Source organism: Neopsephotus bourkii, unplaced genomic scaffold (assembly GCF_033783945.1).
Source record: "Neopsephotus bourkii isolate Nb327-2 ecotype Australia unplaced genomic scaffold, CSIRO-AGI_Nbou_v1 NB_846, whole genome shotgun sequence".
NCBI classification, from domain to species: Eukaryota; Metazoa; Chordata; class Aves; order Psittaciformes; family Psittacidae; genus Neopsephotus; species Neopsephotus bourkii.
The window spans coordinates 498615-786972 of record NW_026901342.1 but is presented as its reverse complement, the minus strand read 5'-3'; the positions used below and the strand labels follow the sequence as shown (position 1 = coordinate 786972).

The window sequence follows — 288358 nt, the reverse complement described above, 5'->3', positions numbered from 1 at the left end:
ATCTGGGGAAGAAGTTCAGGATTAGGACTGCCCAGTGAAAGAAGGTTACTTTTCTGGTGGGTTCAGTGTGAGGACTAATGGTTTTAACTTCACTACTCCTATTTTAAATCCTTTTGGACTTCTGAGCTTTGATGTTTCCATCTAGAAATACTCCTCAGAAATATTGCCTTTCCTCACAGTAGTTTTGTAGGGCTTAGCAACTTGACACACACAGAGCATTTTTAAGATGTACATTATGCTCAGCTTTATTATTACAGACCTAGATGTTCACTTTTCCTAAGAAAAGGTACCAGGTCTCCAAAATAAAAAACTTCTAGGCACTTTATGGAAATAAAATATTAAACATATGACACTGAAGACCTACTTTGGACTATCTTTTATCTCTGCATGTATGCACCAGCCAAGTGCAGCTTCATTTAATTCTGCATTAGCCTAATTGCTGGGTACCTACTATGTCCATCTGTATGCATTACAGTGAATACGTGCATTGAGGGCTTAATGAGTCAGACACCTGCTCAGATGAACAATTGGCTTAGCATTATCATTGGTAATATCATCCATACATTTAAGCTGCTCTTAATTTAAAAAGGAGTGCCAGTGCATCAAAATAATTGGCGATGCAGACTAGAACTTATTAGATTACTCCAGCTGGGCTGCAGTACTAGTGACATGTCTTCAGAACCACCCTCTGGCAATGCAACAGGAATGGCTGCATCCACACAGTTGAAGAGTGAGAGCCCTCAAAGCAGGATAGTCCTGCTGGGAATGTTCCTGCCAAAGGTGCCTGAGAATCCAGGGGGAAAATGCTAGTTGACCTGGATCACAGCCATGACCTGGAGCACATCTGTGCTTTAAAAGTGTAATAGCAGGAAAGACCAAATCTCACAGCAAAGAAATGTGTCTCTGGCCCTGTTTAATTTACTGTGATTTAATTGATAGTGAGCCCAGAACAGCAAAGTGTCTGTCTGAAAAGCACAGAGCGGAGGAAGCCATTTCAATTTAGGTCCTCTTACACAAAAATACCATCCTCATGTTTCCATACCATTAATATGATTCTCATGCAATTTTCTGTTCTCAGAAAGATTTGACTATTATGTAGCTCATTCTGAGTAACTATAGATACTCCCAAGTCAAACATCCCAAACAGCCTCCCACAGCCAGAAGTCTTGCTATGGTTGTGTTTATGGTGACATTTCAGAAAAAATAATGCAGGGGAACAATGAAAAAAAGCATAGATATAACAGGATCATAAAAGCCTACTTCATCTCCGTACATAAACTGGCATTCACAACCTTGTTTTCATTTATGCTGCTTGAAGTATTTAGCTGACATTTCTCTCATGGGTTCTTTTCAAGGCCTGAAGGAACAGACCTTCCAATATAGGCCTTTTTCAAAGCAGTTTCTGTGGCACTCAATTAATCCTGTGTTTTACTAGTGTGGTACTCCTGATTGCCCTAATTACTGTAAGCAATTCATTCCATCTTTGAATGCCACATCCCTCCGTTCTGCTATTTCAGCACTCTCTTGTTCTTTTCCATCAAGTTCAAGTCTCTTTTCATAGTAGTTCTGACTCACCCCACTTCTGCCCTGATTGAGAGACATTTCTTTATATTTGCCAAATCATCCTTCTGCTTCCTTCACCTTATGATTTATCAGTCTTATCACTGACTACTAATAGGAAAAATGACCATGACTTTCCCACTAATACTTGGTCATATTCTTCCAAAACTACTGTGCAGACCCAGTTCACCTGCTTCCACCAGAAAAGCCCTCAACTAATTAATACCAAGATAAGGACTAAGAGAGACTGCTAAGGCTTAGAAGGTTTTTAGTATGAAAATGAGAGGGTGCTATCAAATTCTTGCTGGTACCTGCTTAAACACACAGGACGTGTATGTGTGTGTTTGTATGCATGCATGTATGCATATGTCTTTTTCCTTTTTCACCTATTATATATTGCACTCCATTTGTGCATATTGTAATGTTTCTCTCTTCTATAATCAGAAACAGCATCTGTCTCAATGTTACTGGAGTTCCAGAGGGGCTCTTAGATTGCATGTCATCACAGACCTTTTGTTTTAAAACTCTGTAGTAGTGGCTTGCCATAAGATAACATTGGGAAGTGGAATATATCCAAGCAATATGGCTAATCCGTAATTTCATCCAGTAAGAGTAATGAAAGTTTCTTTTGCCATTAGATAAGACATCACTACCATCACAAAGTATTTCAGAAATGTTAGTATCAGTAGTATTTCATCTAAAGGTCAGAAGTTAAAAAACATGCAAAAATCATCACTGTATTTATTACAGGGCTTACAAGAGAAAATATTCTGAGACAGAATGAACACTCTGAAAAGCAAAACTGACTCTGCACACTGAAATTTAACAAGTGAAAGTACTGATAGCTGGCCAAAGATTAGCAATTTCCTAGCTTTCCATAGAGAAGTCAGTCACCTGTACTGCTGCCTTATTTACTATATACTGAATAAGTCAGTCTTCTGCTTTAATGAGTGATTTGGCTTAGAGAATGAATTTCCAATTATTTGTTATATGCCCTTCATTGGCTTTTATACAGCTAAAAAAGCACAATATAAACCAGAACACAGCCCATCATGCAACATAACCTTCTGTAAATATCGTAGGAGACTATGCTTCAAGTATGAAACTAGTTTACAAGCACTGAATTTGGAAGGTCTATGCCATGTAACACTTTTGTGGTGGTAGAAGGAAAAGACATCCTTAAATAAAACCAAATGGAGTGACTAGTTTGGCACTGCTGTTCCAGTCATTATACTATATGTGTTGCTGGTAAGCCAAAACGAAAATCACGTTTATGCTCTTAACAATGAAGAATCATTCCAACAGGCTTTCGATTCTTGGCAGCCTTCATATGCACAGGAATTTGACCCTTTACGGACGTTGGAAATTATTTGATACTAGAAACTGCAAATGATGCAAGATCAAGAGAAAGACCCATGTCAGACTAAAGTCCAATTTTACTCAAAAGACCACCACCTCTGCCCACAGTGGTTACAGCAGCAACAACTCTCTGAGCAGACACTGCTCAGTAATCCTTTTGACACAACAAGTTTGCAATGAGTGAGGAGACAGCAAAAGATCTGATGTACTACCCCCATGCCGTGATTTCCTTCGTATCCTACCAAAAAACCACAAGCCTACTTCTAAGCTTTATAGTGCATTCAGAACACATTACACTGTGCATCATTTTGGCAGTGATCTGCTGCTTTTCAGTGCCTTCCAGAGTGGATGTGTCACCAGTCTCTCTTCCTTAAGGTGTCAACACCCAGCTGACGTCCACAGCAGACATGGAAAGGATTAGAGATTCTGTAGCCTTCCTGCTCATGTATATACAAGAGTGCTGCAAGGGTGAAAGCCACACATTGAGGGCTGCAGTATACCAAGGGAGAAGGGGACACATGATAACACACTTTTTTCACAGGGACCCTGTTATTAGCATTCATCAAGAGTCTGGTGTGGAAAGGATTTGCTTTACTCACAGGTGTTTGTGTGTAACAGAATTTGGTATCGATTTCCTCTGCTCAAGTTTCTATTTGCATATTTATTTGGAATTTTATATCATTATTTACTGTTGCTCACACCCTTGAAAAGAGTGAGGAAACCAAGAGTATTTCAAGTCTGAATGAAGGCAGTGATGATTAACAAACTTCTTCCATCCGTAATGGCTCAGGGGAAAGTAATTTTTCCTTTCAGGCATGAATCTTGTCACAACTGCCCATACCACTAAGGAACCCAATGTGCTTAATGGGGAGCAAAATACAGTTACTCTTTAAGGCAGTAGCCCTTCTAAGTGCTACACTAAAGGATAAACTAAATTTTAGCTCTAATATGCATGGTTTGTATGTTGCATTAGCTTAATGACTGAGCTCAGGTGATTTCATCATGTTAGTGGCAGTCCTCGAAATGCTGCCTCCTCTGAAAAACAGTTAACTGGAATAAAAATACTTTCTGTGCTGCCACAGTTGAAAACGCCAGAAATATGTGAGATTTAGAGTCCAGAATAGTTTTCTCCTGTCCTAGGGAACACATTTTAATTTAAGACTATAGAACTTGTTGCAAAAGGGTTTAGAAGTTTCATATCTTATCTCAAGGACATTGAGTACACCAAGCTTAGCACAAATGTAATTTTATTTCCAAACCAAACAAATCTGGCCTGATTAAAAACCTTAAAAATAGGCACATTTTTACAGAAGGTGACATGGATACCACATCTTTTGAGTACATTGAGCACATGATCAGATATACTGTTATAGATGGTATATAACATAATATTTGCCGCATGCTCCAGAAGCTGCCAAGTGTTTTCCATAACCCCTCATTTTATTAAAATATTCCAGATACATCTGTACTGCACTAAATCCTATGCTGCTATTTGGCATGCACTGTATCTTCAGGCTGTTCTGCAGAGTTAAACTGTGCCAAGACTGAAGTATTGATTGCTACTTATTGCACACTGCACTCTAATAAATCCTCTCTGTGTCCTGGCTAGCCACATATATACACCCCCAGAGAAATCACTTCTTCATTTTAATAGTCCTGTCCCAGTGAAACAAGGCACTAGCAAGAACCTTTCATAATTCTGTGAGATGAAGAAATCGATCAGCTGAGCCATTAGCATACACACAGTAAGCAAAAGCAACTGGCTGCCACGTCTTCAGTTTAGCTCACAGAGCTGGAACAGGGGTGTCTGCACCTGGCCTACAGGCTGTAACCAAGAGAAAGAGAGAAACTGAAACAGGCAGAGGTAAAAACTTCTCTGTGGTCCTATATGAAAGAGAGATTTTATATGGTTGTGTCCACGCCACATTTTCATATATATTTTTTATCCTACGTCAGCATACACTTGACTCCATTTTTCGTGATAGTTATCATTCTAACTGAGCAAGTTTTTAAGGACAATTCAAAAGAACAGTTACTGCACACTAAATTCTTAAATTATACATATGGGCTTATGGAAAGACTGACTCATTAATCTGGAAATAAAGAGCCAAATAATGTTAGATCACCCTGCTCTATGCAAACACACCCAGCATTCAAATAAATAAAAGGAGCTACAGACATGCGCACACCTGCAGGGCTGTGATCCTATTGGCATCACAGAGGTGTACTGGGATGGCTCCTATGGTTGGAGTGTTGGAATGGAAGGATACCGGCTCTGCAGCAAGGACAGGCAGAGGAGATGAGGAGGGGGTGTCGCCCTCTGTGTCAATGACCAGCTGCAGCGCGCAGAGCTCCACCTGAGGAGCTTATGAGTTGTCGTGGTTTAAACCCAGACAGAGAGCTCATTCACTCACTCCCCCCCCTTTTCCTCCCTCTTTCTTTCCTTACCCCCCCCATTCCCCGCTCCCGGAGGGATGGGGAGGAGAATCAAAAGAATGCAACTCCCACGGGTTGAGACAAGAACAGTCCAGCAACCAATGTACAACACAAATCACCACTGCTACCACCAATGACAACAATGATAAGAGAAAATAACAAGGGAAGAGAATACGATACCACCTGCCGAAAAACGAGTCTGACCCAGAAGACCCCCTGTCCTTCCGGGTAACTCCCAGTTACCCTCCCAGGCATGACATGCTGTGGTATGGAATACCTCTTTGGCTAGTTTGGGTCAGGTTTCCTGTTTCTGCTTCCTCCTGGCTTCCCCTCCTCCCTGGCAGAGCATGAGACTCAGAAAGTCCTTGGTCAGGGTAAACATTACTGAGCAACAACTAAAACATCGGTGTTACCAGCGCTGTTCCCAGGCTCAAAGTCAAAACACAACGCTGCTCCAGCTACCAAGAAGGAGAAAAATGAATGCTACTGCTGAATACAGGACATGGATCAAGATTAAAAGGAAGGCAGGAGAAGAGAAGTCTCATGGGAGAAACCCATGAGACTCAAAACCCGCCTGGACACGTTCCTGTGTAACCTTATCTAGGTGTTCCTGCTCTGGCAGGGGGATTGGACTAGATGATCTTTTGAGGTCCCTTCCAATCTCTAACATACTGTGATACTGTGACCTTATAGCAGCCTTCTAGTACTTAAAGGGAGCCTATAAGAAATCTGGAGAGGGACATTTTACTAAGGACATTGTAGTGACAGAGCAAGGGGGAATTGCTTTAAACTGAAAGAGAGTAGATTTAGGTTAGATACCAAGAAGTTCTTTATTTCTTTCCAGTGTCTCACTTCAGGTGAGGCACTGGCACAGGTTGCCCAGAGAAGCTGTGGCTGCCCCATCCCTGGCAGTGCTCAAGGCCAGGTTGGATGGGGCTTTGAGCAACCTGGTCTAGTGGAAGCTGTCTTTGTCCACAGCAGGTGGGGTTGAATCATTAAGCTCACTTCCAAACCAAACTATTCCATATTTCTATGATTCTATTAAGCTAGAGACTAAAAGTTATTTCCTCAGTTTAACTTCATCTTGACCACTAGTGTTTCCAGTCTGGTTGTCTGGAAATATATCCATTTTGGAAATACTACTGACATAGATGCATTTTATCAGAAGTCTGGGAAAAAAATGTCAGTTGGAATACAGAAAAACTACAGAACGATAGAGGAATCCTTCTCAAGGACTGACTCATTTTCGAAGCAGCTTACAGTGACTTGTAGAGCCAGTTACTTTTCTTCAATAATTACCAAGCAATGATACATTTGGGTAGCAAAAATGTTCACTTTCAGTGCCTACTCAGTACCATTTTTAGCTCCTTTTACTCAGGAAATTAAGCCTATTCTACAGCATTTGTGTGTCTGTTTGTCCATCCCAGTAATACTTGGTTGACTTCCATCAAATCTGACACTTAGTAGAGGCTTTAATAGACAGTAGATAACAATTTATTGCTTGGACAAGCATCTAGAGCATTTTAGATGTCCACATGCATTCTCCATCTGCTGCTCCAGAGAGGTGCAGGTCTTCAGTATATTTTGCATCTTAGCTCCAGTCCCACATGGAAGTCTCTAGGGCAGCATGCCAGCTTCAGGCAATGACGTAAATGTCTAGGCACCTGAATCCTGCCCTAAATTGCATCAAGTTTTGTGAAACTCCATTGCCTGCTGAGTTAACAGCCACAGAATAAAGCTTAACATTTATCCATCATCTTTAAAGTCCCAGTTCAGAGCTGGCCACTGCTAGGTACTGCCTCTCAAACTGGTAGGTGTGGGAGTAGAAGAGCCTGAAGAGACTGTGAAGAGGCTTAGATTAAGTAGAGAGGGAACTGCAGGAATTACAGGGTTCTTGTGATTATTGCGGTGAGGTCAAGGCTGGAAATCAGACATGGACTTTAAGAAAACCAGACTTTTGTATTTCCACTGTTTCCCCTGTTCACTGTTATCACTGCTTATATTGCTGCTTGCTAATATCTCCGGACACAAATAACCAGGCCCTGATACATTTGCAGACTTTGCTAATCATCTTTCCTTGCAGCTCATCAGTCATGGTACCCCCAAGGCAGATCCAAGGCATTGCTGCATCAGAAAGAAGCTGCAGGTGGATTTTGGTCATGGCTCTTGCCTGTTGTACACAGACCCAGTGCTGAGGAAGGAATCTCTCTCAGTTGTTTACTGTAATGCAGTACTATATTTGCCAACTTTATACTGACTTAGTATTCAATGACTAATTTAACCCATTGTTCTGACTGCCTGATTCTAATAAGGCATAGATGAATTCTTAGCCAGTAAAATTCTAAAGTGCATCTTTAAATCCCACTGTAATCAATCAGCCATACCCCAAAACAGACAGACCCTAAAGCCTTGTTGAATATTTCTGGCCTGAGTGCTGAATACTTCTGAGTGAGGAAAGGTCCAGGTTGAGCCTAGATTAAGCATCTCATTTGTGCATTACTATGTCACCCATATGCATTGTGATAACTTTTGTCTACAGAATATACTGTCACTAAAGACTTTTAAGTTAGCTTACTGCATTTTAATTTTTAATTTTCTTTTTTGCTATGCATTCTGAGGTTCCCCAGAATTTGTCAGAGAACCAGTGAGACTGAACAGCAGCTTTGTAAGCAACCTGATAAAAAAGGGTAGAAATTAGGACAGGAAGCATCAGAACAATCACTCCAAGAGAAACTAGACAAGTATAACTTAGTGGGGAATTATGATTCATTTCATCCCGAAATCTTATACCAGCTCTCCTATAAACCAAGGCAGTACTCTATCTAGATTCAGAGCCCAACATCACACTCCATGTCACTGCTCTTTAGCATAGGAAAACCCAAGAACTTAGACTATGTGAGATCTTCCCATGTTATGCCCTCTTGCTTTTCCTTCACAACACCTCAGAGCAGGAGAACCACCGTTGCATTAACACACCACTATTTCAACATGTGGAATCCTGGAGCTCCTATTTGGACTCAGTGGGCAGGTACCACTCAGCAGTGTTTTGCTTCCAATCATCTGTCAGCCACAGAAAGGTAGGCAGGGTGAGGCGGTGGGCCCTAATCTCTGGTGCACTGCAGAAATGTCTCAGAGCTCATCTGTCACAGCAGGAAGAGTTAAATGTCTTCAGCATGTTCTGGTGATCTACTGGCAATGGATCATAGAATCATAGAATAGTTAGGGTTGGAAAGGACCTTAAGATCATCTAGTTTCAACGGCCCTGCCTTGGGCAGGGACACCTCACACTAACCCATGTCACCCAAGGCCTCGTCCAATCTGGCCTTGAACACTGCCAGGGATGGAGCATTCAAAACTTCCTTGGGAAACCCATTCCAGTGCCTCACCACCCTCACAGTAAAGAACTTCCTCCTTATATCCAATCTAAACTTCCTCTGTTTAAGTCTTAACCCGTTACCCCTTGTCCTACCACTACAGTCTCTAACGCAGAGTCCTTCCCCAGCATCCTTGCAGCCCCCTTCAGATACTGGAAGGCTGCTGTGAGGTCTCCACGCAGCCTTCTCTTCTCCAGGCTGAACAGCCCCAACTTTCTCAGCCTATCTTCATACAGCAGGTGCTCCAGCCCCCTGAACATCCTCGTGGCCCTCCTCTGGACTTGTTCCAACAGTTCCATGTCCTTTTTATATTGAGGACAACAGAACTGCACACAATACTCCAAGTGAGGTCTCACGAGAGCAGAATAGAGGGGCAGGATCACCTCCTTCGACCTGCTGGTCACACTCCTTCTGTTGCAGCCCAGGATACGGTTGGCTTTCTGGGCTGGGAGCGCACACTGAAGCCGGCTCATGTTCATTTTCTCATCGACCAGCACCCCCAAGTCCTTCTCTGCAGGGCTGCTCTGAATCTCTTCTCTGCCCAGCCTGTAGCTGTGCCTGGGATTGCTCTGACCCAGGTGTAGGACCTTGCACTTGGCATGGTTAAACTTCATGAGGTTGGCATCAGCCCACCTCACAAGTGTGTCAAGATCCTTGGATGGCATTCCTTCCCTCCAGCATATCAACTGAACCACACAGCTTGGTGTCATCGGCAAACTTGCTGTCCATGTCACTGACAAAGATGTTGAACAAGACCAGTCCCAACACTGATCCCTGAGGGCTGTAAAAGTGCCACATTATCCTCAATATTCAGTACCTACACCACCAGCAAGTGAAATAAAATCATAACACTATAGTCCTATTCTTTTTGCATTTGAAAAACATTGAATGCTTGTCTACATGTGGCTGCTTAAAATTGCAAATTTACAAAATGGTTTGTCATGGTATATTTGACAAATAATCTTTCCTAATAAGGGAAAAAAAATGCCTGGCAAGTTGTGTAACAAAAATGCTTTCAATGGTTCTTGCTATCTCGAGCTTGCAGTTCTCTCTCATATTATTGATGTTCAGTCCCTCTATTTCAAAGCTCCGATGCATTAAACAATTTTGCAAATTAAAAGAAATGTGCTATCTCCAGCAGACAAGGAGTGGATAGATCTTCCAGGCTAACACCAAGCCTTCAAAAGGCCTTTGAAATCTCATCACTCAAGTATCTAATGGACAGACTAACAGTTGCTGCATGGACTTTTCTCTTTACTATGCATTGTGTATAACTGACATACATCAACATTCACTGTGTTGGTAAATGGGGCGGATAATCTACCAACTTTGATTCTCCTCAATACAATTTTCCAAAAATGTAGGAAATTAATGTTTACATATCATAAATGAATAAATGTAAATGTAGTTTAAGAAGATTGCATACTGCATATCATAGTATTTTTAAAGTGTGACCATAAAGCATTATTACAACCATTTCACTTTATCCATTACCTAAAGTAACATAAAATATAATAAACCCAACCTTTCCCTCATGTCTTTCTCAAAAAATCCAAAGCTATTTAAGCATAACTAAGGTTTGGATTTATTAATGTCTAATGATGCACATGGTCGAGTTGTGGCCTTATGCAAATCAGGGTGCTGAAAATCACTTTCTCCCCACTTTTCCTTCCTCCTTCCCTTCCTCCCTCTCCCCAAATGAGGCCTGAATTCACACTGACCTGTTCTTGACTACAGACGCCAATATAATCTTTCTCCACTCCAAACCTCCCCATCCTAAAGAAAAGAAAAAAATCCAGAACTTAAGGTGACCTTACATAAGCTTTGACTTAAATTATATATGGATTCCAATATTACAGCACATACACAATTATGAACTCCTAAGTTACATTTTCTTACTAAGTTGGGTTAAAAATCACTTACATGAGAAAGTCTGCTTATTCCTGCATTTTCAAAGCAGCATTTCACAAAATATACTAACCAAGACAAAACTACATATCCCTTATCTAGACTTGGATATTCTAGAAAGAGCAATGAAAGTGTATTTTCAGAAATATACTACGCTCACCTAACTCTGCCCTACCACCAGTAGTAGTTTGATAAATGATCCCAGCAGGGCAAAGAGCATTGCTGGGCTGTCCAAACTGTCTGCTGACTGTCTTTTCAGTCTTCTGACTGCAGAATTTAAGTTGAACCACTGCCAGAAAAAACAAAATAATATTGACCATCATTCAAACTTGTGCAGATATTTGACCCTGCAACAACTTTATCTCAATCCCTTTCCTCTGATTTATGTTTTACTTGTCTTGGTAAGTGTGTGAAAGCCTGCTCTCGGCTATGCACCTACCCTGCCTCAAAAAGCCTTAACAGCAGAGCCCAGGGCTGCATATTGACAGGCTCAGGGAAAGGAAGCCATGTGCCTAAGTGGAGAGGCGCATTTCATACCCAGAGACATTTTACACAGAGCAGATGGAATCAGCATGGGACGAGGAAACTAACTTGATGCCATGACTGTAGGAAATCAATAGGGGATGCAAATTTTGGCTCAGCTCTGCAGGGAGAACCAACATATCCATTTGCTATCACTGTTCAGAGTGAAGGGCCTCTCCGTGCACTGGCATACAGAGGACACGATTTCAGCCATTACTGGCCAGCAACTGTTGAACAAAATTGTATTTAAAAATCTTGATTCACAAAACATAACACATTGTGTTATTTTCCATTAAGACTTTAGGTGCACTGAATTCAGGCTTCTTATCAGGAATTTGCCTTGTGAGCTGGTAGTGGTATCATAAAGTCCAGCTCTATGTAGCACATGGGACGCCAGTACAGGACTGCTCCACCACCACTTCCCAATTTTCTGTCCTGGAAGCAGCAACCTTAGAATCCCAAAATGCTTCAGAGCCCTAGTTCAATCTGAGGTGAACTTTCGGATCATGGAAGAACTCATCCTCAGACTACACCAATTCTGGAGGGCCACCGTCTCCACATTTCTTTGGCAAATGGCTTTGTACACCTACCCCTTGAGGAGGCATTTTTCACTGGAAAAATACCATGTTGTTGGTATTTGCTGTGTAAGTTTTTTCCTTTTAGAGAATTTCTTCTAGAAATTTTAACAAATTGGATTTCATTTCAAAGAGGAACAAAGCCACGGGTCAATAATAGTAAAATGTTTCTCTGAAGCACAATTCCATGAATCCGGCCAGTTCTGATTAAGGTAAACTAAGAATGATTTTCCTCAAAATGTACTTCCACTGTTTCTCTTCCAACAAGGAAGCCTGTTCCAAAAGTCCCAAATACATGTGCTGACCAATTTGATTTGCCTGAACGAAGAGATTAATAAAGACCTCAACAAAATGTGTGCATGTGTGCAGGCACAGCATCATGACTCTTGAGCTGTATTATCCTGCAGTCACAACATGATGAACATGTCCTAGGGTCATTTTGCACTTCAGTTTGGGAAGTAGTTTGGACAGTCTGGTTTGCATCTGTCTTTGGGACTAATGAAAAGAAGATGGAGAACTGCCTTTGAAAGGCAGACACATTGATTTGTCATACTATTGAGGTGTCAGTTCAAACGGGGATTTAATTTACTTTAGAAATCCAAATATTAATTCACTTTGTTTACTCCCTCCTTCACATCCTCATCTTGCAACACTTCGTTCTTCTTACATGTTTTTAAAATTCATATGCATTCTCACCGGGAACAAGAATGATCTTAAATTCCTGAGTGACTGGGTGGCTCTCCGAGATTTCTTTATGACTAATGAATTTTTCACACTCCCTCAAAGCTTCACCATTAAGGCCATTGTTTCCCCAAGGAGATGTCCTTGCTCATTCAAGACTTGCACAATGTTCTTCCCATGTGCTTTGTAGCTGATGCGGCTGAGTTCCGAACACCTGCAGATACTCAGCTACTTTGCGAGTTGGTATCAGTCATTAGTTGGTAAGCTCTAAGGACAACATCTGCTCACGTAACTGTACTGTTATTCCTCCTCCTTTTCTTCCTGTTCTTATTCTACAAAGTTTATGGCAGGGTTATATAAATTTTCAGTAAACTATGATTTGCTCTCAATTAAAACCATTAGGTACATGACAAGATGTGCCTGTGAAACTGAAGATTGTGACAAAATGGGACTTCTGAACCTTTATCTCATGCTTCTGCTGTTCAGCTGTCTCTGACCTCTCTCTGTAGCCTCACCATTCCTACATATTTTAAAGGAACAAACTTTGGGGGAAGGAGTGACCATGTTAAACACAAATGTAAAAGCGATCTTTACTTCTCCAGTCTTTCCAGAAAGTCTGTTTGCTTTCAACATGAAAAGCTATAGCTGTGTGAGGGTGAGGAGGTCAGTATGTATTCAAGCTCATGCAAGTCGCAAGCAATGACAAGTGAGAACAAGTATTTTTCTTCTGGTTTAACTTGAACTTCTATAAAGAGAGAATGAAGCCCTTTCCTCTGGAAAAAAAAACCTGGCTGTTTGATGAGATGGCAGCAGTAAGTAAGTGACAAAGTGAGATGTCCTTGAGCTTTTCATGTGATAAAACCAAGTAATTATTATAGGACAATTTTTGAAGCACCAGAAGAGGAACTACTATACCATTTCCACTGTATCTAAACTGTTTTGCCTGTATCTTAACTGTTATACAAGCTTTGCACACAGTCTAGCACCTTGCAACGGTTACTGTTTTTTAGCAAGTGTGCTTTATGCCTCCTTCCTTCCTTAAGCCAGTTTTCCCCTTCCTCCACATAACAAAGCTTTGGGCTTAGACTCATAGAATGGTTAGGGTTGGAAAGGACCTTAAGATCATCAAGTTCCAACCCCCCTACCATGGGCAGGGACACCTCGCTCTAAACCATATCACCCAAGGCCTCGTCCAATCTGGCCTTGAACACTGCCAGGGATGGAGCATTCACAACCTCCTTGGGAAACCTATTTCAGTGCCTCACCACCCTAACAGGAAAGAATTTCCTCCTTATATCCAATCTAAACTTCCCCTGTTTAAGTTTTAACCCATTACCCCTTGTCCTATCACTACAGTCCCTAATGAAGAGTCCATCCCCAGCATCCCTATAGGCCCCCTTCAGATACTGGAAGGCTGCTATGAGGTCTCCACGCAGCCTTCTCTTCTCCAGGCTGAACAGCCCCAACTTTCTCAGCTGATCTTCATACGGGAGGTGCTCCAGTCCCCTGAGCATCCTCATGGCCCTTCTCTGGACTTGTTCCAACAGTTCCATGTCCTTTTTATATTGAGGGCACCAGAACTGCACACAATACTCCAAGTGAGGTCTCACAAGAGCAGAATAGAGGGGCAGGATCACCTCCTTCGACCTGCTGGTCACGCTTCTTTTGGTGCAGCCCAGGATATGGTTGGCTTTCTGGGCTGGGAGCGCACACTGCCAGCTTATGTTCATTTTCTCATTGACCAGCACCCCCAAGTCCTTCTCCGCAGGGCTGCTCTGAATCTCTTCTCTGCCCAGCCTGTAGCTGTGTCTGGGATTGCCCAGACTGCTTGAACAGCTTCACAACCTGACACAAGTTGCCAGAGCATGGCCTGAAGAAATCCCTTTCTTCTGTATGCAGCACCCTTGGTGAGTCCTATCAGAGAAGTCAGGAAGAACTTCTCAGTTTCTTTCCACCAGCCTGCTGCCCATCCAAACCCTGCTCCCATCCCACAAAGGCAGCTCTGCCTAATTGGTTTCTCTGAGTCCTGCTCTCCAGTTGAAGCTCTTGGCACAAATACACCTGAGAGCTGAGCCAAAACTCCCTTTGAGCATTTCTCCTCTCAGCACATGCTTCTTCAAGACCATTTTCTGCCAGGCAAAGAAGAGATGTGGTTGACCTCAGGACAAAATCGATTGCTGTTAGGACCCAGAAAGACTGTTTCTGATCTCAGCTGACAGATTTGAGGGTGTGCACAGGGGTGTATTTTAGTGTCTTCATTCTGCTGTTAATCATTAATGATCAGGGATCAGTAGTGTCCTTTCCCAAGGAACAGAAACACAAAGTCTGTCTTCTCTGAGGTTTTTGCAGGGTAAGATGCTGGCTGATAGCTAAGACTTCTTTCAAGGCACAAAAGGGAGTGTTAAATGGCTGATGTTTGTGTGGGTTTGGGAGTGGACAGGGAAGAAAGAAGCTTTGTCAGCCTTTATTCCTCATTCTTTCTTCTTATTGACCAAACTCTCCAACTGCACACAAACATGCACAGCTTATTACACACAGCTGCTGTTTGCATTTTCAGTGTGGTAGCTGGTTCCAGCCTTGATCTTAGCCTCTAGACACTATATAAAAGTCACGTCCGTAGAGCACTAGTGACAATAAAAAGGATTTTTGTGGAAGCCAAGGGCAAAATTAGTTGACTCCCCTTCAGTGGGAGTTCAATCCCCTTCAAAATGATAATGAATGACAGAATCACACCCCAGCTATTCACAAACTGGTGCCATTAGCAGAAGAAAGTGCATACTAATCAATAACCCTTGGAACTTAATGGCTCTGAAGTCTTCGTGGGCTGGCAATTTACATCTGCTTACAGCACTGTACCTAGTCACAACAATTTACCATCTTCCCTCTTATTGAAACCCACCGATATAAATTGACAGACAGGCACTAGCTAATTCTTCCTTCCAGTCTCATAAATAACTCTTACAAAGGTCTGTTTAGGAATCAGCAAATCTTAAACAAGGAATGCGTAAGGAGGCTTACTGTTTAATAGGCAACTGCAATAAGATAACATCATGTTTTTCCATCAGATTTATTTGTTGCAATTCTGTATGCTTCCTCAGAACACTGCTTATGCCCTTCTGAACTTGTAGAGATCAGGTTTCAATTTATTCAATCTCATCTGAGGCACTTGTGTTCCCCATCTCCTGAGATCCAGCTTCCTTCCTCTTGTTCAAGACCTGCTCAACTCAAAGGGCTCCATAACCTACTGCAATTCCAGCTTGGAAGCCCACCCCAGACAACTCATACCCATTTGTGCAGGGAAAGGCAGAACTTGGGTCACCAGGGGACTGACTCTGCACTGCAGGTTGCACTGGTGGCTTTATTTGGAGAAAAATCCACTCACAGCAACTTCCAACTTCTCCTTCTTAAGTTTTCACTCAGGAGCTCCAGCCAGCTCACCTCCAAGAAGATCAACTACCCTCCTACAATAGAAACTTATCAGCGAAAGAGCATTTCACAAAGCTTTCCCAGAAATTATCACGATTTCTCCCCCAGTTGCCAAGGAAACCAACAATGGACTCTTGGCAATGTAGAGAGCAGCAAAAAAAACCCAGAGGTTTGCAGACACCTGAAGGAGCATGAGTGCTCTTCTCTAAGAAAATTTTCAACATTATTGATGGAGCTATTGGGCTACTTATACAGAAAGACTCACAGGAAGGTTCATTGAGTCTCTTACTGATCTGAGAGTGTAAGGGACACGTCCACTTACACTCCACTGCAACATGGGAATATCACAACATCACTCAAAGATTTACTGTTTGGGATCATATCTTCTCTTGCCAATAATTTTTATATATCATAAAAACACCTTTAAAAGACTATTTTATAGTATTTTGTTCTCTTAAAACAATAATAATTTTTTCTCTGAGATATGCTTATTCATTTTTGATAGCCTGTTCCCAGTGAGTCCAGTTTGATCGGGCTTTTGGACAAAACATAATTACAGAGATGATGGTAGTTACAGTTTGCAGAACCAAATATGTTTCTCTCAGGGTTCTCCTTTGTCACTGTTTCAGTCATTCGATGTAGGAGAGGGAATTATAGGTGAAATGAGAAGTAGCCTTACAGCTAAAGAAGTCCCGTGACACACCATCAATGGATAATGAAACAGGAGAAATTTATTGAATCTCCTTCTCCACAACTGAGCTTGAAGAAGTCTGAAATTGTATCCCAAGGTCCCATTATTAAAATAATTGAAGAATAATCTTCAATTGCACACATTAGACTGGACAAGACATTGTTGTCACCAAGCATTTCACTTTTCTCGCTGTTCCTGAACACCATGTAGAACAAGGACAATAGCAGTGCACTGAGAGGCATTTTGTGAGGACAAATGAATGAAGATCAGAAAAAGCTGAGAAGCTATACCACTGAGGACAAAGTTTATTAACAGAATTTATACAAGCGATATGTGTTCTGCAGATTCACATTTTCACCTTGTTATTCAGCACTTCTCTTTCATCATGGGAGTTATGAGCAACTGAATGAATGCAGATAAACACATCATAGTTATGTTGAGGCCTAGACTCTCAGCTGGCCTTAACTCTTCTCTCTCCACTCACCGATTTCAAGACATTGCAACAAACCTAAGGCACCCTGTAGGTTCCTTGATGGTACTTGCAAAAATCACAGATGACCCGTATACAAGGAGATAAAACAGCTGCAGACAAAACAGCTTCTCATGTTTGGCCCACCCAGTTCTGGACGCCCAGAAGAAAAACTAAAAGTGATCAGGGCAGGGGTATGAAAGCTCTGATAACCTCTTGGAAGTACCTGCGTGTGAGTACTGAACAGAAAACAGCACTTGAGATGGTGCAAGGAAGTCAGTAACTCAGAAAGCACAGACAGCTATGGAACTGCTCTCATGCTCTGATACAGTCATAGAGAGAAACCTGTTGCATCCTGGCCAGGCTGAGCCAGAGTCCTGCTCTACAAACCACTTCTGAAAGCCTGAGGCTTCTGGAACGAGAAGAAAACAGAAAGTGGGCTATTTGCACCAACAAATTACCAGTTACAGGTGAGACTCCAGAGGGGCAGTAGCTCTAGATTGATGGAGATTTGAGTATAAGCTCCTGATTTCTAGGTCTCACTCACTGTGGAAGCCAGGATGAAAGATTTTGCCTCACTAGGTGGGAAATACAGAGAGGGCAGTGTCATGGAAGCTCTTCTGCATTCAGACAGGAGAGTATCACCACCTGACACAAAAGCATCACTCGGGTCTGGGGGACTTTTTAAATGGAAACCAACCTGTATTCAACAAGCTCAAGGGTGCTCTTGCAAGAAAAAACAGGTTCCACCGTGGCTGCCTCTGCAAATGGGCACCTGATATCGTCTTCTTCAGTAAGGACTGGTTTTATTAGCTGTCTTGTCTCTGAAAGTCATCTTTAGCAGAAACAATACACAGAGCCATATGACACCTGTATATGCCTACAGCAGGCTTTGACTATTAAATCTGAGACCTGAATTCTTGTCACATCTTGCATTTGGGCTTTCCCTGGGCTCTCCTGCTCTCTCATCCGCGTCCTTCAGTCTAAATAAAACATTTATTTCAAAATAAATTCATAGATGGCAATAAATGCATCAATCAAATAAATAAATCTTGCCTAAAATATAACATTTACTTGGAGATGGTCAAATTATTTGAGGCCTTCAGGTCCTAGAGGTCACTGTACTATATGTAAACTGACGTAGTCACCGGTGGCACAGTGCAGCACATGTGCAACACCAAAAATCTGTCACAGCTTTAGCAGCTGCTCCCCAGGGCAGGCACAATTGTGCTGAGACCAGTGGAGTGTATGTTTTTGCTGCCTCTTGGTATGAAGCATTCAGTGACTTGAGCAACCTGCAAGTGAGGGATGCATATACTAAGTCACTGTGTCCTACAGAAACTACCAAGACAAAATGTTCAGTGCTGTCAATCGTTTGCTTTATTTCCTTCTCACTATTCAAATTCAGTCTATTAGCACTGTTTGTCAACTGCATCCCAAGTGTATTCTCAGTGAATCGAGGTACATCAAAGATACATTTAATGTTCAGATTCACTATTTTAATTTTAGCAAGTTGTCTCTACTGCCTCATACTTCACCCTACTAACAGATTTATGTCTAGGGTTTTTGTTCATCCATTATTTCTTGCACTATTCATTGCTTTGCCTTTCTGCCCTTGTTGTTAGCAGAGAGGTGAGGCACACAGATCTCTCTCTGGGGCCAAAGACACTTTCAATTTTTCTTCCTGTATTAATAATACATACAGACAACTTGTCTTCTGAGGGTTTTTTACTGTATTCTGTCGCCTCTTATTCTACAAAAGATACACTGTTATGAAAAGACTCATTGTAGTTGCTTTCTCCTATCTTTATCCTCAGGGTACTGACAATGTTATCTATTAGCTACAGAACAGCCCAAGTTTTTCATGTGTCTCAATAGTCTTATTACTTACTGTTCCTTTCACTAGACTATCAGCTCATCTCTGTTCTCTGCTATGTATCACACTTAAATCATTATTTCACATTGTTGTTTCACCATCTCCTAGAAAAGCACATAGAGGGGGAAAGCTCCTTTTCTCCCGTGTCTATGGAAAATCTAACTGTGGCCTGTACCAAGAGGGACTTCTCAGCATCAGACAAAGCATCTTTATTGGGATTTTTCGTAAACACTCAGGTTCATAAGGGTTTGGTTTTTCAACTCTTTTGCTTTACTTGAGACTGCCCTCCTTTGACAGAGTACTGAAAGGCTTTCATGATGTCTTGAAAGAAAATACAACATTTTCCTCCCTGTTTTCACCTGTGACTGAAACAGAAGCTCCTGGGGAGTGGGGCTGAAAAGAGGGCTCCATGGTGATAGACCAGAGACAAGGCTCTATACAAAATCCTTCTCCATTCTCTGTTTATGTTCTTGTAAATCATGTTGTTTAGCATAATTTTGCACCATGTAACTAGATACAGCTGCCTTTCACCAGATCCTTAAAAGTATGGGTCTCTACATACTCCTTTTCCAGCAACATATAACTAATAAACAACTTACTGTCAGGCAAGTTTGAACATATACATGCAACCTATTAATTAAAACAACTTGCAGGCCTGAAAAAAGCTCTTAAGGGCTCTCTTGAGAGACTATTAGCTTCTCTTATGGTTTTCTCCACACCAGGAGCACAGCAGTCACAAACAACGCTTTATTTAAGATGGGGCAGAGGTTTTTGTTGTAGTGGTGCTTTGTTCTGCTTTGTCAGCCTGACTGACATAATTCAGCTCTGGACATCACCCCACCACTGCCAAATGAGAACATATCTGCAATCAATACAGCTCCTCCAGGTTTGGCTTCAGTTTGGAGATCTGCACAGCTGAGTGAGATATTTTTATACTCAGGGAGGGGCAGGGAAAAACTAACGTTATCTCCAGACTGGATCCAAAGCCCCATTTGCTGATTTTGCTGACATAGGGCCTTTAGGACAACAGCTTCAACCACTCTGTTAGCAAAGCAGTGCACATCCGTAGAGTCATCGGTGGGCTTATTTATACATGTCCTGCCCAAGCGCCCAGTTCCCAGTGCCAGGCATGACTGGACAGTGACTCAGCAGCAGGAAATGGTGTTGATCCTCCTCAGTTCATATCGGGGGTAACACTGCTCTCTGCTTTTTGACAGTCACCAGGGCACTACAACAACCTTACGATAAAGACACTGCCCACCCTCCATCCCTGCCATGTGGAGCATTAGATAGCCACTCTCCCTCCATTCCTTCCCCTCTTTCCACAGAGGTAGTTTTGGAGAAGTATAAACCTAACAGCAAACTTCACTGTTTTTACCTAACCCAGCTAAGAAAACTAAATTCAGCAGGAAAGCACAGAGGTTTATTCTAAGTGCTCCCTGTTTTCTGCTTCCAGCAAAAGATTTTGCTAGGCTTTACTTTACTTGATCCCTCTCACTCTGCGTGAGATATAGAATCGTATAATCATAGAATAGTTAGGGTTGGAAAGGACCTTAAGATCATCAAGTTCCAACCCCCCTGCCATGGGCAGGGACACCTAACACTAACCCATGTCACCCAAGGCCTCGTCCAATCTGGCCTTGAACACTGCCAGGGATGGAGCATTCACAGCTTCCTTGGGAAACCCATTCCACTGCCTCACCACCCTCACAGTAAAGAACTTCCTCCTTATATCCAATCTAAACTTCCCCTGTTTAAGTTTGAACCCATTACCCCTTGTCCTATCACTACAGTCCCTAATGAAGAGTCCCTCCTCAGCATCCCTATAGGCCCCCTTCAGATACTGGAAGGCTGCTATGAGGTCTCCAAGCAGCCTTCTCTTCTCCAGGCTGAGCAGCCCCAACTTTCTCAGCCCATCTTCATGCAGGAGGTGCTCCAGTCCCCTGATCATCCTCGTGGCCCTCCTCTGGACTTGTTCCAACAGTTCCATGTCCTTTTTATGTTGAGGACACCAGAACTGCACACAATACTCCAAGTGAGGTCTCACAAGAGCAGAGTAGAGGGGCAGGATCACAGGCAGGTACCCACAGTTATTCAGGACACAGAAATCTTCCAACATCTTCTCCAAACCCAGGCCCCCATGCGGATTTGCCTCTGGGGCAGAAAAACTTCACCCTTGTCTTTTTGCAAGCGAAACTCCAATCCCATACAAGTAACCTACACCTGGTGGTCTCCGGCCTGTGTGAGCCATCTTCAAGGGTAGCAGTGACAGGCATGGATTAAAGCCCACTGGAGAATGTCCATGTGTTCTGCCACTCAAAGGTGAGGATATTTGTGTTGCCTGGCCTTCTTCTCCCTCCCAGTGGAAAGGCACTAGCAGCCACAATGCTCAGCCTGGGTTTTTGAAGTCAGACTACTGTCTCCCCTGCTTGGTACCACGGCAGTGCTCGCCGTTAGGCTACAGCCCTAAAACAACCGGCCAACGCATGAATTTGGGCAGAGTTTGTAAGGGTGCCCCCTCAGCCGATCCCCTGAGGGCTGGTCAGGCCCGAGCTGTGATCCCGCTTGCGCGGCCGCCGCCTGTCACCCACGGGCCGGCCGCAAGGCGGGAGCTGCGGCGCCATCTTGGACGGGGGACACGGGGATGGAACAGTGTGGCCCGTGGGGCAAGAGTGTGTGGCCGGAGCAGGGCGGTGAGAAGGGGAAAGGAGCTGCCGTGCTGCACAGCCACACACTGCCGGCAGAGAGAAGGGCACAGCAGCTGCCATAAGCAGCCGTCTGCCCCCTCCGATCCGCAGCGGGACACCGCTGGCTGAGGGACTTCTGGCAGCAGATCTACTGCCCGTCAGTGTCTTGCTCTTGTGTGGCTGCTCTCAGAGGACACACTTTTCCCATCTCCCGAAGACCTGACCAAAGAGAGCACTGTGACTGAAGTGCTTGGCTGAAGATGAAGCCAGGGAAAAGTGGTGGTGATGGGGACAGAGTTTTGTGCACTCATACTAGTTCTGTGAAAACTATTACATTTTTGTATCACTCAGGCCTAAATCATCCGGGCCTCCTAAGCTCCAATATCTGTGCATGGCTCTCCAAAGCCACTCCTGTGGCCTAAGAGATGGGCACAAGTGTGGGTACCCCGTGGAGGTCACATGCAGGAGCAGGCTGTGCTCCCTGTTGTCTCCAAGCAAGTGTGTGGATGCTCCTCCAGGAGAGCTCTGTGGCACCTCTGGTATCCAGGATCTGCAGTATCCAGCAGGCTTTTAAGTGCGACAATGCCAGAAACCATGTGTAAGGAAAGACTTTGTCAATGGAGGGCATTTCTTTCCACTGCTTGCGCCTAACAGCAGCTTTCATTTGTTGTGAGGAAAAAGTTGTTTTGCTGGAGCATCAGCATCTGCATGAGATTCAAGGTAGCTGATGAGCTGAGCTCCCTAGTGTCAGTACAATGAAGACAGGAAGAACTGAAGAAGTGGAATAGCTAAAAAGCAAAAGTTACTCAGGAAACTAATTCTCCAAAATATACTCCTTAGCATTTCTCTTCAGTTTTTCAGGACTCTGAAAAGTGCTTGGGGGCAGGGGGAAGCGGCACAGAGAAGCAATAGATACATTGTTAATCCATCCATGTAGACTTCTGGTCCTAAAGAGCAAAGTAAAAAAACCCCAGAGACAAGTGAAATTAGAACCCAACTCCAGTGAAATGGAGAAGCATTGTAGGGGGCAGAGAGGAAAAGGGGAGGGAAGCAGAGGAAATAAGAAACTCAAGAGCACAGAAATATCTATAAAAGCAAAGAGTTAAAAGGGAAGGGGTAAATTACTATCCCACAGAAAAGGTAAAGGATTATTTTAACATCTGGAGTATTTTTATACAGTTTCTTCCTAATCAAAAGCCATGTGGCTGACAGCTGAAAATGCAGTATAGTTGTGGTATCATATTATTTTACAGGTTATCTCAAAACCCACTTCTCTAGTGTCACTAACCTTTGGATATGTTTGTCTCCTACATTCCTCCCAAGGGATGGACAAAGCAGGCTTGGGAACGGATGAACAAAAATATACAGGTGAAAGAGCATACGTAAAGTGATTCTGCAAATCTAATTTCCATGCATTTAAATGCTCTTCATGAGATACAGCTTTCTTCTTGTTTATTTTTAAAAAACTATAACACTATTTTGTCAAATACTAATTAATAAGATAATAGCATAATAATAATTAAGAAGAATTCTGTGAGCATATTTTGACAATATATACTCAAATAATATCCTCTACTACTTTGTACAAAGTATATAACAAAACATATCGGCTTTTCTATAATGTCACAGAATTCTTACTTGCAATCTAGAAAGTAAATGCCTGCTTATCTTCAGCTGAACCTATGCCTATTAAATGTAAAGGTCACTTGAAGAGCTGTATGGTTTAACTGTAGGAGAGGGTTTCTCCTTTCACAGACTGAGAATTGGCTGAGAATATGGAACAATAACTCCACATTCCTCAGTAAGTGAATGTACATTTAGCCTCATCCCAGTCTGAAGTGACCATACGTAATTTCCATTATGTGATCCTCTGATTATGATTATCATAAGTTTCTACTTAAAATGATATCAAACATATTTAATTAATTCTGTGTAAGAAGGAACAAAAAAGGGCTGCTGCGCAGGTTGAAGAGCCCAGATGTCTTCTACCTGACATTTCTCTCACAAACCATCATCCCTACCCTACCCAGAAGGACAACAACCAACCAACTAAAGCACCAACCATCATCTCTACCCTACCCAGAAGGACAACAACCAACCAACTAAAGGATCAACCATCATCTCTACCCTACCCAGAAGGACAACAACCAACCAACTAAATCTCTAAAGCCTCAGTCATGGACCAGATATGCTGACCAGATATATGTGAACAAATGTGGATGAAGGCAGTTTTAATATCAATAGTGGCAAAGCCCTAAATGCTCAGCAAATGTGTGCTCAGCTTACTCATATTTAAAGAGTGTAAACAGGGTTTCAGGTATCAAATCTTAGGGATGATGTTTTGGAAATTGCAGCTCTAGCCAGTTCCCTGCATGATGATGCATAAAAGGGTTCAGTGCTTTCCCTTCAATCTGGCAGGTGAATGGATTATGCCATGGTACACTGTTCTGGGCTGCAACAGCCCGTGGCAGCATTGCATGAGATGGGTGCTGAGCTCATCCATGAGTGGAAAAAAAATTATTTGCAGTCATAAATCTCTAACTACTTATCAGTGCCATCAGCACGGTCATTGTGAACTCCTTAAAACTTTATATAGTGTGATATATACTTATGTTTTATTATATCCTTTCAGGAGACAGTATTTTCTTCTTGGGTTCACTGACAATAAAGCTCCACAAAGATGAACTGCATTGTGCTGGTAAAAGTAGAGAGGAGCAGTAGCTCTGGCTTAGCTCCACCATCAGCTCTGCATAATTAAGTAACATTTTTATTTGTTCTTTTCACTCCATACTGTGGCAATTTTGAGCAAGCAGATCCAAACATGTGCTTTCAACGCATGAATTAAGGACAGTGAGGAGGCAACTCAGTCATAACTCAAGGGAATGTTCGTCACCTATAAAATCGATGTCAGAAGATAAAAATAAAAAGTAATAAAGTAAATTAAATATATAATAATGGAAATAATAGATGTCAGCATTGCAAACAAAACAAGGAAGACGCTGCTTTACCATAAATCTAGTGTGAAGCAAAGATCACAAAGATTGGCTGTGGATTTTGAACAGCAGTCTAAGTAAGAGGCATAGAGCAAGCAACTTAAATAGGTTAGTGTTGAAGTAAACAATAACATAGTTACTCCTTGATTTTTCAAGCGGGTGAAGTGTTAGATAATAATTTGTGATGTTAGCACACCTCTGAAACGTTTATAATGTTGTCATCAGCTTTTCATTAGGAAATCATATCACCTTATAAGAGTGTAACGAGTTTACAATGTCTGATTTTTCCCATTTCCACATTCCCTGCATACCAAATGGAACAATAAACACAAAGAAGCTCCAGTGTTGATTAACTGTCATCAAAATATGCCACCAGCTATTTGGGGACTCAGGAAGTTTTTTGCTTTACATCCTGAAGTCTGTAGAGCCCAACATGCTCTCTGATCTTAGTATTTTAGAAACTTCCAGAGAACACATTGTCTTTATGCTGCAGGAACCAGCCTACAGCATGCTCAAGAGTGAGCTGGCTTTCTGAAATACTCTGCCAACTCAGTGTGTGACAGCACAGGTAGATCTCCGTGTGTGCCTTCCTCTGTATATATGTGTGCATGCATAATATGTGCTTATAAATATGTTCTAAGTGTTAGAGAAAACAAAATGATAGCAGCTGGTAGGAGATGGCAGTTTTATAGCCACTTGCCAATTTTTCCGTAGTTTATTACTGAGCATTTTAGAACAGAGATCTTGCCAGTAAGTGCCAGTTCTTTTTGTTCACTTCAGTTTAATAGCTTAATAATGCATAATTGGAGTTCTTGGGTACTGGTAGTGAAAGGACACTATGCTCCATTAAGTTCAGGATATTTATTTTGAGAAAATGAGTGAGAGCACAATTTTATGGGAGCACTAATAGAGTTAAATGGGTTTCAAAAGCCTTTTACCATTAAGGAATAAGACTCCACTATGGCCACATGCTCAGCTCTCGGAATGAGCACAGGATGCAGTCTGTCACTCATTCTTCATTAAAGAAATTCTGTGGATCTTGCTGGGAGTGTTCTTGATTCATTGACCTATGTATGAGATCAGACACAGACCTCTTAGGTTTAAAATGTGCAGCACTCCTCACATAAAAGATACATGGCCTTGAAGCAAGTTAATTTAGCATTATATTGATGATTTGTAAGGCTATCCATAAGAAGTACCCCCTAGACATTTTGTTGTTGTCTGATTCATCCACACAGAGGTATGTTGGTCTCAGGGTGTTTTTAAAGTTCTTTCGTTGACTGATGGATTCTGTGTTCAAACTTCCTGTACCTCTCTTCTACAGCTTCTATGTGATGGATTGTAATATAACGTAACACCCTTTCTGCTGCTTCCTCTGGACTTGGCACCATGATTCGGTGCCTACTGGGCTAGAGAGATACTTATGTGGCATGACTGGCCTTTGGAGTTTGTTCAGCATTTTCCATATTTGTGGAGCACCACACCCTTCCCACACTTACGCCTTCTTAGTTCTTGAATATTCAACATAAATACCTATTCAGCAGTGAACAGTACAGGAGACATTCTTCCCTAACTTTTGATTTCTGATTAGTGTTTACTTTAGGGGTGCAACATCTCAACCTTCTCAGACTCGCCTTCAGCTTTGGTGTTAGAAAACAGTATTGCTAAGAATAGGAAGAGAACATCTGGTCCAAGACATTTGACACATGCAGTACGTCCAGTGTAGTGTTGTAGAAGGCTTGCCTATGTTTCCTTCATGTCACTGGAGGGAAAGGAAAGTTGGGGTATTTTCTATTGCAAAAGCACAGGAACTTTATTCCCTTCTGGTCAGGTTGGCTTATCATTTCTCTCCCCAACATCCCTCAGTCTTATTAGATCTTTTGATCATCCCTTATTCACCTTCCCACTTGATAAACATGTACCCGCTGTTGAGGAGGTGGGATTTTTCCCCCCATATGCCTAGTATAAATGCCTAAATATATTCCAGACTGTCTTGCTTCAACATAGGTAAGTTCCTTCATTGCTACTAGTGCAAGTTCTTTGGAAAATCTACCCATTTTGTACCCAAATCACTCATGTCTAAATAAGAAACAGATAAAATTCTTGAGCCAACATGACGAGGTGATGCTTGGCATATAAACAAGAAAACTATAAAACATGTAAACTATACTAGAAATAAGTAAAAGATTTCACATTTCAGTTTTTAACAAATCTTAGTTTCACTTGTCACATGCATTTGGAAAACTGTCCAGTGCAATATTTTCCTTTTCAATTTAATTGACTGCTTTTCTTTTTCCAATCCCACTCCCGTAAATATGGCAATATGAGTTATCTGTGGATGATTCATTTATCTTGCTGACAGCTAGTCTGTCCAATGAATTTGAAACAATCACAGCCCGTGATATCTAATTATACTTCTCTTTTTGCTATGTTTTAGAGGAAAATAAGGTCTTAATCAGCAATGATGCATATTTAAAATATGTTTTAAATATATTTGAGGGCTTTCACTTGAGTTAAAATATATTTTCATTTTCTAAACATTCTGAAGATACATGGTTTTCTGCAGTTGTAATGTTCTATTGAACGTCAGAGCTATGACAGTAATATAAATATTAAATGTTTTATTTCTGGTTATTTCTGTTGCTAGCAGCAGTTTCTCCATATGCAATGATGCTTGTATTTGAGCAACACAGATTACCTCAAGCAGCTAAGGGTTCACTCCATACACGCACTTTTCATGAAGTGTGGTTTGCATCATTCTCCAGTCAGGACCTTTGAGCCCTTTCACCTATTGCGACTGTTGACATGGAATCAACCTCTGTCATACCCATCTCTGATGACTGTAAAGGTAGTGGTGCTAAACTAACCACAGTTCCTGAGGACGGATGGGAAGCAGAATTTGAATCTGCATTCCATAACAGTTCCAACAGTAGAGAAAGTCCTAAATAGCTTCTTTCATCACCAGCCATACTGGCGACAGGGATGTGACTCCTTGTTCACAAGTATGCTTCTGTTGTGAGAACCCTTATATATTCAAGGGCTGCCACTGAGAAGCAGGATGTACAAGCTTCTATATGAAGATACTCAGTAGAAACAAGACATGTTGCTGAACTCAAGTGCAAAAGGAAGGATCTGCTCCTCAGAAGCTCATACTTCACTAGAAGGTGACCCACACAGAGCAACACTTTGGTGAGTACTTGCTAAAGAAGAAGGTTCTGACATCCCTGTGAACTCTACTACTTTTAAGTCCTACTACAGCTTTTTGCACTGATTAAACTAATCACATATTGGCTCTCTTCTAGCTGAGACCCAAGAACAGTATAATTTTGCTTTGTTTTGTTCCACATCCATATGCATTAAGTCCTACAAAATCTTACTTTTGCCAGCTGGCAAAAAGCCGTAAACTTATTGTTTTACTGTGCCTCTGGTCTTTGCTGACAGCAAGTTCATTGCGCCTTTGTATGTACCATTGTCATTTTTGCCATCAGGGCTGATGAGCTGCAGGGTGCCTGACAGCCGGCTGTTGCAAAGCGATGTGGTGCATCTGACTTAGAGCTTTAAACTGGAGAGAAGCAGTAGGCAGGCAATGATGCCTAGTCCTGCTCACTGTAAATAAAGGAAGAGGTGTAAAAGTTATTAGTAAGGCACTTGAAAGCTCTTGCTCTTTTTTTTGCATGCAGCTAGTTTTCTCGATGTCAACTTCATACAGAGTTCTCTGTGGCTGGTTTTCGTTCAGGTCACTAACACAAAAATTTTCACCCACTAGTGGGTAAAGCAGTACAAACTGTATGATAATCCAATGGAAGGAAAACTGGAGAAAAATCAGAACATTGTCTCAAAACTGCATATGGTTTAAACTTAATAAAGCACCAAGTGTCAGCTAAATGCTTTGTGGTTACTAACAGCTTAGAAATTGAAGGCTAAGAGCCATGAAGTTATCAAAATTCACAGTTATGTTTTACATAGCTGCTAAACCTCAAAATAATTAGTATTGAATACCTCTGCTAATCAATCTAAAGCAGATGTTGGAAGTGAGAAACTAAGTCATGTAATCCTGGATGCCAAAAGTTTATCCAAAAGTCCTATTTATGGCACACCATTGTTTTGTTATGGGGTTTTTTTTTTAACTTCAATAATTGAAAGATGTGGTTTAGAACCATAACAGACAAACCCACAGTTTAGTAACTATTCTGGGGGTCTCAGCATACATATGAGCATGCCTATTTGAAGGATTTCTGGCTCTCATACACGTAACTGTTGCTCATTTTGGCTAAAAGACACTTAAAAGCAAATACAAAATTGAACTGCAAGGGTCTTATAATTAGTCATGTTATAACTTACATTGCAACATATTCTGAGAACATGTTGGTTGGCAGGGTTATGGGATACAGTCACAGAATGAGCCCTGAAAGGGATTTGATTAGGGGAGAACAGGCCTAGCTCTGGGAAAGTGTTTGTTCACTTGCTTCAACCTTACTCTAGTCACAAGAGTCCTTACAGGATTTTCTGTACAGGATCAGATTCTTCCAGGATCATTTCCAAAGTTTGGGCTGAATATGTTAAAGAAAGAGTTTCAGTGGTTTTGCTGGCTTTTGGAGCTGAACATGGCTTTTAAAAATAGCTGCAGCTCAGTTAAAAGGATAATTTCTTCAAGGTCTAAGTACACTGTCATTTAAATGCAACTCGTAAATAGTACCTGCAAAAACACCATCTGACAACTTTCACAGTATTGATGCAGTTAAGCCTTCATGAAACTTGGGGTAAAAAAAGATGGAAGCTAACTCCTGCCATAAAGTAAAGAGGATAGAAATGGACAGAAAATTGCATTTCTTTGCAAAGTTTCATAAAGCAACAAACAGGGTTCATTGGAACAGTAGGGCTAGCAAGTTCTCTTGACAGTAAGTTAATAAATATACACTTAAAAGTAATTCAAATAAAGAGTTCATTAGCAACAATAAGTAAATTCCAGCCTCTTCTTTCTCTCTGTCTCACAAATCAGGAGTGCAGTTTGAGAGGGAAAGGCTTGAAATGCTGACTCAAATAATTTGCTTGTACTGAAATTTTTGGAGCCTGAAATACAGGTCCTGAACTTTTTCTTGTGTGCAGCTATTTTTATACATGGATATCATCTTTGTCTAAGCTGATATCCATGATTTGTTCTACTTCAGCATAAATGAAAATACACAGAAGGAAAAATCCAGTTGCCTGTAGATTCTTTGCCCCATGATCCTTTCTAACAGTACAATTAAAAAACAGTGGTGAGTTTCTTGAAGTTTTATAGAAAAATCATGCAGAGAAAAAGTAACCCTGTCTTCTCACACCTCAGGCTTTCTGGTGCCACAAGCTGCATAACAAAATCTTCATGTAGACAGGAGCTATGTAGACAGTAGTCACTTCCTCGTTTTGCCTCACTTTTTTGGTCTCCTCAGCCCAGGAGACCCAGCCTAACCCCAGTGCCTCCAAGCTGTACCCCAGCTCTGTGCTGTCAGGCAAAAGTGGCAGCATTTGTGCACAGGGAGCCCAAAGCTGCTCCCTTGGGAAGCAGCACTGGCTGGACCCTGTCAGGGCTCTCTTTGCTCCTGTCCCCATTGCTCTGCATGGTGGACTGCTGCTGCTCTCCAGTCAGCTGTCCAGAGACCCTGAAAACATACTGAGGGTGCCCATTTATTGACACGTCATGTCAGAAAACATATATAGCTTTCCTCTTCACTGTTGAATCTGACCCACCATATTCATAGAATGGTTTGAGTTGGAAAGGACGTTAAGGTCATGCAATTCCAACCCCGTGCCATGGGCAGGGACACCTCACATTAGACCACATCACCCAAGGCTCTGTCCAACCTGGTCTTGAATCTATATATTTTTATATGTGCATGACAATGAGCAGAAAACCCAGCCAACAAAAAAATCTGTGTAGAAAGCTGAGAGAGGATGAGAATAACTGTAGGTGTGAAGGCAACAGCATGAGGAATATGGCTCTTCCATAAGGCTGCGTCACAGAAGCAGCTGAGAAACATAGGAAGTAGGGGGCAATTGCAAGCATTTTGAAAGTTTTGAGAAATAGGTAAATGATTCCAGCATGGACACAGAAGGCTATGCATACTATGGAATTTACAGTTCGGGGGGGCTTGTTTTGGTTTGGGGTTTTGGGGTTTTTTATTTGTTTGTTTGTTTTTTCAAAAGGAAGAAACTGTTACCTTTTTTCAACACATTCGCTATTTTTGATAAACTGCAAGTCATATGCCTTAGATAAATCAGCTCCTGGATAGCTCTGTTTGCTTAGATAACATTTCTTGACAACGTTAATTAATTTATAAGGGGCTTTTTTGAGTTCAAAAAAATGTAACTGAACATGAAACTTTCAGGACTACATTTTCACATAAATCATTTGACTTTGTATGCTAAATCAGCACCACAGCTAAGGGAGCTGCTATGTAACTATTAACAAGTCAGCTGCAGCTTGTAGTTTCTCCATACTATTCTGATAAGCTCATTCGTTGTTCAGAAATCACTCAGAGCCGAAGCAGCGATAAAAATCTTCCAAAATCTGTGCTGAAAACAAATCCACCAGTATTCTGTAATGCAGTCATCTGCACAACACAGCAAGTCCTTCCAAGTGTCTCTTGTGAAATCCTTGCAAAACTAGAGTTCCCCACCAACATATTGCCAGCTGAGTATATGCAATCTGACTGGGCTTTTAGTTCAAGTGGAAATAATTCCAGCCCCATCTACTGAGTCATTCTAAATTTGCAACACCCCATGTATTTAGAGAAGATACACAGAAAATACACAACACTTGTCTTCTTCACCTATGGAAACTCTAAGGTGTTCAGAGAAGAGCCTTTTTTTCTATATGCTTTTATAATAAGAAGGGCCCCAATAGCAGTTAGAGTCTTAAAGCAATAAAAGGTAGAAATAATAAGTAGAAATAATTCATTAACAGATGTGCAGAAGTTGTGAGGCTCACTAAGCCAGAAGTCTTTCATGTTTCTCCAAACCTCCTGGGATTTCTATAATGGAGTGACAGAAATTTTATAGGATGTGTTCTTTTACATTATTTTTTTCCAGTCATTTTCTAATCACTTTAAGAGCAGAATTCCAATAAATTTAGACTGTTATAACAGAGACCTGCCAGTGTTCAACACTGAACAGCAGCATGAACAAAATCAGCTCACCTGTTTCAGAACTCGCTCCAGAATCACAGAATAGTTGAGAATGGAAGGGACCACCAAAGGTCATCTAGTCCAACCTCCTCCCTGCTCCTGCAGGGTCACCTACAGCACACTGCTCAGGAATTACTCAGAATTTTCAGTGGGGACAAATTCTGTGTTTATATGAAGAATTTCACACTTGTCATGGAACATCTGTGATCTGTTAATCTTTGAGGAATACTTTAGAACACTGAAAAGGGGTAGAGGTACAGGTAATACAGGTTAGGGAAAGAATATGCTGCCCATTCACTGGGGAAGCATTATATATTATACCTGGACAAGTCAACAGAAAGGGCCAGATCCTGTCGCACAGCAAGGCTTTGCTCTGCTACCTTCATCAGCACAAAGCTGCCACGAACACTTGACTGATCACCTTAACCTACCATTGCACGGCGCCTGCTCCACTACTCCTCCTGCCTGAAGACAGGTATACCTACCTCCAAAGCCATTTCTGGAAGTCACAATAGTTTTGGGAATTGCCAGACCAGCTGCCAGAGACTGCATCTGTTTTGGTGCGGCTCCAAGGAGACACTTTCCTGAGCTCAAATAAGACATCTTGCTTGACCAAGTCCTCCTGGCCACTGCTGAAGCTAATTAGACCATCAAATTTGCTGCTTCTGCTCAGAGAAGTAGTTGGGTTAGTAAGACACCTCTTGCTGTAGTAGGAGGGCCTAGACACCCTCATAGCACAGGGCCCAAGTCTGAGTCATTCCTCTGTATTTGAGCGCTCCTACATGTAGCATGATCTCCTGGTGTTGAGGTGATGGCAGTATTTAATCATTCCCTTCTCTATCAGGTGGTGTTTCTGCTAGCTGCAGTCTGCTATGAAAGCTAAAGCTCTTTATAGTGCAGGAAGTGTTTCAGGGACTTTCCCCTCAAGCTGTGGCAGGCAAGTTCTTAGTGCCTCAATAAGTGCCCTTCCCATCCATAAGAGCAGCAGAAGTAAAACTTCCAAGAAGCACCTCTTTAAGCTGAAATATGGCATCACAACCACAAGCTGCTCGTTAATGAGAACAACTGGAAGATTCAATATGTGTCTGTTCAACAGATCCCTAGGGAAGGAACCATAGCATGCCAGATTGGGTAAATCCTTGTGTCATACCTGAATAATAACAAATCCCTTCAAAACACTTTCTAAAAGTTAGAATAAACTTATGTGCAAGTTAGTTAGATACAGCTCTTCCTATTCATTTGTTTCATGAGCTGTGTGGGACAATTCCTGGAAAAGGCTGGGATTTTTGTTACCACAGAAATATTTCCTGAATTTCTTTGATTGCAGCTAGCTTTTCAGTCACATGCTCTCAGACTGGATCTTGGACTCTTTCCCAAACTCTCTCTTTTATTCCCTGTGTGCCTTCATGTAGATCCCATGCAGACTGATGGACTAATGAGATAAACTGGAGCTCCAGATGGGTTATGCAACATTGGTGCTGTAGAGATACCAGAACTGAAGTGGAGCAGTGGAGTTCTCTAACTAAAGAAAACAGCATTAGTGATGGGATTAGAATCTATTTATAAGATGTGATTCAGGCACCTAAATTTATGTGTGTAAAGTGTCTATGATGAAGCAGCTGTCTATGGCACCATTACCATAAAGGAGGTTGAAGGGTTGGTTCCTAAATCATAGGTGTCTTGTGCGATTTGAGACTCCCAAGGGCAGCTGTTACACAGAGCTCACAGGGAATCTGTGTCCTGCTGAAGGGCAGAGATCCTGCTAGAGACCAGGTGGGATGTCTTTGGGCTAGGGGCTCTTTTTTACTTGCTCATTGGAGATGCCCTAGGAAATGATGGCACTTTTGGCTACACACTTTGACTGATACTGAGCTTATCATCAACCAAAACCCTCAGATCCCTCTCTTCAGGGTGCAGCCCAGCCTCTTGTTCCCCAGACTACACATACATCCAGGATTGCACCATCCCAGATGCAGAATACCTTCCCAGGAGCAGACTTGCAATCACAGAATCACAGAATCATTTAGCTTGGAAAAGACCTTTAATATCATAGAGTCCAACCATAAGCCTAGCACTGCCAAGTCCACCACTACACCATGTCCTTAAGTGCCACGTCTACTTATCTTTTAAATACCTTCAGGGACAGTGATGCAACCATGTGCCTGGGCAGCTGGTTTCAATGCTTGAAGAAATTTTTTGTAATATCCAGTCTAAACCTCCCCTGGCACAGCTTGAGGCCATTACCTATTGTCCTATAACTTCTTATTTGGGAAAAAAACTCCCAGTTAGCCAGGACTGCTGAAAAATTACTAAAGTGGCTCACTGAGCCCTTCTGCCAGCTCCTTCAGTACCCTTGGGTGTATCCCATCCAGCTCCATAAGTTACAGCTACTTTAGTTAGAAGTAGGAACTAAAACATGTCACTATTGACAGAATTACAAACCTATGTCCTTGGTGCTGAGCAAATCTACCTTCAGAGTAAATGCCTATGAGCAAATTCCCATTTACTATTTCAAGTTCTCTGCAACACCCAGGATCACAGTGCCCTAGGGAAAAGAGCCCTTAACTTTTTTCTCCCACTCCTACGTCTTTAATACCTTCCACATCTCTTCAAGAGCCCATTAAGCATCTCCAGCTGCTGAACTTCCAAGTTTTCCCTGTCTTACTGCTTCAACCAAATCTGCTTAAAAATGGACAAAAGATGGTGAATATGAAGATGTCCCTGCTCATTGAAGGGGGGTTGGACTATGTGATCTTTGAGGGTCCCCTCCAAGCCAAACTCTTCTTTGATTCTGTGAATATCTGGTTCACACAGGTTTCAGAGTGTTGTTCTCTGGTATGCAGAGAGAGTAACCTCAGATGGAGTCCTCTAAATGTCCACTAATTTGGCACCTGCTCAGTGTGCCCATGGTATCATCTGATGTTTTATTTTTGTATGATTTCTAATGTATCTCATTATTACCTTGGCACCTGGGGACTGTGGTTTGGAGGAAGGGTTCTGTTCCAGCCAGGCTGAATTATATTGCAGTTCCAAGGCATGCTTGGCAACTGCTAATAGTGGCTGGCTATTTTTAGATGGGTTTTTCTGCTCTCTCAGTTCAGATCTGTCCTATTTAAACTCTATTTTCAAAAAATTTTAGATCAGCAATAGTTTTCACTCAAGTTTTTGGGGTATGTAATAAGAATTTTCAATTAGATTGCTTTCACTTTGATTTCTCTAAAACAGTAGTATAATTATTTTGGGCCTCAATCTGTATCTCTTTTCCATGGCATGACAGTATCTCTCAGAATAAGGACTAAATTTTCATAGAAACCCTTTATCTGCAGGGGAACTTTTTTATTTCTCCAGTAATACCTGGTTCTGACACCTGAATATGAGATAACAGTCTTTTCAAGGGTCCTGCTCCTCAGTCTTTGCTCTTTATTTGCATGCTTCCAGATTTGCCCTGCTCTGATTCAAAAAGCCAGAATCAGTGACGCCCTCAATGTCTGAAAATGGCTGGGGTCACTTGCTGAGCTAAGAGTAGCACAGGGAATAGTATTTGTCACCTTCAGTATCAATTGCAGTAAGCAGAAAAAAACCTACTTTCTCAGTATTATCTCACCTGAACCCACAGAGGTTATTGCCCTATGTGGAGCTAATTCGGTTTGAAACCTGTGGTTCAGAGAAATCAGAGGTGGGGGAAAGATGATTTGGAGGAAACATGTATAATAGATTTTCCAAGGGAGCTGCCAAAATTGTCACACATGAATGCACACAGGGGAAAAAATAGTGCAGTGGTGATGCTAGATCCTCTCTCAAGCCATTTTTAGCATCTTGCTAAGTGATGACATTCCCAAAGGAAGGGGATGTACTCTGGAGAATACATTAAGTGTACCAATGAAGTATGAAATATATTAATATGCCTGCAAGATTGCCTTGGCAAAGCCAAAACCAAAGGTTTTGTTTACTTTCCATTTCACAGGTATCTCTGGTGCAAGCACAGTTACTATTCTGCTTTTGATTACTGCTATGAGCTTATTGTTATACTGGGGCCATGGAGGCAGACACTTCACAGGGTGATACATAACAGAGGAGCCACCTGCAACCTGCCATGCTATCATATGTACCGGAGCGATGTCTTCACAAAATGTTTTCCCTAGGGCAATTCTAAATCTACTTGATTTTTGACTCTCAGAAATACTCACTTTTGGCTGCCAGATTTCTTTGGAGTGTTGCTGTGCAATGGAGCACGGCAGCTAATGAAAAATCTGACCTGCTTAATGGAGGGCTACAGGTTGCACATCAGAAAAGAGAAGAAGCTCTTCTTCTTGTAGCTATTAGAAGCTTCTTCAATGCTCTGCAAACTTATAAAGACTAATATTGCAACTGCTGTAGGTAAATTTATAGGCAGGGAATGAGAAAGCTAGAATGACAACTTTAATAAAAAATGTGGGACTTGGTTCTTATCTCTCTTGTTTTTGTATACATCAGGATTAACTTAAATTTTAAAAGAAAGATCTTGCTGCCTCAAAAGGTGCATGGCCAGCAGATTGAAGGAGGTGATTCTGCCCCTTTGCTCTGCTCTCATGACACCCCATGTGGAATACTGAATTTATCACAAGAAGGACATGGGCTTGTTGGAGCAAGTCCAGAGGAGGGCCACAAAAATGATAAGGGGGCTGGAGCATCTCTCCTGTGAAGACAGGCTGAAGAGAGTTGTGGCTGTTTAGCCTGGAGAAATCTCAGGGGAGAACTTAGAGGAGTCTTCTAGTACCTAAAGGGGGCTTACAAAATAGCCTGTAAGGATAGGACAAAGGGGAATGGCTTTAAGCTGAAGAGAGGGTAGTTTCAGATTAGGTATTAGAAAGAAGTTCTTTACTATGAGACACTGTCACAGGTTGCCCAGAGAAGCTATGGTTGCCCCATCCCTGGCAGGGCTCAAGGCCAGGCTGGACAGGGCTTGGAGCATCCTGGTCTAGGGGAAGGTGTCCCTGCCCATGGCAGGGCGTTGGAACTGCATGATCTTTAAGCTCCCTTCCAACCCAAACCATTCTCTGATTCTAAGGTATTTGTGACCATGGCTAATGATCTGGGTGTGCGTAAAAGATCTAATCAAAATAAACAAATATATTATCAGTTTGTATTTGCTTAAAATATTTATGAAGTGTACAACTGTGTTAGTTTGAGCACATTTGTCTTACAATAAAATCCAAAATTGCATATAAAAGAAAGGATTATCATTTCAACTGCGTTCCACATCCCTGGTAACTCAAGCAGCTCCCTCTTCTGCATGAGAGTGGCATATATAGGGCATAAAAGCATGAGCAGGGAGCATTTGGAGAGCTCAAATGCTGTCAAATCAGGATTTTTTGAAGAACAATATGGGAGGAAATCCCCAAATCAGTTTTGGCCTTACCTGCTAAACTTGCTTTGCAGCCATGTGTCATACTGGTTTTTGTAAGACATGCCTCTGGCAAGACAGGCACTGTATTTCGGCTGAGTTCTCAAATAAGTGGGAGCAAGTGAGCCAGCAGCATGCAGCCAGGTATGCAACTGGCCCTGCTTGCTTCCTGATTCAAATATTAGTCTGTACTGATGCAGAAACTTTGCAGATGATGCAGCTCCATATTTCTGGGCTTTGCAGGCTGATTTCCTACTTGATTCAGAAGAGTTCCTGAGAAATTTCAGCTGTCTAGCAGGGCTTGGAAATTCTGTCATGAAAGAGGATGAGTTTGTGTCCTGATGGTGCTTTGCTAGTGGAAGAAAAGATGGGAAGTTTATTTATGTGGCTGATGTACCACAGATGGTTGCAACCATTTCCCAGCTATATGCGTGACTTACTTTTTCTAAAATTAGCACTAATCATAACTCTGTCTAGCAAGAATTGCCTCAAGAGTACTGCAAGAACTGCTATATCATGGCCTAGAGAGAAAGAGCCCAAGTGCTGAAAACTGAACACAAAGAGCCACTGACAGCTTTAACAGCCAGCTTCAAAGGGATGAAAGCTCCTAAAAAGCATATCTGGGCCACTGGAAAAAAGCATGTAAGGTGTTTGCTACCATACCAAGGCTAATGCAAGAAAAATATTATCTTTTTACCTTTTTTAGTTATACATCATCTTCTTAAAGATCAGGGAATCAAAACCACACACACTATTCATGGATTTATACTGGAGCATAATACTGCTTCCTGTTTTACTAGCTCTTCCTTACTTAATAATTCCTGTCATTTGACTTGCCTTTTGCCTTCCACTGAGGTTTTCAAAGAGCTAAATGCAGAGACTGCAGGATGTCTTTCCCAGTGGTAATAGGTAATTGAAAACCAATCATTGTGTAAGTATAAGTAGGATTCTTTTTCTCCAAAATGTCAGTTTGCCTTAACTTAATCTAATTTGAACTCATTATGGGGCTTCTTCCTCAGCTCGTGGCTCCTTCTTCTTGTATGCACATCTGTCTTTCTCTCCTTCTCCAGACATGAATGTTCAAAATACAGGTTTCTTTCCAGCAAAACCAAGGCTTCAGCTGCTACAAATTCCATTGCCAGACTTCTGCCCCATGCTACTGACAGTAGTTTTGGGGACAGGAAGTGTGACCTGTGATGATCTGCCATTGTGAAAAGGATCTTGTTCCACTCCTGTTTGCACCAGCTGATCCTTGGTCATTTTCACGTACTGAAGGGCTCCATAGTGCAGTATGCTACTCACAGTAATGGGGCTAGGGTAAAACTGCTGCATTACAGGCATCACTGTCAGAGGGCAGCAGTGGCTTTTTCCACATAGAGGGGGAAGCTGTTGACCAAGACAGCAAGGCAGACAGGAGTAGGGACCTCACCAAGAAGAGCGCAGTCCCACACTACTCAAACACAAAGAGCAGAGCAAGTTCAGTGACATCAACCCAAGTCAGCTGAGAGTTCAAACTGGCAGAGAGGTCTGTAGTGACAAGGCAGATTTGAGGTCAAGCTGGGAAGCCCAGTGGGCAAGGCAGGGTCAGAATCAGCAAGGTACAAGACCAGGCACAGGCATACCCACAACACAGCTCAGGCAATAACCAAAGGTGAATGCCTGAACTTCAGTGCAGCTCCTAGCCAAGGAAGGGAAGGCCCTTGAAAAGGCTTCTCACAGCATTCCCACATAGCTCTTCTCATAGCAGCCTGGGCCCTGAATACACAACTGTACAGTATCAGGGCTGTCTTTCAACACACAGGACACTAAATCCTTGGGTGGTAAGGGAAGAGGCTCCAGACCCCCTTAGTGCAGTCAGGACCCTGACATTTATATCTTCATCCTTTTCTTACAAAAGAAGCTCAAGATTACCTGTGCCTCAGAAGTGGTATTTGAATATCAGATTCTAATGGAAGATGGAAATGCTTAGGTGGGTCATCAAGTGTACCACTAACTTCCTGGGAGAGCATAGCCCTTGAACCACCTCAGTCTCTTCTGAGGAGCTGCTGCAGATTTCTAGCCATCATTTCTTGGTGTACATAATTTCTTGGTCCAGACAACTATAACAGATTTATCATTCCCTCCTGAAAGCTTAGTGTAAGAGGTATTCTTGGTCTCTGGCCAATATCTCAGCTGTTATCAGAGGTAATTAAAAAAATCTGTGCTCCTCTTTAAATGATCATAAACTGGTAATTTTAGGAGATAATCTAAGGTAGAAATCCATTGTAACAGCCATAGCAATAAAATTTTGTATTCTTTCATTTGGCTGTAACTTAAATAATACACAAACTACAAGAAACAAAGAATTTTCGTGCTTTGTTATCAAGGTTCCATTCAATTAGTATGATTTTCTAAACAGAGGACTCTGAGCTTGCACACAGAAAAAGGTGCAGGGTATTATTCTTAGGAGTAAACCACTGATCAAACCAAGCTTTTCACTGGGAATAAAGTTAAATCTGTGTTTTATGGCCATGAGACCAGGCCCTTGGATTACATATTCTGTGTTAATTTGCTACATTCTCCCTATTTCAGACACAGTTCCTTTTTAATGTGGTAAACAAGACTTTGGAAGCCAATGTGAAAAGGCATTTGAAAGGAAGCTGTCCCTCAGCTCAGAGGGGGTTTTCCTTGGAAGTCTAAATCTTTTTTTGTGGCAATAGTTTAATTCTTAATGGCTTAAGTCTCAGGGCAAGTTCAGACAGGGCTGAGCTCAGAATGCATAGAGGTAATCTAACTACTTGTTACTACTACTAACATGAAAGTGAATTTGGTTAGAGCGCAACACCCCTAAAATGGCAAAATTATGCATGGTGTTGGGATAGGTTGTGCTGACTGAAAATCAACACTGACATTCCTGGTGGAAAATAATTATTACTTAACGTAGTTGATATATTGGCTTTTGTCTCACAGTGGGAAGGATTTGCTGCTTGTAAAATGGTATGGAAGGAACACAGATGCAGGGTGTTGTATTTTTTTTCAGTCAAGCTTGTGCCATTCTGTTTACATTCCAAAATGAGGTCACAGCACATTTTCTGCATCCAAATGTGAGCTTCTTTTTTGCTGCTGCACTTATCAGAAATGCAAGCAATTGTAAATTTCCACACCAAGCTGAATCAAAAAAGACAATGCTGATTTTCCATAGCACCTCTCAGGCAAGTAGTTGCATCCACTGACTTCAAGAGACGAAAAGCTGCAGCACAGAGTGCTTCAGCTATTGACTCTTGTAATAACAGCAATAAGCCAAGGTTGAGGCTTTTTAACAGCTTCATCTAGAAAGGATAAAAATGCCAAGGAAAAAAGAGCTATTTGGAAATTACTTAAAAACACACTGGGAAGAAGGATTTAAACAGTATAGAAGAAAAAGATACACATTTTTATCACACGGGATTTATAAACCAACAATATGTTCATTTGAAGCATTCTCACTATGGTGAAACTCCATTGCCTGAGATCCTTCAGGTGAAATTAGTGCAACTGGGGGTACACCATAGGGAGCAACTCAGGCCAACAGAGGAAAGGTCACCACAGCTTTCCCATCTAGCCTATTCATCCCTAAACATAGATTCTGAAAACTGTTTTCATTTTTAGATGTTCCCTCCAATGAAACTGGGTTTTAACATAGAAAACTTATGCTCAATGGTTGCATTTATCTTTTTTTTTCTTTTTTGCTTTTGTTGGCTTAGATTACAGCTATAAACTTTCAGTGAAATAAGGGCACAAAAAGACACAAAGGGTCACACCTTTATAGAATCATAGAATCTTTGAATCATAGAATGATAGAATCATAGAATGATTTGGGTTGGAAGGCACCTGAATGGTCATTTAGTTCCAAATCCCCAGCCATGGGCAGGGACACATTCCACTAGGATCAGGTTGCTCCAAGCCCCATCCAACCTAGCCTTGAACACTGCCAGGGATGGGGCAGCCATAGCTTCTCTGGGCAACCAGCACACAGGTGGCTTTCTAAGCTGCAAGTACACACTGCCAGCTCATGTGAGTGAGGCATCAGAGTATGGCTAACATGCCTATCATATCATGCCTGTTGAAGGAGTAGGCGTAGACTAGCTTAAAAAAAACTGATTGTGGCCTGCTATCGGCACAGAAAACTAAAGAGTGAATACCATCTATCACCCTTGTCTCCACAACTTAATCGTTAACTCCCAACAGCTTTTAGCATTCCTGTGCCTCTTCTTTCCTCACAGTGAGGCAAGTTTGATGCTAACATACATTTGTGCTTTTTCAATGAAGCAAATGTGGTCACACAGATTAAATTTGAGAGCAGGATTACTGAGAGCATTATGCTCAGTTCATCTTTTCGCCTTTATATTACCATAAACAGGGTTGTTTCTTGATAATAGCAGGTTCAAGTCAAGTCAAGGATGTTAGGTATTTTACTTAAGTTTCAAGGGGCTCAGAAAGAATGCCAACTATCTCTGAGCCCAGGATTCCTGCTCAGATAACTTCCATACTGATTTCTGAATACAGCAGCAGAGGAAGCAAAAGGAGACAGAGAGGATCGGGGGCAGCACTGAGTTCTGTGGCAGTCCTGTATGGTTTGAGCACCACAGGTCAAAGAGAATTATTTTCAAATGCATTAGGAAAATCAGCTGTAAGAGCCATGGAAGCAAATGATCCATTCAGCCCCTTGGTCCCATTTGTTCTAGTGGAAGGTGTCCCTGCCCATGGCAGGGGTGTTGGAACTAGATGATCTTTAAGGTCCCTTCCAACCCAAAGCATTCTATGATTCTATTATTCCAAGGTGAGCCAGAACACTTCTTTTTCATTTTGCACACTTACATCCTAACTTTTCCTCTCATATATATGCATTTTATACCTGTGTCATTTAGTAGAGTCTTTTGCTGTCATAGCAGAAGAAACAGATCACTAATCAGACATCTCCTGTCTGAGACTATCATTATTGACCAAAGGATTAGCTGGGCGTCTACCCTGTGGGCTAATAACTCAAGTGGAAGGAACTATTACAGCTCCTAGCCTTATTTTAGGATAGCACTTTAGCTCTTGCCCTGAAGATTAGTCTTCATTGTCCAGGTAGAAGGAATAATCAGTTCTTATGTTCCCTGCACACTGGGAGCCTGAATTGTAATTGTAAAAGTCCAAGGGTAAAGATGTCATCTGAGCCACCTTTATTCAAGGTGAAAGCCTAAGGAATTCTGCTATAAATCTTCAGGGTGAATTAAGCTAATATGTAACAGGACAGCATGCTTGCTCAACCACTTCCACTAATTTCTGAGCACGAACAACTACATCAGATAAATGTTCCACATTTAAACCCCCTTGAGGAGAAAAGCAGTGAAGGGGCTGGGGTGGGATTAGGATCCCATTTTTACCCCCAGACAAGAAAAACACCTGCCGTCTTCCTCCTCTGCCAGGTCTCTCATTCCCAAACCTGTCGTGATGGTTATTCAGGCTGCAGGTCTGTAAACTCTGCACTGCAGCAGCAAGTTACAGCTACATTTGCTACTCACTCAGGGACCAGTTCCTTCCTTCAAACTGTGCAGAAGGCAGGCTTCTCTCTTTCTGGGTTGCCAGTAATAAACAAGTATGGCCACTTCTTCTCCAGGGAACTCAGGTTATTTCTACTTGTGTCCACAGGAAGAATAAAACATCTGTGGAGTGATGAGTTCTTGAATGCATTATTTGAAAGCACTGGTGACTTTCTGGAAAAAATAAAAATAAATCAGTATTTGTTATAATCAACAGTGTTACATAGGGGCTTCAAAATGTCAGTGATGGCCTAAGCAGTGACTAAAAACAACAGATTGATGTTCTACAGTAGCTACTCTTCAATAAGTTCTATATTTACTGATTTACAAAGCAAAAGAGGATTACTCTCCCTCCTTTTCCCAAGTGTCAGTTATTAAACTCAGTGTTTCAGAAGTTATTAAAGCAGGTAGGTTAGCAGCCTTTAAAAAGTGTTCCTCATTTATTGATACCACTCACAGTTATATGAGCAGAACAAAAATTAAATGGGCTACTGATCCTCCTTTCCAGGCCATCAGCCTCTCACTGTGCATTTCCTACATCTCCTAGGCTAAGCAATTGTAGACTGTGGCAGTGTCCTGGTTTCCGCAGTAGCAGTCATTTTTCTTCTTCTTAGTAGCAGGTGCAGTGCTGTGGTTTTGACTTTCAGTCTGAGAACCGCGCTGATAACACCGATGTTTTTAGTTGCTGCTCAGTAATGTTTAGTCTGACCAAGGACTTTCTGAGTCTCATGCTCTGCCAGGGAGGAGGGGAAGCTGGGAGGAAGCAGAGACAGGACACCTGACCCAAACTGACCAGAGGTATTCCATACCACAGCACATCATGCCCACTATATAAACTGGGGGCAGTTACCCAGAAGGGCTAGATCACTGCTGGGGTTGAGCTGGGTATGGATCAGCAGGTGGTGAGTGGCTGTATTCTCTTCCCTTGTTATTTCCCTTATCATTATTATTATTGGTGGTAGCAGCAGTGGTTTGTGTTATACCTTAGTTACTGGACTGCTCTTATCTCAACCCGTGGGAGTTACATTCTTTCGATTCTCCTCCCCATCCCTCCAGGAAGCGGGGGAGGAAGCAAGGGGTGGAGTGAGCGAATGGCTGCATGGTTCTGAGTTACCAGGTGGGCTTAAACCATGACAGACAGTCAGATGAAAATTGTCCCAGTGATTAAAATCCTTACCTGACCAGCTTGCAGTTTGTTACCACAAACTCCCTCTACAACGTTCCACAAATCACAGACCAGGACCTTACGGTGTTCATTGGATGCTAGCACTTCAGGAGGTTGTGGCTGCGACCATAAACATTATGCCTGGTTCTGGGAGCAGGCTTCACAATCTGCATGGGGATTTTTCTCTCTTTCTCCTTCCCCTGTACATGTGTACATCCCAACCGTTAAGAAATTTACCTCCCTAGACTAGTCTGAGGAAAATGAAGGAACACTGGTTCTTCAGTGTGACTTGGAAGAAGGAAGGCAGTAGGCTTGACAACACCTCCATGAGCAAGGAGTTGAAAATGAGACAGAAAATAATGAGAAAGATATAGAAAGTGAAATCGCTTGTTGTGACGAGAGATAATAGGGGGAAGGGACTGAAGAAAAAATAAGGTCAAGATTAGATGTTTGAGTTAGGAAAGCAGCAAGAGAGGAAAGCCAGGGAGTATGAAAGCCTGAGCTCAGGTGGAAAACTGTCAAAACCAGTGAGTTATCTGTTTTTCACATACAATAAGAAAAATACCCTATGAAAAATATCATTCTGGAGTCCTAATGTATGTACTGCACATGATAGATTAATTGTACCCTAAGCATTGTTCTCTTACGCTTTCGTTTGCCAAAGCTAATTTGGTCATTAAGTCCTTAACAAAGCTGTGCATTTCCATCAGTTTTACCCCCAAACAAGGAAAGTGCTTCCTGTTTTTCAACTAATTCTTTCTCTTCAGAGGAAACCAACACCTTCTGCTAACTCAAATGCCAGATGGTGCATTTGGATGTATTTAGACATGACCCACTTCACAGGAGGGTGTGCTGCCGTATGATACCTGCACCCCATGGGTTTGCATGAGGGACCAAACTTCAGCAAACTGATAAGGCTGAATGCAGGGCAATGCTGAGCCCAGCACTGTGTACTGCAAGTGATTTATCGCATTAGCAGCTCAGCTGGATGCATCAGGAATGTAATTCCTTCAAACTAATAGTACTTGCAAATGAATAAGCTGCAAATGTATCTTTCTGGACTGGCTTAGAGAAGAAAGTAGTACAGAGCCAGAGTGGAAGAAAGAAGCCTGTATTTCTTTTTACTCACATTTCAGCCTGTCAGAGTGATAATTTGCACTCAGTTTTGCTCTCTGGCAGTATAAAAATATCTGCTATGAGTCTCTAAAAGTCAGCTGTTGCTAATCTGCCTAAACTACCTTCACAGTGCCTCACTGCCCTCACAGTAAAGAACTTCCTAATAGCTAATCTAAATCTACCTTCTTTTACTCTAAAACCATTACTCCTTGTCCTACCACAAACAGTCCCTACTAAAAAGCTTGTCACCATCTCTCCCGTAGGTCCCCTTTAGTTACTGGAAAGCTGCTATAAGGTCTTCCTGGAGCCTTCTCTTCTCCAGACTGAACAACCCCAGCTGTCTCAGCCTGTATTGACAGGAGAGGAGCACCAGCCCCCTGAGCAACTCCATGGCCCTCCTCTGGACTCCCTCCAACAGGTCGATGTCTTTCCTGTTCTAAGGACTCCAGAGCTTGACTCAGTACTCCAGGTGGGGTCTTGTGAGAGAAGAATAGAGTAGCAGAATCGCCTCCATTGACCTGAAGTTGTTTTTCCACCTGTAACACTTTAAAGATGTCATTGGGAAACAATTACAGGATTAATATGTCCCATTTACATCCAAATGACTGACTACTAGGACACATATATCAGAAGTGAAATCCTTAACTTACAGTGTCTTCAAAGTTATTAATTACCTGCTTCATTTTGCAACCATCAGATTTAGGATGTCATAAGCTAGAGGGTTGCCAATGACTAATCTTTTCTGAAGGATTCTAAGTTCTAAATTCTGTATCCTTTTTTAATACCTTATGCTCAATGGCAGCCTGCAGCATTGAGTTTAATGGTTTAATCATGCACCCTATGGAAAGAGAACTTGCTTTTGTTTGTTCTTAAACCTGTTACCAAATAATTTCACTGAGTGCTCTGTACCTTTCATACTGTGAGAAATAATGAACAGCCACTCCTTAAGCACATTCTCTGTTCTGCTCATGGTGTTATAAAATTTAACATCTCTCCCCCTCTTCCCTCCCACAGTTTGTTTTCCAGGTTGAAGGGCTCAAGATTGCTTACTCTTCTGCTGTGGTAGTTGCTGCATTTTGCAGATTAATGTTGCCATTCTTCTTAGCATCCTTACCAGCTCGAGTACAGCCCTCTCAAGAAGAATGGCAATGATTTTATTAAGTACGAAATGTATTTGTGAAAACAGAATATTAACTCCTACAATTTCTTTCCTATTCTTCAACATGATATTAATCCCTGAGAGATCTTCTGGATTAGATCACGTTAACGTTACATGCCTTTGGTAAAAGTTCTTTTACAACATTTTTTTTTAAATCCATATGTAGAAACAAATGCAATCATCCACTCCTTGACACCTTCAAAAGACTGTAATAAGCTTGCAAATAAAAAGATATCTGAGCTGATTTTCCCTATATTTCATATTTAAACTTCACCCACTGACTGATTTTATTCTCTCTTTCCAGTTTTTACAAATTTGCTTGGTACAAAACTCAGATTTACTGTCCTCAGAACAAACTCTGTAGCTCTCTTACAGATGCATGCAGCATCTGATTCTATTTTTAATGCATAAAAAGGCCTTTGGTATTCTGGCTGCAACTGTCTCAGCCTTTGTATTCATTCAAATAAATACCTAGATTTAAGAATATAAATTATGAATTGACCAGTAAGATAATATATATTCCATGATTGGAAAAAGTTTTAAATAGACACTTTCCAGGCAATAATTTCCAGTCATCCACTTTCACTTACTTCCCCTTCTCTTAGATCTCAGACCTCGTATTTGATAGAAAAATACTATCTCCAGAGCAATAATTCAACAAAGTCTGCATATGGAGATTTATTTTCCTTCTAGCCTGAGTAATTCCACTCTTGGAGGGAGGGCTGCAGGCCATCCTTTCCACCAGAACCTGAAGGTAAATGCCATTTCTGTTTTATGGAAATTAACAGGAACAAAGTGCAGTGCAGTCTTAAAATGTGAACATACTTGAGGTGCCCCTGTCTTTACAAAGACCTTCCATGTCCTGGCAACAAAAAACATTATACAAAGGAAAAAAAAACTCCAAACATACTAAAAACCTGATTCTAGAAGTAAAGACTTACAGATTGAGGAATTAAAGAGATGCTTCTAGCCTAGTCCTAAGTATGTGCATATTATTTATTGCTACCCCGTAGCCCTAATTCAGAGAAAAACATACACAAGACTCTCTAAGCTTGAGAGATCCGTCATAACTGTCTATACATGATTTTGAAAATCCCTTCACCCACACTGTGCAATGCTTTACCTCCAGACCAAGGTCTTGTATTCCAGACAGTACCTTGAGAAATCTGTCAGAACTGAGATGTTTTCATGCAGAAACCCCCTGATTTTGTACTCAGGTGGATACAGGAAAGCCTGGAGCTCGCAGTGTAACTCATTCAGCACACCAAGCAAAACAAATCAGCTAGCTGTGAATGGCTTTGTGAAGTTGCAGGGAATTCAGCATGGAAAGAAAGTGATGTAGCCCAGCTGGTTTCCTTGTAAAGGGGAAAGACAGCACAGCAGCACCCAGCTGCAGTCTTTGAACAGAGAAGCCTTGTGTTATGGAACTAAATAGGAAACTGAGAAACCAGGAAACAATTTTCCTGCTTGCAGGCCTCCTTGACCATTTAAAAAGCTCTTTTAATCTCTTATCTGTGAGTTCCCTAATGCAGAAAACAGGTTAATAGCATGGCAACCTGAAAAAAGAAGGGCTGTTTTTCTTGGCTAAGCAAACATACATACATACATGTATGTCACTTCCATCAATGCCACACTTTGCAGAAATACACCAAATGTTGTCAGGCAAGATCCACAGGTTTAAAAGAGCTTTTAATTAACATTCCCTGCCTCCCAGGAACAGTGAGAGAATGAATACACTGACGATATAAAGTGCTGCGCTAGCAACAGGACTCACATAAGTATAAATGAAACTCAGTTCAATTTTTATAGAATAGTCTTCCATTTGACTGATTGAAATCAAAATATCATATAGTCCCTGAGATCATCACCTGCAGATCTATACAACAGCTGGATCTCGTTTTCATGAAAAAATATTAATTGCAGCCTATTATTAGCCATGAAAACATCCTTTAGTGTTGTGAGTCCTGGTTCATGTCACTGTACTTTCTAAAAGCAATACCCTTAACTTTCCTCAACACAATGTTTGTGTTAGCATGGATAAGTGCTGGCTCTCCAAGGTTTTATTATGAAAGAAAATGGGCACATGTGAAAGGACTTGAATAGTATTGCATGTATTTGGACTTCTGCGGTGCAGGACTGATGCTGCCATAGTAACAAATTCTCTGGATTGTTCATATTTGAAACCACCACAGTTAAACTCCCTGTTGTGACAGAGAACAGCTGTATCAATAGCCTGCGGTCACCTTAATTTTTACAACTGCAGTGGTCTGCAGTTCTTAGGGGCTGTATTTCCCTGATTTTACATACAAACTGGTGCTGCTGTAGTCCTTCCTCCCAGCTGACCATGTACATGTCTGTATTTACATACCTGAGTACTAAAGCTGTAACTGAAGTTGGACATTTCTATGGTATTATTGTTTTGATGTTGGTATTATTTCATCTTGAAGTATAATCACTGGACTTCTAAATAAATATATACACTTTTTTGCAGCTAATTTGCATATGTATATATTGCACCCTCTATCACAAACCAGAGGCAGCAAAATAAGCCTTTTGCCAGACACATGCTTCTGATACTTCTTTTCTTTCTGGGCTTAGCAGAGGTTTGGTTTAGGAGACAGCCTCTCTACTTACAAATTGTAATGCTTGAAAGCTTATAGATGAGATATTTTAAATTTCTGCCTTTTCCAGCATTAAGCTGGTTTTGCAATATCACACTTTAGATGCTCGTTTTTTTCACACTTCTTAAAGCACTGATTATCCTTTTCAAGCACTGATCTTTTTCATATGCTCAATTTTTACAGCAATTACAGTTACAAATTTCATAAACAAATACTATTATAACAATGTGAAGAACAGAGATAATTTCTGAATCATTTTAATGTACTGGGTACATCTCCTGGGTTACATATTTTCATTTCTCAGTTGTTTGTACTTTCTCATTAATACCGTATTTTCTCTATTTATCTACAGCCACTGGTACTCTAAACTTGGCTCTTCTGCTTTCGGGTCACTCTATTGGAGTAAAGGCTCTATCTAAAGGTAGATTGTATTTTCATTTATTTTCAGGTCTTTCTATGTATAGTAACTGCATTTGGTATCTTCAAGATGAAACAGAATCAGTTGTTCTGGTGTAATTTCCAACCCCTCCATAATTTGCAATTGCTCCCAGTCAGAAATAGCGTATTACAGAAGAGCTGCTACCTATTAAAATATTGCTGGTGGGAATCCATTAGTGAAAATGTATGCTCCATTAGTGACATTTCCATTACTGAAATTAGCTATATAGCCAACATAGCCACCTGCTAAGTGTTGAATCAACATTTCTTTCCCTCCCTGCTTCATAACTGGCCCACAAGTCATAGTAGAGCTATGCTCTACTATGCTCTACTTCCGACCACTGCTACCCCAGGGAAATAGAATGGGAGTATTTTTAGATATAGAGTTTCTACTACAAAGCAGAAACTTGCCTGTGAAGGGGAATTATCCATACAGCCATAAGGATGTAGTTAGACTGCTACTACGGAGACAGTGGGACAACTGCTGCAGGTAGTTTCTTTCAGGATTTGGAATGTCTCTTTTCAGTTTTGTATGCCTCTTGAAAAGTGCCTTAAGCCAAAATGAAAACAAGCTTAAAATAACATAGATGTTCACAAGGGGACTAAAATCAACATACTCTCAGTGGTATAATTAAAGGGGGTTGGAACTAGATGATCTTAAGGTCATTTCCAACCCTAACTATTCTATGATTCTATGATTCAATTGACATGATAAACTTCCTGAGAGAAAAACATCCTTAAATAAACTCTTCAGTTCTGCATTAGAGGCTTTTTGTCTCACATTAATAAAAAAGTGTGTAAAACACAAACTCACTACCACATAAGCTGTTGTATCTCATGCTACCCCACAGAATGAGATGGCTAGGCAGTAGGTCTTGCATCTACACGTGTTACCACAACAATCCTGAATACAGGCATCTCAGAGAAACACTTACTTCCCAGCTCACCATAGTGGAAATTTGCTTTTCAGTTCTGACACTGAGACCCCTTTGGTACTTGGGTAGCACTGGTCATTCAGGCTGCTGTGGTTTCCCTGTCTAGCACCAAAGGTCCCTTGACATCAGTTCAATAGTGTGGAAAAAAGATTATGAAGTGCAACCTTCACTCAGGTTTTTTAAACATCCTTTTATCTGTGACCAGAGGCTAGCACAGGCTGTTCTATTGCTCTCTGTAAATTTCCATTGCCTCTGAAGATTAACCAGCTTGGGAGCTTTTAATATATCATCACTATTAGATTTGCCTTTGGTAAATGTACCTAAAACATCTTTCCAGAGGACTAAATTGCAGCATAGCAAGGGAGATGAGAAACTGCTATTCATAAGCTACTGTCTAGCAAAGGTTAGCTTATAAAAATTCATGCTGACTTAGGCAGTATTCTTCATTGCCATTTTGGGGATGAAGATTTGGTTATAATAAGATTTCTTATATATCCAGGAGTGTCCGCACACAATATATAAATAAGAAGAAGATCTGAGCTCTGAAAATAAATCACTTAACTTTGCTTGAAGATTTTTAGGAAACTCTAAGGGCTGTGAAGATAGAAAAATTGCTTAAAATACTTCCATTTGTCTTCAGAAAAGTCAGTTTTCGGCGGGCAGTGGCAGGCAAAGCCAGTCAGAGGCGTCTTCTAAGGATAGTCAGGACACAGCACTGAAGAAATGAGTCAAATGCCAGTTCTTGCTTGACCAGGTATTTTGGAAATCAACTACCCAGCACCTATGTAGAAAGCTTGGCCTCTCAGTGATTGTTCTTCCTTGGACTAAGCATGAGAAGGGATTGTGGTAGCAGAGAACCAGAATTTCATGAGCCTGTCAAGTAACAGAAGTGCTGGAGCTCAGTACTCTACCTCCAACAGTGTGCATCCATTTGCTTACCTACAGAAAGAAGAAGGAAAAGCAAGCTGAGAAGAACTAATGCTGAGGTCCTCACTTGTCCAGGTTTTATAGTTTTCTCACAACACTTTAGTTTTCAAAACATAAAACACATATAGAAAAGAACATCCATAAATCATTAAGTGGTCTGGAGTCTTACAGATGCATTCACATGGTATGGGAGTCATTAACATGTTACAATGACAGGGAAAATGTCTAGGAGTTCTTCTGGTGATACAGGACTTAAAGATGATGGCAGTATGTTCCTATTATCTAGTTTGCTTCAAAATTTTATTATGTGGAGCTGCACCCTAGAATTTTACATGCAAATTCGTGCCTCTTAATTCTTCCTCCCATATGAACCAAAGCATTAACTGGGCCATGTTTTCAATAAGTGGAGTCCCATATGCATACATCTCTGCTTACATGTCCAAATCCCAAAGCTGTGCCTGCAGCTGAATGTTTTGATATCTGTTATTTGCATGAAAATTGTTGTTACTAAGGGTAAAAACACAAGTATGCTTTGTATCAAATTATAAGCCTCAGTTTCCTGGAAAGACTTGAGCATATGAATTGATATAAATATGAACAATAGATTGCCTGATATCTCCTTTTGGGCTCATTCACGTGGCAAAAATTGGCTCCATAGTTGTGAAATTACTTATCATTTGGATGGTAAGACATCCAAACACTACATGCTGACTCAAAACATTGTGGTGCCATTGCACTCCCTGCATCACCAAAAGCATGCTGGATTGCTTCAGGCAGGTTTGTTGCAGCGACCCTCCAGCTAAAGTGGAATTGTCCCATAAAATCACAGCTAGCCATTTTGTTGGCAAAGTAGTGAAGTGCACACTCATCTCAAAGAACTGCTATAAATTGTCTTCTTGGTCACAAGGAGGCAACAGGAAAGGAATATGCTTTGCAGATAGGCATGTATTTGAATCACAGCACTTCCTTAAGTGGCCATGTTTGTATAGCAGCTTACACTTCACTGAAAGCTCTTCCTGAGCATAAAATCACTTGCCAGAGCTTTGCAGGGTCAGAGCATTGTGCACACATTTTTCTTTTTAAAGTTCAGAAGTCTGGTCATCAGCAATATTCTTAGGTCTCTCTTCTAGGGCACTAATTTCCCAGAGCTTCTTTTATATTCAGTTCCTTTACACAATATTTCAGCTGTTCTGGGTTGTCGAAAAAGTTATCTCATCCCATTGGCTGCTAAAGGATAAGCAAAAGGAGGTTCACTTCCTTGGCTAAATTTAATCTGTGAACAGTTCATCATTTTTACAGTTGGCTTTTTCTGCTATTTTTCATTAAAGGAACCATGCAAAATAATGCAAATTATTCTGGCAAAGGGAGCCACAAAATCAGGTGAAAGAATATCTGGTGCCTGCTCCATTTAGTCTTGAATGTTGCCATCACAGGATACTGTTATAAACAAACGTTTTCCAGGATGTGTTTCAGATTTGTGAAGGACATCTCTCTGGTCATCAACTTCCTTCTGTGTCATGTGTTCGGTAGCTTAGAAAAGCTGCACGTTGTCTGCTGCAGACATGTATTTTGCATATCAACACATGATCTAAAGCTTATACAAGAGGATTTTTGCACTGGGGCAAATCCCGCCTTTCACCAACACCGATCTTTCCTAAATGCAGAGAAATGACAGTCTTAACTAGCTAAAAGGAGGCCCTTCTGAGACTGCTTCTCCAAGTAGGAGGGAACAGTGCCATCTATTGATTGGGTGGTAAAATGATGTCTCCCGTCTGACATTAAAAACGCTTCGGGAGTTCTAAGTGCCTTCTTCAGAACACCAGCCCTGCTCCAAAGTCTTTGTTTTGATAAGTGTCATGCTTCAGTAATACATTCTTGAGGAGGAAAAGACCTAACCCCCACAGCTCCAAAGTGTGATTCTTTTAGCTATTGAACACTGCAGTCTAGAATATGGCACAGTTAAGGAAGGAAAAATAAAAAAGGCCTTATACTGCTTTCTTCCTAATATTTGACTTAGGTTCTTTCCACTATTTAACTTACTAGATATCTAGCAAAAATGCAGGTGCATATAATAAGTGGCATTACACACAACAGAATTATTTACCCTACGTGCTTCATTTACTAAGAATCTACAAACAGTTTCTCTTACACAAGTCTGAGACTATGCTACTATGGTTAAAGTGGAAATAGTTTATTACCAATAGTTTAAAATTCATGTATACATGAATACAAAAATAGAGAACACTGACAAAAATCATAGATGAATGCAAACAGAAGTTTTGCATGCTACCAGCTACTACACACTCTATTCAATGTATTTCAGATTAAAATAAGTAGTCCTCAGTTGTTTAACCGACAGTTTACAAATTTATAGAAACTGGATTTTCTTCCTGTAGTGTATATATATATATAACACATACATAACAGAATACCATGCAGCATACCATGGCGTTCATACAGGATAATCACACATTTACTGTGAGTAAAGCAGTCTTCTCAAGTTCGTGTTGATGAACCCTTTGCCTAGTACTTCATGCTGCCATTTCCTAGAATTTTACACACATGCTTATCTAACAAACCTGGTTGTGCCTGCCACCTGACTGCCAGCTTCATGGAATATGCAACTATCCAAATATCACTGAAGTTGACTCTACCCACCCAATAGCTTTTGATTCTATAGGTGTCTATATAGGGCAGGTTCTTTCTCTGCACCTCTGAAGTGTAAAGGCTCACATGCATATAGAAAACAGCAGTAGTTGGAGAAGCTGTTACCCCATAGCTAAATAAAACCAGTGCTCGTTCCTCACCTTTAGTGTAGAGTGCAAAAGCTCTGGTTAATCACAGAATCACAGAATGGTTTGGGTTGGAATGGACCTTAAAGCTCATCCAGTTCCAATCCCCCTGCCCTGGACCCTCCACTAGACCAGGTTGCTCAACGCCCAGTCCAACCTGGCGTTGAAGCTAAGGCACGGGCGCAGACTTTCCTGGTCTGTCTGAATGTGGGATCTTGCCCAGGTCAGCACAGACCTGAACAATGGACACAAGCGCCCACAGGGTGGCACTCCATAACAACACTGTGGAGCGGCACGTCCCTGTATCCCATGTCGGGGATGTAACCAGCTGTGCTAGTCTGAAAGGTTTCAGGATGCTACCCGCCTAACTGCACATGTTCCTCGGAATATTCTGAATTTCAGCTGTATGTTTCCTATCAAGTTGGAGTTTAAAATTCGCAAGTGCAACACTGTACTTCTTTTGAAGCAGTGCAAAAGAATCATAGGATGGAGACAGAAGCTGTGACAAAACAAGGTACTGCCTGTAACAGAAAATACCAGTTTACTCACTGTCCATCTCTTTTATTAAAGCCTGGCCTTTACTTCATCCTTTTGTTCCATGATAACAAGTCAGACCAAATCAATCAGCCAAACCTTCACAAATAAGTTCTAACGTTGTTGATTAAACATTGTCCTAAATACAGTGCTCACCATAAAGAAACAAAGAAAGGCAAGGCTTGTAAGAAGAGGTAATACCTGTTAGCAGGTAACAGTACAGTCACACAAATGCTAACCTTCCGAGCTTACATGCATTCTTCAGGATTTAAACCTGGTCTTTAAACAAACACTAACCTTAAGGCTTTAGGAAATTTCCCTCATGTCATCTGAAGTGAACTGAACATCTGAAAAAACTCCTCACTGGTAGTTAGTTAGTGTTTATGATTTTGCCTGCTAAAACTTGGTATGAACATAGGCCTCTGTTGTGCACTTGTATGTTAGAGAACAATAACATATGAACATGGAAATGGCTGCAGGAGGTCACACTGAAGATCCATCCCATCCAGCAGTGGCCAATAGCAGAGCATAGTGCACATTGTTAATAGGGCAAACAAATACTGATGGCAAATACTTCTGGCTCCTGACAGCATGAAGCTTAGGCATTTGCCAGCACAGAAGTGACATTTGTGCTCAGTAGCCTTTGGTGGGGTTTGGTGCTTTGTTCGGGGTTTTTTAATAGATTTGTCTTATTTCCATTTTTTCAACATGGGTCTGGTTTGGCACTGATCACTGGCATGGCAGCAAGTTCCACATTTAAGTGGGCATTGCTTGAAAAGGTACCTCTTTTTGTTTATTTTGAACCAAGAGTATTGCTGGATGCAAGTATGATGCTGCAGTATTACATACAAGGGGAAAAGCTTTGCACTTTTAAATCCGATAGGAGGGCTGCCTAACCAAACACACATATGCTATTTGCACCATATATAATAAAAGAGATGATTTTTTTTTTATATCTTCTCTGAAGTAAGGAGATCAAAGCAGCTATAAGCCTCAGCATAAAGGCTGACCTTTAGAACCAAACTAGTATAATGTTTATCCAGGCATAAAGATGCTGTGAGGATAAAGCTTGTTATCTCAGGGCTTTCCAGACTGAGGGAGAAGTGTTGTATTTGTGATGATGTATAAGGAAATATACTGATATAAAGCACCGAGGTGAGATTCTGAGCTGTGCTTGAATCATGCTACAAGATCTCTAGTTGTTAAGATAGTTTTATACCTACCCAGTTCTGAGAGTGTCTGTGACTGAGGAGATCTGCCTGTAACTTACCCCATTTAAATCTCTCTGAGGCATTCAGAGGGTCACAACACTGCCTTGTATCATTCCCTTCTGCTAAAACATTTTCTGCAACAGGAAACACATATCATATATATAAAGACAGAAAAAGTTTCAGTCTCTTTAAACTGACTGTAAATCAAATCCATCAAGAAGCTCTGTGGTTCCTCCTTTCAACAGTTCAGATCTTAGTGTATTGCTTCCTCTAGAATTCAACCAGCGTAAAATGGGAAAAGAACAATTCCTTGTAAAACAATCTAAAGATTGGTGGTTGAAAGATTATTTTTTTTACAGAAAACATAAAAAATCAAGATGAGGAGCTGGAAGTTTCCTGCATTTTTTCATGAGTGGCATTTTTTGCAAGCAAAAAATGGGCTTTGGCATTTTCCAGTTCTAAGGTCAGCCAGAAAGCTAGCTGCAGACCTAGAATTTAAAAGCATTTCCTAATTCTGAATAAATCTGTAAACAAAACTAACTGGACCAAATTCCTTCTAGACAAACCTAAATGAAGCCTGTTGAATTAAGTCAACAGGAAAAAATTTGACCTATCTTGTTTACAAAACGTTGCACAAATACAACAAATCAATTGAGTAAACAGTTCCAGAAAGAGTGAAACATCATAATTCAAAATATGTTCTAGGAGACATAAGGGTAGATCGTGAGCTGAAGGCTTGCATCATGGAAAAAGTGCTAAATAAGGATTCAAATCTGCTCTAACACATTTAGTCTTGCTGCTCTTACTTCTTTCTCTAGTTTATTTAGGACAGAAGAAAAATGTACTTACCAGACAGGATCAAATTCGCCTCTGGTGCAAGTTAGCTGGATTTAAGACCAAGACTTAGTATTCTGATTGCCAGAGGATGACAGACAGTGAGCATGAATAAAGGACAAAATTCTACCTACATGTATTAAATACTGAAACCCAATGAGGATACTGCATCCAATGCATGAATTAAAATAATAGAATCATAGAACCATAGAATGGTTAGGGTTGCAAGGGAGCTTTAGGATCATCTAGTTCCAACCCTGCTGTCATGGGCAGGGACATATTCCATTAGACCATGTTACTCCAAGACCCGTCCAACCTGGCCTTGAGCACTGCCAGGGATGGGGCACCCTGTGCCAGTGTCTCACCACCCTCGCAGTAAAGAACTTCCTTGTATCTAATATAAATCTACCCTCTTTCAGTTTAAAGCCACTCGCCCTCATCCTGCCACTACAGACCCTGGTAAAAAGTCCCTCTCCAATTTCTTACAGGCCCTTTCTCTAGGTACTGGAAGGTTGCTATAAGGTCTCCCCTGAGCCTTCGTTCTCCAGGCTGAACAAGCCCAACTCTCTCAGCCTGTCTTCACAGGAGAGCCCCTGCACAGGAAACCTGCTCCATTGGATTTACAGACATCCTACTCGTGTCCTCAGCTTCTGTGTGGTATTACTCCTACTGGCAGGAGTTTCTTTTCAGTCCCTGCAAAGCATGGTAAACTGGTGTAGGTAGCAGAAACTGCTTTTTGCCAGTTCTTTCATAGCTGGGACCTGGGAACCGCTATAATGGGAGAACTCTTAGTGGGTAAGCCAGTCAATAATTCAAGCAGGCATCTATCTGTGCTCAACTTCTATGCAATCCTTCCACTAACAACCAAAAATTAAGTATTAATTAAACATACAGACCTAAACATGAAGCCTTAGGTCTACAGTACTGTGAGACTGATGCTGCATCGTGGTTTTTGGTGGCTATATCACATTTTCATTCTTAGCCTCCAAGGCTGTGGTAGCTGAGTTTGAGAGCTCTTCAGCAGGGGCAGCCAGAGGTAAAGAAGGCATATTCTCCCTTCCCCAAACTCTACTGTGTGTCACTAGTGCTCACATACAGCTTTTCCATGGATTAAGACCAATCCATTCCAAAGGTTTGCTTCCTCTTTCTGGCTTGTTCTGGCTTGTCAGACAGATTTTACACTCTTTTGCATGCAGGACCAGTCCAGCCTTTTCAGGTGGGTGCTACTTGTCTGCAGACTGCGTGCTGGCCATCTGAGTCCTTCACTTTTTTGCAGACTGGTTACAGTTATTTTAGTTCTACTATTTTTGTGCAACTATGCCAAGCAAACAGATATTACACAATATTTCATTTCCTAAAACAAACAGTCTTGTGATATGTCTGGGTGCAAGGCAAACAGGATGCCTCATGTTTCTGCTTTAACCCAAGCAGGCTTGTGGTATATCTGGGTACAATGCATATAAAATATATTTCTCAAATAGGTATTCTTACTGAACAGCCATCCCTTCTGACTGTTGATTCCTGCCATTCTGTGAACACACTACCTGATCACACAACTGAGTCCAGTATGATCTTCCTTCTTTTGTCAAATCACTTTTCACTCAGCATAGAGTTAGAGTCACTGACTCACCTGAAAAGAGCTTCCACTCCTCCTCTATGTGAGCCACTAAAAGCTACCTTCTCACCATCAGGTAGAAGCAAAACCTAAATTTGTATTTATATGTTGGGTTTGGGTTTTTTTTTTAAAGAGAATGGGTCACTCATGCTCATATGTTAGGATTATGACCGTATACTTCTCTGATTTACAACTTGGTAATGGTAATGATTACTTGTTTAATGAGGGCTGGATATAAATACTAGGGAGAATTTATAATCTCTTGTTCTTCAACTGTGAACCACAGCAGATGGTTTCACTCTATGCAGATTAAGAGCAAAGTAACACATTTTGTGTTTCCAGAATAAATAGGAATAACTTAACGCCAATTCAGTTAGATCATACAAAATAGGAAAGACAGCATTCTAAGCACTGTGTATCTACTGATTTGAGGAGATTTTGAGATTACAGGTATTACATTTGGCAGTTTAGAATCATCCACACCACAAATGGATGAGAAATTGTGAGAGAGAAGAATGAATCTACAATAGGACTGGGATTTGGTTCTCCTTTCCTTTACACCCCTCTTCCACTTAAGCCTTTACTGTAATTTCCAATAGAGCTCTTTTTCTGCAAGGACCCATATTAGAACTAGCTTGTCATTGGAACAGTTCCTCTGAGTAAAGCCCCTTTTATGTCCTATCCATGTCTCTAGGAGGTTAAATCAAAGCATGGAACAGGAGAGGACAAAGTACTTAAGGGATAGACTGGGAAGCACAAGGAAACAACACAACAGTACGCATCAGTGTGACTGGTATCAGTTCTAGCAGTCTTAACTGTTGTTATGGGTTTTTTAGGTATCAGAGCAAAGAAGAACTTTAACAAGAAATTGAAAGGTTATTTTAGATATTCATACATATAGGAAATTTCTCCCCAGTGGACAGTACAGGGAAAGCATGAAAGAAGTGGGCAATGCAGACGGGCATCACAGTGTAATAATAGGAGATCTTGATGGAGGGAGACCTTGATGGCACCAAGGTCCTGCACATGCAGACTGCCCAGGAGCTCACGTGTGTTTGATTTGGGAGCACAGCCCACCCATCCTACAACCCAGATGAATGAATTTATGCCAAATATGAGCTGGCAATTCCAAGCCAGGAAATCTCTTGTCACTCTATATGAGGACAACAACCAGGATGGAGAGAGCATTTTTCTGTATGACAACACCTGCAGTGGAGACGGGCATTTCTGTGGATGAGTTAGTGCCACGATTTACCTCTGAGGAGTGACAGATTGGAACAATGTAGTGCAGATTGGACCATGGATTTTGTCAGGCAGGATCCATGCTGCAGGATAATACCTAGTGTGTTTGCTGGTCCCATGGTTCCTGGTGTCACCCAGTTTCTAACACAGAAATAGCTGTTGTACAACTGAATCAAAATAACCACGGGTATAGGATAGAAGAAATACAGTATGTTACAAGGGAAGCTTTATAACACGGGAGAGACCTTGAAAGTGGAACAAGCTTTTGGATAATAAAGGAAATCAGAACTTTCCCATATTTTTGTGGCCAAATTTAGGGAAACTGTTTTCAGCAATATTCTGAATGGCTGCGAATTAGAAAAGATTGACATCACAAGGACATTTACTCAGGAGACAGAAAAGAATGTGACGGTTACTCAAATAAATAATAGGCATAGGTGTCAGCAAAGTACAAGGGCAGAAGCTGCATTAAAGTGCTGGGCTGTTTTTGATGAAACCCCAGATACCAACTGTAAATTGTTTGTTAGATACATTGAGAAATTAAAAGAGAAAGGATGATGAGGCAATAACCAGGAAAGGCAGGTGAGTTCAAGGGCACTATTTTAAAATAGGAGAGGTCAAATCATGCCTGGATCTTCGAAGAGGGTAAACCAAAGCAGAGTGAGGAGAAGACTGAAGATGATTAAAGACAGTGTGGTGAGTGGGCAACAGAAACTAAAAGAGAGGATGAGACTAAGTCATTAGGAACATGACAGAAAAGAAATAAATTTGAAACCTTAGCATCTCTCATGGCAGGAATAGCAAGCTGCAGATGGGCATATACGGTTTTGGGTCTGGTATATGGCTCCTGTCTCCTGTTCCCATGTGGTGATCATGAATCACCGTGTCAGCTTTAGATCGGCCCAGACTGGCACAGTCATGCTGCTGGCACTCACACTTTGTGCTGAGTCCTGGAAAGGCACGAGCATGCAGGGGACACAGCCATAGGAGGCTCTTGTGTTGTAAGCAGGACCTGTGCACCAGGATGTTCCTGTCTATTTGGCCATGACTTGTTCCACCACAGGTTTCAAAGTATGGAACAGATGGATCCTAATAATCCACAAAGGTATCAAATCAGCCTGTCTGTTCCCAACACAATTACTCTCAAAGCTTTGGATATAAGACAAATGTAATTCCTGTGCTTGTAATTGTCATCCATAGAGCTGTGAAGGTAACTGACTTGGCATGCATGTTTTGATTTACATTAAGTAAGCTAAGACTTCTTCCCTGGGGATCCACTTTGATGCAAGAGAAAGGCTAATATGACCTGGTGATAGCAAGAACTACGCCAAGAAAGATCATCTAAAGTGAAGAGATGATTAAAGCATGAATAAAAATTAGCTTCTAGTCATCCAAGATGATGTCCACTAAATAGTCGGAGGGGGGGGGGAAACAAGTGGAAAAAAAAATATTGAAATACAGTGTAACTGTTATAATAAACAGGGTAATAAACAGGGATGGCAGAAACTTGTTTGTGCCCTAGGGAAACTGACAGGGAGAGAAGCATTTGTTTTCAGACAAGATATTAGCACATTAGAAAGTCAGCAAAAGATACTAACACATTAAAGGTCTTACTAGGCAAAGTAAAAACATCCCTTTAAACTGCATAATAGCAATGGTATAATAATAATTTGACCAGAAGTCAAATTGATTGCTGATAAATTTTGTTTCCTCTAGGAAAGAAATGAAGATGTTGTCTCCTTGCATGCACACACTCACTGTGCTGTGTTTTTTCTTACTTTTTTTTTTTTTTTAAACTCAACCCCAAGAGGTTTGAGGCATTTTATTTCTTTTTAAGTAGGTCACTGTCTTTCCTTTTCTGCACTGCCTTCTTTCTAAAACAACTTGTAGCCTAAACTTTCTTCTCTTTACAATAGGGGAAAAAGAAAAAAGCCCTGCAGAAATTTCAAATCTACTTTAGCAATTCTACCCTATTCCATTTTAACCTCACTCCCTCAATACTGACCAGGCTATTCTCAAATTCTTGCCTTTCCATCTGCTAGTCCACAGATAAGGATTTGGGGAGGAAGGCATCCTAGAGAGATGAAAGCGTTGTACTGCACAAAAGAGGAAACTTGTTCTTGAAAAGTATGACAAGGCAATGCAAGTTGTTACTAAAGCTGTCACCATTCTGGTCAAGCATGATCTTTGCAAAAAGCCAGTGACACACTGACTCTCAGGGTCTTAAAAGAAAACAGCCTAAAACTCCATCCCATTATGTCCTTCCTGCATTTATCTCCATTGAAAATTGCCATTACCTCTCCTTCCACCTCTCAGAAGACCTGCAGAACTTCGTAATACAATAACCCACAAAATGTCAAAAACATAATTTATCCAGCATGAGGTGGGGAGAGACTACAGTGAGGGAGTGACAACAATTACGACACATACAGGTAGTAAATGTGTACAGGGGAGGTCATCTCTGATTGCTTGCCTGAAAGGTGGAGAGAGTGCATTGGTAACTTGGTTGCTTAGGATGCTAGAGGCTGTAACACCACTGCTTGCATTTGGCCAGCATGCTGAAGCCCAGCTGGTAAATCAAGGACCATGCCTGGAGCTTGTGAAACCAAGTAGAGCAACATTCAGACTCTCTGCCAGAACAAGATGTGAGGTTCACAGGCACTGTGGGAGGAAGACATAAATAATAAATGAGCTAAATAATGAAGACTAGCTGTACCTAATTATAGTTCTAGCTGCCCTTTTGAATAAAGAAAGTTCAAAGCTCCTGCAAAAAGACGCTGACCACTTTTTTGAATGGTGTTTGAACTTCACGGATTATTAACATGAGAAAGTCAGGAGATGCTAGTGGAAGTCACAGCAGCCTTTCACGACCTTACTGAAGAGATAGGCAGTGTCTCTTACAGCAGTTTATTTACACATCAAAACATTCTTAAGCTTAAATTGATATCTAACTTGAATACAGAAGCAATATATGAATTAAAATTAAATTGTGTAGGGTATTTGGAAGCTGTTCTTCCTTATAGCTCTTGGTACCTGACTTGGGAAACTAATTTAGGAAAGTAGCTCTTCAGGCTCTGTACATAGTCAGAAGAGAGTCAGTTAACCACAGGAGTGCAGGTTTCTAGCCAGGACATTTAAGTGTCTAATGCTAAGTGTGTGAATGCATTTAACTCCTCATCCTTCTTTATTAATAGTTTAATTGAGAAGGATTTATTCCTAGTGCCCTTTCCATGATGCAAATCAGGGATTATGAATGGCTGGTAACTGGGAACTGACTAGGGGAAAAACATGGTCCACAGAATAGGATGTTGGGTTATAGGTTGGTGGACTTGTGTTCTTTTCCAGTTCTTGGTGACTTCTTGTGACTAACTGGGGGTCAGTATAAACTTGCTTCACATTTTTCTATGTGTAAGATAAACAGTAATTCGTAATCACATTCTAAAAGAGGTCTTCATCTTTGGATAACAAAGTCTTGATTATACATCAACTACAATTATTTCGTTCACAGCACAATTTTCTACGCATATGGGCACATTGGAGTTATTGCTACATATTTCTAAATAATGTGAGTAGTAGAAATTAAGGACAGTTTAAGGTTCTTTCTAAACTTTAAGTGTATTTTCACTTTCATGCATAATATGAAATGTACTTTCACATGATGGTGAAATTTAAACTGCTAGAGCATATTGAAACAACTGCATTTGCAGAAAGTACAGATCTAATCAAGGGTCTTACAAAATTGTACTTTGTGCAAAGAGTAAACACCATCAAGACGTTTTTCATCATCCCCTATTCTTTCAGTGGAACAGTGTTTCATAGTACAGTGTAGGCTTCCTCATTAGATCTCAGTAACACTAAAACAGCATCTAGGAACATAAGCAATATGTATGCATGCTAAGTAAAGTGCAGTGTGTCGTAAAAGTACACAGTAAAGGAAAAAACTTGACATGTGTTGCTAATCTGTAATGCCATCTGTGTACGGAACAGATTATATCATGAAGGAATGCCAATAAATCATCTTTGAATTTAAGCACAGATTACTTTTAAATCTATATCGAGCTTCATGATGTAATACAAAATAACTGGCTAAACTATGTATGAATATTTTACTGAGTTCAGTGGGTATTATGTAAAGGATGTTGAGGCTATAAACATTTTATCTGCATTTGGAACACAATAAAGCTTGAGCTTATTTTCATTATCATTCACCATTTACTGGTACTGCTGCCATTTGCTTCAAGCGTACTGTAGAACAGTGATGCAAATTTGTCATCTCTAATACTCAAGCTGTGGAAGCAAAGCAATCATAAAATAACTGAAATCTATTTGCTGCATGCAATGTGAAAACACCTATCTCACAAACCAGTAGGCCTGGTCCTTGGATGAGGAAAGACTGTTCAGTTCTCTCTTCTGCAGTGGAGCTATACCACTCTCCACCTGCACAGAAGCTATGGCCAGTTACCTGTGGCAGTGACATGCTCCTTCTTTCTAAATGTATTTTCAGATGCTCTAACAACTACACCTTCCAGGTTTCTCTGGTATAGTAAGCACTATTATCCCAGGCAGCCTTCCCCTGCAGCAGTATCTGCAGTATCCCCTGATGTTTACTTCCAGTTTGGTGGCTAAGTTATTGTGGGATCGTTGTTTTTTTCCAACATGCCTTCTTTTTTTCTTTCCAGTCCTTATACTTCTGTAGTTATTTCTCTGAAGTAAAATGTTCTGCAGAAGTGGTTGCATGTACAACCTCAACACCAACTATACAGTCATCTTTTGTTGGAAGAGTTCCTTCTATGGTGCTAAAAATATCTATTCTAATATTTACTATTCTCAGGTGAGTGTGTTAAATGAGGAGGCAGTTCACTGACTGCTTTGTCTCTACCTTCCTTAAAGAAAAGGGTCTCAGATCATACTACACACTAATTCTACTGTGTGGTATATGTAATTAAATCTAATGTATCACAAAGATAGCAGCACTTTTTAATCTCAAACACTCCTGGGTATGTAAGCCAGGTTTTGTACAGTCACAACATGAAGACTGCAACTGAGAATGTTTTGTTTTCCAATGTTTTTAGGCCTTAATTACATAGATCTCTTCTGTTTGTCCCCTGTGTTTGCACACTTCGTGAAATAGATCACTGAACTAGTTCAATATGAACATAATAATGTGTAATGCTCAGGTTTCAGAAAGATTTTAATAGCCTTTTTTACAGCAGAACTGACTGAAGGTGTGTTAATGCAGTAAGAAGCCTGTGATACCATTTCATAGTGCTTACGTTCTCTCCAGATGACCTGTTTTCAGAAGAATCTTCAAATGGCTTGCAAACATTCACAGTCCCTACACTGCAAATTACTTATTGTTTCTATAACAGTGTTAGAGCATGTGTTACAAAATAATTAAAATTTAATGGTTTCAGTCCAATTGTAATGCCGTGGCTGGAGGTACTACTGTTGAATGTCAGAAAATATACAGTAAATGCCTGTACATAAATAATGGATTCAAGATTAATGAGTGCCAATCTCTTTATTTTTGTATTTCAGGGCAGAGAGTAATGTAACAATCACTAAATACCCCTAGTATGACTGCACTTAAAACAAAAGCCTGGTGGCAATTATTTGACATAATATGCATACTAATGAAGAAATACAGTGACATACTGAACAGTTATTTGGTTGCAGAATAATTGCCTAGCATATATTTGCTAAAAAGAATAGTACTCTCCATCTCTCCCTTACTAGCCCATTCAATTAATACTTGTGAGGATGCTGAGGACAAGGCGCAGGATTACAGGAAGAGGTGGTCTGGCCATTTCTCACCAGTACTTGCACACCTGGAGACACAGGCAGAAGTACATCACCTGCTACATTTCCAAACCCTTGTCCAAAGAATAAACACAGGGAGTCTTGTTCTCTGGAATGCAGCTTCCCTCATTGATGGGTCACACTGGAAAGAGAGTGGTCTGGAATCATTATGGTCCATAAAAGACCCTGTCAGGTACTTACTGATAGTGGTTTTGAGCCATTGTATGCACACGCTTTGTGGTGCTGCACCAGGCCCTGCGAAGGCAGGCCTTCGACACTTAAGGTCAGTGCATGTAGGAGGCTGAACGCACAAAGCAGTGTCTTACCACTGCAGTCCCTGATGGAGAGTCCCTCTCTAGCACCCTTGTAGGCCCCCTTCAGATACTGGTAGGCTGCTACGAAGCCATGAAGGCAATCAAATTTTAAGTCTTCCTTTTTCTGGTCAAGGAAGGTCAAAACATAGGTGCAAAGAGTTAAAACATTCAATAACTCAGTCAACAAAACTGGGCTGAAAGAAGGAAAACAGAGGATCCAGAAAGCCTCACAAATTTCCGCGATTTCCCTCTATTTACCACGGGTCCTTGTTTCCAAAGGATTTTATTGGTTTGTTGGTGTTTTTATTCATCCTGTGGGCTGCTTCTGTTACTTGACACGAACCGTCCGGGTCTGACAATGCAGAAGGGGCAGCCCGGGTAACTTCTCGCAGAGCAGGCCGCCACGACACCCTCCAGCGCAGTAACCGAGCGGAGACCCCACTCGCTCGGGATCCACGTCCGCCACGGGGGACAGCGCAAACCCAACGCTGATAACGTCCAACGGCCGCCGGCGAGAGCGCACCCGGCACGCTCCCGCCGAGGAGCCCGGCTCGCGGGCGGCAGCGGGTACGCGCGCGCAGGGGAGCGTACCCAGCGCATGCGCGGAGAGCGTCTCCTTGCCGCTGCGCGGAGGGCGAGCGGAGGCCTCAAGGAGAAGGGAAGGGGGGGTTAGGGGGTGCTCCTTGCTTTTGCTGTCGCCATGTTCCTGTGGGCTCCCCTGCGGGCCGCGGCCGCACGCTCGGTAAGGGGGAGGCCGTTGCTGTGGCGGCGGCTACACGTTTGTTCCCTGCCGGCAGGCGCGGTTGGAGGAGGCCGCGGCGGGCAGGGTGGACCTGGGGGGAAGCCGGTGCTGCTCTCCCAGTGGGAGGGGGGCCGGGGCCTGCGGTAGGGCTCGGCCACGGGGAAGAAAGGCCCGGGACAAGTGGTGGAAGGGCGTCAGTGCCGGGTGTTGCTCTCGCCCTCAAGGCCCCGCGGCTTGGGGTTACCTGGCAGGCTCTAAAGTGTGCTGCCTGCGACAGGTTGGAGACGCTGCAGAAGTAACTGCGTGGTGCTTATTGTAGGTTATCGGGAAGCTTCCCATATGGAAGTAAAGTTTCTGATTTGTCTATATGTCAGACTATCCATTGGAAGGAAGCCCCTTAATCTGTTTTTCATTCTCGAGTCAGTGCTTCACACCAATAGAAATCCTTTAGGCCAGTTCAAAAAACCTGGGGGCTCATCCGGTTTCTTCTTCAGAGTCTGAAATGACAGGTGTGGTTCTTGAAAACAGAACAGTATCTTTGGATAGAATAAGGGTTTTTCATCTGAAATAGTTCCTTCTGAAGGAGCATTGCATACATGTGTTATATTTTTAGCGTACTTTAGTATTTATACCAGAGCATCACATTCTCGTTTGTATGTTCCTTTCAGCATTGCAGACTTTCAGTTATATTTGCATGCTCTACTCAAAAGTCTTTTCCCTGTATTTTATGTGCTGTCTGGCACACTGAGGGCACTCAAATTGCCATGCCAGTGCACTTCATTTGATGTGTTTCATGTCAGTTGATAAAGATGGTAGCCTGAGAGTCTCTTGAAAAGGTGCCATTTGGGAATGATCTGCAGTCAGCAGTTATCCATGTATCCCAGAGTTCATGTTGGCCTCTGACAAAGAATGGAAGATGAATTGCTTTCCTAGCTGCTGCTTTCAGATGACGCAGAAGTGGAGAGCAAAGAGGAACACACAATACACATAACTGCGCGGTAGATCTAGTGCTTCCCGGAAGGACTGATCATATGACAGCAGCCAGCGTGTGAAACTACACTGTGGGTGAAACGACATGAACTGCTGCTGAAAGCATTAAGCTGATCAGGTTTCTCTTACAGAAGGGAAGGGACTGTAGTTCCCTGGCACTTAGGCTTGGGTTTCAGATCTCACCCTGTGACTACATTCTCACTAGTCTGATGCTGATCTGGAGTCCCACAGATTTTGTACAGTAACAGAAATTAATTGGTTAAGGCGGGATTTTTTTTATATATATGCTATACTTTAGGAAATACAAAAATTGATCCAGAATTCAATATAATAATAACACAAAATTAAATTTGTTATAGAATGATTACTTATGACAAGATAATATTAACAAGTTGTCTTAGTAATACTGGCCAGAATCTAGAAATCTTGATCTGTTTTGGCATGACAGATCCAGACAGAGAGTACAGAGAATAGCTAAACAACTTGCATATAGATGTGTGTTCTGATGATATTTCAGATTTGTGTTTACATTTGTCCTCATATGCCTGATCATACTGCTCAGTTAGATAAAAGCTGCAGAAGCATGTCAGTGAGAAAGAACCACTGCAGTAGTGGTAGTTTCTGCAGATTTTACATATAAAGTACTTATGATATAAACTAACAAATCAGAAAATTCTTCATTAAATATTTGATGAGAATTTGTCTTCGAGCCACTTCAATTAAGCTGTGGCAGAGTATTACCTGAAGTTAAATCCTTTTACTTCTATGTTGTCTAAAACGGTCAAAGTGAATTAAGAGATTTTCTCTCCTAATAGTAGAGGAAAGCTCCTAATAGTCTCTTCTTGACTTAGTTTAAATTATTAATGATGATAGTAGTATTAATAGTTTAGAGAAGAAATCAAGCTGGTTCTGAAAGCAGCCACTAGCAGTATGTAAATTATTAACTATTTAATACTTTGTACTTTATTTTGTTTGTAGATAAGACAAGTCCGATACTTACATAGAACAGCAGGATGCAATGCCAGTGGAGGAGCCTTGTTTGTGGTAAGTCGTTGTCTATCTTACTATGAGGGGAATGTGTAAGACTTGGCATATGCTTTTTTAATCTGCCTGAAAGCTTCTGCTAGACAGAACTTTGCTATAGAAGCCTGCTGGCATTTACAAAGAAGCATTTTTTTTTCAATAGAACTTTTTATTATGGTTGTGATGGGGTATTAAAAGCGTCATTGTTTCTTTTTTTTAGTTTTTGGCCTTGTATTTCTTTCCTTATATAGTGAAAACTCATGGTAATGGTGATACTAGTAGCATCTGTGATTGCAGATAAGACTCTTCCTAAACTGTATTTCATTATAAAACAGTTCTTGTTGCCCTTTATAATTGGCGTTACTTGAATTTGTAATTGGAGGTCATGAAACTTTTGCAGTTGTAATTTCTTGGTTTCGAACACGTGCTGCAGAATTACTGGTTAGGGCCAGGTTTAGCCTTGTTTACTGTGAGTTGAACCTTGCAGTTCTTGTTCATTTTATGTGATATAGCATGTTGCATAATGGTTAATAATTGATGCCGTTAGGCATTATCAGAGGCATCCCTATATATATATAAAAATAGTAATAGAGACTGAAAAAAAGAAAAAGCACTCCAATTTAAATGTGTAAAGCAAATGTGTTGTCTACTTCTGAAAAGAACCTGAAGCTTCTGCAAGAGGTGTATTCTGCCTCATTCTGCCCTGTTTAGAGCTTTAGCTAGTCTGTGGTTTAACAGCTGAATAATTTGGTGGTTTTCCAGTGCTTGCTAGAAATCAGCACTTTACTAGAGAATTGACCACTTTGTTGAAAGCAGGTGCTCAGCATTTTTGGACACATTTTCGCTGTTGTTGTTGCCTTTCTGCAACTGCCTCTACAGCTTTTCTCGTACAACTAAATTAATGGGATTACAGTACATACTTTTCCAGAAACTTGAGCAAGCATCGATGATTACTTGTAGAGAGAGCTGGTATTCAAGGAATAAACAGTGTAGGCTGACAACTTGGGAAACTTCAAGAGTAGTTTGAGGGTGAAGACAGGCAAAGGGTGTCGTAGGCATCCTAATGTGTGTAGGTGCCTGGCACATGAAGCTAAATAGCTTTGTAAATTCTCCAGGTATTTTTCAAGATTTATGTAACTGTTTACATCATTTGTTTGAGGGAGGAGCCTGAAAATAGAGGAAGGAAAGTAGAGAAGTGGTGTGTTCTAGTTAGCTACTTGTGATTTGCAGCTCTTTATTTAATGGCATCATTCACTTCCTTTATTTTTATTCTACAACAGCATTTTTGCTAGAAAAGCATGCAAAATTGTTCCGGGGGAAAGGGAGAAGTGTGTGTGGTGTTTTACTGGGGGGGGGGGGAGGGTGGTGGGTGTTTTTGTTTTAACAGGCTCATATTTGTTCCTTTGTGAAACAAAAAGCTATGGGAAGAAGACAGATGTCAGTGCATGTGTAGTTAGGGCAAACAATTGCAACTAAAAACCTTTAAAGCAAGTTTCACATGTTGTTTAACACAGCAGATTGCAAGGGAAACTCTTCCTGCTGATTTGAACAGAATGTATTATTTTAATCAACACTAGGTGTTTATATACAATCAGAAAATGGGACTTTCTCCTGTCCAGATTTCGGGGGGGGGGGGGGGGGTTGGGAGAAACAGCAACATTAAAAAAAAAAAAAAAAGAAAAAGTAAGTCTTAGTTTCCTGGAATTAATAAATTAATATAAAGTGTCAGAGGTTGTTAAAAAGTGCTTGTGGAGGAATAGTGGATTTACCTGGGAGTAACTAATCTGGTGGTAGCCCTCTTTGTATATCAGTTTATACATACAAGTCTCTTGGTTTTGTTTTTTAAAGCATATTGGTGGTTCTTGTTGCACTTTCTGTGTATGAAATCTATTTGTGAGGACAGGAAATACATACAGCATGTGTGTTTTGTAACAGCAGGGGACCTGGCTAGAAGGGGACCTGGTTGTCATAAGATCTAGTATTAAAAGGCAGTTCTGATTTACATGCCTGTGCATCCCTTTGCAGCTTTTTTTCATGAAAGTTTTGTTTTCCTTATACATTATCAGAAAAATACGGACATAACAGAACTACTGATACTCCTTTTTATTCTGAACTAAACAAGAAGAGACTTAAACTTAGTACCATCACAGATGGACCGATCACTCTTCCAAAAAAGTATATATGTGAAGCTTAAAACTAGGTAGATTGTTTGCAAAACTAGGTAGATTGTAATGCAAAAGAGCTGTTCCAAAACTGGCATTTCTGATGGCCAGGGAAGGCCTGATTTCAAATATACTTCTATTTATAATAGTTACCTACCTTTCTTTAAACGTGCCCTCTCTGCCTTTGACTTCTACCTGTGTTTAGCCCCTTAACAGCTAAAACGTAGCTCTTCTGCTTTGTGGTTTTAAACAGATGGGTTGAGTTTCCTTAACACATAGGCTGCCCTGATGTGGGCTTTGTCATAGGGCTGCACAGCAGGTAAGAGAATTGATGTATTAACAGTTTCAATTACTTGTGGAGATGGTCAGTGAAATACTTGGGTCTGAGAGTACTTCCACCATTTTTCAATTTATTGGGGAGCATGAGAAGGGAACTGGGAAAAAAATGAAAGGAGTAAAGTTTGACCTTGCTTTTCAGCAAATGTCTGTAATTGGTAGCCATAGCTGTTTGCACTTAGTTTGTGTAGGGAGGAAGCCATAATGTATTGGTTTCTTTTGATGAGCATATCTTATGTGAGGAAAAGCTGAGAGAGCTGTGACTATTAGAGAAGGCTGGGGGAGGGAGTGCCTTCAGATCCCTGAAGGGAGGATGCAAAGAGATGCAGGCTATACTGGGTGATGCCCAGTGACAGGACCAGAGGCAGTGAACATCAGGAAACACTTTTTTTGTAACTGTGAGGGTCACCAAGGACTGGCAGAGGCTGCTCACAGAGGTTGTGCTCTCTCCCACCTTGGAGTTAATCAGAACCCATCTGGACATGGCCCTGGCCAAGCAGCTGTGGGTGGCCGTGCTTGAACAGGAGAGTTCAGCCTAGATGACCTCCAGAGGTCCCTTCCGACCTCAGCCACTCTGTGATTGAATACGGTATTCTGTCCAGTACTGTGTCCTTAACTCTGATCTTGCTCACCAGAATCTGTCTCCAATAAAAAGGGAGAAATGCACCTGTATCATTCGGAAGTAAACAAGTTCATGCAAGTCTTGAATAAGAGGTGCATCATCAGACAAATCAAGACTAGGGAATGTGCGATTGACAAAATCCTCACAGCTCAGTAGGCCTAGAACTCTAAGCTTTTGATGAAAACTGTCAAACTCTCTGAAGCACATAAACAGATGAAGCGCATTTAGGATAATGGAAAACAAAAAATCTGAAGGCGGCCTACAAGAATGCTGGGAAGGGACTCTTCATCAGGCACTGCAGCAATAGGAAAAGGGGTAATGGGTTTACACTTAAACAGGGGAAGTTCAAGTTAGATATAAGGAAGAAATTCTTTACTGTGAGGATGGTGAGGCACTGGAACAGGCCCAAGGAAGCTGTGAATGCGCCATCCCTGGCAGTGTTCAAGGCCAGGCTAGACAGAGCCTTGGGTGACATGGTTTAGTGTGAGGTGTCCCTGTCCACGGCAGGGGGGTTGGAACTAGATGACCTAAAGGTCCTTTCCAACCCCAACTATTCTATGATCTCAATAGTGTTCACCTGTGCTGTAGCCTTTACAGTGTATTTTGGAGCCTTGCTGCACAGAAGTGACTGTGTGACAGCTGTAGCTTTAACGTCTTTATTATTCCTCTTCACATATAAAATATCCGTTTAGAGATGATACACTGAAAAAAACAGCTGTTCTAGACAAAGAGGGAGATTTCAATAAATCAAATATATTTGCAAAAGAAACTGAGATTAAGTACAATAGTAACTGTATCATATAGCTATGGAAGGCAAAATAACAGCCTGAAATAAAACAGGCATGCAGACTTGAGATGGAAAAGTTAAGTTACGGAAACACTTATCACGAATCATGGATTTGATCTGTTCAGCTAAAACACTGATAGGTCCGGAAGGGGAAAAAACTTAAAAGCTGCACAGTAGTTCCAAACAGTTTTTTCTCCATCAGCCTCTTTTTGAGAACTTCCATTAAAATTGGCACAAAACCCTCACCACCATTACAAATGAGGAGTCAAATCATTTATCTTGGTCAGTCTAAAATAGTGACAGCTGTGTTCCTCAAAGCTGTCTTTTGTTATCTAGTAGACCACACAATAAGCAGTAAATTCACACTTAATAAATTATTAGTGTGTTCAAAGGGAATCAGTTATCTTACTGTAATTCCTGTTATTTGGGGGGAAAGTCATCCTTGGTGGTGAAGTACATAATGACTGTGGCTTTATATTAGACTTGGGACCGTGGTAGGTGTGCATGCTACCAAATTGAGAGAGGCAGTAGTATGCTGCTCCAGGATATAGACAGGATAAGCAAAGGGAATCTCTCATTAGACCAGCAGATGTAATTGAAGTATTTGGCCTTTTGATATTTCCATATTAAAATTTGTATACCCAGGAATAGCTATGGGCCACACATATTTTAAGTTCTGCACTGATGACAGTCTTTCAGTATGCAAGTATTTTGCAATGTTAAGATTTGTCATTAAATCCTTCGCTGCTCAACAAGAACGCAGCATGGAAACTGCAACATCACCCTGCGCTACTTGAGAAAATGATCAAAGTGCAAGTGAGTGGAATGGGTTTCTTTCTCCTAAATATCATTTTAAAGCTTGTATTATTAGCTGGTTGTGACTTGCTTTTAACATCAAGGCTCAAGAATAGTTTGCATTATTCCCCAAGCTTTCCATTTGATTTGCAAATTTCTCAATTTGAAAACTGTATAAAGTTTGGAATGAAACTTAACTACAGGTATTTCAAGGCTATCGTAATGAGCAGATAAGAGAGAAATGAAAGTTTTGGGCAGGAAGCTTTTCTGGTGAATAAGGATTTTTATCAGAACTAAGATTTTATTATAGGAAAATTTCACTTCAGGACTTCTCAATTCTCATGGGAAATCAACAACCACAAAAAAAGGGCTATCAATATTTTTGATACCTTTCCCAGAGAAGTTTAATCCTTTGAGTTTTATGAAATCTTTACCTGAAATATATGTTTTATTCAAGCAATTCAACTGTAACTGTTTATTGAGAAGATATTTTACAACAGTAAATCTGTCCTCAATTTCTTCACAACCTGATTTTTACACATCTTCTTTTTCTTCTCCTGAAGCACAGAGATACTCCTGAAAATAATCCAGATACTCCGTTTGAATTCACACCTGAAAACCAAAAGGTATGCAGACAAAAAGCAGTGAAATGCACAGACTTCGTCTTTAGATCAGTACTGATGTATTTTTTCCTCTTTCCCTTTAAAAAGCGGATAGAAGCAATCATAAACAACTACCCAGGGGGACACAAGTCCGCAGCTGTCATGGCAGTACTAGATCTGGCCCAGAGACAGCATGGATGGTTGCCCATATCAGCTATGAACAAGGTATTTAGTACTCAATTCTCTTTCAAGCACAGTTTTATTGTTTTCTTTCAGTATCTTACTAGAGTATTGGTGTTTCTTTATCAAAGCATACTAATGTGGAAATTTACACGTGGGACAGAATTGTCAGAGTTCCATATGAGGCTACATTTAAAAAAATGGAAGGGAAAACTAATGCAGAAAACCCAGGACTCTGTTTTCTACACAATGTTAGCCCGTTGCTAGAAACTACAGATAAAAAAAATTACATGAGCCCTGTATAGACTTCCCAGATACATCCTGGAAGCTGGAACAGAAACTTGAAAGATTTTGCTGCTGAAGTTTGGGAAAGAAGAAAGATAAGGCTGATGGGGGCTTTCTCCTCACAGGTTAGTGACACTACGCACATTACCAGGATTGTGCTTTACAGTCTTTAGGCTGTAAAGACTGTAGACTGACCAGCCTTAGTGTGATACATGTCACGAGCATACAGGTTGTTCACAGCAAATGCCTAGAAGACTTACCAATTATTAAAATGGTTTCAAAGTAAGCAAGTGCACTGTTCCAGAGTGATAGGTTGCATGGCAGTAGTCAAATAACAAGAAATAAAAAATTCTGTTTAAATAAATAAATCTTTTACATTTTGTGTTACAATCTGGCATAGCATCAGTTTTAAAATTACAAGCTTTAAACTTGATTAAGATACACTAAGTGAGGAGTGTGAGCATTACAGAAGATAGTAAAGGAGCTATGGGCACATTTAGAGGACGGTGTTTTAGGTCAGCTGCTGTTTGTACAGTGAGCATAAAGCTTCAAATCTCTATTAATACTGAATGGGAAAAGTTTTTTGTTTATTTACTCTAAGTTTCAGATTGATATTATTAAAGTGAATGAGTATTTTTCACGGTCTGTTATTTGCCTGCTAATAGAGACTGGAACATAAAACAGTTACCTTTGAAAACAGAGCCAGTTCTCAACCTGAGCAGTTTGCCAGGGTTCCAGGTTAATGAGGTCAGGGACACTTGCACCAGAACTGTCTCCATGGAGATAGTGCTTTCCCCCCTTCCCCCCCCCCCGTTTATTAGCTGTGAGACCAATCTGCAGAAGTAGCCATGGTGTGCCACAGAACCTGAGGCAGACCTGCTGTCTGAATTAGGTGACCATAGCACCAACCTGTAAGTATTCCCTTACAGAAGGCTTATGTGGGTTAGTGTAGGAAGATTCGCACAAGTTTGTTCACTCATACAGCAAAAGAGCAGAAATGTGGTATGAGCTGGAGCTGACAGTGAAACCCAGAAACCTTGCTGACTCCTCGCATCTGCTTGTGTATGATGCTAGATGCTAGAGGGGAGCTGACCTGAGCTCCTCGCTGTGCTAATCCCTGGCTCAGTGGAGTTTGTTCTCACGTGTGGTGACTCCAGAGTAACTCGGGTGTCTCTACTTGGCACCTGAATATAGCTGTACACTGATACCCATCCCCTCATTACTTACCTACTACTGCAAGGGACAAGTGACTTTACAGGTTTGTTAAATGCCTTTACTGATGCCATGCGAGAATTCAGTATAGTCTGTTTTCTCCTTCTTACAGGTTGCTGAAGTATTAGAAATGCCTCCTATGAGAGTGTATGAAGTAGCAACCTTCTATACAATGTATAATCGTAAACCTGTTGGGAAGTACCATATTCAGGTCTGCACTACCACACCTTGCATGCTGCGAGACTCTGACAGTATTTTAGAAGCCATTAAGAAGAAACTTGGTATGACACAAATATGCAATATACTTGTAATTTTTTAAACGTTTTTTTAATGCTATTGAAGTAAAATTGCTCATGGTGGGAACAGCAATAGTATTGAAAATAGAGTGTAAGTATTGGAGAAGAGGTGCTAAACAATTCAGATTTCAGATTCTGCCTTTAGTCTTTATTTGTAAAGATTTTAGTACAGCAGAGCAGAAGAGGCCGTTGCCTGGAATGCCATTTACTGACCTTAAAGTGGTTTTAAAGACAGTTTGCCAGGAAGCTCATTATTCTAATGTGACTCTTGGACTGAGAAAGTAAGTGCTATGCCATATACAGGCGAGGACTCTGAATGCCATGGCTTTTTTTTTTTTTTATATACAAAATAAGATTTTTGAGGTATAAGCTATATGAAAATTGTGAGGGGTTTTTTGGGTTTTTTTACTTCAGCAAAGTGACAGAATCATAGAATAGTTTGGGTTGGAAGGGACCAGAAAGATGATCTAGTTCCAAGTTCCCTGCCAAAGGCAGGGACACCTTCCACTAGACCAAGTTGCTCCAAGCTGTCCAACCTGTGCTGCCAGGGACAGAGCAGCCACAGCTTCTCTGGGCAGCCTGCTCCATTGTCTCACCACTTTCACAGTAAAGAATTTCTTCCTAATATCTAATCTAAATCTACCCTATTTCAGTTTAAAGCCATTCCCCTTTGTCCTCTCCCTACATGCCCTTGTGATTCCCTCTCTCCAGATTTCTTGTAGGCCCCCTTTAGGTACTGGAAGGCTGCTGTAAGGTCTCCCTTGAGACTTCTCCAGGCTGAACAAGCCCAACTCTCTCAGCCTGTCCTCACAGTAGAGGTGCTCCAGCCCTCTGATGATGTTTTTTCCTCCTTATTGGATGGTTATGAGGAAAAGTGGGGATAAGATCAGCAACTAACAACTCTTTCTATGAAATTACAAGCTATGCTAACCTTTCCTAATGTGAGAAGAGCTGCAGAATAGCTGCTTATTATCTTGCATTTCACATATTCTGTGGTCTGGAAAAGGCATATTTAGATGAAATTTGTTACTGCAAAGATAGTTTAACTGAAACTCTTAGCTTGAGAAATCAAACCATTAAAGATGATAGCGTAGTTCATACTGAGACAGGCCTTACTTAAGACTTTCATTAGTGTGTTGTTCCTGCTCTCCCAATAACTGTAGAGGAAAAATGCTTTTCAGCATTCTTCTTTCCATGGAGTGTTTTGTTGAGATCAGACTCAAATGTTATGGTGGCTGAACTGTCCTCTGGGGAAGGTATTTGTCTGGCTCACTAAAACAAAAACATGTCATGGAAGCTAAGTCTGTGTGCAGTGTTGTTCAATATATAAGCCTTGGTGTATAAAATTGGAAGTTGTCTATGAATTTGTAGCTAAAAATTTTAATGCTTGAATCTTGGTTAATTTGGGAATTTTATACTCAGTGCCATATTAACATATTTCATATCAGCACATGAAAGCTGTTTTTGCTATTTTCCATTCTATTGTACTGATTACTAAAAATGTTCCCAAGTAGAGCTGTGCTGTTCCTTAGAATTGTCATTTCATGGTTATTTTTCAGTAAGTCATAACTACAAACCTATAAATAAGGCCTCCAAAATGTGTATGAAAACTGACTTCACAGTTTGTTAGAATCTTTTGTTGAATGGAAATATTTTGGACTCATTTAAGAGGACTTAAGTATGCAGCTGTTTTAAAGGCCAAAACACAAGTAATGAGAAGTCTCTGAAGTACTTATACTTCATTAATCTTGTTCAATGACCATTGCTGAACCTAATATTCTTTATTGGTTTAGGTATAAAAGTTGGGGAAACAACACCCGATAAACTCTTCACGCTGATAGAAGTGGAATGTTTAGGTGCTTGTGTAAATGCACCAATGGTACAAATAAATGATAATTACTATGTAAGTATTGCATTCCCTTTTTAAAGATGGAACTTCTTTGCTGGGTTGCGTTTACATTTGTTTCAGACTCTGAATTTCTGGTCAGTTCCTTCAAATTCCTATTGGCAAGGACAACTTACAACTGAGAACATCTTTTAGTTTCTTAGCGTCCTCCTAGCACACTTCATCTGTAGCACGGTGGATCGGAGTATTTTTTCCTTTCTGTTACTGTGTTGATTTATACAAGTGGGGTAATGTGTTTCTGTGATAGTAGTCTGCCCATAAATCTGGGATTTTTAGATAGGTATTTGATAAGCTTTTAAAAGCACTTTAAAGCAGTCTGATGGAAAGCATGGGCAGGCTTAACACTATTTTTAACTTTTAGACTTCTAAATTTGGCTGACCTGAATTATGCCTGACCTAGATGCCATCAGACCAAAGGAATTAATGTATTGACTGAATCCAGCTTAAAAACAACCCCAAAACAACAAGCACCATCCCAAACAAAAACCCACAAAACCAGCTTATTTTTAATATATTTTATTGTTATCACAGTCTGATTAATTTTTATGAACTGTACTCTTGAACTATACCCACCATTGCTTTTGTCACAGCTGACACCATTATGTACCACTATGGATACAGTGGGTAGACAGAGATCCAGCTCACTGAGGTACCAAGGAAGCTGAAAACACAAGCCCGTGTTACAGATGACCTGCCTCAACATTGTTAGTTTTTACATAATTTCTGCAAGACATAAAACAAATTTTAACATTAAAATGACAGTAGGTTTTTTAATTTTCCTAATTCTTTAAACAAGTATGCATATTAATGGACAGGGTCAAAATTACCTATGTAGCATCACACCTGAGAGCCCCTAATCTGATGAATTTTGCATGCTGCAATTAGTGCAGTTGCTGACTTTGCAGGGTCTTTTTTCTATTTGGTCAGTTATTTTTCTTTTTGGTTTTTGGTGTTTTTTTTCTTTTTTTTTTTTTACAGGAGGATTTGACACCTAAAGATATCGAAGACATAATTGATGAACTGAAGGCTGGCAAAGTTCCCAAACCTGGCCCAAGGTATGCTCTGCTTGTATAATACTGGCCAGCTACTTGAAGGCTGATCCTTCTGAAAAACTAGATTCCTGTTCCAGTGATTTGAGGTCATAACCTAAGATAAAAAACATTAATTCACATCCTGAACAGAATGGCATTGTATTCAGTGCCTTGCGGTATCTTCAAAGCCAAAAAGAACTGGAAGGAACAGAGAATTTGCATGTTCTTGATGCATTAGAGGAGCATGAAATGTGAAAACATTTAATTTTGATTTGGCTTAGTACTTAGTAACTGAATAGTATCATCTGTTGCCTTTTTATTTTTCTAGCTCATGTTAATCAACAAATTCCTGTTGTTGGGTGTCTTTTCAATTTCTGACAAAACCCAGAAAGATTGCAAGTTTGTGGAAGGGTTACTTCTGAATTGTTAATTTCCACTGTTCTTTGTTAGTCTAACTACACACGTTTGTGTGAATGGGGGAATTAATTTGACTTGGGTGTTTTACTTGTTCGTACTGTTTCATCGTAATGTTTTGGGTTTGGTTTTTGGTTTTTTTTAATACAAGAACAGTAGTCTTAAAACAATTACAGTTTCCAAACACAGGGAAGCATCTTTAACAAAAATATGACCACTGTAATCAGATACTGCCTTTGGTATTACTGGGATCAGCATCACTTTTGTCTGGCCAACCTATAAATCAATAAAAAAGAAAACTAGTCATCCTATCTTGTATTTCAGTTATGAAACTATCTGTCACGAAAGAATGAAAGAAAAAAGCAGCTTCAGGCTTAAGTAAGATAAACACAGTATGTGAGGTGATAACAGTACTAGCACTGGATAAAACATTGTTTTTCATTTTTCAGGAGTGGACGTTTCTCTTGTGAGCCCGCTGGTGGCCTTACTTCTCTGACTGAGCCACCGAAAGGACCAGGTTTTGGAGTTCGAGCTGACCTCTAAGGATTTTGTAATACAAGATCAGCTGTCTGAAAATAATAAACTCATTCTAAATCTCTGTAAAATTATATGCATTCTAGTACTTCTTTTAAAAACAAAGAAAGCAACAGCAGTTAGAACACCTAACTTATGGTGGTTTTAACTACTGCAAAGCATAATCATAATTCTAGGTTATAATAATCATAATTCTAGGTTATAAGAAAAGTGGTTCTGTCGACTGTGAAGTGCCTCACTGAAAGAGTCCACTTACGGTCACTGAGAGGTGATAGCTGCATCATTTGATTTGCCATTAAAAAAATTTTTATCTTTTTCTAAGGTTCTTTGAAGAAGCAACAAAACTGTCTAAATTACTGGCACATCTGGCAAATGCACAAGGAAACAAAAGGAAATTATCTGGCAGAGCTTCATTGCTTGCTACTTTTAATTGCAATTTAAAAACAAAACAAAAAAAAGGTGATCAAGCATAAAAAATCTGGTAGGTTCCATAAGAAGTGTTTCTTGAATCTAGTGTTTCCTACTACCATTCAGTGAACAGGGAAAATGTGAGAATTATCTTTTTATCATGTTAACAAAAAAACCCACACCAAATAGCAGTACTGCTCTACAAAAAGAATGAACAGTAACCATTTCCTGTACAAATTTATTCAATACAGCCAAGGTATGAGTGGGGGGAAAACAGAGTATACTAGAATAGTTTAATATTTAGCTAATTGTGATATGTAAAACTAGGTATCTGGTTCACAGATCTTTCTTTGACCTTACTGCTGTGTACCTGCTACTTTCAAGAACAAAATCTGTGCGAAATTGAGGTTCTTCTCCTAATACAAAAAAGTCAAAGATAACTTTTTAAAAATTATTGTATACTGATACTTGTATATAAAGCATTTGACAGATTTTACAAGCGTATGTATATGTATGCACATGCTTTTCAATGTAAATGAGGAAACATGAACATGTCAGTTACCAGAGACCATACTTTGTCTGCCTCTACTAAAATCTGCCATGGAACTTACATGATTATAATTAATGTGGCAGATGGAGCTCAATTGTATTATTTATATTTTATTCTGTATTATATTTAGTTTGGTTTGATACTCTGATTAACAGTTCTTTCCTGAACTGTTTTCCCTTGCCCAAGTTTTGTTATCTCTTATAGTCTGTTCATGCCCTACCTTTGTTTCAGTAGACTCTGAAGTTCCTTGATAACACTGTGTTACTGTTGGTAGTTCTGAAAGCAAAATACGTAAGGATATCATCTGTATGTAAAACTTGTTCTCCCTTCTACATTACTAAATTTATAAAGTGAAATAATTGCATACAAATGGAAAAGTAAATTCGATAAATGTAACTCATGAGTGAAGTAGTCACCCAATAAGCATGAAAAAACCCAATCTTAAATGTCATAAAGCACTGCGCATATGAGAAAATAGTGCATGGATTGAAATATTATCTGTAATTTAAAGTTGATGAATGCTCTTCTTCAAGGTCACTCGAGTGTTTCTAATAGCCAGATGCCTTGAAGCAGGCTAGGCAGCTGGCACTTCTCTGGAGACATAAAATGAGATAGACAGCACACTGCATTTTGATGCAGAGATGCTTATTTTTATATACCAGTCTAACTAAGCTGTTTCTCAATAACAACAAAGCTGTATTCCTGTCCATACAGGATTACCATATTCTAATCTAGTATGAAAGCAGACAGCTATTTTCAAAGTATACACTGAACATAAATGAGGACTTTGCATGTGTTATGGAACTACTGTGTGCTGCAGTTATTCAGTATTTTGTATGTAACTGAAACTGATGGGATTGCATAATTGTGTTGAAAAGAAACAGTTTTAGACCTGCCAAGTGTGAAACTTTCAAGTATTCCAAAACAAAACACAACTACCAGACTCCTCCCATTCGTAAAACTGGACAGCAGGAATTGTTGCCTCCTTCCACTTTTCTCTTATTCATTCCCTCTAGACACAAAAAATCTTGAATGCGTTTCATGAGCAGAACATGAACCTCAGTGGTTTCCCATTTGCTGGAGATCACCTTAATGGTGTTCCACAGACAGGTATGTCACTCATTTTGATGTAACATATCATAGTCTGAGACTCATTTGACTAGAAAAAGATAATTTGGTATTATCCTTACAGTGTGATATATCTGATATATCACTGTTTGAATTCAATACTGTAGGGCAGCTCTAGCATTTTGAAATATGTGAAGAGAAGTAAGCAAATAACCATCGTTATTCTCTCCCATCTAAACCCACTTCATTCATCAACTGCATGAAGCTTTATGGTCCTGGTTTCCACAGCAAAAGTGTTTGGCAATCGTTGTATTAAGATAAATACTAGAAAAGAAAAACAAAAAACCAAAACCCTGTCTTGTGTTATTTCAGCTTTTGTTGAAATCTGAACATTGCAAACTTGAAACATGTCAACTAGAAATACAGATTCTACGATATTTGTTACTTTTGGTTGTTTACTATATAAAAAATATTTTCATAATAACTTACATCTGACTGTGATAAGGATTAAAATGGTGATTGTTATGGAAGAGTTCCAGAATAGTGTAAGAATTGTAATGTATCCAGGTTCTTTTCTAGTCTTGAATAGCTGCAAGTAATACTCTGTACTTGCTTTTAGTAGTATTGAATATTTCAGCTAACAAATACTAATAAGACATCACTTCCATTATCCTCAACAGCAGAGGGTTATTAATAGCAATTCTGGGCAGCTAACCAGTCAAATACTTCTAAATCTGCAGTTTCAATGTACCAGTTAGCATCTTGGACTGTAAGAGCACTGGGTGGCCAGTTAAGTGAAAAATGACTTCTAGATGATCTTAAGGTCCTTTCCAACTATAACTATTCTATGATTCTTTAAACTGGTAATACAGGAGTAACAGGCCTGATTTTGTGGGGTTTAGTGGTCTTGTTTATCCCTCTTCTGGAATGAGGAAAAAAAGAATTAATGGGCTATATTATCTAAAAGTGGAAGAAAAAAAAAAGGAGTCTTTTTCCCACCCCAGTTAAAAGACTATAGAGAAAATTTTAAGAAAAATAGTCTTGGGAAAGGAAAAGAGATTTAGAACATGGAAGCACAAAGAAACCACTGGACCAAGCCAGTGGGTGGTGGTTGCTCCTTTGGTGAAGATAGAAGAAAGTTTGGAGTACTGGGAGACTCCACTACGTACCCAACAGTGTTGCATAATGAAGAGTTTCCATCACCTCTGAACACTACTAGAAAAATGTCACCTGGAACCACGCTGTCACTAAATAGGAAGAAGCACTGAAATTCATTTCCACCTGTGCAGTGTTAGCTGGGCCATTCACTGGCTGACCTGCCGCTTAACCACCAAAGGCACATGTGTATGCTTTCACCAGCATGACATTCTGCAAGTTCTTGGGATAAAGTTATTAGACTTTTGTACTACAATCAGAGATTTTCAGTCACTGAATTCCTAGACGCGAGTTCAGCAATGACAGAGTCCAACCAAATGCTGCACACATTCGTGTTAAGACCAGCAACTCACACTGCTGGTAACCCAAGATGTTTCACGATGGAGGGCAGATCAAAGGAAGTACAGCACCCACCAACACAGTGCATCTACAAAGGCGTTTTACAGCTGTGCTGTATGTAAAAGGATGGGCTTCTGGAGACAAGGGGAAGAAATCCATGTAGGGGGAGCAATTAGCACTTAACTGACCAATTAAGGCTTAAGCAACCCTGTTTTTTAGTTAGATATTATTAAATCTTAACATCTGCTGCAGATGTTGCTCATGAGATTCCTTCCCTGTTGTCAGCTGCTGGTTGTGAACACCTACTACCCCACTGAAATCCTGGAGCCACATGCTACTCATGCTAATGCATAAGGATCAGGATGAAGTGCTACACCACCACACTATACTTGTAGCCTCTTATGTTTTAGAGGGTGAATCAGCAATGGCAACCCTGTATAGTACTGTGAGAAGAAAAAATATTCTTCCTCGGTAAATAGTTGTTAGTTCACTTACACTGTTAGCCCCTAGCCTGTCCACTCTTCAGTCTGCTTGCCATCTCATGTGATGAGCTCTGCAATCAAGCTAACATGAAGAATATGAAGCAAGTGCAACTCCTTTTGTGATGTAGTCAGGGGTGCCAAATTCCTGCTCCAGGTCACCTGACAGAACTCCTGGTACACTAACAATCACATGAAGGCAGTTGCTTTGCCATACAAGTGATCTGCACCAGCAGATCATACATTACAGTAACATTCTTGAAAGCATGTGAAACAAATCTGCCTGAACAGATTAGGCAGATCAACAGTAAGATGTTGTGCAGTGTGGGAATATCTGGGATTTGTGATGCCATTCTCAGGCTGGAAAATGATGGGTGGAGAAAGTCTACATAATAGATAGCCTTAATCAAAGCAGTCTTTTAATTAAAAAAACATCTTTCTGACAAAGTCACCCATCTGACATTCACAGTAAATACTAAGGAATTCTTGCTTTCTACACAACAGACGAAAGAAACCCAGTAGCAGACTGAGCATGGCAACTAAGACTCCACTAAGCAGAAGGGCTTTGTCCAGTTGCTTTCTCAAAACATTACCCCTGAGACAGCCCATGTATCTTTAGCCCCCCACACCCACCCAGAACACACAAGTACCAAACCACGTGACTAAATTCTTTTAAGTCTTAACGTGTAATGCTATATTAATAAGCAGTTACAAAGCCTTTCACAAGTACAGATGAATGACCCATTTTCAAAGTTGCAACTAGGACTAACGTCAGCCTACTCCTGTAACCCCTTCTGATGCATTTGTATGACGTCTGCCTTATTGGCGCAAGCAAGACACCCCTAAAAGCTACACACTTTTGGTGTCCCTATCCATGGCAGGGGAGTTGGAACTAGATCTTAAGGTCCTTTTCAACCCTAACTATTCTATGATTCTGTGTTGTTCTTAAACCTGGAAGCGGGCCCGAGCTCCAGACAGCAGGCTCTGCGGAGCTGGGGCCCGCACACCCACACAGGCGGCCCTGCAGCGCTCTGTTGCACCCGCCGGGATGCGAAAGGCCGAGCGGGGGCGGACGAGGTCCCTGCCTAAGCGCGGCGCGGCAGAAAGCACAGACAAGGCCCAGGTACAGCGGACTCGTTTGTCCGCGGCCCTTTCGCGAGTGCCCCAAAGGACAGCGCCCCCCCGGCGCCGCGCCACACGCACCTGCGGCCAGAGGCTGCTCCAAGAGGCTGCGGGACCTTTCGCTGCAGCTTGGCGGCACGCAACGATCTGGTCCTACCGCCTGCGAACGCTCACGCCGGCCACCCAAGCAGCAGATACCCACACCCACCTCATTCAGATGCGCCGCCAAGCTGCGCCCACCACGCAGGCGCAGTGCGCCGGCCGTTAAAACTCACTGCGCCATCGCCGCCAGAAAACCCCTCCCCGAGGAGGGAGGGAGCGACCAGCAGGGCCGCGGCGGCAGAGCGGGTCGGTGGGGACGGTGGTGGCAGTAGCTTTAGACCGGCTGCCGTTCCGCGTTCCGCCCTCGCCCCGTCCCTGCCCCTCCACCAGGCGCGAGGCACCCGGGCCGCCGCCATTTCCAGAAAGTTCCACCGGCAGCCTCCAAGCACAGCGCTGCTGCCCCGGCGCGTGCGCGCCGCTCCCGCCTGTTCCTCGCCACTCTCTTACGCGCGCCCACTCCCCCCCCCCCCAGTCCCCGCCACTGGCACCCTGCGAGCCCGTTATCCCCCGTGCGCACAGAGCGAGTGCGCTCCGTAAGAGGGGTCCGGCGGAGGGGAAGGGCGCGCCCGCACCCGTGTTCCGCGGGCCGGGGGAACAGAGCAGTGCCGTAACGGACGTTGGCTCTTCCCCTCCCCAGCGGCTGCCCGAGCGTTGTAACGCCCGCGCCCCGTGCCCTGTCTGAGGGCCACGTGGGCGGGGCGCGGCCAATGAGAGCGCCGCGGAGCCCTGCTCGAGCACCGACGTTGGGGAAGGGGGAGGGGAGCGGCAACGGCAGCGCAGGGGGAGAGGGAGGGAGGGCGGGGGAGGGGAGGGGTGTTTTCAAACCCGGCAGCCACAGCGGCCGGAGCCGGGGCTAAGCCCGAGCCCCTGGGCACCGGCGGTGCTGGCGGGCGGTGGCCGCTCCCCTGCCGGATCCGCCGCCACAGAGAGAGGACTGAGTAAGCGGCGGGAGGAGAAGGAGGACGCGTCCCGCCGCCGGCTCCCTAGAGAAGGTGAGGACCGGAACGCATCTCCCCGACCCTCCCCGGTGCGCTGCGCGGCGGTCCGATCCCACCTGCCGCCGCGGTGTCGCGGGGTGACGCCCCCTTGTCTCCACACGGCGGGCTGCGGGGCGCCCGGGGAGCCCTCACCGCGTGCCGCCTCAGGGGGTGTAGCCGCTGCCTTGCCCTCCCGAGCATCGGGCACCGCGCCGCCCCTACTGAGTTCGGAGGGCAGGCTGCCGGGCGCGGGGGGCACGGCGGCGGCGGGCAGCGGCGCTGGGCTGTCAGCCTGTCAGAGCCGCGGCGGGAGCTATGGCCGCCGCTGTCACTGTCTGGCGGCCGCGCCTCTCGCCCGCCCAGCCCAGCCCCTGCCCCGCCGTCCCCCGGGGGGCCCGCTAGCGGTGCAGGGGGCCGGGGCGGCCGTTGTGGCGGGAGGCACGGCCGGGGCGGTGGTGTAGAAGGTGGTGGGGGCTGTACGGGCGGCCGAGGCGCGGGTGCCGAGCGCGGCATGGCGGTGTACACACACACACTCACACACACACATACGTGCCGCCGCCCCGTCTCCGTTTCGGGAATTTCGGCAGCTCGCTCCAGCCTCTGGAGTCGCTCCGCCGCTTTCTTCCGTGCCGCCCTGCCGAGGTAGCCTGGCCTCGTCAGATCGAGACCCTGAGGCGAGCGGGTGAGGCGTTCTCGGTGGCTTCCGTTGCATGCTCGCGGCTGCCCGGCTGTTCTGCAGAAGAATACGTTGAGCTGGCTGGTGTGCCAGTGCAAGGCAGCCGCCGCTGGTGTGGAGCACTGTAACTCGCGCGGCACAGGTGACACTAGGCAACAAAGGAAGGGCAAGAAAAGAGAGAATGCCAGGCTCAGCTGCACGGTTCTTTATGTAGTTCTAGCCTGACTGCAGGAATATTGCTAATATTCAGTCTTTTATTTAGTGTTTGTTACAGGCTGGATAGCTGACAAGAAATTAAAGGATATTATTTATTTATTTATTTAAACTCCCAAATAAAAAGAGTAGTTCAATATCACTATTGTCAGATAGAGGTCTTGTGGAAATTGTCTGGATGCTGTCATTGTGTTCTGTGCCTGCCTTCTGTGGGCTATGGGATGTGGAGGAAAATCTGAATTCTGTGCCTCTGAATTACAAGGTAGTTCATGGGATAAAGCAGTTCTTTAATGAAGACAAGTAAGTTATGATTCTTGTAGGAACAACAAGCTATCAGACAGATGTGGAATGGTCCAAATGTACTTATGTTCCAGGAAAAATTGTTTAATCTTGGAATGCTAGGAAAGGGCGAGATCATCATGTCTATAAGAAATCATTAACTTTTATTAAAATAATTCACTGTTACTGACATATCATGATTTCGGGAGACGGGTGTGCATTTCTGCTCTCGAGTTTCGAAGCAGAAAGGGTTTAGATGGTTTTCAGTATACAGATTGATAGCAGTTTGGTTGTCCTCACATCTTACTCTAGGTAGGAACATGGTGAGCTACCCACAGGTGCTGGGCAGCTGCAAAGAACTAATGGCCCTGTGCTTGCTTTCCTTGTTCCACTGTAATCATTTCCAATAGTTCAGTGGGTAATAGTCACCAGGATAATAGATCCAATGAGAAACTTAACATGAACCAACAGTATGCGCTTGCAGCCCAGAAAGCCAACTGTATCCTGGGCTGCATCAAAAGGAGCATGACCAGCAGGTCGAAGGAGGTGATCCTGCCCCTCTGCTCTCGTGAAGCCTCACTTGGAGTATTGTGTGCAGTTCTGCTGTCCTCAACATTAAGAAGGACATGGAACTGTTGGAACAAGTCCAGAGGAGGGCCACGAGGATGATCAGGGGACTGGAGCACCTCCTGTATGAAGATAGGCCAAGAAAGTTGGCGTTGTTCAGCCTGGAGAAGAGAAGGCTGCTTGGAGACCTCATAGCAGCCTTCCAGTATCTGAAGGGGGCCTATAGTGATGCTGGGGATGGACTCTTCATTAGGGACTGTAGTGATAGGACAAGGGGTAATGGGTTAAAACTTAAACAGGGGAAGTTTAGATTGGATATGAGAAAGAAATTCTTTCCTGTTAGGGTTGGTGAGGCACTGGAATGGGTTTCCCAAGGAAGTTGTGTATGCTCTATCCCTGGCAGTGTTCAAGGCCAGGTTGGACAGAGCCTTGGGTGACATGAGTTAGTGTGAGGTGTCCCTGCCCATGGCAGGAGGGTTGGAACTTGATGATCTTAAGGTCCTTTCCAACCCTAACTATTCTATGATTCTAAGATCCTCAAGATGAAGTGAGATGTCAGGGCATTTCACCTGTGCTTCTTACTTGAGGCTTGTGCAGATGTTGGGTGTCACTCACTTAATTTCATTCTTTAGATGGAAATTCAGACTCTCAGCTAACCTTGTGACTTTATCATCTGGAAACTTTAATGTCACCTTATGTGAATTTAGTAGGTTTCTGTGCAAGGTTGAAAACTGTCTTCTCAAATAAAATTCCAGGGTTTGAGGGTATAGCAGGATCCTTCATTGGGAACATAATGATAAACCCATTGACCATCTGTGTCTTCCCCTACTCCCCTTTTAATACTTCTACTTTCCTGTATGTCTTGTAAGGTAAAATGTCAAGGCGTGCCAGTGTTTTTCTCAGCACCCAGGGGACTATAGTGGCATTCTTGTGGTGCTGTCAGTTTTTTTTGGTGTATGGTATGAGAGTTCCTTGTCTGATTTTCTAGATTTTCTCTAGTAATCACTGAGTGCAGACAGCTGATCACAGAGCCTTTGGTTCTTTCGCAAAGATGACAGCTCAGTCTTTCAGATACAAGGATTTCTGCCATCTCTTTGTGTGTTCTTCACCCACCCAGAGGATTACTCAAAATTATTTGTGAACTCTGAATACTACAGACAGCACAGCTTAGGACAGATGTTGAGTAAGAAAGCAAGCTCTGTGCAACAAACTGAAGTTCATTTATGATTTCTTCCAGCAGGCTTGCACAATAAGTTAACTTCTTTAAGGAAAAGGTCTTTTAATAAGCAGGCTGAACGAGTGCTTATGAAGCTTCAATGTTTGGCATTAGTTGCAGGGGGTACTACTATGTTACCACTTACCTTAGGATTAAAAGAATATATTGAGAATCTAATATCTGTGTTTACTAAATTAGAAGTCACCAGTCGTAGTCTCAAACAGCAGCTTCTTTGCAGCATTAGGTGTCTGAACTGCTACAAAACCCATAAACTGTGCCAGCTTTAAGTTTACTAGAGGAAAAGTCCTGGATATCCTTGTAGTGGAAGTGTGGGCACGGCACCTAGAAATGGCTGAGTTAGAACATCTTCCTCAAAATTTGGCATGCAGATATATGAAAGCAAATGTTGAATGGTTTGCCATGTTTAGACAGTGTTAGGCTGATGAAATTGACTGAAAGATGAGCACAGTTGGTCCTCTGTAAAATAGGAAAAAACTATCGACCAGAAAGTATGTAATGATTAACCTGCTACCACACTGTTAATATACACACTCAGAACAACTTTTGGTATTTTTTTGATCTTGTGAAGAGGTGGGCTGGGCATGAATGCTTGGTGTTTCTTCTTTTCTATGTTCTAGTGCAGATGGATTAGTATAAATTTTGGTTGGTCATTTAGTCTTCAAATCAAACTGTATCTTTTTAACTACATCATTAGACTCTACTTAGACTCTAGCAACAGATGGTATGAAATAAATATTAGCACAAGCTCTGTCTTGCATTTTGTGTTATGACACGGAATAGTTTTATTAACAGAACAACAGAAGTCAGAGCCCTGCTAACATATTTAGCTTTTTTTTTCTTACCAGTTCATCATTACTCTAGAACTTAGAGAAGTCTTAGAAAGTTGCTCCAAAGCTTGTGGAGCCATACTTTGTATCTTAGCTGTACAGTTGATGACCTTTATTGCCACCTTGCATGAAACCTAAATATTAATTTAAGGAGAGATTTGAAGTCCTTGAGAGTATAACTGTGCCTTGGCTTATTTTGAGTTTCTCCCTGGATCTGACAAAGCATCTTTATATGTTCTGCAACTACTTTTATATTTAGGAAGCAATATTGAATGAACTCTCCTCAGTTTCATGGCTGCTACTTGGAGTGCTGTAGGTAGCAGTAATACCACAAGAGGACTGGTTTACACGAAGAAAAGTCATTAGCAATGTTAGAAACAGAATTATGAGCTAATTGGAGACAAAAGTAAAAATGCACGCTGAAGAGAAAGACTTGTGATATTTTCTTCCTTGCTCCTGTCACGTGCTTTCTATTGCTGGTAGCCTAGTGGAGATGGAGAGTATTGAAATTTCTTCTTGTTCTGTATCTTGCATTTATGAGGCTGTAAAACATCAGAGATTAGAAAGCACTTTATTTCTCCTCTCTGAGCTTCAGAATGTATGAAGTGCAACAGAAACCAAATAACACTTTGCATTTCCACTATTGTCATGGTAGAAATCTTAGAAAGTCCCATTGCTTTGATGACAGTGAAAATGGGCTTACTTATGTGAAGACGTTTCCAATAGTTTCCTTTTTCTTTCAAAGCCTTTTGTATTAGTCCTACTTAAAAAGTGTCTGGCTTTTCAGACCTTTCAAACTCTGATAAATAACTTCCTCAGCTGGTTCGTGGAAATGCCGCCTTCTTGGTTATGTTCCCTTCAAGACTGTGTGTAACAAAGAATGCTAAATGAGATAAATATCCTTCTGTGGTGCTCTGCTGTTCAGCAACCTACTAATCTGGGTTCTTACTACAAGTTTAATTACAAAGGAAAAATGGAAAGTTCTCTTTCTAGTGCGGGTAATGCTAATCCATTGATCTTCTGACTTCAAGAAGGGACAGGTGTCTTGACAACTATATTACCTACCTTTTTTCAATAAATAAAGAATACTGTCTTTTTTCTGGAAAATAACTGCTTCTTTGCTTTCCAGTCCGTGCGATTCTCCAGACTAGTAAAACATTAATGAAGGTTAATTGCACTACTCGTAGCTTTACAGCTCTAAATAGTTATACATGTATGCAAACAGTGTTCTGGATATTCTCTGTTCTCTGTTTCCACTCCATCTGTTTCCCCACAGTCTCTTTTCCCCCAAAGAAAAATTATTTCCATAAAGGAACTGGCAAACGATTTTATTCTGTTACTTTTGTGATATGTGGTGATGGCCAAGAGGTGGCAATAAAGACCGTAAATTATTTTGCATGTCTTCACAGTTTAGCCAGGACAAAAACCTCTGTTATCCAGCTGGGGACCTGTAGGTAAGCCTAGTCAGACGCTTCCTATTTTTCCCTGCACCTGCTGCTTTAGGTCTTACACATGAATGGTAGCACTGAAGTGCACTGTTTACCCATGCTGAATCCTGCTGAAGTTGGAGGTCTGTAAGTAGGTGTTGGCAATTCATCTGTTTTTAGACCATGAAGGGCCTTTGCATGGTTTTAAGATTATGTTCCTTCTGGCAGTGCTGCAGGTAAGTTGTGGGGTTGTTTGTTTTTTTTTTTGTTTTAGGTTGGCAAATTATCGTTAGCTTATGAAGATTTAAATGGAAATTACTGAGGTTCTAGTAATCATGTATACAGTAGGTTAGGAATGTCTTGTTTTGCAGATATTTAGAAGGTTTCCATAGAGGATGTAGATTCCTGTAGAAGGAATTTAAACTCAAGATAAGCCTATTGACAATTGAGTTTGGCAAAGTACTGATAGAAAGGCTTGTAAGTTTTCTTTTGGTAGGCACTATGATAATGGAATAGTCTGTCTTAGTTGACAAAGGTCTACATAGTTACATCTACTTAGGATGTAACTAAAATCTACTTAGTTACATCTTTAATCAAAAGTTTACACCTCCACTTCTCCATTTATCTTAAAGGGAGTATGATGTTATGATAAACATCTGTGCAGGTGCTTCTTTGGAACCTGTAGCTCATCCTAAAAAAGACTCAAGAGGAAGCAAGCACCTGTGAACATACAAGTTTTTAAACTTGTAGATTAAAAAGGAGGACTAATGAATTTTGCAATAAGCGTTTTTGGCTCCTAAGAGCCAGGGTTCTTGGGCAAGCACGACTCATTTCTTTCCCAGAACAGATTTCTTCTTTATAGGATCAAGAATCTCCATTATTTTGAGAGGCTGTCCAGAATAAAGGGAGTTCCCTTCAGAAGCTCTGGAAACTTATGTATCAGTATGCCTGATTCTCAGAGTAAAGAAGAAAGGTTGTTTTCCTATGTAAATGTTTATTTTGGCAGGTAGGTATATCCCTCTGTAGGACTATGATGTTTGTATTCTACGCAGATGTCTTAATGATATGATTTAACTTGCATATGACATCTGTACTCACAAGCTACACAGGTTCTTCTAGCCACCTTTGTAGATCTTTGTTGGAGTAAATTCTGTACTGACTACATAGCATAAGTTGATAGAGAATATAGAAGGCTTAAACTTTTTTGTATGCTGAACATATCAGCAAGAGAGCTGCCAGTAGACATGCTGTTGCTGAGGTAAAGAACATCTGCAGTTCTAATTGGTAAAACAGAGTCATAGACTAGCTGAGATGAGAAAACACCCCTGGAGGTCGTCTGGTCCACCCGTCCACCTGCTCAGAGTGGTATCAGCTAAAGCAGATTGCTTATAGCCATGACCAGCTGAACCTGGAATTAACCCCAACAGTGTGAGTAAAATGTTGTTAAGTTCTGATTTTAGTTTATTGAGATCCCTTGTTGAATCTGCTGCTGAAGGCTTGATAGGTTGTAAAACTGTCAAACTTCTTTTTTTCTTTTTTTTTCCCTGTTTGTTTTTTTTTAATAGTGTGGAATAGAATTATTCTTCTTTCAGCTGTGTATGTGCTCTTCCTGACCTAATTTCATTTTTAAGAGTCAAAGGATGCATTCTTCTTGTACTGCCTGTATGTGGTAGTCTTGTAAAGCTGTGTTGCATTCTACTAAGTTCTGCTGCTTATTCTCAGTGAAGTCAGTGGTTTTTTTTAGTGACTACCTGGTTGCATAAATAAGACTTATTTGCACTTCATTTCACTTACTAAAATTGCAGTTTCTGATGTTGTTGTTTTAAGAAAGAAAAGACAAATACATGTCTGACCTCTGTACATTGTTTGTGCTAGAACTCAATTGGAGAGTCCGTTCCAGTGCCTGCAATTCAGAGTAAGCCTGTGAGAAACTGAAAGTAAAACAACTTTCTTTTCTACTGCCAAAGGAGAAATCTGAAAAGTAGCTAAATCATAAGTATTAATAAAAGCATTTCTTCAGAAACTATTATTTTATTATTGATAAAATTTTGAAAAGAAAATTAATGATATTTTTGATCTCGCAGAATTCTTCCAAGAAGAAAAACAATTATTTATTCAACCAGTTGTATTTGTACCCTCATCGTTCTATTTGTTTCTTTCCAGTGCTTCCTTGTAGAATGATCAGCCATATATGAGAACAATAATGCTAATATCTTGCATGAAAAGACAAAGGGTTAATGTGAGACTAGAGAAGTGCAGTTTCGAATAAGACAATACTGATAAACGTCTTTAGATTATGTCTTGAATTCTGGCACTGGTTGCAATTCCTTACTGGCCCACATGGGGGAATGCTGTAGAAATAGTATAAGTAGTTCGGAAGGAATGGTGCCCTTTGTCACTGTGGGAGCCATCCGTGCCACACTGAAGTGGAAGTCACCGTCAGACTTCTGGAAGGCAGGTTTATCACGATTTTGGGGAGAGGCAGTGTTGGTTTTCTTTTTTGGTTGGTTGGTTGTTTTTTTGTTGCTAATGTCAGAACATAATCCTGTTCTTTAACATTTGTTTCCTACATCTTGGTCCTCCCAGTTTGAACCAGGGGATGTGTACTTATGTGCATAAAAAGAAGCTTTAACGCAAGTCTTTCAGAATCAGGAAGCATTTTCTGTTTTTAAGTAATTCCTAACCATTCTCTGATAAAAATGGCACCTGGTTTATGTTGTATATAAGCTCCACAGACTTTCAGCTTTGGTAATTTAAACTGTTTAATTCTAAATCGGTTTTGTCAGAAAATACTAGTTTAAATGCTTTGAGTGCAGCACTCAATATGATAAAAAAGTGGTGATAGAATGATGTACCTTTTTTGCAAGATAATACGGGCTTATTGATGAAGATTCTGCTGTTTTTGCACAATCTGAGATGCCATTGTGATATCAAATGTCCTACTGTTTTATGCTTTTGGAAGAAATGCCATTTTTCCAATCCTATTGTGAAATTATTAATCACTTAAGACTGTGGTTTTGCAATTTCATTAGTTATATACGTATCCAGTCCACATGTTTCATGATTAAGCAAGCTTGCAGCACTAAGGCTTCTGTGAAATAGTGTATTATCCTGAAATCTTAAGCTGGAAGAACTTGTATTCTGAAATTTTATCCTGAATGTAAATATCCGTATGATTGAGATGTAAAGAGTACCTACTGTAAAGACAGTTCCTTAGCTCTGTGTATTTTCTTTAACAACCAACTAGCATTTAGGATTTCAGACTTTTAAAACTATTTCTGTTCAAAAATAGAATTGAAGAAACCATAGTATTTCATCTTACTTTTTGTTCCTTCAGGTACCTTCTCATTCAGTGCTTCCCTGTTTCAGATGTCTGTTTATATCAAATCTTCTTTGGGATCCCTGTTGCAAAGCACCATCTTCCCCACTTGTCTGTTTTCAGGTGTGACCTGTCAGTTTAGGCCATGTGTGTCAACATTTTTCACCCTAAACAACATTATATAAGCACATTAATTCCTGTAGTGTTTTTTTCTCCTTTTTTTTTTTTTTTGTTTTTAAAGTCAGGATATAGTTCAGTGTTCTAGGAGATGCTCAAGAGTCAACTGGGAAAGAATTCATCCCTACTTCTTTTATTTCATACCTTTTCTCAGTACTTTACAGGGTTTTTGGAGGCAGTCTCTGGTGTCTCCTTTTGAATAGGGCTTGATGCCTATCCAGAGTGGATATGATGGGTTTACCCAGGTTTTGGGTCCATGAATCTAACTGATTCTTTGAGAGTCTCCAGTTCTTTGAAAATGACACCTTTTTTGAATACTGAAACTTTAATATTTAGTGATTACTAATATTATTGTGAGATGTTAAAGTAGAATTAGAGCCTAGCACACTCATTTTCTTTAATTCTTCCATGTTCACCATCTACTGGAAGAACATTAAAGGTCATTTACAGATAGCTGGGATCCTATTGTTTCTTTTTCTATGTCATGTTCACGGTTCTTTTGCTCTTTTATACCAAGCAGGACTAGATTGTTTGGCATAACACCTGCAAGGATATTTTGACAAAATTTTAGCTTTTGTGATTTTTTTCCAGTGCCTTGGCAAGATACAAACAGTAATTAATTCTATATGAGTTTAGAAGTCTGATACAAACAAGCTGCTTTGATTTTTTTTTTTTGTTTTTTGTAATCTTGATGTGCAGAGTGACATTTGCAGTGGGAGGACCTCAGAATCTATTTAGGACTGGAAACTTCAGAGAAAGTAAAGGAAGAAAATGGGAGTGTGTTGTGGAAGAAGTGAAACTAGTGGATCTTGTCTGTATTTGCATGCCTCTTGCATAAAGGTTAGTGTCAGTAACCTTTCTGTTCTGCTGTGTCAGAAATGCTGTCTGCCGTATGTTAGAGTAGCACTTCCGCAGATAGCAGAATGTGAGCACAAGTTGATGGTTTTTGGCTGGGACTCCACTTCAAAGTAATGAACTGAGCATATCTCTGGGGATAAATTACAATTGTGCAGTCCAGGATATTGCTTCAACAGGAGTCCTCTTGCAGAAGTTGGAATAAGTCATCTAACTTAGGAGGGGCTTGAAGAGAAGAGGGTCCCATGTTCAAGAAAGTTGAGTACTGACTTTGAATATTACCAAGTTTTAGTCTATTTTGGAATTCATGTAAGATGCAAGCTTTTTTGTGAACATTTGCCAAGTGTTTTTCTCACTTGTGGATAACTGCTTTGACACTGTTTTACCTTTTTCCTTCAGCAGTGATAGAGAAGAGGAGTTGCTTGCAAAAGTTGAAACTGAAGTCACTAGTGCTATGGTCTATCCAAGTATAAAGTGCTATCTAACATGAAATAATCTGAAAAATAAAGTCTGGGTTTGGCAAATTGCTGAGACTCCTGACTTCATTAGTTCTGTGAACTGAAGTTGCCATCTGTAAAATGAAGGACATAATGCATCCTCATCTTCCAGTGATACTGTGAAAATAAATTAATGTCTGTGAAAGGGGAACCCTAACCATTATTATTCCCAGTTTTGATTTATGGGTAGTAAGTTCTGTAGTGTTGTCCAGGATAGGTCCTCCTTTTTATTTAGGGTGTGCTTTAAAATAATAATAATTAAAAGTATTGCAGGCATTTCCTTCTCTTTAAGAAGGTAGAAATCAAGAAAAGCTGAAATAGCAGGGAATCATGGTATGTGTAACCAATGGATTCTCTTTGTCTGGAAGTAAGTGATGCCACTTGTTGTACGTGCTTCTGGTCAGTAGTTCCTCAGAACTCCACCAAGTTCTCAAAAAATTTTCACACAGCAAGAGAAGCCAGTTTCCTCAATTGCTATGAGAATTTGCCTCTGCCAGTAGTAAGAATGGTCACAAAGTTTTTGCCTCAAGTGCTACTTAAACATTTCTGTAGGAGCATTAAGAACTAAACTGGCTTAAAAGGAATGTTCGGCAAATGAGTATGTTGCTTGATCATGTCTAAGGAAGTATAATAAAATCAGAGTTGTAAGATACCCTGAAAATCTGTTTTTGTCTTGTTTTGTTTTTACTTCCAGAGACAAATCAGTGCAAATGTATTTTTTTCATTCTGCCAGGTGAATTTTTTGAGTTTTAGTTATGTGTGTGACATGAGATGTTCAGTGCTACTTCAGCAAGAGTTAGAATCCTTAATTGCTTGACATTTATTGTAAGTGTAGTTGCAAGAAAACATTTCAGAAAGAAGTACAGATGTATTTCTAATGAGCTGTGACACAAAAGAGAAGCCATCTCTTGATCAGATACAGCTGTTATTGAAGCGTGAGCTGTCTGAAACTCACAAACCAGTAGTGCCTCGAAAATTCAGTCAATCCATGCAACAAATTTCAAAGGCATATTGGGGTGTGGTATCTTGAATTGGAGAATTAGATTTTGTAAATTAAATATTGGGCCAAAGTTAGTCTGTTTGCATTTTTTTTCTTATTCCAGTGTGCTGCTTATAAAATACAGCTGCATTGTTTGTATGTCTATAGTTAGTCAGCAATAGGAAGGTTTTTATTCTCCATGTTTTCTTTTACAGCTTTTTTTTCCTGCTCAGTTAACAAACTCGACCTGGTCTGTGTAAGGTGCAACAACAGCTGAAAATGTCTGACTGACTAGATAACTGAGGGACTTGGATGACCTCCAGATGTTCCTTAACCTCAGTTATTCTTTAATTCTATGAGCAATGAAGTTCTTGTGTTCTTTGATAAGCATGTGTTTGGTTTTTTTAAGTAAGACAAGTGGGGTAAAGCCTTATTAAAACTTAGTAAAAAACCTACAGATTCAGTCATGTTCTTTACTAGAGCATATTTGTTAGAAAGAGGTAGACAAGTTTAGGTGCTATGATTAGCATGGAAACTAAACTGAAGAGTATCGTGAAGTCAGTGGAACTTGAAACAAGCACAGGTAAACTTTGGCTCTTAAAATAGGGATTTGAAGGTGTTCTGGGTCAGAGCCCGAGGTCCTATATAGGCAAGTGCAAAACCGCTGTAGAGTCTTGTTTGTTTTCTACATAGGAAAGAGTTGTATGTCCTCTCATTTTTTGCTCTTCCGAGTAGAAATTCCTAGACTATGAGATATGTTCTTTATTTTGGTAGGAAGTAGTGGTGAGTTCCAGCTGAAGTACTGGAAAATCTTTCTTGCTGCCTGAGTGTCGGCTGTTTTTCAGGGACTTAGTCCTAGTGCTGCGTAGTGGAGTCTGGCATGCAATGAGTAGGTACTTCAGAGTATATTAAAAGCTTTTCTGAAGATTATGAGTAGTCACTGCTTATTCCTGCTTCACTGTTCAAGGACACCCTTATAAAATGGGGTTAAAATAATTCTGTTTTTCTCATTACAGAAAGATTTGTGCAATTCTTAGATGTTTGGATCTCAAGTATCTAAATATTTCATATCAAAATCAGAAGTGCTTTGACAGGGCAGCAAGTCTAGTAGACCATTCCATGTATTAGCTAGGATCTGTGGAGTCTCCAGAATACACATATCCAAATTATGTCATGGCATATATTTCTGAAAAGTATGTTTTATGTATGGCTGGTGTTCTGTTCTCTTGGATTTTTTTAACGTATCATCCAAAATCTAGTAGGGAGAATTGTTGTGGGGGGGGAGGGGTAAGGCACTTTTTCTGAGGTTGCACAATAGGTATAGCAGAGAAAGGAGTAGAACTGATCTCAGCATTGCATGTTCTAGCCACAAACTCATGTTGAGTATTGTGCAAATCTTAAAGGAAAACTGTAATAAAAAAGAATTCCTGTTTTGTCATATTTTACCATCAGATGCTGCTGTAAAATCTGCCAAATTTCTGACTCATGTCCACCCTGCGTACTGCATTTGTACTTAACACCACAACAGACTGTTGCCTTAGGCACCATTAGTTTGAGACTGTGTTGGAGCTTAGTTCTTTCATCAGAACTGTGACACTGGAATCTACATGGCCTGCACTGTCACAGTCATGTGTGAAAAGAGCTTGTGAATATTTTCCAAATAAGAAAATGTTCTTGTCACCTTTCATTTGCGTAAGCCACTGCATATACCATTAAGGCACTCTTCTCTCCAGCATACTAAATTGATGTGCTACCTAAAGCCAGTAGTATTTAGTAATTCATGCTAGTTACTGGTAGAGAACTGAATTGCAAGTGCAGTGAGACACCATGGAGTGCAGGGCAAAAAGTACCTGGTAATTTGTTAGGTTCATTGTAGCTGATGGTCTTTTAGTGTATGCCACATCCCACAGGAAGGGATGATTGTAAAAATTTAGTCTTAGTATAACATACACAATGAGCCTCTGTTTCATCTTTTCTTATTCAAAATGTGTTTTTCTTTAAGCTTGTAAAGGATAACCTGCTTCTAGCCTGCAACAGGAGGTGGGCTTGCCAGTAGGGATGTACTGCAGTGAATGTTTAGCTTGTTATAGCTGCACATGTCTAATGTATTTTCAGCTTTTGAGAAACGTGTTTTATTATATAGGTCTTATACCTGCTCAACTTTGACTTTAGCACCCTGCAGCGCCCTTGATTGCTAAATGATTGGGAAGATGTCGGTTCTGGGAGATCCATATAACATAGGACTCTGCATGATACCTGAAACTGGTTTTGCTCAAATGAAGCCTTTAATAGCTCTTTCATTGTAAAGATGAAATAAACTGCTGCAATGATTATAGAATAGCTGTGTTTATATAGTTCTCTGCAATGAAGACTTTATTAGACTAAAATGCTTGTGGCTACAGCCACTCTGAAATTTTAAAATTTCAAACCAGTATTTTGTATAATGTTCTAATAAGATTTTGAAGTGCACATCCTGGGCAATGTCCCATTCTTTACCATCATTTTTACATTCTCATGAGTCATCAGCAGTGTTTAAGATTTCTTTTCTACATGTCTGTCCAAGGAGGTAATGGAAAACTGACCACAGTAGTAAGTTGTCATCCTCCATTAAAGCTAAAAGGAGATGGAACACTTTTGCTTTTTTACAGGGCCACAGGAATGGCAAGACTGAATAATTTTGGTTTGTGTTCTGTGTTCTAGGGGGAAAAAAAATCTTGTGTGTTAATCACAGAGTCTACTGTGCTTTCTTCACAAGCATAATCCCTTCTGACTTGTCCTCTCAAGTTTCTCTGCAGCTTCCTCATCACAGTCACATTCTCTCATTTAGTAATCCGAAGTTTTACTCTTCACAGGCATACTTCTGTGGGGGAAATACCAGGCAAAAATAGAGGTGCTCTTTTCATACATGTGGTGTTTAATTTCCCAAGCCAGTGTATGTTGTACTTGAATAAAGTCTTCCCCACAGTCCCAGATTCCAGGTCTTGCGTGTCTTAGTAAGTCCCCAGCCTCTAACCAAAAGATCCCAAGTAATCTTGTTCCATCTTGAGCCATTTTTTTCTTACTGGACACCGTGTGTGAAAATGTAGATGCTGATCTGATAACACATGCATTGCAGTCTGACTGGCAGCTGGGTCATTTTATAGCAGTAGGTTATGGTTAAATAACTGTGTATAGAAGCACTGAGTTCTGTAAGAAGAAAAAAATTGACAATGCTGCTAAATCTCCCATCACATTTCATTTAGTACTAGTAACACTGGAGTTTGTTAACAAATCTCTTTTGGGGAGAAGTTGCTCTCTGAGTTATTTGCTGAAGGGTGCTTTTATTGTGAAATAAAATACTGAAGCAATTTGCACTTTCCCCAATATGAAGAAAAAACGAACCCGAAGACTGTTAAAACTTAGTTAAATGAACATCTTTTTGCTAGTATCTTTCTGCTTAAACTCTGCTCCTTACCATATGTAAAAAACCCCAATTTTCTGTGGATTTCAGTCTTTTGTAATATACCCAGTGCATTAACCTTAGCTGCTTTTAACACTCCCACCAGAATGTAGATAACATTTGGTATGGCTGGGCAGGAGCTACCTACATACTTCTTAATTAGCCAGTATGTACATAAGGGTTGGCCAGCTGGCTTTCTCTGAACAGAATATGTAATGCTGGCTTTTGCCTGCCTTTCTCTCAGTTCAGCTGTTCTTAGACATCTCTCTATTACACTCATCCACCAACTTTTATTTTCCTTTCCATAATAGAGTCTTAATAGCTTTGAGATGTAGATCATACTAGTCACTTCTAAATAATCTTGGAAGAGACAAAGTCTTGGGAATGGGAGGGGGGAGATCGCTAGGAGGAAATCAGGTCAGTGTCTTAGTTTGAATGAGGTATACACCTTTTAAAATTACTATCCTTAGCTCTCCTCACTGTGGCTTAGCTTGCTATAGAGTGGCATCAGAGCTTAATTCCTCCTGTTTTAAGCTGAGAGATGTGTTCAGCAATGTGCTGAATGTGCTCCAACCTTTAGTGTGTGCTTAGTACATGAGATTGCACTAGAACTAGTCGAGGGTAAAACTGCAAAATGTGACTAGTGTAAATTCTGACTTTTTCTTACCAGCTGTTCCAGTCTACAGATCTGCTCTTGATAATTTTGTATTCCTTGCTAATGTAGATCTAGCCTTAGCTGTCATTTTCAGGAGGTGAATTTTAGCAAAACATTCTGAAGTACTCCTGTCAAATATTTATAGCAGAAATTTTGTACAGTCGATTCACTGTTTCCCAGTCTGGAGTAAATTCATACTGGAAGAGAGGGTTTTTTTGTTCTTGGAGTATGGCATGAATTCCCTGTTTCTTCACATAGGTGAGGGTGTACTCTTTCATTAGTACTAGATGTAAGCTTATACAAGTTAATAAGTTAATACAGTAATCTGTTGTTATTAGAGATTTATTATATGCCTAATTTTCTGTAGCTTCCTGTGTTTGAAGTTCTGGTGGTTGATAGGGGTTTTTTCTGGGTGAGGATTTTTTAACGAAATAATCACTGGCTGTAAATCTGTCAAAATGCTTATATTTGTTACTCTAAGGGGGAAATAGGTTTTTTTTCTTTAGGTGAAAAATGATTGAGAAAAAGAAGTTTAGCAGTATTTCAAATAATGGGACATTGATAACTGATAATGAACGTGCAGGAAATATGTTCAAACATAAAGACATGCAAGCATAAAATCTGATTATCCACTTTGTTACGTGCAGAGAAGTTTCTTCAGTAGAAAGCAGATTCTGTGTTTTCTTGAAAAGCATGAAATAGATCAGTGTGTGAGAGAAAAAGCACAGCTGTGCCTGTTAGAGGAGAAGTGATGGTGCTGCTTGTTGTGACAGAGGAGAATAATTTGAATGTAAAGAGTTTAACACTCAGTTTAGGGTTCTGGTGATTTGAAATATGTCATCAAGGCTGCGTAATAAACCAGTAATTGCATTAAGAAACAGCCCTGAAGGAAACTCAAAGCAGACAGATCTAGGTTTCCCTGGAAGAGCCTGCTAATGTTCTACATTTTCACTCTGAATGAAAATGTTTGTTGACTGTTCAGAACATGAAATGAAATGGCACTGCCTTGCAGGCAAATGGAAATAAAATTAAAATGACAGTAAAATCACTTCTTCAGTTCAGAATTTGATTGTAAGATATACTATGTGATCATGGGTTGAATAATCTGCTTACCTTTCTGGACCATAGCTCTTACAAAAGAGCTACACTTTGTGAAAAGATTCCCCCCCCCCAATATTTGTAGCATTTATACCTGAAAAGTGTTTTACGGAGGGATTGTGAAATACCAACGTGGTATTTAAAATACTTAATAAAAATACTGTCATGTGTCAATGTGATAGTTGTGATGGCTCTTCTTCAATAATCCAGTATGCGATACTCAGTTATAGTGAACTTTCAAAGCAGTTTTCTCTTCAAAACATAATTGGCTTGGGGTTGAGAATTGAATGAATTCACATTTACTTTTGATCACGTGGTGAAGAAAATGGAAACATGCTCTGATTTCTCTTTTCATGAAATCATTGGAATGCTTATAGTTGGAACATGATCTGTTCTAACTTCCCAGGTATGGGCAGGGACACCTTCCACTAGACCAGGTTGCTCAAAGCCCCATCCAACCTGGCCTTGAACACTGTCAGGGATGGGGCAGCCACAGCTTCTCTGGGCATTTTCATTTACTTTATATTTGTATAGTATTTGTGCTAACTATATTATTTAAAAATACCTTTAGCTTAAATTTATTAATTTATTTTGAAAATGTTCTCATCATCCTCTTGCCCCTATACAATGCCTTGTAGCTTGAATTATTTAAAATACACTACACAGATGAAGGGAATACACTAATGTTTCTTTTGTTCTGGGTAAGAACAGAATAGTAGGAATTCCACAATATTGTGTCTTGTGTAATAGTGGAGACAAGATTCAGATTATGGTATGTCAGACAGTTTCTAATTAAGCTCTTCCTGTTTTTCATAAGCTTGTAGTTAATGTTGAAAAAACCCAAACAAACACCACCAAAACAATTCACACCACCCTCAGGTGTAGGGGAAGTGGAGGAAAAGAGCAGACCTTAGTGCAGCATTTCCTAATTTTCTAACTTGAGGACTGAACATTTTAAACTTTCCTTCTCCTCTTATTCTTCCCTTTCTGTTCTGGAGGAGTAAGAGAGATACTACTTTGCTGTGTATAACAGTATTAATCTTAGCTAAGTATTCTGTTAGGGAATTTCTCATAGTTTAGGTCTTGTGGGGGTTGGATGGGTGGGTGGGGTGTAGAAATGTGTTTAAATATGAAAATTTTATGTGTCAGGTCTGGTGTGCAAAACAGTTTTCTCAAAGTCATCTGCCAAAGAGAAAATATCAGCCTCTGTTGTCAGTTACCAATGTCAAACCAAAACAGCGGCCCTATAACACCAACAAATTTGCTACATGATGATCCCAAAATCTTAACTGTAAAGCAACAATATAAATGTCACTCTTGAAATGTCTCAGTGAGACATAAAATTACTACAAGACTCAGTAAGACTGTGATCACATAAATACTTGTAACTTAATACATTAACTCAAAAAGACCTATAAAACATCACCAGCTTTAAAGTGAAGTCAAAGGTGGTTTTCCTTTCTCCGTGACCTTTCTTCTTGCAAGAAGAGTGGTTCTTTGTTCTGTGGAAGAGGCAAGCCAGACCTCTTCCATTATGTGAATTTATAATGACACTTGGCTTGGAGATGAAACATCGCAGAGCTCTTAGAGCTTCATATGCATATATATTTATATATATGCATATATATATATATCTCAACGGCTTATATAATTAATTTACTAGATAGTGAAAATTAAAGCTTCTAGTTCCAGGTGTAACCTTTAGATTTTTTTCTTGTAACACATATCTCTTGTTCTAACAGAAAGTACAGTAAATCACCAAGATTTGATCGTCTTTCCATATTTTGGGTAGACGAATTTCAGTTTCCCAGGCTAGAAAGCTTAATTGCTCTTTATAGTGTTGCTAGAAATGATTTTGTGCATCTTCCCAGTCGTACTACCTATAAAATTAAGTGAGATAATGAACAAATGGCCCATCAAATCCCCAAAAGTGTTGAGTTTGCCAAAGAGGTAAGTTAGAGGGCTGAGGCAGTTCAGCAGCTGACTTGGTGGTTTTCTAATGGCTTTGTCCCCAGAAGTAGCCGTGTTCAACTTTTCAGGTTTTTGCTCCAAGGTTTGGGCTGCAGGTGAATGGGGTGCTTGAAGTCAGGTGTCACTGTTACCCATCTTTTTAGGATACTGTTCAACTCTGCTACCATCTGCAGTAACAGCATTTGTCCTGAAATGGCACCGCAGTGTATATATTTAAATAATGTTCTTTGTTTATTTTTCAGACACACAATGAACCCACTGATACAAGATACAGCTAGCTAAACAGCTATAAGATGCCCAAATTTGGGTCTTCAAAAACAGTTCAAGTTGAAAATTCTGACAGTGACAGCACCATGGTGGAAAAAACAACTGCCAAAAAGGTAACAAAATTACATTAATGTCCATTTAATTTCAGTGAAATGAAGAGCATGTGTTCTATCACAAATTTTGTTGGTGTAACAGGAAGAAATAAATCTGTATCTTGAGTGCTGAAAAAAAGTGTCTGTACATTGAACTAGGGAACAGAATTTGTGCCTTTAATTGTGACTTGCAGTTTAATTCAAAAAGAAGGTGGATGTGTTGGGTTTATTTGATATAAATCACTGCATAGTTTCTGTATTTTAAAGGAACAATGATTCATATTATATTTAATTTTATGGTGTCTTACTCTCTGTAACAAACACATGAAACATTTCTGAAGGCCTGTGACAGAGCACAGACCAGTGAACAAACAAGTTTCTTACGTTCCTTTGTAATACATGGGCTAATATCCTCTGCCAGGACTTCAAATCCAAGTGCTGCAGAAGGGTTAAGAGTAACTCCTGTACAAGGGAGTCCACTTTAAAATTGTACAATCCATTTTTGAGTGTTGGAGAATGAAGGAATATGGGAGATCCAGTAATACTGAAAAGGTAGTTTATTGTTTGTGGAAGTGAACTATCCCATCATTTTCAAACCAGATTGGAAATAATCTGGTTGGATTATTTGGAATAGCCCAACTGAGTTGCAAATAATCCAGTTCTCCATTTTGTCTGCTTAGTACACTTGTGCAATAGACAAGTTTATCTGTAATACTAAGGAATAACAGAAGACAGAACAATATTCTTCATTGTGAATCATAGAATAGTTAGGGTTGGAAAGGACCTTAAGATCATGTAGTTCTAACCCCCTTGCCATAGGCAGGGATACCACACACTAAACCATATCACCCACGACTTCATCCAACTCGGCCTTGAACACTACCAGGGATGGAGCATTCACAACGTGTTTGGGCAACCCATTCCAGTGCCTCACTGCCCTCACAGTAAAGAACTTCTTCCTTATATCTAACCTAAACAAGGAAAGAAATTAAATGATGACTTGTATATTGCCTTAAGGAGAGAGAATCCATTTATCTCCCAAATGGTCTTTAAAACTGTCTTCTCTGGAAAGGGTGATTGTGTGTGTGGTCATACATAATGTTACTAGTTGTTTGAAGCCTGTATTCTCTGTAAAACCATTTGATGAATGGATATAAGACAGGAAGAGATTAAAAAGCAGGGAAAGATTGGAAGATTCAGCATCTACTTAAAACTGTTTGTCTTCTGAGAGCTTTAATAGAAAACTTGAGACTTTTTAGTCTCTTCCTAGTTTGTTTTATTGGTCCCAGTAAAGTGCGGCAAAGGCAGTTGTTCCTACCATCTGTGATGAACTGCTCAGATAAGAAGAGGACAATAACAGAATAAAATGGGGGAAGGAAATTGGCTTACCAGTAAAAGGATGAAAGAATGTTGGGGTGTCTTCATTATTTGTTTTTTTCCTGATCCTTGTTTGGTATATGGTCAAGTTAATTCAGGTGTTACTCAATAGTGGGAAAAAGAGGGAATGTCTGGGACCTACAAGCAGCAAGAATAGGAAGGCTATTGCAGTGAAATTCAGTGGTATTAAATACTGTCTTTTTATGTATACTCTTGCAAATAAGTGACACTTTGTAAAGATTTTAGGTTATTTATGTAACAAAAAAAGTTCTGGCTTTATGAGCTCTCATCTTCACATTTTGATATTTCTGAAAGAGAGTTGACACAAGAAATCTTGAAGATACAACCAACAGCCTCTTATGCTAGGAAAACTGACTTGTGTCAATTTTTTCAAGCTTTATTTGTGTTTATAAAAAAATTGTAACAGAGGTTAAAATAATTTTTCATCTTTTGTTCACTTTCATCAAAGGAAAACTAGTGGGTTTGCTGAAATGTGTCAATTTTAAAGTGTTCCTTTTCCCTGTTTCTTTGCTAAAGGTGTGGCTTGAAATGCTTAGGATAAGCTTGTTTGTTGGTTTGAGCCTATGGATATAGATTATCGTATTTTCATAGTGGAGATTAATTTCTTCCTTCTTAAGGCTTTGAATTTTGCATAAAAATTGTTCTGCAGTTTGAGTTTTATTTATTTATAATTTTATAAATCAAAATAAAGAGTTTGCTTGTAAGGTCCCTTTTACCTCTTCCACTCTATACCTCTGACTCCCCCTCACCTCTTCTTGTTGCTCATTGTCATTGTAGAAAATGGGTGCTAGTTTGGCCATTGAATCTGCAACTGCTGCCAAAGGAACTGCCTCATCAGTGACCCTTTTGCTCAGTTCAGTATTTGCTTGTTGTCTTGATGCCTTCCTCTCCAGTAATCTCCTGCCTCTGATCCCCATAAACTGTTCCTTCTCTGCTAATAACAGTAGCAGTTACATCTGCTGAGCCACATAACTCCTATACTCTGCAATCTCTGTTAGGTAATCTTCTGAAGCAGAGATGTGTAGCTCTTTTGCCAAACATTAAAAAGGAGATCTGAATTCATATGAAAATGTGAATAACTTATTTCCAGGGAACAGAAGAGTGAACATAGTGTCATTTATTTAACCAGCAGGAAATACGGCAAATTTTGATTTGATTTTAAAAGAAGTAAATTAGCATTCTCTTTTTGATGTCACGTAAAACCCTTTCGTTGTGATACTGGTTGAAGTGGAGGTTTGTCTTTAGCTGGTTGTGCTAACAAAGAAATTGTTGGCTGATGACCAGTCTACAGGAATTAAAAATACAGGCAAATGTCAGATTCTGCCTTGCTTGGTATTTAAGATGCCAGTGAAAGCAGAATTACTTAGAAAATTAAAATCTAGGGGGAGATGGCAGTTTGACCAAGGTCATAGATATGGAATCACAATGTGGTTTGATTACACTGATACCAAAATGTAAGCTGATAAACTGCTTGCACTGTTATATTCAGTCTTGCTCACCATCCACCTTGGCACAGTATATAATACGAGATTAGAGTAATGTAGGGTTTGGTTTGAGGATTGTATGATACAAATTAAAATGTAGTATTGAAAATGCGAGATCCTAACTAAAATTGCAGAGTTATCTTAAGTGTTGCAGTTAATAATCCTGTATTTATTATTTTTTAGCATAATAAATATAGTTTGGTTGCTTTTGTCATATTTTCAGAAAAACTAAATATATAGTTAAGATGCTAAACAGTCACTTAGTGACATGATCTGTTTTCTAACATATGGACAGGTAATTGTCAGTATTGTTTAGCTGGCCCTTGAATAATCTGCAGTCTTTCCCCCTCTGTTAGTAAAAGTAGACAAAATCATGCCAAAATGTGGTAGTTTTCAGCCTAGAAAAGATTCAGCCTAGAAAATCAGTTAAAATTCAACAGGCAATAGAGTAAGAGTAAAATTTGAGTTTGAACAACAAAAAATCATTGAGGCAAATCTGTATTACATACACAAACATAAAACTCTGAAGTAAAGGTTGTCTAGGCCAAATCAATGCTGATAATTTTAAATGAAGTGTCTTTAGGAAGTAGTGAAATTTCTGTAAAGCAAATAAGGATTTTTCTCTATACGTAAATACTCGCCACCATAAATTTTAAACCAGCAGCCTTTGAAGCATTAGAACGTTTTATGGAAAAGTTAATGGCTTTGTTAACATAATTGATGTAGGAAAGTATTGAGGCCTACTGTGAAATAATGTTCATACAAATCAGTGCATCTAACAAATGAACAGTAATGTTAACACCACTCCCTTAAAAAAAAATCCTCATTTGTGTTAGCAAAATAAAAACTGTAATGGCCTAGATATATGGTGTGAGCCTATTCCAATGGTTAATATATTAAGATAAAAGAAAAAACACCTACAGGATTTGGTTTTCCTGTCATAGTTGGTGCAGTGCTTAGCTCTTCCTGGTTGGGCACTCTTAGCTGTTGACTGGGGAATGTAGTAAAGTTACTGTTGTTATGGTCCTTAATTTTTCATATTTTTCTAGTGGAAATTAGTGCTTATTACACTGTTCTGGCAACTAGTAAATAGTGATGTGAATCAGCTGCGTGTTAAGGTCTTCTGTGAGCTTAAAATTATGTGTTTGCATGAGATATTTTGTAAATACAAGAACATAATGAAATTTTAATTTATTCAAATTTATTCTTTAGAACTTATGTGGCCACACCTCAGGAAGTAAATGATAGATTTGTGGTCTGAAGAAGAAACACATTTGGGGATTGTAAGAATTAACTTTTTTCTTAAAAGAGTCCAACGATAATGACTAAAGCCTTTTTAATACCACACAGGGCACACTTCAATATGTAATTATCTTTGATAGGCAGAAAAAGAATGCTTCTTCTCCCAGGGTTTAGTACATCTGCTAGATTATATGGCACTCTTGTTGTCTCCTTTTGTGTATTGTCATTGATTGTCACAGTACCAGACAATAGAGCTGGAATGAGATATCCAGAAATTGTCCAGGCTGCTCTTTGTTAGCCTTCCGAGACTGTTTCTGTTGAACAGATTAAAAATGTGTTCCTCATCATAGCACACTAGTATGGCTTTGTTGACAGAGAAAATTCTTCCTTGTTACTACATCCTCCAGTGAGGCATGCATTAAATGTTGAGACATGCAGATCCAGTTCATCTATTTGCCCCAGAGTAGAATAAGCTGTACTCAGCTCTTGACAGATGTTTGCCAGACCTTTTCTTTAAAGCCTTGCTGGATGGAAATTCAACTGTTTGGGCAGTTTATTCTGATACTTCATTAGGCTGACTGGCATGGTTAGATACTTTGTAGAAGGATAAATAACTTTTGCTTGTCTCCTGTTGCAGTCTAAAGCCATTACATGTTCTCTCACTGTAGTGGGCATGGAGCATATGTAATGCTTTGCAGCAACAGTTTATTTATCTGAACAAAATGAACCTCTTTAGAAAGTCCACAGATATTCCAAGTTCCAGGTTGTTTTACAAAAGATGTCAGCGTTGTTTTAGGTTGCTTCCACAGATCACATTAATAAATAGAACTGTTCATGCTGAATTTTGAACCTTGCTTTGGACCATGAAAAAGAGAAGTCCATGCTGTTGCAGTGACCAGGAGTAGCTGGAATAGTGAATACTCACCCTTTAAATCAAAATGCCTATTCTAACCTGTGGGGCTTGCTTCTTCCTTTTGCCTGCCTTCATTAGGAGTTGAATCCAGGAAGCTGTTAAGAAGTTTCTGGCGTTTAATGTGGGGTCTTGTGATTGTACCATTAATTTTGTTATCCATTTGTAGAACCTTGGTTTTATCCTGGCTTTTCCACTTCTGTTTTGTATTTAGACTGTTTTTCAAATTTGCTAGTCTTTTTCCTTTCCCTTCACCAGCGCCCTTTGCTTCTCCCTCTCTCCCAGTTGTGATGGTATCTGCATGTATAATTGCATCTCTATTTCAGCATTGTCCCTGAAAATACTAAGTAGCATTGACTTGTACAGACTTTTCGAACATCCTGTTCATTGCATCATTTGGGTTGGAAGGTCCACCAGTGGTAATGGCTAAATGTTTTAGCTAAGGAACAAAATACTCAGAATTATTTTTTTGTTTCTGTGTACAGCTGGTTCTTTCAATGTATCTTTTATCCAAATGTGTGCATTTTGAACTGTCTCTCCTCCTAATTATATCATCGCAAAATTAGTACTCCGTGATTATCAAGGAAGTAGTTCATCGGTCATCATATTTAGCATAATGCATGTATACAATTTAAGAATAAATTTTAAACTATGAAGTTATTTAAGCAGTTTGTGTCTCTTTGGGCACCTACCAATCTGTTGTACTGATTAGTGCCAAAACGGGTGATTGTTTTTAAGGATTACCAACAGCAAAATTTTGCCTTTTTTTCTATAGAGCAAGTTGAAAACCACATTTTTAATTGATCCTTTCTATTGCATAGTACCTAACATAAGATAATATTCTACAGAAAGCAATAAGATTTTAATACTGTGGGAAATTTACACACATACATATGAGAAGTAATTGGATTGTTTGGAACAAGGGATGAGAAAGGTCTTGGTGGGATTGTGCTGAAGTGGAAAACTCGCCTGTGTAGTGGAAAAGTGTGGAATGGGTTTAATGGAGTTAGATCTGATTTTGTCAACTTACAGATGGATTTGCAAATGGTCAGTTGTGTTTGATTGAATGGCTTCTTTCAAAAGTAGTCGCACAGATCTCTCGAGGGCCTAGGAGAGTCTTAAGGAGATTTAGATTTTTAGACTTTCTTGTTCTAGCATGTAAGAAAAAGATCGGGGGGGGGGGGAAGAGGAGTGTGTTCCTTTGGGGTTTTGGAGAAAGGTTGGTTATGGCATGTGGGTTTTATTCTGTGTTTTGGTTTATAGTTTTGGCTTTGGGGTTTGGTGGTTTTGTTTTGGGTTGGAATTGGGTTTTGGGTTTTTTTTCCAGGTTTCCAAGTTCAGAGTGAAGATAGATTTTCTCAGGGGCTTATCAGCCTTCTATTTCAGGAGTTCTCCCGACATAGGCTGATCTCTTGTGATTACCCTGGTACAAACATTTGTTGGCTGAAGACTGTAGAGTTTGTTTGCAGGTTTTTTTTGTGTAATCACTTCTGCCTACTGATTTGGCAGTAGTTTAAACTCAGAGGGTGAGATGATGTACTCAAACTGTTCTCGTGTGTTTATTTTTTTAAAAATGAAAGGTGCCCTCGGGAATAGCACCTTTACTTGGAGTTATTTTTCTAATTTTCCTCTAATACAATAAATCTTCTAACTTCTTCCTTTTGTTTTTCACTGATTGGCAAGCTAGTGTGGCTCCCTATTCTGCAGCCTTTAGAAAATGAATCTGTTAATGGTTTCATCCAATCATCTGTTAAGAATGGTACAAAGTTATGGAGTTGTGGTAGCTGACATAGCTGGATAATGTTCTTCTGCAGCATGTAATGAACAGAAAATGTTATGTCTCTACATTACACCTTGGTTGGTAGGCTAAAATGTTGGGGTTTGCAGAGGGTTCTTTCAAGCAGGCTTCTCACTAATCTGGTATCTTTTATGTACTTTGACCTCCTATATTATCAAAGTAAACATAAGTGAATATTGTGCCCATCCAGATTTGTATCTGTTTATCTTGAAATATGTTTTATAAGCCATAAATCCCAGGTTTATGCAACTAAGAATAACAAATAGCTTTTAGTTTCTTCATAGATTTTCTAAATTCTTAGTAAATTTTTGCTTTAGAAAATCAAAACTACACAATTGTTGAAATAGAAAGGGAGTTCTGTATAGATGGATTACAGGGTGGGGGTGGAGGCAGGGGAGGGTTGTTAGAGTGGGGTTTGGGGGTGGGGTTGCTGTGTTACTATTCACAGTGATTGCAGCGTGGGCTTTTAACGGGATTGTTTTGTTATGGTCAGGGAAGGAAATTGGAATGGTCATTAAGGCTTAGCAAATTCTTGTCCAGTTTGTGTTGTTCCTTTGCTTATTAATCAAGGCTCTAATAGGGAACAACAGTTCTACAGTGATGTATCTGGATGTAGAAATAACACAGAAGGTGCTCATTTTAAAAATAAAGGAATGCCATTTATTATTTTTAGTAAGGTTGGCTTAAAAGTTTTTCAGTGAATTGTTATATGCATACTTACACACATGCACATACATTCTCACATAGCAGTCTTTTCAGTCTGTATACATTATAAAACTATTCTGCTTTATGCAAAAATTACTTAGTATACTTTTTATTTATATTAGAGCAAGGACAAGATTGCATCCTACAGCAAAACTCCAAAAGTGGATAGGAGTGATGTGAGGAAGGAGATGAAAGAAAAGTCTTCCATGAAACGTAAACTTCCTTTTACTGTTAGTCCATCCAGAAATGAAGATCGCAATTCAGACACAGGTAGAACCTTTTTATTTCCTTAACTAATTATTTGTTGCTAAAATACATCCTGATTTAATTAATTGTATATTATGTTTTTATATTGATTATTTTTCCCTATAGAAAAGGATACTAAGTATAAAAGTTGTTTGCTTACTTCCGATTATTGCATATCAGTCTGATAGGCTTTCATCCTATCGTTAGCAAGAGCTAGCATGCCAGCATAGTTACCTGCATTTTCCGGTTGTTTCCTAACCTCATTCTTTTGCTTCTGTTTTAGTTATAAATGATTCTTTTCATTGTCATCTGTAGAGGTCCATTTGTTTAAACAAGTAAAAGACATGTTAATTGTCTTGATTTGAGATGGCTGTCAGCCTTCTGTAGCCTTTTTTGGGGAGGAAGAGTTAGAAAGATTGGTAGATGTACTCTCCTCCAGAGAAAAGGATGCTGAGGTTATGGAACTAACGAAACTGTCCATGGAGAGTGAACTTTTTTTTCGGTCTCAGCTCCTATGACCTGTTGAAGATACCTTTTCTGCACAGGCTGATAGTTCTTCCTCACTTCTTAAGCATATTCTTTTGGAACTGATTTCAAGACTTCGAAATACTATTCTTGGCTCTTTTCAAGTCAAGATGGAGGGATCTGGGTTTATTCCAAGAGTACCTCTGAATCTAGGTAATTAGTTTTCTGTATCCTACTTCCTTAATAGTTCTGTTGGTGGCAAAACAGGATCTGTGCCCTCTAAAAGGCCACCAGAAAGCATGTTCTCACATTTCTCAGAGGCTCAGTGCTATGGTTTCTTACACAGTGCTCATTGTAAATTTTAATATTTTCATAAACAGATTATTTCCTGAATATGCTTAGATTTAAATGCAAGATATAACTATATATCTTCAGTACTTACTTAATTTTTGACCAAGACTGCTTTAATGCAGATTTGGTTTCTGGATATTGCATGCAAATTTTTGTTACTGTAAAGAGAATATGGCAAGAAATCAAAATTTGAAATAGTCACATTACAAAAACAATACTTTTGGCTTTAGATCTCTCTTTTCAGTGGTTTTACAGAATTGTGGAGTCTTAACACTATTCGTGATACTACTTGGTTCTTAAAGACCTCTATAAATTAGAAATATGCTTCCAGCATCCACTTCATTAAATTTATTGTTTGGTATTAGACCCTACCTATTTTTCACAATGGAAATAAATATATTTAGAAGCAATATTTAGCACTTATCTAATGTTTTCTGTGTTGAAAATCTTCTGTCATCTCTCCCCACACCCATCAGTTTTAAATAATTCATTGTTGCAGCATCTTGTAAGGTAATGTACTTCTTTGTGTTTCCTTTGCTGTAGCTTCCGTTGTCACAGTTGCCACAAACAAGATATTATTCTAGGAGCTTAGAATGCACAAAAAGACCATGGGCACACTACAAAATCTTTTTGTTACAAATTGTTGCAGGGAGATGAAATAAACTGTTCAAATAGGTGCAAGAGGTACTTAATATAACAGTAGAAGGCACATAGCTTTTAGCTACTGTGTCACAAGCATCATAGCTTGTTGTCCATTTCTTTACTGCTGAGGTAAGGAGGTAAGAACAATTACCTCCTTTCACAGATGAGGAACTTGGTACACAAGCTTTCCAGAAGCTTTTTAGGGGCAGGAGCATTACCAGGATGAAAAAAATAGTTCTTTGTAATGCTGATTATGTTCCTCACTAAGTAGATTAGACCAGTGGGAATTAGCCACTTACACTGGTGCCAAGTTTGTCACTGACATAGATCAGGACTGACATCAGTGATCATTGAAGTGCTGCTTCTGACACAAACTTGGCCATTATGCAGTGAAAAGGTTTGCCATCATTGAGCTAAAATGTTAGCTCTGAAAGCAGAGTTCCCTACTAACTACTATGTACAGAGAATGTCAAATGTTATTTGAGAAGGAAGAATGTAAGCTTTTGGAGATGAGAGTGTAACCAGAGTCAAAGAGGAAAAAGAAGAGGTGGTGAAAAGTTCTTTATCAGCTACCAGTGCTAGTGTTAAAAAAAATAATAATCTCAGTTTTCTTCTGATACTTTGTACAAATCTGTGGTGGTATTCTAGGTATGTGGTCAGAGGTTGTGTATACAATTCATAACTGGAAGGATTCTGAAAAAATATGTGGTACTACCTCATTCCTTCCACTGCCCATTACAGTTCCAGGATGTTTTTTTTAATCACTTCCCAATAGTTTGGGGTTTTTTTAATAAACCCAATAGGGTTTTTTTTTCAGAGTTCAGAATAGCAAAATGTTCTTACTGCTTTCCTAAACGGTTTCTCTGTGGCAGGTAAGACCATTGAGTTTGATTTTTAAATGCTCTTACAGATTTAGGGGACCCGGGAGAACAGAAATCAAGAAATCCCATAAAAAGTAACTGCAGCATGAAAAATTTAATTTAATTAATAGTTTCATTTAGTAAATTGTTAATCTCCACAATACTATGATACGGTTGCTACCTGATTGTAGAAACCCCATGATGACTGGGCTTCATCCTGTTTAGCAGGTGAATCAGTCAAAGAATTGGAATACGTAATTTTGAGAGCTTTACATCATTAGCACTGTCTTGGTTCTGTCTACGGAGTATTCTTTCATAAACTAAGATTTTGTCATTCTTGCTTTATTTTTGTAAAAATCGCCCCCTGCAGTTACACCTCTTGCTTCTTTTTGTGGTGGGTGTTTTTTTTGTTTAGGTATTGTCTAGAAACTGTAAGTGATAGTGAACATGGACAGCTGAATATTAACTTAATTGGGAAATATTGTATTAAAATTGATTCCTACAAAACTATACATAAAGTAATTTTGACAGCCAGTCAGTTTTGGCAAGGCTGAAAACAAATGGCATTTGTGGTGTCCCGTAAGAGTCCAGAACAAGTACAATCTTCCAGTTTATCTAAATTTATATTTAATTCAGTGGTTTTGCCTGAGAAAGTGATGCAATAAATTAGTACTAAATTTACAGATTTAGCCTTTAGGTTACTTTCTTAATAATTTCATACTGAGTAGGATTGAGTCCAGTTGCCTGAATGGAGTCATGCAGCGCCAGCTGAGATGCATGCAGTAGCTGTCTGCACAGGGCTGAAAGATGAGAGTAACAGAAGAGCTGTGGCCTTCTGAAGAGGCCAGCAGGACAATGAAATGGCACTACATGCCTTTTTTTTAAGCAATAGCATTCTATTTTCAGTTTATTCTGTTGTGCAAGGGTTTGTCTATTACACTGTCCTGGTTTGGACAGCTTCCTAAACCGAGGGTTCAGTTATGACTTCCCCGTTCTTTTATCAGAGCAACCAGGAAAAGCTAATTAAAAGTCAAATTTGTTTTATTACAAATTCGGCAGTATAGCTTTAACCCTTATTTAAGTTAATCTCATAAAGGATTCTACATGCAAGCTTTAGTAAAGATTGATAGAATGGATGGTGGAAGGAGAAATATTTTTCACAGCTTTTTTAATAATTTCTCTGATTTGAAGTCTCCTAATCCCAAACAAGAATTTGATTGAAAAGCCATCACTTATTCAGACTACTTAAATAGCACTATTTAAATTCTGTTAGTTTATTTAATTAGCTATTTTAAAATAACCTCTGATGTGTTTATCAGAATAAGAATAACAGGAAAGTGCTACTTTGCCGAGGAACTTTTTCTCCACCTTATTAGTATGAAGAAAGAAGTTTGAATTTTTGCATAATAAATATAACTGCAGCTCAGAAAAATCATATTAAAATTTTAGTTGTGAGGATAAGTATAGGCTTTTTTTTTTCCTCATAGTCTTATTACAAAGTTGATTATTCAGGAAGAACAACAAAAGTTAAAATTATACTGACTGCTAATTTGTCATCTTTCCATGGAAATTGTGTTCTCCAGATTTTCTGTTTATAGTAGCATCTCAGTTTTGTTTTCTGACCCCTTCAGTTTCTGTCTTTAAAGTAGACCACACATGGCACAGTCATATTTCTTTTAGCATAGAAGAGAAAAACAACTGTCCTCTTCATGTTCCATGAGTATGTCATAGTATCACAGTTTCTGTACTTGTGCTTCCCATAGTTACAGAGGTTAGTGGGGTTGTTAAAGGGACTGTTTACAAGCTCACACTGTGTTACTCCTTCCTGGATTTGGACTTACTGTTCAACTATTACAAGTTTTTATAGTTTGGACTAGAAGCAGTAAAGTGAAGGTGGTTTTGCGTGCGTGTGTGTGTGTGTGTGTGTGTGTGTGTTGGTTTGATTAAATAAATACGCAGTAAACTTGATTAGTTAGGTATCACAGTAGTACCTTGATATCTCTACAGAGTACAGTATACCGAGAGATCTCTTCCATCATGTTCTAATCTTTCACTGAAAGTCAGAAGCAGCAGTCAGTTGTGTAGTTTCTCTTTAAAATAACTTCAATCAGATTATGACAATCACATAGATCTCAATAACTCTTGTCTCTTCAGGTGCAGAATTGATCATCTTGACCTGTCTTCTACAGTTGAAATAAGCAAATTAATTTCTTGTGTATCACTCAATCCTGTTAGTTCCTTAGTAGCATTTTTTTCAAGCAGTACATCTTTTAGCTTTGCATGGTCCTATTTCTTAATCCTGTTATTCCTTACAATCTGCACTGTGACAAGAGATCAATATTCAAGCAGACTATCATGAGACCTGAAGTTTGAATTTGGTATTTTTTCTCTCTTTTATCTACTAAGGTTTTACTAAATGATATGTTCTGTTAACTTGGGTTAACGGTTTTGAGGACTACACATCATATTATTTAATAATTTATTTTCAGAAAACATTTAGAAATTGCTTGCCTGTAAATTTGTAATGTATCCAAATTAAACAAGTAACTCCCCCCCACACACAACATACATAACCGGTTGCCTTGGAACATAATGTGTCATGCATAAGTTCTTAAATAATTGCTGGTGATTCTGATGTTTCTAGCCCTAGAGTGAAATATCTAGGACTAGAATGTGAGTGAATTTCATGAAGCTCCTCTCTAAGTAAGTGCTCAAACGCACCTGTGTCACTGGTTTACATAACTTGGCTATTTTTAAGTCCTTTTATTAAGTGTTAGGTGAAAAACTTACATTGCAAAATGAAAATCTTAAAAGGAATGTTGCCTAGATAGATTTGGCTTTGTATTATGAAGGTTATTTAATAAAGATAATTGAACATGAAGCCACTTGAAGAGCTTTGATTTTTGTATTTTTTAGTAACAAGAAGTTCTCTGATACTCTGTGTCCAGCTGCTGAAGAACACCAAAAAGTGTCAAGAAAGTGAATGCAAAAGAAATTTTCATTCTACAGACTGAAAAATATGCTCAAAATCTTAAAAAAAAAAAAAAAAGGCAAAACACCCCCCCCAAAAAAAAAAACACCACCAAAATCCACAAACAAAAGCCTAATTGACTGTCAATTTTATAAATTAAATTCTACTTAATTTCTTAAACTGATATTATTCCTCTATTAGGGAAGTTACTACTCTAAAAGTTGTATAAACATCAAGTACACAGCTGTGTGAAGTTTTCTGTTACCTCAAGATAAAGAATTGCTAAGAAGTCAAAGTTCCTGAATGTTTTTAACAGGAACAACTTCTCCTGCTAAATATAGTGTACTGTGTGATGGTATTTCTGGAATGAGTGAATGAAAACAAATTGTGTAATATACTCTGCAGCAAGCATAATGGGGTTCCCAGTAATTTAGAGGAATTTTTCTGTGGATTTGTGTAGCCTCCTTATCAGCACTTGCATTGTTGTTTTCTCCTTGGATTAAAAAGAAAAGTAGTTTTTTACTATTTTATTTATTTATTGGTGTATAAAAAAAATCTATATGCCCTATTCCCTTATTTTTGCTTTCTTTCACCCCTTTTGTCTTGTGTTATTCTATCTTGTGCATTCAGAACCAGAGCATATGCATGAGATCTTGAGAGGGGGAAGCAATAGCCTCTTACAGGACGTACTTCATATTTTAGATTTATTCTTGATCATGTTAATTTTGTGTATTGAACTGTTGAGATTTGAAATCTCAAGCATTTGAGATTTGAGATTGAAAGATTTGAGATTGAAAACACGTATGAAAGTCTCACAAATTTTAGTAAAGTTGTGTCTTTTTTGACACATAAGCGCATAATTAAAGTATAACTTGGTGAGAGCAGTTGTATTCTTATTTGGTACTTTAATTGGAAAGCTCTAGAAATGCCTTGCAAACATTGTGTCAATAAAGAGTAATAGAAGAATAATTTGCTCACCACTGACATGCTTTGGAATGTGTAGGGGAGGATCTTCATGTTGTTTGAAAACACTAAATATGAGATGGGATTTAACTGTGCTTATTTATTTAGTAAGCTTTTATAACAAGATTATTAAAAGAACAAAAACCACCACTAACAAAACCAAACTAACAGCCCACACATACACAAAAGAAAACCCCCAAACCAAAAACCAGCAGATAAAACTACACTGTATAGTAAAAAAGCAAGAGGTAGATCATCAAAACATTCATTTATTTAGATGTATTATTTTCTCAAGCTGAGTGTAGCTATAAAGTTGCAGAATGAAAATGAATATGGTTTTGAAGAAAAGAATAATAAACAGTAAATAGCATAAGCTGAGAAATAGCATATCATGCCAGACAACCTGAAATACGTTGTTTTGATGGAAGCATTAAGTTAGTCAATGAAGAGGATGCTATACATTATCCTTGGAGAGATGGCCACATATTCACAGTGAAAAGTTTGAAAGTACAATTTCAGTGTTGATTTTCTTTAAGATTTCCTATGCAGACATTCTACCAATAGGGCAGTAGCCTTGATTTAGATATTCATGAGTATGAGATGCCTGCAGTTTGGAAAAATCTCATGTGTTGCTTTAGTAAAAGGAATCTTGTTTCCTTTTTAAATGTGACTGATAGATTTGTAGGGTTTTTTAAATATGTATGTAGATCTGTAGCTTTCCATTCTTAAAAGAGCCTTGCTTATAACTGTTTGGTCTCTAAAATCATGTATTTCTGTTTTGGTCATTACAAAATTCAAGGTGTGTACTGTTTACTTGCCTTCCTGTGCCTGAATAGCATTGCATTATTAAAGCCTCAAATATGAGATTTAGAGAAGGTTAGGAAGGCAGAAAATGAGAGGAAATGAATGAAACGAGGAGGGCCACAGAGAGGGCTTTAGGCAGAAATGGGGAAAATCAAAAGATAAAAAACAGACAGTTTGGGGCACAGTGACATGTGGAACGGCATGGTTAGGAAACCTCAACGAGACTTAAGTTTATAATTTGTGATTTTTATTAATTTTTGTGTCTCTGCCAGAAAGTCATGAAGTTTGCCTCAGTGGAGTCTTCTGTTTTAATATTTTCTACATTTGCAGATGACAGGGGGCTTGGGGGCTTGTTTCGTTTTTTTAATAAAGCTTTTATCATACAGGTGTTTGAGGTTGACATTTAGAAAATGAAACTGGGAGGATCAATATAATCATGGGGACAAGTAATAACACCAAAATTCCCACCCCTTACTTTCACTTAGCTTAATTGCAGTTCACAAAATCACAGAACCGTTAGGGTTGGCAGGGGCCTCTGGAGATCATCCAGTCCAACCCTTTGCCAAGGCAGGGCCACCTAGAGCACGTTACACAGGAATGTGTCCAGGAAGGTTTTGAATGTCTCCAGAGAGGGAGACCCCATGACTTTCCTGGGCAACCTGTTCCACTGCTCTGCCACCCTCAACGTAAAAAAGTTATTCCTTGTGTTGAGGTGAAAGTTCCTGTGCTTAGTTTATGGCCATTGCTCGTCATCCTGTTGCTGGGCAACACTGAAAAAAACCTGGTGCCTTCCTCAATTTTTAAAAAATTATATTAAAAATTTCCACAATCTTGTTAGTATTGCCCAAAATACAAAGTTTAACAGTGTCTCATCAGCTGGTAATTGGTCACAGTAAGAATAAGTTGACATAACTTATTACACAAAAAACTAAAAAGGTCAGTGTGGCAACCAGGCTTATTTAACCAATAGTACCAATCCCCAACCAAGCCTCAACAAATTCCCAGCCAAATTCTACCAGTTTTATATGGCCAAGTCTGGTTAATCAGTCCAACAGCTTTTCCCCTCTGCCTGCTTTTCATCTATTACACATTCCCTGTTGTAATCTTTAGACCTCAGCTTCTTTGTGCCAGCCACAGAGGAGAAAAAGCAGGCAATAGACATCCTTACTGGATTCTGCCCCTGTCTGTATGGTCAGTAGTCCAGCCTGGAGGGTGAACTGGGATTACCTCTGACTGTAGGATACAAAGTCCTGTCCAGCTGTTTAAAGGCCTGTTGGGAAGGTTGTCAGTAGGGAGGCTTCCAAAAGATGAAGGTGCAGTAGAGTGAGCAGGATCTCTAGAAATGCCCGGAATTGGAAGATATTATTTCTGTTGGTTAAGTCTGTTAAACTGTTCTTCAGACCATTCCTTCTTGACGTGTTGGTTAAAAATGTTTTTGTAATACTTTCAAAAAATGAAATTCCAAATCACCTGATTTGTGAATAAGGTTCCTTGAACCATCTTTTACATCCAGTGTGTTTATATTCAAGTAGTAAACTTAGGGCTCTGAAGAAAAAGGTAGACATTATAGATCTAGCATGTAAGTAATAAAAGCTGTTTTCAAGTTATAAAATGTTGAATTTGATAAGAACTTGTTAAGACAGAAAAAAAGCAGTTGCCTAGAAAGATAATCACAGAAAATTAATGGTTTTCATTCCACATAAATATGCAAACTATTATATCTCCAGAAAATAATAGTTAAAACCATAATGACCAGGTAGGGAGATCTGCAGAAAACAGTTGTACCAAAAGAAATTTGGTGCATTGAGAGTTTGTGCCTGATTGATTTAAGAACATTAAATACTGCTCCAGTTAAAAGTGATCTAGTTAAAGTCAATCACTAATCAGTGGTTTTCTGTCATACTTTAACCTGAATGCCTGTGTTCATTTTACAAGACCTTTATGCAGAAAAATTAAGGGAGAACTTTTGAAAAGTATGGCAGATATAGACCAAAGTTTCCAAATTACACAAAATTATAGATTTGAAAATCATTAGGTGTTGAAAAGTTATCTGATTAAGAGCACATTTAACCAGTATGAAGATCTGTGAGAGTCTGTAGGTACTGAATAGTTTTAGAAATGATCTGTTTATTCAGATGCATAATTTTAGCTCCTGGTTTAAAACTTGAACATGAAATATTAAATAACATCTGTAAATATTGATAAAAGAAAGAACTTCTGTATATAAAACAGCCATATGATTTGGAAAGATACTAATTTTGAAGAATAAATTGCTCTAAGGTGAAGTAACAGGATGAGTTTGAGAGAAACAGTCTTTTATCCAATTAGCTAACAATACCAGTAGTTAAAAGCCTTTTCCTAATTTTTAACATGGTATCCTGAGAGAAGTAGAATCGAGCAGTCTCAGGTCTGTGTTCAAGGCTCAAAATTGACTAGCTGATCTTACAGACTCTTTTTAAGTGCCTGACTTTAATCTCTGAAAATTAAAGTTGAGACATAAACAAGTCTTCCTGCTGTGAAACAGGTTTTTTGTCTTCCAGAACTGCTTAGTAATCCTCAGAGCTTTAAGTGCTTTAACTCAGTAGCTTATCCTGATACGATTAGAACAAGTAACCAAAACTAATACAAATGCAGTAAATTAGAGATGCAGTTTCTGGTTTTCGTCACCAATCACCAGTTCACATACCTTAAAAAGAATGCTTTTATTTCTAGAAAGATGTTCTAATAGAACAGCAGTTTGAGTTATTAAATGTTAATATTTCCAGAGAAGGAAGGTTCGGAGAAAAAGAAAATTAAGAAGGATGCTGGAAATAAGAAAACACCACCAGTTAGCATTCTTTTTGGTTATCCTCTGTCAGAGCGCAAACAGATGGCACTTCTCATGCAGATGACAGCAAGAGACAACAGTCCAGGTGAGCTTGCAAAGTTAACAGCTTTCTTCCTCCTGCCTGTTTAATTTTGTCTCAGTCAGAATATTCTGAACCCTGATGTTTTTCAATAATCCTTAACTTTATTGATTTTTAAAAAATTATTCATAAATCTGTTAAAGCTTCTTTGCATTCACAAGCAATTTGATAACAATATCTTGACCTTCTATATTTATATGCAAAAAATTGCACTATAATAGCTGTAAAACGTGAAAATCTCTTTTTCTTTCTTTAATTATTTTTGCCTCTCAAATAATGTGCGTTACTTGAAAACTGAAATGTTATCTGTTGGGGGGTGTTGATTTTGTTTCTTTTTTAATGAACTTTAACTACTGTCTCATTGTCTCGATTTGGAGCAGGGTTTTCATTTTGAAGGAAAGCAGATTGTTTCCTTAAGATTTAATGGGAGAGGGGTGACACCTTGTTTTGAATTCAGAACTTCAAATTGTCCTTGCTCCAGCTGTATTTAAAAAAAATCTTTCTTTGTGTATGTTCTACAGGTGTAACATTTTTACAGCATTGGCATTCAAAAGTGAATGGTTGCATTTCCTTAAGAAACTATGTATTCCAGCCAAAAACATTTGTGCGTAGAGTACAATACCCAGTAATTCCTCAAACTGGTATCCCACTGCGTAAAAATATGGTGGAATTGTGCTGGAAGAAGCAGAAGCAGAGTAGATACTAATCTGCATGGTCATGCTTTGTCTGTTTCAGCAGAATTTATACCACAGTTTGTGAACCTTGCAGTCTGGATAGACTTCGTCTGTCCTTGGAACCTACTTAAAAAATAGTGAGATATTGCAAAACACGCTTTTGCATGTTGTGAATAGACATTGTGTTAATACAGGTCAAGTGTCAAATATATCCTTTATTTAAATATAATTATTCAGTAGTTATTATTATCATCTTTGAACACAAGAGTTAAAATGAGCTAAAGTAAAAATAGTGTTTAAATAACTTCCAGTGACCATTTTAAAACTTATTTTGTAGATTCCACCTTAAATCATCCCTTACAAACAGCACCAACACAAAAGAAAACTCCAACCACTTCTTCAAGACAAAAAGACAAAGTTAACAAGCGAAATGAACGAGGGGAAACTCCTTTACATATGGCAGCAATTCGAGGGGATGTTAAACAGGTTAAGGAGCTAATCAGTTTAGGTGCAAATGTGAATGTAAAAGATTTTGCAGGTAAGTAGATATATGTTCTCTTAACTGTTAAGAGTTAAGAGTCAAAATTAATGCTGAAGTCATTAGCAGAGGTTTAATTTCAGTTCATGCTATATGCAAATGAAAAAATACAACTTAGTAGAAATTCTTAAACCATAGTGTTTTTTTATTTCTGATAGCAGTGGTAGTACTGGGACACTGTAGAGCCCAGTATATTATTAGAACAGTATATTAATACCTGAAGGTTTCAGTTGTGACCGGGCAGTCAGTAATTGGTAATGGGACTGTAGGTTGTACGAGGTGATGAGAAGTTCAGTAACAGCAAAGGTGGCATTGTAATGCATATTATCTTCTCACTGGGACAGCGAATGTGCACCAAAGCAGGTGAGTGTAGTGTAGCTTGCACTTGTCATTTAGTACTGCTAGATTAATGATAGTTTTGATATGTCAGTATTAGCTGTGATTTCAGCAGATTGATGAACTTTAAGGTGAGTTGCAACTTGTACCATATTCTTAGCATCCTTTATTTGGTATCTTTCTTTACTGTCTGTTTGTCTGTAAGACCTTCTAAATAAGTTTTTGGAACCTGCTGGAAAACTTTTGCCTATTTTGTTTTTGATATGCTCACAGTAGTTAAGTTTCTACATGTTTTAGTAAAAAATCTGTTGAGTAAATACAAGATTCCCAAAGTAATGCTTTCAGAGAAGATGACAGAACCTGCAGTTTTGAGTTCAGTAGTTGCCAGTTGCTGATTGGCCAGGCACCAAATGAAATGCACTTACATACTGAGATAAGCCAAAGTACTTTCTGGTTTTTCCTCAGCCAGTGTAAAAGAGTGTATGACTTAGGAGCTGGAGTATTGGGTAGAGATTTAGGGCATAGGAGTTTGGGGTAATGAGGAAGGATGGAACAGAGTGAAAGGAAGGCTAAATTACAGGATAAAGGGTTTGGTGGGGTGTGGAGGTTGTGGGATTGAGGTCTAAGAGACATCTATAAAAAGATAGGATTTTGTCACGTTTCTTAAATGCAAGGATAACTCTAAAAATAATACAAATATCAAATGCACATTATATAAACAGCATAAGAAACAGCTCTGCCTTTCAACACTGTCTCTAAACACTGGCTTTTTTCATCCACAGTAGAAGTGGCTCATGAGAAAGTATGGAAGTAAATATAAGAAGGCGCCATGTTGTTTTTTTTCCTTTTTTTTTTTTTTTAGAAGCAAAAATACAATGAAAGTTTGCATGAGTATTTTAACTAGACCTACAGCAAAGCCTGCTCTTTAAGATGCTCATTTTATGGGTCTGAATGGTTACAGTGAGAATTACATTCTCAATGGGGATGGGTGAGATGGGCTGAGATAACAGGCTCCAGTGGGATAAATTAGGACTTATATGATGCAATTAGTTGTCAGCTCTAGCTTGATGTCAAGAGAAGGTATTAATTAGGTGGACAAAAATCTGGATATTAAGTAACAAAAGAGATCAGTAATTTCTTGGTTTGCAGAGGGTAGCTGAATTTGTGTTTGAAGATGAGGCTGCCCAGGACTGGCATGTAGAGGAAGAAAAGAAAGGAAGCTGAAGTAGAGCCCTATGAGATCTTCAGAGAAATTGAGAGGGGAGATGAGAAGAATTTGTTGATGAGCAATTTTAGAAAAGGAGGGGGAGGTTCAGGGGAAGACAGGGCTGTAGAAACACTACAAGAAGAGGTGTTGTGGTGGGTTAACCTTGGCTGGTTGCCACACGCCCACCCAGCTGCTGTCTTACTTTCCATCCTCAACCGGGCAAGGGGAGAAAATAAGATGGAAAAAAGCCCTCATGGTTTGAGTTAAAAGGCCTTTTAATAAGAAAAGCAAAAGCTGTGCATGCCAGCAAATGAAAAAGAGGAATTCATTCACTACTTCCAGTCAGCAGGCAAATGTGCAGCCACTTCCTGGGGAGCAGGGCCTCAGCAGGTGTAATGATTGACTGTGAAGACAAACACAATAACTATGAACATTCCTCTTTCTTTCTTTCCTGCATCTTTTATTGCTAAGCATGACGTCATATAGTACAGAATATATCCTTGGTCAGTTTGGGTCAGCTGTCCTGGCTACATCCCTTCCCAGCCTCTTGCACAAGGAGGGAGGGAGAAAGCCTTGATATTCTACAAGCAGTGTTCAGCTGTAGCCAGAACACTGGCTGTGTTATAAACACTGTTTTAGCCCCAAGTACAATGCACAGCACTTTTTGAGCTGCTAGGAAGGAACGTAGCTTAGCCCCAGCTTGACCTGGTACAGATACTTAATTCATTTTAAAGGCAGATGAAAGGATAAGGAGAATGGCAGAGAGCTGGTTCTGAGAATCGTAGAGTCATAGAATGCTTAGGGTTGGGACCAACCTTAAAGATCATGTAGTTCCAGCCCCCCTGCCATGGGCAGGTACACCTCCCACTAGACTAGGTTGCTCAAAGCCCTGTCCAACCTGGCCTACAATGAGATACTTTGATGAGCAGGCTCATAAGAAGTCAGGCTGCAACAGCCAACATTCATTGCTGAACAATTGCACACTTACACAGACATTTTAGTTCTGGTGTTTCTCTAGTTAAAGGTCTTTTTGCTCCAGATTAAATCAGGCACCACCAGAAAACTGAGCAGATGTGGCACAAAACTTCCTAACTGTTTTCACAGGCTTTATCAAATCATTTACCACTCAATACTGCTTTCAGCCATCTAGTGACTGGAGCAAGAATCAATTGGGAGCAAGTCATTAGAGACTTCATTCAGAACTCTGAAGGAGGTGTTTGGGATCAAGTGGGATACTTTTCTATTGGTAACCCAAAGTGAGAAGCAGAGGTGATTAAGCTTCAAAATCCTGTGTGGAGGAAGAGGTCAAGAGGAGGGGGAGGATCTGAGCAATGAGTCATGAGTGGAAAATAAAGGAATTCAGGATGCAGTGAAGTTTAGAGAATTAGAGTTTTTAGCTGAGAATTTGGCAGGACTAAAGGAGCAGAAAATGAATTAGTAATGGAGGAAGTAACCCTGCTCATGGGATACCTGCCAGAATGATACTGCCGTGTGAGAACAAGAGTAAAGGAAACAGATGTTGAGAGCAAGCCAGACTAGAGTTGGCAGGCCAGACACTGTGATAGTGTAGAAAGGCAAAGCAATAAAATATGGAGAAGAATGAATTACAGAGAGACTTAATAAGGGGAAAGAACGCAGGGATCAGAGGGCTGAGAGCAGAAGAGTGTCATCATTGTGAGTGATTGAGAAAAGGGCAAATGAGAAGAAAAGACAAAGAAGGACGTGGTAGCCAGGCAGTCTTGAAAGTGAGTGACCCAAGTAATGTTTGGAGAGGAACTACAGGATACGAAGATCAGGAAGGAGTGTTTTGCTTTAGAATAAGGTAGAGACTTTTTCCTTTTTTTTAAATTCAGATGAGTGGCAAGTGAGAACTTGAGGGAAAAGTAAAAGTGGAAAATTATCTTACTGAGGGATTAGATAAATCAGATGTTTCTTGCACCTCCTCATCATGGATATACAAGACTATTACTGATTTGACACAGAGTTCAAGTGAATGTGTTTTTCCTGACTTACACTGGTTATATTGGAAAGAAAAGTTGAACAGCTTCCCAGAATTGAGCTTTGAGAAAGCAGCAGCAGCAGGCTAGATGTTCAGGGCAGCTACAAAGTGGAAGACATCAAGTTGAGAAGAAATGTGAGATAAGGAGTATAGGGTGTGTGGGTTGATTGTTTTCCACTGAGGCTCTGTTACAAAAAATGAGCACTGAACTTTAGATTATCAATGTGGAAATCAAAATTGCTAAAAAATACCAATATTCTAGGAAATATCAGGAATAAATTCTCTGCCAGTATTTCTTACTAAGTTGTTATACACTAGTAACTGCTGAATGTTATTAGTGATTCCTGGTGTATGTTCAGTGGCTCTAAAGGAGCACTGGTTATGATAATTTGCCATCCTTCTTTCCAATAGTGTGGTTTTCAAAGTGTTTCCATATAGAATAATGTATTCATTTCCATATAGAACACTGTATTCAAATGCTCACTAGCCAAAGAATTTCTAACGTGTTTAGCCTGAGGATTTTGTGTCGGATTTTGTCTTTTACTGTTTGATAAGTGATTTCTGTGTTCAATGTAATCACAATAAAGTTTGGAATTTGACAGGGGGTTTAAAACTGATAAAGCACATGTTCATCAGATGAATGGCATTACCTTCCTGCCAGTTACTGTGTGTGAGTGTATTTTGAAGTATCTCGAGGCAGTAGAGATCTGTAGTGCAGGATCTTTGACCTTTCGAACTTAAACTTCCCACTCTTCACTGCAGGTTGGACGCCACTGCATGAAGCTTGTAATGTTGGTTACTATGATGTTGCTAAAGTCCTGATAGCAGCGGGAGCTGACGTGAACACACAGGGCTTGGATGATGATACACCACTTCATGATTCTGCTAGTAGTGGGCATAGAAATGTGAGTCTACTGGGAGAGTGGGAGGGAAATACATAAGTGGTTTGAAATGCTCAGTCTTTAGAACAAATCCTGAGTGTCCTGACTGCTGTCATATGGTTTTACAATTATGCTTCTGCTGGTTTAAGAGCATCTTAAAGTTGTTTATTTCGTTTTGTTTTTCATCCTACTTCTATTGCCAGATGTTTTCTACCAGTATCTGCTTTCTCAAATACTTAAAAGTTTCACTTCTGCTGTTTTAATAAAGAAACATTTAAATGGACTTTTTTGAAGAGACTTCCACTGTGTAGAATTCTCAAAATAAAAATGTCTCCAAGCAAAAATGGTTTGTGTGTGTGTGTCTATATACACACACACATATACATATATATATACACACATTAAAAATATTTAAAGGGGTGTGTGTGTGTGTATATATATATATTTATATGTCTCCTACACTTATTTATGGTCTTTGAAATACAGCACTGATGTACATATATTCTTAAATTATGTTTTTAAGTTTTACCAATAATGAATTAGCAGAGAAGGTAAGTGGAACACTGTAATTATTTTACATTCATTTCTGAATTTGTTCTTGCTTTCTACAAAGTAGATGCAGAAATTACTCTGCTTTTCCTTTCTATCTCTTTTATTTCATAACAGTGTGTGTGATCTACTGTATAAAGCAAAAAATAGAAAATATCCTTAAATTCTTCCAAACAAAGATGTTCAGTTTGAAAGGATCTTCTGGAAAGGCTGAAGCAATGAATTATATTAGTCTGATTGTAACATTGTAATTGACTCTTTACTAACTATTTCTTATGGCTATCTAAACAAAAATGGGTCTTTACATAGAACTTGCATAAAATTGTAGTAGAGTTTTGGAGAGCAGGACCTCTTGCTTGTCTGGTCTCAGTATATGTATCCATGACCATCTCACTGACATGTATCAGAAAAATTGCAAAGTTTCCTGTTAACATATCACTGTCTGCTGGATTTACCCATTCTTAGCATGTACGACAAAAACAGAAGTAACTCATACTGGATACTGTGCTGAAGATGCAGTGGCCTTGGTATCGTAACTTTAACAACTTGATGCCCTTGATGCTAGAGGAATCAATGATTTTGCTATATTGTATGTAGCTGGGGATGGGGGTAGTTTGTTCCTACAGTAAGATACTTGGATCCCTGTCAGGGCTTTTATAAAATGCAATGGAAGCCAATAGTACTGCTACTTGAAAAAAACCTTTCCTGTTCCTTAGAGATAAGTGCTATAAAATTTGGAGCAAGAAGGTGAATCAAACACAGAGGAATAGAGAGAGAGCTTGGTATGTGAAGAACCAGATGAATTGTGTGAGGAAATGCTAGAACAGCAAGAACAAAAGGCCACTGATGCCTTTCTTTATGATGATGCTATGTCTGAGTAACAACCTTCTTCAGTCTTCCCCATTGCCTCTTTTAACAAGCAGATTCCGTATACCTGGGACGTTTTATTCTGGTTGCTGAAGGCTTGCTTTCCAGTCTCAGTTTCATAGGTTGAAGTTTGGGATTATGTATCATGTTATCCACATTTCGTGTGCAATGGGAGATTTTTATGCTGGTCAAATAACATGTTGTGGAAAACCTAAAAGTTCATTTATTTAATGCTGCAGATTGTGAAGCTGTTGCTTCGACATGGCGGAAATCCATTTCAAGCCAATAAGCATGGGGAGAGACCTGTTGATGTTGCTGAAACTGAAGAGTTGGAAATGCTATTGAAAAGGGAAGTGCCCATTTCTGATGATGAGGAAAGTTGCTCAGGTAAAAGTAGCCATTTAATAGTATACTTCAATGCATCAATTTATCTGAAAAGTGGTTTTAATCTTTTGCATGATATTAGCTATTGAGTCGCTGTGGGTATTAGTTGCTATTGCTAAGGTTGTTTTCCACCTTTAGGGATAGCTTTCAAATCTTTCAATTGAATTGAGCTGATCTGAAATGTTTCTTCTGACACCAGGTTGACCATTCCAATAGTTTTTTTTGTATTCTTACTCTAGATTCCGAAGCTCCATCTGTAAATCCTTCCAGTGTAGAAGGCAATGCTGATTCAGAAGTGGAAAAGGACTCTGTAGCCAATGACAGCAAACAAATAGCCCCTAGTAAGGCTCCACTTTCATCTGCTGTTGATGAGTATGAGTTTAAAGATGATGATGAAGAGGAAATGAAAAAAATGATTGATGACAAGCACATTCTTAGAAAAGACTTAAGGAAAGAGGACGAGACTGAAGATAAGAACAGTTTGTTTGTGAAACAAGAAAAAGTAGTTTTTTCAAAATCATTTAAAAGCAAAAAGCAGAAGCCATCTAGAGTTCTGTATTCAAGTTCTGAAAGTTCAGATGAAGAAATACCTCAAGACAAGAAGATAGTCCCCATTTCAGAGACATCGAATTCTGATGTAAAAGTGAAGAAAGAATATATGGTTACAAATGAACAGAAGCAAAAAGGCAAAGTTAAAAGGAAAGTAAAAAATCAGAGCAAAAATAAAGAGAATCAAGAACTTAAGCGAGAAAAAGAAAATGCCAGAGTAACAAATATAGCTACTTCTGGGTTAGATTCTTTAGATAAAACTAGAGAGGAAGAAACCTTTAAGAAGTCTTTCACCCCAAAAGAAGATTCTTCTTTACATGTATTTCATATCACTGCTGGCAAATCTTCAAAGCATCCCTGTGGATTAAGTGAAAAGCAGTCAACACCATTAAAGCAAGAAAACACCAAATCTTGCTTATCACCCGGAGGTTCTGAAATAACATTGCAATCTGAATTAGTTCGGTATGATCACAACACTGATTCTGAATACCTAGTAGAAAGCTCTAGTGGCAAATCTTGCAAGCACAAAGAAAAAAGCAAGCATCATCAGAAAGATTTTCACTTAGAATTTGGTGAAAAATCTAGTCCTAAAACTAAAGAGGAAGATAATAGCTCAGCATTTGAGAATTCAGATTATACCCTGAAAAAGATTGACAAGGAAGGTAAAGCACTTAAAAAGCATAAATTAAGGCACAAAGAAAGAGAAAAGGATAAGCATAGAAAGGAACAGGATGGGGAGAAGGAAAAACATAAGCATAAAGAGAAAGAGACTCAAAGAAGTATTGAGTTTGACAGAGAATTTTGGAAAGAGAACTTTTTCAAAAGTGATGAAAATGAAGATATGTTGTTAAATATAGAGCATGAATCTCTTTCTTCAGACAGAAAATCAAAGTTAGAAAAAGCTGTGGCAAAAGAAGATAAGTTAGTTAAGGAGAGACAGTTCCAGAAAGAGAAAAATGCTAAAGAGGACAGAGAGAGGGAGAGGAACAGAGAGAGGGAGAGGAGCAAAAAGGAAAGTGAGAAGTTTCTCAAGGATGAAAAATTAAAAGATACAAAGGAAGACATTACACTTGCAGATAAAGAGTTCGAGTTGTTCTGCTTTGGTGTTAAAGATGAGGCTGTCAATATTCATTTAATAGAAACAGATACTGAAAAGCAGGAAAAGAATTTTAAGGAAAAGACTGAAAAGCAAACCTCAGCCAAAGAAAAAGATATTGAAAAGTTTGAAAGAAAAAATGGAGAAAAAGAGAAAAAGGTAAAGCATGAATATAAGGTGGAGAAAGAAAAAGCAGAAGTTAATGAAAATGTAGAGAAAGTGAGGGAGAAGCCCAGTTTCCAGCAAACAGAAAGATGCCATAAGGAAAATGATAAACTAAAAAGCAGTGGTACTCTTAAAAAACTTGATGACAAGGAAAGAAATAAAGAAAAAACTGATAAGAAGCATGATAAAGAAAAGGCTGATAAAGACAAACATTGGGCTGAAAGCAAAGAAAAACACTGTACTGAAAGAAAAGTCAAACAGTCTGAAAAAGAATCTGAATATGCCAAAACAGAAAAAATTAGAACTAAAGACAAAGAAAAGGAACTTGAAAAAAGAGACAAATCCAAAGACAGGGAGATCTCAGCAGCAGCAAACTCAAAACACATACAAGAGGAAAGGAGATGTAGTACTACAGAAAGTAATAAAACAGTGCATGACAAACTGCCATCATTGAAAGAAAAAACAAAAGATGATCTGTTGAAAACTCCAGATAGTAGAGAGAAAGATAAAAAAGATAAAGATACAGACCGATACAAAGAGAGAGACAAACATAAACTGCATCAAAGTAGTTTACTTAAACTAAAGCTTGAACACGAAAAACTTAAGCCTAAAGCAGCCCCTGCACCAAAGGATGTTCGACCTAAAGAAAAAAGATTAGTCAATGATGATTTAATGCAAACTAGTTTTGAAAGAATGCTTAGCCTTAAAGATCTGGAAATAGAGCAGTGGCATAGAAAACATAAAGAAAAAATAAAGCAGAAAGAGAAGGAACGTTTAAAAAAACGCCCTGGTTTAGAACTTAACAAGATGAAAGAAAAACCAAAACACTCGTTACCTGAAGTAAAAAGCAAAGAACTGATTCATTCAAAAAGCTCAGAGTTGCCAGACGTTTGTATGAAGGACAAACAGCAGAAAGACACCGCAAGTAATAGATTACAATCAGTAGATACAAGAAGTGTCAATGCTATAAAGCCTTCATTGGGTTTAGATAATTTAAATAGATCCCCCAAATCAGAAAGTGAAAAGACAGGTCTGAGCTCCAGATCACTGTCCATGGTTTCAGTTGCAAGCTCTGAGGATTCTTGCCATGCCACAGTAACTACTCCAAGGCCTGTAATTGAATATGATTCAGACTTCATGCTAGAAGGCTCGGATTCCCAAATGTCTTTTTCACAATCACTGTGTCTGGCAAGTGCCAAATCACCAGCCCGTCTTGAAAAAGAGACCGATGGTCTTGCTGAGTTGCCAGATCGCAGTAAGCTACCTTTCTCAAACAGGCTTCCACAAATGTATATCAGATCAGCACCTGCTGAAGATGTTAAACTGGTTTTAAATGAGTGTAGACCTGTAGTAGAGGTTCGAAGATGCAACATGCCTGCTGCTGTTCCCGACCACAGCAAACAGCCTCAAATACCAGAAGAAAATAATCAAAATGGTCTGGCATCAGCTCAGACGTATGCTAGCACTTCTCCTAATTCAGAGCTACCATGTAGCATGCTTGAAAGGGATTTTCAAAGTAGTGCGTCTAGTTTGCAGTCAAACTTCACATCAGCTCCAACTGGATCTTTTGGCAGCAAGCAGACAACAGGTACAAGTACCATTAAAAATACTGCTCAGATAAGCCCTTCGGAAGACTATAATATGCATTTAGAGCCATGTGGTCAAAGTGGTGTGACTCGGCAAACCAAATCATGGGATGTGCCTTTTGACAGACTTAATTCATTAAACAATGAGTTTACCAACTCAGGTTATAGTGTTTCAGAGCAAGATACTAACAGTGTTACAGGAATGCATAATTCTGAAAAGAGGACATTAAAAGAGCAACAAGTACCTGACATTTTGCCTCAGCATGCTGAAATAAAGGGAAGTTTTGATTCTCAAGAATCTGTATCATTTTTGCCTTCACAATCGCCTTGTTCTTTACCTACCCAGCCACTCCCAGATGTATCTAAGCGCATTTCCTTACCAGGCATTAGCAGCCAAGATTCATCAGTTGTACAACAACAAAATCTACTTCAGGCTACAGCTTCTACTTTGGATATAGATGCTACTAGTACCAGAGAGCAGGATAATGTTTTCTTCTCTTCAGACATTAAAAAGGTTGAGGCACCCATTGCTGTATATTCTGAGAGCTCTGCAAAGGATATTTCACAGAGCTATCTGGGAGTGAATGATCTACCTACAGTACTGTTAGAAAAAGATATTCCTGAAAGTGACAGCAGTTCACAATTAAATACAAGTTTGTATGCCTACAGTAAAGTTCTTTGTAAAAACACTCAGAGTGAAGTGGATAGTAACACAAAAGATACTTCAGATCCCAGAAATGAAAAAGGCCAACAAGAAAAGCTGGTTTCAGTCCATGTTGTTGATAGTAAAGCCAGTGTTGATCTCTGTGAATTAAGTTCAGGAATGTCAAAGGGAATTACAAATGAAGCGGCTAATAAAAAACCCCGCACAACAGACAGAGAAAATGTGTTGACAGATGATCCACTACAGTATTCCTCTTTATCCAATTTGGCAAATAATTCACAACAGATGACACAGGAAGAGTTGCATAAATACAGCCAAATAGAGGAAGAAATTGCTGAAGATCAGAAGGTGGAACAGCAAGAAATACCTCAAAGAATCACAAGGAACAGAGCAAATTTGCTTGCTAACCAGGCTAAGCAGAATCCTCTTGGCTGCACGCAGTCATCAGAAAAAGAGTCTGAATCATCAGTATCTGTGAAAGCAAGGATTAGATTAACTGAAGAGGATGATGCTCAGGTCCATCATCCACGTAAAAGAAAAGTGTTGCGTGTGCCTCAGCCTGCACAAATGAACCCTTCTCTACTGCAGGCTAAGGAGAAAACCCAGCAGTCACTGGCAGCTATTGCTGATTCTTTGAAACTTGAAGAGATTCAGCCATACAGTTCTGAGAGAGCAAACCCGTATTTTGAATACTTGCACATAAGAAAAAAAATAGAAGAGAAGCGTAAATTACTGTGCAGTGTTACTCCTCAGGCACCTCAATATTATGATGAATACTTGACCTTCAATGGCTCATACCTACTGGATGGCAATCCCTTGAGCAAGATATGCATCCCAACTGTAAGTAACATGGTCTTTAAATATCCAGTGCAATAAAAGGCATGTTCTGCTTTTGTAACTTTCACATTCTTTGTAATTTACTACAGAATACTTGTGCTGGAAATAGTAAGTTGCCACATGTCAAATTAATAATGACCAGTAATGTCAGCCCCATTCAGGAGGCATAAAAAGTGTGGTTTCATAGTTATTATAAGACAAACCCATCATGTATAACACCTGTAAAAGGCACACAGACAAATATTATATTCAAAGTATTTACTACTGTAAAGCCTGTCCTTCTGAAAGTGAAGTCAGTTGTTGGGAGCTTCTCAGATTTTCTGCTAGCAATAATTTGTTTAAAACTTAATTATTCAATGTTGTTTCATTTGGGGGGGGGTGGATGGGGTGTGTGCAGTACTTCAAAATGTGAAGTCCGTCACCAAAAGATGTAAGTAGGAGAGAGCCTGCTAGCTATTTCAGTTTCTCCTTAATGCTCTCAAGAGCAGCAGATGTAATCTGCTGTGTCCCAGCCTTTCTAATCATCAAAGTATTCTGCATCTCATTTAATCATGTGAAGTTCTTTGCCTTTTCACTGAAGAACATCCATAGTTCAGGAACACTACTAGTTTGGTTCAAAGCTCTCCATAATTCTGACACAGGCATTTTTCCTGATGACAGCTATGAAGGAGGTCTGTGCAATGCAGAGCATAATTGGCTCAAGTGCTGTTAATACTACGATTTACTATGGAAGTGACCCTCAAGGTCTCTCACAGTAACACGGCCCCTGCTGGTGTCTCGTTTTGAAATCAGCGTAATCATGGTAGCACTTGAATTGTACTTCCTTTCTTTGCTCCTCATCACACCTGGTTCTGTGCTTACTGTTCTACATGGGGGATGGGAGACCTGAAACATTGCACACTGAGGGTTTTCTGAAGTACCTTTCACTCCTGGGAGTAGGAGGTTTTCTATTTTTCTACCTATTTACCTAATTCACTTAAACGGCTCTAGTTCTGAGGTAAAAGAACAAGCTTAAGCCTGTTTGAATGGTTTAAGTTAACACACATAATAGCTAAAATTGGCTGAGGCCATGTATTTGATTTCCTAAAGTAGTAGTTTGGCTGACATACAGTAGCTTGGTAATGTTAGAATTCAGCAGAAGTTGATCGTATGCCTGTTACTTAAGATGCATCAAGTTAGGAAAACTCTGAGTTTCAGTATTTCTGAATGGAGCAATTACGACGTTGACTCATTTAGGATAACTTGCCCCTGTTTGAGATGTTGCCTTAGCTTTTTCCAGTAGAGTTGAAGATTTTTTTGATTCAGCAATGCACACAAGTTTAATACATAAAATTGAAAAATGTTTGCTTCATTCAGAGGTAATCATAATCCCCCATATAAGCTGTTCCTTCTCATTTTTCCAGTCTGACCCCTATTTCTGCCTGAGAGAATTAATACGTGCATCCTCTTTCTATTGAGTGAGTTCTCTCTTATTTGATGGTGACCACAGTTCTTTGTAATTAGTAGATCAATTATAGTCTGAGGAAAGATGTGGGTTCCCTTGGTCTGCAAGTGAACTAGGATGTATAGTAAGCTTTGCTGCAGTGTATCAGGCTGTCAGCTTTCCTCAGTCTACCAGCCTTTCTCAGTAGCTGTTGCAACTTCTGTAATACATCTTTATCACTGGAAGCAGAGGATTTTTCATTTATTTTTTTTAATAGCAGCTGCTAGTCAAGTACATACTGTTTCCAAGCTACAACTTACTGCTTGGGCATCACACTTCAGTGTTTAATCTTGGATAAGCAGAAAGAGGAGAAGCAAGGCATATATTTTTCCCTGGTCCATCTTCTATCTGGGCAATAGAATTCATTTCCCTGTCATAAATGGAAATATGTGTAGACATTATAAAAAAGGGAGTTATTGACTTGATATTAAAGCACTGCTTCATACATCCTTCCTGTCTCTCTTGCTGTGCACAATAGAGACTCTCCATGAAAATAATTTAGGTAATGGGGTAGTGCAAATTCTTGGGTAACTTGGGTTCAGAAAACTTCAGAGATGAGTGGATGCTCCCCATTCTAAATGGCTTTTAATTACTTCTTGTAAAGAAAAACCTCTAAAAAAGCTTAGAAAAATGTGCATATGTACTTGAAGGATCACAGTTACTGAGTTTTTATCTCGTTTCGATTTCTGGGTTGCTTCCCTGTACATACATGTTCTGGTGCTAATTGCCTCTATGCAAATGAATGTACTGCCTCTATGCAAACACACCCAGCATGGGGAATAAATAAGAGGAGTTAGAGACATGCACACACCTGCAGGGCTGTGATCCTATTGGCATCACAGAGGCGTGCTGGGTTGGCTCCTATGGTTGGAGTGTTGGAATGGAAGGATACAGGCTCTTCAGGAAGGACAGGCAAGGGAGATGAGAAGGGGGTGTTGCCCTCTGTGTCAATGACCAGCTGTAGTGTGCAGAGCTCTGCCTGGGGATGGATGTGGAGTTGAACAAGAGATTTTGGGTCAGGACTAAAGGGGGGACAGGGACAGGTGACATTATAGTGGGGGTCTGTTATAGGAAGACTGAGTGGATGAGGCCCTCTATAGATGGATAGGAACAGCCTCACATTCGCAAGTCCTGAGCCTCATGGTAGACTTCAACCACCCCAGCATCTGTTGGAGGGACAACACCGGAGGGCATAAGTAATCCAGGAGGTTGATGATAACTTCCTTCTGCAAGTGATAGAGGAGCCAAAAAGAAAAGGGGCTATGCTGGACCCTGTTCTCAAAAACAGGAAAGGGCTGGTGGGAAATGTGAAGCTTGAGGGCAGCCTTGGCTGCAGTGACCATGAAATGATGGAGTTCAAGATCCGTAGGGTAGCAAAGAAGGCTTCTGGACTTCAGGAGACCAGATTTTGGGGAAACATACCCCCCATTTTTAGAAAAGGAATACAGGAGGACCTGGGAAACTACAGGCCAGTCAACCTCAGTGCCTGGCAAGATCATGGAGCAGATCCTTCTGGAAGCTGTGCTAAGGCACATGGAAGACAAAGAGGTGATTGATGACAGCTTCACTAAGGGCAAATCATGCCTGACAAATTTGGTGGCATTCTCCAATGGGGTTATGGCATTGGTAGGTAAGGGAAGAGCTTAACTGATGCCATTTACCTGGACTTATGCAAATCATTTAACATTGTCCTGCATGAAATCCTTCTGTCTAAACTGGGTAAGTATGGATTTGACAGATGGGCCACTCGGTGGATATGGATTTGGCTGGATAGTCATGCTTAAAAGGTTGTGGTCACCAGCTCATTGTCGAAATGCAGACCAGTAATGAGTGGCATTCCTCATGAGTTGGTATTGGGACTGGCACTGTTTAGCATCTTTGTCATCAGCATGGTCAGTGGGATTGAGTGTACCCTCAGCAAGTTTGCCAACGATAGCAAGGTGTGTGGTGTGGTCAACATGCGGGAGGGATGTCATCCAGAGGGACCTTGACAGCTTGAGTGGTACTTTTTACAAGGGCATGCAGAGGTAGGACAAGGGGTAATGGTTTAAAATTGAAAGAGTATAGGTTTAGGTTAGATATTAAGAAGAAATTCTTTACCATGACAGTGGTGAAGCACTGGAACAGGTTGCCCACAGATGTGGCTGCCCTGTCCCTGGCCATGTTAAAGGCCAGGTTGGATGGGGCTTTGAGCAACCTGCTCTAGTGGAAGGTGTCCCTCTGTGTGGCAGAGGGGATAGAACTAGATGATCCTTAAGGTCTTTTCCAACCCAAACCATTCTGTGATTCTATTTAAAATGTCACTTGTTTTGTATATGCTTTCATGCTGTTGTTAGTCTCCTATAGTTGTAGAAGGAGCAGATGGAGCTTTCTGTTTCAGGCAAAAGGGAGGGAAAAAAAATTCTAAGAAGCCCAAATAAATGATTAAGAAATGGGTGTTTATTTCCATTAGGAGTAAAGTGTAAGAAAGCAATATGAGTTTTGATCTAGAGGGAAATGTTTTAAGCATTTTAGTTCTGCTTATTTGAAAAATCATCTACGGTGCAGCTAAGTGTTTTATTTAATTACTATCACTTGCGTAAATGCACAATTTTGATAAAATTAGTGATGTTTGTTTCCAGAAAAAAATATAAATTTAAAAGTTAGTAGTAGTTCAGATTTAATGTCTGTGCAGAGTTTGCTTGTGTGTAGAATTTAATTTTAGTTTGCCACTATTGACCTTTAATAGTTCTTTCATGATGCTCTGCCAGCCTGAGTTTTGCTTCATTAATTTACATAGGCTATAGGAAGGTAGATACTCTTTCCTAAATTATTGCTGTATGTTAGATATCACTGTGTGAAGGTCTAGGTGAAGACTATATATTTAGCTCTGACACTCTGAGACTCAGAATAGTTTGTGTAACAAACTGTTCTCTGCTCTGGAATTTTAATGATGCACTATGGTTTATCTGATGAACTTCAGACATCCTGTAGGTGGGAACTAGGAGATGGTGCACTTAAGTTTGATTTCCACAGCCTTGTTTACATACTGTAATTTATAACCCATATCACCTCAGGCTGTAAGGATAGTCACGTATGAATTGTAGCTTCCCTGTCTCCAATGCAAATAGAAGACAGAAGATACTGGACACCAGCTCAGTTCAGAACAGAAGGCAACAAATCTCAATCTTCTGAGAGAGTAAATGTAAATTGTACTTAGCTATTTAACCTTTCAGATTGCTACGTCAGTATGCTCTGCGAGGTTCAGTCATCTTTATCTGTGCTGCCTCCCGAAAAGAGATACCAGGATTATTCATTTCCAGCTTCTGATGGCTATCTAGCAGATAAGTCTCTAGTAAAAGGGATTCTGTGTCCAGTCTTTCAGGCACTGCTATAGAAACTTAAGTGGTAAAAACTTATTTTAGTGGTGCTACCAGAACTTTGCTTCCTAAGTGCATGAAATATTATAGCAGTAGAGCAGGCTTGTCAATTTTGGGTGGCATGGGTGAGGGGAGATGGAGAGGGATGTGTGAAAATAATTGTGGAAAAATTGTGTACGTGTGAATCTGAATTAGCTTCAGTGTTGCTTTTTCTTATAACTGGCAGAAATGAGAATTGAATGTTTATAGAGTGAAGAGCTGCTGGTTTTGTTGTAGTTGTTATGAAGGATGCAAGGCATGCAGGAAACTTGCTTAATTGATTTTCATGTGTTGGAGATGGTGAGGGCATGTCTTGAACCTCAGCTATGTTCGATGGCTGCCTTCTTGTGAAGAGGAGCAGAGAGGTGAGAGGCTGAGTTCTGTCTACCTTTTATGGGTGGCGTTAGAGAAGGCAGGGCCTGTTTGTATCCTTCCTTTCTGTATGGAGTCTGAGCCTTTAAGGAGCTACTTGTGATAATTGGTTTTGTTTATACAAAAAACCTGAGGTCAACTTTTCCTCGTGGCATTCAGCTTCATGCGCTGTTCTTTCAAGTTCAACATGCATGTTTGTATTTTCCCTGTGCGTTTTTTGCAGTCTCTTTAATAACTGTCTCTTTAACTAGAAGATCAAGAGGCTCCTCTGGCTGTTCTTGCCTTGAAATCTTTAACTGCATTTTCCTTTGAGGCCAGAAAGTTTGCTTGTCCAGGCGCAGTGTCTCTGGCCGGCAGGGGGAGCTTTATTTCTGACTAGCTTGGATGCATAAACTCCAATCCTATTTATAGACAGGTTGTTTATCTTGCCGCTTATGTGGTGAGCTTCTCTCTCAGCAAAAGCACTGGGATTTCTGAGATATCTTTGGAGTTTAGTAAAAGTAATTAAGTAGAAGTTTGGTGTTGTTATAAGCATCTTGTCTTATTTTATTGAAAGACTATGACAGCATTGTTGCACTGTGCTGTGAATCCAAACTTTCCAGGCAAAACTAGACTGCAGTATCTCTCAAGCTAAACTTAAACGCATTGCTACCAGTTATGATTAAGACTGATTCTTCCAGTAGATGTTTATGATTTGGTCATTTTTGTTGTTGTTGTTGTTGTGTTTGTTTGTTTTTAGTGCTGATGACTTACACCAAATGGCACATGCCATAAGCATTACTCACTGGTTTGGAAGCCAGACTGTTTTGTTGGGAGAAGTGAAGTGTATCTTTTTTAGTAGTTTGAAAAGTGAAAAAGTTGAATGTCATACCAAGTAGTAACTTAAGGAATGAATCACAATTAGTTATTCTGTATGTTCTTTAACTTCAGAGATATTGGCTAACTTCCAGTGGGAGAAAAGCTTGTCCTGAAATAATTTGCCAAGGTAACAATAATTGAGTAACTTTTGATAGGTAAATCACTTTGTTATTGGAGTGTATGAGGCAAGATTGGTACTAATAATGCAGTGTGTTCATATTTTCATAATGGATTTAGTATTTCTTGATAGTTGCAGGATACATATTATTGACTAGAATGATTTCTGTCTTTGTGTTTTGTGTGAGGTACAAGGTGGAGTGTAAACACCTGTAGGTATATATTTCAGCTGTGGTTTCTGAGCATCAGTGGTAGTAAGCAATGTTTTATTTAGTTTTCATCAGCCTTTCCAAAACAATGCCAGTGTTCTTACATCTAGCAGTTGTTAAAAACCATGCTGAACCATCAGGCAGAACTTGCATAGGGAAAAGTAAACTTTGCATGGAGCGTTAAAACTGCCAAGATGTTTATTAGTTACATCTGAAGAAACTTCTGGTTTCTGCAGTTGCCATGAGGGCTCCAGGTGCCTTTACAGTTTTTGTCATACAGCTCGGTCTGGTCAGTAATACCATACAGTAATACGTTAATTGACTAGACATGCAAAATGTTTGGAGTATATCCCATCAGTAATAGTGTTGATAGCTCACTCACTGTGTGATTTTTCTTTTGTATAATCTTTTTTTTAGGCATAGGCCTTTAAAAAAACGTTATTTATATAACTGACAGGAGGAAACACTTCCAAGCCACTGCCTGACATGTGATGTGGTTTTTGTGCTTGCCTGTGTTCTGCATCATTGTAAGATTAGGAAGACGATTGGTTATCTTTTATGCCATATATATGCTCTTGTATTTGGTTAGACAGCTTTTACCTTCTCAAAATGAACAGCTGTGCTTGAAAGAGTCTTCAAAATTGAAAGCAAGCTGTATTTTTACTATGTTCTAATGTATAGCCCTTTTAAAGAACAGCTATGGCATGCTGACGTGACTGGTTAAAAGCAGTAAACAGTTTGAAATGCCATTTCAGTCAGCTTTATTAACTTTATGGCAAAGAATCCTTTAAACCTTTTATTGCAAATGGGCTGAAGCCATATAATTAATGGAATGTACAAAATTCATATTTTCCCTAAAAAATACCTTGCTTATGTTTGTTTTGCTTTTTAAAAATAAAAGCTCAAATCATATAAACAGTATTGAACATATGTTAAATACATAAAAACATATGTTAAATATTCACTATATTGCATATTAACACTTTTTCCACAGATTACCCCACCTCCCTCACTGTCAGACCCGCTTAAGGAACTATTTAAACAACAGGAGGTTGTAAGGATGAAACTACGTTTGCAACACAGTATTGAAAGGGTAAGGCTAAAGTAATTTATTCTTGTATTTCCCAACTTTAACCTTTAGGGGGTTCCATTTTCAATGGACATTTGCTCAGTTTGACATTATTTTAGAAATAATCTGCCTTCTATCCAAATTTATGAATTGGCGAGACTTGTAAATAAAAAAAAAAAAGGCTTAGCAGAATATTTAAGCTAGTAAGATAGCAGCTTTTTCCTTTAATTGCTCTAACATGTGGCCCAGATTTTTCCCAGAGGCAGTGAGAAGTGGGAAGAAAGCTTCAGATTCTAATTTTGAAAGCTTGTAATGGTTGTAGACCCTGAACCAAAGTAACTGAGTTAAATGAATTGAAACAAGCAAATTCTGTATTGGTGGTAGACATATGTGGCTTTAAGAGTAAAATATTACTTGCAATATTCTGCTTGCAAAAACGGCCTAAAATTATGTTAGAACTGCATCCGTAGGCTTGACTGAATATGAACTCAGATATTGAGAAAATATTCCCGGTTTAAGAGGATTCTTTATTTTTATGGTGCCCAAACCTTTCTCTTTGGCAGCTAGCTTTTAGATGTCTTGTCAGTATTGTGAGCCAGATTGCTTGTGAATATAGACAGGACTGCTTTCTCACCTATAATGTATCTTAAATATTTCCACAGGGTTATACAAGCAGCAGGCTCATTAAAACCCGATGCAGTACTTTTTTGGTTAAGCCGATTTTATTGTGGCTTAACAAACCACATTGGGAGGGGTTTTGTTTGAATTTGGCATTTCAGTGTAAAGCTAGGTATAAAATAACAAGCACAAAGAATGTAAACATGGTTCAAGTTCTGACTGAAAGAAATTAATTGTAACCAAAGGAAAGATGCTGCTTTTTCTGTTTTCCCAGCTTTCTATAATCCACCTTCTTTTCTTCTGATAAAAATCAGAGCTATTATGTTGCAGAGCAGTAAACACACCATGTACATTAATTTGTCTTTTAAAATTCTGCATATTTCTAGTTAGTTTGCTCAGTTTGTTAGTCAAACAGACTGTCCTTCAAATCAGGTCTACTTTATACAGCTGTAAGTCAAGTTTGGCCAAGTAAGCTGTATTTTCTTGTCAGTTCAGGAAAGAATCTTTGTCCAGCTATGAATTTATGGTGTTTCTGCATGGGGGTTTTTTTTGTTTTGGTTTGGGTTTTGGGGTTTTTTGTGTGTGTGTGTTTGTTTTTTTTTTAATAAAATTAAATTCTCCTGCAAATTATGTTTCTGCTTCAGTGTGTTTGGACATTTTGCCTGGTACGACAAGCATGTGACAAAAATCTTAATTCAGTCGAGACTCACAAACCTATATCCCAACCCTGTACTCCTCATACCTTTCATCTTTCACCTTCTTCATCAACTAGAACTTGCCTTAGTGGCACTGAGTGGAAAACCTGGGCCTGACATGCAGCCAGCAGTGGTGGTGGAAGAGAAGGTATTTTCTGTTCTGACATGCAGGGAACACTCTTTGCATCATTAAGTTGAAATTTTGGATTTGATCAGATAAACAACTGCTCCTCCCTCCACTGGCCCATTTCTCACACTGTTCAAAAGTATAAACCCTAAAAAATGTTTAAATGAATGGGAATTTTAATGAATCCAGCTGAAATGCTTAATTTACCAAATGTATACTTATATGGTGATGTCTTTTCAATTAGGAAAAGCTTATTGTTTCTAACGAGCAAGAAGTTCTACGTGTTCATCATCGAGCAGCAAGAACGCTAAATAATCAAACACTACCATTCAGTGCCTGTACTGTTCTGCTGGATGCTGAAGTTTATAATGTGCCTCCGGATTCTCAGGTAAATAATGTATTTCAGAATATCAAAAAAAAAGGTCAAAAGGAGTGTTTGGAGAGAATTCTGTTCCCTTTCTGAAGTTGTCATTGAGTTGCCTGGAATTAAAATTTTGTGCACTATAGATTGCTCCTTTGATTAGGCTTCATTTGAGTGTTCAGTAACAAGAGGATATGGGTATATGTACACTTGTTCTTCTGTTTTGCACCATGTCTGGTTTTCTTTCACCTCCGGAAATTATGAAAATGATAAATTGAGAACATTTTTCTGCTGATTTTTATTGAATCAGTCATAAACAACGTATTTTGGAAGTTTACAAATATAACTTCAACAACAAAAAAATATTTGCAGAATGTGGGATCATTTTTGTTAGTAGTCCAGAGAATCGAAATGCAGTAGTGTGTGAAGTGATGAGATTGGTTTGTGAAATTTGGAAATGATTTGTGGAGATATTCACATTATACTTTTCTTCTCTCTCTAAGACGGCGATTACAACTGTGCCATAAAAAACAGATGACCAGCAGTGAAATATCCAATGCTACTTCTTTAAAATCACCTCGAGCTCCATATTATTTAAATGCACCATGTTATTTATGTGTCCAGTGTTGGTACTTAGTCCTGATTAAAACATAAAATGAGCAGTGTACTTTATAATCTGCATACCTTTCATGGAGGTTGTGAATGCTCCATCCCTGGCAGTGTTCAAGACCAGGCTGGACGAGGCCTTGGGTGGTATGGTTTAGTGTGAGGTGTCCCTGCCCATGGCAGGGGGTTGAAACATTATGATCTTAAGGTCCTTTCCAACCCTAACTGTTCCGTGATTCTATGATTCTATGACTACCACTCAGGGATTTGCTGCAGCTGTATCTGTAAGTGAATGTGATTTCATCATCTTGAAATTACACCATGAATTTTGTGTATTTTGTATATTTGTATATCAAGGCTGCTAACTTGATATAGAACAAGGCTGCTAACAAAAAATGAAAACAGCATTCAGCACCTGTTTTGGTGACTGTAAGGAACACAAATAATGGAAGGAAGAAATTTGATGATTTGGGGGCAATAAAAGTGTTGATGCATTGGATGTTGGGTATTTTTAAATGAAACACCTACATTTCCAACATACGTGACATTCCACTTTAGTCCCAGGGCCCTTTATAGAATTATTATAGCTTCCAGTGTTTCCTCAGTCTGCTGCTATATTTTTTCCCCATCTTTAAAAAACTAGAGCTATGCACAACTAGGTGATTCAGCAAGAGATAGCAGTTTATGGGGAGTGTATTGTTCTTCCATTTTAAGCTTTATACTGCTTTATACCAACAAACTTTTAAGTCATTATTTCCTTAGTACATTTGTTAGGGCAAAAAATAGATTTTTCTCTTCCATTAACAGTCCACATACCATCATTGTTAGTTCTGAAGTTCAGACCGTGCTTGGCTTTTTTCTGCCCCAATTAGAGGCCCTCAACTTTTTAGAAATTTGGGGTACCTCTGATTTTTATGCACATAACTGCATTTTATAGTTAACATTTGACAACTGGTTTTAAATAAACTGATTCTACACTTGAATTTTGTGAAACAAAAGGAATCCTTATGGGGGGAGCAGTTGTGGTTCCTACCTCTCCTTCCCCCCCCAGGTACTGCAGCTTTTTTTGACCATTAAGAGAACAGCAGTAGTAGTAAAATGCCTCTCCTTCCCCCTTACTGCCTTAACAGCTTTGTGGTTCAGTCTGTGTTAACTTTTCTTACAAAACTGTAATACTGCACATAACGTTCAGCAAAGAATTAAGTATATTTTTTAATTATAATTGAAGTCAGTGTTTTAAATTATCAACTTAATGCTTTGATTTAAATTTGCTTGGTGGGAGGAATGTAGATGCGTAAGAAACCATTATCTTGTAGTACATTCTCCCGCTTAGCTTTTATCCTGCTAACAACTCTTAGTTTTGTTCTACAATGGAGAAACATTTCTGATGAATTTTTCAAGTATTTGAGCAAATAGCTGCGAAAGATTTTTTTTGGTAAAAGATCTGGTTTATTTTGCAGGGAACTGACCACCTCAGAGCTGGTTTTATGGGGTTTCTGGGTTTTTTGGAGGCTTGCCTTTACGGCTGCACATGTTGGGCAGACATTGAGAACCGTACTTGGCACTCATATGGGCCAGAGCAAAGATGGGGGAGGGAAAACAACCCAAGTTTCTGGTGAATAGACTGTTAGCTGGTCACAGCTCACCTGAATGCCTATGCTATGGTTCAGGGTTACCAGACAAGTGTTGTTGAGGGCTCTTTCTACAACCAACCTGTGCAGCTGTCCTGGATACCTGAAATCTTAGCTATTTTCTAGACATTTCTGTCATTGCAGGGTTTTTTTCCTCCTGTTCTTGCCCATTGCTACAATGTACAAGTGCCTGCAGTGTCCTATTTTTTTTCCCACACCTACTGAAAAGTAATAGCAGTTTTGTTCTATTTAGTGGTTATTACTGAAACATTACATTGGCATAGTCTGGCTTTAGGACTATCTGTAGAGTATCTGCATTCTCACAGTGGGCAGATGTGACATTCCAGATTCTTATTAAAAAAGCTTTAAAAAAATAATAATTCACAGGACATAATATATGTCTGCTCTCTTTTTTTTAACCTCCTTTGGGGATTTTGATAGAAAAAATATTCTTTATTATATTTATATTTCTATTATTTGAACACTTGTGTACCCAGTTAAGTCAGGCTGCTTAAGTTTTCCTTTATAAATATTTTTGCTTTTCCCTGAGGGAATATTAGTATAAATTGTGGCTGAATTTTTAAAAGAACAAAGAGATAGCGATTTTATGGAAGGATCTGCCTTGTACTGGTTAAGACTTTAAGGCATAAATCCTTAAGGCTCCTACTCTAAATTTCAAAACCAGAGTACAGTAAATAGACTGTGGGAATCTGAAAATACCCACCTTCAGTGAGCAGCTGGCGCACAGCGAAAGTGGTGGTCAACATTTATGCTCATATGTACCTCTATACTTTGAGTTTATTTTTCCATCTGAAGCATTGTTTAGGAAGATCCCCCAGAGTAAGTGTCATGTTTTAAAGTCTGTTTAAGAGTGATTCATCAAATAACTTACCCTTTGAATAATTTTTTGCAGGCTGATGACAGCAAAACATCGGTAAGGGATCGATTTAATGGCAGACAGTTTATGTCATGGTTACAGGACGTTGATGATAAGTTTGAAAAATTAAAGGTATGATTCTTTGTCTTCCCACTTCAAAAATAAAAAACAAGCACAACAAAAAACCCCCAACAACTCTAAAGTGACGATGAAGACAAGATGAATAAATAGTAGATTTGCATGCAATATCATAGGCTATTGTAGAGGTTTTAAGGGCAACATACAGGAGGGTGTAGCTGTATAAAAACCAAACTTTTCTTGCTGCATGGTGTAATGGAATAATCTGCAAATTTCTGAATACTTAGTGGGGAAGATTACTCACTGCCACCAGAGAGGCTTTTAGATATTTCTTCTAATTTCAAGCTTGTTGCAGTATTTTTTTCATACATTGGAATAACTTCATTCTCAATTTTAAAACAGACGTGCCTTTTGATGAGGCAGCAGCACGAAGCAGCGGCTTTAAACGCGGTACAGAGACTGGAGTGGCAGCTTAAACTACAGGAACTTGATCCTGCTACGTACAAATCTGTCAGCATTTATGACATTCAGGAGTTTTATGTTCCTCTTGTTGAAGTTAATGATGACTTTGAGTTGGCACCAATATGACAGCTAGCATCTTCTGGTCACCCTTTCTTTCCCTGGGACAACTAGGGATTGAGGTGCAGTGATACACAAATCTTTGGGGATTTTTTTTTTAAGACAGAGCACTTAATTCTGTGGAATACTACCTTTCTCAATAACTTGGGTGTTCCTTCAGAGAAGTGTGGCACAGCCTCTTGTTCAAACAAGTCGGTTTCCCAGTAACTGCATTATCTGTATTTTAAAATTGCCTGTAGCTTTAGAGCTTATTGCTGAAAAAGATGATGAAACATGGTGAGTTAACAGCGCTGGAAGCTGTTAACAACTAAAACAGCCACCAAAAGACAAATGATACTTACAATCTGCTGTACAGCTTTGCGTTATGAAACTGCAGTTACAGTTGGACTCCCACAGAAAAACAACGAAAAAGCCTGTGGAAGAAAATGTAAGACTTGGAGAAAATAGTCTATTATCTTATTATATTTTGTAAATTGCTGTACAGCTTTCTTTTTGGGGAAAAAAAAAAGAAAAAGATGTAAGATTGTCTTCCTTTTCAAATAATTTATTTTATACATACTGTGCAAATGTAAATAGTCTTGTAATTAATGTTCAAACCTGTATAAAATAGAACCTTTAATTGTAAAACTGTTTTTTGTCTAATGTTTTATTGGACCAAAGTTGTACTTTTTATTAAGTGTAGCGTGTTTCTGGTTGGCAGTTCTTTTCTTTTGTATGGCATGTATTTGATTTAGCTGCTTGTTCCATCACCATAACTGTAAAATAACCAAAACTGAACTGTACTGCATGCTTCACAGAACTCCTAACCCCTTTACTTCAGTAACCAATACCTTAACAACTGTAATATCTACAAAGTCATATTTCATATTAGTCTGCTGTTGTGATGCCATACTATGACTTACTAAACTGAAAATATTTTTGTGTAAAGCAAACAAAAAAGTTTTGCTCTTATATGGTGGTCTCGTAATAGAGCCTATTTTTTCCAACAAAATGCCTTTGAATGAAAATTCTTAAATTGTATATTGTCTATTTTAATATTAATCTATGGAGGGATATGTAAATAGTTGTGAATACAATGTTTAATAAATTTTATTGGTCATGTTATTAGTTGGAGTTTCTTAATATTGTAACATTGATAAAATATCACATCTTGTCATTCCTGAAGTACATAAAGAGGCTGAGTGAAAAGCTGAAAAAGAAATCCCGTGTTGTGAAATGTGATGCCTGTTTTTTTTCTTAATACTGTTAATGAGCAGAGAGTTAATTATTTATTAGTAGGAGGTTACAGATATTCATGAAAAAGATTTGTTACCCTCTAGCCCATAAATTATTCAGGAATGCTTGGGATCTGATGTCCATGAAATTACTTCTGAAAGAAATGGGGCTTAGGCAACAGACCCGTTTACCTGGAAAAGAGACGTAAAGTGCTTGGTGGGAGTTGATGTTTAGTTACTATTTGAACTACTACAGAGTACGTACTCCTTAGGCTGGCGTGAATGCCCAGGGTGCCTTGTGATGGGGAGCAAACAGGCATTGAACAAGAAGGGACTCTGTGGATAGCAGGATCCTTTCTTGTGCACATCACTGCTAGTTCCAGTCGAAAGTAATAGTAATTTGAGCACCGTAAACCCAATTAATATGTGGTTCCTGCCCTGTAACTTTTTTTTTTTTTTCCAGTTTTAATTTATTAGGTAGCTGTGGAAGGGAAGAAGTTGTTCCTGCTTTTATATAGGAGTGTCTTCCTGGCATCACTCAGAATTGGAGATGTGCTCAGCAAAATGTAAATATGATTCTTCTGAAAATAAAATACTCTTCTGAAAGTAGCTGTAAAGTTTTAAAATAATACAGATTTCTGTGTTACCTGCTCTAAAAGACAAGGGAGGGAATGGGAAAAGCTACAAGTGTCACCAACTAGTAAATGACTGTTAGGCTACTTCCATCGAATACTAAAAAGTTATATATCTGCAAATGGGAGATCCCTATCCAGGCATTAGGAAGTATGGGTTACGAATAATTCAAAGTATTGCATAAAGAACAGGAAGGACAAACGGTTGCAGGAGCATTGGCTGTGCAGGTGACAAAAATGCTTGGGATGGAGACAACTGGGACTTGGTCTGGTTTACAACGATACCTCAGGGGGTCTGAGTCCACTGGGGCTCTCACTGTGACACAAACAGGGGAGCAGGATGGCAGCAGGAGCAGCCCCACAGGCCTTTGGGAGCTGGCAGGAGTGCAGGGGGTCGGGGTGTTTACTGTAAAAGGGAATGTTCATCCTCTGGAAGCATGAACAGAAACAGGTTTGTGATAAAAGTGGTTTTGCAGTAACCCATTTTACAAGGAGATCCAAAACCAGGTGTCTCTGAAGGGTAGACTCTGTCTTCTTCACAAGGAGAGGCGATTTCCTACTACTGGTGTCTGTGGAACACATTTTGTGTTTTACAGTTGCAACTGTTCAGTAAAAGTTGCTCGGAAAAGAGGACTGACAAAACGTTTCAGTCCCTTAGACAATGATCTCCTGGCATCTCCGATGTGAATGCAGGATTTGTTCCAGTCGTGTCATTTATTTGTTTTCCGAGGTTCACTCTGAGGGACAATACCTGGTGTGTTGTTTAACGACACCCCAGTGTGGATTTCCTTCAACAAAGCGGTGCGATGTGTGGGGTAAGAAGAAGGGATGAGATGAATTAGAGTAACAACTTGTCGGGGCACGATGGCCGTGCTTCCTTCGCGGAGAGCGTCTCCCAGGAGGCCCGACGGCTACCCGGAGTTTCCAAGTCCCTGCCAGGTTCTTTCTGCGTTTTCCTCCCGCGGACCAGACTCGTTCCCTTGGTCCCTGCAGCCTGCCCGGCAGGAGGATGCCGCAGTTGTTTGAGATCCTGAGCGGGGCTGCCCCAAAGCCTCCTTCTCAAGCACAGCTGCTGCGGATTTACCGCCAGCCTCGAGTGCCCCGGGCGCTACCGCCGCCAGCGCCAGTCTCCCGAGCCCCCTCCTCTCTCAGGGCTCACCCGCAGCTCTGGGTGCGGGGCTGCCTCTCGCAGCAGCCTCTCGGTGACACCCAGCGGCCCCGGGCCGGCTCTTGCTTTTCTCCCCACACGACCTCCGCGCCCTCCCCTGCTCGCACTCGGGTCGGAGGCGGACGCTCACCCGCTCCTCCAGCGCCCGGGGTCCGCGGCTCCATCCCGCGCCTGCCCCCTTCCCCGCTCCGCGCAGCCGCCGCCCGCCGGCCCGGAGGGTCCCTCTGCGCGCGGCCGGCGGCGGGAGGAGGGTCCTGGCGCCTGACGGTGCCCTGAGGCGGGGCGAGGCGAGGCCGCGCCACCGCCTCCGCGCTGCCTGCGGCCGAGGGGGGAGCAGCGGCCGAGGCGTGCGGGTGCTGCCGCCGCTGCCGGAGCAGCGAGAGCCGCCTGCGGAGCGGGTGGTGCCGGCCCGCGGCGCCGTGCGGTGAGGCAGCCGCCGGGGGAGCGGGGAGCGGGGGGCGGCGGGAGGGAGCCGGTGGCCGGGGGTGAGCAGGAGGCGGCGGGGCCGCGGGTGCTCCTTTGTGGAAGGAAAGTTTTGGGGCGGCCCTGCGCAGCCGCCCGGAGGAGGAGGAGGGGGCGGCCGGGCCCCCACTGCCGGGGGATGGGGGTTTCGGCGGCGCTCCCCGTGCGGGGCCCCGCCAGCCCCGCGCCGCTTCGGCAGGGGGTGCGCGCCCTGTCACCGGCCTCCCGGGCTCTTGGCGGGGCCGTGTCGGCGGCCCGGGCCTCCCGAGGGCGGCGGGGAGCGGGAGCCGAGCGCCTGTGACCGGAGCGGTTCTGGGGGTCCTTCTGCCGCGGGGTGAGCCCGGCAGAGAGGGGGGAGCGAGGCCGGCCCCGGGCGGGGGGGCGCGGGCAGGATGATGCCTCGGGAAGAGGGGGGCGCCGGATAAAAGTCGCGGGAAAGGAGGGGGCAGCGCGGGGAAGTGGTGCGCGCCTGGCCCGGTCATCCCGGGGCGCCGGTGGGGATGGCACCGGTCGGGCTCCGCTTCTCGGGACCCCTTTATGTAAGGCAGCCCCTGGCCGAGGCGGTGCGGTGTTGAAAGGCGCCTGATCGCGCACCCGGCCGAGCATCCAGCCTGCCCCGCGTTCGGTGGCTGCCCCTCCGGAGAGCAGCACCCGCGGGTTTGAACCGTCCGTAGCCGAAGGGAAGCTTCCTTTGCTCCGGGTGCCAGGGAGAGGAAGCGGTGCCCTCGCTGAGGGGAAGGATCCCCTGCTCTCCAACCGTGCCCCCGGGTCTCGCACGGGGCGGGGGGGGTGTCCGGTCCTGCATGGGTACAGATGGCCGTGCGCCCAGCACAGCGAGGTCGGGAGTGTTTAATAACCATTGTAAGACTAATCTGACACAGGCTTAAATGTCCGGATCGTGCCTTATTTACACGTTGGCTTATTTTCTCCCTTTCGTATTTGCCAGTTGCTCATTGAGAGTGGTGGGGGGTTTTTTACTTCATAAAGCAGAAGAACATTTCTAGATACCAAAAGAAAGAAATCCAGGGCCCCATTAGCATTTTTCCCCCCCTAGGAGAACAATACAGGCTCACTGTAAGCTTGCCCAAACATGGGCTGCCTTTTATTATACATTGGTACGGTGCCTAGTGCAACACGGTCCTCTTCTGCCGGGGGCGCACATGCTGAGCAGGAGTAGAAGCTCGGTGGCACACCACTAATCATCGCCGGGCTCGTAACAAATACCACCTGCCGACAAGCTGGGTTTGCACAAAGGGGGAAAGGTGGAATGCTTTGAACCAGCCCAGCTCCTCTGCCTGTTTGAAGTAGCAGATGCTCGTCTTCAGCTGACTTCAGTCATTTGTTTGGCTCTTGAAAGCCGTTCGGAGAGCCCGGAACTTCATGGTTTTGAAGTACTGGTGTCTGTACCTAACAAAGAAGGAAGCTGACAGCGTGGTGGCTGAGCTGAGCGCCGGTGTGACATCTAACTGCTGGTTAAAGATGACACGGCAGCTTAACCTTACACGTGGTAAAAGGCTGCTGTATAGCTTTGGTCCTGCACACCTGTGCCTACCTTTAGCCTGAGGGCATACTACAGGAAACCTACCCTTCTGCTTTATGCATTGACAAGATTAGGTCTTCACTGGTGGCTTTTCTCTTCTGAGGCGTTTTTTTGTCGCCACTGCTTATAGGGTATCATATTTGACACTGCAAAGTTGAGATTGTTCACCTTAAGTTTATTGTAGCATTAATGCATAGGTGCAGTAGCAGAAAGCTTCAAATAAAATAGCTGCAGGAGGAGTGGTTGGGTTTGTGTTAAGCACCCCAATTTCACCCGGTATTAATCTCTATTAATCTTTATTGAAGGAGTTGCAGGGGAAGGCAATGGCAGGATTTAACTTGTGTCCCAATAGCCCTTTCAGTTGCTGTTTCTTATTTCAGTGCTGGTTGAAGGACTTGTGAAAATCACTCACCTGCAGCAACCATGAGGTCACAGTACATCACAGCGCCCACCATCACCATCTTCCTCTTCCTGCTGTGGACCCAGTCCTCAACAGGCTGCAATAAGGCTCTCTGTGCTAGCGATGTCAGTAAATGCCTGATACAGGTATGAGTCCTATTTCCTTTATTTGCTTTTATGTGTTTCAAGACACGGTTCTGAAGGTGTCTCTTGAAAAGATCCAGTGATACAAATAACTGGTATTTTATATTAAATAATGTCTTTTAAAGAAGCTGATTTGGTCTCCTGCATATCTAAATGCAGATTACCAACCATTTCACAGATAATGTTAAGTGCATGCGACAATGGACATGTTTCATTTCTTAATGGAAACATTTTCTAGTTGAGGATTATGATTGCTGGGTTATTGTTAGAAGCCATTTCCAGTCACACTCTTAGTTTTCAGGTTCTTCTTTATTAGTGATGCTATGAACAAGCAGCAATTTGAAACAGACATCTGCGGGCAATTGTACTTTTTAAAGTTAATTGCAATACCAGAAGTTCATATGTGCTTACAGTGCTCCCATATCTTTCTGAGGTGTTCTCCCTATCTACTCTCTCAACTTGCAGTCTGTCTGCTTTCTTTAATCTCCTGGCCCAGGCAAAGGATCAGTACTTGATGTCTGATGCCCTCCACAGCATCAGGTTTTTACAGTCAATTAGAAGATGGGGCTTTGAGCTACCTGGTCTCGTGTGAGGTGTCCCTGCCCATGGTAGGGGGTTGGAACTGGATGATCTGTGATTCTAAAAGCTCACATGAGAGAACAAACACAAGTAGGGGCAAAACTTGTCTTAGAGTCCTGAGGTGCATTCAGGAAAGCTTTTTGATCAGGAGGGACTGACAGCTGCTAATGGCAATGAGCGAGCAAGCTCTGAAAGTGCTATTCCACCTAAAAAGCATAAAACCCAAACAAACCAAAAACCCCAAACCACACAGATGTTTAACTCAAATCCAGATGCTGCTTTTGACTTGCTGTCTGTCTTCAGTGAATGAAACAGACTGAGACCGGGTTGCTCTTACAGCAGGATTTAAGCAGGAGTTGTCCTTGCTGTGGCAGCACATATACTAAAATTGGAGCGATACAGAGATCAGCATGGTCCCTGCACAAGGATGACATATGAATTCAGGAAACTTTCCATGTTTTTTTTTACTTGATGATCTTAAAGGTCATTTCCAACCTAGCTGATTCTAAGGTTCTATGTTTCTAAGAGGTATGGTGGGCAGCAGGACGGAAGTGTCTTTCCTAGCAAAATTGCAAGCAGGTCTGGTAACTACCAAGTATTTATTTATCAGTGGTGTATTGAGCATGCTTCTTGACTCCGTTTTGGAATAAGGAACCTCGATATGGTCAGTTGCAGCTTGTTTTAAATGAAGCTGCTTCTTTGTAAGTTGGAAATGCAGTAGCAGAGAGCACAAGTATCATGCGGTGGTAACGTGCTAGTACACTTACTGTAAATGTATGGTCACAGTCTGAAAAGCGGTGCTGAAGTGGCATGAAGCATTTCTGTGCTCGCTTCAATTCATTGGCTTCTGTATAAAATTTGTCTGGTTTACAACTAAAAATACTTGTCAGATTCACAAATCCATCCTGTGAGATGACGACTGACTGCAGGCTGAACTGTCTTCTGTCTGGCGTCTGCACTGCTATAGCTTAGAAAGAAAAGCCCCCAGAAATGGAAATTGCTGCTTCTCCTTAGCCCCACCATTGCCTGTGGAGTTGTTAAATAAGGGAGCAAGAAAGAGGCTTTTACTTCTTCAGAGACAATGCCAGTATTGTTGTTGGTGCGGTTGGTATTGAGCGCTGCCACAAACTGATGCGCTCAGAAGTTCCTTCTGTTGCATTTTTTCATAGAACCTTTTAGGTCTGAAACCTTTAAAAAGTAAGGTGCCAGTTGTGCACTGGATGTATGAGCTGTTTGAATAGCAAGCACAGTGGTACAGATCTGTTGATTCGGGGGAAAGCTGTTGGTCCAGATGAAGGGGAAAACAGGAGAGACCTATTGCTTCCTTTTCCTGTGATGCTGATGGAGCCCACAGATGTCTCCTTCCCAAGTAATCACCTAGCTTTTATAAAGCCAAGCTTGAGACAGTAGTTGTTGAAGGAGTTGCAGATTAAGACTTGGGAGTGTAGAGAGTGGGACCTCAATATTAGTTCCCTTGAAGGCTTTGCACATAGTTCCTTCCTACGTCTTTGGGATTGGAGCATTGAAGTCAATACCTGACTGTTACCGTGCTCTTCAGGCAGGCCACCGAGGCTGGCTTGCACACGACGTGTGTATTGCAGTATTTATTCCAGCACATCTGTTGCTGACTTGAACGCCTGGGTGGTTGTGATGTTCCCATGTGTGGAGGGGATGAGAAGACCAGCTACGCTTGCTGGGTGGAGCGTGTCCGCGCAACATGGAGGAAATCCTTGAAGACAGAAACCTCTAGGATGAGACGTTCCCACAATTGTTCATAGCAGATGGGTTTGAGGCGAGCTCCAGGGTAGCTTTTGCAGTGCAGAGCTACCTGCAGTTGTCAGGCTGGAGTAGGATGTCCATGTTGTGCTGGAAGCCGAGCTTTGCTGTCTCATGTGTGACAGCTCTTTAAACTACTGCTGTCTGCAGGAAACTAACAGTGCTGCAGTTCAGGCATGGATTTCAGATCCTTCTGGAGAGGGTTTGTTTTGCAGAGAACACAGTTTTCTCTCCCAAACACTACGTGCCCGCAGTCACCTCAGCTGGTGTGGTATCGCTCTGATTAAAACCTCTCTTCATCTTTTTCTTCACCTCCTGTTAAACTTGTGTACAAACTTGTCAGCTTGAAAGGGTTTCCCAGACTTTTTAACCCTGTGGTATGAGATGAACACCACTCCATAACTTCAGGGCTCAGGCATCCAAAGGCTACTTCTTGTGTGTATGTTGTCGCTGTAGTAGGTAACACAGCTGGGTTAACAAAACAGTTTTGTCTGGTTTGCTTCCAGGAAACTTTCTGTTATTAAACTGTTGTAGGAAAAAAACCATTAGCTCTTTTTCTTTTACTCCCCCTTCCAGTTTGCAGAGATGTTGCCAATGCCTCCAGGTCCTGTTTCTCACTGCACCGAGAAAGCAGTCTCTGTCATTTAGAGAAAGCTTTGAAAAACAGGCAGATGTTAAATACCTTGTAAGAATCTTGATTTGCTCTCTGGAGCAGAAGTGTCTTCATTGTACAGACATGCCCGCTTCCTATTCAGTACTGTATTTTTAGACTGAGAAGCTTATTTCTTGCCTAGCAAAATACATTCTCCAATACACCTTCAGTAGGTCAGCTTGGGAAGTTGCCAAGCTGACTTATGAGTAATATTTTCTTCCACTGACGCCTCACCACCCCCAAGCCATCAAGAAGGAGCGTTTCTCATTCTGCCTCACTTCACCCACATCCCATGTAAGCGTTCTCTTAAAAAGATTTATCTGTACAAGTATCCAGTGGGGATGAGTCAGGCAGAAGGACTCAAAAGTGGTTAAGGAAACCGTGTACATGCAAGCACACATACGGAAGAACAGTCAGTTATTGCTCTAAAGAGCCTGTCAGACTCTGAGAAGGGGGCAGCTGAACAAATGTACAGAAGACAAATTAATTACATTGCTCTTTCCTCCCTCCTCGCCCTCCAAATTACTGCTACTCATAATAATAATAAAAGAAAGGCTTAAAAAATTGCACTGCTCATAAGCCCTACCTAGGAAATGAATTTGTTGAAGTAACTGGTAGGTATAACGATGCCATCCCAAGATAATGCTTACACACAGAGATGCTAAGCACACATTTCTTCACTATGTTGCAAGCACGGAACTCAAGGCTGCGTTTAATTCTGTGAGAATACTCATAGAAAACTGAAACAACTTAAATTTAGTGTATTTTCCAGCTTTGATCCTCACACTACATTTAATAGGTTATGGAGAATCACCTCCTCCCACGAGCTGGTTTGTTGGTGTTGCAATGTCTTTAATAAGTGTAAAGTCGTTTGCCCAGTTTCCCTGTTGATGAACAAATCTGTAGGATATTTGAAATGCTCGTATGTGTTAATAGTATTCTCTGGCCAAGGTAACAGTACTTTACTCATGGTTGGTTTTAAAGTTATTTTATCGAGGCTCTTTGTTCTCAAGGCTGACACAACTTGTTTATCAACCAGTAAGATAAATATTTGGCAAGTGCATCGTTCATTCACATAAGTCATCTTTCTAAGTTTGTGGTGTTTCCTCTTGCGGAAAAATTTGTATCTCTTACTAACAATCCCGCTTTTCATCTTTCACTTGGAAGCAGCACAGTCATAGGTGGCATTAATAAATTCTGAGGATGCAGAAGTAAAAAATCTTGGAAGCTTTTCCCTCTGTAGATAAAAATCCAAGCCTCACAAAGGCTGCATGTTGCAGAAATGCATGTGGAGCATGCTTGGTCAGTCAGTGGGGCAAACAGCTCACATTAAAGCGTGCAGGCAGCAGCGTTACGTAGCATATGGAGTAGTTTGTGAATTTTGTTTCTTTGTGGGCTTCAAGAAGATTTGTGATCTGGGATGAAGTGAGTGGAAGGCAAATAAGAAATCGATCCATTTATACTACATTAAGACATTGTAGCGTGCCTGCAGCGCGTTTTGGGGTTTGTTCAGTTTCAGTTCAGAACAGGCAGTGTTGCAGCTTCATATGCTGAATTCTTAAACCCCATTCCCTAGCCAGACCTTGGTCTGGCCTCTCCCTCTGAAATGCACTCATTGGTCTCCTGTGGGATCATGTGAGCTGGTGTGAGTGAGGGGCAGTCCCTGTGCACCTGTAGCCAGTGGACACCTGCATTTGCTGGTGTTGCCGAATAGAGAACAGGGGTTATACACGATCAGGTGCATCTCTGTGCCTTGCCTAGCACATGTGCTCCTAATATTTGGCATCAAAATGTCTCTTTCTCCCCTTCCTGATGCTTCTTAACAAATTTCCACTTAAAAAGTGGAATTTTGCCCCCTTGGCTTCTTCCCAGCGTGCTACAGCAAGACTTTGCAGATGATGTTTGTGTCTACCTGCAGGGAGTGTTGTCCCTGACCCAGCTGTGGTTACCTGAGGTGGAGCCTCTGGTGGTGACTCCAGGTTGGGAGAATTTCACACCAAACCCTCTTCCTGCCCTTCCCTTCTGTCCATGTGGGTCTCTGGACCACACCTCAGCATGTCACTCCCCTGCCTCTGGAGGACGAGATCAAAGAGCAAGGATGGGAGTCACCTTTTCCCTGGCCCATTGCACAGCAGAGATTTGCCTATGACGCTTCCAGTACAGCCAGGGGTGGGAAGGATCCCGTGGTCAGTGTTTCCAGTAACGGGATGTTGTTTTCTCACCAGTTGTGCGTAACATGATAGTAAGGCAGACGTCATCACAACCAAACTCTTAGGACAACCAAATGTGACTTCTTGGCTGTCCACTTTTTGCACGGTGGTGTAATTCAAGCCTGTATTATTGCCATGTAGCCACAGCCTTTTGGCCAGACTGGAATTACGAGTATGGATTTGAGATAGAGGGAAGGGGACCACCTGGTTTTTGAATTTTCTTCACCCATGTAGGCTGTTTCCATGCTTTGAGGTCCACAAGTCTCCAGCAGGTTTGCTAAACAAGCGCCTTCAGGTTTAGATGATATGAAGAGAAAGATTTGTCTTCTTGCTTCCACGCCTGTTCTTTTAGGCTTAATAATGGTTAAGGAAAAAGAAGTGTGTGTGCCATTGCACTTTCTGGAGGCTGCAGAAGTCTTTCATAATAGCAAAAAGGATTCAGCTGGATGTGGTTGGGGAAAATAATCTGGTCACTAATATTGGACAAAACCCTGCAGTCAGATGACTTAACTGAGTAAGTTCCTTTGAGAGCCCATGAATAGGTGTGATGGTGGATGTCATGGATTTTCTGGAGCATGTGCATGTGGCTTACAGTAACTTTTTTTTTTAGCTAAATTATAATGTACGCGCGCTATTTATGCATGAAGAAACATCCTTCTTTGAACTGCCTGCTGTGAAAACGTTCAAAGAACTTGCAGATTCAGGTGTATATAGAAGTGCACACACCTTTCCCATGAATAAACTCAAATGGGAGATTTAGGTTGGATATCAGGAAGAAGTTATTTGCCGTGAGGGTGGTGAGGCACTGGCACAGGTTGTCCAGAGAAGTTGTGGCTGCCCCATCCCTGGCAGTGTTTAAGGCCAGGCTCGTTGGGACTTTGAACCTGGTCTGGTGGAAGGTGTCCCTGCCTGTGGCAGGGCGTTTGGAACTAGGTGATGTTTAAGGTCCCTTCCAACCCAAACCGTTCTCTGCTTCTAATAGGATGTTTTTCTCTTCTAAATGCTGACTTCAGATTTGTCTTCAGAATGTCACCTTTAAAAAACGTAACCCAAAGTTGCAAAAGTTCTTTTTGTAAACTGAACTAAGTTCTTTGGCTGGAGCTATTGTACCATCTACTCACTGCATTAGAGCACTAAGCTTTTTTAATGCTGTAATTTGAGTTGTGGCTTGAGGAAGAATTGCTCTGCTGTGTTCACATTTTACATCTGGGATTGCTGCACTGTAATGAGTTTCTGTTGTTTTCAGGAGCTGTGTCAGTGTCGCCCCGGGGAAGGGAATTGTTCCTGCTGCAAGGAGTGCATGCTCTGCCTGGGCACCCTGTGGGATGAGTGCTGTGACTGTGTTGGTAAGTTTGTGTTTCTTTGGGATTTTCTTCTATTTTAAATTGCTTCCTCCTGCTACGGGCTGAGCTCACAGTCTTATAATAGAAGTAAAACATTGGGATAGAATCTGTGCTTTAAACATCTTGCAGCTCATTCTGTGGGCACTGAATAAGTTACTGTGGGGAGCCAAACACTGGAAGGCTGTATCTGCCTTGTGGAGTGGCTGTAGGCCAGGTTTTGCTTGGTTAATGTCATCATAACTGACTATTAATTTTGTCTCTAAAACATAAACTCCTTTTTGAATTGTCATCTTGAGGAAATTACGCAGGACGTGGTTCATGGGGTTGGACGCCATATGGAGGTTTCTAACTGTAAAGTGTACTGACAGATACCACACGGGGACAATTTTAGGTTACAGTTCCCTTGTGAATTCTCGGGGCTAATAGGAAATAGCCATGGCCAAAGTTTTCATCGTTCTTGTATGTGCAAAAAAAGCTCTTTGTGGAGGATGAGAAGGAGGCATACAAGTTCCTACTGTGGGATTAGCTGTAGGATAGCCTTAACCAGAACAGCGCTGTTACTAACAGGTAGTGTTTAGAGTGTACAGATCTTTGAAAGTGAACGCTGCCCCTGCTTGAGGAGGATGTATTCTACTTCCATCTCTTGTTTTAAATGTATTGGAAGGCTTTGTCCTCCTGTGGTTGCTGGAAGTCTCTCTCTGCAGCCATTCAAAATCCTTCTGGCTTCTGTGAAAAGGATGCATCTTGAGTGTTGTACCTGCTCTCAGCTTCTCTGGCTGGCTAAGCCTTGTCTGAATTCATGAAGCTCATAGCAGCTCATAGACCTCATAGCAGCCTTCCAGTATCTGAAGGGGGCCTATAGGGATGCTGGGGATGGACTCTTCATTATGGACTGTAGTGGCAGGACAAGGGGTAATGGGTTAAAACTTAAACAGGGGAAGTTTAGATTGGATGTAAGGAGGAAATTCTTTCCTGTTAGGGTGGTGAGGCACTGGAATAGATTGTCCAGGGAGGCTGTGAATGCTCCATCCCTGGCAGTGTTGGAGGCCAGGTTGGACGAGGCCTTGGGTGATATGGTTTAGAGCGAGGTGTCCCTGCCCATGGCAGGGGGGTTGGAACTCGATGATCTTAAGGTCCTTTCCAACCCTATTCTATGATTCTATGATTCTAAGCTGTTTAATGTCAAAATGCTCTTTTTCAGCCCATTGTCTCTGCTGTTCCATCATGATGTGAATATGCTTTCTGACATCCTGCTTTCTCTTTGGTTCTGGCTAGCTTATCTTTGCTTTACTCTTCAGTAAGCAGTGGACTGGCATGGTCCTGCGCATGTGTGATTCTCCCCAAAGGCATAAAGTGTTTTCAGCCCCTGCACCTGTGGAGGATATACATTTAGAAAGAGGCCCTAGAGTTTGTTTTTCTATTAGATCTTGGGCTCCCATCCCCTTTGCCCTTCCAGCATCATCTTGTGTTGGCATATTCAGTCATAAGAGTAAGGAATAGGATAGTAGACTGTTTTCCCAGTTCAGAACAGTTGTTTGCTGTAGAAATCAAGGCATAGTGTGCCAGTATCCTCTAGGGAGAGGAAAGACCTGCCTCTAGGGATTGTGAAGAAAGCAAGCAAATTCCACACACAGGTGGTTGGTTGGGGTTTTTCTTCTAACTCTGCAGATTACTCCCTGTTGTGCTGCTTTTCCCATGGTGTTATCCAGGACAGAAGATAATGAGGCTTTAGGTTCAGTTTCCAGTACTAAGTATACTAAGCCATCTCCTGACGGCTTTGCAGGTGCCTCAGACCTTGCTGGTTCTATGGTATAGTCCTGTTCTTCTCTTTAGCATAGGGTCTTCCTTCCTGTAGCCTTATTCAAATAAAGAAAGAGGAGTGCATGCTGTACCCAGCTCCCTGGAGACAGTTCTTGGCTGATACTTGAGCTGATATTTAAGTCTCTTTAAAAGCTAATCATGTCTAATGTAAAAGCAGATGGGTTGCCGTGTCTTTCACGTCATGTCTGCTCTGAAGTCAGGAATTACCTCCTGTCATGCAGCACTGACTTTACTGATGCTCTGTCAATGCCCTGTGTTTTGTGTGGATGTTATCTCCCTTCTCTGACAGGGAAAAAGAGACTGGAGGAGGGAGAACAGCAACAGGCTCCTCTGACCTTTATTCTTCTAAGCTTTGTGAGTTAAGCTCTTCTAGTCCCTCCTGTAAAGGCTTGTCTGCTTCCATCATTTCAATAGCCCATTTCTGCATCTTCTCATCCATTTCAAAGCAGTAGTGTAGACATGTTTGTTCTTGACCAGTTGCTCATATAAGTTTTTTATTTTAATTTTATAATAATTATATATAAATATAATTATAATTAAAATACTTGTTAAAATAGTAAGAGGGAAGGGTCTTTGTGGAATGAGCAGTTATCCGTTAAACTATGAGCGACGGTTTCTTGTTACTATCTTTAGGTAATGTTTTCATACTGCATTGGTACACACACAAACTCGTAACACTTTGCAATACTCTAATAAACAATCTGGGTGTTGTTTTTATCTGTATTCTTCTTACCAGTGAAATCTATTTTCTGAATCCCACCTGACAGAGGGGGCCCCCAGAAAGGCTCATTGGTTTCCATTTCACAATGTTCATACATAGACATCAGCTAAAGTAGGTCTCTTGAAGTATCTGTACAAACCCCTTACCCAGTTTGATACCTTCCCAGTTCATTTTCAGGTAAGCATGCTTTATTCCAGTTGCATGATGAATATTCCATGTGCTTACTAAGAAGCATTAATGCAGGGATAGAAATCTTTAGTTAAAGCAGTGAGTCTGGGAACATCTTTGAAGACCTTTTTATAGGAGCAGACTGTCTTGTGGTGTTCTTGTCATTAAACACTGGTAATGCTAACCACTTGCTTAGGATTTGCCAGGTTTCATACTCATCATCGTGGATGAACTTCCCTCTGCTTTGTTCATTATGGAAATCCACCTCCTTAGATTGAAAAGATTGTGTGTTTGTGTAAGGTTCCAGTTAAACATGGTTTCTGAAGCTAGAGTCCTAATGTATCTGCTGAGCAGGAGATGCATGGGTTGTATGGAACAGGTAGTCTTTGAACGTTTATGTCCTATATTGCTTTGATACTTTAAGGATTGGTGTGCTTTGCAGCTGTAGCTGTCCAAAACTGTTTCTGTGACACTACCCAAAATGTTATCCAGATGTACATGAGGAAAATGGATTTGTGTGTCTCTTGCCAGGTGACTTCTAATAGTATTTCATGGCTTCTGAGTTTAACTACCTATGCAGATCCAACTTTTCTTTCTAACCTTGACTGTTTCAGTGTTAGATTAAATCAAGATACCCTTCAGTTTCATTGCTAGTAACAAATGTTAGTTATGTTAGTGTTTAAATGGTTAATGAAAAACTAGCACCTGCACTGCACATCACAAAAATACTTTGTAGGAAGTGGCAGACAGAGAAAAGACTACAAAGTTTCAAAAAAGATACCACAAAAGATGTTGGAAAGTAACAAAGAGGTAAGCTGGAAACAAGCATTTTGCCTGTGGTGACCCCTCCAACTAAGTAGCAAAACGAGGTTCATCTGGGCTATCTCTGAGCAGGTAAAGTAATGCTCCCTCCTTGCTCAGTCCTGATAGTGATCTTTGTGTCTCTGGCAGATGACTAAAAAGATCTAGCGCACTGCTGCAGCAGGTGAGATCAAATACTTGAATTGTGATCAAAAGTTTCATGTACCTCAGGACTTGTCAAGATACTATCTTCATCCAGTCACAAGCTTTCATTCCAGATTCATGCTAGTATCGATTATACTGTGCTTTGTCTCTTTTCCCAGGGGAAACAAACCTTCCATTGAGATCTTCATATTCTAAACTGTCATTCTAGCATAAAAATGGAAGTGAAGTGCTGTTTGGACGAGGTTTTTCTTTTCATTTGGATCTCACAAGTTACAGGTGTGTTCTGTGGAAGCCTGCAGAGGTGTGAAACCTGCCATTGCAGAAAGCTCCTCCTGCTGTATTTGGTGGCAGTTTTGCTACTGAGCTGAGAGTGCAATATGTATGAAAGGGCTCTGTTCTAAATGTTCTAAGTATTCCTGCCTGTTTCAAGGAGGAGTTTGGGGAGTTTCGTGTAACTTATTGTTTCATTCCTCTGCAGGTATGTGCAATCCTCGCAATTACAGTGACACACCTCCAACATCCAAGAGCACTGTTGAGGAGTTGCATGAACCAATTCCTTCCCTTTTCCGGGCACTGACAGAAGGGGATACTCAGCTGAACTGGAATATTGTTTCCTTCCCCGTGGCAGAAGAACTGTCACACCACGAGAACCTCGTTTCCTTTTTAGAAACAGTGAACCAGCCACAGCATCAGAATGTCTCTGTTCCAAGCAACAATGTCCACGCACCTTACTCTAGTGACAAAGGTATGAGTGTAGTGTCCTTCCTCTCGTCTCTTCCAGGAGCCTTCTTGGTGCATACCCTATGCTTGTCTGTGCTCACTTCTTCTTTTCCCATGAAAAACTGTGAAAAGTTCAGTCTAATATTGCACATGAAATAACAAAAGGAGTGAGGCAAAAGTATTGAGGAACATGGAAGGTGGTGTTAAAGTGTCTGGTGATCTTAGAAGATGCTGAACCACATGAGTTTGTTACATCTATAGCTCATCCTGTGGCATGAGGCAGATTGTTCATGTTATTTTGCATGCACCAGCACATGTATCTTAGGAGAGAGGATAGACAACAAACTGTGAAACCAAACCAAGTATCAGTGCAGAGGCAGGCAACTAAAACACATGGCTTCAGAGGTTTGAGAAAGCCATGTGCCATAAACCGTTGTAACTGGAGTAGGTGTTTGTTTCTTTCATCTAAGTAGGCATAACTTGAACTCTTTAGGAGGATGGTTTGTAGTAAAGCTGAGTAAGATTAGCAAGATCTCTCTTTACACTGAGGAGGGATATGTGACAGACAAACTTAAAAATATGTGACAGACAATCTTAAAAATAAGCAATTTGAGGACTCATTGCTCTTTTATATCAAGGTTTTTGTATTCTTTACTTTAGAGGACAGACTTCAGACTATTGTTGGGGAGTGAGGGAGAGGATGAGAAATTTGAAGTAATGACAACAGTGGCATAACAAAGAAAAAATACTCTCTGCTTCTTGGTTTCCATACTGAACCTGAAGTACTTTTCCCTGCAAATCATTACATCAGACTTAAAAGAATCTCATAAACAGTTCATAGTAGAATTGCTGCTTAACAGGGAAAAAAGGGAATCTGATTTGCTTTATTAGTGTAATTAATGCTTTGCTTCCTTCCCAACACACACTTTAAATATTCATTACCTCATGTGTTGCTGTTGTGATGGCTCTTTTCTCTTGTCAATGAAAGATACCCTAATTGATGGACATGCTGCTTTGCCATGCCATTGTGAACCTTTGACCTAGTTATGTTTCTGAGTAGGACTGCTGTTGATTAAATTGGGACCGTAATGGCAACATCTCTAATTTCCTTTGGTTAAGGCACATTAGAAAAATAAATTAACTCCAGAACTGTGAAACCAGATGGTCAGAAAGCATCTCATTCATATGTTTTTGATGTTATTAAAACCTTTGCTTGCCTTTATGAGAATGATGCAGAAAGCCATGTTAAATGGCAAGCCACAAAAAGCCCTGTGTGCAAACACTACAGTATTTAAAGAGGTAAATTATATTTGGGGGAAAAAAAAATATGCTTAGAACAATCTTCAATATATCCCACTGTACTTAAGTACTGCAGCCCAGATGGCTGTTCTCTGTCAGTCCTTTACTACCATACCAACAGGATGGGCTAATGATAGTTTTGGATTAAACTTGGAATTTGAATTGCATCTCAAGGGTGTGGAGGAGTTTTGAGTTTAACAACAGGCAAATACATAACACTGCAATTTTTTCTTAGTCAAAAGTCTCCTTCATTTCACTTACTAAGACTGTATTAGAGATTAGGTTGAAAAAGGTTTTACTGGAATGATGACAGTCCAAAAACAGCAGTTATGTTTGGAAATAGTTACCAAATGCCACTGGTTTTCAGGTTTCAATAGACACTAAGAACAGAAATAAATGTCAGAGCTGTTCTTGTAATCATTGGCTGTGCCTCCTCCATCTTAGTGATCAGTGAAGAAGGTAGAAGATGGCTTTCAACATCATATACTTTAAGTATCTAAATATGTAAGCCTGTTGGGGAGTCTCTTTTCTTGGTCACAGTGTAGGTAACTTTCTCGTGCTCTGCTTTTTCAGAAGTCATTAAAGTTTGCTTATAAAAATGTGGATGATTCAAGCATTGAGAACAGAGAAGGTGGAAAGAAAAGTTGGGTGCCGGCCTTGGTCAGTTGATGTGTAGTATGGTGGAAGCAAGCACATCTGGGGAGTTGTACCTCTTGTGTTGGATGTTGTGTGAGCAAAAGCAGCAACCAAAATTTGGAGGGGTAGTAGGTCAAGGGCTAAAGAGCCTTGTGAGCATGGGCACAGGGAGGCAGCCCAGGAAGTTGCTGGAGCCTGATGGCTTCTGCCTATTGAAAATTCAGTCACACAATCAAGTCAGTGGTTTAACAAGCTAGCATGTGCTAGAAGAACCACTTGAACAGAGGCTGGGTTTGTGCATGTGTATGTGTGCAGGCTCAGTTGCAGTACATATAAGCATAGCCTGCAGTGGAAGAAACTGAAGACCGTCTCTTTACCCTTTCCTTCTCCCCAGCTGTGCTGTTAGGCTTAAGGGCAGATCTTGCAAATGGAGAAGTCTTTAAGGTGAATCGCTCAGCAGTTGTCTTCAAGGCTGTAATATTCAGGGATTAGAAAGATTATTCCTGTAAGCAGGGACACAGATGCTCTATGATTTCTTTAACAGGGCTGTGCCTACACCATTTTGTGGTTCTTCGTGGCTCTTTGTGTGCTTCACTCCAACATGGTGTGCTGGCAGCAGCCTACTGCATAACCAGTAATAAGGGAGGGGCTAATGAGAGGTAGATTTTGGTAAGGGGACAGTAGTCCCTCTGCTATCTTCTGGAATATATCCCCAATTTCAGAAAGGCTCTGCCTACAAATGCCCCTTGTTATGTTGTGTAACACAGTTCTGATTTTACTTTGGAGGGGTTGCCATGAAGCTGGTCCAGGGTGCCAGACTCGCTCAATGCAGTTCTGGGTGAGTGCCAGGAAAAGCAGCACCACCCCCAGGAGCCTACAAGCTCTGTGCCTGAGTGGCATGAAGCCACTGGCCCCGGGAGGGCGGCTGTAGATCCAGGAAGAGGTGGAGTGTGGTGGGATATAAAGCATTCCTTTCTCGCCCCAGCCTGCTGTGAGCCCAGCCGCCAGACCTTGAACTTCCCCGTTATTATCTTAATGAGTGTCTTCCCTTTCCTCCTGTGAATTGACTTTTTAACATTTTAGTTGCCAAAGTATGTGTGTGCTGCTGGAGCTGCTGCAGCTCTTTGTATCAGTAGTTTCTGACACTTAAGAGAGGATTGCAATGATTCTTAGTCTAGAGCTACAGTCATACTTTACTCTTTTTGCTTTACTTTCAGCTGGTACCCTCAGAGCTCTGAACTGTGGGTTCAGATGTTTAAATAAGCTTAATTGTTTCAGATGATGACAGGATGTTGGCAAGAGAGAGAGGGGAACTAGATAATCTTTTGGCAACTGATGAAACAAAATCTGTGTTGTAGTTAAGGGTTTCTGACTTACACAGCTTGGTGACACAGGGGATGGTGTCCACTCTGCATTTCTGCTCCCCTCCAGTGTCAGCCAGGTAAGAAGAGAGCTAGAAACCCACTAAAGTGGCTTCTACCTCTGTAGAAGAAGACTTTTATTTAAAACAATTAATTATTTGTATAAGTTCTGATTGGCATAAAATGGTATGGCTGCTGGATGGACAGTTGCCTCTTTAAAGTACTTTCAGAGCTACCAATAAATAGACAACCAGACAGCTGAACTCACATAGCACCTTTAGCTTCAAAGGTTGCATGCAGGGAACTGCCACTAACTCGGGAAGTTTTCTCATCTTGTAGATAAGCATTTTCCTTAACTTGCAAGAACTGAGTTGCTTTATCTTCTCCGAGTTGCTAAATTCCTCCGTAGTGCACTGATACAGCTCTCACTCGCAGCACAGACAGCATCATAGCAAAATCTGGCAGAAATACAAGTCTATTTCTTCTGGCCATTTTGAAATTAGACTTGATTGGGTTTTTTCTCCTATGCAGACTTTGTTGAGTACGAATTAGGGGGGGTGGGAGAGAGGGGGTGGAAATAGGTGAGAAGTTCACCTTCTAGAAGAAAAGGGAATGCTGCTTCATCCTTATCCCTCCCCACACCTGTAGTCTGTAGTCCTTACTGTGTGAAAATTGGCAAAATGCAAATAAAGAGATGTTACTGTACCGAGTAACATCCTTTTTATCTACGCTGAGGGAGCCGAGTGATGACTGTGTAATTAGGTTTGTGAAACAAGTTAAATACTCTCCACGATCCCAACTGAGCCTGTAGGTATGTATATTTCTCCCCTGTGTAACTGTTTCTGCAGCCTATAAAGAGGGATTTAATGCTTGAGGAGAGGAACTCTGCTGCTTTCAGTAATTCAGCCTCTGCACAGGCACTGCTGAGGAGGGGACCTGGAGTGTCCTGCGATAAACAAAGAGCACCCTGGCCAATCTGACTCAGTCAGACCTGGCAAGTGTCTGAGCGAGTGAGACTTCAGAAACAGTTTGGTAGCAAAGACACGGCACATGTCCTTCAGCTGCTTACAAGAGCTGCTGGGAACCAGCCAGACCTGCTGCTGATTCTTGCTTGCTGTGTACAGTCTGTTCTCTCCCCTTCGCAGCATTTTGGACTGGTCCTTTAGGACCTAACCCTCTTGGCTTGTGTGCAGGTGGAAATAAACTTCCTCCTACAGTTAGGTCAAAATTAATGCTGCTGCCACCTTAATAAGATTAACATCTGGCTTTGGTTGCGTTTTGGTCTTGGGAGAGTGGTCAAGGAGACCAGTCTTACAAGACCTGACTGCTGTCATCTGGTTTTGCCAGGGTTATGGACCTGGTGCTGCTCGTCCTCCAGCCTCCTTCCCCCCAAGAGAGGTCTTCAGTCTCTCAGTTCAGTGTCATTGATGTTTACATCCTAGAAATCATAGACTCTTCTTCCACAAGGTTTATTTCATATTCCAGCAGGCATTAGATGATGAACCGGGCTTCTCCAGGACTACTAACTGGTACTAACATGGAAGAGGCTGTCACAGATGAGGTTAACATGAAAGAGAGCACAGATGTCTTCTCACACAGAGGGCACTGGTCATTCTCTGGTGTGAAGACAGCCTGCAAGTGCTGGGAACAGCTAGCCCACCTCAGAGTGTGCACAACTTTCCTGACAAGCTTTCCTGACCTAGCCTTTCCTCTGTGTGTTACAAGTCAGAGTGCAGTGATCAACATGATAGCAGTGAGCACTTCTGACACCCCCCTGGAGAGGGCTCTGGTTTCTTTAAAGGGTTGCTCTACTACAGTCTAGAGTGAGCCAGGAGTCATTTTGCGTTTGCAAGATGATCCAGAGACTAGGTCAGTCAGGTAGAGATGGCATCTCAAAAGCTGATTTTGCAGAAAGAAATCTTTCTGGATTAGCCTGGATTGCCTGTTTGGAGGTAGAATCTCTGTGCCTCCAGCTGTCACCTTCTAAGACTGACTCCACCTATGGCTTTTAAGGTTAAACTTGAGAAGAAAACTAGTAATAAACTATCAAAGAAGTGCAGTGGTATTAAGCAGGAGGGTACAAAGATGTGTCTTAGAGGCTTCTGTAACGTCCTGTACTTGCACACTGGCACTGAACTGTATGACTGACAGGACACTTGCTGGTGCTTATTCCATGAGGAATGCTGCCTAGAGACTCACCTCTGCTTTCTCTGACCCTACCCTTCCACTGAAAACCTCCTGTGAGGAACGAGCAGAACATACCTAGGAATGTCTGGGACTCCTGAGAATGGGTGGTGTCTGCTCCTCTTGGGACGCTGACAATCTGAGCTGTTTGTTGCTGGTGACTAAATGTTGCCAAGTGTGTCCTCCATAAGAAGATAGAGCTGCTGTATGGTCTCTGTGTGGATTCTTGCCTTCAAGGCTGTCATGGCTATATCTCCCTACCACTTTCCAGCTTTGGCCAAGCACTTTAGGTATATACGCAGCTGGTATGTAAGCGTATGCATCCATTTTGCTCTTTCCTTCTCCCCTTTGAGAACAAAATATTGCTGTAGATAGACTGGTTGTTTTTAGCAGAGGTTTGTTCTTTGAGAACTCTTTTCCTCTGGTTGTTGTGCCACAGGCTCTATTATAACGAATCATAGAAAAAGAAGCGCCAAGAATGGGACAGGACTCACACAGCCACAACGTACTTTGTTATTCTCAGCAATGCTTCAGGTACTCCAAAATTTCTTGGACAACTGCAGTGTTACCTGCAGTACAGCTTTTCTGCTTCAGCTGTGGGTCTGCACTTCCTCCCCAAAATCCTTACTGCCTTGTTGCACTGTCCATCTGCAAGATCTGTCCATCAGTTCAGAGCCTAAACAAGGCAGTGAATACTGTCTTGCTTTCAGCAGGCTGGTAGCATGTCCTGTGACCCTCTTGCAGCTGTTGAGGTAGTGGCAAAATAGTTTTACAATAGTTGGGGTCCCTCAAAAATGTTTTAACAAACAATAGTTCTTAAAAGGGTAGGTGGGGTTTCCAGATGTCAAAGAGGAGGATGTGTCTATAGAAAAGCTGTTGGATGTATCATGCTTTCCTGTATGTTGTGTTGTCTCTTGTCACATGCTCGAAAGCATGGGTACCATACAGATCATCTGTTGGTACTGAGGAAGCTGACTGCATAGATCTGATGACTTGTAAAGTGATACAGACCCTTGCTATCCTCGACTCACCTTTGGACCTCACCTTAAGAGCTTGCCATGAGATGTGCATACTACTACTGATGCTGCTGATGTATGGGGCACCCAAATTTTAAAGAGGAGGTTCTGGTGCACATCAGTGTCCCAAGACTTGCTTACAGATAACAGACTGAATAAACACTATGCTTAACAGCTGCACTGCTCTGAGAGTTCTTTGGTTACTCACCATTCTCCATATTTCCGTAATCATCAAAAAAACCCCATCCTGTCTTGGTTTACCATTTATGATTGGATTGCATTTTTCTAATCCACGTTGGAATGTAGGCCAGGATGTTTCTCCTGGATCCATACTCCAGAAGCAGTAATAGGCTAGAAAGCCCTTTGAGATCTCCCACTCACAACTCTGATGTGTGCAAGTGAGATATTCATATGTGCAGACAGCTCACAGTTGTGCTTTTCCCCAAAGTGTGCCAAGTTAATGCTGTGGGTAAATACAATACAATTCAAGTCCTTTGGAGGATGAACAAAGGTACGGTGTAATCACCTGGTCATCACAAAAGAAAGTTGGTACAATCTGTAAGTAGACAGGGGAGGGATGTTTTTGTTCTATATCTATGAATGCCTCAGCTCCAGTTTGAAGTTGCAACACCAAACTTCATGGCATTTCAAATAACTGCATGACTGTTAGAAGAATAAAGTCAGCATTTAGGCAGAAAGGGGCTCTTAATGTTAGTACTAAAACTAGTGGTTTTGCTTAAAAACAAAGGAAAAAGTGTGCAGTTTCAAGTTGAGGAAAACTGGATTCTCTAGCTCTGTGATTTAATGTGGCTGAAGAGTATTGTGGAGTTGGGGGGTGGGGAGGAGGAAACATTTACACTAAAATAAGGGGGTTTGATGTTTTGTAAATAACTTCTCTAAACCTAAAGTTTTTCATGATGGTATATAGCAACTGCTGGTAACTCTGAAAGTGATACCTTGGTATTACCTTCAGAGGACACATGCCTGCCTGTTGTTTTGGCATAGACCATCCTTCTGCTTGAGAAGGTATGTCTTATAACTGGGGGCCAAACCCCCAAATATTCATGCCTCTGACTGTAGAAATGAATGAATCTAGCAGGAGAGCAGACAACAGGTTGAGCTGTAGACACTGAAAACTTGAAGTTGATAGATTTTACCTTGGCTCTCTGCCTCTTCTCTCTGCTTTCACTATTGCCTTTTTTCCTGTATGCCTTACAGTCATGATGATTTGCAATCCTACTTCAAAAGCTGCACATTTGATTAATTTTTAACTAACCTTTAAAAATATTTCAAGACCCTTTAAACCAAATTTTTCCCCCCTCTTGGTTTAGAACACATGTGTACTGTGGTGTATTTTGATGACTGCATGTCAATACATCAGTGCAAGATCTCTTGCGAGTCCATGGGAGCTTCCAAATACCGATGGTTTCACAACGCCTGCTGTGAGTGTATTGGGCCAGAATGCATCGACTATGGCAGTAAAACTGTAAAATGTATGAACTGCATGTTTTGAAGCAGGAAAATTGTAATATAGAAATATTGAGGCCAAAGTAATCTCTCTCAGTTAAAGAGATGGGGATTGCAAATACTGTGTTTTGGTGGAGTGCCTACTGGTTGCAATTAAATGTACCTGGTTGAAAAAAGATGTATAAAATCTGAAAACTTTTTTTTCCCTTGTCTTTTAATTTTAATTCATGTAAGCAAGGCTAACTAGTAGAAGTTTCAACACTATGTTTTAAGTTTATTTCTGCTCAAATGGTACAGCCATGCTCATCCTTGCTGTTCTGATTGTTTTCCTTTAATTTGAAAGTATTGACTATACTGGTTTTCAGAATGTAGTACTATATCCTGTAGATTAGAGTAGGGAGACGTTACGAGTATGGTAGTGAGATTCCTATCACCTAAGCTCAACAGATAATGAAATGGCTGCTAGTTGGAGGGGGTTGTTTGTTCTAAGGGGCTGGTGGGTTTTTGCTTAGTTTTTGAGCTTGTGTTTTAACCTTATTACATTCCAGGTTTTCAGCTTAGCCTTCCATTGTGAAAATGGTATTTGGGCAAAAAGAAAAACTCATGCTTTCTTCTCAAGTTCAGCAAGTGGGCTGTCATGGATAAAATCCAAACTTCTTAGAAGAAGGGCTGCCCAACAAAATACTATGTATGGGGCACTTTTCTTCAAGTTTCATTTGCCTAGCTTTTGTAGGTACATTAGGGCATATGTTGTGTAATTTATATATTAAACAAGCAGAAAACCACCTATTCAGTCTTCTCTTAGATACCAAAATACAGTTGTTAATTGCAGTTGCATTCTGTCCTTTTGCACCGCTCTCTAGGGCTGCTTACTCCCCAGACATTCAGTCTAGTAAAGGAAACATGAAAAGTTACTATGGATTTAATGACTAAATGAATAAAGAAGAAGGAAATTGCATGACCAGTAAGTGGTATAGGGCTTGAGTTGAGCTGTTGGCAGCAGACATGTTCCCATTTAGTAGTTTGCTGTGAATATGTATTCCAAAATGCAATCACTGGCTTTTTTCCCCATGAAATGTTGTCACTGAGGAAGGGAAGATGTGTCCAAAAAGGCAGAATTAGGATGCTCTGAGTTTAGAACATCGTCCACTTTGCTAAGTAAGTGTTTTAATATGTTGGCAGTTACATAGCAGTTAGTATGAGCCAGTTAGGGCTCTGTTCATAATGGTACGAAGTACAAGCATAGAGTGTATAAGTAATTAATGATCAGCTTTTAGTATTTATAATGATGTGGGTTTGAACTCCTCGATTTCTTTTTTTAATGCATATGCACACACAAAAAAGACTTTGACCATTCATGTTTCTCTCACTAACCTCAGCCTAGAGGGATTAAGCTGTTTTATAGTCACACCTGTCTATCTGTACCATGTACAAATGAAAGCAGTCATTTTAAATTGATTTTGTTGAAAAGTTTGCCTGAATGTTGTCTTTTCATTTTTTCCTATGATACAGCTTTCATTAAGGTGAAATAATAATGATAAAAAAATCTACTCTTGTGAAATAACATTATTTTCTTCAGTCTCTTTTTCAGCTATAAAAAAGTACTTGAAAGATGAATGTTTTGAACTAGTGGATAATGGAATACCTTTATGCTTCAGATTTGCAATGAAGTAATAAATACTCATAGATGTGAATAGAAAAGCTTAGCTTATCATGAAGTTGTTCCTTCTATATTTGACAATTCATGTTATCTTTTCTTCCGCTTGAGTTTCTTAAAATGAATGGAGAGAAAGAATACGTTAGAGTAGCTGTGACTGGTTTTAGCTAGAGGGTGATGCATCATCGATCTTGACCAAGAGAGGAGACACAAAGTAAGCGTTGCTAAATCAGCATGCTTCAGATTCTTACAATGGTGAATTATTAGAAGCACCACAGTAGTTCAGAATCTTCCTGGGGGGAAAAACAGGGCTGATGTTTCTGGTCAGGCACCTGCTGCCCCATGGATCTGTGACACCGTCTCCATTTACATCATTAGAATTTCACCGTGAGGTCAAGTCAAGGGAACAGCAAGGGTGACAGCGGGAGGGATATGGGGAACTAGCTTAACAGGGGTCCAGGAAACAGTGTAGGGAACGGCATAAAAATGTAAACACGGTTATTTGTGTGTAATGGCCTGAGAGCAGAAAGTGAGGATGCACACTTTGCCTTATTTTTTGTAATTCCTGATGCTGTCTAGTTTGCTGTAAGCGTTGTGTGTATGCAAATGTCATACAGCAACATCCAGTGTATTTTATTACAATGAGTGTGTTAAGAGGTATTTTAATAAAAAGACATTACTGATTCTTATGTTTTCTTTTTCAAGATTTTCTTTTGGAAAGTTTTTTATTTAGTCTTGCTCATTTTGCAAGAAAAATCATAATTCATTGCGAGGGGGGGGTGTGGGGGTATTTCACCTGTGTCTGGATACCAGCAAAGCATCACCTACACAAGTGCTTCAGAATACTTCAGAATACGTTTTAAAAACTTTTCTGGCATCAGCCAGTTTTATTACTGTCCTTTGGGGTAGAATTGTAAATTACTGAGCTTCAAGGGAAGCCAAAAAAGGTAATTCATATAATAAGAAATTACACAAATCCCTGGTCTGCTTGGGTTCTGACTGAGAAGGGGTTGAAGGCCTTTTGCTATTCTTTCTCTAAAAGTAGCTAAAGTTTTTGTTTTGTTGTTTTGGGTTGCATTTGTTTGTTTTTCCCCACAGGCACTTGTTCCGAAATTTCAGAAGCATTGACACTGTGCAGAGAGTGAGTACAATGGCCATAATGTGCCATTGTGTTCCTGTCATTTCTTAGGGCTCCTGGCTTGATTTTAGTACATTTAATAGATTTCACATCTAGTACTTAAAAACGAAATACAAGAACACCTGCTTGTATCTCTGATAACGTATCTATGGTCTCTCCAGTATCCATGTCAAAGTTAATGGCTGCTTTGGTACCTGGCTCCCAAGTCACTCTTCCTGCTGGTTGGCTCATCTGGCTGGATGTTTGCTGGTGAACACACGCTGACACACGGAGACACACAACACATATGCTCTGGTCTCTCCAGCCACAGGCACCCAAGACATGCAGGCCCCTGTGACTTGTCAAGTCTTTCCAGTGGCTGGCACTTGGATCTACATGCACAGAGACCCCCTCACCCAGGAGGAGCATTAATGAGGAAACAGGACAGACCATGGTGATGAGGTATCTGCAGGGCACTGTCAGACAAGTGTACTGACCAGCCCCTTTTATCTTCTTACCCTCTTTTTCTCCACATTTGTTCCTCCCTTTCACTGCCTTTAGTCTTTCTGCTACAAGCCCTGCAACAGGTCTTCTGCCACCCCAAAATGCTATTCCCTTGCATCCCAGGTATCCCATACTCACAGTGGTGGCTGTCATGGGACAGCCCTGGGGGGAGTTCATTTCTGTGGGTACCATATTGGAGTTCCTCCATCTATCATTGCAGTGCTGTGCTCATTTGTGTTCATTTCTGCTCATGAAGCGGAGTGTTGATCACATAACCTAACATTTGGCTGATCATAATGTTGGTTGGATTTTGCAAAGGAAATACTTGTGCCAAGATTTGCCACATGCTCTTGGCATGGTATCTTTCACCAGGCAGTACATCATTAAAATTTGCACCACTTGCGCAGGAAAACATACTTTGATACAAGATGTTGCAAGGAACAAAGCAAATCCCTTTTTCAGACAAATCTAAGATATAAGGCCACCAAGACCAAAGTTTTCTGACATCCTTTTCATTTCTTAAGTATTTTTAAAGTTTCTTCTTGCTACAATGATTTGGGGATCGTAACTCCACAGTAGTGCTCATGGGAGTTGTACAGGCAGAATTCAGTGTCAAGACAGCTCTTTCGGCTCTCCTGCTATGTGGGACATCACATAAATAACAGACTTTTCCCGCCAAAGTGACTACCTAATCTGCTTTTTTTTCTAGGCTTTCCTTTATATATTCAGGCTCTTTTTATGTCACGTGGGTGTTTCAGTATGTGGCCAACTAGTTTCTTTCATAAATACACCTCCTTATGACTGCTGTGTATTCCTTTATTGCTAATGAGAATTACATAGTGTATCTACAGCTATCCCAGTAGTACAGCCCATGTAGGCTCCCATCTCTCCAAGACAAACTGAACCCCAGAACTGGCTTTCTTGAAGTAGGAGTGTCACTGAGAGGGAATGGGAAGGAATCATTAACACAGCTCTGCCTTCTTCCCCTTTTTTTCCTGTCAAAATGCTTTCTAATGCTTCCCTCCATTATTGTTTTAGTACGTTTATGAAGGTCAGGTACATCAGCAAGACTGAAATTCAAAGCAGAGAGCTTGCCACCTTAGGCTCCTTACTTTGTTCTTCAAGCATTAAGAATTTACAGAGTGAATGTGGGGGCATGGAGTGTGTAAGGAAGCGCCTCGGTCTGTGTAAGTAGGCCTCAGACCACAGTAAGTTTTGTAGGTCAGAAGTCATCCAAATCTGTTTCACACAGCAGTAAATTGGTATTGTCAGCACTACACACAATCACTTGTTTGTCTTCAAAAAATGGAGAAGATTCATTCTGGGCTCATTAGATGATGGGCCTATTGTGTGTGAACTTGTGTTGGCAACCGCCTGTGATAATACTCTTCAGAGTCAAGAGCCTCTGGCAACTCACTTCAAGTGGAGATCCTCACAGGAAATCATCTCAAATTACTATAGGATGTTACTGAAATAACCTTGCTCTATTCTTTTGCCAGAAGCAGCAGCCTTTGGGTAACAAAACCCCAACATTAGCGGTGACATTAAGTTAAAAAAACCAGTAAGCCCTTGCTGTTAAACCATTTCTTCTGGATGGGAGGAAGTAAACTGGAAGTTGCATGGTTATGTAATATGTTGTGGAGACAATATCTCTGTGCTCCAACACTAATCAGAGTGTTTATAACTCTCTCTTTTGTATTTCCTACTGAATAGCACAAATTCCTGTGGGGGACCTCTTGCATTACCACAGGAGGTTGCACAAAGAGCCCATTTGACAGGGACTAAGCAGCATTGACTCTCGAGTGAATAAATGAAGCAGGTGGCATGCTGCCACAGTATTAATGTGTCCAATCACCCAGGGATTATGTTTGAGGCTGTGGGAATGAATCGGTCTGTTTTTTACTGAAACAAATTCCCTTGTTGATGAGGAATCCTGAAAAGGATTCAAATTATGCAGGTGCTTAACATAACAGAAACTCGCATTGTAAAAGGCAGAGAATACAAAATTTAACACCACTGTAAACAGGATGCATGTGGAGATGGAGATGTATTCCTTGGCACAGGTCACATTCAGAGCATTTCTCCACTTTCTTGTATTCCAGAGAGTGGTAGAGACGAGCGGGTAAGGATTCAAGATCAGACTCATTATGCAAGATGAAACTGAAATAAATGGCTGCAAACGGAGAGGTCACGAGCAACGTTATTCGTGAGGCAGGCTGGATGCAAACACCTCTAGAGCTGTGTCAGCTCTTCCGTTGGTACTGAGCGGTTTTGACGTCTGCTGGCTTCCCACCGTTACAAATTTTGCCTCACAACGGGTTTAGTCATACACCGTTTTAGTCACGGCTAATGCTTACAGTCCCTGGTACGTCAGTTCAAGAGAGCAGTCGGCTCTCCTCCCGTCCTCAGAGGCTTCAGAAATCTTCAAGGGGCTGTTGTATCGGTGTTTCCCGGGGTCCCCTTAGGCCGCCCCCCGCTGCCCGCAGCCAGCCCCAGCTCACCTCCCCGGCCCTTGGGGCTTCAGGAAACGAGGGGCGAGGAAAGAGGGCTTCCCCCGTCACCTGGGAGTTGTAGTCCTGGGGCCGCCGGGGCACCCCGCCGGTGGGGAACTACAACACCCGTCGCGCCTTGCGCGCAGGCCCGCTCTGCTCCCCGCCCCCACAGCATTGCGCCTGCGCAGAGCCGCGCTCCTCCGCCGTCTGGGAGGAGCGGGGGGGGGGCCGCTGGCCCATCGGCGCACGCTCCCCTCACGCCCCAGGCCGCCGCGAGCTCCGGAGCGAGGCGGGTGGCGCCTGCGCCGTGACGAGCTCGCGGCGCTGCGCGGCCGTCCTTTGCGAGCCCGGGCGGCGGAGGCGGAATGGGGTGCGAGGCGGAGCCCCGGGAGTGAGGCCGAGGCGGAGCCGCTGCGCCGGCAAGCGGGACCCCGGCGGTGAGTGCCCGCGGGTGCGGGGACACGGCACAGCCCGGCGCGGGTGCGGAGGCCAGGGCGGGTGAGGGGCGATAACGGCGGGGGTGCGGAGCCGCCCCCAGGCGCGGCTGCCGGGTGGGGGAGGGGCCGGCCCGGGCTGCCCGGAGCTTGGGGGAGGGGAGGGGCCGCTGGGGACTCCGCCTCCCCCGCCCTGTTCCCGGTTCGGCAGGCCTGGGGCACTCCGCTCGGGCTTCCCGCTGCGGGATCAGCTCCCTCCGGCGGCCCGGAACAGCCTGGCCCTTTCCAGCCCGGCGCGTCCCAGCGGCGACTCTTCGGCGGAGCTGCTCAGGAGCGGGGCCCGGCCCCTGTGCCTTGCTTGCCGGCCCTCATGGGGACCGGCGGCGAGGACCAGGGTTCTCTTCTGCCTGGTTGTCTGGAACGTTTATGCGCTTTGAATCGTGCGGGTTCACTGTAGCTCAGGCTCAGTTAGAGGTCTGCTGTGGTTTAGCTTTCTGTGAAGTTGCTTTGGGGTTGGCTTTCGAGGGGGAAGAGGTCATGAGGTTTTACTCATTTACCTTCACCTAGAGGTCACATCTTGAAAAATAGAAAACTTACTCCTGCATCTAGGATGTTTAACAGGTTTTAAGGACGCTGTGTTTTCTACCTAATAATGTTGTTCAGAAAGCATGTGTTACCATTCATCATATGTCAGCATGCGATTTGTGAGTAAAGAAGCAGACCTGGCTTTTAAGTGCTTATGCATGTCAAAGGAAACAAAAAAAATAAAAAAAGCCAGCAACCCACACTGATAATCTGAAAGTATCTGTACATGAGGATGGTGTGGTTTGGACACATACCTCCCAACCTGGTGTCCCTGAGGCTAGTCATCGTCCTTAATGAGCAGTAATAAAACGTAATAGGTGAAGAAGGCCTTTTTACCAGATGGATTTGTGCAAGTCGTTTGTTCCAGCACAGCAAAACAGCCATAATTGAATTCTCGTACCTATTTCTAATCTGGAAAGCCCTTGAAATGCTTGCCGTGCATATTTGGCATTGCTGTAATGCACCCACTCAGAGCTGATATTAAGGCTCTCTCAGATATGATGCAGGACTGTAATGGATGTGAATTTATTAGCAAGCTTAGAGAAAAATGGCAGAGAGATTCCTTAGGTTTGGGTTGTGATATAATTTGAGGTGCTACATGCAGCTTCTGGGGAATGATGCCATCCATACAGCTTATTGGTTCATTTTAGTTCAGTCCATTTCTAGTAGTTACACAGTTGGTGTGATACATACTCTTGAGGGGCTATTTTCTACAGAGCAGTGAAATAGGAATGGAAAAAGCTTCCAGAGAGTTGGGGTTTTGAGTGTTTACTACTTCCAAGTGCTTGAAATTTACTGCCCTCCACCCCCCCAACCCCTCCAACCACTCTAATGTTCTAGGTCATAAAATACAGTGTTTATTATAGAGAAGCAGGGAACTCTACATTCCCTGTTATAGGGATCCGTCTAATTTTTAATTTGAGAAAATAAGTTGTGTTCTTTTATTCTTCCCACATCAGAAATAGAAGATAGGCAGGCATAGCTGCCTCAAATTTTTAATACCGAGGGTGCAACTATGACAATTATTCTTAGTTAAGGTGTATTCAGGGGTGGAGGGCATCAATTTTTGTGATGTGGTTTGGGCTTTTTTTTCCCCCAAAAGTAAGGATTTCACTGTAAAACCCTTGGTATAATTGTAGTTATACAGGCAAGAAAGTTGTGTTTTTTTTCTGTAGGGTGGCTTATTTCCATTTCTATATATGCATATCTGTGTTGCCTTGGTATTGCAGTTAACTGCATTCTGCCTTCAGAGCTGCATGGCTTAATTCTGTAGATGTACTTAAAGCAAAACCACTGTGCATATGGAGTGCCTCTAAGACCTTGAAGTTCTGATCTCACTTATACCCTTTAGGCACTTCCCTAGTAGGTTTTAGCTGTATTTTCTTACAGAAAAGGTTTGAATATTTTCTGAATAAATTGCTATTTCTTACAAGCAGTTCTTAGACTACCGTGGAAGATGCTGTTCAGCAACAAATGCAAATCTACTCTTCTGTAAAGCATGGTGTCATATAGCTGGCCTCAAAATGCCAAAATAAAGTATAGTATGACATTATTGTTTGTCTAGTATAATCTACCAAGCTTTTATCTGAACCAGTGCATCTGCTTATTTTGCATCAGTGAATGATTTGCTACCCTTAAAACTAGTCATGGTTTGCCATGTGCCTGCTTCAGATTTTCATCTGAAGAATTAATTAGCTCTTTCTGCTGTTCATCTGAGCCTAATGAAAAATAGTTTTGAAATTGTTGCTTAAAAAAATACATCAAAGGAGCACATCATTGGGCTGAGAGTAGCCTGTGGGAGGCTTGCACTTTGGCTGCATCTCAGTGTTGAGAGGTACATGCTGTACAAATATCTTCTGCCTTGTCACAGCCAAAACTGGAAAGGTAAGGTTTTGGGATGATTTTTAGAAAAATGAAGGGTATGACTCCTTTCCTGTCCATACTTATCCTTCCCATCCTGGCCATCCCTCACCTTTTGGGCTTGACATCAGGGAATACAGACTTGATCGAAGCTGTGCAGGTACACTAGAATGAAAGAGCCTTTGATGTTGACAGCAACAACAGCAAGCCTTTATCTCTGAAGCTGAATAACAGCAGGGATCTGCAGCTCACTGCTTCTGGTTTGTTTTCAGGCTGCAGTAGAAAGTGGGGGATGACTGCTTACTTAGGGCAGCTGTTGGGAAGTGGAATGGGGAGGGATAGATATAATTGCCTGAGTAAGCAATGGTGATTCAGTACGTAGGCTCAGGCAACACAGTATATCTGAAGAGGTTGTAGTTCTGTCATGTTACTAGAAGATAATGTATTAGGAAAAATATTTATTTAGGTTTCATCAGTAAAGTGCTGTGACAATTTTGAAGCAATAGGAAAGAATTTGTGAAAAAGATAAATACAAATTACAGTGGCTTCAGTGGCTCAGGTAGTTTACTAAGGTAAAAACTGAAGTTAACACCTGACAAAATATGTCTGACCAGAAATATTTGGGAACTATAACTGGGGTCCTTAGTATTGTTTATTAGTAATTGTACATTGAAAAAGCAGAAGGCATCTTTTTTTCTTGTCTAACCTATGCATGGGACACTGAGATCTACCAATGTGAAAACATGCGATCACAGTGTTTAGGAGTGATCGGTTCACTGCCTACAAGTAATATTTCCTTTGGTAAGTAAATAAGATGTATTCAGATAGAGAACATGGTTTAGTATTTTTCCCTTGGGTAGCTTTTGTAACACTAAGGAAACAAAAATACAGATAATGAACATGTCCCAGTTTCTTCCAGAAGCAGCTTGGCATAACATCCTGATTAAAAGCATAGCAACTAGTTATTTAATAAACACAGAAGTCTGTAACAGTAAAGAAAAAGTGCTTACCAGTTGCTAAAACAATAATAATGTAAATCTGAATAAGTGTACTGAGCTGTTTATTAGCACAGATTCATGTAGTATGTAGCCCAATTTAAAAAAGAAATATTAGTAAGTATATGTTTTGTTTAGTCTTAAATAATCAAATTTAGTATTATTTTCTATGTGCAGAATTAAGTCTTGCAAGTGTTCTAATATAGTTGAAGAGTGTGGTGCAAGTCATTTCATCCTCACTGGTGTGCCCTTAACTGTTAATAGTTTGTCATCTGTCTGTTTTGAGTGTGGGAAGATATGTAGAAATACAAACCTGAAGCAATCAGTGCTGCTACAAAAAAATCTTTAAAAGAAGGTTTGCAACCCTTGGTGTTACAGATTAATTTACTGGATGGCCTTGTAGTCAATCCCTCACTTGGCTCCATCTGGATAACTGCCTTTTTCCTAGAGGAAGCAGGGAATGGCTTAATGATTCTTGCCAGCTACAGCCCAACATGAAACTCTGCACTGGGGAAGAGCTTGCGTTAGGGAGCAAAGATGTACTACTTTAGCTTATGAGTGATACACTTTTTCAAAGGAGTAGATGCTGCCCTCTACTTCAGTGCAGTGGAAGGGGCAGCTTTGCAACTAGGAGTAGATTTCTCATTTCAGCACTGCCTTCTTTATTGTCCTTCTTGCTCACAAGCAGCTGAGCTTTTTTAAGCTGACTATTTTGGTCTCTGGAGGCATGCAAGGAAAGAAAGTGATGGATGCTTGTGTGAGGTGGGAAGGGGCCAGATGGCTGCTGTAGGGGAAGAGTATGGAGCCAGTGCTCACTGGCCAGGCTTGACATTCCAAATCAGAATGCAGATTTGGGCCAAACTGAAAATTGTTTTAAGGGAAATAAACTTGATTTCAGGTTCGTTGTTTTGTACATTTGCTAACAGTGAATAACTCCTCACTCAAGTAAGTTCATATAGTACAAATAAAATGTAATTTTGTTTATTTTCTGTCATCTGTAGCATGAAAATTTCACACGTTTCTATGATCTAGCTTAAGTCAGTGCATGGAGTTCACTTCCTGTTACAGTTTCAGTAGGACCCTGTGGCTTTTCTGTTAGGAGTAACTGACCCTCATGCTAGAAGATGGGCATCTTGCAGAAAGAAACTCTTGGGACTGAACATATATCTCTGGTACTGTCAGACCTTGAGCTGTATATATGGTTTTTAAAAACACAGTGTATGATAACAATAGTGTTAACTGGACACTTGTGAGAAGAGATCTATCATGGTGACAAAAATTGCAGCTTCTCTTTTGCACAAAAAAATTTAGTAAGAATTCTGCAAGGATATCACTTCTCTTGAAAACCATACATAACTTTTTAAAATAGGAGTTTCACCTATTATTTAGATTTAGAATTAGAAGCTAGAATATTATTTATTATTTTTTTCTATAGTAACTTTCAGTGCACTTTGCCATGTCATTTGCCCTGTGAACTAGGATTATTGCTACTTTGGCATTTCTAGCCTGTCCAGTTGTGTTTTTTAAACACAAGCACCACCTGTCAAGGTGCAGTATTTTTTGGCTGTTGCAGTGAAAATAAATTTTCACTGATTTTTGTTAGCAGGAATTACATTGAATGCTAAATGTAAATCCTAATGCTAAACATGCCAGCAATGAAACTCATTTTGTGGTATTAGTAGTGATTTTCTATTATGTTACTATGGAAGCCCATAACTCATGTTTTCCTCTCTCCAGTACACCACTTTCACATTCTAAATATTGAATGTGTTAATTTAATATTGCCTTATGTAAGATAATTAAATTGGAAGATATTTTACTATGTTTTGTAATACTCTAACTCCAGTAGGTTTACTGGATTGTGAACCAAATGCTACATAAAAGCATAATGCTGATCTGTACAAAGCCTAAAATACCTTTCTGGTTTTTAATTGGATTTGAAGAAAAGTATCATCTGACACGCTCCTCTCTTAATTTTCGGTTGTGGTGGCTTCAAAGGAGTTGCTGTTCTTTTAAGATAGCCTAAAGAGTTTTTTATATTTGATGGGATTTTTTTAATTGATTAAATGGACTAAAAATGTAAGAGCTTGGTGGAAAAAACAAAAAACAAAAAACAACCCTAACCTGATTGAATATATTTCCCAAAAAACTCTTTGGATTATTTCAATCTAGTGGGTTTATCTTTTCTCTCTCTTTTTAAATGCTTTAATCTTTACAAATTCTTTAAGTTTTCTTTGTGCTGGCCACTTGCAGGGTAATCTTAGATGAAGAGATCTTTCACAAGGCATGCTTCTGAAGTCTTAATCCTCAAGTTTGGGGTTGCAGTTCTCCAGAAGTTACATGACTCGTACTCTGGTGATGAGGTGTGGGTTTTATCAGTCATGTTTTGAAAAGGATTTGAAAAGCTGCTGGAGGAAATGAAATGCAGCTTTCCAGCTGAAAGAGGAGGTGATGAATATGTGGATTGTTTGTTTTCTAGATGATTCAGTAAATTGATGTGACTGACATACTAAGATGTAGATTCAAATCCAAGTTCCTCAACAAAGATAATAAAGAGGAACTAATATTCTGGCAATGACTGTCACAAATGTATCTTGGAATGTGCCAAGATCTGTGTACTGCACCAAAAAGTTACATTGGCTGTTACCTGCAGCAGTCCTTTTGTGTGCTGTAATTTCATGATGTTTGATTTATTTTATTATAAAACTGGCTCATAGTTTTCTAGTATGATTGACTTGTATTGACTGGTAGTTCTTAATTACAAAATCCTTTTAAGTTTAACAGACCTTGCAGACACCTGAAAGATACACAAATGCCTATCACAGAAGTTTGCAGTTAGTGTGTATCATTAGAGCAGTCAGTTGCAGATGCATGTTTTTGACAGGTAATTATATGTGGTGTTTTTCAGTGCTTAAGAGCAAGGATCTCACCTCAGTCTTAAAAATGCCTTATACTGTTGGAGGCTGGTTTATATTCTTTTGGGGGTACGGGGAGGACGATGGCACTGTTTCGTCTCATTTTTATTAGGGCTTCCATTAAACTACCTACACTAATTTTATTTCATAGAATCACAGGACACTGAGTTGGAAGGGATCTTGAGGACCATCTGGTGCAACCTTTCTTGGTAAAGTGTGATCTAAACTAGATGTCCCAGCACCCTGTCTAGACACATCTTAAAAGTGTCCAGTGTTGGGGAATTTACTACATCCCTGGGGAGATTATTCCAAGCATTACTTGAAGCAGCATGGTTTTTCCCATGTAGGCAGGGCTACACAACAGATTTGGGGATAGCAGTCAGAACTTGTTTGGTCCTGTACTATCAGATACTGAACTTTTTTGCCATCTGAGAAGTATACATATTTTTAATGTCTATTTGTTATTATTCAGCTCATTTTTATTACATTGTGCAAGTAAATTGAAACCAGCAATCAGTGTGTATTTCATAAGGTATAGGATTTTTTTATGATACTCTGAAGCTGTAAGATAGCTAAAAATTACTGCAGTAGGTGCTCCAGGCTGAGCTGAGGCTAGTTGTAGAAAATGTGAATTTAACTTTGAATAGTAAGGATGTTTATACTTTTTTTTTTTCTGTAAAGCTGGTGTTTTATGCAAGCTTTCTTGTAAGGCTGTCTATGTAAATTGGCATAGCAGACAAATACTGTGAACTTGTGGGTCCTAGTGCTGTTTCAGTAATCAGTAGTTTAACTGATGAGTCTGCCCCATGGGTGCCTCTGAAGGAACCTTTGCTGGCTGCGAAGGCAGATTGCTGCTTCCCAGCCAGTCACTGCAGGGACCAGCTGCTGCCCCAAGGTGGGTGATGCTGCACCTCACCTTGAATGTATGTGTGTTTTCAGTGTTCTCATGCACGACATTTTGCAACATCTCAGCCCTGCAGGTGGTGGTGTTAATCATAATTAATAATCAACTGAGCTTATAAATATTGAAATTGACTTTCCCCTTGGGTACTGAGTAAATCTGACGCAGGGTGGGAAACAGAACTTCTTAATCCCAACTCTGCATAGGGTACTGACAAAAAAATAACTAAAAATATAGAGATCTACAGAAAGGCTAACTACTTCATGTGGTGGTGATGAAGAGTTGTCACTGGCACTGATGGGAATATGTCTGAAAAGAGGAGACAATATAGTCCTCTTCTTGTGTGGAAACTTGTATGCCATAATTAAAAAGATAATTTTCTTTTACATATAGCATGAGTTTGACAGATATCAACATCTGTTCCAGCATGGAACATAACGTGGATCAATAAAGTATTATTTTGCTGGCATGGTGCAAAACAGATCTGCAAAGGAAATAAGCTACATCAGAAAAAAAATCGCATGTTGAGTAAAACTGCATCTACAACAAGGCTTTGCTGTGCTGGGAGCATGGAAATATTATACTTCTATCGACTAAATTGGGAAAGCATTTGCATGCAGCCCGATCTCCAGTTCATTTTACTCAATATGAGCCTAATAAAACGACTAGTGAAGGCAGAAAGGGAGGCTTTCCTTTTGCTTGGGTTTCTAGGTCAATAGCCACTGATGTTAGCTTGAGAATATACAGGACTCTGTAAGGCAAAAACAAAGGTGCTGCAGATAGACATAGTTATCAAATAATCATTAAAAATAATGAGCAGATAGTTATCAAATAATCACTAAAAATAATCAGAGAAGCTGTTGTATAAACATTTTTTCTAGATCAAATTCTTTCCTTTTCCTTTCTGCTGATACAATAGAATGGGTTTTCTCTCAACCACCATAGTTCTGTTTTAATTTAATATTCACTAAATGTTGGGTATGATTTGCCTGTGTTACAGGGGGACATGTAGGGTTTTAAACATGAAATAAAATCGTACATGGAAACTGATCATCTGTGTTGTGTATCACACTGTGAAGACATGCAAGCAAAGCTGTTCTTAGTTTCTCCTTACGTTATAGAGTTGTCAGTTCAAGCAACAGTCTGTAACTTATAGATCTTTTTATCTGTGTTCAAGCGTGGTGGAAAAAATTCAGTGTAAAGCGCAAGAAACTTAATTTTCTCATTTTTAACCTTAAAGGTTTGTGTGTCATTAATATACTTTCAGAAAAATGTTAATTTCTCAGATGATAAAGCCTTAGAGTTTAATGTTTTTTGCCTTTGGTAAGGTAAATTAGAATGTTCACACTGACCTCCCAGTTAAAGCATTATGAAATTAACTTAATACTGTTTGAAAATTCCATGAATAAAATAATGATCACAGTTCAGTGAAGCAGCATGGTGCTTCTAATTGGGTTTTCTCCCCATCCAGTCTAAAAGATAATATCTCAATAATGGTTTAAAAAATGGTGGTGCCTGGATTCAGCATGTGGCACTTTGTGCAGCATGTGAGGGCTTTGCCGTTTCCTCTATGTATTAAGCAGGTTTATGTGGTGACAAAGTGTAGCCAGGCTTTGTTTTGAACTCATTGTATTAGTAGGCGATGGCAAGTGGCTTTTAAAGGACAAACCACCAGACACAAGTTAAGTGACGTTTTTAGGAGGGGGCACATACCTATTCTGGTTTTGTTGTAATTAGCATGGATAAGAAAGACGATGATAATGCAGCAGCATTAGTATCTGCCCATACATGTCAACTGAATATGTTCCCAATATCTCCGTAGAGCTTGAACTCTACCTGCTGGCAGGAGCCTTGCAATGTATTACTGCATCTCTCCTGCTGCTGTTGCTTTAGCCAGGTGAATTACTGCTGTTAGAGAAATGCCAGTGTGTTGCATTACATGTTTTTGGTGTATAGGCATGTCCCAGATTTGTTGCTACTGTTAAATCCAAAGCAAAGTGACTTTAATATTTTCTGTTTACCCTTGTCATTTCTAGTATTTTAGCATGCATTATCTCATGCACTCTTAAAAAAAAACCCCAGCAAAACAAACAAAAGCCAAAACTAGGCTGTGTGTAGCCTTAGATTGTCATTTTTTTAACTGGGCTATGGAACTGATGTGTGCATGTTTTCCTCTCTGGAAAAGTAGATTCCATTCTCTGTCATGTGATCCATTACAGTTAGTCTGCAGATGCTTTTGAAAGAACAGCAGGATCACTTAAACCTCCAGTAAAATACTTAATGCTAAATCCATTTGCTTCTCTTCTGCTTCATTTTATTGCTGTTTTTTTTCATACTGATGATTAGCACTTGCTTTTTTTTTTTAAACAGAATTTGCTGTGCGTTCATCTCAACCAGTCACAGTTCTGTAGGGTTTTAGACTGTCCACCTAGACCTCACTAAGTTGTTCTCAAGTTGGCTGAGTTCAGGTACTAGAGTGTGACTGAATGATTCCATAATTGAAATCTGTGATAAAGGCAATTTGTTGTTAAATAAACCCAGCCCAGGAACTGCTAACAGCATGAAGCTTAATCTCAATTCACAGGATCATTAGTTGCTGTATGTATGACTTGCTGCAGACCTTTGGTGACCAAGGATTGGACAACTCATCGGAAGACTTGTCAGAAAACGTGAATTGTCTAAAACTTGTGTGTAGTGCTGAGGGCAAACAAAACCTGACATGATACAGTGTTTATAGCGATTGTTAAACGGTAAACTGCACATCTTTTGTTGCACTTTCCTCCTTTCTTCTGATAAGTGATAAAAGCACAACTTTCTGTTGTGTTTTACAAGCATTAGTGCTGGCACAAGTGGGAATTCAAAAAGTTGGACAGGAGAAAAGGGACAAGGTTGTCACACCAAGAATAATTCTAAGGCCAATCTAAGCAATAGTATTATGTATTTTGTACAATGTGGTGTTTTTAAGAAGTATAGGAGAGTTTGGTATATTTGCAGGACAGTTCGTATAATTCAGTTTTGGTCTTAATAGTTCAGCCCTTATTGAAAGTTCCCATGTTTACATTTGGGCTGAAAAGCTGGGTTTCTTAGGGAGGTATTTAAAATTCTAAACAAAAAGGGCAAATCAGATCCTTCAAACTGTTTCTGAGAATTCAGCTAGAGGGGAACAATACATCTTCTGTAGCAAAAACTATTTTGGTAATCAGGCAAACCTTTCTAATGGTGTTTGTAATTTAGAAGGGATACCTAACTTTAGCTGGAGAAGACATCCCAAACTTTCTGGCTTATGAGTGGACCATGATTTTCAGAAGCTTTAAATGAAACTGAGTGTGGGAGAAGTAGAAGGTGTCAAGGGAAATCTGGGGAGCAGTGAACAACCAAAAGGTGAGGTTTGATGAGGCACTGGGTGTGGAGAAGAGGAATGGGGAAACTGCTGAACACCTGTGTGGTGAGGAGGAGATTGTGAGAGAGAGGAGGTGCAGTCCTGATGGTGGAGGAACTGGATTGTGGGAGAAGGGGATAAAGAAGTTAATGGAAAGGGACTGAGCCTGGGAAGTGGTGGTAGATGCCATGGAATGGGAAACTAGTGTACTGAGCTAGACTATGATTACTGGGGCAATTGGTGTTGGGTTATGTTGTGGTGACAAGGCCATGGGAACCAGGAGCAGGATTCATAAGGGGTGAGACTAGAGAACAGTGATCCACACTTTCCCAAGAAGTTGGAAGGATGAGGAATTATTCTCTGGGTGGGCAGTAGCAGTTGTCATGCAGGTAGCTGATGAGTCAAGATACTCCTGCTAAAGACTAGCCTGGTTACAGTGCCTGCGTGCCTAATGATGCAGAGTCCAGACCGTCTGCTTGTTACTTCAGGAACATACCACATAAAGCAATTAAACAGCAGTCTTTCCAGTTATTAGCTGGCCAGTTATTTCCAAGAATGTCTCTTACATTTGTGGTTATGACCATAATGTAGCACACTGCTTTGAAGCTGCTTCCATGGCAGTTGATTCAGCTGGGGAAAGACATGTGGCAGGGCTCAGAGAAATTGTGGCTGCCCCATTCCTGGCAGTCTTCAGGGCCAGGTTGGACAGGGCCTTGAGCAACCTGGTCCAGTGGAAGATGTCTCTGCCTGTGGCAGAGGGGATGAATCTGCATGGTCTTTAAGGTCCCTCCCAACCCAAACTATGATTCTACAATGAGAAAGAGCATGGGAACATGTGACATAGTTTGCATGACCTCTGTATAAGGCTTCGGTTGTTACCCTGTAACAAAGGTTTGTGCCTTGAATTTTCTCCTAGACTGTCTGATTTAGCTTGCTCTGGAATGGGCAGCAGGATATAAACTCACAGCATGTCTCAGCAGGCGGAAAAAAAGGCAGTGTGACAGCATAGCCAGGGCAGGAGGCAGAGTCTTAGAATCATAGAATCTGTCCTCTTGGGACAGAGGTTTCTCCTGTGTGGTTATGGTGGGTCTCTTTCCAGGTGTCCTCTGTCTAGAGCAAAGCACTTAACTTGGATCCCCTGGAGAAAGTTTTGTTTTCCCCAGGGTGCCTATTGAAATCAGCTGGTGAATTGCAGTTCTGATGGAGCTCTACAAAATTTGTAGACCAGAGGCTGTGACACTTTTCCCTGAAGTGAAGCAAAGTGGAGAGCACATGCTGCTGCATACCTGGAGAGTTTATCTGCATGTGATTGTGAAGCTTTATCATAATGTGATCAGAGACATTTCTAAACTACCTAAAATACTATTTAATTATTTATATTAAGGTTGGCTCTCTTCTGAGTGGATTAATGAACAGCTGGTGTACCCTCAATAACAGGGAATAACCTGGATCCTGCTGCAGGTTCTGAATGTGAGCTGTCTCCTCCAGCAGTCCATTCCAGTATAGATGTGGTGTATAGCCCTCTGATTGTTGAGGGGTAAATAGTTCTGTGTATTTGTATATCACTACTTCTAAGCTGGTATGGACTCTCAGAGCAGAACTTGAAATACTTTGAATGGTATTGTTATTGTTGCAGACTTTATCCACCTACAGGTAACTGAGAGAACACACAAAACCTGTTGATGTTACTTGTAGAGCTGATCTGATGATGGCATTATTTTCGACAAACATACAGCTTGTTCCTGCGTGACTTGAGTTGCATGATGACAGACACTTCTTTAGTGTACATTTTCTAACATTCTCATAGCATCCCATATCCTGTAAAGTAATTTCAGTTTAGGAGCTGAATGCTGCTAAGTAGTTCTTATTTTCTTTATCCGAAAAAATCTTGTGAAAGCCCTTCTTGAGGCATTAGTTCTTGCCAGTTATGAAGAGCGTATGAGTCACAAGGGAGTTACTTAATGCTGTGTTTGTGATTACTTGTGACTCGTGAAATTTTAAACTTGCTTTACCTGTCTACGTGAAGCATTTCCCTTTTCTTCCTCTTTGTATGGCCATATTGCCTTATTAAAGAAAGGGCACTGTTTATGTACCTGAGTACCGCTTGTTAAATAAAATAGGTGGCCTCTGATGTCATTTTGCTATTTGACTGCATAGCAACATTTCAGTCTAAGAAGCATTCGAGTGAAAGCAGTGTTTTGCATTAAGCTTTTCAGTATGTTGTAATAATAGTCTGAGCAAGATATAGAACTTAGACATGTCTCAGACACTGTAACTTTACTAAATAAATGACTTCTAACTCTGTCTTCTCAACTCCAAGTCATCTTTTTCAACTATCTCAGCAGTTTTATGAGTACCACTCATGGTTTCTGAAGTGCTTTGACACTAAGTGATAGGTTTTATTCTTTCCTTTTGTTGTTCATTACTTTACAAAATGGAACTATGCTTCTTTAAAAGCATAATTTTTAAGGATTGTTTTTTTTAAATGGTGTGCCTCATTTCTTCAAATAACATCAGTTTCTTCATGTAAGAAGACTGAATATGATGATGAGGCACTGCTGTGTTTTTGCTCTTGCTTTTAGGCAGTGACAGTAGAGCAGGTTCTGGTATCTGGTAGTGATATTTTCGCCCAGATTTTCAGAGTGTATCTACTTGTGGCAAAATGGGATGACTTAGGGACACGCACTACATTTCAGATGTGGTCTTGCATAATGCTTGTTGCAGAAAAATTCCCTGTGTCCCTCATTCTGCCTCACAGCTTTGCAAAATAACATCTGTGCATGCAATCACCTGCTCTAATTTGCTTGTGCTGTTGTAATTCGTTCCAAGGCACAAAGTCACAGACTTGGTACAAAACAGAAATAATGGAGCCTTCTGTGTGAATGACAGGGCTGTGAGTTTGGTCTTTCAGACTGTGCCTCTCTTTTAATATGTTCATGCTGGCTTAAATGACACACTGTAATGAGGGCAATCTATTAAGGTTCCCTGTCATGTCTCTCTTTTCTTCACTTCTTTGTTTTTTCCAAACCTCAGCTGTTTAATATTAATTTTTACTTAGTAGATGTGTAGCTTAGGCTGATTATTTTAGGAGAGAGTTGTTATTTTCAAAAATTATGCTATAAAAGACCCCCACATTATTTCGCCCATTTGGGCATCTTCATCTCCCTAGCCTGCATTCCTGTGCTTGGTGTATGGTCCTGAAGGATCGCTGAGCTGGATCAAGTCCAGAGGAAGGCCACGAAGATGCTCAGAGGGCTGGAGCACGACTCCTGTGAAGACAGGCTGAGCGAGCTGTGGTTGTTCAGCCTGAAGAAGAGAAGGCTCTGGGGTGACCTTATAGCAGCCTTCCAGAGCCTAAAGGGCGCCTACAAGAAAGCTGGAGAGGGACTTTTTATATGGGGACATAGGACAAGGGGGAATGGCTTTAAACCAAAATAGGGTAGACTTGAGGGTGGTGAGGCGCTGGCACAGGCTGCCCAGAGCAGCTGTGGCTGCCCCATCCCTGGCAGTGTTCAAGGCCAGGTTGGACGGACCTTGGAGCAACCTGGTCTAGTGCAAGGTGTCCCTGCCTGTGGCAGGGTGTTTGGAACTGGATGATCTGTTGGACTGATGGTCCTTTCCAACCCAAACCATTCTATCGTTTGGTGGTGGTGGTATGATGTCTGGGAGTTTGTGTTAAGGACATACCTTCTGCTTTCCATGTTTAAATTTTCCTTTAATTTAGTCTTTCCTTGGGGGGTAGAGGAAATGTCACAATGCTGCACATGTTCAGTGAAGGCTGTTTATTTTTGGCACTCAGTTATTCTGAAGGTTTGACTTCATGTTGGGCAGAAAGATGGTTCAGGAAACTGCATTTTGGGAATACTGTAAAGAGTAGTTAGTTAGGTCTGAGTGAAAGTATAATCTGGGGAGATTAAGCTGTACATGCAGTATCACAAAACAAAACTGCCCAGAGAAGGTTGCACCCCTGTCATCATGTTTTGCTACCCCTCTTTTTTCCATCTTGGGTGACTGTTGAGCTGTTCCACAAGCCAGCTCAGCAGCAGAAGTCTGTTGGAGCAGCTAGTAAATAGGATCTTCTCACAAGGGGGTCTGGGGAAAGCAAACCACTGGAACTGGGGGTGTGTGGTAATGGGGGAAGTAATATGACCTTCCCCACATGGGGCATAGCTGTTAGTAGTGAGCTGTTAAATCTGGCAGATGAGAACTGCATAGGTGAAGAAAAGCAATTTGAAGCAAGGAGCGTGCTGCAGAGAGCAGGACTGACTCACTAACAGGTTTGGAACAAAGGGTCAAGTTTGAGAGGGAGAAGTTGGCAGAAGAATCAGCCTGTTAGAAATGTTCCTTTTCAAAATGCTGAGAGGATCTGTGATTTTTTTCATTCTCACCATTTCTTTCTGTGAAAGCTAGGGAAAGGATGCAGTTTTGTGTGGAAATAGTACATTAGTTCTAAAGGCTCTCATTCTGCTGATAGGTCTTGATATGTCAATTTGAATGCCATGGAATTTCTCCCTTACTTAAAGGACTAGGAAATTATATAGAAAAGCAATGCTTTCTTAAAGCTGTAAAATAACAAAAACGAAACCTAAGTGCAGTCTTATTTTGTTTGCATTTACAAATATGCACCATTATTTTTAGTCGGTGTCTCTGCTTTAGCCAGAGTAAAGAATGAACCCTATTGAAAGACCTCATGAATATTTTGTTTCTCATCATAATTGTGTCTTACTGTGCCCTATTCAAATTCTAATCTGAGTAATTTCCATAAGCCTCTGTGAGTGATCACCTGTAGTGAGATTTTTTCTTTCATACAGTTTCCACTGTGTTCTGCGTACAGAGAACTGAAGAATGAGTGGTTGGTTTTTAAAATCCCAATCAACCAAAGAAACAAATACAACCTTCACCCAAAACCCACTTACCTGGGCACATCTATAATTATTAACGTGGCAAAACACAAGTGCGTATTATGCTTTTCTGTATTCTACCAGTCCATAAACAAGAAGCCAGGAGTTGAGTAATACTGCTGAAGAGCGTTGTGGAACGTATGGGCTAAGGCTGGCTTCATCCCTGGAGCTCGGCTGAGTTCCAGAGGCAAAGCATGTGCACCCTTATTTTCCTTGGTGGAGTTTATGTGCCTTGGCAATGGCATTGTCCTTTCCCTCTGTGCATTTGCCTGTCTTGCCCACTGTAGACGTGGACTGATTTGTAGGTGTGGTGCATCCTATTCACTTAATTAAGTGTAGTATTTCTAATTTCATCCCCTGGGTAACACTTAGTCTGTCCAGCAGCTTTGGGTGGGGTGGTTTGAGTTCTGCTTTTTTGGGGTGGGTAGATGAAATGCAAAGAGGTGCTCTGCAGGAATTTTATGGATCATTCTGGTACTCAGTTGAATGCAATAGTATTGCCAGTCTGTGTCACTGGTAATATTGAAAATGCTTGTGTTATTGAAAGTTTTGTCCTGTTTTGGTATCTGAGAGTCTGAAGCTTTAGATACCTGGACATTTCTCCTAAAATATCTTGTTTGAGCACACCATTTATTCGTTTAAACACAATATTGAATTAGCAGTGGAGTATTTGATAACAATTAAAAATGTAACAAAATCCAACAAGCATGATAAGAAAAAAATATAAGGAAACTGGCTGTGCCTTGTGTTAATGCTGTTCTCTTTTAAAAAGGCTTCCTGCTTTTGCGTAAGAAGTTACAGTGTGTCTGTATGATGTCTCAGGAGTTCCTGCTTAGCCAGGATCTGTGTCATTTGTTTCTCTGAATAAGATTTTATGAAGTAGTGGGTATCCATGACTGTTTGCCTCACTTAGCAAAGGGTTGAGTGCTTTCTTCGTAACTGTAGTCTGTACATCAGCATTAAATAGCAGGTGTACCAGAGGTGAGTGCAGAGTACAAAGGCTAGTGCAGAAACCACAGGTATTATATCTAGATACACTTGTCACAGCTAAAATACTCATAGGTTTAGTAAGGCTTGTGTGCATAATCTCGAACCATGTTTTAATTCTGGGGTTTGTGATTTGGGTTTTTTGAGAAGGAAGGTTTGAGGCCATGACTACACAGCCACCATGATCACTTTAGGTCTGAAGTGCAGGGCACCTTTCCCAAAGTGTCCGCAGTCTTCCCTGTGACACTCATATGGCCGCACAGGGAACCAGGCTGTGTAACTGATACATCTTTACAATTACAAAAATCTCTTTCTCCTGTTTGTCTTCCAGTAGCTCTGTTTTCTCTCAGCAGTAAGCAGTTAGCATGTAACCATGACTTGACCTGTCAGCCAGTTATAGCAGTGGATGTGGGAAATAGATTTTTCTTTGGGGTTAGCTCTATTTCTGTTTTCCTTTCATCCCATGAAAGAATGGTTCATATCTGAAGGTGACCCTTTAAACACAAAGGGTCAAGTTCAGCAGAGTGGACTCTAGAGGTATAATGTCCCATGCAGCATATCTGTTCTGGGGAATTTCTGGAATTACCTGTGCTAGGAAGAGGTTTTTTGCTTAGGAGTTTCATTGTTGAGAATTTATGTATTGGCTTTCTTCAGCAGTTTTCATACTAGCTTTTATTTGGTCATAACTCTCAAGCAGATAACATACCAGCACCTGGGTGCAGATGACCTGATACCCCCCTCTTTGAATGTGAAATTCTTATAGGCCAGAAAAACAATCATGCTTTTTCTACCTTCTTTAATTTACGTTAGCATAATTAGAAGATGGATTTCCTTTAACTCCTCCCCCTTGTTGCAACAGGCTAGGCAAGTTCTTATTTGCATCTATAAAGTATGTTTGGGAAAGATGAAAATGATCTTTGCCTGAAGTGCAGTGCTCACAAACAGTCTGAGCTTCCAGACAAATTATTTTGTATCAAATGTTTAAAGTTAGCTGTTTTATAGTAAATATTAATCGATCAGTACACAAGCAGCCTATGAATTTTGTAAGAATTATTTCAAATGTTAAAATATTCTCCTACTTAATATATAATGTTTTACGTATTATAAAGTATAAGTGAATAAAATAGCAGCTCACATTATGTTAATGTGGCTTAGGTGTTAATGGACACATTCTGCAAACCCTGAGTTTAGGACCTGATATTATATTACTGTGTCTTGACAGAAGTTGGAACATTCATTGCAGGAGGCATTGCTGTTTGTGTTTTCATGATAGAGCTCTAAACAAGGTGGTCTGAAACCCATTGCTTAAAATTGTGTGGGGTTTCTTTTTGTTTTCCCTTCTGCAGGTGTGATGGACAGGTAGCAGAAGATCTCACTTGGATATCAGGGAATCAGAATGACCGAGTGCTTCCTGCCTCCCACTAGCAGCCCCAGTGAACACCGTCGGGTAGAGCACAGTGGAGGTCTTGCTCGTACTCCCAGCTCTGAAGAAATCAGTCCTACAAAATTCCCTGGATTGTACCGCACTGGTGAGCCTTCACCACCTCATGACAGCTTGCATGAGCCTCCAGATATAGTATCTGATGATGAAAAAGAGTATGGGAAGAAGAAAGGAAAATTTAAGAAGAAAGAAAAAAGAAGTGAGTAGGAAACTGCTCTTATTTCATGCTTATAATTTCTTTTTCTCTCTTTCTTTCTTTCTTTCTCAAAATTGCTTAGTATTTCCAGTGCTTTTTTTAAACTTCTTTAGGTGTGAAGGAAGCTAACTTGTACAAACAGGCTTTGTGCAATACCTGTTTCTCTTCCAAAGAAGCCCACACCTTAACCAAAAACTGGATTTGTTTTTTGCTGCACAGGTACAGGTGCCAAGCATGTGCCCGGAATTACTAATAAACTTGTTTATCCAGAACCTTTAGCAATGCATTGGTAATCTCCTGGCATGTGCTTCTAATCTCATTATCTGTTTGCATTCTAAGTGGAAGTTTACAAGTGTATTTCTAAATAGATGTTTTTTGAAATTGCAGCTGAGGGGCTAAGATAAAACCAGGTTTGACCTGAATTTTGTACTTTTTAAATTTCGAAGAGCCAGTTTCAACAACTTGAACTCTTCCCTTATGTCTCACATATTCAGAGTTTGCTGTTGTTACCACCTCAAATTGTCTTGTGCACACTGCATCACTGTTTGAGAAGCAGTAAGATCTGTGTCCTTTTTTTTTCCCTCTAGCTTCTCATTTTAATCTGATCTTGCAGTTTCCACCAGCAGTGCCAAAGTGGTTTTGCAGAGTTCAAAAATGTGCAAGCCAACATTGAGATCTGAATTTACTAGAACCAACAGAGTAAAGGTTAGAGGAAAGTAAAGCTTTGACCGTAGAATCCATTCTTTGTCAGTGTATCCCTGTCCAGAATGGAAGTTTTCATTTAGAAAGTGTACCCCTCCATCAAAACAACACAAGGGAAATCTTAACTTCCACCTTAAGATTTGTGCAGAAAGTTTTGGAAACATGAAATAGTTTTTATTTTGTAAGAGTTCCTCTACATGTTCTGAGAGAACAGAGCACTGGGAAATACTAATTTGGTAGTGAGCACTCTCAGTAGCAGAAAGATCCTTCCTGTCCAAGTCTCTGAAACCTAAATATCACAGCCCACATGCTGGGGCTTTTTTTAACTGACATTTGTTTTAGCAAAACTGCAAAATAATGTTCCTCTTCTATCATGCTTCTATCCCTGATGCCTGGAAGTTCTGGCTGCCAGTGTACCTTGCTACTGCTTACACGTGAAGTTTGGAAGATCAAAACCAATGAGACAGCACACGCTATTCTGTTAGAATGAATCTGGTGACTGTCTGTAATATGCATGCACGTATTTAAATAATTAGTCTTTAAGAATTGCTGCCACTGCACTGCTTTTAATCAAGCCAGTTTCCTGGAATGCAGGAATTATTTCTACTGCAGTTTAGAAGGACCGTTGTTACTCTGTCTGAAGACTGTGTGCCTGAATACTGCTGTAACTCAAAAACATATTATCCTCAAGTTAAACCAAACAGTATAAATTCCTACAGGTTTAAAGTGATTTCTCAGGGTTTTCCTCTAACAACATTAACCTAATACAGATTACTGGAATGGTGATGAAAATTCAGTATTATTGAATAGGTCTAAATTCAGGCTGTTAGTAGTTGGGGTTTTTTTACCCTTTGCAAATCAGTTTTCTGTTCTAACCCTGCATTAGACACCTCTAAATTTGGAATTCTTAGAGGTCAGCATTATATATAGTGTGGGTTTCTTTGTGGTATAATTTGGCATGTCTCTTGGTGACAGTGTAACGGCAGGCTAAAGAGCAAAAACGCTTCTTCAGCAAATACTTGCAGGTCTGTGCACATTAGCACTGTAGCTGCTTTCTTCCACAAGAGATCACAACACATTTTATAGCTGATGTAAAGAAATTTTTGTTACTTAAAAGAAGCTTTAAAGGTAGGAAAAATCCTCGAAAGCACAAAAAGGCAATATGTAAGCAGAATCAAATTATCACCTATAGTCTGTAATGTAAAAAAACATTCTGCATTTCTAAGCCGTAATGTAAGTGTGTCATATAATTGCCAGTCAGGTCTAAGAGTAAGTTACATATAAAGCTTTCAGTACATCTTGTACAGTCCAAAAATAGGCATTATTGTAAATATACCTTGAACAGACATTTTACTTACATAAACGACAGGTGTTCTTTACAGTTGCTTAACATGGTTGATTTTTTTGAGTCCCCCTTCCAGCTTTGCCTTTTGTTATTCCTTCCACACTTCCGATTCTTCGGTTTCTTCCACCTTTTCAGTTTTTGGGATATTTTGATAATACTCTATAAATGTAAACTTCACAAATGTTTTGGAGATAATAGAAAATCGAATACTGGTTTTGATGTAGAATGTCAGCTCCTGGAAAAATATTTGAGCCACTGATCTCTATTCTCCCCTCCTCTGACAGACTGAGTGCTGGTTAGCCTGGAGAGTGAGTTAGATTAGGGGATGTATTAGGGATTAGAATGCATTTTATTTTCAGTGGGATAGTTTCATCTCAGATGTGTTCCCTGACTCAAAGGATCCCTTTCCATGCAAGACTTGTACTGTGGCAGCAGGAGAGCAAAAACAGACCTTTATTCAGCAATAATGGTTTCTATGAGACAGTGACCAGCATAGTTGATTTTTAAGATTAAATGTTTAACCACCTGTCAATAGTTGTGTGTTGATAAAGTCATAACATTGCAGTTCCTTGCAAAAGGAAAACGTTTCTAAGACATTCTTAAGAAAAAAGCTATTCTACCCATTAGAATCTCTGTAGATAAAGAGTCTGTATGTAGTAGATCACTCTGCTTATTCGTTTTGCTTCTGAGATTGATGGCCTTGTACAGCATGGGTTCAATGTGCAGCTGGATTTTTTGTTTAGAATAATTTTCATTTTCTTTACAGAATTCTTGGTGGAAATGGAGAATCGGTTGAACTGTAAACAGAACTGTTTTGTGAAAGGACAGTAATATCACTGGCTTGAACTCTTGTGATGTTTTCAGGAAATACTTTGAAGACCAAATCACAAATGTGTTGGGCAGGGGTGTTTTTTTGGGAGATAGATGAGGGCTGAAATATTCCTGTTTTTAACTTGAGGACCTGCTCCAAACAATCTTCAGTCCAGACTGGGTGTTAACCCTTATCTCCTTCCTCTGAGTTGCTGAGTTGAGGTTCTAGTGATCTGTGACTGTCAGGTACCAGATACCAGCCTATTCTCTCTTCTGTCATCTTAAGGGATTTTTCGCCAAAATAGTTTCTTCTCAGGAATTTGGACATCCAGCAATCATGCAAAAGCTCTAATAGCATTCCCAGCTCTTTCACATAGAGGAGTGGCGTGTGAAGTTGTCTCTGTTCTTATGATCCTTCCTTCCGTGCAGAGTGCAAATGGAGATGGATTCTGCAGTAGCAGTGGATACTTCATGTGTATGGGGAGAGGTTTGTAAGGAGGCCATTGTCATCCTCCGAAACAACCACGTCATTGCTATTGCAAACAGAACATTATTTTTACTGATCTGGTGTATGAGGAAGCTCTGAATACAGCTCCCAGATCTACAGAATAGGAAGTCACTACAGTTTCCTACCCATGATAAACATTAGAGGCTCTTCATATCAAGGTTTATCTTTGTTTTGCTACATTCTATTCTACTGACAAATTACTATGTATATCTATGCACCAATGTGTATTTAGCAAAGTACCATTTGCAAACAGTCTAAAAGTCTGCTTTTCAGTGCCAGTAATTATTTTAAATCAAAATCAGGTAAGGCAAATTTCGTATTTCAGCTTCATTTACTCTCGTTGCATAGCACTGAGCAGTAATTGGAATGCGTAATTTTGGCAGAGTGCTGTGTTCACGTCAGTGAGTTGAATGCAAAACCAAACTGATCTAATTGAAAGTTGGATAGTAAGTGCTGGTAGTTAGTGTCTGTAAGTTTGAAGTTTCTATTAATAACAACAATACATCTTGTGGGTGAGGAGAGGAAATAAAAGCCATCTATCCAAGATGATTATGCATCCATGTGTGTCTTACTGTTTTGCTTAGAAACGTTATATGCTGATGGCAATCCCTGTGACGAATTGAAGTTAGATAATTAATGCTAACATTGCACTTTGGTCCCTGTAGTCATATTTGACCAACTGATTCTTCCATATGTAAAAGTGATCCATGTATCCTTTCAGTGAATTAATTACCGATGCATGAAAATTTCCCCAGGGAGCCAAAATGATGTGTAGAGGTATAAATAGCTTAAAAACTCACCAGAGACCTGATGCACAAAATGTATCTTGTGGTAGGTTTGATAAGGGGCAGTTCCATATAATGCAACCCTTTGTGTTAACAGTAAATACTACATAGCATGGAATTACAGCTTCATTGTAAGAGTGCAGAAGAAGCATTCCCGAGTAGACAGACTGATAGAAACAGTGGCCTCACTGCGTGACAAAGCTGTTAAGCCTGTAAGTTAAATTTTTCCAGAGTAACACTGGAATATTTTAGTATTTCTGTTTTTAAAAGAGGTTTTCATAATTTTCAGTAAGATAAGGGCTGTACTTGGAGCATCCTATTTAAAATAACTGCAGTGAAGGTATGCTTGTGGAAGGTTTAACAAAGTCTGAGCAAGGAATTGGCATAGTTCACTTGTTATGCTGGTAAAATTGGAGTATTTATTAGTAGTGGTCTCATACAGGTCAAGGAAAATGTCATTAACATGCACTAGTGTGATGGGAAAATGAAGAAGTACTGGAAGTCTTGAGGAAACAGTGAGCAGAAATACCAGTTTACTGACAGCAGGTAATACTTATTTCCAATGTTAGAATTACCTGGTTTGTCTACTGCTTTTGATAATTCCTCCTGTATAAATGTAGGTTGCTTATATTTCAATATATTGTGTCACTGGTGGAAGGGATACAGTGACTTTATTAGCAGAAGTATGGTAAAGAAAACTGGGCTACTCTGAGAGACATACAAACCCGCTCTTGGTATGAGTGGGAGATTGAGATTCTCTGTGAACCTAAGTAGTATGTATTCCTAAATGTTACTGAGACAAATTAGAATAGGCTGTTTTGTATTTAACTTGCTCCTTCCTGTCTTCTCATGGAGTCAAGAAATACCAGTTTCAGTAATGTGCTGTTGCTGGTGTTATGTTACCACGGATCTAGGAAAGCACCGAGATTTGTGTTGCAACGTGGAGTGTTGAGACACTAAGGCAGGTGTTCTGTTGGGGACATTGACTTCCAAGCTTGGGTCCCCTGTTCTGACCCAGGTGACATGCTGGGGGATGACCCTATGCTGTTTGACTGTGATCAGGAAAGATCGAGGGCAGGTTGTTCTGGGAAATGGCTGGTGGGGATCTGGCTTTCTGTTTGGAAATTAACATCTGTGAACCCAATCTTGAAGCTTGGTGCCAGCCCCATCTCATTCTGACAAAACACAGTGGTGATGTGTGCTCCGCCTTTGTCCCTCCCATAGCTGGTGCATCAGCAGTTCCTTCTTGTATCAGAGTGAGATGTGAATCCTTCCTTTGTGCACTGCAGGTTTCCTTAGCCATTTCTGGGTTTAGTTTACAGAGTGGATGATGATGGCATAGCTGGTAAACTGGGAGGATGAGACCTGGCTGCTGGTTGTGTCCAGATAACATCTGCACTTTATAATAAAAATTCACTGTGACAGGAAGAGTGCTACAGTCTTTCTCTGCCTTGTATGAAAGGGTTTGGTAGCCCTAGGGAAGAGTCCAGAGTGGGAGGAGCAAGCTGCTTCAGCAATTGTAATTATTTTATGGCAGCTCCATGCTTTAATGCGTTTCTTGTATTTATTTGACTGTTAAAAGCTGCCTTCTACGGAGCAGCCAGGGAGGCTTCAAAATACAGACAGCTCCTTGGACGTGATGAATTAATGCTGAGCAACTCTGCAGCTTGGTATAATTTAGAATTGAAAGAACAAAAGACTGAATGTTTCCTGGTTCTTTTGCCTATAAGAATTACATCCTACAATCTCTTGTGTGATGCATTCTCTCATAATCTAAGGGGGTAATTTTCCACCACCCGAAAGGATGCAGGAAGAGCACTTGGCTGTCAGTGTGCTTCCTCACTTGGGCAGAGCTGCTGCCTGTGGGTAGTGGAAGAGCCTTAAAGGATCTGTATAATGGGGGCTTCACACTGAAGCAAGAGCTGGCTGCCCTCTGCCTTGGGGGACCTAGCTGGTGCAAAGGGCACGTAAACTGTTGTCTTTGTTGACCAGGTTTCAGGCTTTTCTTACGTGTGCGTAAAATCAGTTAATTGACTTGGAAGTTGCCTTGGTTTGTGTGTTGTTGGTTTGGTTGTGGGTTGGTTTTTTGTTGGTGGAGTTTGGTTTTTGTAGTCCACAGTTGAAGATTTGCTTGTTGTTGCCTGGAGGACAGGCAGGGCTTGCTGCAGAGGCGTAGCTAGTAAAAGCCCTGGTGCACATTTTAGACGGCACTTGGTGTTGTGCTGCTCAAACAGTGTACTCCACCCATTGACTTGTTTGAAGCTCTTTTTAAGGCAGATACCTTCACGGTCAGGTATTGTGCTAATGTTACTTGAATTGTTTTATTTGTCAAGTGGACAAGTAAGTGTGCTTGGGCCTTTTTCTGTTTTTTGTATTTTATTTGAGGCTGAAACTGTTAACTTCATACTTAACAGTCATAATGTTCTGGGGAGGGATTGGGGAGTTAAGTGGCTGAAGTTTAGTTTCTTCTTAACAGAAGCTTGTTAGGCTTATGTGTATGCAGCAGATGATCCTTAACAGCAACTCTTACACTGTTGATTACAGGAACATAGAGAAGTTGCCAGACAGTTGTTTTTATTTTGCATTTCCTTGACTATTAGAGGGGAAACCAACCCGTAACATGGACATTGCCATTATGAGTAAGTATATAAAGTATTAATTGTTTAGATTGGTTAGGAGCTGTGGATTATCTTTGATGTGATTATGCAACTTTGATTTAATCCTTGTCCACTTAATTGTGTAAAGACTAAAGAAAACCTTCTGCAGTCAGGCCGGTGCTATTTTCTTCACTCATGTTGCTTTTCATTTCTCCTTACCATACTACTACTTGTTCTCTCCCTCTTACAATATGCTATCTAAACAGACTTATAGCTGTCCTCTTGCCTTCTCCTTCTTTGCCCAATAGCGGAAGGTTATGCTGCATTTCAAGAGGACAGTTCCGGTGATGAAGCTGAAAGCCCTTCAAAGTTGAAGAGGTCCAAGGGAATACATGTCTTCAAGAAACCCAGCTTTTCCAAAAAAAAGGAAAAGGATTTTAAAATAAAAGAGAAACCCAAAGATGAAAAACACAAGGAAGACAAACATAAGGAAGACAAACATAAAGAGAAGAAGTCAAAAGACTTAACTGCAGCAGATGTTGTAAAACAGTGGAAAGAGAAGAAGAAAAAGAAAAAGCCAATTCAGGAGACAGAGATACCTCAAGTGGATGTTCCAAGTCATAGACCTGTGTTTGGCATTCCTTTGTCTGATGCAGTAGACAGGACCATGATGTATGATGGTGTCCGCCTGCCAGCAGTTTTCCGTGAATGTATAGATTACGTAGAGAAGTATGGCATGAAATGCGAAGGCATCTACAGAGTTTCAGGTACTCTGGGCACAGTGACATGCAGGTTCCTAAGGTCTTTACTTGCTATTTTCTTACTGTTTTAACATTTCAACCACCTAGGGACTGTTTATAGCTGCATTCATTTTAATTATCCAAAAGGTTATCAGGCAGTTAAAGTTGAGCAACTCGTAAGTCTGAAGTACCAGAAAAATTGCTGAAGTGGTGGCACTGCTTGCTGGCAGCAAGAAACCGCTTGGTTTTGCCTTCTGTGGTAGGGTGCTAACGATGAATAAAATTTGTTAGGATGGCCAGCTTGTGGTTTTTTACTTCTGCATGAGAATGAGAAATGCAGTGCTAGTTGATTGCAAAAGCAAAGATGAGATACAACCACTTTATTACTTCAGCTTCCCACTAAGTTGCTTTTTCCAGTTACTTCCATTGTATGATTTCTCCCCCCCTTAAAAACTTATTTTCTTTGAGCAAATACACTAATGAGCACAAAATCCAAGTTCCCCTAATTAAGCTTAGCAGCAGCAGGCTAATTAACCATGGTGGTTGTGTAACACCAGCTTACATAAATGAAACATCAGGTTTAGTCACATTACAGAGAATGGCCCCTTTGTTTGTGAACTGCATCTGCAAAGTAACTTGTGTAAGTACCTCTGTGGGTATGTTTAAGGGAGCAAGAACAAGTGAGAAAAGGAATTTGAGGAAAAGCAGTGAAAAGCAGTAATCAAACGGTTTTAAAGGCTTCATTAAGCTGTCTTCATGCTGTCCATCTGCATGGTATGTGGTAGGCATGCATAAATACTGCAAGAGCTTAAGCAGCTTCTTCATCTTGCCTGTTGGAACATTCCAGTTGTGGTTTTTTCAAGACACAATGTGTTGGGAATTTTCACAGATACAGGTGTGTTTTCCATAAACCATTTCTTATGTTTGTACTGTCTCAGTGTTCCCCTGTGCAATAGCACCCTCTTGTGTGTGTCAGACTGCTTAAACTGAGAGCCCAGAGAGACAACTCCAGTGGCTCAAAAACCTACCAGCTGTTGTGATGCCTAACTTGGATATGAAACTGAGTATATTTTACCTGGCATTTACCATGGGCCCAGTGCACTGGGTGTGTATGAGCCAAGTTGGCGCAACTCAGACAGGTGTTTGAGCTTTAAGAGTGAAATTTCCCCAAGTTTGGGAAGATTGGAATGTCACCGAGTTATAAAAACACCTCGCAGAAAACTCTGGCTGTGTTGAGTAACTTTGTGAACACACTTTCATTCATGCAGGGCCTCAAGTCAAAAATCCTGTGTGAGATTCCTCCACTGGGGAGGGCTAGCTGGAAACCTGGGAACAAAAAGTGTGGGGTGTGTTGGAAGAGGAAAGCTGTTATAGGTAGAAATTGTTTGGGAGAGGAAAGCTGTTATAGGTAGTTGATATGGGTAAGAACTTGAGTTGATAACGTATTTGCTTCTTGGCTTAGGGCTCTGTAATTGAACAGACAGAAAGATGCTGACTGAAAATACAATTGATCTTGTGTTCCCCTGCCCTTCCTCACCCTGTTTTATGTTCTTTGATGGAAGGGAATGCTGGCACCAGTTTCACATTGGAGCTTTGGCAGGGCTGTGGTTTTGCTTCATAGAAGTAGTTGGTGCTTTTAGAAACAACAATCTATGTAATTTTGAGTCATGATCTTAATTTTGTTACATGTGGGTAACTCTTAAAAGGTGTTCCTCAAGTAGTTTAAATTGTAAGGGGAGGTGAAATAAGTGCCTCTCAAAGAAAAAAAGTGTAACTAATTATTATACATTTACAGTTGAAGATTTCTCTTAATTCTTGATCTAAATGTTTTAAGGAATAAAATCAAAAGTTGATGAGCTAAAAGCAGCCTATGATCGAGAAGAATCTCCCAACCTGGAAGAATATGAGCCCAATACAGTAGCCAGCTTGCTGAAACAGTACCTGCGAGAACTGCCTGAAAACTTGCTTACCAAAGAGCTAATGCCCCGCTTTGAAGATGCTTGTGGGAAGAGCACAGAAGCTGAGAAAGTTCAGGAGTGCCAGAGGCTGCTGAAAGAGTTGCCAGAGTGTAACCATCTCCTGATTTCCTGGCTGATTGTGCACATGGACCACGTTATTGCAAAGGAACTGGAAACAAAAATGAACATCCAGAATATTTCGATAGTGCTCAGCCCTACTGTCCAGGTACGTCTGCCACACAGCAAGTGCTAGAGCACAACTTCAGGCCAGGAAAGACTCCTTTCAGGAATTCTTTTGCAGGTGGGAAAGGGGTAGTGTCTGATAACAGTTAAGCTAAATTACAGCTTCTCCTTATATACTGGGAAGCTAAACTGCTGGGAAGGGAAAAACAAAAAGACTTTCTGAATGTGAGCTTGCATACTATGGGTCTGACACCTGGCTTATTGTGACAGTACTATAAAGACTGCTGTCAGGGTTTTAATCCTGTTGTGAACCGAAGTCATTTAATGTTGAATTTGTCTGACAGTTCATGCAGATACACAATTCCTGTGGGCTTTTGATTCAGCATTAATTTAGCGAAGACCATACTGTTGCTTAATTGTAGTATCAAGCCAATGAATCCTGTCCTGAAAACAGATCTTCCTGGTGCAGTAATGACTTTTGTCTAATGGCTTTGGTGTAAGACAAAATACCAATGCCATTTCCTTGTCTGCAGTCAGGGAAAAACAACTGACTTACTTAGTTTTCCAGTAAGAGTTTGTGGATTCTGGATTGATTAATTCCTTAACATCTTGGAAATGTTTAATTTAAGTACAGTCCAGAATTAGTCCTTGTGCATAATGGAAACATGGCATTATTGGGTGTGTGTCTTCTAGAAGAAAACCCACACTTCAGAAGAGCTTGGCTTTTTAATTAAGAGCCTAGGAGGAAGCCCAGCAGCAAAAGGGCTGGGCACTATTATTCTTGGCTGGTTTGCTCTGCCAGACACTTCCTAGCTAAGAAAAGAAGTAACAATTAATGCAAAGCAGTGCAGGCCCAGTCATGTTTTTGTTAAGTAGTTTTTAGCAATTAAAATGCAGGTAGTGACAGGATAAATGTTCGGATTTTAATGAAAGATACAGTATCAAAATAAAGACTTGTTTCTGTCTCATGTTAAAACAAGAACAGCAACAGGCCCTTTCAAACTTCTTTTTCTATTATAGTCAATGAGAGAGATGTTGTAGAAATTGCTTACATGTTGGGGAAGAGAAAGCCATGGTGTGGTATGGTTTGTATTCCCTGTTATCCATTGTTGTCATTAACCACCTTTACACTAGTAAAAGGAAAGTAATACATCTCTGTATCTACCAGTGATGGAAATAATTGCAGTAGGTTAAGATGTGTCTGAGTTTAGCATGAAACTGCCTCAGATACATAGGTAAGAGACACAGAGTCCACAGGGACAGCACTGGGTTGTTTAAAGTATCATTTTTAATCCAGGTTTTAATCTCTTAGGACAAACTAGTATGACTACGAGTCACAGAAAGGCATTCTAAAGGCTATTTCTGCAGAAAGTTACTGTGCTTCACAGGTAAAGATGATGTGAGTAAGTTGTTTTAACCAATGTTCTGTATGTCCTTTCTCTGCAGATCAGCAACCGTGTCCTGTATGTATTTTTTACACATGTTCAAGAGTTCTTTGGGAATGTGACCCTGAAGCAGGTGACAAAACCTCTTCGCTGGTCAAATATGGCAACAATGCCAGCACTTCCAGAAACACAAGAAAGCATCAAAGAAGAAATCAGGCGACAGGTTGGAAATTACTTTAGTGTTTTTATCTTTGCCCTGGCTTTTATGCATTCAGTAGTAAATTCTTGTAAGCTTGTAACAGACACTGTAGTTCTATCACACTTGTCCTGTAAGTGGAAACAACTGAAAAGAAATTAGTGATACTGTTCCCCATTTACGGCTGGAAAGGTGTTATGGCCTTGTGATGATTATATGGCAGAGCAGTCCACAAAAGACAGGGCTCTGTAGTTCAGTACTTTTATAGTGTGAGGAAGGGCCGTGGGGATTATCAGGGGACTGGAGCACCTCACATATGAAGACAGGCTGAGAAAGTTGGGGCTGTTCAGCATGGAGAAGAGAAAGCTGCGTTGAGACCTCATAGCAGCCTTCCAGTATCTGAAGGGGGCCTATAGGGATGCTGGAGAGGGACTCTTCATTAGGGACTGTAGTGACAGGACAAGCGGTAATGGGTTAAAACTTAAATAGGGGAAGTTTAGACTGGATATAAGGAGGAAGTTCTTTACTGTAAGGGTCGTGAGGCACTGGAATGGGTTGCCCAGGGAAATTGTGAATGCTCCATCCCTGGCGGTATTCAAGGCCAGGCTGGACAGAGCCTTGGAGGACATGGTCTAGTGTGAGGCACCCCTGCTCCTGGAACTAGATGATCTTAAGGTCCTTTCCTCTAAAGGTCAGGAGGACATGTTAAAACCAGTTCGATTTCTTTAATACTGCTCTTCAACTAGCTCTAGATCTCTAGATCATGTATGTTAACTCTCGTTAGTTGACATATTGAGGTTTGAAAACCAGAATCCCAAGCCTGTTGCCGTGAAGCTAGGAGGATTATTTCATTTTAGCCTGCTGGGCTAGGATATATCGAAGACACTGATTTCTTTGCAATATTTCTAGGAGTTCCTACTGAACTGTTTACACAGAGACTTGCAGGCAGGGATAAAAGACTTATCCAAAGAAGAGAGACTCTGGGAGGTGCAAAGGATTTTAACAGCTCTGAAAAGAAAACTAAGAGAAGCTAAGAGACAGGTGGGTAACTTCTGTTTATTGGCCAAGCATCTAAGTTGTGGATCCTTCATTTGTGACAGTTAGATCAGACCAAGTTTCAGTCCTTTTGCGGTGGATTTTACATCTTCACTTTACGTAGCTGATGGGCAATTGCATTTTCTGGTTAGCTGGCTCTCCCTAAGGGCAGCAACATCACCCTCCTGCACAGCTGTTGACAAAAAACACACCACATTGTATGACTAAAAATCTAGTATTTGACAGAGCATGGATTCATTATATGCTTGACACAGTGTGTCCTGGAGTAGCAAGAGGAACTACTGGAAAGCTCAAGGTTAACAAACTTCAAGCATGCTTTTTTAAACTGTCCTACGTCCCTTGCTGAACACTTTCAAGACAACCACGATGTGATTCTGTATTTGGAAAGTAAATAATAGGTCCCAGAAAATCTATTTTTACAGTAAAGTGGCTGGGGAAGCTGTCCTTTGAAAAGTTGTTCTCTTTCTCTGGCAGGAGTGTGAGACAAAGATTGCACAAGAAATTGCCAGCCTTTCAAAGGAGGATGTCTCCAAAGAAGAAATGAATGAGAACGAAGAAGTGATAAATATTCTGCTTGCACAGGTCAGCACTTACCTGCCTGTTTGCTGGTATTTTCTTGCTCCATTTCTGTCAAAAATACTAACCGCCCTTTTGTTCCTTTGTGATTGGAAATGGAAGGCTTAAAGGGGTCTCTCTATTAAAAGACAAGGCTTTGTTTTAACGGTAAGTAAAATAGGGAAGGAATGGTGACTGCAGGAGTGAACCCAAAGCTGAGGAGACCTGTTAACAGTAGAAAGGAGACACTGTGCAGCAGCAACCACCACCACCAAAGGTAGCCTCTGTTGCTGAAGTACTTAGAGAGCCCTTATAAATCTGACCTGTTTTAATACCCTTAACTACTTCCCTGCTGATCAAAGGAAGAAAAGCAACTATTCTGGCTTTTTTTGCTTTCCTTTGCTTCCCTGAGTAGCTTTGATCTTCTCTCCGCTGTAGTTGCCTCCTTAGATTCACCTTCAGAGATATATCTTGTAATTCAGGTTTTCTAGTTATTTTACTGGTTAGCCAGAGCTTTTCCCTGTGATTTAAGGAAACTGGCAGCCAAACATGCCAGAACTTGGTGCCTCATCTCCAAGGCTATTCAGTGCAGCATTCATCGTGAGGATTCAGAACAGAAATGGCTGGTTTTCAACTTGCATTTGCTTTGAGGTCTTGATGAGTCAGAGTTCAGAGCACTCCTGCTGAAAGTCTGTCAGAGAACAGCACCATCGCTTACCAGACGTTCCTGCAGAAAATAAGGTCAAGGTCTGAAGTGAACTAATTGATCATTACAGGAGAACGAGATTTTAACAGAACAGGAAGAACTGCTGGCCATGGAGCAGTTCCTGCGGAGACAGATTGCCTCGGAGAAGGAAGAAATAGATCGCCTTCGAGCCGAAATAGCTGAAATACAAAGGTAAGAGGGGAACTGCCCACATCAGAGCTCCTGCCCCACTTGTGGTCTTCTGAAATGATACTCTCAACCACACCTAAAAGCTCAGCCTGTGAACATCACATTTGAAAGACACCTCTTTTTGTTGCAATCTCAGCAACTTTGGGCCTTTCAGGATATTTTCTGTTAGTGTAACAATGGAGTTAGCAGCTAAAGGAAACCAGATCATGTGCTCTTAAAAAAAATCTCCTCTGGACATCACTACATTATTAAATTAAGCTTTGAAAGGAAATTCTGACTTGGTTTTCAAAACCGTTGCAGATTATTCAGTGGATCCAAGTTAACCCTTTTATGCTGCTACGGTTCTGGCAGCCTCGAGGAGGTGTTTGAATCAGTTTTCCATTGATCTTTCAGTCGCCAGCAGCATGGCCGAAGTGAAACCGAGGAGTACTCTTCTGAGAGTGAAAGTGAGAGTGAGGATGAGGAGGAACTGCAGGTCATCTTGGAAGATCTGCAGAGACAGAACGAGGAACTAGAGGTAAGACTGGAGTCTTGGTGTTCACTGGCACTCTTCCCCTTCTGGTTACTGGATTTAGTCTGTGCAGAGATACTTGCACATGTGCAGACCCGTAGTTTGGCATCAGTTGTTCCTGGGCATAACAAATGCCTATGTACTTTGTTGTGTGCAAGTCCATGTTGCCATCTGGGATAAGAGCACAGCTCCCTAGCACAGTGCTACATGCCCCCTTAGTTCTAGCCCGCCTCTGCCAGAAGGAGCCCTGACATTTGTTTTCCTTGCTTAAAGATAAAGAACAATCACCTGAACCAGGCGATTCACGAGGAGCGAGAGGCCATCATAGAACTGCGGGTGCAGCTCCGGCTACTGCAGCGAGCCAAGTCAGAGCAGCAGGTGCAGGAGGAAGAGGACCCAGAAAAACGTGGGGTTGTTTCCCAACAGCAGCAGAGAGACAGTGTCCTGGAGACAAAAGCAGCCAAAGAGCAGCCAAAAGCAAGCAAGGAGCAGCAAGTGAAGCCATCGCCAAGCAAAGACAGGAAAGAAACTCCAATTTGATCAGGCTCCTTGGATATGCGTGAAACCAACTGAACTGTGCAAATTACTGTAATCTGAGTCAAACTGCACAAATGAGCATTGCTGGCTGTGTACATTCTGTAAAGAAACCTTTCTTTTAAGTCCTGGAGACTTCTGTCTCTTAATACTTGTGGCTTCTACTCATCAGACTCAGGTGAGTTTGGAGAGGCCAGAAGAGTTTTGCAGTTAGATTATTTTGAGAGTGTTTCCTTCAGGTGATTTAAAATAATCCAGTAACAGTTTTATTTTCAACCAAAATCATTCTTTACCCTCACTGGAGCAGAATTGGAAGATGTTATTTTCAGTAAATAAAACCACCCCCCACCCACACTTAGTAATTATTTGCCTTGTGACTCTCTTCATCCTCATTCACCATTACTTCTGCTTATTAACCTAGTCACTTCTTGCTTGTGCCTTTGATACCTTTCTGATGCAGATGCTATACAAGGGAGCTTTAAATTTATTCTGGGTTGGCTGAAAACTTGGGAGACTGCGGGGTATCGTGTTAACCCAACATGCCCTTAAGCTTCGTTTTTGTTCTGAGATGTACTGAATAAATGTAAAGACTTGAGAGATGTTATTTATGTCCCTGTATGATGGAAACGTTCATCGAGAGCTGTTTGTGTCTCTTAGCCATGTAGGTAACCCATCTGTAAACCACCATCCTCATACCTGTTCATGACAGGCTGTGCTCACACTCTTGCCATCAAGAGTGTTTTCTTCATCCATTCTAAAGGTTCCAAATAAGCCTGAGGTACAGGCAATGCCCTGGGAGGCATGGGGGGTTCAGCAACAGCCTCTTCTGGTTGTTATTTAAAACACAACCCCCAGCAGTTCGACAGCTTCTGTCTATCCACGCTGGCATTCAGGGGCCTTTCAATGTATTAATGTTTCAGATACACTCACATGACTCCACCTGCAGACAGCGACCTCCCCAGTGTGCGTACAGGCGATCGTGTTTTCTAAACCTGGATATTTATTTTCAGCACCTGTTGGATGGGGTTGTATTCTTTCTCTATTGCACTGTTGTGAATCATTGGCCATGATTTGATTTTGTACAAATAATGCTTTGATATGTTATAGAAAACAACATAGTATTTTTTTAAATTTGGGGAAAAAAAAAAGTTTATAAACACAGAAAATGTGGTCGGGTGACAAATGTAAACTAAAGCATCCTCCCTCGCCTTCGTTACATACATTTTATATTTGCTGGCAATATTTACACTTTTTGGTTTAATTCACACTAATTCCTATTGAATTGTCATGGGTTTTTCTAATGTTCAGACAAATCTCTTAATATCGGTTAACTTTTATTTTGTTAGGATTGTATTTATCAAGCAAATAAAATCAACAGCCATTTGAAAGTAGTTTCCAATTTATCTGCTTCATAATGCACATGGTAGTTATGCTTTTGGACAGCTACCTGCAGCAGAGAGGTTTAAATGAATTCAGGCTTTTTAATAGCCTCCCTCTGAGAGAACACTGCCTGCAGCTCAGTGTTATGGGAAGTTTCCACAACTCAGCTGAAGGTAGAGATTAATTTGATCAAATTTAAGATTTTAAGACTTTGCTTCTCTGTTACTACTTGAGAGTTCAGTGGTGGAGGTAAAACCTATCCTGTTTATTCACATCATGACTTCTATAGATGACCAGTGTTCTTACCCCTGCAGCCTTGCACTCCAAGTGTTCCCCTTGAAGTCTCAGATGGAAGTGGGATTGTTGCTCCTGTGGCAATACAGCAACTGTAACCAGAAATTCACTTTCAGAACCCCTGAACAATGTTTGACATTTTCTTTCGTGTTCTTTAAAATGATACAGCTAGTGACACAGTTATTGATAAAACTCCTGTAAAGCCTGCAGTTAAACACAAAATGCAAGCCAACCCTGGCTAAGCACCACCACATCTCGCTGAAACCCAATGGCCCCAGGGCAGGGGGCCCAGGGAGCCACAGCCTCTGAGCCCTGTCCAAAACCAGACCCTGGCACGAAGGGCCAGTGCCTGCCTGTGGCAAGGGGTTGCTTTTCCTGCCTGATGACCTCCCCAAAGGGGTTTGACTGCCCCAAGTCCCATAACAGCAGCATTACCCCAGTGCTCACAGGGCTTGTGGAGAAGCGATGCTAGCAGCAGTGATTTCAAAGACAGCAGCTGCAAATACCCAGCCACAAAAGCCAAAGCTCATTTCAAAGGAAATGGAAAGTAACTGCAGCACAATAATCTGAGTGTGCTCTTCAGATCACTTTATAATCTGACATAACCAATGCCAAGAGCCTTGCACTGACCTCTATGAGTTGCAGCTCCCCTCCCATGGCACTAGGGATGCCTACTCACAGGCCACCTCCACAGAGTCCATACATGCCTTGAATAACTCATTTAACTTGAAGTTAGCAAGCATCATTTGCCCACACAGACACCCACAACACCCACCACAACACAAAAACAACCCACCAACCCACCACAAAAAACCATGCCACGATCGACAAAGATAGACAACAGAATAGCAAAGGCATATAGAGCCTTTGGAAAGCTCCATAAAAGAGTCTGGTGTAATAAACACCTGAAGAAAAGTACAAAGATCAGTGTCTACAGAGCCACTGTATTGTCTACTCTTTTATATGGGTCTGAATCATGGGTCATCTACGTCATCACCTGCGACTCCTGGAACGCTTTCATCAGCCTGCCTCCGTACAATTCTAAACATCCATTGGACTGACTATGTGTCTAATGTCACTGTCCTCGAACAGGCAGGGGTCACCAGCATCGAGGCCACATTGCTGAAACTGCACTGCGCTGGGCAGGGCACTCTCTAGAATGAAGGATCACCGCCTCCCCAAGATCGTGTTTTACGGTGAACTTGCCACGGTAGCCGCAAGAGAGGTGCCCCAAAGAAGAGATACAAGGACTCCCTGAAACAATACCTTAGCCTTGGCCATATGACTACCATCAGTGGTCCACCTTGGCCTCCAATCGGGAGATTGGAGGCACACCATACATAATGCCGCTGACTCCTTGAGAGTTCACGAAGAACTAGTCTCGAGGAGAAAAGACAACCAGGAAGAATCTGCCCACCTGTTCCACCCAAGAGACCTTCTGCTGTGCTTTTTGTAGCCGGATTTGCCTATCCCACATTGGCCTTCTTAGTCATCAGCGCGCTTGTAGTAAGCGTGGGTAAATGCCCTTCCCAAATCTTCGTTCGCGAAGTCAAGCCATGATGATGAGCAAGCATCATTTAAACTGGCTTAAAGTAAGACTGTTCTCAACAGTGTACAGCTTCCACATGCTGAATACAGCAACAGAACCTGTGTCACATCCTTTGGCCAAAACAGCCCTCCCCTTATTGGAGTGAGAAGCAACAGGCCTGCAGCATTACTGCTACTGTTTTGGACTTAAAACTTCGGCAACAGTCTGATGTGGCCCATTTGCTTTCCTCTTGAAGACCAAGTGCTTCCACCACGGAGCAGTACTTCAAAGAAGCTGGGGCGGTGACAGGGCAGGAGACAACCCCACACTTACCTACCTTTTTCAACACAAGCCTGGTCAGTCGGTCTGAAACCCAAAGGAGGAGGGAGCAAGTAAGGGGTGTAAGTAAGTCACTGGGAGTACACCAGTATGAATCAGGACACAGCAGCCGATTACTTGCATTGAACTGGAATTCACACTCATACTCACTGAAATACTGCAGCTGTACAGTGAATCAGCTTCACACACCTTGCATTACAAACAGGGTCTTTTTTCCTCCCAATAAAGTCTCTACTCTGAAAAAATAACAGCCTGAAGTGAACTGTTGCTGCCTGAATGGCTGAAGAGGTGAGGGTGTTCCTTTTAGTTAGTTATTGAAAGGAAGCTAAGTTAAAAAACAACCAAGCAGTACTCCCCTCAGATCACATCCCTACCGCAAGCCTAATCAGCTCGTGTCCAGCACCTTAAGGATTTCAGGCAGTTTTCCAGGGCTATGCACTGCTCACAACAGGGTTCTGACACTGGCTCAGCTTCCTTCCTGCTCATGGAAGCAGAAGCCACCTGTTCTGATGCAACTGTAAGTTTCTTCCCCAGTCGTGAGGTGCTCTGAAAGCACTGCTGCACACCCCAGTCCATTGTCCTTTATGAGGAAGCTGCAGGACCACTGTACAGAAAGCTCCCACCTCCACCCAACAGCACAAGTTCTCTACAGTGTTCTTTAAGCATAACAGAGAATGGCTGCCAGTCATCCCAGTGCCAGGGAGACAAGGCACAGCCCCACTAGCCAAGCCTCAGCTACTATGAAATAAATGACCATTGCAAGAGAAGTGGCCCAGCCCCATTTGAGCCTTCGTTGTCAGCTTACTCAAACCAAGTCTGTCTGGTTCTTACACAGGAAACCTGGATTGCCTAAAAGTAACTGTCGTTTCTTTTGATGCTCTAACAGTGCCTTCCTCCTCCTCTCAGCAGCCTTGTTGAAACACATGCAGAGAAGCGCGCGCACTGCTGTTACTTTCCAGTCCTCAACCAAAACCACCTGTGGGTGGGTCATCCTCTGAAACATTACTACACCTCTGCAAATGGGCCAAGGGACTTCAAGCAGATGTGATCAGAGGGCTGTGAGATGTTTGAACATCTGTTTACCTGTCTCTGCTGAAGTCCCAGTGTATTTTAATGGGCTTGTTGTAGTCCAACCTCTACAGCAAGAACCCTAAAACAATCCCAGTACCCTGGGCTCTTTATTTTCCTCATTTAAGTAAAGTCATGTAAAACTAGAAGGCAGAGTCTGAAAGCACCCAGTGGAGAGAATCACTGCATCTATTTTAAATGAGCTTCCTGTCACAGTCTTGTATTCTTAAGGCAGTCTACCAGTATGTCCTAACTCTGCATATAAAGACAAGATTAATCACTTTAATGTTCTTCCCATGTCCAAATGCCAGCAGATAGGAAGCTGAGTGTAAGAGAGGAGAGAACTGACAGGAGAGAACAAGCAGAATACAGAACTAGGTTTTGTCCATCTGCCTGTCTCTCTTCCCTCCCAACCAAGGCAGAGAGGTCCCCAAGCTGAAATTAGGTCAGAAAACATGAGCAATGCACCCAAGTTTCCACACCAAAGGACAAGGGAACACAAGGAGACCCTGCCAACAGGAAGAGACCCAATTGAAGTGGAAGAGCGTGCCTGAGCCACAGGAAAAGCTTAAGCATTTCCCCCTCTCTGCCCACTCACTGTCAGTTCAAATTAGCCAGCTCTGAACCCTAACCTCTGACAGGGAAAAGGGGACAAACACCAGCATCTGAGGGGCACGATTCATTGACAGAACATGAAAACCATCACAGACAGACTTACACCTGCACTGAAGGGTTGCCAAGCCCCTGCAGGCATTTATTTCAGCTAGGCTGAAAATAGCTGCTGTTCTGCAGTCCTAATGAACCTAGGATCTTGTCCACAGGGCCAGGAGTCTGTGCAACAGCTATCTGGGACATTCAGAACAGCAAAGACTGATTTCCAAGCATCAGTCATATCTTGGTTAAAAACAAACTGCCCTCCAGAGGGTTCTAGACGTTTGCCCGTTATACGGGCATGGAATCTACATGAAAGCACGGTGAGGAAACGGCCCTACCAATTCCTGACATGTCTCTGGGAGGAACAACTGAAAACAAAGAACCTGCTGTGAAAAACAGCGAGTGGGAAAAAGGCAGGCAGTGCGTAACCATGGCATGGGAATAAAAGGATTTCCCATGAAGAAGCTCCAAGAGGAACGAGCCAAGAGATTAAATGGAAAACAATGAAAATTGCTTGTGAAGGGCTGATCTGGTGTTCTACCAAGAAGGTGGGGATGGAGCTATGATACTGCCTGTGAGAAACTGTAGATCAACAGATGAAGATTTGGGAGCCACTTTCTGCTCAAGAGATCCAGACCGGAAGAGAAATGAATTGAGCTACAAAGCTCAAATCTTTCTTCAGGAGACACACACACATAAGGAGATTCACCAGGATCTTTGGCAGCACTCACAGTTGTTGTCCCACATTAAAGAGCACCACTCAGAACTGAGATGTACATTTCCCCAAACCCCATACCCTTAGGGACAAATCGAAGCTTGACTTACTGACATCACTAACACTGCTGGCATGAGATAATATCCTGTCAGTTCAGCAAAACAGACCACATCCATCGGGCTGTAGATCAAATGCTCTCAGGCAATGCCAAGAATAAAGTGAGTCTTTCCTTCCCTCTCAGCTCTTGGGAATCACCAAATGAAGCAGAAAAGAGGCAGGCAGATCCGTGACATGTGGAGGAAAAAGGAGTAAAGCAGCTATTTCTCTGAAGATGATCTTTATTTGTTACATGCCAGCAGAATTGAGGCACTCTGCACCTGAAAACACTCAAGTCTTTTTTAGGAAAAGCCCCAAATTAACTCAAATTCACAGGCCTGCATCAGTACTGAAGAGGAAAGAGAAATAAAGCATGTGGAAAATGTGTCTCATTTTTCTACTTAAAGATGTCTTACCCTTAAATAGCTAGAAAATGCTAAAGGGATCAGATATAATGCTTCCTTTTAGTGGACTAGTGGAACAGTGAATTAGCACAGTAATGGAATTAGGCTGAAACATGTTCATTGTGGACACCAAACACAAGGATTTTTTTTTGAGTCCCAGTACTCCTCCAGTGAATAGTACACTCTATTCACAGCTAGAAAATAACCTGGAGCATGCTCTGGTCTGAGCAAAGAGCTGATCCCATTCACCTCAGAAATCACACACATGACCCAAATACAATTCAACTGTCATGACACTGAGGCAAAGCACAGATCAAGGGATTTATGTGCCCTGAGCAAAATGCAGAAATCAACTGGATTTCAATGTGTATTTTCAAAATGGGAATCACCTGGCCTGGCAGAGGTCTAATGATTGTGATTGTTCTCCATAGGGCAGCAGACAGCGCCCAGAAATCCTCCTGCCTGAAAAGCTTATGGCTTTCTGATGATCTGCTGTCACCAGACAGAGCGCTGTCGCACTGCCTAGACCTCTGGGGACTCGTGTGTGGTTTCTGAACAATTATCAGACAACATGAGGAACTTGATGAGACTGTTACCTACACCATCACCTGCACTACAGGAACTTGTGACCCGAGTGTATAGTTGCCTTCACAAATTTTAAGCAGATTTTGAAAAGGGGCAAGCAAAGGAAAAACCTGAAAACCAACCAACCCCAATCACCAAAAGCAAAATCACAGAAAACAAAGCAACCAAAAACCAAACCCCAACCCTAAAAAACACAGCAAAAATCGAACACTCCAAAAAACAAAACCCATTAAGTTTCAAGGCAGAGAGAGATGACTGTATCTTAGCCACCTCTAGGTGTTAGGAAGTAGAAAAGCAGGCCTCTGGGGAGCAAACAGCAACTGGAGTTTACTAGAGAAGAAAATGCACAAGAATGTTTTCCCAAGAACACAAGGGAAAGACAAACCTGCCTGGGGCTGAGCTGCCTAGGTACCAGCCACCTGGCTGAAATCAAAGTGTTCTGCTAACATACATCAAAGGTAAGCTGCTACAGCCATTTCTACCTCCGCAGGAAAGTAAGCTTCAGGCAGTTCAGGTTCAGCAGGCTGGAGGAAGGGTGATTTAAACAAGTCGCCCCTGGAAGACACGTAAGGAAATACTGTATCAGTCATTTCAAACGACAGGAAAGGATTAGGGACTGAGGACAGACTAAGGGTAGTTTGAGCTCACAAAATCCAGACTTAGGTGAATATTCACACTCACTTCAGCAAAGATGCCATTTCACGCTGGAGTGACAGGTTCCCAAGCACAAGAGGGACACTCGAAAGAGAATCCAGCAAAACCTCAATTACACAGCCAAAGTATATCTGAGCTGTAGGATGTTCTATCTCAAAATGCAATATTCTTCACAGTCATTAAGCAAACTTCTTCACCCTACAACAGCCATGGAAGTGTAAAGAACTAGGAGAAAAAATAGGCCACTTAAAGTTCAAACTTATTCTTTTAATGTCTTAAAAAGGTCACAGGATTGCTTTCAATCTTATTAATAAATTTTATTTGGACAAGTAGAGAACAACTTGTATCACAACAGCTTTAAACAACATGATTAAAGACTGCAGCACTCCAAAGAGGCTCTCAGATATGTACAGTATATGAAGAAAAAGGTTGCACCTCAGAGCCGATCATGATCAAGTTAAAAATACCTGACTTAAAGTACATGTGCTAATAAATTTCCTTTAGGTCATGACCAGCATGAAAATAATTAGGACACAGGTACTCAGCAAAGTTTTCTGCTAATGGGTACAGCAATATGCTGCATTTAAGGATTAAAATCAAATACTAGTTTAGTGTTAGCACTGAGCCCTTACGAGAAATCCAAATTTCTACTTTTCCCCATTTACAAACATCAAAGCTATTCCCGCTTAAGGGTGTGCCCAGCTGCACACCAATCAAGTCCTTGAATGATAAAAACCTTTTAGCACTAATACTGGAGGTCTTACGTCCCGGTATAAATCTGCCTTTCTGGCCATCTCATCTATCAGTTGCTACAGAAAATACTCGCTAAGTTAACTCCTCAGGAGAAACAATGCAGGTCTCTGGAAATCACATCCTTTCTACAATGAAAATGATCTGCCAATTCAAGTTTCATTTGTTGAGGAAGACAGAAGATTTAAGGCTTCGGTGGCAAAAATAATCCTCTGAGCAGTGTTTTTCTAGAGTCAAGCTGATACAGGTTTACTTTTCCTTGACTTGAAATCCCTGGTGTCAGGTTTAGCAAACATCCACCTGTTACATCTGGCAAGAAATCTCTCCTTCCAAAGAGGTTGTCACAGATCAACCATTTTAGAAGCATTTGAGGATAGTTTGTTTAAAAATTTTTTTAATTATAGCAACATTCAGAACTTTTTAGTAAGTCGATGAAGCAGTGCTCATGGCATCGTCTGCGATTTTGGTACTGGCAGGGTGTATGCTTGCAAAATACTTGACATCACTGTCATCATCCATTTGAAGAGCCATTATTGTTTGTTCCACAGCCTCTTGGTGAGAGTTGGCAGAGTTCAGAAAATACTCTGTAAAAGAAAATGCACAAGACTTACGGGAGGAAAAGGCAGCACAGAGTTCAATGCAAACCCGAGCGTGCTGTCACGAGGCTCAAAATCTCAGGAGACAGTGCACACATTCAGTCAAACTGGAATATCTGAGCAGGCACGCAACACACTTCTGAGTATACCTAGGAATTCAGCTTAAAAAAGGTATATCATTCCATATTTCAGAGCGCAGTTGCTTTAACAGTACTTTTAGAATACAGGAGTTCTATAGTCCTTCAATGTAAAAGTGTGACAGACTCCATGATCAAAAACGAAGAGAAAAAAACCCTACAAGAGTAGGAGTGTGCTTATATCTGTGATGAACGAAAGGTATCACAAATCCACACCCATGCCGGTTCACTGGCAGACTTGCTAAATAATTATCAAACAATAAAATTAAGGTAACAGTGGAAGAAGTTCCAATACCTGAGAGTTTTCATGACCTACACAAGTTGCATAAAAACAGCGTAACCACAAACAGCTCACAGGAGCAGCAGTTTAGATCTGGAGGTTTAAAAACTTCTAGACTTGTTTCTTAAATCTGCATTTCCTAATCTACCCACCACTCCTAATCATACACACATCATCTCTATGAGGCTGAGACTACCTGTATTACAAGCTTACATAGTGGCAATGCAGAATGGAGGTGTACCACCCAGGTGGGGAACACATCAGTAACAAGGACAACAACAAAAATATTAATACTACATGGTAACAGGAAGAGCAGTGACAGCCTTAGCACAGTTAACACAGAATAAATTACTGCACATCAGCTACTTCATCTTGACTGTGCTTACTTAACATATGCTTACTCAGTCTCCAGCATGCACAAGGCAGCTAGCAATAGTTCTCACTCTGTTGGCATTTTTCTTCACACTTCCTACACCAGGAACAACAGTCTTCAGGCCGTTGCATGGTTTTGAGAAAGAAAGTGACCAAAAGTGGATGAAGTATTCTAAGTGCAGACACTCTGCCAGTTTGCAAAACAGAGTAGTAGTATTTTCAGTGTTATTTTCCCTAGCAGTGTTTTGGACTCTGAGCACAGCTGACTCTTCTGGCATCTACTATACACTGGAGATGCTTTCCTAAGCAAAGTCTGCAATTTGAAAGTTGCATGTCTAATTTCCTTGAGAAGACTCCAGAGGAACTTTTTCCCACTGCTACCATAAAATATGAAAGCAAACAGCAACCATCTCTTCTCCCCCAGCGAGAAAACACATGGCAAATTTGTACGGAAGTTTTTCTTTCGTAATTCTTATAACACAGAACATCAACATAATATTTTTATTAACCAAATAAAAGACACTGCTCAACAACTTCACAATTCCTATTTGTTCATTTGCGCTTTCTATGCCCTGATGACATTTCTACAAACCAGCTAATTGAGGGAAAATGCCACCAAAAGAACAGGCTGGTATATGAGCAAGAACTCGTATTTCCTCAGCATTACACAGCAGTGGCTCTGATACCATAACATGGTTCATGGCTTTATCTCAGCCAAGTCAACATCCCACACCAAGAAGACTGTAAAAGCAAGGAGTAACCCACATGTGATGCTGATCCTCCATTCCCTGCTGACTGTAGAAGACAGGGGAGACAGAAAGATACCCTGTCAGCCCACGACAACTCTTTCAGCCACTAACCTTTTTCTAAAAGGGTTTGCTTTAGTGTTTTTGCAAGCAGGACTCGAACATTTGGAACCTTGTCAGATGCCAAGTGTAGTAAGTGTGGCAACAGATGCACAGCAAACTGGTCCATGGGCAGGCAATCATCTTCACTGATAGTCTGGCAAGAAGACAGAAGCAATTTCCTTAGATTTCAGTACATAAAATCCCAACACATAAACAGAGCTAACATTACCTTCATAGCACGAATACAGTAGGTAGTATCCACAAAGTTGTAAAATATGGCACAATACTTTCTAACAGAAAGTCACACAAAATAAAGCAAGTCAGGGTTGAAGAAATTCAGGCTCAGTTAGAAGCTTATTTTATTTTGTATGAAGCCTGGCAACTTCCTTATTTCTACTGTTTTATTCAGTCACTGTATCATTTGAAAACAAGGAAGTAAAAAACCTTCCCAATACTTTTCAAGATTGATTTAGTCTTTGTTGTAATTAGGTACCATATCAAGATAAGAATGGTCCATCTTAATAAATGTCTGCTGCACCAAATGTATTCCTCTAAGCTCAAAGCTAACATACCTCCAATTACTTAAGAGAACTGTTCCATTTGGGCAACAGTCATACTGCCTCCCAGTCTGCACCTCTGCCACAGGCTCCAAATTTGACCATTTCTTGCTCATTTCCTTGGGACACCAACTAATATCAAATTCCCTGCTTATTTTGCTGAGAAAATGTTGCTATTGACCAAGCTGCACTAGCTGGCTACGGAGCTACAGGCAAGTCTTGGTGCTTGACTTCTAAAGGGTAACCCCCAAAAAAATGGTAGGCATATTATAAAAATCTAACTTCATGCTGAGTAATAAAACAGCCTCCCAACTCAGGGATTATTTTGCCATGCTTTTGTTTAATATTCAGATTTCACAACCTGATGTTAATATGCTAAGCTAAAGATGCATCCAAGCATCTATGGAGCAACACTGAAGAAAGCAGTCATGAAACTTATTCCCTTGGAAACAAAGAAAACAAAATAGCATCAACAGAGAGCTGAAGAGTTCCAGCTGCTCTCCCCCCTTAATTCTTACCATCACCACCACATCCCCTCACCCCAAAACCAAAAAGGATGATCAAAAAAAAAAAACATTTTACCTGGCAAATAAAGACAAAAGTTTGACGACCGGACCATTTGTGGCATCTACAGAACTTTTCAACAAGTTCATTCATGAGGTCTACCACGAAGGTTGGCGTTGAGGCCATGTACAGCTTTTTTACCATTTCACTAACCTTGAAGAAAGAATAAGAAAAAAAAATACAAAAATTACTTCTGACCAAGCCTCAGAAGAAGTATGAAATCCTGAATTTACTTAGATTGCTTTACCAGCTTGTAAGAAATCCAACGGACAGAAGACACTTTGTCTGCACAGAGGCTGAAAGCGATAGGTCGCAAGTAGTCATAAATGTCTCTGGCACTGTACAGATCTAGAAGCAAGATCAGTTGCCTACAAGATGAAAGAAGAACCAGAGTATGTTATAAGAAGAAAAGTAGCTTTAACTATTACTTTTGATCATTTACATGATGACACTTGCCAAATATGCAATGTGGTCATAACAAAGTTACTGAAAAGTAAAATCATTCATTTTTCAATGCCAGCAGTTTGACTATGGGTCACTTGCAAATTTTAGATTACCACTTACTCACAATAATGCCAAAATGCTAAACGAGCTCAAAGAATGAAAAACAGGGAGAGGCAAGGGAACCTGGTCACTTAAGTACACTGATTTATCGAATCAATGAAATTCCTCTACTTCAGAGTATATTAGAGAACTAGAGAAATTATCAGTCTTCAATGTGCAATGAGTTGACTAAGATTTCAGCAGGTTGCAGAAATTAGTATGTCATGCATGAACAGTAGAAAGTATGTCAAAAGAAGAGGCATGACATGTTACAAGCAGCCAAACGAAGGTTTCTGTATCAGCAGTAACAGCTAAGTGATTTGTACTTACTAAATCGAAACTAACACTTAAACGTAGCAAAAACATCATGATATCAAGATCAGTTTTGAGGCAACTCAAAATTAATCTCAAAAGATGCACTGTAATTAGTCACTACTATATGCTTATTTCAGCACTCCTGCTAGAGACGCCTCTGTTACATAGTATCTCCTCACAGGCTAAGTGCTGCAGCTTTGATCATCTTGGTGGCCTTCTGCTGAGTTTGTTTCAGTATATCAGCACTTTTCTGTACTGGTATAGATACATTACTCCACATGAGTGCTGACTAGAAGGGGCTAATCTGTTCCCTCAATATGCTGATTGTGCTCCTGTTGATACAGACCAAGATTGTGATGCCAGGACACACTGCTGGCTCATTTCTGGCTCACCAGAGCTGCTCCCAGGGCAGCTAGTCTTCAGTCTGTCTCACTGTCAGAGGCTCTTTCTTCCCACATGCAGGACTTGGCATCTGTACCTTGCTGAATTTCATAGGCCACTTCCTCTGCTAGCTTTCCTGAGCAACTTGATCCTTAAGAGCTGCCTCCCATAGCAGCCCGCCTACCAGTCCCATGAAAAAGCTGAAGTGCTACTCACTTCCCTCACTCCCCCCCCTCAAGATCTACATCTCCTGTGTTCCGTGATCATGAATTCAGCCTACTCCTCAAATACAGCAACTTGAAGTCTAACTGCTAGAACACTTCTACTGACTTCAAAAGCAACCAGATGTTGTCTTCTCTTTTGGCAGCTTCTCTTTTACGTAAGGGTAATATTCTCAACATATGGTGATGGAAAGAGACATTCAAGTTCCAACTACTGTGATATACAACTATGGTGAATTTTTAAGGAAGGGAGATACATAGAGGAGGATAAGGACTATCCACTAATTAGAAGTGAAATAAAGAATGTCACTGTGAAACACCTATTCTGTGATTTTAACATTTTAAAATATATGTAAGAATAAAAATAAGCATCCAGAGAACTACGTACTCAGCCAGCTCAGCACGGAAACGCCAGTTCCTGCTGTTATCAGTCACTAGGAATTCCTGCAGCTGATAAAGATATTCTCGTCTTTTGTCAAGATGAAGAAGCTGTAACAGTAAATACAAACTTACATAAAAAAATGTAAGCTACAAGCAGCAGATAGATTAAGAGTTTTAAAATACAATTAATAAAACACTTGCTTTTGGGAAATCTTTAGTAGGCGAAATCCTATCGTGCTTAAGCCTGTAAAATCACATGGGGCAAACTAAAAACAAAATCTGATCTAGTCTCTTCTTTTACTCTAGGAAATGAGGGGTAGGCAGAAAAGTGCTGCTTTTAAAGGTTTTGTGAGCTTCAGCTCCACAAAAGAGGCAGTTACAGAGAAACTCCTAAGGAAATCTGAGAAGTAAGGTGCAGAGAGGTTAGACCACCAAAAAACTTAATATCATCCACTGGCACCTACATTATTTATTGAATAAACATTCACAAACAAGGCTCTTCAGAGAAAAGAGCCTATCAGCAACACAGAACTGCAAAACATACTCTAGTGTTAACAGACATCTGTATGGATTCCCTCAAAGAGTTAAACCAGTGCTGTGTTACAAAGCAAGTACATAGGAAGAAATGAAGCAAAATACATAACTGCACTTGACTGGAGCTGAATACAGACATACCTTCAGGAAGTCATGCAGGTGTTTAAGCACACCTATCCTCACTTCATCTAGATCTTTTAAAAAGCCATTGAAGACAGGAACTAGATCTCCAGCTGTAAGCTGGTCTCCAAGGATGACTGCAAGCTCATGTATAGAAAATGCTAGTGTCCGCCGAACCTTCCACTGTAAAATAAACAAACAAATCATTTTTATTGATGTTGCAGCTCTATTTTAACTTGAGGGTCAGTATCCAAGCGGACTACAGTACTTACATACATTCAATAGTGTCTCATGTAGTAAATAAAGAACAAAAGAAAAAAAAGGGGGGGGGGGGGAGAAGACAAGTTACAAGGTATCATTTCTTCCACTTGAATATCAAGGACCTAGGGCAAATAAAAGTAATGAAAATATTTTGCTTTTTCCAGGTGCTGGGAAAGAAAACAGCATTTCTGACGTCAGTGACACAATCTTCCACACTTTGCTTTAAATTCTTTTGGGTAAATCAATTCCATACTACTCCCCTCTCACTTGTTTAATTTATAAAACAGAATAAGATATGTACCCCATGATATTTCAGCTGGTGCATTTTAGCTTCCATAATAGGTAAAGTTTCATCCACACTGAGTGCCCAGCAGTCCAAGGACCAGAAATGCTTACACTCATCCTACATTGAGGGAGCACTGTTTTAAAAGAGTAACTATTTTAGGTATTTTTAAAAATAAAATATTATCTATTCTTTAGCCAGCACGTTTTCTTTTGCCCTGGGTTGGTGATTCAATCTTATTTCAGATTAGAATTGTGACATACTCTGGAGAGACTGGAATACAGGGCAATCTAGTTTTACTTTTATCCTGGGTTAAAAATTTATTAGCAAGCTGTTTTTAATGGCTGCAAAAGAGTCTGGAAAGTATGAGCAATAACCATGTTACTTGCTACGTATCAGTGAGAGCTGCTGCTCTGACACAGCAGAGCAACAAGTTAAAGAGAGGTGAAACAATCGGAGACTATTTAAAAAATGTGTATCTCCAAAAAAGGAAACCAGGGAGGACTGAGAAACTGTGAACCAACAGCAAAATGCACGAAGCCACCTCCTAACCACCTGACAAAAAGGAAAATGCTGCTATTTCCAGTGTTTGTTTTTAAAAAGAGCAATGCTGCATGGTGATAGTGATGTTACTCCCTTATGACTAACTAGATGTAGCCCCAAAAGGCCACCAAGAAGCCTGGTGTGAGGCTGACTCACTGAGCTCCAGACATGCCTGCAGCGGCACACGTCTGTGCATGCACAGCAGCACAGTCCAAATTCTCATACCTTTGAGAATCCCAAGCACTGCCATAAGATCTCAAGCAAGCAGAGGAAATCAGAGATATCTCTTCACATTCCTGCTGAAGATCTACCTCCCAAACCGCACCACTTCTTTACTACCTGAGCACCACACACAGCTTCCTCTGAGACAACTGTTTCAACTTTCATTCATTATACAAATAACCAGCATCGGCAATGGAAAGCTCTATGTAAAAAGCAGAGCAACCAAATATCCAGTAAAGGAGGTAGATCATCACACAAGCTCAGATTATTCATGGTCACACCATAAAAGTTCACAACAATCACTGTCAGAGCTTCTTGAGCTTACCTGCATGTCAGATGCCAGCGTCTCATAGGTATCTTTCAAACAGTGCCAATTCTGCCTGCCTAATGTAAGTGCCACACCTGGCAGGCTGTAGGCACAGTGTTTGGCAATCTCATTATCAACCGTTTGTGCGCGAGAGGGATCAGTCATTGATAAATACTGATCCAGCAAGGCTTGAGGTACAACATCCTACAGGAAGAAAAGGGTAGAGTGCTTACACTGTTTCCAGTAGGTCCTCATAAGGCTTACTAAAATTCCAGGGCACACTGTCAGAAGAACAATTTTTCCCCTACAGAGTATTATTTAATTACAATCTCTTGATAAGAATGCAAAGTTCGTAAGTTCCACCAAAAAGTTCCAAAGAAACAACAACACGACTGGGGGCTATTCGAAAACATACAGACCAGCATAACTGATGGATCACTGTCTACTTAGTCTCTTAATTTCCTGGTCTGCCTATCTTCTACCTTTCCACAAACATTCAGGCTCTCATGCTGTGCAGATTGGCTGTTTTGACTCATCCACAAAAATAGGCAGCACAGCAAATTATGACACTTGCTCAAAAATCCTTTTTCCTGTTCTCAAAATCTTGGGGAGGTGGAGGGAAAAAAACTAAATTAAAATCCCTTGGGAAGAGGGCCGAGTAGAGGTATAGTATGTTCAAAATTGCCGTAAAACTTCCTAAGTAGTCAGCAGGAAGGAGAAGGCTTCTCCAGAGATAAAGACCTCTGGTGAAGACAAATCCTTCTGTCCACTAAGCAATTAAAGCATCTGAACTAAAGTTTTGTGAAAACCTCTTTGCACTGATTTCAATGCTGTCTTTGCTTCAGCTGTTGTCAGTTATCTCAGACACTGATTCTACCCAAGGGAGTGCATCAGCATTTCCCTAACACAGCTACTAAACAACTTGGCTCACATAAGCAGCAGGAGGGACTGAGGTTCCCAGTCAAGGGAATCGCATTAGTGCGAGGTGGCACACTTTATAATGAACTGTGTGGCAACAAAATTTGATTCCTTTTGGGAAAAAACAACAAAGAGACAGTTTTAGCTTATGAAACTCTTTCACAGCTTCTCTGTGAAAAGCTGACAGGGGGTGGGAGTGGTTCCACTCAAAACACTTAACAAAAATCCCATCTCCTCAATAACTGAATTTACATTACAGGGTAGTTTCTGGAGAAAAGGAAACCAAACAAAACCAGAGCCTGAACGTCTATGACAGCCATTACACCTCATGTCAAAAAATGCTGTCATCTCTTATACATAACTGAAACAGAATCAAATGCTGAATTAAGCCATTATCTCCGGAAACAAAGATTATTTTAGAACTACTTATTTAAGAGGTTTGCTGTATTTAATAACAACTACATCAGAAATTAAATGCATAACAGAAATCCCCATATATGTAAGAAAAAACCCGCTTATCTGATACATGCAGAAGAAACAGAAGTCACTGCCATTTACCTGTACTTTGGATTTTCTTTCTTCTTCAGGGCTGAAACTGTTAGTGCTCAAATCTGAATCATTATGAATATAGTGAAGTGTAGAATCCATATTCTATGAAAAAAAAAAGAAGAAAAAAAGGTTACACAAAATACACATTAAACAAAAAAACAGGTCAACGTGAGGAAGTGCTGTCCTCACCTCAGGGTCTTTTTCTTAAAGGAATACATGTTTCATATCAAATACAATTTTGCTACAGCCCAAAATCAAAAGGTCTGTAAGATAAACCTTTTTCCTTTAAATTTCAAACACGTACTCCTCGTACTCTTACTCCATTTTGGGTCTTACAGAATGACAGGAAAGAAGTACCATTGAGAATGTATTAAGGAAAATGTAACTAACATATGGGTCACACTGCTTCTCCCCTGAAGGGAAAAATAAAATATCTGTAATGGATTTTGTTGGATTTGTTGCTTTGGATTTGGTCAAAAGGTCAAAACCACCACCATACTTATGAGCAGAAACTCATGAGACGTATGCAGTTTCTACTTTCCTAGAAGTAATTATTCTAGTATCTTCTCTACAGATGACCTTCAACTTTAACAGAGTACTAGTGGAAGCTGCTGACACTACCCATCACTCCTCTCAGCAGTTCTATTAAAATCACATTTAACAATCATTCAAGTATCCTGGCTACACATCTGGACCTTGAGGATAAGGCCTGTGACTCTGTTTCTTATCTCTACCAATTAGCAGAGGTGTGATATGCTATGATAAACTGCTGCTGAGAGGGTGAACTGACACTTCACATCAGTGGAGTTCCCTGAATACTATGGACTTTGCATAATCAACTGTGGATTTCAAGATGTGATGAATATTTGAAAAGCCGATCAGGCTGCTATGTAGTAGAACAGGACAAAGGCATTTTTGCTAGATATGAGCCAAGGTATCTCTATCCACAGATGCTGCAGGGTGAGCTCTCAGGGTCAACACAAGCACTGAGAACATGCCTACCCTACCAGCTGTTCAGCTCAGTTTGACAATGAGAATTTTCCAGTGAAGTATAAACTTCTTCAAAAATAGCCTCCAGGATACAATCTGTCTTCCTTGGTTTGACTTCAGACACTTGCTTTTTCCTCTTCCATGAGCTGATTTCCTCTAACCACTGGGATATAATTTTAGTCACTGAGATACATAATTACAGGTGATAAATGCAGAGCTGTAAGGCAACTGCATACTGCTGGCACAGCAGCCCAAAGTCACCTGTACTGGAGCTGCCCAGGTGCACAGGACCAAAGGCTAGCCGCCCATTCTGCTACAATAAAAATAAGACGACTCCATCTCATAATCTCTGCTACCCCAGCTCTCAAAGACTAAGCTAAAAATAATACTTTATTGATTGAACTAAGTTCAGCTACTAAATATATTGAAGGGTAGCACAGATGGGAACACTTTTACCCAGCCACTTCTATAGTCAAGTATGCATTCCAGGAAGGAAGATCTTCAGTAGAGAACCAAAGCATCAGTCCGTATTTAAGTCAATGCAGTATCTCTATTCCCACAGATGAAGTTCCATCTGTACTTTACCATGTAACATGCATACACTGAACTGAACATTGTACAGAGCCAGGATATAAAAATTCAGCAGGGTTTAACCTTAAAGTTTCTTGCACGCCACACTGGTGAACCACCACCTCTGAGATGCAAAATCTCTGTCATGGCCTTAAAAACCTCTTATGTGCGTGCAGTGATCCAGTCTCCTCCTGGCATTCACCCTCTTTTTAAAAAGAGGTGATAGACAAGAGTGGGCTGATTTTAAGCCAGTCTCCTTTGTCTTTCATTATCCTTCCCTTCTCTGACTCTAACCATTAAAAAAAAGGAGGACACCCATATCCACCCACTGAGAATATGACTTGGGGGATTTCTGGAGGCTTAAATTCACTTATCAAACCTTACAAAGAGCATGCAGCCTAAAGAAACTAAAAGTGATGGCTCCTGAGGAAAATATAAAACAGATACCCTCATCCTCAACAAACATGTTTCATCTCTATCTGAAATTCTTATCTGTTCACTCTATCACAACATTTATTTTCATGTGAAGAGAGGACCTCTCTAACATGTAGCATTAACTCCTTCAGGAGCCAACACAGCCACAGAAGGACAAAGTGTAATGTTGCTTTGTGATAAGTGTGCAGAACTGTGAAGGCTGCTTTCAAACATGAAATGCTCTAAAGCTTGATTTTTCTGAAGTATCTAATACCCTACTGACATGTTGCTATACTGAGACTTAACAAAAACAAAACAAACAAACAAATCCCAACAGAATAGGAGGAAAAACAACCACACAAAAAAAGCCACCTGTGAAAATCAGACCTCTCTTCACTGCTAGGGGCAACAGTCCACTTGCTCAACAGATCACAGCTTGGTTCCCAAATTTTAGGTCACCTCTATGACATCTTTTCACTTGTAAAATGTGGATTTGATTCAACGCCAGTAACAGACAAGGAACTGACAGATTAAGAGCATCCTTTTAATAAGCAAAGCTGAACCATGTAAAACTAACATATACCAGTGACATGACACTGTCATGATGCATTTACACTGTCATTTTACACGTTAGTATAAGAAAGAAGTGACTACAACGGGGTAACCTGATAGAAAAAAAAATGTATCAAACCTGACATTAGGAATTTGGGGCAAGCTGTTTTCTTGAAACAAACAAATCAGCCACATCGATAGTGTTAAATTATGGTTGTATATAAACAGAAGTATCCAAATGAATGTCACATTCTTCTACCCCCTTTATGATTTTGGGCTGCATGGTAGCCCAACAGCTTAGTTGAAAAGTTAATTAAATGTCATCTAAAACCAGTGCTCTAATTAAAAAAGGTTGAATAACCACTTCCTGTGATTTTATGGAGCATATTTTGGAACCACTGCTTTCTACAGATTATTTTTTTTTTCTACCACCAAAGCCTGTAGCCCTGTATGCAGTGAACATAGCTGGTTAGGCCTAATACACAGTACAGAACAGAAAACAGTATCAAATGCTACAGACTTCACCTGGGCAGGGGGGCAGTGGTGGGGTACTTAACAGGTTCAAGAAACTTTAAAATGTTACTGATTGCTAGAATCCACTTTATCTTTCAGCAGCCTGCACGACATCCTAGAGTGCAGGTCCTCTTACACACATCAGTAGACTACTATAAAACATTCTGACAGGGAGCACAGGAAACAGAGTAGCTCCTTCTCCAAACAGAGGGTGGGGAAGCAAGGTGGGAGGGCACTGAAGAAGGGGATTCACTTATTATCAGTAGAGCTCAATTCAAAGAAGGCAACTTCACAGGAATAAACTGCAGCAGGATCAGAACATTTTAAGATTAGACAACACAGATTTTAAGAGAAACTATTTTAAGAATTTACAAGGACAACCACAGAACTGGCACAAACAAAGGCAAAACCACAAGACATTTTAATTTAGTAGCTAGTAGCTTAAATACCAGCCAACAAAACTGACCACCACACTAGCCAAAAGTGGGAAGCATTTGGCTGTGATTGCTACACAAACACAAAATACAGCTCTATTACTGAAGCCTTGGAAATTCTAATGGGAAAAAAATAAAGAGTACACAACTTGCTTCTTACCTCAACAGTGTCACCAATTAAAGGCACAATATCGTCCAGTATAGGTTTAAAATTCTGTTGGTCACTGATGGTCAGTTCAGTCTGTGAATCTGTTCCCTTGCCAACACTGGCCATTGTCTCTTCTTGAGGATCCAAACTAGATGCTATGAGTGCAGCAGACAATACCTCCACTTGTGCTGCAGCATATGAAAGAGAAATACATGAAACTGAACTGCAATAAAATTCTAGCAAGTCCACAGATCAGCTTTTAGACAATGACTAACTGGAAGACAGCTGAAGAACTACAGGGGATGTACAAATTTAAGATTATTGACTGTTAGCAAATCCCAAACTGGAGACAATTAGTGTAAAACGTAAGGCAAATTAACACTGTTTTGTTTTTCCTGAGGATTCTCAACCACACGACAGCTGAACAGTGAAATTTGTCTTTAAAGCAAATACCTCCCCCCCCCAGGAGTAAGACAGTATTGTTATGGCAGGATCAGTACATATTAATGGTGCAAGTAGTCTTTGGTACTGAACAGCACATGAATACTAACTTACTGACTGGGTCTTCTGTGGGAGGTGGGAACAGGAGAGAAAAGGGAAAAATAATTCAAATAAAGGTTGAGAACAGGTTTATTCATACAGAACAGATTTAGGTTCTAAGAGGCTGCGTCTCTATGTATACAGTCATTCAGTTTTTACATTTTTATAGTAACTCTAAAGCAGGACCTACATAGGAGGATGTTAGACCCCAGTAACTCTTTTCTGCACAGGATACTTTAGCCTTGCATCCTCCAGAAAAATAATAAAGGTTGCACTGTTTGATGTCCTCTTATTCATCAAGAGGAAGCATTAGCACTTCAGACACTGTCATCCACTCTTCTGAAACAGATCCGGCAGTTCTGAGACTGCTCTTCTTTCCATCCCTCTGCTTACTGCTAATTAAAAAAAACCCCTTTGTTGAGCCGTGTTCCTTGGATATAGCCTGATCCAAGCAGATCAGCTACCAGAGACAATCTTAGCTGCAAGGGACACAGAATTCAGTGCGGACTGAGCTACCCTGCCTCCCTCCTTCTCCACTTTTTTCCAAGAGGGTAAGAAGGAATTAAATTTACCCAGCCATCCAGAAGCTCAGTTTCTCATAGAATTTGTTTTTTTCCAAGGTTTTTTAAATGCTCCTCATGAAATTAAACAATAAACAATAGCTTGTTTTGAAACTCACATTGCCATACCAAGTTAAGAGTCTGGATTTCTCCTTCTAGCTGTTTTTTGTGTTTTTTTTTTAAATAGGGTTACTAACAAGGCTTAAAGGACATTTGATGAACTTATTTGTAGATAGGCAAAACAGATACGCAATACATCTGTTACAAGAAGCAGAATCATAACAGCACAATCTTAGCTGGCAAAAACTGGAAAACATCCTACAGGCTCACTGGTTTCTCTGTACAGTTTCATGAGCAGGAATAAAGATAATTCTTTACAACACCCAATGCTAGCTCCGTAATTGCATCAAATCTCTGACAGAATAACCAAAAGACATCCCTGCTGTATTACTATAATTCACCTCAACAGGAAAAAACACAGAAAATTAGAGGCTTAAAAACAAAAAACATCATACTAATACTTCCTCCATAAAACACACTGTGTTAGAAAAGACTTTCAATATATATGTTATATTGTAATATACAATTTATAAATACGCACAGAAAAATGAGGAATTTTACAAGTTGCAAGATTAACAAAAGCTTTCTGTGACTTCACTCTTCCAAGTGTTACTTCACTTACAATAAAACTCTGTACTTTAAGGCCCATGAGAATAAACAAGATCAAGGTTAGTAAATTCCTATAAAACTTGTAAATCAAATAAATTACCCAAACCCATGCAAAATAGGTGGTAATTTCAGAGCACCTGCTAAGGCAAGAAATGCCTGTCTGATTTCCAGTTTATTCTCATTTAGAGAAATGAAGCAAGAAAATTAAAAAGAACTATATTTTGCTGCACATCAAGAAGATGTTTTTCATTAGGACTTATTTCATGAAGGACAACCTGATGAAAAGTGTACACTCCTCTCATTTTCACTTCAAAGCCAGAAAGCTCATCCTGACTAGGTGACATATACTGCTTCAAATCTGAGTATGTATTTACTGAAAAATCCACACAGAGCTCTAAAGATTACTCTAGTAGCAAGAGTGAAGCTATCTGCAGCAGAAATTGAGAATTTTCCATGACATATTCCCCACACATGCCCCACTGTCAGTCTGCATGCTTGGACCACCACATAGGGGCTTAATGGGATGGAGACCACAAGTATCCTGATTTCCTGTGAAAATGACACAAACATTCATCTCGTCAGCTTCCTGTCAATTCTACAATCCCAAGATGTGGTGATGAAGGACTGGAGAAGCCAAACTCCCAAGGATTTCACCGACTGGCAAGGGTCTTCTTTGTTGAGTGCTTCTCCATAGGTCCTTGTCACACGAAGGGTGACTCTAGTGCTGTAATTTACCAAAAGGTGAATGACCTGACACCTGTAAACATCTTAAGGTCCTAGCTTAGTAAAGGAGGAAAAGAAAGAGAGTGCATGTGCAAGTATGTGCATATGTGTGCACAGACTCTAGGTGGCTGCCTTGATACGGAAACTTGAAACAGCTTCCTAATGAGCTGTCTTCACCACCGCAGGCTTAGGTGCCACTGCACATCCCCTCATAATCCCATCACACAGAGACACAGTCCAAGATCTGTACTGATAACCCTCCTGACTAAGGTGGCTGCTGCTGCTCCTCCACATCTCCCACAAAGATCTTTCCTGAAGCTAGAAGACAGGCAGACAGAAAACTATTAAAAATACAAAAGATAAGGGTTCCTTCTCACACATGACAGGGAAAAAAGCCCTAGAGCTCTTGGGAAGCAAGGTTTTGGGAGGAAAACCAGAAGGGAATCTGCTGGCTAACCAGCTTTCACAACTACCTTCAGTAAAAACTGAAGTATAAAGGTCAGCTTTGTGCGTAACACAGAACTCATGGTCGATGTTCACTGGACCTTAAACCACCTGCTAATTAACTCTTACTTTGACTATTGCTTCAGGTGAGAAGTATTCTTCAGCAAAGATTTACTCTTGGCTACTGTATCTGCATCCTAACAATAACTGGCACAACCTTTAAATTCAAAACCACACTTTATCTGGCCTTATTAAATTTCCTGGTCCTCAGGAGTTTCTGTCCTTTGAATGTGCTTTATTGTTGTTTTCTGTTTCTCCTCACATTTTACTAAAAGACAATGATATTTACAAGTTGCATGCTCCCTTTCTTTCCTGAAGAATTTGCTTTCCTTACCCTCACTTCTTACTCCAAGGCAAAAGCTATGGGCTGCATTATTGGGTACAGAGGACTTTCTTCTCCACTTCCTCCCCACCTACTCTTCCATTAGCAATGTATTTTAGATGTTTGCCGCAGGCAGTGCTAATAGCCTAACTTAAAAACAATTTTTATGAGGAATGGGATCAACTGACCACACATTTAGGCTAGTTTATCCCTATCAGGTCTCCATTTGGCAAAACAGCCTGTAACTGGCAAAAACCATAGTTAACCCCAGTAACCTGCAAGTCAGGCTTTCTTACTTCCCCCAAATAACATTCAGAAAAGCTGACATTACATGATTTAGCACTTTCTATGCAGAACATAATCAGACAAATCAAGCTGAAGAAAGTGTCCCCGGAATGAAAAATAAAGAAAAAAAAACATCTGTGGAAAGAAAAGCAACCTCTGAAGTAAGTGAAGACAGCAGCAGCCTCAGGGAGCTGTAAAAAGGTGAGCTGAATAAAGACCCTCGGATCATTTTAAAAGAGCTGGCATACATCAGAGGAATGTGCAGGTTTCCATCTCCCAATCTGAGACCCTCAAGCCTATCTGGCCAGTGGGCGGGAAAGATCTTATTAACAGCCATTACAAGCAACTGCTTGACCTTACACAGCCTGTGTAGCTCTGCTAGCCTAGGAGGTCTCTCTGATGTGCTGCTCGCAGAAGCCAGTCATACTTATGAAACCCTTCTCTACTCTTCAAGAGCTTCTAAATGGAGGCTGTGTATTCATTTCAGTAATTCGGTCTGGATCAATTCTCAGACCAAATAAACTTGGCACACTTGAAGGCAAAAAACACAAGATCGCAACAATAAAGACCTTACAGAAAAATGGAGAAGACTAACTGATTAAAAATAAAATGGATAATGCATAAAATGAAAACTGTGTATCACAGTTCAATATTAAAAACAAACCTGCCTCCTTATTTAGCATGCATGCTAACTACAAATGAATTTCCTGATCAACAGCTTCTGCTATTGAACCATTCATTTGATCATACTGTCAAGACAGGCAGGCAGAAGTTTATACTGATAACTGGATGTGTATTCATGCCCTGGGTTCAGCGTAAAGCGTGACAATTCACTTTATGGAAAGAATTGTGCCACCTTTAAACACCTTTACACAAATGAAAGTTCCCTTTTAGTTAACCATCCATTTTCATAATTAAATCAAAACAGATACAATCTCTTTAAGGACCAGGAGAAAGTAGTACTTCTGACTTTTAAAATGACTGAAAGGTTAAAACCCACATTGCTAAAGCAACATATCCATACCTCCAAACACTAAAAATGCTTCAGTATCTTTACTATACCTTTAACATCTGGGTCGTCCATATGGGGTTCCAAATTTTCTATCATTTCTTCCAATTCTTTCCTTTTTGTCATGGGAATGTTTGAAGATACTTGCATAGTGAGTTCCTGAATTTCTCTATCAAGTATTATCTCAGAAGTCTGCTGAAGCTCAAGGTCAATATCTATTTCAGGAAGTGGAGTCCTCCAGAAATGGAAAGAGTTGTACAATTCCTGTTCTGAAAGAGAGGCTTCCTGTGAATTCAGCCTGGCCTCCCGCAGACCTGCTGTACAGCAATGAGAACTTCGCTCGTTCTCATCAGCCATTTCCCCACAAGATTCTGAGGTCAAAGTGCAATGGAAGGATGACTCAGTCTGGAAATCACTTTCCCTCTGGGAGTGATTTGACACTGTATTTTGATCTTCCATGGCATTTTCAAGTTTTGTTGCAAAATCATTGTTATCAACATGTGAAGACAGATCCTCTGTCCTGTTGTGCTCATCCTCTGTTGTAACATCTTCTGTAGTCCTGACTTGCTCACTGTTGAGTGCCAAAACAATTGAACATTTAAAAAAACAAAACATACCCATTGCATACAGATGCTCTTGAGAAGACACACACATGCTATCGGCTTGCTATTTATGAAACTAGATTTACTTATAGCATGGCAAAATAAATCATAGAATTACATAATGGCCGAGGCTGGAAGGGCCCTCTGGAGGCCATCTGGGCCATCCTCCCTGTTTGAAGCAGAGCCACCCAAAAGCAGTTGCTCAGGGCTTTTGAATACTTTGGAGGATGGTGACTCCACAGCCTCCCCGTGCAACCTCTGCCCACGCTTGGTCAGCCCTCACAGATGTAAAAAAAAAAAAATTAAAAAATTCTATATATACTTTTTTTCCCCCTGATGTTCAGAGGGAACTTCCTGTGTTTCAGGTTGCCCACTGCACACTGTTCTGGCACTGGGCACCACTGAAAAAAGCCTGGCTCTGTCCTCTTTGCAGCCTCCCTTCAGATGTTTCTACATACTGATAAGGTGCCCCCTGAGCCTTATCTTCTCCAGCTGAGCAGTTCCAGCTCTCTCAGCCTCTCCTCATAGGAGAGATACTCCAGGCCCTTCAATACCTTTGCTGGACTCTTTCTGGTATGTCCACTTGCACTGAGGAGCCCAGAACTGGAACCAGCACTCCACCTGTGATCTCACAAGCACCAAGCAGAAGGGAAGAATCACCTCCCTCGACCTGCTGGCAACACTCTTCATGCAGCCCAGGATACCACCAGCCTTCTTTGAAGCAAGAGCACATTGCTGGCTCATGGTCAACCTGGTGTTTACTATGACCCTTAGGGCCTTTTCCGCAAAGCAGCTCTCCACTGAGACCCCAGCATGTACTGGTGCCTGGGGCTGCACCCCCCCAGGTGAAGGACTTTGCACTTCCCCTTGTTAAATTTCAACAGGTTCCTGCCAACCCACTTCTCCAGCCTAACGCCCCTCTGGAAGGCAGTGGCACATCAGCCACAATTCCCAGTTCCCATCATCAGCAAACTTGAGGGCACACCCTGCTCCACCATCCAGATCAATAATGAAGACGTTACACAGGACTGCACCCAACACTGACCCCTGAGGTGCATGACCAGTTACTGGCTTCCAACTACCTGTCGCTGATCAGTGCCCTCCGGGCCCAGCCAATCAGCCAGCTGTCAATCCACCTCACTATCTCCTCATTCACCCATACTTCATCAGCTTCTCTATGAGGATCTGACCAGAGACCACGTCAAAAGCCTTACTGAAATCTAGGTAGTCTATATCCAGTGCTCTTGCTTGTTTGTCAGTCTTTTCATTACAGAAGGTATATCCTAAGGCATCTTAAGTTACTGAATAGTCATGTCTTTTTAGTATATAACTGCAAAATGTTGCAGCCTGTGAAGTGAGAAGTTCCAGATCTTTCCATTTACCAAGATAAATATACAATTCATACAGGAAGGTTAATTTTCTTAAACTTGTGGTTCATACAGAAGAAAAACAAGAAGTAAAAAATAATTTTTAGATTCAGTAAATTCTTTACCTGTTTTCCTGCACAGAACCACCACCTTCTGGGTTTTTACCATCTTCTTCTTTGAAGTACTGGCCACTGCTGGATGGATTAGCAAAAGTTGATATGAAAGGCCCCAGAGACTGAAAAGCGGCCTGGCGGACCTAGTGGAAAGGGTCCACAAGGCAGAAAAAAAAGAGTTATTTATATATATATAAATCACATCTGCCCTATAAAACATAAATGCCCACTACTAGGAACTGTAAGGCTCATAAGCCTACTGAGGAAAGCAAAACCAGAGGCTCTTGTCTGGAAAGAGTCAGCCAGTCATGTACATAAAGTGCTAGGTAAAAAAAAAGTTAAGAATAAGCAGGGTAAAAACAGCTAAATCATGGTAATTAGGTTGACAGGCCTAATTCCCAGAACCGAAGAAATCGTTCTTGTTTAGAAAGCAGAAGCAGGTAAAATTGAAAGCTCAGCTAAGAATTTTAACAAGTTGAAAGGATAAAAATTATGTGTGGTGAACAGACATTTCACTACCATAAGTCTGATTAATGATAAGCTCTGCATTTCCTTCCATTTCCTATCTGGCCATGTTGTTCATTTGTTCCTCCTTTCTCCTACTATTTCTTCTTCTCTTCCCAATAATTATCTACCTTTTTTTTTTTTATTTGCTTAATTCTGCTGGGCTATAATTTGCATGATTTGTCAGAACCCATGAGCTCATGCTCCTGTGCAAAAGGTCTACTAGATCTACTGTGAGATCTACTTGGATCTCACAAGTCATCTGCACAATAGAAAAAACTTAACATGGTTTGAAGACAAAAAAACCCCCAACCAATGAAATAAAAAAACAAAAATGAAACAAAAATTAAATAAAAAACCACAACACCAAATAAGACCCCACGGACAACCAACCAAACCCAAAACACCATACACACAAAACCCAACTCAAAACCAACAAACAACACCACCAAACTCCACTGACCGGCTGCTCCCTAAAACAAGAGGTGGTGGTAAGGGACCTCAAGAAATATAAATGCATCACATATAATTTTCCAAGTTTGTTGATGATTTTCAGCAATAGTAAGTCACAGGCAGTTCCGCAGCTAAGAAAAGCCATCCCCCTGACAGGTTTTCTGATATGCTGCAATGAAAACGTGAGGAACTTCCTACACCCACAGACAAACTAAGCAGTCTGAGAAGAATTTTGCTTGAGGCGAATGAATCACATTGTGTTATCCACACCTACGAGAAGTTTTATATGGACTATCAGAGTAAAATCCTTTACATATGACAGCTAGTCAAGAAATAAAAAGCAATTCTTACCCATCGTGAAGGATCACTAATCAAATTAATAAAAAGGGTTGACAATTTTGTCCTCCGGACTTCCTGTGATGTTGCACAAGAAACTGCCATGAAGCATTCAGCACAGGCTTTCCTAACTCCCCACACATTATCAGAGCAGAGCTGGAAAAACCTCGGCAGCTGTTAGGAACACAGTGAGTAAATTTGCAAGTCTTAGCAGGCAGTACTTGTTTAGAAGCAAGTTCTTTTTTCACATTCATCTCCTGCATCTGGTTCTCTCTCCTTACACTCATATACATTAGTTTAATATTTGCAAGACAAAGAGCACACATTCAGTGGTACCACCCTTCTAATCAGTTGCTCTCATGTTACTTATGGATACAGATAAGGGCAATTCACCTGTGTGAAGACAAGCAAGAAAGTATTATTTTTAACCTCCTTTTATATATATATATGTGTGTGTGTGTGTGTGTGTGTGTGTGTGTGTTTGTAAGAGCCTCACTGAAATGCAAAAGACCACCTTCAGAAAGAAAAACAACCCTTTCTTTTCCAACTTATCATTGTTGGATTTATCAATCTCTGTCACCACCTACCCTATAAAGCAGGACCTAAATGCGTAAAGGAACAGGGAAATGAAAGAAACACTGCATTCAGTGCAAAAGCAAACATGTCTGAACAGACCAGGGGGTTTATTAATAAAACTGAAGTATTCTGAAGTTGGTCAGGTGCTTGGGTTTGTTGGAAATGGTAACAGTAAGGATAAAATGGTGGACAGTGCAGATGAAGCAAAGACATGCAGGTCATCACATGGTTGCCTTCATTTTTAGTAGGCAGTGTAGAAAGTAATAGGACTGTTGCTACAGCTCTATTGATCTTCAGCTGTTCCTACTTTCTGCAGCAAAGCTTTCTGGATTTTGCTCCTGATTAAAAAGCAGTTATGTTATAACTCAAAGTTTCACCTAAAGCCATTCAGCTTCCCCCTCCCCTCCTTTTTTTTTTTTCCTTTTAATAATACAAAAAAGGCAGAAAATGGCATTTTCTGTTACGGAAAGAGATCCCCAACCATCCCAGCCATGTTATTGCTTTCACATAAAATAACTTTTTTATTTCATAGTTTAACTGTACACTCTACACAGTTTTAATCCAAATTTATGACATACATAACTAAAAGATCATTTGTGGGAGAGAAATCAATTTACATTCCAAATGAAGAAACATACAGGATGTAAATCTGCGCAATGATATTTCATTATCAAATGGCTTGAATCACACAGTACCTAGGGAAAAATGCAGCAGACGCTGTAAGAATGTAAAAAATGCCCTGAGGGTCACATTAGGCCTACCTGTTCCAATACCGCACCTGCAAAATGACACAGAGCCTTTTTCGAAGTCATGCATCTAAGTCCTTCACTAATTCATGGCACTTACTTGAAGTCTTCTGGCCCTCAACAAACTCACTATTCACATCCCCAAGAGGAAAAATTGGGAAGAAGGAGCCCAGCAACCGTCAGGGCAATTTCTGCTCCCTAGCCCTGTAATGTCTCTAAGCCTATGAACATCCACTAGCTCCTCTGACCCACCAGGAGAACGGGTGGCACTGCTAAGGATCCTCTCCTTACTACTCACTCCTCCATCCAGTTCCCTCCTTTTCAATTTCCGATTTGTATCTCTTCCCTTCACTTCATTTGTTATTGCCCAGATTGATTTCTCCGCCTTTCTTTCTCTTTCCCTTCTTCCCAAGAGGGCTGTGAAGCTTTGTTAGAGTCAGGAAAACTGACTTTAAAAGATTAAACCAATGAACAGCAGCATTAAGTGATGCCATTTAAAAAGAGACCACATAAGCCTCACCACTTCTAGCAGTCTATACCTCCCATGCTCCTCCTGTAGCTACAGTCTCTCACTGCATTTATGGACATTAGAAGACACGTTTCTGCCTACTTCTTGCCTAATGTATTTCTTAACTTGCAAATACTACTCTCTGCCTCCACCACCCAAAATATTTTCTTCAGTCTAGTTTAACTCTTCTCCCAGCTCTAAAACTGAGTACCCCTTAGCTCTAGACTGTGTGACTTTGCAAGTAAGAATACTGTACTCATAGTAACTTTGAGATTTTGTAAACGTCACTCATAACCTCACATCAGCAAAATTGAAGAGTCCCTGCTTATTTAGTCTCTTCTTACTAAAGCAATGTAGTTGTTCAATCATTTTAGCTGCCCTTCCCCTGTACCTTGTCCTGCTCCAGTATTGACTTATATTAAAAAGTATTAAAAAACAGCTTACCAGCATTTCTTCAGTGGCTTGCTGCCCAACCACGCTGCAGATATCTCCAAAGTTGGCTGCACATACCTTGAAGACAAAATGCAAAAGAGCAACCACTAAGACTGTAGTTTTAATACAGCAAACAAAAATCAAAGCAAAAAAATAAACAGCTTCTAAAAACATAAACCCAGGTTTCAGCATCAGCTACTTCCCCATTCCACCAGTTCCCATGGTTAAAAAGAAAATTAAAAATTGTTTTCTTCATTTCAAGCTTAATCAGCCTTTTTTAATCACGAAAGAACCATCCCAAAACTTAAGTGAAAGGGAAGAATAAAATGTGTTCAAAGGGCTCTCAGATTAAGGAATACAAGAAGTTGTCACAGAAAATAAGCTATGCAATTGCAGGGTGAAACCAAAACACAGCCTCAGCACCTAAATACCATGACGGAGTATTGGTTTATTTCATCTTAACGAGCATCTTTCATCTTATCTGCAATCTACCATATAAGCTCAGGTGGCTGATGTTGTATCAGTTACAGCTGGTTCAAATTTTAATAACCACCTACACAATCATAGGACAAGCAAATTCTTTCTTTATTCCTGATAATAAAGGTAAGAACTCTGGAACAAAACTCAGTGTCAGATATAAAATCTGTGGAAATGTGAGATACAAAGAAACCCCATAGCTTTCACTTATGCATGTCACAAATGAGACCCAGCAGGAAAAACCCATTTAGCCAAATGCAAGTTCCAAGTTCATGACACTCCTTCCACAGACAATCCAGACCAGATGCTGATATGTCATACCTTACGAACATGAAACATTCTGCAGTCACAGCACATCTCGCAAAACCTAGGAAGAACAAGTCTTTCTGTGATGTCCTTTCCCACCATGGAGGCCATTTTGCACATTATCTAAAGGCAAGACAGACACTAATCAGGGATGCTTGCACAACACAAAATCCTGTGTCAGTTAAGCAGAGGCTTTTTATGTTTACTTTTCATTTGTATGTACATAATGTTATTGAAAATTCTTTTCTCTTTAATACCAAATGGATGTGCAACTTGAAACGTGCTACCATGACTGGAATATCAAGCATTCAAGCAAACTTTATACCGTGTGATTTGGCATTGGTGTTACTTACAGCCACGGCTTCTGTCTTCACATCATCATTGCTGTCTGGAGCTGTCAGATCTATCAGAACAGGGCATACTTTGGTTTCCACATCGTATCTCTCTATGAGTTCTTGCTCCAACAGAACTAACAATGCTGCTTGGCTTGTTTTTCTCACCTATCATGAAAAGACAAAAGAACAAAGGAATTCAAAGAGAGGGGTTTTTTGATTGAATAAATATCCTGTATTTTGGAAGCTGTACCTATATACTGTCACACACCTAAACTAGTTGCACTCTGCAAGAGGCCAAATGCTTCAGAAACACTTCTGCAAACACTCTGTGTTTGAAACAAACTATGTTTGAACTGAAGAGGAACTGCACATTATAAACTAAGGCAGTGCTGTTATAAAAGTGCCCACCTACATACTTCTGAAAACAGGGGACAGCAATGTGAAAAAAAGTAGCCATGGCAGAGTTCATGAAATACATAAAGCAAAGCACGACAACTACCCAGGAATAACAAAGTTTTAAGGAATGTGAACTTTAAACAAATCCTCTTTTTCTGAGATCAAAGTGTTCGGCTGACACTGAGTAAGTGTGTTTATTTCAAACATATTTTAAATGCTGAGACTCTATTTTGTTCAGTTCTATCTGGGGAAAAAGAACAAAGCCTGTACAAAAATAAGATAGCCATTAATAATTGACTTTGTACATGGCAACCCCTGCCTCTCAAAAAAAAGGAATTTAATCAGAAGAGAAAGCATTACATACAGCAAGAGACTACATACTGCAATGCAGTAATTTTAAAAACATCTTTGAGATCTTTGTTTCAGAGCAAGCCAGCCAAATCAACTATGGAGTATCAGCAGAGGTTAATATGATGAAAAGAATCACTCAATCTGCTAGCAGGAGAATATCAAACACAAGTATGGTTGTTATATTATACATGAATTAGCAAAACAGCTAATTCATGCATAAATTCATGTACATTACTAAGAAACATAGGTTTGGGTATGTATTTTTAATTACGGAAAATGTGGGAAAGGCAAGGGAAAAGAAGTAACACTGAAGAGGCCCAAAATATTTTAAAATAATGTATTACCTAGAAGTAGTCTAGTCTGAAATGATGTGGAAAAGCCTACAAAAAAAGCTTTAGGCAAGCTAACTCACACATGCAAAGAAACAAAACACAAAAGTTCAATCCCAAACTTCATTGAATTGATACACAAATAACTGGTCATGAAGGTACCCAACGGTGTTAAAAAATGAATTATATTGAGAAGTCAATTTTTTGTGACCTACTGTTACTTTTTGCCAGAATTTAAATTATGTAAGCTTACCAAATGACTGTTTGGTTTTGCCCATGAGAATATAATACCAGAAAAAGGGCTCCAAATCAGAACAGATCATGTTTGATAAAAAAAAAAAAAAATGCTGGAAAAGTAAAGTTCAGAGTGCCATGTATTTCATGTCCATTCAAACCTTTTACCCCAAAATGTGACACAATTGTATGGTGATATGTTATTTGAACAGAGCATCACATCAGGTGTATTCAACTAGCAAATAAACTATTTGTAAAAGATACTTACCTGATTATTCTGGTCTGCGAGGTATCGCACCACAATAGGCAGTAAGTATTTGGAAAAAGCATATGGGATTGAAGGTCTGTTCTCTTGACAGAACATAGCAATATGAGGCACCTGTTCCATCAGTTCTGCCCGCACTGTTGGCTCTGTTGGGGTCAAAATAAAACAAAAAAAAAAAGGCACAATAAACGTTTACAAGCATAATGCTAGAATAAGCTGGTCCCGTACATACAAAGTACGTTCCCAAGGGCTCATGTCAGTGTGTTTCTGTCGAGGTTCGTTTTGACAGGCACCATCTTTCGTCAAAACTAGGTACAACTACACTCTGTACTGCTAAACTACTAAAGGGACAGGTTTGACATTCTCAGTAATAAAAACAGGTCAAAGCTAAGAGAGCAAACCATCAAACGCTATGAATATCATAATCTGTCTGAACTCCTTATGAGCATCCCTTACTTTAAATAAACCTGCTAAGCAGAAAGTCAACCCAAAATTGGTACCAATGGGAAGAAATGAGCAGAGGGGGACTCCTTGTCACAGTCTCTCACACAACCAAAGGAGATCAGCTGTTTTCAAGACTAAAGTTGGCAAAACCGCCTATTTTCTTGCTATATGGGATTCTGGTCCTCTCATCTGACAAGCCCTAGCTTCTTCACTTCTGGAAGGGGAACTTGAAATATGCCAGAGAAAGCAATCCTTTTACACCTCAACATGGTTTTTCCATCTGTGTGATAACCTGCCCAAAGATGGCTAAGCTAAGAGGCCTTGAAAACACCCTATGCATTTGCACCTGCACAGTAGCCAACAGAGAGCACAGCAACTACAGACAAGAGTCCTTCCTTCCTGAGACTGAGAAAGTCATCATCACTGCTGCTAAGACTGTGCACAGCCCCTTACCCAAGAGCAACCCTTTCTGAAATGGCTGCAGATGGGAAACAGAGCAGAATGAAGAACCATCAGGCTGGGCAAGGAGGGATGGATGGCTGAAAGGCAAGTGACAAGGAGATAAGGCTAGCAACTGAAGGTAAAGGAGACTGGAACTTGCTGGATACGAAACTGGAACTAGAGCCCAATGCCAGGGCTGGAGGGAATTGCTTCCATCTTTCCCATAAGGCTGCTATTTCAAGACATGCTCAGGACATGATCCTGGGTGATAAGGGTACAAGATATCCCTGATAAGGGTACAAGAGGCTTCTGTCACAACACTTACCACTAGGATTTAATTCTCACTTCTCAGGACTTTGTCTCATTTCTTGAAGCAGACAGACAATGACTTGGGGGCAGGGGAGGACAGAGGAAGAGTGAGAAAGATAAATCTGGCTGAGGCTGCATGTTTGGCATCAGTGCTTCTTAAATTGTTTCCAAATTTGCTTCAGGCAGTTCCCACCCTCCCAAACCCCAAAACTGTGGCTTCCATTATGCCAATGCAACTGTTTGTGCAGCCAGACAACAAACTATATCAAAGAACTGATCTGGCTGACACAGCTTTTGCCCCACCACAGCAACGTGATTAAACAGCAAGAACTGACATATCAGATTGGTTTCCCTGTGCAATCACACATTTCCCCCAAGTTGCAGAACTATCTGATGATAGAAGCAAGGCAAACGGTGGTAAGAGAGGGTGCTGGGACTGCTTACTGCGATATTACCAAAACAGATTATCAAACAGAGTGAAAGAAGCAAAACGATGAGGAAACCAATTCATTTCTTTGCCTAGCATGAAGCTGTGCAAAATACTCAAACCAGACTCTTCAGAGAGTAACTGCACACTACTTATTTGACTGCAGTCAGAATTTTGTGTCATCATGGCTGAATACCACCACTGCAATCAAAGCCAGCAAGAACTATGTATTAAGCATATCAAGCGCTACGTATAAAGCTTCAGACAACAGACACTGAAAATGAGCAGACTGTTTTGACTATGATAACTCCACAGTTTGTCCACCCCTGGTAAAGTAATGGGAACACTTCCTTTCCCCAAATTGACTGGGCTTGCTGTGAAACTGAATTCATAAATTTCTCTATGAAGCACTCCAGTAGGACAGCAATGAGTACCAAAAAGATAAGATCCTTGTTTCTTCAGAACAGGGTTCATCTATTATGCAACACTTTAGACAAAAAGCCACACCACCTGACAATACGGAAGAGTTGCTCATGTAAAGTGAGCCCCCTTCTTCCTGAGCTACTAAGCAAGCTCTGGCTTTGTGAGGAATACAGACAGATGAGATGATGCAATTAAAGATTTGAAAAATTCATGCCCAGGAAAGAATTAGAACTGTAAAGTCACCTTAGTTCTTACATTCCCTAACTTCTAAGTACATGGCTCTATGATCTTACTAAGGTCAATTCAAACCAACAAACAAATGAGCACTGTGTATGTAACTGGCTATGTAACACAATACCATAATTCACTATCAAAAAGGCATTTGTGCTGTTCTGGGGAATTACTGCTGCTATGCAAGAACCTTAACCTTAAGCTTACCAATTCAAATAAGAGCTCAATTCTTCCAAATGCTGAAGCATATGTTCCAGTGTGTACTGAATAGAACCTAATCTTGCAGTCTGATGGGGTTACAGTACAGCTTTTCCTTGCATTATGTTTCCTAAAGATCCAAGCGACAATGCCAAAAATTTCCACTAAAGATACAGCACTTTCTTACTCCCTTCGTACATTCCTCAGCTTTGCCTTTAGCTTAGACGGGTGGCAGATCCAAGTAGATTCCAGCAGACTTCAATACAAGACAGCGTCTGCCATTTCAGTTTAAACCTTCCTGTTGTTTGTAACAAAGTTTCTGGTTTTGTCATCAACACAGTGAACAGAGCATGGTAGTTATCAGTTAAAATAATTCCACACAGCTTCTTAAAGCATAAACTCATCCAGCTGAGGAAAACATCTGTATTACATATTTTTTGCACTGTAAAATACAGTCAGGACCAGGCTTTCACACAGTATAAACAACATCTGGGTGGAGAATTTTGCTTCACATCAAGACAGAAAGTTTCTATTTTTAGGCACACTGGAAAAATCACTGGGTACAATTAGGTTCTCCATAGCATTTGCTTGGAACAGTATTTTTCTGTTTGGCAGAGGAAGTACTTTTAAATGCTGCTCTTTTCAAGCTATCTCCTGAAGGTACGAGTCTGTGCCTTAAAGTAACAGGCTACAAGAAAAATAACATGCTGCAACTTGTCAAAACAAAAAAAATGTGGAAAGAAATATTAATACAAAAAATACATCTCAGAAGCAAAGTCATGCTTGTTTTCCTCAGTCACTAGGCACTTTGTCTGATTCTAGGTCTTGTGTATTCCCTACATACAGAATTATACTGAACTGATGTTCAGAAAACAAGCAAAACTAGGAGAATGACAGAAGAAAATGAAAACAGACTTCCATTTCTTCTGTTTGTGAAATAACTTTGAAAATCAGTTGCTAGAATAAAATGACACAGTTCTATTTCCAGACAACATGAAGCCAGCAATATATTTCAACCAACATCTCCAGAACCTGGGCAGACTTTGATCTGCACACACCAACCTTCAGTTTTAGTCATTTCACAAATCAACTTCCCAATCTGACATCAAAATCATAGCATTAAATTAACTGTTCCTTCCTCACGCATGGAAAAACACTTGGATCTCCCCTACAATTTCACACCATCTCTCACATAAGCAAAATGACACAATACTCATTGAGCTACTCCTAGCACATACACTTAGCTTTCCTATATAAGTGTGTAATGTTTATTTCATCCCTGCTAAGGCTCTGAGGAAGTAAAGCACCACAGTTAGCTGTATACTGGAAATTAAAAGGGGATTATTGCAGACCTGCACAGTGTAATACTAACTAATTGCTCTAGAACAGTTATTTGTAAGTGAAGCAATTATTCCAGAGCCAGCTCACAACTAGATTTATTTCACAACAGCTTACTCTGCAACAATGTACAGTGTTTGGAAGAAATTTTGCAAAGCTTTCATTATCTCAGAATGACCATTCTGGAATACAAGCAGAAATTACCTCCACATTTGTGAGGGCCTATAACGTTTTTGTGTTCTGAAAGTGTATATGGAGAACAACTACTGATGATGTTAATGCTGCTTTAACCAACAATTTTGACCAATGTTTTAAGTACACCTGAGTATTAATAATATTTGTTCTTATTAAGGGTTGTGAAAAGTTAAGGTGCAAGTGCATCATTTTGCATTGACATTTTCATTCTTTTGAAAACAAAACTTAATTAGGTGAAAGGCAAATTAAAATATTGACTCATATGTGCTAGAGAGAAACAAGCCGTGCAGAAGACACCTGTATGCCCTTCTCCCTGTAAAGATCCTCACTTCTGCATTCAGCCTGAATGTAAGGTCCACAGCATACCAAGATGCCTACAGCATGGGCAATAGTATGGGATTTGTATACATGTCCGTTCTTAAACAATGCCATTTACATGATCAGAGACAAAGTTTGCACAAATTCTTCAGTTTGTCATCTCAACCTTTATTGATCTACTTCTTTCTTGAATGAAATTTTCCCTTCCCCCTTTTTTTTCCTTCCAGTGTCATCCATATTCTTGACTTCCACCATTTCCCATTTCATCTGTCCTCCCAACTTTCCTACCTTTTTGAAGACGAAAGAAAATCTAGGCAAGCAAAATGCACTGTAACCAGAACCTGTCCCTTTTAGTTTAAGAATCCATCAGAAGGACTGATGTGTCCAGTGTGTGTGCTGCTTCAGTAGTCAGGTTCTTTACTCTTACTAACCAGAAATAAGACTTCATTACTGACTGGCAGAGTGAGGAGTGAAATACAGACTAATGAGAGAGGGGTAACGTCACCATTAGTCATCCATCAGACAAATGGAGAAACAAAAAAGAATCACATCAAGAAAAGGAAAATGCGCAGCTGAAGATAGGAGTAGTGGTATGGAAAATACTTCCACACCATTATGGAAAATTCCCATTAATATTGCTTACATATGAGCATTTTGTTAAATGCAATGCTGTAATATGTGCTATTTGACAGGCACTGTTACCTCTCACTATGCCAACAGGAATTGAAATGGTCATACTAAGATAAGCACTCTATTAAGTAATTAAGGTCATGAGGCCATCCACATTAAGTCTGATTACACAGCTTCAAAACTTTATGACCAATTAGTCTAATAATTGTTTTTAAATTCAGTTTGTTTTGCAAACTGCATTCACAACTCATTCTATGCAGTACAGAGACTATTGGTCACTTAGGAGAAAAAAATCCTACTTGTTTATATAGAATCAAATAAACACCAGTCCTCTAGGAAGTCACTTCCCCCCCCCATCATTTCTTATCATTCTTGCAATAATTCTGCCTATGGTTAACTTTCAAGGCCAGTTAATCATACTTGTGCACAAAATGATGAAGCCTTCTATCATATAAGCCATTCACAAGGTGGTACCAAAAAATAGTTTGAATGATACTAATTTATGTAAGTGAAAAAGACAGACATAAGGCCCTTGTTCAAGTTCACATGAAGTTTGTGGCTAGTCTACATTTGAGAACGAAGAAAGCCCAGCTGTTTTAACACGAAGATAAGCATTTTATCTCTACCAAGGATTTATGTGGGATAAGTTAAGATTTGCCAAACACTGGGCTTCTATGCCAAGCTGATTCTTAGCTTCGATAGATTCAAAGACACCACAAAAACATCTAAGTGAGAAACCATACCTAATGTCCCTAGAGAAACAGAGAAATTACAAAGTGATTGAACAGCAGATTTAAGAGCAATACAAGGTATGTCAGCTGTAACTATTCCAGAGAAGTCACTACCAAAGTCAGCAGGGAAGTGCAGAGTTCGGAAGGACTGAGAAACATCCAAACACCACAGCAAAATCACAGACTTGGCAGCAACACACAACTACAGTAGTGAAGAAAACTACCGAAGAAAATATTCCTTTCAAACAACTGAGATTTGGAGAGAAAGTTTCTCTGGGAAGTAAGTGCGTTGGAGGCAACAGATTACTCCCCAGCTGCTACTAACTGGTTTCCTACACTTACCAGCAGTTCTGTGCTGCCATTTACATACAGCAGGACATGACACCAGAGCATAGCAATTCCTGTGTTCCATCAACACTTGGAGCAACTCATTTCCAGTATCACCTTAAGTGGGTATTTTTTCCACAGCAGAAACATACTAGTAATCTGAAGGCTGCAAAACCACATGTAACCTGGAACTAATTCAGTAGAAAGAGTCCAAACTGCCCTGTCAGGTGAAGACCCACTTTATATAATTTGTATGTGCAGTTACACAATGGTAGTCAGAACTGTCTTTCACAAAATATGTTTCACTACAACTCACTGCGTGTCCACCTGCAACCTGCACACTGACTGTTCACAGATATTAAAGCATCACTTAGCATTCTTTCAAGTACAGGCAACGCTCAGTTATTCTCCCCAGAAGAAACCTTCATAAATTAGCCATATTAGTAAGACACTATTCAAAGAGTCCACATGAATTTCCACCAAAAGCTGTCTGAGCATTTTTTGTCAACAGTTTTTTTAAAAACACCATTAGAGCTGGTATCTTCCTTTGCCATCATGCCTCAAAAAATGTAAGAATGTAAGGTCTTGGCTAGCCAGTTGGTATGTGAAGTTCTGTGTCAATCATACCAAGCCACAGTCTCATGATTTTTTGTACTTCCCATCCTGCAATCATGTATTTGGACACAGATCTTTTTCTAGCAAAGATTAATTTTTATTTCACATTAATGCAGTGTCTAGCGCAACAGAGAGGACACGTAGCTTTCTAGAAGTGTTACTGCAGTATATGAAGAATAATAGTAATTACTGTTTTGAAACTTTCTTGCTCTCAAACTCAGAAATGGCTGTCTCATTGTAGCCATAGCTTATTTAACAAAAAAAAAAACCCAACACGAAACAACAACTGAACAAAAAAAAAGCAGCTAAAAAAACCCTAACCCAACCCAAACACAAAACAACCAACCCAAACCCTAAAACAACCTAAACATGTTTCTTTTCCAAGCAAAGACCACGTCTGAATGACATCAGCCCAACTACAGGACTTCTGAAGTTACAGGACAAAGGACTGCTTATTTCTAGTGCATTGCTGTACTTGCATTTTAGATAACAGCAGCAGTAGCACAGAGAGCATAGGTATTGTGTAAGACTAATGAATATCACCTATTAGAAACAAGATGACTAGTACATAGTTTAGTTTGACTTCCCAGCAGTTTGTATTTGCCCACAGAAGCTGTAGCTGCCCCATCCCTGGTAGTGTTCAAGGTCAGGCTCGATGGGGCTTTAAGCAACCTGGTCTAGTGGAAGGTGACCCTGCCCATGACAGGGGGTTGGAACTATATGAGCTTTACGATTCCTTCCAACCCAAACCATTCTGCAAATTTATGATTATTTATTTACAAATTTAAACATGATGACTGGACTCCAGGATGACCATACAGGTATCTGGCTCTAACCAAGCAAGTCAAAACAGAGATACTTTGTTTTCTTATTCCAAATTCAGTTGTTTTGTTGTTTTGATTTGGTCTTTTGTTTGTTTGTTTTACAGAACAGGTCAGAAAAAAGTATCATAAATGGTAAAAAGCATCAGATAAGAGAAAAATTAAAACCAAGCCTAGTAATAGCAACCTTAACCAAAAACCCCAAATCCCAACATCCTCCCTCACAAAAAACCAAACAAAATCCACTATGCTGTAGTCTGAATAATAGTCAAGCATATGCATTAAGTGTACAAAGAAGATCTAGATCCCTAATGAATTTTCACATGGTTTAAGACACAAGGATATTCTAATAACCTGTCTTTCAGAAACAGGCTAAGTCAAATACTGCAACTGCTCGAGGCACAAGACTCACAGTTGAGTTTACAGAAACTTAATTTGTGGGGCAGCTGCAGAATCCAGTGCTACTAGTTTGGCAGATCTGAGACAACTTCTACAATGCAGGAAAAGCCTGAAATGCTGCTTTTACTGACACTGAGAAAATATCAACCCTGACTAAAAGTGTACTCCACCCCTGCTAAAGGAAACAAATGGATTTCAGCTCAACTCTTGGCTTTCATTACGTTTCTATCCAAGCAAAATTCAATTTGACACACTTGGTCATCAATGAAAAGCCTACAGCTACAAAACTGCTTCACAAGGCCGTCTCCCCCTAGGGACACAGCTGTCCTATTTTCCAAACCTGAAATAAAGCTTCAGAAAGTTTCTGACGCTCAAAAACGTTAACATATACAGATTTTGAAGCAGAGCTCTGTTAAGAAAGCACTCTAGAAACAGTAGCACACCACTGTTGTCAATTAAAGACACATTTAATCCTAAATGAATAGTGACCGTTTTTCCTCTTAAAGAATCCTTGGAGAGATACTCAATACAATTGTGTACTGCTTACAATAGACTATTTTTCATGGCTAAACAAGGACATCCCTCAGAAAAGTAAAAATGTGTGTTTTAAATTGTCCTGGGTTCATCTGTAGCAGCAGCAGCTGTAGCAGCACATATATAACTGCTACAGTTGAACCCAGGACATAAAGACAATGATAGAATAACAAAAATCAGCAGAACACTTTTCTACTCTTAGAAAGCATTATGTTCTGCAATCCCATAAGGGAGAAAAAGTAACAGACATTAAACTGAAGAAATGTTTTCTTCTCATACAAGATTTAATACAAATTTCTCTCCACAACACTTCTACAATGACAAAAAAAATGAACTTCTGATCTCCTGTGATGTTTTGCTGCTGAAGCCTTCCTTCTTCCTTCAGGTGCTTAAACTGTATCAGCTTTGTTGAAATGAAATCCTTAATTCTTTCTAGGGCATCTTCAACTTGGAATATTTTTGCAGCTCTGTCCATACTACTTTTCCCTTCAACCACTCCCCCACAACTTTTTAAATTTTAAACACTTATTTTCTTTTACTTTTTTTTTTTCTTATTTTCTCATCCTGCTTTTGCCTTTTATTCCAGGCACCCAGCAGTCTCAATATACTCACAAGCAAAAGCCCTTCTCTACCTACAGAACCCTTCTAACTCACTGCTTGTATCTGCATCTTGTCACCAATTTCTGCTGCCTCTCTTGCCTTCCCACCTGGCTGCCCAGAAGGGACCAAGAGAACAACTTTGGCATTTAAATTCTATCAAAACTAACAGAAGTTTTGCACAATGTTCTGCAAGATTCTTTTCAAGACAGGAAATTAAGTTTTACAAACCTAAAATAATCATGTAGATCTGCTAGGTAGCTGAAATATATCATTAGTTATTAAAAATGTACTGATGGAAAGTCGTAATCCTACATTTTAGAGGGCCTTAATTCTCTTGAGAAAAATAGTAAGGAAAAAGTCATCTCTGGGGGGAGGATTTACCAAAATGAAATTTTACAGTGTTTTATTGCATTTCAGAAGCCTAGTTTGAACATCAAAGATGAGAAAGAACATACTGGTCCTGTGCTGAACACAGGTTCAGCAATTCTGACTCTCCCTCATAAAACCAGGAAAATGTTTAATGCTACCTACCTGAATCATCAGCTAATCTGCTGATTCTCTCCAACACAGCAATACAATCTCTCTCATCATCACTGACTTCCTTCAAAGTGTCCAGCAAACTTCGAGCCACCATTTGCCTAGTTTACGAGAAAGATTAAAAATTAGCATTATTTGTGTCCAGAAATACAGCCAAAACAAAAAAGTTGTGCAATCATACAAATTTCTTAAACTAAACAGTAGAATTTTACAGATTCACCTTTAACTGTTAGTTCTGCTTGGGGAATTATTCTGACGATAACCCTAAAGAACTGTTAACTTTAAATGTAACATTAAATTACCCCTTTGGCTTACAAGGGTAAGAAAAAACAGCCACAAAGACAAAAATGAGTAAACATCTGGCAAGAGGGCACACAGGCACTGAACGTTAGGAAGTCAGTGTCAGCCTTCCACCCTCACCTCTGAATTCCCCAACTTGCTCCACATGAAGCAAGACAACTCTACTATTGTCAATTTCAAAAAGAATTACAAATTTATTTCAGGAAAGCATGAGCACTCAATTTGAAGATTTCCATACTGATAGTGATGTTTAGAAACTAAACTTCATTCAAGTGCTATCTGGAGCACTGTGAAAATAAAACATACTATGCCTGGGACATACATTACGCAAAGTAGATAATGAAACATAAAGAAAATATCAAACAAGTCAGAATCAATAATTTTCTAAGGATTAACTTGTCAGTGACAAAGTTGGGGTTTTGTCCTCCAAGGTTCTGTTGCAGCCTATGTTACAAAGTCATACCTGTCAGTTACCTACACAGCCCTGAACACTTTTTAAACAATGCAGCTGGCAAAGTGTGGCTATCAACCTTTCTCTTTAACAACAGCCTGCAACAGCATAACTCTTCCCCAACCCCCCACCACTTTGGAGTTCAGAGAGCTAGCAGGATTATCCTAACAGTGGCATGGGCCAAGGAACAGTGTCCAACATGCTGCTAGTTCCTGTTCTGCCCGAGAGCAATTTATCAAAATGCTGAAGCAGCAAGGGTCAAGTGCAACATTATTTCCAGAACTGATGGAAATGTTAGGAGGTAGCCTAGACATAAGCAATGTTTGTTGACAGACCGCAGTACCCTAAACAAGAGCAGAAGCATAGCTAAACTTGACCATGTTCACTACAAACACTGAACATCAGCAATGGCCACAAACTGGTAAGAGACAGATGGTTACATTCCTAGTGTACAGGGGAAGCCCAAAAGCTTTACAATTCCATGCAACTGGAGAAGTACAGTAGGTTTTCATGAATTCCCAAAGCTAAGCAGATATTCAGTTTGAGAAAATGGAAGTATCAATCATTTAAATGTTTCATATTGGCCCCTTGCAAAAGTATCTTGAACATGTTTTGACATTCAGCTCAACAAAATCCTGTAAGAAAACAAACTGTAAAACTTGTTCGCCTTTAACAAAATTCCTCTCCCTCATACTTTTCAGCATCATAAACATGCAACATCTCTCAGCAGAGACTTTGATATGCAATTGGAAGTTCAGCTACCAAAATCCTAATGGAGGGAAACAGACTATGTGACACACTAACCTAGAAGCAGAGTTGACTTGGTCTTTTAAAGGGCTGGACACCTCTGAAAAGAGAAGATGGACAGATGAAGCATATTTCACAAACCAGCCTGTCTGGATGCATGTGTCAAACACAACCTGGGGAAGTGAGAGACAAGTCAACTGACCCACTGAGTTGGTCTCAGCAAGTAAGGAAGCACACTAAACAGCATTACATCCCATCTGGCTCCTGTGGACTATGGAATGGCTCTCTACTATGCTGTGAGCTTTGAGTAGACTTTCATGTCCTCATAGAGCTTTGTTAGCAGTATCCTAAGCTGTGGCAGTTGGATCCCACAGTAAGATTTTGCTAGCTCCTATGAGTTGGCCAGATGGCTATGCATAAGTAGCCACCCTGTGAGCTGAAGGTCGCAAACCTTCTGCTCAAGAGGAGATGAAAACACAAATCCTAACCTGAAGTAGATAGGACTTACTTATTAAATCCATTCAAAGCTAAGAAGGTCCATTCAGCTCTTCCCCTAGCCTAAATGTAGAAGATGGCTCCCACATGCACCGTGGTGCTATTACCCTCTTTTGTTTGTAAAGGAATCAATGGACCTACTTTTGTATTTAGCAGCTTCTGTTAAAAAGCTTTAAAACAAAAGGCAACATGGCAAAACTTAACTGGGTAGGCAGCCAGTAATAACAAGGTAATCTCTTAACTCCATCCATCCAGTGTCCTGGGAGATGATGTCTACTCATGCCCTCCAAACATCACAGGCTCTGACCTAGTTCTGCCACTATAGCCAGCAAGCTGCCAAAATTCTTCTTGTGCCTCCAAGACACAAAAATAGGACACAGAGCTAAACGTACCTCACATTTGCCACAGCCTGAGAGCTAGAGTCTAGCAACTAATGCACAATGACTCGAGACCTACAAACTCACACTTTACCATGCTCTGCTTAAGGAGAGCAGAGAGTAAGCAAGGGTGCACAGTGAGCTGTCTAGCCGTCTGATCTTCCTTCTCATGCAAGCACTGGTGGTTGAGCTACAAAAAGCCTGCAACAGACAACTGCAATGAACTATCAATCCATAGTAGCACAGCATAAGGCAAGGCTGCCCAGCAACTGGCCAGATGAGTACCAGGTGAGCATTCGTAGAATTGTAACTGAGCTCTGAAGGATGACCTGTCTGCCATAAACACAGACCGACAAAACAGGGTGACATGATTCATGTTCAAGAGGCAACGAGATACCTCCTGTGACAGTCAAAAGGAAGAGGAGCAGTCCTTTCTTTTTCATTTCCCCATAAACTGCATTCTAACGGAAATCAGACTCTTTCAAGTACATATGTCACAGAAATGACTCCACTAACATTAATGATGCTAATAAAAAATATTTCCATGGCATACACTCTTGTACTATAAACTGCTCTTGGTTATCAGGGCACAATTTTGGGCTAGGATTAATGGTTTCTTGCTATTTCCCTCTTGCCACTGGCTTGGGTTTGTGCAGTGCTTGCTTCTAATGAGATGCCAAGCTCCACTAAGAACTTCTACCTTTACACATTCTCACTGCCAGCAGAGTTGTCTTCATTGCATCAAGTAACAGAATTGTATCTTTTTGTTCATTCAGTCAGATCTGATTCCCAAACCCTCCAAGTCCAAAGAGACTTTTCTTTTTAGGTGCTCTGGCAAGTGACACTTCAAATCAATGACCCTGCAGCTGCGAACTCTCTAAGGAAATTATTTATTCACCGTACATGCCTCTTGTATACAACTTCCACACAAGCAGCAATCTATTTATCCATTAAATAGCTTAGAAACCAAAACGACAGAGGTCAAAGGGTGGAATGTAGCATGCAACATGCTTCGTAGCATGCAATAGTGCTTTGGGTATTATGTGCCAAAGTGGAGGATAATTAGCAAAGTTCATGTTTTCATGAGCACACATGGGGAGAGCTTGTCCAGTAGCAGAAAAACTGACAGGATATCTTGTAGGCACACTTCCCTGCATTTAGCTGCAGGATAAAAGGGAACAGATTACTAACACCCTGCCCTTATGCCCACACGCAGGGGACAGACACTCTGACAGACTCTGTATGTGCATGAATTAGGATTTGTGATCCTATACCCTCTGAGAGGAGCTATAAACATCTTCGCCTGGCTCATTCAAACTCCTTTTATACAATCCTTTGCCTGTATTTAGAATCAATACTGGGAGTTCTAAGTGGTATAACTACTGGGTACCAATCACCGTTAGCTCTTTCAGATATTTCTACTAGAATTTAAACAAGTTCATCTGCATCATTCAGCTAGTAAGCATATGTTTAAAAAAAAAAAAAAAAAGAAAGGAAGAACGAAATAAAAGGACAGGTTGAGAAAGTTGGGGACCTCTCAGCAGCCTGCCAGTATCTGAAGGAGGCCTATAAGGATGCTGGGGAGGAACTCTTCATGAGGGACTGAAGTGATAAGACAAGAGGTAACCGATTAAATCTTAAAAAGGGGAAGTTTAAGTTGGATATAAGGAAGAAGTTCTTTACTGTAAGAGTAGTGAGGCAATGGAATGGGTTACCCAAAGAAGTGATAAATGCTCCATCCCTGGCCAGTGTTCAAGGCCAGGTTGGACAGAGTATTGGGTGCCATGGTTTAATGTGAGGTGTCCCTGCCCATGGCAGGGAGGTTGAAACTAGATGATCTTAAGTTCCTTTCCAACCCTAACTATATGACAGAAAATAATTCTTTGCCCTTTTTTACAGAATTTCCAAATCAGTATCTGATGACATTTCATGCTGAAGTGAACATTGGTATTAGTAACTTAATTTGACACTGTTTTCTCCAAACAATCTCAGAGACACTCTGAATAAACTCCCAATTTTGAAATCAGTATCTCTGTACCTTTCTTAAGAAAGACTAAATTTGCAGGGGTACATTCAGTATTGTTGAAGAAATTAAGACTTCTATAAGTGCTTTGGGAAAATTCTGTCCATTGATAGTTCAGTGTATATCACTTTAACATACACTTACAAGGTAAACTTTCTGAATTCACACTGTCAAAGTTAAACGTAAGTAATTTACTTGGTATGCACATATCCACAATTCCGTGCAGAAAAAAAAAAAAAAGTGTTTTGAGGTTCGTTTTATTTTCACTAAATTTTATTCTTTGACATAAAGTGGGCTCAAAGACTGAAACATGAAATCAGAGGTTAGAGATTAGGAGATGTAACTGAATTCATCTTACTATGATGAGAAATGTCCTAATCAGAATGAATGCCACTGTAGTTTCACCTGCATGGCTTTGGTATGAGTATGGCATACCTTATTGTCAGTACTCAACAAATGCCCCAGAGAGAGAATGCTTACACTGAGCTAGGCTGCACAAACAGAAGGCGAGTGGGGAGAAAAAAAAGCCCTGCACCTGTGTGAAACCAAGTTCTCCATTAACTTACTGGTTGTAACCCGATCACATCTAAATGAAAATAAGCCAATGTAATTTCTAACTCTTCAAGAAGGTCTTGATGAGATTATCAGCAACCCACCAACTACTAACTTAGAGAGCTTATTGATACTGAAAAATCATGGCAGTCAGGTAAAGTTCTCGATGACTGGAAAAAGGGAAATATAAGCCTCATTTTCAATAAGGAGAAAATGGACGACCCAGGGAATTACAGACCAGTCAGTCTCACCCCTGTGCCTGGCAAAATCTCGGAGCAGATTCTCGTGGAAGGCATGCTAAGGCACATGAAAAACAACAAGGTGCTTGGTGACAGCCAGCATGGCTTCACTAAGGGGAAATCCTGCCTGACCAATTTGGTGGCCTTCTGATGAGGCTACAGAACTGATGGACAGGGGTAGAGCAGTTGGTATCATCCACCTGGACTTGTGCAAAGTGTTCAACACTGTCCCACACAACAGCCTTGCCTCTAAATTGGAGAGACATCAATTTGATAGGTGGACCACTCAGTGGATAAAGAACTGGAGACGAGTAACAAGCGGTGTCCCTCAGGGACTGGTGATGGGACATGTTGCTGACATGGACAGTGGGATTGAGTGCGCCCTCAGCAAGTTTGCTGATGACACCAAGCTGTGTGGTTCATTTGATACGCTGGAGGGAAGGAATGCCATCCAGAGGGACCTTGACACGCTTGTGAGGTGGGCTGATGCCAACCTTATGAAGTTTAACCATGCCAAGTGCAAGGTCCTACACCTGGGTCAGAGCTATCCCAGGCACAGCTACAAGTTGGGCAGAGAAGAGATTCAGAGCAGCCCTGCTGACGACTTGGGGGTGTCGGTTGATAAGAAAATGAACATGAGCCAGCTTCAGTGTGCACTTGCAGCCCAGAAAACCAACTGTATCCTGGTCTGCATCAAAAGGAGTGTGACCAGCAGGTCGAAGGAGGTGATCCTGCCCCTCTACTCTGCTCTTGTGAGACCTCACTTGGAGTACTGTGTGCAGTTCTGGTGTCCTAAACATAAAAAGGACATGGAACTGTTGGAACAAGTCCAGAGGAGGGCCACAAGGATGATCAGGGGACTGGAGCACCTCCCATATGAAGACAGGCTGAGAAAGTTGGGGCTATTCAGCCTGGAGAAGAGAAGGCTGCCTGGAGACCTCATAGCAACTTTCCAGTATCCGAAGGGGGCCTAAAAGGATGCTGGGGAGGGACTTTTCACTAGGGACTATAGTGATAGGACAAAAATAGGGGATGTTTAGACTGGATATAAGGAGGAAGTTCTTTACTGTAAGGGTGGCGAGGCACTAGAATGGGTTGCCCAGGGAAGTTGTGAATGCTCCATCCTGGCGGTGTTCAAAGCCAGGCTGGACAGAACCTTGGGTGACATGGTTTAGTGTGAGGTGTCCCTGCCCATGGCAGGGGGGTTGGAACTTGATGATCTTAAGGTCCTTTCCAACCCTAACTATTCTATGATACGCATTCAAAACAGCATTCTTCTGTTTTAGTGGGGGTATATTCTGCATGCAAGCCCTAATTTTCAAATACATAGTAAAATTACATTCTTGACAAAGTGGAAGTGGAGGACTGGAAAGGCTTACAGCTTAGCCGTGATAGATCTACAAATTTGTTATTGCCCTTAATTCCTTGGAAAGAAATTTATTTGTCAGTTAATGAAACAGAACATATACATCCTGAAAACTTCTGAACTGTTTTCCAGAATCACAGGTATGTAAAGCCAAGGTTTATATTGTGACTATTGCAGTCAGGAATCAGATAACCACATTAAAATAATTCATTTTCACACATGGCCTCCTTTCTGATGTTAATCTTTTCATCCAGACTCTAGAAGCCAGAAAGTTACCTTCTGCCAACCAAACCAGAAACCATGTCTGTGCCATGAAGTCTGAAACATATATTTTAGCCAAAAAAGACAAGTTACGCAGAATGCTTTAGGCCAAATCTTCACTTACACTGTCAGCAGTGAAAATTGCTACTGATAAGCTCTACGCAACTACACACACCTACACTTAATCCCTCTTTGACTCCCAATATATCCTCAGTTACTGCTGGGTGTTGCTCTACAAGTATACTGGAGTTAAACTATTTCAAAAGACATCAGGTATTCTCCCCAGGGAAAAGCAAGTAAGTCCTTTAGAACACAAAGAAGCATGACAAATGTATAGCTTAAAAATATCTACCTTGATCTGTAGACATAGACTTGATAGCCAAAACTGATCATAGTGATGACTGAGAGTCTGCTACCAAGATTTGCTTTGGTTTGAAAAGAAAGGGCAACACAATTCTACAAAGCAAGCTGATCAAAAGGAAGGAAGGGCCTGTGTTTCAAGAACTCTCTCACTATTTGAACAGATCAGTGAGCATTTTATACTTTTGAGCCTTCTTAATGAGAAATGGAAGCAAGTTAACATTAAGAAAGCTTAGTAAAAACCAACCAAGAGTTTTTAAAATGAGAAGACACAAAAGCTATGCTGCAATCTGCACCAGCAGTTAGATTTTAAAGCAAACAGCAAAAGGGAACCCTCATCTAAGCATGCATGCACACGCATACTAGTGCTACCAGACACAAGGAGACCTTGTTTCAGGTCTTGACTTTCTTCTTGGCATCTACTCTTGATGCAATATGATATTGGATTATTAAAGCATATGCTAGAAATGCTTCTCAAATCTGGTTTGAAGGCTGTCTCTTTGTTAATGAAACTATAAAAAAGATTCCATTTGCCTTAGATTTCAGATACAAGACTGGCTGAGAGAGTTGGGCTTGTTCAGCCTGGAGAAGGCTTGGGGGAGACAATATAGCAGCTTTCCAGTACACAAAGGGGGCCTACAAGAAAGCTGGAGAGGGACTTGTTTACAAGTAGTGACAGGACAAGGGGGAAATCGCTTTAAACTGAAAGAGGGTAGTTTTAGATTAGTTGTAGGAAGAAGTTCTTTATTGTGAGGGTGGCGAGACACTGACAGAGAAGCTTGCCCAGAGAAGATGTGGATGCCCCATCCCTGCCAGTGTTTGAGACCAGGTCAGACAGGGCTTTGAGCAATGTGTCCGAGTGGAAGGTGTCCCTGCACATGGTAGGGGAGTTGGACTACGTGACCTTTAAAGGTTTCTTTCAACCCAAATCATTTCACAATTCTACAAAGAAGGGGTATTGCAGTATTTGTCAACTTCTTCATTCTCGTAGATTAAGACATCTGTGGTGCTGATCAGCCACGCTTAAATGCAGACCTGTCCTGGGTTCAGCAGTAGCAGTCATTTTTTCTCCTTCTTGGTAGCTGGTGCAGTGCTGTGTTTTTGACTTTCAGCCTGGGAGCAGAGCTGATAAGAATGATGTTTTGGTTTGGCCAAGGACTTTGTGAGCTTCATGCTCTGCCAGGGAGGAGGGGAAACCGGGAGGAAGCAGAGACAGGACACCTGACCCAAACTGACCTAAGAGGTATTCCATACTACAGTATGCCATGCCCAGGATGTAACTGGGAGTTACCCGGAAGGGCTGGGACTGCAGGGTTGGAGGAGGTATTGGTCGGTGCTGGGTCGGGCTGGGGGGGCAAGTTATCGGTCAGCTGGTGGTGAGGTGCTGTATTCTCTTCCCTTGTTATTTTCTTTATCATTATTATTATTGGTGGTAGCAGCAGTGATTTGTGTTATACCTTAGTTACTAAACTGTTCTTATCTCAACCCGTGGGAGTTGCATTCTTTCTGATTCTCCTCTCCGTCCCTCCAGTAGGGGGAGGGCAAGAAGGGGGGGAGTGAGTGAACAAGCTGTCTAGCTGGGGTTAAACCACGAAAAGACCATATAGAGGATGTAGACCATAGCATGCCAAAAACTGTCACACAGCAAATCCTTCCACCATTTGGGAAGCTGTTAAAGAATTCCATACCTCACTCTCTTCAGTTCACCATGTCAAAATTCATACACATTTAAATGAAGAAGCAATTCCTATTTTCAAGTTCCAAGTCTGAGCTGATATATTTTTTTAGGATGAGGATATAGATCCATTTTCATCTCAAAGCAACTGGCTTTGGCCTTCAGTCACATCACAGCTGAGAAATCATGACTGCTCAAGGAATCTTCTCAAAGGAGACTAAGCTTTTGTAGTAATTGTTAAAAGTCACACACTGCAAATATGATACATATGTAGATGACATACCAGGCAGAAAATTACAATAAAAACAAAGAAAAACAATACCTTAAAAGATACATTATGAGGGGAAAAAAAAAAAAAAGGCAAAAAACTAAACACTAAAAGCAAATTCATTCATTTGGGGGGGGGGGGGGGTGGAAAGAAAAAATTCTTACCCTAATTTACTCAGGCTCAATCTTAGAATAATTAGAGTTGGAAAGGACCTCTAGATCATCTAGTTCCAACCCCCCTGCCACGGGCAGGGATATCTCACACTAATCCATGTCACCCAAGGCTCTGTCCAACCTCGCCTTGAACACTGCAAGGAATGGAGCATTCACAACTCTTTTGGGCAGCCTGTTCCAGTGCTTCACCACCCTCACAGTAAAGAACTTCTTCCTTATATCTAACCTGAACCTTCCCTGTTTATATTTACAGAATAGTAATCTCCAGGACGAGATACTTCTTACAGATTCTTCTCTAAGGGGAAAGCTGGGAGCCATGCTCATCTACCTCAAAAAAAAAAAAAAAAAAGGCAGCTAAAAGCTGTGCCCCACACTGTGTATCTTTGAAAAAATACATCAGGTAAAATGGAACTCTTTCTCCGTACAGCCTGAAGAGGGGAGGCATCTTGTGTTAGCTAAACCAGCATCCCAGAGCCATATGATTATGTTTCAAGGGTTTGGACATCTGCATTTTGAAGCTTCCACGCTAATGCAGGTTCAAGGTCACAGAGCAACCAAAACATTAACAACTCAATCATAAAATAAACTACACATATGTAATTGGATGTGATTATACCATACTAGCAAAGTTGTTTATCCGTATCTTTTCCCTATAAAATGCTCCAGTTTATGTGTCTAGCAAAAATTTCCCCAATTAATCCTGGGACTGACTAATGCTGAATCATCATAAACTGCCCACAACACTTACTATCAATTAGAGTGATATAATTGCTATTCACAGTTGTATCACTAATGGTTATCATATACCATTTCCTTCGTTTTCCTATGCTACATAACACAGTAGGTCTCCAAAGAAATCTAGGATTAAACAATGCATCTATATAAGCAAAAATCAAACCTATAAACAAGTTAATAAAAAAAAAAAAACCCAGAAAAAAGAAACCTGAGAAAACTATAGTTTCTCCCCCCATCATCCCCTGTAGAAAAGCACAGGCAAGTACAGGATGTGTAAAGCTGGGCAGCATCATCAAAAAGACTTCAAGCTTATGCATGCCCCAACACTCCATGCAATCTATACTGATAGACTCAGAGACGTTTTTTTCTTAAATGGGCAAGTAAAGTATTAGGACCACTCTTGTTTAAAATTCAAGTCACAGAACCTGAGTTTCTGATTTTGTTCTCCTCCCTGCTGGCTTTTACTACAGAATTGTCACCTATAGCCCTAAAGGCCGCTCTTCCCTCCCTCCCCATGTACTCAAACATGGAAGAATTCTCTCCTGGTTAGCAAATTGCTGGTGTCATCTCAGATTGTAAAATACAACAAACTTTGGATTTCAGGAAAACAGAAAACTTTAAAATCAAACATTTCAGAACTGATTTATGCATACAGGTTCTTACAGATCATAATAAAAGAAGCCATTCTATAATTGTTAGCTTCATCCCGAATGAAAACTTCCCAAACAAGGGTACGTTCATACATGTATGGAATTTTAAGTACACTTCATATGACTCAAGTTAAGCACAGGGCTAAACCCTTACAGAACTCGGGCCATAAAAAACAAAAGAGGCTAACCTACAGGGTGGCTGATCACAGACTTATCTTCTGCATACCACTGAATTAAGAATTCAACATAAAAGCAAACATGCTTTATTAAAGATTAACTTGGAGCCGAAACAAAACTACGTTAAAATAAAGTACCAGAAAACCTCAACCTTAACATATTTTATACATTTCTATGATCTTGTAGCTGTTTACAGTTACAATTAAAATGATGGTGTTTAGTTTCTCCATACAAGGGATAGGGGGTATGTGTTCCTATCTGAAGTATGCTACAATACCTGTGCTTTTAAATTAAGCCACTAGCTCAGTGGTACTACAGAAACAAAAAGGGGGAAACGCAGACCACAGTATTAACCACGCAAGTTCACTTTCAGTACCCAGAAGCAGCAATACTCAAACTTAAACTATGGATAAGGATGATATATTGCAGAATACTTCTTGGGCTCCTCAGGCAATCTAGAGTGATCTTCATTATCCTCTCCTGACCTTTCATGAAGTGCTTTCTTGAAGTGACTTTCCACACAGAGTTACCGGTACAGTTCACTTATCTTCTAGGCCTGTGTCAACAGGAATGTAAGCATACACAAAAAAAAAAATAAAAGGATGTCGGCCAATTAATAAGAAAGTTCAAGGAACCCTGAACTACAGTTACTGTGACGGTAAGCAAACATTCTTCTGTTATCACTACTATCTTGCTGTCTCTAAGCAGGAGTATCAGCAAACAGAAGGAGTGGAAACCGAAGAATATTGTAAAGTTGTTAGGCTTTCTTTAATTACTTGTATCTTATGCAAATTGGCTGTCAGAGTTGAATCAGATGCATAGCTTCCATACCATTAGCCAGACAGGACATTTAAAAAGCATACCTGTTAAATATGTTCTCACTTGCAGCGTACTTGTCCAGTCTTCCCAAAGGCGTCAACATTTCATCTTGTGAGACAAAGTCCAGGGCTGAAGGTATAATAATCACATCAGACTCTGAGCTGTAGTCATCCACACCAACTATCAGAGATATCAGAAATATTCCTTATAATCACAAGTTTAACACTAAAGTGATGTCTGTTGTTGGTCTGAAATAGTCTAGGCAACCTCCAATTGACAACATATTTACTAACTGCATTCCCCCCCATCTTTCCCAAACACCCATAAGGACTCTTCTACACAACAGTGATTAATGACGTTTATTGCACTTAATGGATTTTGAGTAGTTTTCGCTAAATTCCAAAATTTGTTTCACTGAACATCCACAGTTCTCCGTATTTTTAGCTGAAAAACAGTATTTTTATCAAGTGACTTTTACCTAGTTGTAAAGTCAGCTTTTTGAAGACGCATAGACTAAAATCACAGCTGTAAGCAGCCCTGAAATAAAGAGTTAATACAACATACAGAACACAAGAAGACTTTTTAAAATCTAAATTAAGCATGTAGTAAAGGTCAAATGCGTGTGTTATATCCAACCACCAAATAAACTAGCATAATTATTAACCAGCACAAAAACTATCCCAGGTCACTTGCTTTACTCCTCAAAACACACTAGAGTACACTACAGCTATTCTTCAGTCTAGCCAAGCTTCTCTGAAAAGCCTTTTGAAAACTGGCAAATAGAGACACACAGAAGACAAAGACAGATCTAGAAGTCTAACAATTTTTATTTTTTTAAAGTGAACTCTATGGAGGAAAGAAAGAGATTACTGTCCTCTTGCCTTTCACATGATTATACTATGTTACATAAATTGGTTATCAGATACTGTATCATTGTCTTCAACATTTGGAATACATAAGCAGGTACCATTTTCTGAATGTCTTTCTTAACATATTTCAAACATCAAAATATTTAACACCAAATTTATCTAAAAGAGTAATATTTTAGGTCTAAATCGCATTAACAGCATCCCTTTTACTAACAAACTAATTCTCCCCTTTCCTAGGTATGGAATCAAAGGCCATTGTTTAAGTGATTGTAAATCCCATCCCTGGACGAGGATCCAAATTCTGCAGTTGCTGATAGGACATGAAATCTTTGCCAGAAATCAAATGAAGAAAATGAGGGGAGGAGAGCAAGTGCGTAAGAATACCCTGGGCAACAGGTATAAGGAAGAGCATGCTAGTAGCTGTGATAAAGTAGATGGAAGTGCAGTTTGGGGAGAAGAATTAGTGGTCTTGGATATGCCTAAGGTAGAGGATTGCAAACTTCAGGGGAGAGGAAGGAAAGGCTTAAAAGGCAGGTCAGCTGCAGAAAACTATTGCATCACAAAGGGGAAGCACTTAGCAACCCCAAGTTTACACAACTGTTTGAACCCCTGTTTGGTTTGGCTTTGTGGGTTTGGTTGTTTGGGGTTTTTTGTTGTTGTTCATTTGGTGTAGGTTGGGCTGCTTTTTTTTTTTTTTCCCAAGAATGTTTTATTTTTACAGGAAATGGGGAAGGGGGTGTAAAAGTTCACTCATAATGCAAGCTAGGATTTTATGCCAGGTTAAATTACCAAGGAATAGGCTACATCCTTTCACAGGGTCACAAGCCTTTAATTCAGCCTATCAATTCAACTGAAACCAGGATTTTTCCTGCATTTTCAGTTATGCCATCCACCTTTCTCACAAGGACTAATCTTTTCAGAAGAGAACATTTCAGTTGAAGGTACCTACAATCATCACCAAACTGCCTGACCATTTTAGGGCTGACAGAGGTTATAACATTATTAAAGGAAACATCCACATGCCTCAAATGCTGGCAGCTTGGAGCATAGACCACCTCTCCAGAAAGCCTGTTCCACTGACCACCATCTTGGTAAATAAATTCTTCCTTATGTCCAGTCTGAACCTCCCTTGATGGACGCAGCTTTGAACCATTCCCAGGTGTCCTTTCACTGCACCCAGGCAAAAGAGATCAGCATCTCCCTCTCCACTTCTTGGGAAGCTGTAGGGAGCAATAAGGTAGCCCCTCAGCCTCCTTTTCTTCAAACTAGACAAGCCCAAAGTCCTCAGCTCCTCCTCATAGGAACATTTTGTTGTCAAGCCTCCAACAGCAGCAGCTCACAAACTCAAGACATACTCTGAAACAACACATTCTGGAACATCCACACATGAAATGTTACACAGATACTCCTCATTCCAGGAAATTAATTGCATTAATATTTTTTTATCATTATAATTTCACCTTTCACTAGGGAGCTAAACCACTGCACTTGGATCAATTTCTAAATGACAAAACTTAAATTAATACTGTTAAATTGTGGCATAACAAAAAAAAAAAAAATCCCCATCACTTAACAGTCAGTGAAATTAATCCTATGACAACATCCTATTTTCTATTTTCCTATTTTACAGTCTGTTGATCATACTATAAATTTAAATGCATAAGTTGAAGAAGCTATTTCAAAATACCAACATTACTGTCACTATTATTTTATTTACCTATCAAATGCATGAATAAAAGCTTGACAATTACATCAACTACCACTGGGTTTACTGCCCTGGTTTTTCTTCTCTCAACCTCAACTTTATGGTCATGTTTCTTTCTTTCCCCTCTACATTTATTCTCCAATAATATTCCTACTGCAAGTGGCCTGATGTAGATGCCATCTTATATAGTGCAGAACATGGCAACTGCTCACTCGGTATATCTTAACACATAAACATGCATCAAAGTTGAGTAAATATCTGATGCCTTTGATTTAGTGAACAGAATGTTCTGATAACTTCTGCCTTGTGAAACTAGTTAACCAAACTGCTAAATCCCCTCTGTATCAGATGAAAATATCAATGATAAAAATATGAGCAGCTGCTTACAATTTATCTGATGGATGTCTCCTACTAGTTCAGACAGAAAGTGAGGTATGTGCATTTGACTGCTGTGTTTGTGCATTGCAGAATTAAGTTTAGCACTAAACTGGTCTTGACATGCCTCTGCTACTGATGCTGGATAACGTTTATTAAGTATTCCAGCATCTCAGCTCATATTCACAAAAGAGATCATTGAAATGGCAGCATTCTGATAAATGCAACACTAATACCAACAGGGAAGAAAGGAGTGATAAAAATAAATCAATCAGTTAGCAAACAGTTTATAGTTCTATTAGCGTTACAGTTATCTTACATATTTCTTTTCACCTGGAACATGAAGACACGAATCCAAGTGAAAAGAGACATCAGTCCAGTAGAATAACAAAGCTCCTTAAGCTGATGCTTGTCTTTGACTTGCCCACTTTGACATTCCCTACACTGGGAAGGTTATTTCAAAAAAGTTATCAAAAAGGCTGTCAAATTAATATTGCGTCTGCAGCCTTCCACTGCTTTACACAAAACTTTGAGCACTTGCCCAGGTACCACAGGACCTTTCGTAAATTTTACCAATGCAAAAAACACCCTAAACACAAATGTACTGGTTTTGGCTGGGAGAGAGTTGTGCACCTCCAACCTACTTGCTGGCAGGGCAGTGTGAGAAGCAGAAATAGAAAAGGCCTTCACACTGTGTAAGCACTGCTCAGCAGTAACTAAAACATCCTTGTGTTATCAACACTAGTTTCAGCACAAATCCAAAACACAGCACCATACACGCTGCTATGAAGAAATTTAACTCTGTCCCAGCCAATACAAGCCTTGGCTAGTTCAAATGCAGAACAGATTCATTCTCACTTCGGAATGTATACCAGGCAACAGGGCCATGTGTTACTTTCCTGCTGCAGAAAATACTATAGGTCACTTATCTTAATTTCTCCACTTTTTCAAACCAGTACAGAAAGTCCAGACCAAATGCTCAGAAAGCACCTGAGCTACAAGACAGCACTGAAAACTAATGCAAGTGAAGAACCTAAGTACTTTTCAATCTGGTCTTACATGTTCACACCAGCATGCCAAAGAAATAGATCTAAGAAATTAGAAGTTAACACCTTATCCCAGCAGCTTAAAATCACTTGTGGTGAGGAACAATAATTGGACAAGTGTGAAAAGTGATCACAGTTCCCCTATTTTCAGTTCACATAAGCACCAAAGCAGAGCAAAATGCATAAACGCATTTGTCTAAAGTAAGTAGTTTGCAAACTCCTATTCAAAACTACACTACTACCACCGATCACAAGGCAGCATCAGATAATAAGCACTAGACTTTGTTTCAGTTACCTGTCACTGACCTGTTTTATGACACAACCCAAGTAAACCTCTTTCTTTCTGTATCTTCATTTTCCTGTCCAACCATTTGTTTGACTGTTCATGATAGAAACTATTCAGGCTCATCTATCTTGCATCTAGTCTGTACTATACCAAGAATATATTAACATCCCCTCACTTTAAGTTCTCCTGTTTCCCTTGAGTTCTGTTTTATGGCAAGGTTACAACAATTACTTGTCACAATTATTAACTAACTTGGACCATACAATCTTGCTGAAACAGACTATGTTTAGAGGAGCTTAGTCAACTACTGACAAGCTTGGCTGACAAACATGCAATAACAAAACAGAGATCCATTTAAAAGTCAGTCCCCTGTAAAACCATAGCCAATATGCCAATTTCCAAGTAAGCCCATTTTTCTACTACGTATCTTTATATCTTTAACAAAGATTTTGATCATACTGTGTCTTTTACAGACAGGTGGACATCATCATGTTTGAAAAAATAATTATTTTTCTTGTATGTAATACTGCATGAACAATTTTTTGCCACAGGCTGTTCAGCAGCAAGGCCTACATATATTATTTTTATTCTTCTGTATTTGCTATGGGCTCCATGGCAAAAACATATCCTTAATCATTTTGCCATGGGCACTCAGTAACAACACAAAAGATTTTCTAAAAATGAGCAATTTTCATTTCTAGAAGCTGAGCAACAAGCAGTTTTAAATGCTCAGGAGTTCCATCTAATATTACCATTCTCATTTTATTTTCTGAATTCCTAAAGCATTCTGAAGATCTATTAAGAAGTCTGTATTGCTACAAACATCTCCAGTAAAACGGACTATTTTTTCTTCAACTGCAGTACAGGCTATTTACTATGCTCTGTATCAACTGTAACCATAAGAACGTTGAGGTTAATACATCACTTACATGCAGAAAGGACTTAGTTCTGTTCTGCTGTTCAAGCAAGTATTTTTTCTGTTTAACTGTAAAGCAAAAATAGAAGTCCTACTAGCATTTAGAATAAAGTCCTACCTACATAATAGGTAATCATAATCACAAAACAATAGGAGCAAGTTTCTCTCAGTGCTTCAATATTTTAAATAGATTCTTTTCCATCTTATTTTCTATTAAAAAAACACTGTTTTGCATCAGTGTTCTACAAAAAAATCCACCACATTTAGCATGGAAGCTAAATATCTGTATTTGTCCACCGTTAGTAATGCATTACTCTTACCCTCTCACACTACACTATATTCCAGCTTGCTTCCACAGTGACATCACAGACCAAAGTGTCAGTCACGCTACTTCACCTTCATCTGCTCACACAAATTTACTGCACTGCTTCAGTAACATTAACCAAGGGCTATTGCGATGACAGTTACACAAGTATTACAAAAAACATTTGTCATGCTGAATTCCACCACCCTGCCTGCTTGATCCAGGTATCACTGGTGATCTCAGATCCCACTGTCAGAAAGTGGGAGCCGATTTTTCCAAGAAACACTTAAAATCTATTATCTCTGTTTTCCTCCTGTAGTCTGAGACTGAAAATGCAGATGAGATAGGTAACAAGTTCACTCCAATATTGCAAATGTTTTCAGAGAAAAACACAAATCTGAACAAGTGTGGTTTTACTCAGCGAAATTACAAAATAGGTGCACAAAAGCATAAAAAGGATCTGCAACTGATAACAGTTAGATTTTAGTCTGCCCACCATACTAGCAGAAATAAGAACCACACTTCCCTTTCTCTATCTCTCCCTAAATTTCCCCTTCGAGTATAGAGCACTCTGTACCTTAAGCCTCTTACGAATGCAAAGTTACCACACCTGTATGCACAGGCTTTGCCTGCACTCCAAATTTGGTGGGATAAGGTTTGGGGGTGGGACTGAAGGAGGAGAGAGGGAGAAGCAAGGAAGAAGACAAGAAGGGGGAAATGCAAAGCAGCTCTGATGCAAAGCTGCTGTGCTAGTAGCAAGACTTACCACATTAGCCTCTATGTAGCACTTTCATAGCAGAGCTTGCCAACAGCTTGAAGCACAGAGCAAACGCTTCAAAATAGATCTTTGGTACAAGCTTGCAGAGAGAGAATTCAGCAGATGAAAGAAAGACACAGGCATCAGAATCAGCAACTGTTTACACACAGGACTTATGCAAGTATGGCACAGCAAATTTAAAAGATCCAGTAGACTAACAGACTAAGAGAATATTTTCATTTCGCAAAGACTTTCGGTAAAAGACAGTTATCAAGCATGACGAAGGTGTTGCGTTTCTCAGCAAACATCAGAGGAAACAAGGGTCAACACAAAATTCTCTAAGCAACAAGGACAGGTGTGGCTACAGACAAGTTTGTCTGTCCAGGTATACACAGCACTGAAAATCCTGACTTGCTCTAAAACAAAGGAGCAGTTCTATCTCCTATTGCTCACTAGTCATTTATTTGTACAAGTGGAATGTACCTTCAACAGTTTGACCTGCAGCAAAGGCTGGCCAGAGGAAATTCAAACAAAGAGAAGGACATCCAAGCTACCAGTGAAAACAATTAACAGTTTACATTTTGTCTGCCTATTTCCCGTTGGTAACATGGCACACCCATCACCATGGTACTCAAGTCCCTTGCTATTTAAGTGTCTGTCTTTTACCCCTTCCTAACAACTGCATACAATTAAGAGTGCGGAGTGAGGCCAGAGTGAAGCAAGTCAGCTATTGCAAGCAGGAAGTTCCATCTAAGGTACTTTTTTCTCCTCTTCAAGTTCCTTACAGTCAAAGAAAGGTATCCATCCTCTCCCTGCAAAGCACTGCTGCCTAGTGGTTTCTGAATGACTCAGTGACTGACTGAGAATTCTGCAGCACTACAAAGAGAATCCCACTTCATCTTCAACCAAGATGTCCTTTCATGGTAGGACCAGGGAGATCATGTACACAGGACACAACGCTGATGTGACACCATGAGTTATGACGTATCAGCTACTAACTGAACTGCTCCACTTGAATCAAGTGTTGCTCTACTGTACAGTTACTTTGACTAGTTCAAGCACAGTAACTTGAATACACTTACTTGGGCTAAATGCTGCAGGAGAAGACAAGTTCTATGACTAGTACGTCCATAATCTACAAAATGTGGCCTTCCAATATAAATCACTTTGAACTTCCTAACTGTACTTCTCCTCTCTCCAGTTAAAACTCAGACAATGTCCTTGAGATGTTGTTTGACAGCATTCAAAACTCTTGATGGGATAAGCCTTTGTGTTTCCTGAGCATTCAGAAGCGGAAATTCTTTCTGTAACTCTTCACGCTTTTCTTCCTTCTGCAGCTTCCCATGCTTTTTCCTGTCCATGCTCAGTCTAAAATGTAAAAGTGGACTATGGGAGAAGACTGAGCAGTACAGAATGCAGCACATTAACTCAGGAAAAGGAACAGCCATGAGTGTCGATTTCAATGTTATTTAAAGTAGTTTTCTCTAATAAAACATACATACAAGCAAACTTACACAAGCAAGTATCCCTACGGACTAATCAAGCTATTCCTCCTGCAGGCTAGAGAGGAAGGAAAAGGTGGTCTCTTCCATTCAAATATTTGGGAACAGTTCAGGCACTATGGCAACAATACAAGAAAACACCTAAGCAAGCTTGTTTACCAGAGAACAACACGCCAGCAGTCTGCATTATCACTCATACACATTACTTATACATTAGTATATTTAGCTTTTGTGGAACTCATACTGCAGAATAGTGCATATTTATTGTACTGTTACCGTACAGGTGCCTGCTAGCTCCCGCACTCCCCAGTGTGACAAGGAGGAGAACCAGAAAAAAAACATAAAATAAAAAATTCCCATACACTGAAATTAGAACAGTTTAATAATGGAAATAAAATATAGTATTATTAGAATAATAAAAATAGGAAGGAGAGAGAGGAAGAAATAAGCAAGTGATATACAACTGCTCACCAAGTGCTGAACAACACCCAGCCCATCCCCAGGCAGCGATCAGCCACTCCCAGCCAACCCCCCCTGCCCCAGCTTATAGACTGGGCATGATGCTCTATGGTATGGGATATCCTTTTGGCTGGTTCAGGTCTGCTGTCCTGTTTCTGCTTCCTCCCTGTTTCTTGTGCCCTTCCTCACTGGCAGAGCATGAGAGGGTGAAAAGCCTTTAATGGGGGTAAACACTTCTTAGCAACACCTAAAGCATCAGTGCGCTATCGGCATTCTTCTCAGACTAAAGCAAAAAAAACCTCATCACTGTACCAACTACTAGGAAGAACACTGACTCTATCCCAGCTGAAAGCAGGATACCTTTCAAAAACACTGTAGCAAACCAGTACTCTGCTCAGTACAGTTGTTATGCTGTTGCAAATGAACACCCTTCACAAACGTATTTTGACATTTTGTTCAATCTACATCCTGAACAGGGTTTTAACACCATACTGCCAGAAAGAACTGCAGCATCCCTCCCACACCACATGAAACCACATTCTTTTTTTCTTATGCTATACCTTCTAAAGTAAAGAAGCCCTGATGTTCTGGGCTCCTTTAGGGGCAGCTGTTCCTGCCTCTCTCTTCCAGGGGGAATTGTTACTTTAGCTCTCAAAGCAGAACCTATCCTTTCATCCAGTTCTGTCACAAGTCATCTCTTGCAGCTACTACTCTTACAATGAAAGCTTCCTGCCCACATGTAGGGAAAGTCTTAGCAGCAAAAGACACACAGTAAAGAAAGGCATTTTATCTTCAACATGCTGCCATCTGCCACCTCCACAACAGGTCAGCAGTCAGAAACAACTGCACAAACACCATGGTTTCACTCTTAAGCAAGATTTTGGAAACTTCCAGCTCCTTCCTGCCTCTTTCACTCCCTTTTTTTTTATTTTCTCCTCCCCTCCAAGAAGAAGAAAAAGGGAGGAGAATACCTGAAACCCCAGGAGATAAATCAGAAGACAAAAGACAAACAAAATAAATAAATAAGAGGTTGCAGCCTTAATTGAGGAGCCCTGCCAGAGACAGGAACTTAAAAGGCAGCTGGCAAAAAGCACCATTTCCACATCAGAAAAGATGCTACTGGCCTGGGGAAGCTCAAAGCCTAGAAAATTACCTGTTCTTCAATCCTCTGCTAGATGTAATGGAGAAAAAATGTGCAGCTGCATGAAGAAGGTTCATTAGCCAGTATCAAATCAAGCACAAACCTTTCCTCACATTATCTCCTCTCTAGGATCCTAAGAGATTGCTCAAGAAAGTGACTAACCATTCATTACCCACCTGAGACTGCTGAAACCAAAATTCCATGGGGACACAGCTGTCCACCTGAGTCTCCCAGTTTCTATGAAGGTCAATCATCACATTAAAAGACAAAGAAATGAACTGAAGAGTCAGGAGAATTAAAACCTTATCTCCAGGGAAAACAGGTATTTAACAAGCATGCTACATTAGCATTAAAAAACTGTTATTAGATTCCCAATGGAATAGAATCTCAGTCCCACCAGAGAACTCATATTAAGCACTAGAGAAAGTTCACCATTAATTTATTATTTTTTGCAACACAGACATCCAAGATTGCAGATGACTGAAATACCAATCCAGTAATTCAAACTATTCCAGCACTCTTTCACCAGAGCAAAGACTCTGATGGGACCAAAAGGTCAGTACTGAGACACCGCACTGGAACATTACGTTGGAAATTCAGCTATAATCAAAGCTGGAATTAAGCCTAAGAAGCGACATGACTTGCAGTCTACACATAACAACTAACAGCATAACAAAATTTACTAATTCTTATTCTGTGGCAAAGGAACAAAGGAACCACAATGCAAAAGCTTCTGATATTACTATGTACAGCTATGGGAAAGGTTAAGATGAATTTTAACATAATGAATGCATGTTATGCCAATGTAATTCACTGCAAGAGAATAAGAACTACAACAAAGCATCAAGCTGTGATTGTGATTTGACACCACAGGGAAATACAACTGATTTTATTTTAAAAAGAACAAAAAAACCCACATTTTTTTTACTTTTAAGTATCATTAAAAATAATAAATTGAAGTTAGCTTCTATTTGGGAAGAAACCTGTGTGCTACCCAAAGCCTTAAGAATAATTTAACTAAAAGTATTCAACCAACACAAACTCAATGCTAATGCCAGATGATTTGCTGATCATCTGGAAAAGGAACACCTCAATGAAAAACCAGCTTCTGACATCTGCAGATGCACAGTATTTTCTTCAGCTCAGTTAGGTAACTGGCTCACTCACAAAGAAGCCTGCTGAGAGCAGAGGCTAGAAAGATCTGTCTTCCCTTTCCAATCAATCAAAAAGAACTCTATACAAAAACCAGAGGTATGTTAGGTCATAACTACTAGTTTCACTATCATTATTATTATTTTTAGAACTGTCTAATCCACTAGTAAAATACAGCCATTCACACTAGATTTGCCAATTGTAAATACAATTTTAAATCTACAATCTATCATACTGGTAAACTCTTATGCCAAAGAAAACAAGTTTACAGATGTGTAAATCTCTGTAAGAAATTTAACACATCTAAACAAGAACTGTCTTAGATATTAAAGAACTATGCTTAGATATTAAAACACAGTTTTCTGCATTTTTAGTCTAATTGTACAGAAAGGTAGCTATCACTCACCATTTCTCAACATAAGGTGAAGCTTCAGAATCTGAATCATAAGCTATGTAACCAAAGCATGCATGTAGTACTAGCAACTATCAGAAGTCCGAAAGTTGTATGTAAATGTAGCTGTTGGTTATCAATAATAAACATATTTTCAAAAAACATACATGTAAAATAATAAATACAGTCATTAGATTAAAATTTTTCTCACCTGACTTAAATCACAATTAAAATCCCAAGTTAAATAAAGCTACCCTTTTTTCCCCAATCTGAATTCTAATTACAGATGGCTCTATTTTCCAGAATACACATCCTGCACACATCAATGGACAGACTGAAAGAAGTCAGCATCATGGTACACTGATTTCATCTATCTGTGCTGATCAATCTTCAGAAAGATCCAGGGGGAGAGCAGAGAACACAAACTATCTAGGAAGAGTCATAAAGAACATTTTATTTATCAGCAGCAGCATGTAAATCTACAGCCCCATGTGTTTGCTTTTCAACCACTTTTGCTGCTTATTTTCTCCTCTATACATAGCTTACACAGTTACATTATTTCATTTGGATTTTGTATGCACAAAAAGATTTGAACAAAGGCCAAATTTTCCCTGACTTCTTTTCATATACTGTGCAAGATCTCAGACAAAGAATCAAGGAAGTCAACAGTCCAAGCAGTTTTATGAGTAACTATGCAGCTGACATTGAACTGCCATCTCAACTTTGTGACCTTATAGAAGCCAGATGGGACAGGGAGTCTTCTGCAGGCTTTCACTTTGAATTTTCACCCTATTGCCTTTAGAGTGTGAGTTTCTGCCTTAGTGGGTATCACACAAAGATTCTTGTTAGGTTCACACACATGAAACACGATGATATGTTACTTATTTGGGGGGGTTAGAGTCAATAACAAAGTTGCCTTTCACAATAAGAACTTACATTTAGGAATCAGATTTCTTTATAACCTTCTGTATGTTCAGCCAGGATACACAGTGTCACTGATTTTTTCATCTTGTTTTTTTACTTCAAACTACCAAGCAAGAACTGGCTGAAATCAGGAAAACCAGAATTTCTTTAACTATTACCGTAGCCTTAATCATCAGGAGCTACCTCTACAGAAGCAAAATATTAGGTAAAATGTAAGTACTGAAATACCCTATGTAACTACTTATATCAGTCATCAGTGTCATGTACCATCAGGTGTAAAGTATGCATTCACCTCCAAAAAAATATAAATAATAAAAAAATAATAAATAAATAAATCAGAGATTTCACTGGTTACCAAGCAACCAAGAGCAGAAAATAATACGAAGCTTTTAAAATAGAAATGCAAACCAAAGCTGAAATTAATTATTTAAAAGTCAATCCAGCTGGTTTATCAACCACTCTCTAAAAGCCTTTCTTATAAAAGCTCCTGTTTAATCTCTGACCTCTTAAGCAAATAAACAAAAGGCAACTTTCAAACAGATGTCTTCCATAGCATATATTCTGAAGATCTCCTACTCCTCCAAAAGCAGATTTACTACTCCCTGTTGAAATCTAGAAATGTTTCACTTTACCTAAATATTTATCAAGTTCTCTTTGGGAAATGGTAAACTTTCTTTTTACAAGCAACTATTAAAACGATAACTCAAAAATGTAATTTACTGTTTTGTATTTCAGGTTAATTGGAATCCAGTGAGCTGGCACACTAAATGAGAGTCACAAATTGTACAGCTGTACAAGTTGTTGACTAAACTCCAACTTTCCAGTAAAACACTTAAATTCCAGACACCTTAAAGACAAAGATCACTCAACAGCTGCTCTTAACTTTCTAAAAGGATACATAGATGCTTGGTTCACTACTTTTAGCAGCAACCATGCATTGCTGTTTGCCCAACTCTCCTGCTGCTTTAGAACACAACCAATAAAAAGTATCTTATTCACCTTAATAATTCTTTCATTTTCTTTTGTACATTTACTGTATTAGAAAAGTGAACTACATTGTAGACTGTCATTATGAAAAAATTAAAAATAATTTGTGATTCAGAATCAAACCAGGACTCGCTGATAAGCTGCTAAGGAATGCCTGATCTAGTAGAACATACTAAGCCATATTGCCAAATCAGAGACCCAGCTTCAGTTGTCCAATCCAGATCTTTACACATGCATCCCATCTTAATCACTCCTGGTTTCTCCTATGTACCTCATGGATGTTTTCCTATTTCTTGACACCAGATCAATTAAAAAGGCCAAAGATTTATTATTTATTACTTAGTTCACTTTTTAAAATAGCCGATCAATTGATCCTATCTCAGTCTTTTCTTGTAATTCATATAATTTTACATTTACCTAATTTCTCCTCCTAAATTACACTACCATGACTACAGATATGCCTGCATGTCTTTTTCCTAGTTTGTCCCTAGCACACTGAATAGCAAGACCACAGCTGGCAGAAACCACACATGCATAAAAGCTGCCAGCACTTCATAATTCTTTCCTCACAATGGCATTCTACTACTTCAGGAATACACCTCTGAACCAGTGTCCAATGCTACTGCTCTGAAGAGCCATAAATATTTGAAATATTTACAACAAAGAGGTTCTGTAGGGTGGGATTCAGGCAAAAACTGACGGAAAAAAAGTATCTTTTTTTAATTGTCCATTTCCTATATGCAACCATGAATTTATAATCCCAAATAACGCATCAATTAGGAATGCTTCCATAAATTGTGTAAGACCTGCTGTACATGGGTACAAAACATTGTCATTTCAAAGAAATACCACTGCACAGAAGGAGTGCTTTTGACAAGATATGCACAGCCTCTCTGGTCTGTATGATTCTCCTCCAGCTCACACCCACCCCACAAGAACAAAAAACACATGAAATCCAGAACCACAGAACACATCGTGTGACTGAACTATGTCCAGACAGCACATGTTGATTCATATAGATTCCTCGGTTTTCCCTTAAAAAAACATGCACAAGTACTTAGCTATTCACTTTTATCTACTTCCATCAAAATCTCAGTAACTTTTAATGAGGTTTCGAATCTTTACATTTCTATAGCACCTGCCTTCAGGATGCTCTCATCTGGACTGAGTCACATCTCTCCACACATATATTATTTCTTCATTTTTAAAGGCAAGACCATAACATTCAAACCACCACCAGGAACTGAGGGACTCAGAATCATCTCTCCAATGACTACACACCACTTCTTACTTCAACTCCTGTCTTAGTCAACAAAAATCATAATTTATGTGAAAATTTAAGAGTGCATTTTTTGAAGTGTTGCTTCTGAAGAAGTCTTCCTGTAATCACACACACAGTTTTCAAAGAGCTACGCTATCAATCTGAATTAATAAACAAAGCCTTACAGAAAGGCTCCTTGTTTGTGCGAGGCAACACATGATAAAAGCCTTTTAAATGTCAGATGACAAAACTGGAACAGAAGACGTAACAGTTACATTCTGAAAAGTTAAAATTACTTTCCTCTAAAAACCTAAGGTATTAAATGAAAGGTTATCCTCCTGGCATCACCCCCTGGGGAGCGGATCAGGGTGCAGACACCACAGCAGAGCAAACACCTTCAGACGGGAACAAGGGGTCTGTACGTCCCTGGCAGACTGCGAGGAGGCAGCCACCGGCTTCACCAGCTGCCTCCGCCTCTGTTTTTTAACACTTTCCGCCCAAAATTCATCCTCCTCTGCTTCCAAGGAGCTCCCTTAGTACTGACGTTACCAACAGACGCCTTCCCACCTGAGTAACATCTCACAGTCTGCCCTGCCAGGCTTCATACCCCTAAGTTAGTAATTCAGCACCAGCGCCACACTCTTCAATTCACATCCTGACATTAGCTCTTTTACACACAGCTCTCCATCAGGGTCATAAACAAGGGGCCTGACGGGAGGGAACACACGGACACAGACGGACACAGACAGACAGACACACAGACACACACACACACACACACACACACACACACATAAAATATATACATATATAAAGAAATATATAGCTATAAAAGGATCAAGCAACCCACGCGCTGTATCCTCCGGCCCATCAGGTTTCTCCTCCCCGGAGGTGTCCCCCCGAGCGGAGGCCATGAGGGGACGCCACCGCCCGGCTGCCCGCTCGCAGGCTGCCACACCTCCCCGCGGGGCGGCCGTTAACGGAGCCCCCGCGCCCGCCCGCCCCGCCCCACCCCGCCCCGCCCGCCGGCCAACGCACCCCGCTGCGCGCCGCCGCTGCCCTGCGGGAAAGCCCGACGGAGCCCGGCCGGCCCCACGCGTGCCCGGGTGCGTGTCATGTGCACCGAGCGGCGCGGAGCATGGCCTCCTCCGCCTCCCACAATGCACCGTGGGTGCTCCCCGCTGAAGCCACTTCCTCGCCCAAAAGCCGCCCCACTCCGCCGCCGCCCCCCCGGCCCCACTCACATCCGTCGATCTCCTCCTGCAGGTCCTCCTGGAGCAGCGACAGATCTGCGGGAAACACACCATGTGCCAACGCGCTCGGAACGCCGACCCCGACAGCCCCCACCACGCGTAACCCGGCCCGCCCGCGGGGCCGCCCCCCGCCGCCGCCGTTGCTGCTGCCACGGGGATCGCCAGGCTGCGCCCCCCAACCCGACCCCGCCCCGCAGCCCCCCGCACTCCGAGCCGGACAGCGGCGGGGAGCGCTTCCGAAGCCGGGTCGGGGGAGAGGAGGGGGGGGAAGAAGAGGGCTGGCGCCTCACCGGGGAGGCGGTGTGTGTGGAAAGGGGGAGGGGGGCGCTACCTACCCGCCATCTTGCTGCAGCCCCCGTGGGGCGCTGGGCTACATTTAACCCGCGGCCGAGCGGCAAAGGGGACAGCGGTGTGGGCGGAGGGACCGGGGCAGGCTCCGCGCAGTCCAGGCCCCGGGCCCGGCGGCGTCTCCCGAGTCCCCGGGAGAGTCGCGCAGGGAGGAGGGAGGGAGCGGGCGGGCGGGGGAAGGCGGGAGGAGGGGTCTGGGCCGGACACGCTGCCCCCGCCTCCGCCCGGCGGTGCAGCGTTCGCTCGCTGCCAGGGGCGGCCGCGCCTCCCCGCCCATCGCTCTGACTCACGCCCGGAGCCACCCGGCCTGCCTCTGTCCGCGGGCAGCGGGGTCGGCCACCGGCGCGGCATGTCCCGTTCACCTGGCGTGCCCCCATTCGCCATCTCTTCACTGGACCCTTTCTGCTGCCCGTCGAGGGGCGCGAGGGCAGCTGGGCTGAGGGAAGGGATCACCGTGATCACGGCCCGGCCCCGAACGGCCCTATTCGGGCGTTGTGGGGTCAGCCAGAGGGAAGGGACCCCACAGCGGGGCCGCGTCTCACAGGTCCGCCTCACCTTGGGCTGCATGGTGTGGCTTCCAGATTCAAAGGGTCTCGATGAAGCCGCAGAAGTCCCTGCTTCAGGCCTTTTGAGGTCACCTGGATAGAAAGGTCCCCTTACGAGGCCGCCACCATCACCTTGCGCAAAGCACCCTCCTCGCGTGAACTCCGCGTATCCGCAGCTGGGAATCCGTGTCTTAAAAACACAGCATGTTCCCGAGTTCTGTGAGTTCCGTTTTAAAAACCACTCAGCTCAGAGGTACATACACACAAAGGTGGCCATCATTTCCTGCTTTTGTTTGCTGTACCTTAAGTTCAGTGCTGAGGGTTGTTGCCCTTTTCACTATTTTGATAGATTTTCTGCTGTAAATTGGAAGATTTAAAGTGTTGGATAGAACAAATGCTGTAATTATTTGATGCCCAGAGTACCTGATAAAGGACCATTACTTATACTGGTGCTACCAGGTAGCTACTGATTATCTGTTATTATTATTTATTTATTCTATTATTATTATTATTATATATTACTAGTATTACTGATACTGGTCTTACCTGAGTCTTCCACTCTTATTTTTATTGCTGTAATAACTATTAAGATGTTAAAGACACATAAAAGTCAAAATAACTAATTTTGCATAGTTTAAAAAAAAAAAAACAATTTCAGGAGCTCTGGTTTTAGCTGAATGTTTAATAGAATGTCTTGTAAGCTCTTTTTTTAACATATGGTTCCTTTTATTTTGTAAGTTGAGCAAGGATGAAATCTTTATTGTTACTTTCCTCTCCTTGCCATATTGGCTGAAAATGTGTAATCTCCTTTTAAAATGCACACATCCTTTTCCCTACAATCCTACAAACAAGCTCTGTCCTGTTTCATACATGTTCAATCTTTAAATGACTCACTAGGGCCTACTAGATACTGATTATCTTACGCTTGCTTTTATTCAGATACATAACCTCAAAATCTGAGTAAATCAAATAAATTCACCATAACTAAGTTATATGAACTATGCTATTCTCTGCCAGGGTAGTTCAAGAGAAGATTGAGGGGAAATACTTGACGTCACAAATTGCTGGCTATAATAGCAATAGAGCTAGACCAGAAAAGTGTATTTGAAGATTGCATTTTTATTATCTCTGTTAGCACAGGTTATTTCCAGGAACACTTCTTTCCCCTCTGCATCTTTCACCACAATCAAGGCCTAGTTTTGTTTCCTCTGAATTCAGTAGCAATAGACTAAAATGTGATGGGTTTGGTTTTACTGAATCGAGGGGGTTGGTTCCTTTTTTCAGCTCACAACACACACTAACCACAGATTACTGTGGTCAAAGCTACCTTAACCACTATTATTATCATCGGAATGAGAAATGGAACCTTAATGAGATATATCTACGACAACTGGGTTTATAATTTCAAATGTACCAGAATTACTGCTCTTAGAAGTATATTAATAGTGTTAATTATCATCAGTTAATTATTGCCTCATATGTAATGGTCTTAGGTATTTAGGATTTTGTTATTTCTATGTATTTATTAAATAAAGCAAGGGAAAAATGATGATTGCAAGAGATCATGCTTACATAAATTCATATAAATGAATTTTGGAACTTACTATGTGCATGTGGTCTTCTGAAGTGGTGGTTAGCTCTTTCCCTGTAGGCAGGACTGTGTGGTATTTAAATAGCACAGATAACAAGGATCAGAGTGATTTAGCCTCACAAGACAACTACAACTGTTCAGGAATGGCTTTTTTTCTTTGCTACTTTACCTATAGAACATGAGACTGTTCCTCGGGTGCAGTTGGTCCCAGCACCATCACTAGCAGCCATCAGGAAAGGCGAGTAGAAACTCTGTGGCAAAATTTCTGGCTCATATGGTGACACACACAGATGGGAAAAAAAATCATAAAAGAAAAAATATTATTTGGCTTTATGCCAATACACAATGCAAAATCCCCTTAATGAGTAAGTACCTAGGTATTTCTAAACTTCTGGCCTCACTAAATCCCCGAGTGCTTCTTAAGGGCCTGATCCAAAGGTCAAGTTGATGGTCAGATTCCCTGCCACTGGTCACAAACAAGGCAGACGAGAGACCCTGTAAAGCGTAGAACAGATGCTGACTCTTTCAGGCAGTGTGATGAACTGCCTTTCTAAAATAACTAATTGTGACAGAAAATTTTCACAACAGACTTACTTTATTAGACGAGTCTCTTAATAAGCAAGTAATGTAACACCTGCCAAAAGGTTCTAGCAGATTTTGTGCTGGAATTCTCATTGTCAGTTTGAGTGCCCTTACAGGCACTAGGCAGTAAAAAACCTGAGAAAGAGATAAACTCGTATTTGCACACTCTGTATCATGGAAAAACACACTATGAAGGGTGGAAGCCAAGGCTATGGATGGAAGGATATAAACGGAAGATTCCTTGGCAAGATCCTTTGCATGTGATAAAAGACACCTGTCTACATGATGTATCTCAAAAAAGTCTGCAGGAATCAGCAAGACATACAGTATTTACATAACGTACTACATAAATCCTTTCAAACCTACACAAATGACCAAGTTAGACACAAGATACCCAACATCCATGCAGACATATTTGCGACATGTTGTTCTGTAGTTCTATTAGTGACGTATCTTCAGTCAAAACCATTCCAAGTAAAAAGAACCTCAGGCTCAAAACCCTGCAGCCCCAGGAACTCACCCATATTATCTTGTTATATTATTGTGTAGCATATTATTATTATTATCTATATTCTCTCCTTTGCTGTGAAGCAGCAAGTCTGGTCAGACAGCAGTGCCAGCTTTTAATGTCTGCATATTAACTAGCTTTGCATTTCTCCCAGGCTACCCTTTGTGTGTGGGAAGAGAATCCCATAAATATCTGCACAACCATCTTGCTAGCCTCCTTCGGATTCCTCCGCAAAGCTCTTTTTTCCTGTAAAGCTTACCAAAAAATGTATCAGGGTTGGACTGCTGGTGTACCAAGGCAACTGCTTATCCTCTTGAGCAATACTGACTCATAGTTTTCTTGTCCACCCCCAGGATCCTGTCTGCACGTATATGTTGTGCTTTAAGGTTAAACTATACACTCTTTACTTTTTAGAGCACCTCTTTATTCTTCAGAGTGCTTTAGCAGAATTGGCTGATGACTAAATATACGGATTTAGATACATATACACACACACATGCAAGCACTGGGGGACCTATAATAGCTATGGATACATATGAAAACCTGGGGACTGAAGTCTGGGACACAGTTGATTTTCATTTGAAAATATAGTAAAGTGTTTCTGCCAAAAAGAGGTATTCATAATAAAATCTTTCTTCTGCATTCCCTTTTCCTTCCTTCTCTCCTTTCTTTCCTTTTCTCCCTGTTCTTTTTTTCCCTTCCAATAAAAATATCACTGGGGTTTTTTATACGTTCCTTGTGGTTGTGAAAGTCCCTTGTGCAGCACTCACTTTTATTTAATTTTTCCTCTTTCCTGGATAAGAGTTTAAACTGGTGGCTACTTGCGAACCTTAACATCAAGTGTCCAGCTGCCACTGCTCCCAGTGAAGGCCTCACAGAAGGATTACAAACACATTAATATGTCAACTCTGAATAAATTAACACCTAAATTTGCTGACAAAGAGCTTGGTTAATACAAAGTTAAGTTTTCCTTGTGGGTTCTTCAGGTCATTCCATGACAGCAACAAATTCAGTGGCAAGTTCAAGTGATGCTCAGACCTCTGGAAAGTAGGAAATGCTCACCTGAGGTGCATCCTGGTGCAACATTAAGGCTGCACCTGGAGCTGACAATGGCTTTTGGCATTAGTTTGCAAGCAAATCTGTTGCATGGCAGTAGTAGCTGTGTGGGCAAAAGGAAGAGAATCATAAATCAGGAGACAAGTCTTGGTGACTCATTTTATGATCAAGACCACTACCAGTGGTGATATCCCCATCTCCTTTTCAGCTATAGATACGGGGGGGGGGCTGAGCTTTATAACAGGCAAGTGAAAATCTGTGTATTTCATCCCACAGGTGCTGAAGCTCACAGTGAAAGAGGACAAAGGATTCAGGTATCAGAGGCCGTTTCAGGTAGCTGGGTCTCAGTGTTTGAGTGCAGTGTAGGTACAAGATTCCTCATTTACTGGCACACACCTGGATGTAGGTTTTACTTTATCAGAGCTGTAGAGGAGCTCTGAGATGCTGTACTTCAGGACTCATGTGTCATGTGCATTCTGTAGGAAGACTGAATCACTGATCAAACAAGGCAGAGTTCCGGTTGTACCAATGAACCTCACCTCTGGATTTCCTGGTTCTCAGAGGTTTGTGTCCCACCAACATACTGGGAGGAAAAAAGACTGGGCAACCAGAAACTGAATCTTTTCTGCACTGAATTGCCTGTTGAATATATTATTTATTTATTAATCAGAGAGAAAAGACTCTGATTTTGGGCTATTTCAAGAAATTACAGCAACCACATATATGCACAGCTGGGATGCTATCATGTTGGATACCGATATGCCCAACCCTTCATCCTAGACCTCCAGATCATTTTGAAAAGAAATAGATGTCATTAATCTCATCTTATGGGGTAAAGGAACAGAGAACAAGAGAAGCAGTGTTCAAGACCAGGTTGGATGGAGTCTTGGGTGACATGGTTCAATGTGATGTGTCCCTGCCCATGGCAGGAAGGTTGGAACTAGATGATCTTAAGGTCCTTTAAAACCCTAACTCTTCTATGATTTTGTAATGTGCCTGATACTGCATGAGGCCTGAGATGGAAAACAGAAATAAAACATAAGCAAAAAAAAAATAAAAAAAATCTGTGCTGTTTTTCACTGTTTGATGCCATTACATATATGACAGGTAGCAGTCTAATCTAGCATGGTTCCTTATGTGCCAGCTCTAAGTCGTATGTCTGGCCAGACCCTGCCTCCCTGAGAGACCTGCCCTTGAGTCAGCCAGGTTTTCCAGCCTTTCCTCAGCCCACACAGTCTCCTTTCCCCACCCAACCAGTCCCTATCTGGTAATACCTAACCTGATTTTCAGATTAATATATTTGCATTTATTCGCTCCTTCATTTCCTGGTCTACTGAGTTTAAATTTGCATCTCTCCATATTGGCACATACAATCAGCTCACACTCTTCTTCTGAATCAGAGATGAGTTATTCAGATCCCAGAACACACCTCAGAGGAACAAATGGGATTGAATTATCACTACCACCAAACCTGCTCTTCCTTTTGGTGGTTGTCCTCCAACATCAGTTTAACATCCCGCCAGCTGGCCCCTTCCTATGAACCTTTCTCTTATTAATACAGCACCAGCTCTCCCCACCCTCTTGCTTCTCCGTCCCAAGTTCTTCTCAGTAAGCTGCATGTACAGCACTATTAATTCTGTTCTTTATCACCAGTTTTTGAACCTTTTTAGTGTTTTCTTATGCTCACATTGCATTTTTCCTAAGTAAAATCGAAACAAAACTCAAATCCTGGCAGAAGGGGGGGTCTGGCAGCCTGTCTGCAGACCTTTTTCAGACTTGAATTGGACTTAGGTCAGATTCAAGAGTAAGACTGTTTCCCATCATGTGTGAATCCTAGCTAGCTGAAGTCTTCTTGGCCACCCTATTAGGCCAACACCACTGTAATCCATTTAGTCAGGGAGAAGTTGGCACATGCCTATGCAGGCAGCTAAGCTGTTTTTTGCTGATCTGAAGCATAGTAGGTGCCAGTGGGATGCATGTGAGGAGAATGATTGCTTTGGGACAAGGCTTGTTATCCTGTTCTGTGGGATTGCTAGGGCCTGTTAATCCTAAAAAATGTGAGGGGTGGAGCAGTCAAGGGGTTACATCATAAGAACTCTTCGTTTAGGTAATCCTGGCTCTTGTAGGAAGAACACAGAACTTCAGGGTCAGCTACATATGTGTGTTTTAGACCTTTGGAGGAGTCCATCTTTAGGTGTGTGTACAGTCTTTTGAGGGCAGATGTGAACTCATCCTGCTTGTGCCCTAACTCAATCAGCAACAGTATAATTACATTTCAGGTAACACTGAGCTGAAGCAGAAGTATGGACAGACAGTGGCATGACATTTGGAAAGCAGACAAATACATGCAAAATATAACAGAGGTCTATTTGCTGAAGAAATAATTGAAATTCAAATTTTATTCCTTCAAAAATGCAGGCTGAGAATAGTCTAAAATACTCAATGTCTGTTTTAT

General features: G+C 40.6%; 5 protein-coding genes, 3 long non-coding RNA genes and 1 pseudogene across 20 annotated transcripts; 6 read left to right on the top strand and 3 right to left on the bottom strand.

Annotated features, from left to right (window-relative positions):
• Window positions 1-22400: 22400 nt before the first annotated feature.
• LOC133213804 (uncharacterized) lies at window positions 22401-42755 on the bottom strand. Of its 4 annotated transcripts, none has more exons than XR_009725898.1 (3): window positions 42629-42755; window positions 37119-37455; window positions 22401-22511 (listed from the first exon to the last, which is right to left on the bottom strand). It is a non-coding gene; the product is annotated as an uncharacterized LOC133213804 (long non-coding RNA). The 4 variants fall into 4 exon arrangements; XR_009725895.1 differs by lacking the exon at window positions 22401-22511 and adding an exon at window positions 23753-24457; XR_009725896.1 differs by lacking the exon at window positions 22401-22511 and adding an exon at window positions 24803-25624.
• Window positions 42756-64741: 21986 nt separating this feature from the next.
• LOC133213799 (uncharacterized) lies at window positions 64742-65797 on the bottom strand. Its single transcript, XR_009725894.1, has 2 exons — window positions 65681-65797; window positions 64742-65176 (listed from the first exon to the last, which is right to left on the bottom strand). It is a non-coding gene; the product is annotated as an uncharacterized LOC133213799 (long non-coding RNA).
• Window positions 65798-65936: 139 nt separating this feature from the next.
• NDUFV2 (NADH:ubiquinone oxidoreductase core subunit V2) lies at window positions 65937-79336 on the top strand. Its single transcript, XM_061356301.1, has 8 exons — window positions 65937-66090; window positions 68059-68124; window positions 73369-73431; window positions 73516-73632; window positions 75197-75365; window positions 77174-77283; window positions 78265-78341; window positions 79181-79336. Exons 1-8 carry the CDS (start codon window positions 66049-66051, stop codon window positions 79272-79274), a joined length of 738 nt encoding a protein of 245 aa, XP_061212285.1. The 5' UTR covers window positions 65937-66048; the 3' UTR covers window positions 79275-79336.
• Window positions 79337-79463: 127 nt separating this feature from the next.
• Window positions 79464-80395, top strand: LOC133213805 (uncharacterized). Its single transcript, XR_009725899.1, has 2 exons — window positions 79464-79764; window positions 79819-80395. It is a non-coding gene; the product is annotated as an uncharacterized LOC133213805 (long non-coding RNA).
• A 4865-nt stretch (window positions 80396-85260) lies between these two features.
• On the top strand, window positions 85261-148299 carry ANKRD12 (ankyrin repeat domain 12). Of its 3 annotated transcripts, XM_061356296.1 has the most exons (12): window positions 85261-85480; window positions 103924-104061; window positions 111700-111847; window positions 121645-121791; window positions 122797-122997; window positions 127302-127444; window positions 129076-129223; window positions 129460-134120; window positions 141549-141647; window positions 143308-143451; window positions 146575-146670; window positions 147019-148299. In XM_061356296.1, exons 2-12 carry the CDS (start codon window positions 103975-103977, stop codon window positions 147202-147204), a joined length of 6060 nt encoding a protein of 2019 aa, XP_061212280.1. In that variant the 5' UTR covers window positions 85261-85480; window positions 103924-103974; the 3' UTR covers window positions 147205-148299. The 3 variants fall into 3 exon arrangements, with proteins under 3 accessions (XP_061212280.1, XP_061212282.1, XP_061212281.1); XM_061356298.1 differs by lacking the exons at window positions 85261-85480; window positions 111700-111847; XM_061356297.1 differs by lacking the exons at window positions 85261-85480; window positions 103924-104061; window positions 111700-111847 and adding an exon at window positions 112233-112501.
• A 4214-nt stretch (window positions 148300-152513) lies between these two features.
• TWSG1 (twisted gastrulation BMP signaling modulator 1) lies at window positions 152514-174015 on the top strand. The gene is made up of 4 exons (XM_061356295.1): window positions 152514-152757; window positions 159218-159317; window positions 163469-163735; window positions 171538-174015. The coding sequence occupies exons 1-4, from the start codon at window positions 152635-152637 to the stop codon at window positions 171717-171719; spliced, it is 672 nt and encodes a 223-aa protein (XP_061212279.1). The 5' UTR covers window positions 152514-152634; the 3' UTR covers window positions 171720-174015.
• LOC133213841 (U6 spliceosomal RNA) lies at window positions 153696-153795 on the top strand (annotated as a pseudogene).
• A 3713-nt stretch (window positions 174016-177728) lies between the features above and the next one.
• On the top strand, window positions 177729-212188 carry RALBP1 (ralA binding protein 1). 2 transcript variants are annotated; one of them, XM_061356299.1, is made up of 10 exons: window positions 177729-177880; window positions 195747-196040; window positions 203093-203551; window positions 205359-205708; window positions 207112-207273; window positions 208156-208287; window positions 208777-208884; window positions 209634-209755; window positions 210146-210269; window positions 210537-212188. In XM_061356299.1, exons 2-10 carry the CDS (start codon window positions 195797-195799, stop codon window positions 210801-210803), a joined length of 1968 nt encoding a protein of 655 aa, XP_061212283.1. In that variant the 5' UTR covers window positions 177729-177880; window positions 195747-195796; the 3' UTR covers window positions 210804-212188. The 2 variants fall into 2 exon arrangements, with proteins under 2 accessions (XP_061212283.1, XP_061212284.1); XM_061356300.1 differs by lacking the exons at window positions 177729-177880; window positions 195747-196040 and adding an exon at window positions 202732-202826.
• Window positions 212189-218760: 6572 nt separating this feature from the next.
• On the bottom strand, window positions 218761-282372 carry PPP4R1 (protein phosphatase 4 regulatory subunit 1). Of its 7 annotated transcripts, none has more exons than XM_061356289.1 (20): window positions 281609-282372; window positions 281265-281309; window positions 265990-266125; window positions 254272-254378; window positions 244763-244905; window positions 243203-243349; window positions 242865-242972; window positions 242079-242144; window positions 239820-239978; window positions 238524-238654; window positions 236483-237000; window positions 231830-232005; window positions 228206-228298; window positions 226748-226933; window positions 225135-225296; window positions 224467-224567; window positions 222866-222986; window positions 222637-222771; window positions 221510-221651; window positions 218761-219848 (listed from the first exon to the last, which is right to left on the bottom strand). In XM_061356289.1, the coding sequence occupies exons 1-20, from the start codon at window positions 282186-282188 to the stop codon at window positions 219685-219687; spliced, it is 3420 nt and encodes a 1139-aa protein (XP_061212273.1). In that variant the 5' UTR covers window positions 282189-282372; the 3' UTR covers window positions 218761-219684. The 7 variants fall into 7 exon arrangements, with proteins under 7 accessions (XP_061212273.1, XP_061212272.1, XP_061212278.1 ...); XM_061356288.1 differs by having other exon boundaries at window positions 265990-266074; window positions 281609-282270; XM_061356294.1 differs by lacking the exon at window positions 265990-266125 and having other exon boundaries at window positions 281609-281682.
• Between the last annotated feature and the right edge of the window lie 5986 nt (window positions 282373-288358).

Excerpts from the sequence above, each read along its gene's own strand:
- RALBP1 (XM_061356299.1), top strand. The coding sequence starts at position 195,797 with ATGACCGAGTGCTTCCTGCCTCCCACTAGCAGCCCCAGTGAACACCGT. Across the intron at positions 203,552-205,358 it reads AGGCATCTACAGAGTTTCAG|GAATAAAATCAAAAGTTGAT; the intron begins GTACTCTGGGCA and ends AAATGTTTTAAG. Across the intron at positions 208,885-209,633 it reads TAAATATTCTGCTTGCACAG|GAGAACGAGATTTTAACAGA; the intron begins GTCAGCACTTAC and ends TGATCATTACAG.
- TWSG1 (XM_061356295.1), top strand. The coding sequence starts at position 152,635 with ATGAGGTCACAGTACATCACAGCGCCCACCATCACCATCTTCCTCTTC. Across the intron at positions 152,758-159,217 it reads TCAGTAAATGCCTGATACAG|GAGCTGTGTCAGTGTCGCCC; the intron begins GTATGAGTCCTA and ends TGTTGTTTTCAG. Across the intron at positions 163,736-171,537 it reads ACCTTACTCTAGTGACAAAG|AACACATGTGTACTGTGGTG; the intron begins GTATGAGTGTAG and ends CTCTTGGTTTAG.
- PPP4R1 (XM_061356289.1), bottom strand. The coding sequence starts at position 282,188 with ATGCAGCCCAAGGTGAGGCGGACCTGTGAGACGCGGCCCCGCTGTGGG. Across the intron at positions 225,297-226,747 it reads CGCTGGCATCTGACATGCAG|TGGAAGGTTCGGCGGACACT; the intron begins GTAAGCTCAAGA and ends TTTATTTTACAG. Across the intron at positions 222,987-224,466 it reads TTCCGTGCTGAGCTGGCTGA|GCAACTGATCTTGCTTCTAG; the intron begins GTACGTAGTTCT and ends TTCATCTTGTAG.
- NDUFV2 (XM_061356301.1), top strand. The coding sequence starts at position 66,049 with ATGTTCCTGTGGGCTCCCCTGCGGGCCGCGGCCGCACGCTCG. Across the intron at positions 75,366-77,173 it reads AGCCATTAAGAAGAAACTTG|GTATAAAAGTTGGGGAAACA; the intron begins GTATGACACAAA and ends TTATTGGTTTAG. Across the intron at positions 78,342-79,180 it reads GTTCCCAAACCTGGCCCAAG|GAGTGGACGTTTCTCTTGTG; the intron begins GTATGCTCTGCT and ends TTCATTTTTCAG.
- ANKRD12 (XM_061356296.1), top strand. The coding sequence starts at position 103,975 with ATGCCCAAATTTGGGTCTTCAAAAACAGTTCAAGTTGAAAATTCTGAC. Across the intron at positions 121,792-122,796 it reads AGCAAGAGACAACAGTCCAG|ATTCCACCTTAAATCATCCC; the intron begins GTGAGCTTGCAA and ends CTTATTTTGTAG. Across the intron at positions 146,671-147,018 it reads ATAAGTTTGAAAAATTAAAG|ACGTGCCTTTTGATGAGGCA; the intron begins GTATGATTCTTT and ends ATTTTAAAACAG.